General features: G+C 38.0%; 15 protein-coding genes and 3 long non-coding RNA genes across 19 annotated transcripts in view; 12 read left to right on the top strand and 6 right to left on the bottom strand.

The window, feature by feature from the left end:
• The first annotated feature begins 7,521 nt into the window (after nt 1–7,521).
• Nucleotides 7,522–9,795, top strand: LOC130230995 (adhesion G protein-coupled receptor E3-like). The gene is made up of 9 exons (XM_056460385.1): nt 7,522–7,629; nt 7,768–7,949; nt 8,059–8,223; nt 8,298–8,501; nt 8,579–8,811; nt 8,950–9,016; nt 9,095–9,186; nt 9,270–9,432; nt 9,699–9,795. The coding sequence occupies exons 1-9, from the start codon at nt 7,527–7,529 to the stop codon at nt 9,756–9,758; spliced, it is 1,269 nt and encodes a 422-aa protein (XP_056316360.1). The 5' UTR covers nt 7,522–7,526; the 3' UTR covers nt 9,759–9,795.
• A 10,928-nt stretch (nt 9,796–20,723) lies between these two features.
• LOC130223203 (adhesion G protein-coupled receptor E3-like) lies at nt 20,724–39,007 on the top strand. Its single transcript, XM_056455990.1, has 16 exons — nt 20,724–21,021; nt 21,144–21,200; nt 24,871–25,239; nt 25,828–25,859; nt 27,115–27,192; nt 27,853–28,054; nt 28,554–28,670; nt 28,789–28,967; nt 29,077–29,241; nt 29,316–29,519; nt 29,597–29,829; nt 30,029–30,095; nt 30,171–30,262; nt 30,343–30,505; nt 38,317–38,389; nt 38,868–39,007. The coding sequence occupies exons 1-16, from the start codon at nt 20,724–20,726 to the stop codon at nt 39,005–39,007; spliced, it is 2,469 nt and encodes an 822-aa protein (XP_056311965.1).
• Nucleotides 39,008–45,707: 6,700 nt separating this feature from the next.
• On the top strand, nt 45,708–51,776 carry LOC130223248 (uncharacterized). Its single transcript, XR_008836634.1, has 4 exons — nt 45,708–45,749; nt 49,370–49,480; nt 49,571–49,591; nt 51,728–51,776. It is a non-coding gene; the product is annotated as an uncharacterized LOC130223248 (long non-coding RNA).
• A 5,623-nt stretch (nt 51,777–57,399) lies between these two features.
• Nucleotides 57,400–59,753, top strand: LOC130223251 (uncharacterized). Its single transcript, XR_008836636.1, has 4 exons — nt 57,400–57,459; nt 57,553–57,578; nt 59,488–59,559; nt 59,670–59,753. It is a non-coding gene; the product is annotated as an uncharacterized LOC130223251 (long non-coding RNA).
• Nucleotides 59,754–62,387: 2,634 nt separating this feature from the next.
• On the top strand, nt 62,388–65,447 carry LOC130223129 (adhesion G protein-coupled receptor E3-like). Its single transcript, XM_056455880.1, has 10 exons — nt 62,388–62,442; nt 63,152–63,268; nt 63,396–63,577; nt 63,687–63,851; nt 63,926–64,129; nt 64,207–64,439; nt 64,595–64,661; nt 64,741–64,832; nt 64,908–65,070; nt 65,338–65,447. The coding sequence occupies exons 1-10, from the start codon at nt 62,388–62,390 to the stop codon at nt 65,395–65,397; spliced, it is 1,338 nt and encodes a 445-aa protein (XP_056311855.1). The 3' UTR covers nt 65,398–65,447.
• A 4,169-nt stretch (nt 65,448–69,616) lies between these two features.
• On the top strand, nt 69,617–74,921 carry LOC130223050 (uncharacterized). The gene is made up of 14 exons (XM_056455785.1): nt 69,617–69,705; nt 69,930–69,986; nt 70,922–71,035; nt 71,136–71,186; nt 71,293–71,343; nt 71,466–71,516; nt 71,632–71,685; nt 71,781–71,831; nt 72,550–72,594; nt 74,115–74,168; nt 74,280–74,330; nt 74,456–74,509; nt 74,729–74,808; nt 74,913–74,921. The coding sequence occupies exons 2-14, from the start codon at nt 69,941–69,943 to the stop codon at nt 74,919–74,921; spliced, it is 711 nt and encodes a 236-aa protein (XP_056311760.1). The 5' UTR covers nt 69,617–69,705; nt 69,930–69,940.
• Nucleotides 74,922–75,635: 714 nt separating this feature from the next.
• LOC130223197 (adhesion G protein-coupled receptor E3-like) lies at nt 75,636–89,998 on the top strand. Its single transcript, XM_056455939.1, has 30 exons — nt 75,636–75,732; nt 75,871–75,924; nt 77,008–77,052; nt 77,171–77,218; nt 77,399–77,449; nt 77,583–77,639; nt 77,756–77,806; nt 78,138–78,188; nt 78,307–78,357; nt 78,459–78,503; nt 78,629–78,679; nt 78,781–78,825; nt 78,948–78,998; nt 79,100–79,144; nt 79,265–79,315; nt 79,429–79,449; nt 79,574–79,624; nt 79,734–79,778; nt 80,810–80,826; nt 81,076–81,144; nt 81,229–81,421; nt 82,962–83,081; nt 83,383–83,564; nt 83,674–83,838; nt 83,913–84,116; nt 84,194–84,426; nt 84,602–84,668; nt 84,754–84,845; nt 84,931–85,093; nt 88,783–89,998. The coding sequence occupies exons 6-30, from the start codon at nt 77,624–77,626 to the stop codon at nt 88,861–88,863; spliced, it is 2,160 nt and encodes a 719-aa protein (XP_056311914.1). The 5' UTR covers nt 75,636–75,732; nt 75,871–75,924; nt 77,008–77,052; nt 77,171–77,218; nt 77,399–77,449; nt 77,583–77,623; the 3' UTR covers nt 88,864–89,998.
• Nucleotides 89,999–96,090: 6,092 nt separating this feature from the next.
• Nucleotides 96,091–99,778, top strand: LOC130222978 (adhesion G protein-coupled receptor E2). Its single transcript, XM_056455660.1, has 11 exons — nt 96,091–97,311; nt 97,388–97,419; nt 97,502–97,567; nt 97,695–97,875; nt 98,032–98,151; nt 98,358–98,539; nt 98,649–98,813; nt 98,888–99,091; nt 99,169–99,401; nt 99,565–99,631; nt 99,716–99,778. The coding sequence occupies exons 1-11, from the start codon at nt 96,132–96,134 to the stop codon at nt 99,776–99,778; spliced, it is 2,493 nt and encodes an 830-aa protein (XP_056311635.1). The 5' UTR covers nt 96,091–96,131.
• A 9,776-nt stretch (nt 99,779–109,554) lies between these two features.
• LOC130222901 (adhesion G protein-coupled receptor E3-like) lies at nt 109,555–117,753 on the top strand. The gene is made up of 12 exons (XM_056455545.1): nt 109,555–109,605; nt 109,686–109,751; nt 110,664–110,844; nt 111,001–111,120; nt 111,327–111,508; nt 113,312–113,476; nt 113,551–113,754; nt 113,832–114,064; nt 114,209–114,275; nt 114,360–114,451; nt 114,531–114,693; nt 115,406–117,753. Exons 1-12 carry the CDS (start codon nt 109,555–109,557, stop codon nt 115,472–115,474), a joined length of 1,593 nt encoding a protein of 530 aa, XP_056311520.1. The 3' UTR covers nt 115,475–117,753.
• A 1,280-nt stretch (nt 117,754–119,033) lies between these two features.
• On the top strand, nt 119,034–130,626 carry LOC130223239 (uncharacterized). Its single transcript, XR_008836629.1, has 4 exons — nt 119,034–119,064; nt 130,212–130,262; nt 130,407–130,445; nt 130,593–130,626. It is a non-coding gene; the product is annotated as an uncharacterized LOC130223239 (long non-coding RNA).
• Nucleotides 130,627–131,299: 673 nt separating this feature from the next.
• adgre10 (adhesion G protein-coupled receptor E10) lies at nt 131,300–140,459 on the top strand. The gene is made up of 13 exons (XM_056455953.1): nt 131,300–131,670; nt 133,426–133,457; nt 135,849–135,926; nt 136,052–136,241; nt 136,967–137,086; nt 137,391–137,572; nt 137,682–137,846; nt 137,921–138,124; nt 138,202–138,434; nt 138,512–138,578; nt 138,654–138,745; nt 138,824–138,986; nt 140,180–140,459. The coding sequence occupies exons 1-13, from the start codon at nt 131,376–131,378 to the stop codon at nt 140,264–140,266; spliced, it is 1,908 nt and encodes a 635-aa protein (XP_056311928.1). The 5' UTR covers nt 131,300–131,375; the 3' UTR covers nt 140,267–140,459.
• On the bottom strand, nt 140,427–145,096 carry dnajb1b (DnaJ heat shock protein family (Hsp40) member B1b). The gene is made up of 3 exons (XM_056455982.1): nt 144,534–145,096; nt 143,154–143,725; nt 140,427–141,417 (listed from the first exon to the last, which is right to left on the bottom strand). The coding sequence occupies exons 1-3, from the start codon at nt 144,751–144,753 to the stop codon at nt 141,184–141,186; spliced, it is 1,026 nt and encodes a 341-aa protein (XP_056311957.1). The 5' UTR covers nt 144,754–145,096; the 3' UTR covers nt 140,427–141,183.
• A 2,951-nt stretch (nt 145,097–148,047) lies between these two features.
• On the top strand, nt 148,048–177,681 carry tecrb (trans-2,3-enoyl-CoA reductase b). Of its 2 annotated transcripts, XM_056455969.1 has the most exons (12): nt 148,048–148,151; nt 151,472–151,522; nt 156,020–156,071; nt 159,356–159,400; nt 162,085–162,188; nt 166,303–166,418; nt 168,119–168,224; nt 170,654–170,726; nt 170,987–171,030; nt 171,658–171,715; nt 172,605–172,693; nt 174,650–177,681. In XM_056455969.1, exons 1-12 carry the CDS (start codon nt 148,137–148,139, stop codon nt 174,821–174,823), a joined length of 927 nt encoding a protein of 308 aa, XP_056311944.1. In that variant the 5' UTR covers nt 148,048–148,136; the 3' UTR covers nt 174,824–177,681. The 2 variants fall into 2 exon arrangements, with proteins under 2 accessions (XP_056311944.1, XP_056311936.1); XM_056455961.1 differs by lacking the exon at nt 148,048–148,151 and having other exon boundaries at nt 151,215–151,522.
• A 1,497-nt stretch (nt 177,682–179,178) lies between these two features.
• On the bottom strand, nt 179,179–189,877 carry ndufb7 (NADH:ubiquinone oxidoreductase subunit B7). Its single transcript, XM_056455994.1, has 3 exons — nt 189,610–189,877; nt 184,498–184,666; nt 179,179–179,345 (listed from the first exon to the last, which is right to left on the bottom strand). Exons 1-3 carry the CDS (start codon nt 189,719–189,721, stop codon nt 179,264–179,266), a joined length of 363 nt encoding a protein of 120 aa, XP_056311969.1. The 5' UTR covers nt 189,722–189,877; the 3' UTR covers nt 179,179–179,263.
• A 1,064-nt stretch (nt 189,878–190,941) lies between these two features.
• zgc:136908 (Transitional endoplasmic reticulum ATPase) lies at nt 190,942–215,541 on the bottom strand. The gene is made up of 19 exons (XM_056455925.1): nt 215,300–215,541; nt 212,707–212,818; nt 209,003–209,175; nt 204,672–204,814; nt 202,850–202,980; nt 202,216–202,347; nt 201,437–201,539; nt 199,254–199,387; nt 199,034–199,169; nt 197,025–197,137; nt 196,788–196,952; nt 196,296–196,418; nt 195,811–195,958; nt 195,584–195,648; nt 194,141–194,319; nt 193,801–193,930; nt 193,560–193,718; nt 191,379–191,530; nt 190,942–191,291 (listed from the first exon to the last, which is right to left on the bottom strand). Exons 1-19 carry the CDS (start codon nt 215,320–215,322, stop codon nt 191,195–191,197), a joined length of 2,418 nt encoding a protein of 805 aa, XP_056311900.1. The 5' UTR covers nt 215,323–215,541; the 3' UTR covers nt 190,942–191,194.
• A 6,735-nt stretch (nt 215,542–222,276) lies between these two features.
• On the bottom strand, nt 222,277–244,983 carry samd1b (sterile alpha motif domain containing 1b). The gene is made up of 7 exons (XM_056455911.1): nt 243,817–244,983; nt 237,941–238,208; nt 232,000–232,082; nt 231,180–231,240; nt 228,439–228,529; nt 226,008–226,125; nt 222,277–223,450 (listed from the first exon to the last, which is right to left on the bottom strand). The coding sequence occupies exons 1-7, from the start codon at nt 244,921–244,923 to the stop codon at nt 223,301–223,303; spliced, it is 1,878 nt and encodes a 625-aa protein (XP_056311886.1). The 5' UTR covers nt 244,924–244,983; the 3' UTR covers nt 222,277–223,300.
• A 2,722-nt stretch (nt 244,984–247,705) lies between these two features.
• On the bottom strand, nt 247,706–281,220 carry prkacab (protein kinase, cAMP-dependent, catalytic, alpha, genome duplicate b). The gene is made up of 10 exons (XM_056455897.1): nt 280,747–281,220; nt 271,833–271,894; nt 268,292–268,420; nt 266,262–266,360; nt 266,104–266,186; nt 263,076–263,202; nt 257,674–257,769; nt 255,431–255,553; nt 251,393–251,557; nt 247,706–249,033 (listed from the first exon to the last, which is right to left on the bottom strand). Exons 1-10 carry the CDS (start codon nt 280,790–280,792, stop codon nt 248,908–248,910), a joined length of 1,056 nt encoding a protein of 351 aa, XP_056311872.1. The 5' UTR covers nt 280,793–281,220; the 3' UTR covers nt 247,706–248,907.
• A 3,941-nt stretch (nt 281,221–285,161) lies between these two features.
• The window catches only part of asf1bb (anti-silencing function 1Bb histone chaperone), a 10,466-nt gene continuing 7,269 nt past the window's right edge, over nt 285,162–288,358 (bottom strand). The window contains exon 4 of the mRNA XM_056460268.1: nt 285,162–285,939. Coding sequence (XP_056316243.1) covers nt 285,748–285,939 — 192 coding nt within the window. The 3' untranslated portion in view covers nt 285,162–285,747. The remainder of the gene's footprint in view (nt 285,940–288,358) is intronic.

Here is a 288,358-nt window from a genome sequence, read left to right as displayed (position 1 = left end):
CATTTTCAGATGTTGGCAGTGTTATCATCAGCTCTACAGCCGCAACACCACTGATCATCACACCTGGTAAAGAAACACTGCTGGCTTTGGCTTTGATTATTTGGCTTTTTGATTATATAAATATATATAAGCTATGAATTTAGGTCATTTTGAAATGTATTTGGGAACTGCATATTACACATAAAGAGTAAATCAGTGACCGGTGAATCCGCCAGTGTTGTCTAACAGTGCACATACTGGATAGTTGCTGGAGTTCAGTAATAACTGTTGTTTATTAGTTTTAGTACACTGTATTTTCAATTCAATTCAATTCACCTTTATTTGTATAGCGCTTATACTATGTAGATTGTGTCAAAGCAGCTTCACATAAAAGGTCATAGTAAATAGTAAATAGGAACAGTGTAGTTCAGTTTGTAGTGTTTAAGTTCAGTTCAGTTGATCTCAGTTCAGTGTGGTTTAATAATCACTACTGAGAGTCCAAACACTGAAGAGCAAATCCATCGATGCGCAGCTCTACAGATCATGAACCATGCAAGCCAGTGGCGACAGCGGAGAGGGAAAAAAACTTCACTAATGGCGAAAGTGAAGAAAAAAAACCTTGAGAGAAACCAGGCTCAGTTGGGCACGACCATTTTAATTTCTCCGCTGGCCAAACGTCTTGTGCAGAGCTGCAGTCTCAGTGGCGGAGGCTGGAAGCTGGCCTCAGCGAAGACTCGTCTGTCTCTAGAGCGTCACAGGAATCAGTCTCGTGTTCTCCACTCCTCCATGACCACCACAGTAGCTGCTCAGGATACGGCCTGGTGCAGGATACGGAAACCTTGGGATCATCTCGTCGTTGGTCTTGGATCGAATCAGTGACTCTGCATAGTCTGAGGGCCTCTGGAAGAGTATCCCCAGGTGGAAATGGAGAATAAAGAAAATAATTAGCGTAGCTGATGTTCACAGTGTATATCAGCAAGATGCAGAACCTGTGTGGAAGCCCCCTAAGTGGTGCACTAAGTGTATGCTTTACTGAACAGATAGGTCTTTAATCTAGTTTTGAATTGGGAGAGTGTGTCTGAGCCTCGGACGTTATCAGGAAGGCTATTCCAGAGTTTAGGAGCTATAAATGAGAAGGCTCGACCTCCTTTACTCGACTTTGCTATTCTGGGTACTACCAGAAGCCCTAAGTTTTGAGATCTTAAAGAGCGAGTTGGATTGTAGCGAGACAGAAGATTGGTTAGATAAACAGGAGCTCGATTATTTAAAGCTTTATATGTAAGAAGCAATATTTTAAATTCATTACGAAACTTAACAGGCAGCCAGTGTAAGGAGGATAAAATTGGGGTGATGTGATCAAATTTTCTAGACCTGGTAAGAACTCTGGCAGCTGCATTTTGTACTAATTGAAGTTTGTTAATAGAGGATGCTGGGCAGCCAGCAAACAGAGCATTACAGTAGTCCAGCCTAGAAGTCATAAAAGCATGGACTAGCTTTTCTGCATCTGAGATGGATAGCATACTTCGTAACTTGTAATACTTGTATGAGAACAGCATGTAGAACAATGGAAATGGTTTTAATGGACGTTAAGTTACAGATATTCACTGTAACCATAAAACAACATGAAACGTGATTAAAAATACAGGTAAAACACCAGTGAAAAATCCACTTTATATTAATACAATCCGTTAATAAAGACTTTTCTGACTGGGGTATGTTAATTAGCTTAAATGTGTTTGTTCATAATGTGTAGTTTCACAAGTAGATAAAGTCAGAGATAAGCAGTTGTTAAAATGGATGTAACTTCAATGTGTATTTACAAATACTTCGCTATTAGTTCGGGAACTTTGACTTGTGTCTTACACACTTTTCAGAGTGATTAGCCGTCAAGTGAACTCCCAAAAGTGTCTAAGACACACGTCTCAGTACCCTCCTTCAAGGAACATGAGTTATGGACGTAACCAGCACGTTATACAATTTTATTTATTTATTTTTTAATTATATTTTATTGATAATTTGCTGCAGTGTATTTTATATTATCATTACTTTTATAAATGCATCTATATTACACATATATCATATTTCCACTGATGGTCAGAACAGTGCTCATTGTGTGTTTAAATTGTAAATGAGTGTAAAATGTAGAAATGCTGCTTCATTAAGAGTCTGATGATGATGGAAAAACCTTCATCCTCTCTGTAATGAAGAGACCTGATGTTTCAGTCAGAGATCAGACAGAGCTGATTGGCTAGATTTTCAACCCAAAACTGCATAAACAGACATTTAAGGTGTGCAATGGCATGTGATAAAGATGTAAAATTAATGTAAAGTAGGTTATTAATCAGGAATTCATATTTTGTGAAGAATTATGTTAAGACTGAGATTTCCTTTTGTTCAATTCAATTTTCTGAAGACCCCTGCTACAACTACACTGTGCTGGATAATCCATGGAGAGCCAACAGCAGTCAGCCATCAAACAACTTCAAGTGTGACACTTCAGTCTCCTGGAGCGGCTGGTATCGGCTCTTCATTAACGGTCTGAATGCTCAAATCCCAGACACATGTGTTGCTATCTATAGCTGTGGGACTTACTATGCTTTATGGATGCGTGGTGGACACCCAACAGTAGAGGATGGAGTCGTCACTCGCGTTGTCTGTGGTTATGAGAGTGGTTACTGCTGCTATTACAGCTCTTATCCTATTCGAGTCAAAGCCTGTCCAGGAAATTATTATGTCTATGAGCTGCTTAGACCAACTCTCTGTAACTCAGCCTACTGTGCAGGTAATTATACTCACATCAGTTCTTTCAACACTTTCATCATATTCGTGTCTCTGGTTACTTCTCTATTATTAAAAACACATAGCACACGTTAATGGTTTAATTAATAGCAGGTTATTCATTAAGAAATGTAGTGGTTTAAATGTGTCATTATACGTTACATTTTACATTAAAACTAACATGGTTCAAACGAAAAAAAAGCAACTACGGGTTTAGGAAACAGTCGTCACTATATCATTCATTTTCCAAAGGATGCATCGTACTATGATGGAGTATTATTTTAATTAATGCTTTATTCCACTAAGCATGTGTTACGGTCCCTACTTAAGACTCGTGATTCAATGAAAATGTAACATAAATAAACAACGGCCAAAGTGTTCCAACTGAATTATATATTAACATAAAGTAATCAGCAAAACCACAGGAGATGGGGAGCCCAACACCATATTAAATAAATAACCAAACAAACTTAAAGCAGGTTGGGACTCCTCAATCCAAAATAAAGTCAAAAACAAAATACAAAGGAGAACACAACGGCACAGCCGTCAGAAACTGTGGTGACGTGGAGGAATGAGCGAGAGTTAAAGATCCGCTTCCTTCTGTTTTAAAAGCCTGACGTCACCAAATCAACTAATAGAAAACTGAAAAGGGAAAAAGACAAACAAGATCAACTGAACGTTTTAATTATGGGCTGGAGTGAACGCCACTGTACAGTACATGCTGGACACAATTAAGCTAATGGATTTCTTTATTCTGAACGAACTCAAAATCTCAAATCTTTATATTATTTAGATTAATTTCTTTATTTTTATGTTGTGGTGTTCAGACATGAAGAACTAAATCTGACTTGTTCATTTTGTTTTATTCAGTAGATTTTCTACAGTCTTACTGTTTTTCCCTTTTTCTCCTTAAGAAATAGAAAATTAACACAAATCTAGATTATCAGGTTTATGCATAATGCTGGGATTGTGAGTTCATATAAATTACTGCTAATGTTTTCATGTATTCTTTGTATGTTCAGTATTATTTGTCTGATTGTTGATTCTTTACTGTTTTCCAGTGGTTTCCAGCATCAGTACAACAGTCACACCACAGACGAGCTCAGCTGGTAATATAGTCTGATGATTCCTCTGTTGAGTGTGTGTTGAACTGTAGAACTGTATATTTGTATAAATTATTTAAATAATGAGAAAAGACTCATCTCTCATCAGTCGTATCTGTAACCAGTGAAGTTTTATCATGTTATGGTTTTCAGACATAATGAACTGGAACTGGCTAGTTTTAGTTCTTCTAGCCAGAACTTTATTCTTCATCCTTAAAAAAATCCTAACTAGACAGTTTTAACTGTAAGGCTTGGTTTGTCAGTTCACATGAAGCACTAGTAAATATTTCCATGTACTGCTAAGTTCAGTATTATTTATCTGATTGTTGATTCTTTACTGTTTTCCAGTTGTTTCCAGCATCAGTACAACAGTCACACCACAGACGAGCTCAGCTGGTAATGTAGTCTGATGATTCCTCTGTTGAGTGTGTGTTGGTCTGTAGAACTGTATATCTGTATAAATGATTTCTATAATGAGAAAAGACTCATCTCTCATCAGCTGTATCTGTAAAAAGTGAAGTTTTATCATGTTATGGTTTTCAGACATGATGAACTGGAACTGGCTAGTTTTAGTTCTTCTAGCCAGAACTTTATTCTTCATCCTTAATAAAATCCTAAATCCTAACTAGAGAGTTTTAACTGTAAGGCTTGGATTGTCAGTTCACATGAAGCTCTAGTAAATATTTCCTTGTACTGCTAAATTCAATATTATTTGTCTGATTGTTGATTCTTTACTGTTTTCCAGTTGTTTCCAACATCACCAGCATCAGTACAACAGTAACACCACAGACGAGCTCGGCTGGTAATGTAGTCTGATGTATCTTCTGTTGAGTGTGTTTGACTGAGTGTGTGTTGGTCTGTAGAACTGAACAGGTGTGTGAGTGTGTTTCTGTCTGTAGATTAAGATGAAGGATTAAAGAGAATCTGAGATGTACAGTTGCAGACATTTTCATGAACATCAGTGCACAAACCTTTGTCTGAATTGTGGTTATTGAGTGAAAGTTTCCTCATGGTTTTGAGGGAAATACATGATCAGTTTGATGATGTGATTGTGTTGAACAGTCTAAGACAGACTGTTTGGCATATTGGCAGTTTTATGAGCTTTCACTCATAGTCACATTTGTCATGTATTTCTGATGAGTGCTTCTATAATATTTAATAAATTGCATCTTTTCCAGTTGAGATGTGTTATTGTTGTGTTCACTGTGATTTCTCTCATTGCAGTTATAAATATCACGCTGCAGGAAGGATGCTCAGTAAGTTGAGTTTCTGAAATATACCTTTAATAGTTCAGAGGGCTGTGTGATTATATTTGTGCTGTACACATGTAATTTAACAATGAATGTGCTTCTCTATTTATTTCTGATGGTTTTGTCCAGAATCTTATGTTGTTTGTTATTAATATTGTGAAACATGATTGAGGACACGACTCATGATTCCTGCACTGTATAAAGCTGAATTGTGATTTCAGAGTCAGAGCTCTGGAGGATGTCTTCAAAATCTTCTTGAGCAGATAGAGAACATTACAGCTCAAGAGCTTCCACTGAATGTAAGTGTTCAAGAGAAACATAATAAAGTCAGTTCTGTTAGAGTAGACTGACAGACCAGTTTTATCTTATTGCATTAGACGGTGACCGACATTTTGACTGTGACCTTCAACGCTTCAGAGATTTTGGTGTCTTCATCATCATCATCATCATCAGCCAGCCCAGCTGATCTAGCCTCATATGGAAATAAAGTGTTAAAAAGCAGCGAGAAACTCATTTCTACGTTGGTGAAGCCGACAGACACAAGTGCCAACGTCAGTTTTACTCTTGAGGCCGTAGGTAAGTGATTATATATGTGAGTGGGATGTCTGTTGCCGAGAGCCAGACATTTGGTCCAGGGTGGTGTTGTGGAGTTGAATATAACTCTGGCACTTTGCATTGTAGTGATCTTTGAAAATGAACATGAACTCTTTCCCAGACCCTCTTGCTTTGTTGGTATCAATGATTGACTTCAGTGACATCTGATGGCTCTCCTGGGCAGGGGAAAATTGATGGCTCATTGTCCAAACATGCACTAGAACAGGATTGAGCTGGTGGGCTTATGGCTGAGGAATGAGAGTTTACACATGGCTGTGTACTCTGCCTAGGTTAGGCAATGGCTCCAGGTCTGTTGATGATTTTAGCCAGTGGTATCTCCAAATCTTACACTCAGTCTGGTCATTTTGAGAGAGATAAGCGAACGATAGGCTCACTAAAGCAATTGGAAGAAATCTTGCCACAATCTGGATAAACAAGGCTAAGGTCAAAAACAAGGAATACAATACAAAGAAATGCTAAAAGACTCGCTACATCAAACAAAGACTCAAAAAAAGAACTAGTGTGTGTTTTCAGTGATGAGTGCCGACTGGTGTGTGAAATGGCATGATGGGATTTACATTTCATTAAGGTGACATATGTAGTCCACCAGCAATCTGCCAGGACTGGATCGTTGGTGACCATGACAGTACACCACCCCCCTTTCCCACTCTAAGAGCGGATTCCAGATACTTCCAGAACAGTCCAGGAGGGAGGTGGAGCGGAGGCAGAACAGGGGGAGGGATGGAGGGCCTAGAGTGTGGAGCTGCAGAGGAACTGGAGCGTGAAGCTGCAGAGGATTTGGAGACTGGTGCTTCAGAGGATCTGGAGCATGGAGCTGCGGAGAATCGGAAGCCTGGAGCTGATGGAGACCTGGGACATGGAGTAGCGATAGATTTGGAGGCTTTGGTTCAGCAGGCACCGACATGTCAGCGACCCCCGTAAATCAGGAGGCATTGACCGTTCTTGCGGCTCTGGAGGCATTGGGGTTTCATCCAGCCATGCAGCCCTGGGAAGTTATATGACTGGTGTGTGTGAAACGGCATGATGGGATATGTAGTGCATTAAGGGTGACACGTAGTTCACCAGCGATCTGGCAGGACTGTATCGCTGGTGATTTTGACACCTCAGTTGGACACAAGATTTTCAGAAATCCTAAAATTGTGCAAGACTTTATAGAAGAGAACCTGCTATTTCCAGAGCCGTGTGTAATCTAATGACTGGAATGAGTTTGCAACCTTATTAGCACCCATTCACAATTACCAGAACACAGCTTTTGTTATTGGATATGTGTTGTTCAGGGATGGGACCACGGTTGATTGGAAATAGGGAACAGTTATCAATGAACCAAAATCAGACAGGAATGATAGTTGGACAACAATTATGTTGAAGTGCATAAACCTAACCGTAAACCTAAACTTAACATAAACAGTAAACCTATCTCTAAATTCTGGGGCTGATTGGAATGTTGAACATAGATGTTAATGCAGGAACAGGTCCTACTTGGTAAAATCAGGTTGGCAGGCTAGAGATAGGATGGTTCAGAAGGTGCTACTTTAAGAACAGGCAAGTAAACTCTTGGCAGGGCATCTGCTTGATGATTCTTGGTATCTGGTCAGTGTGTAACGGTGGAGTTGAATCCTGAAGTTAAACTGAGAATGAGTCTTTGCTTGACAAATGGACAGTTGGAGCTCATAGTGTGACTTTATCAGTGTTATCTTATTTAATCATTTGTTTTAGAAATGTAGAAAATCTCAGAATCAGAAAAGTAAGTTTTAATATTACAGAACAGCATGTTTGTTTTTAATCAGAGGGACAAGTCTTCATGGTTGGACCACAGGTGACCTTAGATAAAATCCCTCAACTTACCACAACAAATTCTTCTGTAGACATCGATCTTATTGGCATCGCCAAGAACAACAATGACAGTGAGTTAAATGTTTGGTGTAATTTAGTGTTTTATGTATAATGAAACCTCATTTCACCACCACTAAACCACATTTACTCTTTTGACTCTTGTTATATTCATATAATATTGCATGTAAGCATCTGTTTCTGTCCTACAGGATCTGCTGCTGTGGCTTTCATGAGCTACACCACAATGGAGAATCTACTGAAGGCCGACTTCTTCAACACAACTAATGACACCATTAAAACCATGATGTCCACTGTGATCTCAGCTACTCTTCCCAAAACCAGCAACACTACACTCACCAAAGCAGTCAACTTCACCTTCAGACACATCAGAGTGAGAGACTGAAATGTGTTTTTGTCCAACATCAGCACTGATCAACATCTGAACACATCTAATATTCACTCTTCTCATATTTTCTGCTTGTTTCTTCTTCTTCTTGCAGGAGTTTGACCCCAACGGTTCTCTGTCCTGTGTGTACTGGAATATCAGCGAGTGGATTGTAGATGGTTGTTCTGTGTTAAACAGCAACAGCAGCCACACTGTGTGTTCCTGTGTTCATCTGTCCACATTCGCTCTCATCATGCAGTCCAGCAGCAGTCCAGCACCGGTACCAGAACATTTCTAGAGAGCATTGAAGAGCAGCACAGATTTGGCACTCATGTTCTCTGCATGTTTTCTCAGAGCGATCTGCTGGATCTGCTGAATCTGGTGTGTGTGATCGTGGGTCTGGTGTTCCTCAGTTTGGCTCTGTTGTCCTTTGCTCTTTGTCAGTGGAGTCCTGGAGTCAATAATGTGGCTCGAATCAACATCTGCATCAGTCTGCTGTCGGCTCACCTTCTGTTTCTGCTCACACAACAGTTCCTGAGCCTCATTCGCCCTCAGCAGGTGAGAATGATGAAGGAGCTCTACAGCTCAGCACAGCCGCACTGAGAATCCTCATAACCCTCTCTCATGGTCTCCAGGTGTTGTGTGTGGTGATAGCAGGCCTTCTGCACTTCCTCTTCCTCTCCGCCTTTGTGTGGATGTTCATTGAAGCTGTGCTGCTCTTCATCTGTGTCAAGAACCTATCACGGATCAACTCTAGAAAGAGGGAGGTGCTTAGCAGTGGATTCCTGTGTGTGATTGGATATGTGGTTGCTCTGGTTGTGGTGTGCGTGTCTATAGGGCTGGTTCCAGAAGGATACGGCAGTGAACAGTGAGTTGTTGGTGTTTATTTCTTCATTTGATTAAAAGCTTCAACTCGTAACAACGTCACACACAAGATTAAAATTAGTAACTGTTCTTGTTGATAAATGTATTTAATTATCATTATATTGTATTTTCCTCTAATCAGATGCTGGATTAAAACAGATAAAGGGTTTATCTGGAGTTTTCTGGGTCCTGTTTGTGTCATACTAGCAGTAAGTTTTAGTTAAAGACATGTTTACATCAGCTGTTTAAATCGACAAAACAAAACTGATCATTACTGTTTTCCACAGTTGAACACGATTCTCTTCATCAGGATCAGCATCAGTCTGAAATCAGCTCTCGCAAAACTAAACGCTGAAGTTTCACAGATGAAGCAAACCAAGTAACAAACCTGATTCATTCTTTATAAAACCCATATTCATTAAACTACACACAATATCTTGTTCTTTCTCTTGTTTACCACAGGGTTATGGTGTTTAAAACACTGGGTCAGTTTGTGGTTCTTGGTTGTCCTTGGATTCTGGGTTTCTTCACTAATAGCAGTGAGGTGCTGCAGATCGTCTTCCTGATCTTGAACTCTCAGCAGGGAACCTTCATCTTCCTGATCTACTGTGTGCTCAATAATGAGGTCACACATTTACTCAGTCTTCGGTCATATTCAATATCAAATGCCAATTTAAGGCAAAAGACAGAGAAAATTAGCAATGAAGTCAGCTGTGTGCTTATATGTATGAGTTGTTAGTAGATCACTTGCAAAACCTTCCTCTCCTGTCAGCACTTTTATTTAATTGTGCTCTTTTAGTCTCTTAAATCATATTTTCCTGTTCTATGATCACTCGTGATGTAATTAAGGTTAAACTGATCTCCTGAACTCTTTCTCTCATTCTTGTCCAGATCAGGCAGCAGTACTGGAGGTGCTTCAAATATCTGTGCTCTGGATGCAAAGAAAACTGAGGACTGCAGCATCGTGTACAGGGAATATGAAGTACTGTAATGTACACACATGATTTTTAAACAGAATTATTGTACTAAATGTCATTAATTCAGTTTGAAAAAATGTGATGTGTAAGACACTTAATATTACAGCTGACAGTACTGTTGATGGAAAGCATTGACTCTTCTTTAATCACTAAACATTGAATTTAACATTACTCGGTGAAGGGTAAAGATATTTTGACCCGATCCAAAAGCATTTGTTCACTTCAAAGGGTTCCAGAAAGATAAGGCAACAAAGTGAGTTGTTGTTGTTGTTGTTGTTGTTGTTGTTTATGTTCATTTTGTTTTGAAGGAAATAACCTTGGGGATTTTGTGATATCTCTGCTGTCTCATAAATATTAAATTTTACCCATGCTATATTAATGTCACAGAAAATATGTAAAATTCACACCTGACATACTATTTTGAGAATTTAATTAAATTATATTTTAGTTAGCTTAAAACATTTGTTGAAATAAAATATGCAAATGTTTTATCAGGAGTTTCCTGGATCTTGTTTGTAACGAAAGTTCACTGAAGGCGAGCGTAAAGAACCCAATTGTAGTTTATTAACAAAAAGTGCAAAACAAGAACTTAACACTAAACTTGGCATCAATACAAAACAAAACATTAATATAACCCAAAATAAACTCATGTTAGGGATGGCTGACGTGAAACTAACATTTCAACACAGTGTCGAGATCCTGAAGCGCAAGTGTTTCAAAACACTGCACCGAAGCATGATTCGAAACACCCAGGTCACGTGACTAAAGTGATTCGAAACACCCAGGTCACATGACTAAAGTTATTCGAATCACCCATGTCACATGACTTAAGCAATTCCAAGCATCGGACAGTTCATAAGCGTTTCCAGACCTGGCGAATCTGCATTTGACTGACAGGGTCAGAAAAATCCTCAATCTCATGTAGCCTAGTGGACTGTGCATGTGCTCAGAGTAGCTGTGCTGCAAATGTCATGAGTTTAAATCCCTACTTGTACAAATACTCAGACATTGTGACTTGATGTATTTTGATAATCTCATTCTTTATAACCAAAACAAAACATAAGTGTTTATTCAGATGTCAGACCAATGTTAAAGCAGATTATAAAAACAGAGTATTTAAAAACGAATGTCTACTGCTGCATTACCCTGGATTCGAATCCATGATCTTGGCATGCTAATCTGGAACTCTTTCCACTTCACTTGTAACCTTAATTACACAACAACATGGGGTATAATTCCTTATTTCATAACTGTTTCTATTCTGAAGCTGTTCCAGAGCAATATATAAAATGACCATAAGGAGTCACTGTAGAGACGTGTTTCAAAACGTTACGAAGCTTCGACACATTTGCTTCAAATGATTCAGTGTTTTAATGAAGCCTTGCTCTGCCCATCACTGACTCATGGCTTGACATGGCAAAGCAAAAACCCAACAATCTCACCAACAGAGATTACACAAACAAAACTAGACCAAGAACAAGGGTATTTATACCAAACACGAAGGATCACATGACATGAAACAACCAAAGAGAAACAAGACACGTGACTAGGAAAACCAATGGAGAACAAGACACTTGACTAAATCAACCAATGAAAACATGACACACACTGTATAAACACTTGGTTATGAGTGACACAATTTTGTAAATGCTAATTTTATCACTGTTTATGAGTCTTCTTATGGATCAACTAACATATTTATACTAAAAATTAGTGGTGGGCAAAGCGAGGCTTCATGAAACACTGAAACAGTCGAAGCATATGTGTCGAAGCTTCGAAACGTTTTGAAACCCCACTCTAGTGACGCCTAGTGGTCATTTTTATGTATTGTACTGGAACAGCTTCAGCAAAGAACAGTTGAGCAAATTGAGGTATTAAACCCCACTTTGTAGAATTGACCCCTCAAGTGATATAGTGGAGTGGTTAGGGTTCCTGACATCCATGCGGGGATTGTTGGTTCGAATCCAGGCTGAAACAGCTACTTTAAAATGCTTTAATATCAGTTTGAGATGCTTTGTTTGTGTATTGTTTTGTTTCAACATTGGTCTGACATCCGAATAAACACTTTGAATAAATATGGCTTGTTTTGGTCATAAAACAGGGTTGTTGCTAGATCAGATACAGTTGTGGACAGAAGTTAACAAGAATTATTTATATTATTCATTAAATTTCCCATTTATTGTATTTTATTAACGTCTACCACAACCCTAAACCCAACCATCACAGTACTGTAAAAATATTAATTATTGTTTTACAGTTACAAAAATGATGCTAAATTGATGGTGTGTCTGCAGCTGTATCCTATCTAGACTACACCATAACAGTAACATGATTAAAATATATAAAATCACGATTTTGGAGTATTTGTACAAGTCGGGATTCAAACCCAAAAGTCATTTAAAGCCTGTAACAACACGCACATGCACGGTCCATAGGCCATATGCGACAGAAACTTGATTCTGACCCTGTTAGTCAAATGCTCCAGGTCTCGAAATGCTTCTGAACTGATCAATGCTTTGAATTGCTTTAGTCACGTGACCAGGTGTTTCAAAACACTTTAGTCACGTGACCTGGGTGTTTCGGATCATGCTTCGGTACAGTGTTTCGAAACACTTGCGCTTCGGGATCTCGACACGGTGTCGAAACGTCAGTTTGAATGTCAACAGTGAATGTTGATTTCAGGATGACTTTACGACAAGACTTTGTCAAGCCAATGAGTTTGTCATCTAACTTACCTTAATAAGATCTAGATAACTAAATCCATCTTCCAAAGCATTTCTATAAATAAATGCCAAAATTCTGAGAGCTTTATATTTTGATCTGTTTTCTAGGTAAATGCCACCAATCAAATTCTGTGGAATCATTCAGGAGATAAAGCTCTTGATAGATCACCTAGAGCCATTTGAAAATCCCAAAACATTCAAAACAGAAACCGGACAGGGAATTGCCAGTATGGTTATATTTAGATATAAATATCTTTTGTGGCTTTGTTTTGTGTCGTCTAAGTATATATTTAAATTTGAGGTGGAGAAATTGCTGCATCAGATGTCACCATATTCCAGCCGTGTCTGTTGAGGATCACTGTGCTGTAAATCAGCTTATAGAGGTAAGTTTTTTTGCTCATAATAATCCTCATCGGTTTCTGTAATTCAAACACATCATACTGACCATCATCTGCTGATACAGTACGTGTGATGTGTGCTCAGAAAATTTAAACTAATGTAATTTCGTGTTTTTTTTTGGGAAACAATTTAATTCTAAGCTGATTCATATACAGCCGTGTTTGACTTCTGTAGGCTTCTGGGTGCTTTCTGTGTGTTTGACAAACTCGTCCTCTAAAGTGGTTTGTGGATAGAGGAAAACACTACGTTGGATCATCAAAATGTAATGGCTTCTTCTTTTCATAAAAGTAGGTATTTTTAAAGGTTGGTTCACTTGGTCCTAAAAATGCACGGCGTGAACTGTCAAAGTATGAATGCAGTTAGAAATCCAGTCCAGTGTCATTTAGCACATGTTGATTTCTTTATATCTTATGCAGGTTTTTTAAAAGCACAGGCTGTCACCTCTTTTGTCTTGAGTAAGTCTGAACTGTATTTTTCTATATTATTAAATGTATCCTCCTATATGTGTTGTTGCAAATAAATAATGCTTTTGTTTGTTCTAATTGTATTTTGTTATGATTTTAGCTAATAATATGTGTTTCAGTCCTTTCAGTTTCAGTATGATGTGTTTTTCCTTGCCCATTGCTTGTTTTATTGTTCTGACACTCAAACACTTTTTATTTAGTGGCTATTCATATAAATTTGTATGATCTCATTCGTATACACTTAGAGCAGGGGTCTCAAACTCAAATTTGCGAGGGGCCATGGAAAGCTACAGTGCATCCGGAAAGTATTAATAGCGCTTCACTTTTTCCACATGTTTTTTTGTTACAGCCTTATTCCAAAATGGATTAAATTCATTTATTTCCTCAACATTCTACACACAATACCCCATAATGACAATGTGAACAAAGATTTTTTGAAATTGTTGCAAATTTATTAAAAATAAAAAACCTGATAAATCACATGTACATCAGTATTTACAGCCTTTGCCGTGAAGCTCTAAATTGAGCTCAGGTACATTCTGTTTCTACTGATCATTCTTGAGATGTTTCAGCAGCTTCATTGGAGTTCACCTGTGATCATTTCAGTTGATTGGACATGATTTGAAAAGGCATACACCTGTCTATATAAGGTCCCGGGGTTGACAGTGCATGTCAAAGCACAAACCAAGCATGAAGACAAAGGAATTGTCTGTAGACCTCCCAGACAGGATTGTCTCGAGGCACAAGGCTGGGGAAGGTTACAGAAACTTTTCTGCTGCTCTTAAAGTTCCAATGAGCACAGCGGCCTCCATCATATGCAAGTGGAAGATGCTTGGAACCATCAGGACTCTTCCTAGAGCTGGCCGGCCATCTAAGCTGAGTGATGGCGGAGAAGGGCCTTAGTCAGGGAGGTGATCAATAACCCGATGGTCAATCTGTCTGAGATCCAGCATTCTTCTGTGGAGAGAGGAGAACCTTACAGAAGGACAACCATCTGTGCAGCAATTCACCAATCAGGTCTGTAAGCTATAGTGGCCAGACAGAAGCCCCTCCCCACCTGGAATTTGCCAAAAGGCATCTGAAGGACTCTCAGACCATAAGAAACAAAATTCTCTGGACTAAAATGTAACTCTTTGGAGTTCATCACCAGGCTAATACCATCCCTACAGTGAAGGATAGTGGTGGCAGCATCATGCTGTGGGGATGTTTTTCAGCAGTAGGAACTGGAAGACTAGTTAGGATAGAGGGAAAGATGAATGCAGCAAGGTACAGAGACATCCTGAATGAAAACCTGCTTCAGAGTGCTCTTGAGCTCAGATTGGGGCGACGGTTCATCTTCCAGCAGGACAATGACCCAAAGCACACCACCAAAATATCAATGGAGTGGCTTCACAACAACTCGGGTGAATGTCCTCGAGTGGCCCAGCCAGAGCCCAGACCTAAATCCTATTGAACATCTCTGGAGAGATCTGAAAATGACTGTACACTGTTGCTTCCCATCCAACCTGATAGAGCTTGAGAGGTACTGCAAAGAGGAATGGGCAACAATTCCCAAAGACAGGTGTGCCAAGCTGTGGCATCATATTCAAAAAGACTTGAGGCTGTAATTGCTGCCAAAGGTGCATCAACAAAGTATTGAGCAAAGGCTGTAAATACTGATGTACATGTGATTTTTCAGCTTTTTATTTTTAATAAATTTGCAACAATTTCAAAAACTTATTTTCACATTCATTATGGGGGATTGTGTGTAGAATGTTGAGTAAATAAATGAATTTAATACATTTTGGAATAGGGCTGTAACATAAAAAATATGGAAAAAGTGAAGTGCTATCAATACTTTCCAGATGCACTGTCTAGCTGCCAACTAATAGGAGGGCTATTTTAACAAACAAGTAAAAGAGGAAAGAGCAAATCTGATGTAATTAATTCATGTAAGGACAACACAGATGACGTTTATAGTTCTAGCATTACCTGTCACAGCAGTGGTAATGCAAATCAGCACATTCAAATGTGTCACACGGCTGCAGAAATCTTTTTTTGACTGTTGTGTGTATGGCTGTGCACTAGACACAATTGTACATATTGAAGGGGTATACTTTAAATCGATGCCAGTATAATTGTATAATTGATGCCAAATAAGAATGTTCTACTTTAGGGTTAAGCATTTTACCATGTGTAAATCCTCAGCAAAATGATCACAAGAGCTACTTTCAGAAGTCATTTGTTCGATCAGTTTGTGACTTATGCTCTCACAAACAAACACATACTGTATGATGACTTTACATAGATCTTCTTAATGAGATTATAATGGAATTTTGGAAATATTGCGATTTAAAATTTACCTCATGTGAACACAATAATTTGATCTAAATCAGGGTCATACCTGTCAACATTGGAATGTGAAAAAACACTTTAAGAATGCACAGATCTATAATGAAAGCATTTGATTGCTTTGCTAACTGTTTATGCTCATTTAAGGCAAAGTTTGTTGTGTTTAAAGAAAACCCACCAAGATCAACATGTTTAGATGTAAACTGACCGTTCTGAGGATTGTTTAGGAGGGGTGACGGCACCTGTAATGGAAGGGAATCTCACCAATTTTTTATTTATTTCTAAGCGTTTTCATTTTCATGCCTAAATAACATGAAAGCACAGAACAGATTCAAATTTAAGTGCAACCCCTGATGGTTCCAATAGGGAGATAGACAGATTGAAAATACGGGAGAAATCCGGGAAAATACCTTTACAGGATGAGAGCGGGATAGAATTGTAAAATACGGGAGAATCCGGGGGAAAACGGGAGGGTTGACGGGTATGATCAGGGATGCCTTCATATAAGGGCCAAAAACCAGAGTTGATTGAGAATGATGGGCAGAAGGAAAATAAGCCAAACTTTATTAAAGTTGCCATTGGTGATATCCTAATTTATTTAATATATGTAAAACATAACTAAAAATCATTGTTTTATATTATCTAATTCAGAATATATTTGTAATTTTTATAATGAACTTACAGTTAAAAAAACAATCCAATTTATAACAAAACTGAGTAACACTAGTCAAGCTGCACCTGCTTTTTGCCTTGATTTGCACTCCCAATATCTTCTGCATTGTCCTCTATCCAGTGATAGTATTTATATTATAAAAAATAGATTAATTTACAGCATTTAAATCAAACGTTTATATTCAGTCTGCTTTTTTGTAGCTCAAAAATAAAACAAAAAAGTTAAATTAGAAATTACGATCTCTGTTAAAGGCATTTGCCCCAATCTTCTCATGTGGGATGGAGGGCACAATCAAAGGTAAGGGGCCATCTTTGACCCTCGGGCCCTAGTTTGTACTTCCCTGATCTAAATAATGCGATTAAGCTCATTATCGTAGTAAGCATAATCAAATTAACATTGGTGATGTGCACTGATTTTAATTAAAATATTCTGACACCTCAACCTTAACTTTATTACAACTTTCTTGTGTGTATCTGCTAATGTGTTTTAAATTTGGTTTGCTGCAGTCATTGATTTGGTGCAGGAACTGAAAACTCTTGAGAACACATTTGGTGACCAACAAGCTCACACTGATTTATGAATAATATCCATGATATTATGAAATTTTCCCTCCATTCTAAATTGCTGAACTCTCTTGAACCAAACTCACTAGCATCAGTCTCTGCTCCCTCATCTGCAAAAGGCGTGTGGAACGTCAAGCGTATGGAATAAAATCACTGTCATTAATATTTCGTGCGTAAATAAAATTCACGCATCCGTAATTATAAAATCGTAAAGGAAAAAGGAGCGTACTCGTAATTTTACGAGGCTACAATTAAAAAATCTGCGATTAGAACAGACACAGATACGACATTTTGTTTTTCTGTTTGTTTATGACTGATAATTTTACGATGGGTGTACTTTACAAACACGAATTACAGTTTCTCTACGGACACGAAGTCCTGATTACGAGTACGAATCAAACAGCGAGACTTCACTGTCAAAATTACGTCACCGCTTCCACAGGCATTAATAAACAAGCGAGAGTCATCGATCATAACGGCGCGCCTGCTGGACGTTCGAGCTTACACACACCGTCTCAGATAAGATTTCTGTTATTCCCTCTTTGAGAAATGCCCTTATGAGCTGTAATAAAGGTTGAGACTCAATGAGGTCCTATTTCGCTGTGTTTCTTGGACATTTTACTGAATCAAAATTAAGAACGGGCCGAGGATAGAGAGCTAGCATTATGTCAGTTAACGTTACAGGCAGCGAGCGCAGAGTCTCTCAGTGAATCACTTAACTATAACATGACATCTGTTGATTAAGTCACCTATTTTAACTGTTTAAATAACTCTCAAATACTCTAAGATCACCAGAGAACACAAATTAAATTAGACAGATTTATCCAGTATAGGTAGATAAAACAAAGAAAAGTTTTACTCTTATCAATTAATTAACTTTAAATAAACCAGAATAAGCAAAATATAATGTGGTAATTAAACAATCACGAATATAGAACAAACACACACGGAAAGAGTGAAACACACAGAATAGTATAAGGCTAAATGGTAATATAAATGTTTATGGTAATAGTTTATTAATTATAGTAATACAATATAATGTAACTAATAGTTTAATCAAGTAATATAACAAACAGATAATAACAATTAACATAACAAACATTTATATCAATAGTTACTAATACCTTACTTTGTACAAATTTAAAGATAATATAAAAATATATATCTGATCATGTCATCTCCTCTCCATACATCAATGAGGGGCTTAATTATTCAGCTTTCAGATGACATACAGGTCTGTTTCAGATGATTGCCCCTCATGTCTGGTTTTGTGGTCCGGGGTCACATATTTAACATTTATTTATTTTGATTCATAGTCTCATAAATATGTTTAACGTTACAAACTTCTGGTGAGCACAAACCCTCAAATATTTAAACTGCCTTTTGCTGATATCTTCATTACATAATAGATCAATATTCGATCTGGCTTTAAAAAAGGTGACTTAATCAACAGATGTCCTGTTATAGTTGAACACCGTTCAGTGATTCACTGAGAGACTCTGCGCTCGCTGCCTGTAACGTTAACTGACATTATGCTAGCTCTCTATCCTCTGCTCGTTCTTAATTTTGATTCAGTAAAATGTCCAAGAAACACAGCGAAATAGGACCTCATTGAGTCTCAACCTTTATTACAGCTCATGACGGACATCTCTCAAAGAGGGAATAACAGAAATCTTATCTGAGACGGTGTGTGTAAGCTCGAACGTCCAGCAGGCGCGCCGTTATGATCGATGACTCTCGCTTGTTTATTAATGCCTGTGGAAGCGGTGACGTAATTTTGACAGTGAAGTCTCGCTGTTTGATTCGTACTCGTAATCAGGACTTCGTGTCCGTAGAGAAACTGTAATTCGTGTTTGTAAAGTACACCCATCGTAAAATTATCAGTCATAAACAAACAGAAAAACAAAATGTCGTATCTGTGTCTGTTCTAATCGCAGATTTTTTAATTGTAGCCTCGTAAAATTACGAGTACGCTCCTTTTTCCTTTACGATTTTATAATTACGGATGCGTGAATTTTATTTACGCACGAAATATTAATGACAGTGATTTTATTCCATACAAGCGTCTATGATGTTGAAAAAGCACGGAATACAACCAGTGGCGCCACTAGGAGGGGAAGTTAGGACGATTCTAAAGTCCCACGCATTTTGAGGGCTCCCAGGGATATTATTATGCCCCCCCCCCCATAAGGTTCCCGTTCACACACCCCAACCCTCCGCTCTTCTCTTTCATCCGCGACACCGAGCCATCCCCAATCCTCCCACCCTTTCGTGAAAGGTCGTCAGAGGGCCCGAGGCGGCCAGTGGTGCCCCTGTCCGACCATATAAATGGGTTTTGCATTAGATGGAATTAAAATTACACAGTGGCCAGTAGGACCTACTCTAAGACCATCACGATTCTCATGACGAGAAAAAACACAATTGTTGAGGAATAATGTAAATTGTATGCAAACAAGATTAAAAAATTTGCAATGGGGTCAGCAAAATAGTCTTGTTTTTCCTTTTGACAAGATTATTTTGCTGACCCCATTGTCAGATTATTTTGCTTGTTTTATGAAAAAACTCACTTAATTGTAGCATATTATTTCATAAAACAAGACAATATGCTTTGCTTGTCTAGAAAATGCTTATTGATTTAAGAATTGTTAGATATTTGGACTAGAAACAAGATAAGAAATGCATTTTTTTTTGCAGTGTACCACCTGTATTTTGTTGCACAAACACCTCTTCATGGCTTACATTATGCTGGTTGAGTAGATATGATCATTTTGCTAATATTCAATTCAAATGGTCTCATTTAATAGATTTTCCTCATATGCTATCAAGATTTGCATAAAAACTCATTGGTGAATTTGTACTGCTAGTTGAATTGAACTTGTTAAGGTAAATGTGATTATGTACATACTTTCCCCCTCTTTGTTGTAGTTTTACAAAACAAAAAAAAAAGATATTAAGAAGAACAATTGCCAGTAAAGTCACTTAAGTTACTCAAACATTTGCATTATCACTGGTGACAAGTAATGCTTGAAATATAAACATCATGTCTGTTGTCCTAAGATGCATTAATTACATCAGGTTTCCACTCTTTTCTTGTGCTTGAATGTTAAAACGGCCCCTTTATGAAATGTCAGTCACTAAAATGACCCCCCGCCAATTTTAATTTGAGACCCCTGCTCTCTAGAGTCTGCCATACCCCTCCCCCTTTAAGTCATTTGATGCGCATGAGCTCAACCAATCTCACTCTCAGAGTGGTGATAAAGCAAAATGCTATTGCCTGTTTTATAAAAAAGGGAGGAGCTACATTATGTCCCACCCTTTTCTCAAGTTTCGGTTGAGATTACGTCAAACATAGAATAAAAATGCACATTTCACTTCATGGGACCTTTAAGAATGCCTTAATTTGTTTATTTTTATTTGTTGTGTTTTGTTGATTGTCTGCCGTTTCAAATGTGGATTTATTTGTATTTTGTTACTTGATTTATATTCTTTATCATTTGTACAGGTATCTTGGCCTTTGTAACCTTCACACAAGGTAGATAATGTATTGTACTGTTGTGTTTTGGCTTTAAATGGGGAATCTGTAGATTAGAACACAAATCATAACCTGATCATGGCTGTCATCATTTCTAAAGGATGCTGTGTGTGAACATAATTAAATGCAAATTCCTTTCAGAAATTATGAATATTTGTAATATTTTTGTTACAGTTAACCAGGCTGATCCCTGCAACAACTACACTGTGCTGAATGATTCATGGAGATCTGTCAATAATACAAATAACACCAACATGTGTGACCAGTATGTCTCCTGGAGCGGCTGGTATCGGCTCTTCATTAATGGTCTGAACGCTCATATCCCAGACACATGTGTTTCAATCTATAGTTGTGGCACTGAAATCCCACTGTACATTCGTGGTGGACACCCAACAGTAGAGGATGGAGTCGTCAGTCGAGATGTCTGCGGTCACTGGGAAAATTACTGCTGCTATGTTGGTTCTGTTCCAATTCGAGTCAAAGCCTGTCCAGGAAATTATTATGTCTATGAGCTGCTTGGTCCATCTCACTGTAATTTAGCCTACTGTGCAGGTAATTATACTCACATGGTTCTTTTTACACATTTATAATTTATAAACTCAAATGTCAAACATTATCTACACGTTCATAGAATTTGTCTGTGTTCATTAATGTTTATTGGTGTAAATTTTCAGATGTTGGCAGTGTTATCATCAGCTCTACAGCCGCCACACCAGTGATCATCACACCTGGTAAAGAAACACTGCTGGCTTTCACTCAATAACTAATAATAGTGAAATATATCTGTAAAGTTGCCTAATTTCTTGAAAATAATGAATTCCACCCATCAGCTAGCAGAGAAATGATATTGAAAAAAATTTCAACAGAAGAACAATAAAACGATTGACAGATCATTTGCAGTTGTGTTGCTAAATATGGTGTTTTTTATTTTTAAAAATGAGCAAGCTATTAATTTCGCTTTGTAAAACGTATTTGAGCACATATTGGAAAACATAGAATAACTTCTAGAAGCTGATTACAACAGCGAGTAATGAGGTAACTAAAGGCACATTCACCTTGCTTTTACTGAACTCAATTTTCTACTTCACTCCATCCTAAAGATCTGAGTGACTCTTTGTATTCAGTGAGCATATCTGTAATGTATTGAGCTCCTAGGCCATTTAGTGATTTATAGACCAGTAATAATACTTTAAAATCTATTCTGAATGTAACTGGGAGCCAGTGTAAAGACCTGAGGACAGGTGTGATGTGCTCTGATTTCCTGGTTCTGGTCAGAATCCTGGCCGCAGCGTTCTGGATGAGCTGTAACTGTCTGACTGTCTTTTTGTGAGGAGGTCGTTACAGTAATCCACCCTGCTGCTGATAAAACCATGAACAAGCTTCTCTGAGGCTACGTTCACACTGCCAGGCTTAGTGCACAAATCAGATTTTTCTCAGATCAGATTTTTTTTTGCATGGCTGTTCACACTGCTCTTGTAAATGTGGCCAATATTAGATTTGAAGTGTGAATGGATCATGGTCCTAAACTGACCCGCATGCGCAGAAGTACAAAATGTCTAATTATGCACACAGTATGTATGCTGTATGAAGCATTATACTGTAAAAAGCATAATTTGATTATTGCCCTTTTCACAGACAACCGTGTTGTATTTCATGAACTGTAAATGATTGTTCTGCTACTACTAATGTGTATTTGAGACCTAAAATAAGTCACTTGTGATTGAAAACACTGATCAATTGTGATTTATGACAACCGCAGTGCGCATCTTTCAGACCACCGATGATGTAGTGAACTCATCAAGGGTTAATGAGCAGCCGCAGACTGAACTGTGAAGGCGGAGTTGGTTCATCTCTGTTTGCAGAGTTATTTCATTTTACTTCGTTATAAACAGCAGACACGTACAGAAGGGGGGTATGGGATCTACGGCTCTACGGCTTCGCGATCAACCCGTGCCTCAATCGTTAACCAGATTTGTTAACAAGCACCAGTTTTGCCTTCAAATTTTTTTTCAGCATGAACATCCAACTTTCTGTGGTAAAGTATTTGCTCTGTGTGCCATTCTATTGTGCAGCTGAGGAGTAGAGGATGTTTGCAGCACAGAATGATGATGCATGTCGCTCGAAGATTATGTAAAAGTCACATGAAATCCAACATAACCGTTCACACTGCGGTCGCATTACAGAACATCAGATCTGTGTCTGATTTAAGACTACATATGAAAGTGGCACAGATCTGACCTGAAAAGATCAGATTCCATGCAGTTTGGGCTGTTCACACTGTCGTTACCTGAGTCACATGAGGGGGAAAAAGTCAGATTCGGGCTACATTTGGATGCAGTGTGAACGATAGCCTAAGTTAAACAAAGCATCTGATTCTTGCAATGTTTTTGAGATGATAGTATGTTGATTTACTTACTGATTTGACATGTCAATTGAAACTCAGGTCTGATTCCAGAGTCACACCAAGATTCTTGACCTTATTTTTTGTTGTTTGACCTTTAGAGCCTTGAGAACCTCATCTCTATTTCTAAACGCAATCACTTCAGTTTTGAAATTGAAGAGAGTTTTGGCACATCCAACTGTTAATTTCATCAGAATTAGCAGAGTGTGTCAATGGGGCTGTAGTCATTAGGCAGTAAAGCTAAGTAGATCTGAGTGTCATCAGCATAGCTGCGGTAGAAGATTTAGATTTATTTTTGTGTTTCATTATTTGGCTCAGTGGGAGCATATAAAGGTTGAAGGAGAGGTGCCAGAATTGTACCTTGTGAGACTCCACATGTCATGAGTCTCCATCTCAACATATGATCACTTAAGGCTGATTTATACTCAAGCGCACGCATATGCTACGGCGCAGCCTACACACGGACGCATAGCCCTCACCGTGGCCATCGGTGAAGCTGACGTGCATCTTTCAAAAAATGTAACAACGACGCGTAGCGCAAGCTCTGTTTTTGGTCGGCTTGGTAGCGCTGACGAGTGTGGGTGGAGGTGAGAGCCGCGTGAGCCCGATGCAGCGAGTGTTTACAAGTGTGGAGTTTAATGTTTATTTATTTATTTTTTTTTTTCATATTTATTTTGTGTTGTCACTTTATGTACACTGGAAGCTTCTGTAGCCAAAACAAATTCCTTGTGTATGTGAAGCAGACTTGGCAATAAAACTGATTCTGGTCTGGTTTTCTGGTCCCGTAAAGGAGCTCTGGATGGAGACTGTTGTTTTGTGTTTACCTCATGATTAAAGTTGTTGCACGTCTGCCGATTCCCACCTCAAAATGAGCAAGATTGAGCCCCTTTTTCAAATTAAGGAAGCGTTCAGAATAAAACAAAACACTAGTGAAGAAACTCGACACAGAGGAACACAAACACATACTGTCAGCTAGCGTTTCAGAAGTGTTATTACAGAGCAACAAAAACAGCCCGCACAAGTATAAATGCACGGCTACACGCATTCCATGCGCCGTGGGTCACGTCGATCACTTGACGCAGAAGTATAAATCAGGCTTTAAACTGATATAGTAACCTCTTCTTTCAATGTACTGTGAGATCTGAACCATTAGAGCACCATCCTAGAAATCCCAACCCAGTATTCCAGCCTATCAATAAGTATGCTAAATAGGCTGGATTTGGTGAACTTTAATGTTTGGTGAGAATTTGAGCAATATACATAGGATTTGTTCTTTGTTTTTGTTTTTTTTCATGGAAAAAATCTGTAATTTTGGGTGGCTTGCATAAAGGAATAATTTGAACCCTTATTTCTTGAGGTTATACAGGGTTTTTTTTTTTTAAAGAAAGAAGTTCTGTTGTATTAACTTGAACAGGACCAAGAGAGTTGGATTGGTGACACTTAACTGATGATCAAACGAACCACAAGGCTAATGACCTCAGAGCATCCGCTTCCATCTTTTCTGCACATCACTGCAAGGAGATGTCCTTTTCTGCTGATTTGGATTTAAGGTTCTTGATCAAAGTGATTCTGATCACAGGTGTCGACACCTTCAATGCTGACTGCACAAGTCCTAACAAATACATGCTCAAAATACACCTAAACACAAAGAAATGCAAGGTGATTTACTAATATGTCACTGTATGAAAATGCAGAAGATAACAAATGTTAAATGAATGTAAATTAAATTATGCATCAGTAATTTATATTTTGTGAACATTTATTTTAAAGGGATATTTCACTCAAAGATCTAAATTTACTCACCGTCAAACTTGTTTATGAGTTTCTTTATTCTAATGAAAACAGAAGATGTTTTGAAGAAAGCAGAAAACCTCTAACCAATGACCTAAGAAATTTTTTTTTATCATAAATGATTTATGATGGCAGAATTCACATTATTGGGTGAATTATTCCTTCAAGGCTGTGATTTCATTCTGGTTTTGCGGTTCTTTTTACTGCAGATCCCTGCCACACCTACACTGTCCTGGACGATCCATGGAGAGCCAACAGCAGTCAGCCATCCAACATCTACAAGTGTGACCAGTCAGTCTCCTGGAGTGGCTGGTATCGGCTCTTCATTAATGGCCTGAATGCTCATATCCCAGACACATTTGTTGAGAAGTATAGTTGTGGCACAAATGTCCCACTGTGGATTCGTGGTGGACACCCAACAGCAGAAGATGGAGTCGTCACTCGAGATGTCTGTGGTTACGCTTACAGTTACTGCTGCTATTACGGATCATTTCCTATTCGAGTCAAAGCCTGTCCAGGAAATTATTACGTCTATGAACTGCTTAGACCATCTCTCTGTGCTTCAGCCTACTGTGCAGGTAAATCTATTCACATCAGTTTTTTTTACACATTTATCAGTGTTTCCCGTACCATTGTCATAGGGGGCTTCCCTGCCCTCCCAACGGCTTTCCCCGCCCCCCTTGAAGTCAAGTTAATTGTAATATATATAGCACCAGATCACAACTTCTTTTAATAAACAAGCTAAATAGCCATATGTAATATCTTATTTACACAACAACATGTGATTTCTGTCTCTACATGGTCACGCGATTACAAATTTCTGCTTTCTGAATCTACAAAGCCACTCTCTGTATTATATTATTTATATTATATATTATTTCACCATTTTCTTTCGTTTTCAGATGATGAATCTGGTCAGTTAGACATTATCATCACATCACTGATCAGCAGTAAACACAGACATTATATTATTTTTGTGAATTCATTATAAATGTTTTATATAATGTGAAAAGACTCTCAGCTCTCACCAGCATCTGTAACCAGTCAAGTTTTGTGAATTTTAAATAGTAATAAATATATTTTTTTAAATAAGTAATTTGTGCCACTAAGCATGGTTACAGTACATTTAGGCTAAATATTTTCCTCAATGATTTCTCTCATTGCAGTTATAAAGATCACACTGCAGGAAGGATGCTCTGTAAGTTGAGTTTCTGATAAAGGCATTTAATACTCAGAGAGCAGTGTGAGAAGATTTGTTTTGTATGTATGCATGTACAACCCCAAAACAGAAGAAGTTGGGACAGTATGGAAAACACAAATAAAAAAATAAGTCATTTCTAAATGTACTTTGAGTTGTATTTCATTGCAATCAATGCAACAAACATTGTTTAATGTTCCTCATGATTTTTGTTTTGTTTTTTCCAAAATAAACACGTATTTCAGTTTTAGTTCTTGCATCACATTTCAAAAAAGTTGTATCAGTAAACCATTTATCACTTTGTAATGTTGACGTTCCTTTTCACAACACTTAAAAGACGCTTGGGGACTGAAGACACCAAGTGATGAAGTGTTTCAGGTGTAATTTTGTCCCATTCCTGCAAACAAGTCTTAAGGTGGGCAATAGTACTGGATCTTTATTGTCGCATTTTCCGCTTCAAAATGCGCCACGCATTCTCTATTGGAGACAGGTCAGTCAAGTACTTGTATCCTCTTCCTCCACAGGCAGGACTTTGTACTGTGTTCAGAAGGTGGTTTTGGTTTGTCTTGTTGAAATATGCTGGGACGTCCCTGGAAAAGAAGGCAGCATATTGTGCTCCAAAATCTACTTTTCAGCACTAATGGTGCCATCACACAAGTGCTGGTTACCTTTGCCAAGGGCACTGACACAACCCCATCCCATGCGAGACCCTGGCTTTTGGACTTGTTGCTGGTAGCGGTCTGGAGGATCCTTTTCATATTTGTTCTAAAGCACACAACGTCTATTTCTCCCAAAAAATACTGATTCATCTGACCACAGTACATGTTTCCACTGTGGGATATTCTATCCCAGATGCCTCCAAGCCCAGAGAAGTTGACGGCGCTTCTGGACACTGTTAACATAGGGCTTCCTTTTGGCACAGTATAGTTTTAACTGGCATTTGCCGATGTGTGGTGGTACTTGGCAAAGTTTTGCCAATGTAGTCCTGAGCGCATGTGGTGATAGCGCTTATAGATGAATGAGGATTCTTGAAGCAGTGCCACCTGAGGGACGGCATTTTTATTCTAGCATTTCCCATACTGTCCCAACCTTTCTGATATGGGGTTGTAATTTAGCAGTGACTATGCCTTTCCATTTATTTCTGATGGTTTGGTGCACAAACTGACTTTTGTTTGCTATTATTACTAATTATTAAATTATTAATAATAAAACATGATTGAGGTCATGACTGTACAAAGCTGAATTGTGATTTCAGAGTCAGAGCTCTGGAGGATGTCTACAGAATCTTTTTGAGCAGATAGAGAACATTACAATTCAAGAGCTTCCACTGAATGTAAGTCTTCAAGAGAAACATAATAAAATTGTATTCATCTTTATGTCCATAATACTTTTTACAACATAGATTGTGTCACAGCAGCTTAACATAGATTAGGTTCACTGTCACTGAAGAGCAAATCCACAGATGCTCAGCTCCACAACTCCCAAACCAAGCAAGCCAGTGGCGAGGAACAAACTTTACCAATTGACAAAAGTATAGGAAAAAAAAAAAACTATAGAAAAACCAGGCTCAGTTGGGCACAACTAGTTCTCCTCTGGCCAAACGTTTTGTGCCGAGCAGCAGTCTAGGCACCGAAGGATGGAGAATGCTGGATGTCCATTGTGGAGAAGCTACAGTTCTGAGTAGGTCACCAGCGGGTGTTTAGGCCAGCTCACAATATCATTGCGAAGACTCGTCTGTCACTGGGTCTTTAAGAAATCAGTCTCATGCTCTGAACTCATCAATGACCACCCCAGCATCTGTTCAGCATACTGGTTGGACCCAACATTATGTAGACCTTGGGATAAGGAAAAACAGACTTACAAGCTTAGATGCCGTTCAAATGATGTTTTTTGAAAGTTATGTCAAATCTTTGTTATAGTTATAGTTGACTGACAAAAATTTTATCTTATTGTCTGTCTTCACATTTGCATGTTTCTTTGATCAATGAATCAGACTGTGACCGACATTTTGAACGTGATCTTCAACACTTCAGAGAAGATTTTGGTGTCTTTATCATCCACATCATCATCAGCCAGCCCAGCTCAACTAGCCTCATATGGAAATAAAGTGTTAAAAAACAGCGAGAAACTCATTTCTACACTGGTGAAGCCGACAGACACAAGTGCCAACGTCAATTTTACTCTTGAGGCTGTAGGTAAGTGGAGACACTGTTATTATTGATGATGAACCCGAGATTATTAATATCAGAGACTCAATCACACCAGCTCAGACCTGCTCATCTTTGACTTGTTTAAACTGAGTATTCACCTAAACACTTAAAAAATAACGAGCAGTAGCTAAAACTGGTGACCTGAACCTGTGCACATTGCACACACACAATAAGTATTTAGGCAACAAGAAGATTCAAAATGAGTTTTTATTTGGTGAATAATACTGTATAAGGGAATAAATGATTCAGACATTATAAATATAGTGTAGATGCAAGGAGAGTATGGCTGATTGTAAAGAATACAGCACCATCTGCTGCTAAAAACTAAGCTCAGAATCTATTCAAGAGAGAATAGTGATGCACTTTGAAAATCTAAGATTCGATGCAGAATCGATTTCTCAAATGTTTATTTGGCACACCAATAGATAGAAAAGTATATGTAGTAAATTATTATTGTGCATAACAGCATATTTGTTGTAATCAGAGGGACAAGTCTTCATGGTTGGACAACAGGTGACCTTAGATAAAATCCCTCAGCTTGACACGACATATTCTTCTATGGACATCGATCTTATTGGCATCGCCAAGAACAACAATGACAGTGAGTTAAATGTTTGGTGTAATTTAGTGTTTTATGTATAATGAAACCTCATTTCACCACCACTAAACCACATTTACTCTTTTGACTTTGCATGTAAGCATCTGTTTCTGTCTCACAGGATCTGCTGTGGCTTTCATGAGCTACACCACAATGGAGAATCTACTGAAGGCCGACTTCTTCAACACAACTAATGACACCATTAAAACCATGATGTCCACTGTGATCTCAGCTACTCTTCCCAAAACCAGCAACACTACACTCACCAAAGCAGTCAACTTCACCTTCAGACACATCAGAGTGAGAGACTGAAATGTGTTTTTGTCCAACATCAGCACTGATCAACATCTGAACACATCTAATATTCACTCTTCTCATATTTTCTGCTCGTTTCTGCTTCTTCTTGCAGGAGTTTGACCCCAACGGTTCTCTGTCCTGTGTGTACTGGAATATCAGCGAGTGGATTGTAGATGGTTGTTCTGTGTTAAACAACAACAGCAGCCACACTGTGTGTTCCTGTGTTCATCTGTCCACATTCGCTCTCATCATGCAGACCAGCAGCAGTCCACCACCGGTACCAGAACATTTCTAGAGAGCATTGAAGAGCAGCACAGATTTGGCACTCATGTTCTCTGCATGTTTTCTCAGAGCGATCTGCTGGATCTGCTGAATCTGGTGTGTGTGATCGTGGGTCTGGTGTTCTTCAGTTTGGCTCTGTTGTCCTTTGCTCTTTGTCAGTGGAGTCCTGGAGTCAATAATGTGGCTCGAATCAACATCTGCATCAGTCTGCTGTCGGCTCACCTTCTGTTTCTGCTCACACAACAGTTCCTGAGCCTCATTCGCCCTCAGCAGGTGAGAATGATGAAGGAGCTCTACAGCTCAGCACAGCCGCACTGAGAATCATCATAACCCTCTCTCATGGTCTCCAGGTGTTGTGTGTGGTGATAGCAGGCCTTCTGCACTTCCTCTTCCTCTCCGCCTTTGTGTGGATGTTCATTGAAGCTGTGCTGCTCTTCATCTGTGTCAAGAACCTATCACGGATCAACTCTAGAAAGAGGGAGGTGCTTAGCAGTGGATTCCTGTGTGTGATTGGATATGTGGTTGCTCTGGTTGTGGTGTGTGTGTCTATAGGGCTGGTTCCAGAAGGATACGGCAGTGAACAGTGAGTGGTGTTGTTTATTTGTTCAATTGATTATAAGCTCAGGGCTGTTTTCTGCTTTCTGATAAAAATCAATTCGTAAACAAGCTGTAATAGCATCACAGACAAGATTAGAATCTGTAACACTTGAACAGTCAACACCTAAATGTATATTTGGCATATTTATTTATTTCTATATTGTATTTTATTTTCCTCTCATCAGCTGTTGGATTAAAACAGATAAAGGGTTTATCTGGAGTTTTCTGGGTCCTGTTTGTGTCATACTAGCAGTAAGTTCTATTTACAAACAGTTGCATGGGGGCTGTTGAAATAAAGTTAAAATCATATTTTTATTTTTTCCACAGTTGAACACGATTCTCTTCATCAGGATCAGCATCGGTCTCAACTCAGCTCTCACAAAACTGAACGCTGAAGTTTCACAGTTGAAGCAAACAAAGTAATAAATGTGATTAATTCTTTTAAAAAACATTCATTAATCTATTCACAATATCTCATTTTTTGTCTTTTCTAATATAGGGTTATGGTGTTTAAAACACTGGGTCAGTTTGTGGTTCTTGGTTGTCCTTGGATTCTGGGTTTCTTCACTAATAGCAGTGAGGTGCTGCAGATCGTCTTCCTGGTCTTGAACTCTCAGCAGGGAACCTTCATCTTCCTGATCTACTGTGTGCTCAATAATGAGGTCAGACATTTTATACCGTACTAATAAATATAATAAATTAAAATTTCATGTTGTCCAGACACAAGATATGGGAAGAAAAGCATCCGTGCTTAATTTGGAAACAGAAGATCTGTTATTTTCTTGCATGCTTATTATAAACTAGCTAATAAGCTGTGTTAATTTTTAGTGTTTTAACTAATCTCCTGAGCCTACTCAGCTCCTCTCATCTCCTTGTTGTCCAGATCAGGCAGCAGTACTGGAAGTGCTTCATGTCTCTCTGCTCTGGATTCAAACAACATTGAGGACTGCACCATGATTTGGTAATAAAAGTACTGCTAAAATACCATTATTTTACAAGTGATGTCATACCAACAGCATAGATCTGCTATGCTGCTGAGCCGATCTGCAGAGCAAGTACTGAACATACTGTCAATATATTCACAAACATATTGCCTGTGAATATAACACATTGCTGCTGCAAACACAATACTCATGTAAGCCCCCACCAAAGCTGGAGAACAAACATGCAGATGTCCACATGTATGCATATGTCCGAACTTAAGATCACTGGAATAGGACTAATGAAATCACCCCCAAAACAAGCAGTCTGCTGCAAATACCTTTTTGCACCATTGAGCCATGGGACCACATGTTTTACTATCTGTGTGTACATGGGACTACCTTGCCAACCAACCTAACACTAATGTACAAGACTATTTGTGCCTTAGCTACTGTACTGACTAGCTTAACATTAATGTTCTTGAATTTGTGTGCCTTGGATACATTGCTGACTAGCTTAATACTAATGTAATTGTCTTTGTGTGCTCTGCTACCTTGCCAACTGCGTAAACACTAATGCACTAGACTATGTGTGCCTTGGCTACCTTGCCAACTGCATTAACAGTAATGCACTAGACTATGTGTGCCTTGGCTACCTTACCAACTGAATTAACACTAATGCACTAGACTATGTGTGTCTTGGCTACCTTACCAACTGTATTAACACTAATGTATCAGACTATGTGTGCCTTGGCTACCTTAACAACTGCATTAACAGTAATGCACTAGACTATGTGTGCCTTGGCTACCTTAACAACTGCATTAACACTAATGTATCAGACTATGTGTGCCTTGGCTACCTTACCAACTGCATTAACAGTAATGCACTAGACTATGTGTGCCTTGGCTACCTTACCAACTGATTTAACACTAATGCACTAGATTATGTGTGTCTTGGCTACCTTGCCAAATTAATTAACAGTAATGCGCTAGACTATGTGTGTCTTGGCTACCTTGCCAAATTAATTAACACTAATGCGCTAGACTATGTGTGTCTTGGCTACCTTGCCAACTGATTTAACACTAATGCACTAGATTATGTGTGTCTTGGCTACCTTGCCAAATTAATTAACAGTAATGCGCTAGACTATGTGTGTCTTGGCTACCTTGCCAACTGAATTAACACTAATGCACTAGACTATGTGTGTCTTGGCTACCTTAACAACTGCATTAACACTAATGTATTAGACTATGTGTCTTGGCTACCTTACCAACTGATTTAACAGTAATGCACTAGACTATGTGTGCCTTGGCTACCTTACCAACTGATTTAACACTAATGTATTAGACTATGTGTGCCTTGGCTACCTTGCCAACTGATTTAACACTAATGCACTAGACTATGTGTGCCTTGGCTACCTTACCAACTGAATTAGTACTAATGCACTAGACTATGTGTGTCTTGGCTACCTTACCAACTGCATTAACACTAATGTATTAGACTATGTGTCTTGGCTACCTTACCAACTGATTAAACAGTAATACACTAGACTATGTGTGCCTTGGCTACCTTACCAACTTAATTAACACTAATGCACTAGACTATGTGTGCCTTGGCTACCTTACCAACTGATTTAACAGTAATGCACTAGACTATGTGTGCCTTGGCTACCTTACCAACTGATTTAACAGTAATGCACTAGACTATGTGTGCCTTGGCTACCTTACCAACTGACTAAACAGTAATACACTAGACTATGTGTGCCTTGGCTACCTTTCCAACTTCATAAACACTAATTCACTGTCTGCGCTGAGCACGCAGTATTCTTAAGGACTCCTCTAACCCTGCTCACAGACTGTTTTCTCTCCTGCCTTCCAGCAGGCGCTTCAGGCTACCCCAGACAAAAACCATCAGACCGAGGAACAGCTTTTTCCCCAGACCTGTCTCCCTTTTGAACTCTGCCCCTCACTGACTCTTTTGCCCCCCTAATACACCCCCCCACTCTCCTCTAACTTATACTCCTCACAACCACTGCACTGTACATTGCACATATTCATTGCACTACATTGCACTGATTCATTTATTTGAACTGCATTGATTCATTTTATTTGAACTGTACATACCCACTGCACATGGACATTTCTAATTATGTAAACACTCACTGTACATATACATTTGTAATTATGTTTATCTGCACACTTCTAATAATTAATACCAACCTGTAAATATATTCATTTATTGTAAATCCTTGTTCATAGCTAATACAACCTGTATATAATGTTCATAGTACATCCATCTGTAAATATCACTATAGTTTTTCTATAACTGCACTTTATAACTTATATCTGTATCCTGCACTTGCAGCTATTGCACTGCTGGTTAGACCGAAACTGCATTTCCTTGCCTTGTACATGTGTAATGACAATAAATTTGAATATAATCTCAAAATCAAATCTAATCACTAGACTATGGCCCCATTTACAATAATATGTATTAGTTTAGTGTAAAACTAAAGGTGTAATTTTTGCTATAGTTATGTCTTCCATCCACACTACCCCGGAGTTTTGAAAGAAGTGTTTTGAAAAGGCAGAAGAGGCCATTTTGGTTTTAAAATGCTGCTGCTCCGTGTCAGTGTGGATGGGGAAAATGGAGACATCGGAAAACGGAGACATCGGAAAACTGAGACATCTGAAACGGAGGCGGGCTACAGACATTTGCTACGCGATTGGAGCTTTTTCTCAATATCAAGAAGACAAAGTTCAGTCTTGCATTCTTTCCTTGTAAGATCAGACTTCGCAAGTTTGACACGAAAAAAAGGTAAATCTTCAAAAAGAACAGGTATGGGTTCATTCAGTATGGGTTTTCAGACCTTATTTCAGCTACATTTTTTTCTCCAAAGCCTACTAACCACGCATAATATTTAAAAAAGAATGTAGATCAATAGTTCTCACATATTATTGTAGCAGAGTCTGTGCTGAATACAAAAAAAAATACATGTTGGCCAGTACTATGTAATAAGTAGCTGAAATAAGCACAAATGTCAGGGCATGTCAAAACATCTCAGGGACCCCAAATTCACCTCAGACCCCAGAGAGTTAAATATTTTTGCCCACGTTTGGTTGTTCGTTTTCACACACAAAACAACTTGCTTTAACATATAGATAATGCTATTTAGATTTAGGCTATCATGAATTTCTTGAAACTAATACTGCCTGTGTTAGGGTTAACCCAGGTTAAGTCCGGTCTGGACTCTGGAGGTCATTTCATGGCTGTCTTTGTTTCACCAGCAGTTTTTTTGCCTAATATACATTTGTTTATTTGGTGTCATGACCAAGCCCAAAACAATCCAGAAGGAATGACAAAATGGATTAAAACCTTTCTGTATTTTTCCACATACACAAACCCATTAGTTTAATAATACAGACAATTTTGCAGACAGCACTGGCAGAAATGCAGCTTAAACCAGGACAATTAGACTAAAAGTATTCCAAATTTAACCTACATTTTCTAGTTAAAGATAATGAAGAAATAATTATTTGTGCTTATATCACCACTGAAAAAACAAATGTAATGCTGACCTAAAGGCTTTGCTCAGTACTGTTAATATTTATAACTAAACTATAAAGAAATAACTACAGTAAATGAACAGCTGATGTATCAAATTTAAAGTGAGTCAGTACTGTCAGTAGGCTTGGCTTATTTTACTTTTTTCTCTTTGGTTCCAGTTATCTTACATTTTTGGTGTTTATTTATAATAATGGTATTACAGCTGCATTTTGATATAATCCACAAGACAAAAGGCATTCTGTGGAAAGTGACGATGTACTACCAAGGAACTGTTTGTTTCTATATATAGTTAAATTTGAGATGCAAGCAACAGATATAGAAAACAATTTGTTTATTATGGTGATGGGCAGATAAGTTACCTGTAAACAATTCAACACACACATATTTTTCAGTTTAGACAGTCTGCAGTTTTAGGTGAAGATCACTGTAACTGAAATCAAGGTAAGATCTTCTTTCTGCCATGAAGATGATGAACTATTCGTCTAATTAAATCAAACTCAAATGTTCATGTGTGATTATGTTTGTAATTGTGTATATTTTATCTTTCTAGATTTTTTAATATTTGGAGTATTTACCAGGTCAAGACTGCTGATGTAAGTCCTTTAACATATTTACGGTGTAGACATTTTAATAACCATAAGTAACTTGTAGATCTACACTGATTTACGTAAGTTCATTTGTGTTTGAAAAGCTTCCCACATACCTTATTTGTTTATTTTCATCTTTTAAGTTTACCATTATCATTTTAAACCTTAAAACATGTAAATTCATAAATGCAATTAAATATTTGTTTTGAGTTTAAAAGAACTCACAGTTTTTGTTTTTCCAGTCTGAACTAGTTTATAAAGAAAAGAGAAACACATCTTCAATACTACCCAATGGTTTCCATCCATCAGAAAAGTAAGACTAGCTCTCATTGTCGATATCTTATGCTCAATTCTCTATTTCTCAGTGCAATTCAATATCAACAACATGTAATACATTTTCAGTTATTTTCATATTTCAGGTTTAATAAAAGCATTGAGTACCATCTCCGTTATGCTGTGTAAGTATGATAAATGTGCAAATATAATGACCATTTCATATATGTTGATTAATCTCGTTTGCATCAGTTTGAGAACATGCAAAATCAGTGGTCTTTGAGTTGGCTACAGTAACAGGAACTATAGTTTTCAACAACTGTCACTTGCAAATTCATTAAATATTTTGCATTATAGTGTTGAGGAAATATGAATGACTTAAATTTCAGTCCTCAATTTACATCTTGTACACATGTATTTCTTCTACAGGCCTTAATTGTTCAGTATTTACAAAGATGACTGGAAAGTCTCCCCAAGATATATTCCTAAGTAGCAGGGGTGCCCAATATGTCGCTTGTTTAACAGGGCAGCCAGATTGACATCTGACCTTTTCTGACACATGGGTAACCATGCACGCGTAAAACTGTGCCAACTTTGCCAAGTGCTGCAAAACTATTGCAAGGTATACAGAATTACATACTTAGCCTTAAGTTTGTTCTTTTTAAATTCTTAAAATGGTATAAAAATGAGGAGGGAGCTGAACCAAGTATGAAAGCCAAAAACCTACAATTTCCATCTCGGTTGGGAGAAAGACTTTTTTTTTTTATAATGTCATATTTAAAGTGTGTATGCCTTATCTGCCAGTCTACCATCGATATCCTAAAGAAGAGAAATGTGGAGCAGCATTTTTGGAGTGTTCATAAAAAAATAAGACACTGACTTCCCTCTGAAAAGTGAGCTGCAAAAGAGGAAGGAATCACAGCTGACCATGAAAGAGAAGGCAGCCTCTGAAGCATCATTCCAGGTGAGTCATTGCATCATTAAGCACAAGAAGTCTTTCCAAGATGGAGATATGGTACACGAGGTCTTCAATGAAGCAGGTTTAAAAGACAAAAAAGAAATGTTATCTTCAATCAAAGCTCTCCAGTTATCAAGAAATACAGTTACACAGTGCTGTGAAACCATGGCTGAGGCTTTGACCCAGCAACTTTGGAAGGATATCACGGACTGCAAATATTTCTCACTGCAATTGGACGAGTCTACAGCCGAGATTGACATGGCTCAGTTGTGTGTTTTCATTTGAATGGTGTTAACTGATATGACTGCAAAAGAGGAGCTGTTAACAGTACTGACACACGAGGAGAAGACATTTTTCAAAAACTTTTTTGGAAAAACCCAGTTTCCAGTATACAAATTAGTGTCTATCGTCACAGACGGCGTGCCCACGATGGTTAGCTGCTCAAATGGATTCATTGCCAAGTACAGGTACAGATGCTTTCCTGGATTTTCTCAATTACCACTGCATAAAACATCAAAAAGCGTTATGCACAAAAATGATAATTGAAAAAGATAATTTTGGTTGCCTGTTCTTTGTTGCATACAAACAAAATGCAAAGCACAGCGATCACACAGCACAGACTCACGATCAGACAGCACAGACAAAAACAACATCAATGAACTGACAAAGACATGAGGGGAGAGAGGACGATACAAAGGGAGAAAAGAACATGAGGACCAGGTGGAAACACTAACACTAATGAAGCCTAGAAAAGGGCTACTAAGAGGGGGTGGTAAAGGGAATCGAGGAAGGAATAGAAGAGCACTTCCTGGTGTAAAATCCAATCAAACCAACCCAGGGAGATACCAACGGGGCAGACAATGGACGGGCTGGTGTAGCAGAAAAGCCAGGGGAAACAAACTGATGGGGGAGGGTGGGAACTAACCAGGACTCAGAGGGACCAGTGCTGTTGGAACTGACTCCAGGTGTGAATCTGAAGCGCACTCAGGGGCTACAGGAATTGACTCAGGGCTTGAATCTGGTGTGCCCTCTGGGGCTGCAGGAACTGACTCAGAAGCTGACTCTGGTTTTCCCTCTGGGGTTGCAGGAACTGATTCCAGGTGTGAATCTAAAGTGCACTCGGGGTCTACCGGAACTGGCGTGCCCTCCTGGGCTGCTGGAACTGACTCAGAGTCTGAATCTGGAGTCCCCTCCAGGGCAGCAGAAACAGGTTCAGGCACTGAATTTGGAGTGCCCTTCAGGGTTACAGAAACTGACACTGGACCTTGTTCAGAGATAACAAGAACTCCTACAGGGACAGGGGTGGAGACTGGACCGTGTTCAAGGGAATAAGGAACTGGGACAGGGACAGGAGTTGAGAATGTACTGTGCTCAGAGGTGACAGAAACGAATTTAGGAGAAGGAGTAAGAACACGACTGTGTTCAGAGGCAGCAGACATTGATTTGGGGACAGGAACAAGCACAGGACAGAGTTCAGGGGAACCACAACTGGATCAGAGACAGGAACAGTTATAAGACGAAGTTCAGTGGTCAGAGTTGATTAGTTAAAGTCTTGCTTGGGAACTGGAGATCTTCTCTGTATGTGTTCAGGGACTGAAGCCATCTCTGGAAAACACTCAGGGGCTAGAGTTGGCATTACACTGTGGCTGAAGTCTTCATTAAACAGTGCTTGGGGACTGGAACCATCTCTGGAAAACACTCAGGGGCTAAAGTCTGCACTGCACTGTGGTCTGGGGTTAAAGTCTTCATTTCATAGCACTTGGAGATTGAAGCCATGTTCTGAATACACTCAGGAGCTAAAGCCATCACTGTGTTGTGCTCAGGGGCTGCTTTCTCTGGAGCAGGAACATGCCCTGGAGCTGCTCTCTCAGGAGCAGGTTCAGCAATAGCTCTCTCTGGAGCATGAGGGGGCTCTAGGGGGAGTGGATACAGGACATTCACTATTAATGGCAAGTACAGGATCTCATCAGTAGACTTGGCAATGCTGGAATATCACTCCGATATGGCGTTTGCTTGAGGCTGGCTATCAACAGCTTCTGTCCGGACCATGCTTTCCTGGCTGATTCTATTAAATACAAGTCAGGAATGTAACGTAATGAGTGAGAGTTTCAGTGTTTAAACTGATCTCCTGAACCTACTCAGCTCTTCTCATCTCCTTGTTGTCCAGATCAGGCAGCAGTACTGGACGTGCTTCATGTCTCTCTGCTCTGGATTCAAACAAACACTGAGGACTGCATCATGTTCAAGAAATGCAATTACTGCTGAAATGCCATTATTAAACTTGTGGATTCATGGATTCAGCATAGAGCTGCTGTGCCACTGATGATTCTGTTGCTGGTGCACACAAAGTGGCGAGACTTGGCCAGTATATTCACAAACATGCTGTATGAATATATATAACACATTGCTGCTGCAAGAATAACATAGATGTGACCACCCCCCCCCCCCCCCCAAACAAAGCTAGAAAACATGAAGACAAAACAACAAAACTTGATTCAGTTGCCTTGGCAAACATGCATATAATCATACATGAGATGATTGAGGCAGGACTAATGAAATAGACACTGACCAAAACAAGCAAATCTATCACAAAGATATGTTTTTTGCACTGTTGCATTGTCTGTGTACCTACGCTCCCTTGCTTATCGGCTTAATACTAATAGACTAGACTATGTGTGCCTTGTCTACCTTGTTGACCGCCTTATCACTGTGTATTAGACTGTGTGTGCTTTGACTCTATTGGCAACCAACTTAATACTAATATGCCTGACTATGTGTGCCCTGCCTACCTTCTAGACCAGCCTAACACTAATGTAGAAGACTTCCTTGACTCCTGTGTCCCTTGGCTACCTTGCTGACTGCTATAACACTAATGTCTACTAGACCAGTGGTTCCCAAAGTGGGGGTTGGGACCCCTCGAGGGGTCGCGGGACAATGAAGGGGGATCGCTTGGTAATTTACAAAAATCTATTTTTTTTATTAAACCATTAAAATTGCCATATTTTATCCATAACTTACTAAAGATAAAAATAGTAATTTATAGTTACAGCCTTTCCATTTTTTTGCGACCCTTGGAGCGATTACATTACCCCTGTACTAGACTATGTGTCTTGGCTACCTAAACAACTGGCTTAATACTAATATACTAGACTATGTGTACCTTCGGTACCTTGACAACCAGCTTAACACTAATGTACTTGTTTAAATATGCCAGACTGTGTCCATTGGCTACCTTGCTGACCAGCTTAACACTAAAGTGCTAGACCAGGTGTGCTTAAATTCAGTCCTAGAAGGCCGGAGACCCACAGAGTTTAGCTCAAACCCCAATTAGACACACATGAGCCAGCTAATCAAGATCTACCTAGTCATACTAGAAGCTTTCAGGTAGGAGTGTTGAGGCAAATTGGCGCTAAACTCTGCAGGACACCAGCCCATCACAACCTAGTTTGGATATCCCTGTACTTGACTATGTGCACCTTGGCTACCTTGCCGACCAGCTTAATACTAATGAACTAGACTATGTGTGATTTGATTACTTTGCTGACCAGCTTAACACTAATGTACTAGACCAGGGACCACCAAACTTGTTCCTGGAGGTCCGGTGTCCTGCAGATTTTAGCTCCAACCCTAATTAAACACACCTGAACAAGCTAATCAAGGTCTTACTAGCTATACTTGAAACACCCAGGCAGGTGTGTTGAGGCAAGTTGGAGCTAAACCCTGCAGGGCACCGGACATCCAGGAATGAGATTGGTGACCCCTGTACTAGTCTATGTATGTCTTGGTTACCTTGCCAACTGACTTAACAAAAATGTATTAGACAAGTGGTCCTCAACCACCATGCCGTGGACCGGTATCGGTTCGTGGATCAATTGGTACTGGGCCGCACAAGAAATCATCAATTCTTTACGATTTATTTATTATCTAAACGATCTTTTCAAAAATGACCGTATTCACGCGCTTACATCTCGGTCACTTGAACACCCAATTTTGACCCACAAGCAGCAAAATGAGTAAGACACAGACGTCTTTAGAAAGTTTCTGTGTGGCGAGGGACATGGCGCATCCCAAGCAACAACCAATCAGGCTTTTAAAAGGCGGTGCTACGTGCCGATTGGATGATGCCAATGTCAATCAGCTCACACCACACCGTCACACTTGCTAAGGGGAAAAGACCCAGTGAAGGACCCACGAACTGCCAAGGAATGGATCCGCAACCCATTTGTCAACAAATCGGGTGAATCCAGCATCAATGGCTAAAGATCACAAATGACGGCAGCCTTTCAGTGGCTGTTCGCATATCAGAACTTTTCTAGAGTTTGCGCAAATTTATTTTTTCCAATGGAGGTGGGCGGCTTGTGCGCGCAAGTGGCTTGCTTGTATGGAATATACACATTTTGGTAGACTTAATTACCTCAATTACAGAAAACCCAAACACTGCATCACCACATCCCCCCTGGTCCACTGTAAAATTGTCACGCATTGACTGGTTCGCAGTGGTAAAAAGGTTGGGGACCACTGTACTAGACTATGTGTGCCTTGGCTACCTTGCCAACTGCATTAACACTAATGTACTAGACTATATGTGGCTTGGTTACCTTACCAGAATGGCTAAACACTGATGTACTAAACTGTGTGTGTCATTAATTCAGACAATATTGCAAACAGCACTGTCAGAAATGCAGCTCAATCCAGGACAGAAACTTTAGCAAGTTTCACTCAAGGGTACAAACACTTGTTCTTCATCTCTTTCCAACTCTTTCACATCTCTTAAAGCAGGGATCACCAATCTCGGTTCAGGAGGGCCGGTGTTTCTGCAGGGTTTAGCTCCAAGTTGCTTCAACACACATGCCTGGATGTTTCAAGTATACCTAGTAAGACCTTGATTAGCTTGTTCAGGTGTGTTTAATTAGGGTTGGAGCAAAGAAGTTTGGTGACCCCTGTCTTAAGCTACGGTCACACTGGGCTTTGTGTGTGCGAAATTCTGTCGTACTGCGCTGCAAAAAGGGGCGGGGTTAAACAAGATGATTAGACATTAATAAAGTGAGCGATTGCTCAATGTTTTTAATTTCTGTCCAGAGAGGTCCTGTTTTGATCCTCGATTGATCTCACGCAGTCAAGTGATGCGATTTCGCAGGTTAGAGTTCACCAAGCATGTCACTGCAGCAACATGCGAAACTTGACGCATGACCCCGCGTTTCCGGTTTGACGCATTCGCGTGCGTATGAAAGGGAGTCTATGGGAAGAAAAGTCAAGTGTGACCGCAGCTTTAAAGCATTAGACCAAAACTATTAACTATTAAAATTAGCCTGCATTTTCTAGTTGAAGACAATGAATAAATATTTATATGAGCTCATAATACCATCACAAGAAAAAACAAATGGTATGGTTATCTTCATTGAAAATAAAGTTTTGGATTTTTCATTATAAATATGGGATTATAGCTGCATTTGTAAAGATATTTTTAGGTTGTCCACCAGACAAAATGCAGTGTGTGGAAAGTGCCAATATACTACCAAGGAACTGAATATGCTAGTGTTTTCTATATATATAAATTTGAATTTGAAAAGCAAACAGTAAATGTAAGGTAGAATTTGCTTAATATGATCATGGCCAGATAACTTGCCTGTAAACAATCAACAAAAAATGTTTTAGTTTAGCCAGTCATAACCCCCCACCCCCCACGCGAACAGGTTATCAAAAATCACCGTTTACATGGTAGTCTAGACGCTAAATCAGAGTATTGTCTAAATCATATTAAAATCGGAGCATTGGTGTCCATGTACGTATATTGAAAGTGCCAGATGATGTCAGAGACAGTGCATTCATCTGCCTTTGAGCCCTCAAATGTGTCATCAAGTTTGACGTGCAAAACTTACATGTAAGTTTTGTAAAGCATCTGCTTCATGTCGCTGTATCAGAATCCTTGCTTGTAAAATATGCTTTAGAACGATTAGTTTAAGCAAATTTGATGAACGGGATTTTTGCGTGCTGATCTAAAGAGAGAGTCTCTCTCGCTCACCGAATGCGCTGTACTGCTTGCATTGCGTGCGTCTGTCCGTTCCCTAAGCAACGAGAACAAATGCCTGACATCGCCGGTCCGTATTCCTCAAAGTTGTTTAAGATTAAATGTTTGGAGATTGTGTGACAACGTGTACTTATGTGTGCCTTTGATGCACCCCTTAATGCTTCTTCTTGTCTTTGTCGCAGCACCAGTGGCACCGAAATTAGGCACCAAAATTCATATGCTGATTTGATCCTGTACATGCCGGTTACTAAGGTACCGGTGCTATAATGGCACCGGGTTTTGGTATCCAACCCTATTAATTGCTTTCTGTAAGGATGGACTTTTTAACTTTGGGTAGTTTCAGGCAGTATCTCAGTGACACACTCTCATGACCACTGTGGTGGAGGTTTGATAACCAGTTGCTTAATAAATACATTCTAAAATGGGCAAAACATCCACTTCTTGATTGGTTTTGGGTCTTTTTACATGTGGAATTTTTTTTCTTATAAAGCAGCTTCATGATGAGGATTTTCTGGTAGTCTTTAAACAAGCTCTGGCGTCTGACGATTGTAGATTATTAGAATTTTGGTTCAAGTAAACAAGTGGGTGGAGTTACAGGATCTGGTGCAGACAGTGAGACACCAACATAATGATATCTTATTTAATCATTGGTAAGAGAGAGAGTGTGTGAGATTTGTTTTTCTTGTTTGAGAAATTAATTCTCCATTGATTTTAAGTTGGAGTGGTATTTGCAAGGAATTGGATGCAAGCAGAGTATGGCTGATTGTACAGCATACAGCTCCATCTGCTGGTGAAAACAAACTTCTGAACCCATTTAAGAAAGAATAGTGATGCCTTTTGAAAAGCTCAGAATCATTGCAGAAAAAATTATTTGCCAGAGCTCTAGTAGATAGATACATATATATTTATAGTATATTATAGCACATAATAATGTGTTTGTTTTAAATCAGAGGGACAAGTCTTCATGGTTGGACCACAGGTGACCTTAGATAAAATCCCTCAACTTGACACAACCAATTCTTTTATGGACATCGATCTTATTGGCATCGCCAAGAACAACTATAAAAGTAAGTAAAATTTTTTGTGTAATTTAGTGTTTTAAGTATAATGAAACCTCATTTCACCACCACTAAACCACATTTACTCTTTTGACTCTTGTCCAGATCAAGCAGCAGTACTGGAAGTGCTTCACATTTCTGTGCTCTGGACGCAAACAGCACTGAGCATCATGTTCAGTAAGAAGTACAATACAAGCGATTTAAAAACTAGAGACAGGGTTAAATGCATGTTAAATGTCATAAGATAATAACTGATAGAAAACAGTCATTACTATTAATGTATAACCTGTCAGCTATTTCATGTAATCTAAAAGAACTTAAGATTTCTTTGTGGAGGGGAAAAATGTTTCCTGACTTTTCAAGAACTGTAACTCTGTAGAATATTCTGTTTGCTTAAAGGGGTAATGAAATAGATGTTTTACTATTATTTTATTGTGGTCAGTGCAGGGAAACATTTTAGTTTAAGTTCCAAAAATCCAGTTCCTGCCGTGCTTGGCTGTACACAAAGCAGCCCTGTGCTTATGAACATGCGATTATGCTGAGGCAGGATTAAAATGTCCTGCCTTTGAAGCATTACTGTAACTGTAGGTCTCCCCCAGGTATATAGTCAAATCTAAAACACTCCGCCAGCACAAATCCAAATATTTGCACAAATCAATTCCATCTATCTCCCATTACAGTAAAAGCTTATGACCACACGGCATCAAATCTGTTATTGTGCATTTTATCTACACTTTGTTGATATAATGTTACGGTTTTATTTTAGGGTGTCTGTTGTTATTTGCATTAAAGTTATTTGAGATGTTTGTATTTCTTGTTCAATTGCATCGCTCTAAAATTGCAAATTGGATGTGTATATGAGGCTTCTCAGTGTGCATGCTTATCATAAAGCTCAGCAGTGATGTTGGTGTTGTCACTCTCTCTCTTGAACAGCAGCTTTGTTCAAGGCTTCATGAAATGGCAAGCTGTTTATACATTTATAGCAGTTATCTCAAGGACAGATGCCCACAGAAGTAAATGGGAATCACACTTGCACCAAAAGGAATAGATATGATTCTTCAACAGGTTCTTCATCTTCTCATTGGATGGCAGAGCTTGAATATAAACAAATGCTGTTGGCTATTTTTAAAAGGGGGAGGGGCTAATTTATATTATTGTCACAGCCTCCCCTCCCCATTTTAGAGTGGATGTCTTGACAGCAACAAAAGGACTAAGGGTGCTTTCACACTAGCACTTTTTTATCCGCACCCGGGTTCGTTTGATGTCATAGTACGGTACGTTTAGCTAATGTGAACATGTCTTCTGAACTCTGGTGTGCACCTGTGAACCGTACCCGAGTCCGCCTGGAAGAGGATGTCTGGGGTATGGTTCATGTGAACTCTGGTACGGTTCACTTCTGATGTGAATGCAATCATACCAAATACGGAAGTGAACCGCCAACTGTACAACAAACTTTTGTTTTCATAACGTACGTTCCTTCGTGTGTGTGTTTCACGTACCTTGATGACACGCGGGACTGACCCAGGGCAAACACAGTGATACACAGTAATGTCTGCTTGTCTCCTCCAAAAACAGCCTCTGCAGACACTGTGTGATGTTCTGAACGTTTATAATATTTTTGCGGCAGGTGGACGCGAGTCGCTTTCTGTATGTCCAAAACTAAAAGCTTCAGTAAAAGCATAATGCCCGTGATGTGCTGACGTCTTTCCATTTCGGCGCTTTGCTTTTGTGACCGTCACCTAGCAACAGCCGTAAACAAAACAGCAGCTCGATGACGCAAGCGTACCGGGGTTCAGAAGGAAAAAAGATGAACACAAACCAACCGAGGAGGTGGCAAGGGGGCACAATCGAACTTGGGTAGGGTCCAGGCAATTGAACCAAGTGTGAAACCACCCTAAAACTATTATTGTAAAATATTCAGGCAAAAATGCTAAACAAAACTCAATCTGACAAAACGGTTCATTTTTAACTCATCTGTCTAAAATGAAAACCGTCTTTCCTGTCTTTCTGGCAGACCAAAGAACAGGAGAAAATCATTTTACAAAGATAAATTTGCAACCTCCTCTCTATGGCTTTCAAATTATGATAACTTTTCAACATTAGCTAATTAAATACTCAAATTTTCTAAATAATTGTGAATGAGAAAGACAAGCTAACACAAAACTTTTCCGTAAAACACTTTACTTTATAGACTTCACTTAAATCACTCAGAGCTTAAGCCCTTTAACACATGCCTGTAGTGTCGTCTCCGGTAAATACACAAATGATTTACGTGATTTAAATACGTAATTGTATATTTTCTAAAATTAGACTACGAAGGAACTGGACATTTGATTTTTGTTGTTGATGTTAACATTTGAATTTGAGAAGGAAACAATGCAGATCATAGTAGGAACTTGGGAACATATTTCCATGAACAAACAACATATCTATATACAGCTCAACACAAACAGGGATTGTATTAGTTAAGCGGTCTGTCTGGTCAGTTGAGGATCACTCATCAGCTCATATCAGGTAAGATGTACTTTTTGTTTATAATGATCTTTATCAGTCTGTAAATCCAATACGCTTCAGCAGGTGTTTTTCTGTGTTGTAGTGTTGATGTCTGATCATGTTTACTGTAAAGGCAGTGCAAAGAGGAAACATCCATGTGGAGATTTAAGCTTTTTTTTTAATAATACAAAAACAGGAACTCAAAAAGACAAAGCAGGAGTTATTTGCTTGTAGATTATTTTGCTTGTTTTAAGGAAAAACCTTTAATTTCCACTTATTATTTCTATATTTTTTGCTTGTTTAGATAATGCTTCTTGATATATGAAGTTTTAGTTCGGAGACCCAGAAGGGATGTGATGGTGGGAGGGGAAAATGGGTGGAAATGGATTTCGCATGTATTTTTAATATTGAAAGCATGCTGAAATTATATAAAAATGTCTGCATTCACTTTCTTTCCATTGAAGCTGTGCATCGATCATCGCCCTTGATGAATGCATGTATACGGATGCGCTTCATATGATAAACTGATCCCAGATCAGCTTCTGTACACGCCATTTAAAGTGACACCTCTGTTATCAAATGAAGAGCAGCAAATGAATCTCTTATTTTGTTTTGTTTGTTTGACAGAGGTGTCACTGTAAGAATGCACAGATCTATAATGAAAGCATTCCATTACTTCAGTAACTGTGCCCATTTAAGAGAAAATTAGGGCTCTATCATACACCCAGCGCAATAAGGTGCAAGACGTGTTTCCACGATGTGTTGCTAGTTTCAGACCAACGCAACAGTAATTTTCCCGTTTTCCGCCACGGTGTTTAAATAGCAAATCCATTTGCGCCACTTTGTGCACTTATGTGTGTTTTGGTCTAGAAAAGAGGAAGATGCATGTCTTCAGTGAGTACATACAACACTGTTTCCTTATCCACACAAGAGAGAAAGTGAAAGTAAAGGCCGAATGGAGGAGGCTCATTATCGTCTTGCTGCAGATGCTGTTTAACTGTTTCCCTACTGTTTTAAAGCGTTCAGATTTTCCACTCACAAAGTCCGCCATATAAGTAGCAAATGCGCTATGGCGCGACGCAACTGACTCTTAAAGGGAATGGGAGATGAGACTCTGAATGGTTTATTCTCAAAACACATTGATAACTCATTAAGAGAATAAGCTCAACCCTGTTAGACCATGCGCCGTGGCGCAAAGCGTATTTTCCTGCAAAAGTGCTTTCCGACACACTGCGCCTAGACCGTTAAAATAGAGCCCTAGTTGTGTTTATAGTCAAACACGCAGGACAGACATGTTTACATATTAAGTGTATTTGTCTGTTTAAACACGCTACCTAATTCCAAAGTGTCCTGCACTTTCGCTCTTCTTTAAATGGTGTGTACAGAAGCTGACCTGGGATCAGTTTATCATACGGAGAGCGTCTGTCAGTCAGCGATTATACCAATCATTGGCTTATCCATGCATTTGCTGATTCAGAGGTTGCATATGAAGGGTGATGATCGACGCACAGCTTCAATGGAAAGAAAGTGAATGCAGACATTTTTATATTAATTTCGGCATGCTTTCAAGATTAAAAATACATGAAAAACATGGGAAAATACTTAGGGTGATAGTGGGACAGAATAGTAAAATGGCCTACAGGAGAATTCCAGCAAAAACAGGAGGGTTGAACAGAAAGGGTTTGTGAAAAACAGTTTTGTGAGGGAATGCAAAAACTTAAAAATATATATTTTCCTGTCTGTTTTTTTCTCTCCCACCCATTTTTTTCTTCCTCCCATTTTTTCCCCACCATCACGTCCCATCCGGGTCTCTGTATTTTAGTTATTTGGTCTGGAAACAAATTTTTTTGCAGTGTAGTGTTCATATAGGGAAGAGACTTTGGGTTGATGGCTATCTTAGGAAAAGAATGTAAGTCTATCAGCCTGCTACATGAGATTGTGCTACAAGAGCACATATTGCATGGTTTATGCTAAGCTGGAGAGCAAAGTAGCCCAGGCTCACATTATCTAGTTCACTAGTCTTAAGAAGTAGCCACGGCTTACACACATTGTAGTTCACTAGCATTAAAGTCCCCAGGAACCGGAAGCTCTGACCGTTATTTTTTACGTAATGTGACAGTTCCTGAAGAAACAAAATATTAAATGACGCAACAGCAGGTGTGGCTTGTTTTTTTACTGAGAGCTGATTGGATGTAGTAAAGTAGACATTTCATTCAGAAAGATTGAGAAAAGGGTTTGTGGAGAGTCCGCTGGAGGGGCGTGGTTAAATATGTTAGCCACGCCCAATTCCTAAGATATAGTAATCTGACAAATTAACTGAAAACAAACAGGAAGTGCTTTTACAGATTTCAATTAAAGATTACAAGGGCAAACACTTATTTATTTTCTTAATGACATGCACAGATGAATTGTTCAGCACAAAACTAGCAATGTGAGCTAACTAAATCATATTGTTAGTTTTGATTTCTTGGGGACTTTAAACCAGTTAGCAAAGTAGCCAAGGCTCACACATAGTCTAGTTCAGTAGTGTTAAGCCATTTGGCAAGGTCGTACAGGATACAGATAAATAGAAAACGTGGACCCATATCCCATGGCAGCAAAGAAAAATAAATAATAAACATGTCTTGGTGATAGATCTGCTTGTTTTGGGGGCTGTTATCTTATTGTCTAATCCTTTCTACTCATGTTGATGATGCAAATTGTTTATGCCATGTTTGTTTATGCATAATGGGTTATGCTTGGTTTGTTAGTCTTCATGTTCTCCTGCTTGTTTTGGGGGGTTACATACAGTTAAAGTCAGAATTATTAGCCCCTATTTTTTTTTTTTTTGTCAAATATTTCCTAAATGATGTTTAACAGAGCAAGGAAATGTTCACAGTATGTCTGATAATATTTTTTCTTCTAGAGAAAGTCAAATTTGTTTTATTTCGACTAGAATAAAAGCAGTTTAAAAATTTTTTAAGCCATTTTAAGGTCAATATTATTAGCTCCTTTAAGCTATATATTTTTTTACTAGTCTACAAAACAAACCATCATAATGCAATAACTTGTTAACCTTATTAAGCCTTTAAATGTCACTTTAAGCTGTATAGAAGTGTCTTGAATAATATCTAGTCAAATATTATTTACTGTCATCAAAGATAAAATAAATCAGTAATTAGAAATGAGTTGTGTTGAGGAAAAATCTCTCCGTTAAACAGAAACTGGGGAAAAAAATAAACAGGGGGCTAATAAATCTGACTTCAACTGTATATATTATGCTTGCAGCAGCATGTTATATTCTCAGATGACATGTCTGTGAATATACTGGCAGTAGCAGGTCTCGGTACTTGCTCTGCCATAATAATCAAAGCAGCAGCAGCATAGCAGATCTATGCTGCCAAGACCAAACACATCAGCATTCCCATATACATTCATTACGATACTAAATCCTGAGAGTGGTCATGACAGAACTTGTCGTTGTGTTCCTGTTGTTTTCACGTGTTAACACTTACTGTGATTTTATATCATTGTATGTATAAAGTGTGTTATTGACCACCTTGAAAACTAAAGATAATTTAAAAGCAGCTTTTCATTATTTTTAATCTGTAAATCTTGTAATATATGAATATAGAAATTAACTGGATTTGTGTTTTAAAAAGGACAAGATCTTAATCATGGATCAGTGGAAGGTTGCCGTTTGATCAGGGTTTTGGATAAAGAGAAATGAATCAGATTGTCAAAAATGGCAATGGCTTCCTCTCTTCATAAAGGTGATTTTTTTTTTAAAACTGCAGTCATATTGCAACACAATCCAATATATTTTTCAGAATTGTATTTCTGATCCTGATATTCTATGACAGGTTTCATCTTTGTTGTGCTGTGTAAGTATATAGTTGTTATATGTCTGTTTGTCTGTTTGTTTTTTGCCTTCACAGTGATTCAATTCCCCTTTATTTGTATAGCGCTTATACAATGTAGATTGTGTCAAAGCAGCTTCACATAGAAGATCATAGTAAACTGAAACAGTGTAGATCAGTTTTCAGTGTTTAAGTTCAGATCAGTTTAGCTCAGTTCAGTGTGGTTTAATAATCACTACTGAGAGTCCAAACACTGAAGAGCAAATCCAACGATGCACAGCTCTACAGATCCTGAACCATGCAAGCCAGTGGCGACAGCGGAGAGAGAAAAAACTTTACCAATTGGCGAAAGTGAAGAATTAAAAAACCTAGAGAGAAACCAGGCTCAGTTGGGCACGACCATTTCTCCAATGGGCAAATGTCTTGTGCAGAGCTGCAGTCTAGCTGCCCGAGGCTGGAGAATGCTGGACCCTGGCAGGTCTAGAAAATTTGATCACATCACCCCAATTTCATCCTCCTTACACTGGTTGCCTGTTAAGTTTCGTAATGAATTTAAAATATTGCTTCTTACATATAAAGCTTTAAATAATCTAGCTCCTGTTTATCAAACCAATCTTCTGTCTCGCTACAATCCAACTCGCTCTTTAAGATCTCAAAACTCAGGGCTTCTGGTAGTACCTAGAATAGCAAAGTCGAGTAAAGGAGGTCGAGCCTTCTCATTTATAGCTCCTAAACTCTGGAATAGCCTTCCTGATAACGTCCGAGGCTCAGACACACTCTCCCAATTCAAAACCAGATTAAAAACCTATCTGTTTAGCAAAGCATACAGTCAGTGCATCACTTAGCGGGTTTCCACACAGGTTTCTGTATCTTGTTTATATACGCTATGAACAACAGCTACGCTAATTATTCTCCTTATTCTCCATTTCCACCTGGGGATACTCTTCCAGAGGCCCTCAGACTATGCAGAGTCACTGATTCGATCCAAGACCAGCGATGAGATGATCCCAAGGTTTCCATATCCTGGACCTGGCCGTATCCTGAGCAGCTACTGTGATGGTCATGGAAGAGTGTAGAACACGAGACTGCTTCCTGTGACGCTCCAGGGACAGACGAGTCTTCGCTGAGGCCAGCTTCCAGCCTCCGCCGCTGAGACTGCAGCTCTGCACAAGACGTTTGGCCAGCGGAGAAATTAAAATGGTCGTGCCCAACTGAGCCTGGTTTCTCTCAAGGTTTTTTTTCTTCACTTCCGCCATTAGTGAAGTTTTTTTTTCCCTCTCCGCTGTCGCCACTGGCTTGCATGGTTCGGGATCTGTAGAGCTGTGCATCGTTGGATTTGCTCTTCAGTATTTGGACTCTCAGTAGTGATTATTAAACCACACTGAACTGAGCTAAACTGAACTGAACTTAAACACTACAAACTGAACTACACTGTTCCTATTTACTGTGACCTTTTATGTGAAGCTGCTTTGACACAATCTACATTGTATAGGCGCTATACAAATAAAGGTGAATTGAAAAAAAATTGAATTAAAAGAGATGCAGAAACCTGTGTGGAGCACAATCATGTATCATACAGCTAGTTGATGCACTGAGTGTATGCTTTAGGAAAGAGATAGGTCTTTAATCTAGTTTTGAATTAGGAGAGTGTGTCTGAGCCCGGACATTATCAGGAAGGCTATTCCAGAGTTTAGGAGCTATAAATGAGAAGGCTCGACCTCCTTTACTCGACTTTGCTATTCTAGGTACTACCAGAAGCTCTGAAAGAGCGGGTTGGACTTTAGCGAGACAGAAGATTGGTTAGATAAACAGGAGCTAGATTATTTAAAGCTTTATATGTAAGAAGCAATATTTTAAATTCAATATGAAACTTAACAGGCAGCCAGTGTAAGGAGGATAAAATTGGGGTGATGTGGTCATATTTTCTAGACCTGGTAAGAACTCTGGCAGCTGCATTTTGTACTCGCTGAAGTTTAAGTGATGTAGTGACTGGGTAAACGTCATGTCGCTTGTTGTATTGATTGATCAATATCCACAAATGATGATTTTTGAGTTGCATACTTGTTAAAATGGCCCTCAGATTCAGTTTAATTTGTTCTTCAGCTTCTCATATTTCGTTGTGACCTTTGTAATTTGTTGATTTATATGACCATTTTTCAGATATCTTGACACATAATTTAGCTTCTATTACAACCACACAAGAGACCACTACAAATGGTAATAAATAGTTTTTAACTTCAGTCTTCGACTCTTTTTAGCTTTGAATTGACTCCTTTTAACATTAAAATCTTGAACAATTTAAAAATGCTTGATGCTGGTTAATGTTTTAATATTGTCTAAATGTTTGAAAGATGTTGAATGTGGAAGGCTTCTAGTAATATTTATGTGTATTGTGTAACTTAGTAGCATCTTCCAATGCACATCTCATTTTTATATTTCATAGTAAACAGTACAATTACATGTCCATCTCTAATATTTTTATAACAGCTAGTCTGTCTGACCCCTGTTACAACTACACAGTTCTGAATGATTCCTGGAGATCTGTCAACAATACAGATTTTTTACTTCATTCACCCTACCATTGTGACACCTCATTCTCTTGGAGAGGCTGGTATCGGCTCTTCATTAACAGTCAGAGTGCTCATATGCCAGACACATGTATTGCAAAAGGGCACTGTGGCTCTTCTACCCCACTGTGGATTCGTGGTGGACACCCAACAGTAGAGGATGGAATCGTCACTCGAGATGTCTGCGGTCACTGGGATAATTACTGCTGCTTTTTCTGGTCTTTTCCCATTAAAGCCAAAGCTTGTCCAGGAAATTATTATGTCTATGAGCTTCCTAGTCCAGCTGTGTATTGTTCAGGATACTGTACAGGTAATTATATTTGCATGAGGTCTTTCTACATTATATATACATTATATATTATTATATATGTGTGTGTGTGTGTATTTTTTTCTGTTCCGTAATCATTATTTATTCAAACTTTCAGATGTTGGCAGTGTTTACACAAGCTCTGCATCCGTCACAACAGCCACAGTCACTGGTAATATAACACAATGTTCTCTATTGTTTTTGTCTTTTCCATTTCTTTTCTTATAAATACAAAACCTGCACCAATTTTTCCTTTATTTCTTTTTTTGCCCCGTAATGCACAACAAAGCATATTTTTGGTTTTGAACTTTGGTTTTAACAATCAAGCCACAACATAACAATAAGACAGTGACAGATATAGATGCCGTTTGCTCTGAAGGCAAATAACAATTAGAGGCTGTTTATACATTCCATTTAAGCATTTAGCAGATGTTTTTATCCAAAGCAACCCTTCGTTTTGTGCATTCACTTGAAGGGGTAGAGGTGTCTCAATTCTATTTAGCTTGAAGGTGTAGGGCTAAGGGGAAGGGCTAGATAGCGCTTGAAACCACACTTAAAACCAAAGGGTAAGACAATTTCCCAGAATACACATTAGCTACAACCGCAGCATGGCTGCACACGGAAGTCAGGAAATCAAAGTACCATCATGCTTTAAAAAAAACTCTAAAATAAAAACCAAAAAATTTAGCTATCTCTAACGTTAATCCCTAATAATAAGTCCTGTATATTAGTCTGGTCCAAAACATGCTTTAACATCTGACACTCGAATCCCCTGTAAAAAAAAAAAAAGTCTAGGGCAAAGATCCCCAAAGTAGGGCCTGCGGGTCAAAGTTGGTCCATTGAGAGAGAGAATGATGGGGAGAGTTGGGGAAAATGCCTTTAGGTAGCCTTTTTTATTTGTTTGTTTTATTGCTGAGCTACTGAATTAGTTTTCTAGTTTTTTTATATTATTAAATACATAAGAACATTCCCCATGGCAATTATATTTACCTTCGGCCCACTAGCCCCAAATTAAATTAGGTTTTTGGCCCTTCTTAGGAAAAAGTTTGGCCAACCCTGGTCTAGGGGTTGGGAATGAGCTTTTTACAGTGTCTGGTATAACGCTAACGCTATTCTCTTGTGTTTACATAGATTGATTTATTAGTATTATTATAATAACCTTTATTTTATCAAGAAAAGCACATTGAGATTAAAAATCTCTTTTACAAGAGCGTCCTGGCCAAGATTAGGCAGTATGCAGTTCACATAGGTTTAACATATTAAAATAAATAACAGGTAACATCATTCATCCATCAAAACACGCATGTAATGACAGTTTAAAAAGTATTCAGAACATCTACAGGCCAATGTTTCAATCTTCAAATCATTTAAAATCTTTTTAAAAGCATGTAGTGAAACCAACTCTTTAAACTGCAACATTGTTTGGAGGTTATTTCATGCAAAAGGTGCTGCATATTTAAAAGCCTTTGATGAATATGGCCATATCTAAACGCACAGTACAGTTACAAGCTTATAGCCACATTATATCGTTATTATTACATGATATTGTTGCCTTCAGTGATTTCCTGAAGATATATACCCCAAAATAACGCAACTGGAATAACTACAGCAGTTGTCGATCTCATATGACGTATAAGCTCGCGATAGGGGTAAAATTTGAAGCCCTGTTTCAAGGGAAAGGGGTATGGGTAAAAAATAGGATTGGAATTGAGCCATAAAGTAACTTTGCAGCCCTGTAGCAACTCTTCATGACCCTATACTGTGGTTGAGGACCCCTGCTGTAGAAGCACCATGCAGCCCCCCACACTGCTTCCTATTGTCGTGTACTTAGAACTACGGTCACTCAAAGGAACGAAACTAATAAAATTAAAAATTGTATCATTTCGAGAGGGGTGGCACAGTGAGTAGCACAACTGCCTCACAGCAAGAAGGCCGCTGGTTCGAGCCCCAGCTGGGTCAGTTGCCATTTCTGTGTAAAGTTTTCATGTTCTCCCAGTGTTGGTGTGGGATTCCTCCGGGTGCTCCAGTTTCCCCCACAGTCCAAACACATGCGCTATAGGGGAATTGAATAAGCTAAATTGTTCGTAATGTATGAGTGTGTATGCATGTTTCCCAGTGTTGGGTTGCAGCATAGAAGGGCATTGCTGAGTAAAACATATGCTGGATAAGTTGGCGTTTCATTCCACTGTGGTGACCCCAGATTAATAAAGTAACTACGCCCAAAACTACAGTAAATGAATGAATGAATGATTGATTGAATCGTTTTGAGAGCCAAGGTACTGCAACACCATTCTAGTACAGGTATATCGTGAAACATAACTCTGAATCGTGTCGTGCCTCTAATATCCCTGTCTTCTGCTGTCTGACGCTGTCTCATCATTACACCTCCCATAAGATTCTTTAGGACTGTGTACCTGTCACATTTATAGTCACCATTTCCCAATCACCAAACGGTGTGAACCCTCATTCTCGTAACCATAAAAGCTCACCATTTACAGCATCTTTGTCTGGTCTCATAAATGTATCCTCTTGCTGACCCTTTGTAACCTGCTGTTCCCAATTTATTCATTAATGTGATGTCTAACAATCTGTCATTATTGGTCTAATAAAATCTTTGCATAGAAAAATTCTAACCACAGTAATAGCTCAAAATAATGTTGCTGTTTCAATTCAAGGTGTATTTCGATGTCTTGTAAGCAATGGAATTTTTGCATATTTCTGTTGCAGCTTATGCCTTTGACCCCTGCTATAACTACACAGTGCTGGATAATCTATGGAGAGCCAACAGCAGTCAGCCATCAAAATCAGTCTCCAACTGTGACCGCTCAGTCTCCTGGAGTGGCTGGTATCGGCTCTTCATTAACAGTCTGAACGCTCAGATCCCAGACACATGTGTTGAGAAGTATAGTTGTGGCACTGATGCTCCACTGTGGATTCGTGGTGGACACCCAACAGTAGCGGATGGAATCGTCACTCGAGATGTCTGCGGTCACTGGAAAAGTTACTGCTGCTATTACGGCTCTTTTCCTATACGAGTCAAAGCCTGTCCAGGAAATTATTATGTCTATGAGCTGCTTAAAACAACTACCTGTAATTTAACCTACTGTGCAGGTAATTATATTTACTTGAGCTGTTTCTACACATGATTTGTGTCTCTGTGCATTTGTCTATAATTAAGAATCAAGATTATTTCATGTTTAATTGATTAGCACCATTATCTTGAGTGTACAGATTATGAATCTGATCAGTTAGACATTATTGTCATGTTAATGATCAGTAGTATACACGTTATGTTTTAGTAAATTAATTATAAATGTTTTATATGGGGTAGCATGGTGGCTCAGTGGTTAGCACTGTCACCTCACAGCAAGAAGGTTGCTGGTATGATGGTACATGTAGAAGTAGAACTGACTTGTTCATTTTGAATTATTATTGGGGCTCAATCATTAGATTTTCAAGAGCGGGGGCGCCCAAACTCGGTCCTGGAGGGTCAGTGTCCTGCATAGTTTAGTTCCAACCCCAATTCGACACACCTGGACTAGCTAATCAAGCTCTTTCTAGATATACTAGAAACGTCCTGGGGTGCGTTTCCCAAACAACGACATAACTCGCGGCTGAACTATCATAGTAGGATCTTCGTTTGGGAAAAGAGCGATGAAGTGACGAGTGTTTCTCAAAACCCGTAGTTTCTCAATCGCACATCCATCGATTGAACCACGCCATTTATAATGTAAAACATCCATAATGACGCTCTAAACGGGGTACTTGCATCTTTAAACCCATCATTTTTGTGCAAGTTCTATTGTTTTACACACAGACACACACATTAAAAAAAACAATATTAGTTTTGGTAAAAAAAAAAAACATGCACTCGTTTTCCATATTAATTGAAATATATGTAAATGACATGTTTCCTTTACAAATGTTATTGAGAATAGCCAATTCCATATAAAATCACTTAGCTTACATGTATTCTAATCTCATATGTAAATCATATAAATCGTCAATGGTTGTAGGCCTAATTTACATTAGGCTATTTATTAAGAAATGAAAAAATCCTACTTAATGATCATCATCATTATTATTATTATTATTATTATTATTAAGATATTGGTTTATTTATTTATTTATTTTATTTATTTATAAGTCTACTTTTACAATTTGACACATGTAAACCACTGCAGAAATGTTCTAACCAGCAGGCCCAGGTCATATACAGTACAGATACATTTTTTAATAAATAAGCTACTATAAATTAAAAGCATTAACGTATGCTATATTTTTTTGTTTTCAGAAGCTTTAGAGACGTAACATAAATTCCGCTTTTAAATAATAGGTCACCTATAGCTTTCTTCATGAGGCTGTGTTCAAAATGGCATAAATGATTTCAAAGTGCACCACGAAGGGAGCGCAATTGTCAATATGAAGATATGAAGAATATGAAGAAACTCAACTGTAAAAATACTTTGAAAGCAAATTACACCTAAGAGAGATGACATTAATGCTGTCTTTTTAAGTCATTCCAAGTTTAAATGTTAGAATGTTTTGAATAAATATGGCATGGGGGGGGGGGGGGGGCATAACTGGGAATAGAACACAGCCAGGAACTATGCCTCTAACTACAGCTATACAGGTGTAGTTGCAAGTGTACAAGTTTGCGATGCAATCTGCGAACTTGCAACCTTATTTAGCTAACGATGGTTTTCGGAAACGGACCCCTGGAAGGTGTGTTGAGGCAAGTTTGAGCTAAACTCTGCAGGACACCGACCATCAAGGACCGAGTTTGGGCACCCCTGTTAGAGTCTTGCTGTATTTAATTTTTTCTTCATTTTTAGAAAAATGTAATTAGTGAAAAGCTTACTTTGCAGTTTTATGTTTAAGGCTTGGCTAATTTGACATAATGTGTTCACAAAAGAATTGTACTTTTATTTGCCTGATTGTTTATCATCATTTGTTTCCAGTTGTTTCTAACATCACCACCACCAGTACAACAGTTACACCACAGACAAGCTTACCTGGTAATGTCTGTAGTCATTAAGTTAAACCATGTTGGCAAAGTTTCCATATGCTCGTGATGGTAATTGTGTTCGCTTTGATTTCTCTCATTGCAGTAATAACACTGCTGAATGGATGCACCGTAAGTTGAGTTAAAGAAATCGAAGTTTAATAGTTTAGACAACAGGGTGATAAGTTTTGCAGTAGTTTTTTTGTGTTGTCTAATACCGCCCGTTTTCACAGCGCCGTACAACAGAATTTCTAATGAATACAACAGAATTTCTAAGAATTTCTAGAAACTCTAATGTTACCCCGCTATTGTCAAATGACATTATGAGGGAATTGCCAGTTTGACCAATCACTCTGAGAAATAAGAAAAAGGGCGAATGAATGCCTATGAAGCTGCGGTCACACTGGGCTTTTCCTCCCATAGACCTCCATTCATATGCACGCGAATGCGTCAGACCGGAAACGCTGGGTCATGCGTCAAGTTTCGCATGTTGTTGCGGTGCAAAGTTCAAGCTTGGTGAACTCTGACCTGCGAAATCGCATCACTTGACTGCATGAGACCATCGAGGATCAAAACAGGACCTCTCTGGACAGAAATTTAAAACATGGAGCAATCGCTCACTTTATTAATGTCTAATCATCTTGTTTAATCCCGCCCCTTTTCACAGCGCCGCACGACAGAATTTCACACATACAAACTCTTGTGTAACTGCAGCTTGAGTTGGCAAGTGCAGTTTCTCACAGGTGTGGTTGATTATAATCAGCTGAGTACATAACCTGCACCTGAGGGAGAGCAAGTCAGAGGCAGCTGAAGAGATACCTTCTGCCAAGCTGATTTCTCGAGAGACCCAATTGCAAGTTGCCAGTGTAGGTGACACAGACATTGGCGGTCGAGTTGGGTGATTCCCCCATCCTATGGGTATCACTGGTTAAATGTGCTGTATCAAACTAGAGCTTGGCCCAGATGATAGTAGATGCCATTGCCCTTGCATATAGTAGCCAGGGTGAGAGCACACTAAACAAGGAGTGTTGCGTTTCTCTTGATCAATAGAACACAGTGGCTCTCTTACAGACATTTGTAGAGCTACAAGCTGGGCAACACCCAACACATTTGTGATATTTTACAATCTTCAAGTGAAGCTGGTCTTCTCTCGGTTGCTGGGTAGCACCAGCCAACTATAAGGAAACTAAGCTCCATGTCAAAAAACGATTGCTGTACCTTTTTCCTTAACCCAGAGATGCGTGCACTTATTCGCTTTGCTAGTGAGTCCCACATCTAGCAAACTTGGAGAGTTCCACCAAGGCCCCCAAAACCAGACTTGGTGGAGGAACTGGGTGCTTGGCACATTACGTTGTACGTTATGCCCTCTTGGTCAACCTGCATTTTGTGGATTGGTCCCAGCTAATGTGTGATCCCTACTTGCTAATTCCATATGGTACTCCCCCTGTATATGTTCATATTGTCACTGTGTCTCCCCATTTGGGTAGCAGGTGGCATCAACAGTGTCATTCTCCTTTGAGGCTGGCATTTTTGCCCAATGTACTGTTGTATATCTAAAAGTCCCTAGCCTACAGTTAGCTAGGTAAAAGATTTGTATGACCCTCTAAATTTTAAATATCCCTATATTCTGGTAATCAAAGGCCTGGGAACATTGGAAGTTTGCACCTTTATGTGCTCACACTATGTGCTCAGCTCACCCGCGCTTTACATACACTCCCCATAATGTCATTCTAACATATTTTCTAACATATAATTGTCTGTTGAGTGTTTGATATACATTCTTTCGTGAGATGATCCTATAGTCTTATGTTCATTAGTCATTGAATCAATGAATGCAGTTAAATCTTTTTTAATTCAGCAAACCCATGTACCTGCTACGATAGAAATGTCGTAGGTTTCTTCATGGCATTTTATATTTGGATATTCCACACATGAGATATTCCATCACAAATTTTTTAAAGCTTTTGCTTAGTCTACTTTTCAATTTTCTTTCGATCTTTTGGTGCATCCCTACCGAGTAAAGCTCAGTTGTGTTTTTTAGAGCTCTGGAGGATGTCTTCAAAATGTTCTTGCTCAGATAGAGAACATTACAGCTGAAGTGCTTCCACTGAATGTAAGAGAAAATTATCAAATCTATGCTATATTTGACTGACGGTAATAGTTTTATCTTATTGTCTGTCTATACATTCACATATAATTATTTTGGTTTGATCAATGAATTAGACTGTGACTGACATTTTGGCTATGGCCTTCAATGAATCTGAGAAGATTTCAGTGTCATCATCCTCATCAACATCATCATCATCATCATCATCATCATCATCATCAGCCAGTCCAGCTCAACTAGCCTCCAGTGGAAACCGTGTGTTAAAAACTAGTGAGAAACTCATTTCTACACTGGTGAAGCAGACAGACACAAGTGCCAGTGTCAGTTTTACACTTGCAGCTGTAGGTAAGTGGAGACACTGTTATTATTGATGATAAACCTGAGATTATATATCAGAGACTCAATCACACCAGCTCAGACCTTGCTCCACTTTGACTTGCTCAACTTTAGTATACATTACACAATGGAAATTGGCAGTATTTAATTTATTCTCTCATATATTCAATTCAATTGACCTTTATTTGTATAGCGATTTTACAATGTAGATTGTGTCAAAGCAGCTTCACATAACAAGTCATAGTAAATGGGAACAGTATAGTTCAGTTTGTAGTGTTTAAGTTCAGTTCAGTTTAGCTCAGTTCAGTGTGGTTTAATAATCACTACAGAGTCCAAACACTGAAGAGCAAATCCAACGATGCGCAGCTCTACAGATCCTGAACCATGCAAGCCAGTGGCGACAAATATATACTATGTTTGATTCAGAAACTGATTCCAAAAAAGTGAAGGCACAATTACTGAGAAGTTAAGGCTGAATGGTTAGGTAGTTGGACTTCCAAAGGTTCCAGGTTCGATTCTCAGTACTGACAGGAATTGAAGGTTAGGGAGCAAATAAATACTCCATCTTAAGGCAAGGACACACCAAGCCGACAGTTGGCAACTGGGCAGATTCAAGCTGGTGGTGTCAGTTCCGCTAGTTGGTTTGGTGTGTTCTACTTGTCACATCCATTGGGTTAACATCAGATCAAGTTGGCTGTTCAAATTTGAAAAAATCTTATGTGCATTAATGCTACTGAAAGTTATAATATGGGGCCCCATTCCCAACTGCCACATATAACAATAGACAAAGACTGGGGATTCACACAACAGAGGTTTATTGAATGGCACACAGGAAAATAACAACCCAAAGTAGTAAACAGAGATGAGAAACAGTTAACTTCCTTTTGATTTTTTGCAGTATTGGTTGATCAACCAGGAAAGACAAGGCAGGTAAATCCATACAGGGAAGGGATCTGGTAGGAAGCTGTGATTTGTTTTGTGGGTGTGGATTATTAGAATTCATGATCTGGCCAACCCAGTGGCAGTACTGTTATTTCGTTGCAAGTCTATGAAGATTTTCACTCAATTTACGTGGTCAATAAAGTCATCTATGGGAGAAAAAGATAAGTGGCACCAGATCCTATGGATGGCGAACCAGTAGGCTGAGTACATATGGCTTAAGGAGATATGAAATTAAGGGAAGGTATAATATTGTAATGAAAGTTTGCCATACTAACTTTATTTATCTTCTTATTAATAGTGAAAAGACCAATATGGTGGGAACTTACTGCAGGAGTATCAGAGTTTGATGTATTTTGTCGAGAGCCAGACACTTTGTGCAGGGTAGTGTACCTTGTTGAAAATCACCATGGCTCTTGTGACATCATATTGCTTTTTAACATGAACTTGGGCAATTCCCAAGACCCTCTCATTCTCTTGGGATCAGTGATCAAGTGCAGGGGCATCTTATGGCTCCCCCTGCCAGAGGAAGAGTGGGGATTCATAGTCCAAACATGCTCCGGAGCAGTGTTGAGCTGGTGGACTCTTTGCTGAGTTCTGTGCATGTTCTGCCTAAGGTAGGTAACGGCTTTAAGTCTGTTGGTGGTTCTGAAAGTATCTTATACTTAGTCTAGCCCTGTGGAATTACTGTAACTATGCAAAAGAAAAAGCTTGCCACATTCAAGTTATTAACTGGGAACCTCGGTTGGATGCAATATTTTTGGAAATTGCAAAAGAGTTGATAGAAGAGAATCTCTGCTGTTTGCAAAGCTGTGGGTTATCCAATGACTGGGATGTGCTTGCATATCCACAATTGCCAAAACACAGATTTTGTTATTAGAAGAGAATTAGTTGGTGATGAAATTAATTCCCTGATGGGACCAAGGTCAAAATGAAGGGGTAATGAAAGCAGAGCACTATTAGATTTTCTAGGCAGTTTTCAAACAAGACTTGACCGTGAATGAGTGGCAGAGTGGAGTATATATGGAAGTGTAGATGATTAGATTTTTGATTCAAGTGAAGGAGTACATGGTGTTCCAGGATCTGGTGCAGACAATGACTGGTGACTGGCTCAGTGACTCAACATAAATGTTGAGGTGTTTTAGACATGGCACAGGCTTTAGATGTACATGGTGATACTGCCGGTCATATAAGGCCACCAGTAGTGGTGCTTGAGGAGTGAGAGGGTTGATGTGCTACCTGGGTGTCCAGAGCCTGGTACTTCATGAACTGTGCCCAGAAGGAGCTGGAGAGTAGCTTTATGGATCGATGTCTAAATGTCATTCAATGGGGCAGACAATGAGCTTGGAGTGGACAATGGTTTCAGGTCCTCTGGTATCATCAGGAAAGTATGTGAAGAAGAGGGCCCGTAGAACTTGGTGAGGGTTAAGATGTTTCACATCATTCAAGTATTTATGATCAGTGATGACTGTAAAGGGATGTCATACCCCCTCCAGCCAGTCTCAAAGTTCTCAGTTGCCAATGTAATATTTTTCCTAGAGAGAGTTTCCTGGACAAGTATGTGCAAAGGTGGAGGCATGGAAGACCACCAGACTACTTTCGAGGGAGCAGAAGGTCTGGATGATGTAGCAGTAGGGCTGTGCATTTCTTTTAGCAGCTGGAACATTTTGTGGGAAGCTGGGCTCCAAGTGAGGATCTTTTGAATTTTCTTTTAGGAGTGAGGTAACTGGAAAGGTAATGATACTGAAACTGTGGATGAAACATTTACAATTATGCATTTAGCAGATGCTTTTATCCAAAGCAACTTACACCCGTGAACACACCCATGGAGCAGTTGGGGGTTTGGTACCTTGTTCAAGGGAATCCCCTCAGCTGTGGTACTGAGGTGGATATTCCCATCAACAAACCCTGCTGGTTCCGGGACTCGAACCTGCAACCTTTGGATCACAAGTAACAACTAACAATTAGGCCATGGCTGGAGAAATTTGCAAAGCTCAGGAATCTTTGTAACTCTTTCCCTCTGTGGCTATTGAAGGAAGGATTGGAAGGCGTTTGTCTTATAGGTTGTCGGTCATGCCCATTTAACTGTGTGGAGCACACTCAAAATTGCACAGAAGTAAGTATGGTGTGGTTATAAGGTGTCTGGTGCACATGGAGTGGAAATGGTGTCTTCTACATGTAGCTTGTCAAGCCCACTAAACATTGCACAATGTTTTGCAGAAATAAGGAGTGTTGGTCAGAAAGTGTCTGGTGCATATTAAGAGAGAGAGAGATGATGAGGTATAATAAATTATAACATAAAAGCATGTTTGTTTTTAATCAGAAGGACAAGTCTTCATCATTGGACCACAGGTGACCTTAGATAAAATCCCTCAACTTACCACAACAAATTCTTCTGTAGACATTGATCTTATTGGCATCGCCAAGAACAGCAATGACAGTAAGTTAAATGTTTGGTGTATGTTTTCTTAATGTATAATCATGGCATTACCACAAAACCACATTTATTTTTGACAATTGTCGTTTTTAAATAGTATTGTATTTAAGCCTCTGTTTCTGTCCTACAGGATCTGCTGCTGTGGCTTTCATGAGCTACACCACAATGGAGAATCTACTGAAGGCCGACTTCTTCAACACAACTAATGACACCATTAAAACCATGATGTCCACTGTGATCTCAGCTACTCTTCCCAAAACCAGCAACACTACACTCACCAAAGCAGTCAACTTCACCTTCAGACACATCAGAGTGAGAGACTGAAATGTGTTTTTGTCCAACATCAGCACTGATCAACATCTGAACACATCTAATATTCACTCTTCTCATATTTTCTGCTCGTTTCTTCTTCTTCTTGCAGGAGTTTGACCCCAACGGTTCTCTGTCCTGTGTGTACTGGAATATCAGCAAGTGGATTGTAGATGGTTGTTCTGTGTTAAACAGCAACAGCAGCCACACTGTGTGTTCCTGTGTTCATCTGTCCACATTCGCTCTCATCATGCAGACCAGCAGCAGTCCAGCACCGGTACCAGAACATTTCTAGAGAGCATTGAAGAGCAGCACAGATTTGGCACTCATGTTCTCTGCATGTTTTCTCAGAGCGATCTGCTGGATCTGCTGAATCTGGTGTGTGTGATCGTGGGTCTGGTGTTCTTCAGTTTGGCTCTGTTGTCCTTTGCTCTTTGTCAGTGGAGTCCTGGAGTCAATAATGTGGCTCGAATCAACATCTGCATCAGTCTGCTGTCGGCTCACCTTCTGTTTCTGCTCACACAACAGTTCCTGAGCCTCATTCGCCCTCAGCAGGTGAGAATGATGAAGGAGCTCTACAGCTCAGCACAGCCGCACTGAGAATCATCATAACCCTCTCTCATGGTCTCCAGGTGTTGTGTGTGGTAATAGCAGGCCTTCTGCACTTCCTCTTCCTCTCCGCCTTTGTGTGGATGTTCATTGAAGCTGTGCTGGTCTTCATCTGTGTCAAGAACCTATCACAGATCAGCTCCAAAAAGAGGGAGGTGCTTAGCAGTGTATTCTTGTGTGTGATTGGATATATGGTTGCTCTGGTTGTGGTGTGTGTGTCTATAGGGCTGGTTCCAGAAGGATACGGCAGTGAACAGTGAGTGGTGTTGCTCATTAATTGTTTTCTGCTTTTTGATAAAAATAAATTTGTTAACAGGCTGTAACAACGCCACACTCAAGCTTAAAATCTGTAACTATCTGTTCTTTTATATCAATTTATTAATTTACTATATTGTACTTTCCTCTAATCAGCTGCTGGATTAAAACAGATGAAGGGTTTATCTGGAGTTTTCTGGGTCCTGTTTGTGTCATACTAGCAGTAAGGTTTACTTACAGACATTTTTCTCATGGCCTGTTAAAATCAACAAAAATCTGATCATTTCTTAATCTTTCTACAGCTGAACATGATTTTCTTCATCAGGATCGTCATCATTCTGAACTCAGCTCTCACAAAACTGAACAGTGAAGTTTCACAGATGAAGCAAACCAAGTAACAAACACTCTGAATTAATCTATGAAAATAACAATTAGTACAGACTAAATCTCCTTTTCTGTTTGTCTGTAGGGTTATGGTGTTTAAAACACTGGGTCAGTTTGTGGTTCTTGGTTGTCCTTGGATTCTGGGTTTCTTCACTAATACCAGTGAGATGCTGCAGATCCTCTTCCTGGTCTTGAACTCTCAGCAGGGAACCTTCATCTTCCTGATCTACTGTATGCTCAATAATGAGGTCAGACATGTTTCAAAATCTATATCTATGCAAACATCTCTGCAAATCTAGGGCCAAAAAATACAGAGTGAGAAAATATGTGTTGTCAGGTTTTCCTACAACTATCAGTGCTTATCTATTGAGCTAGTATGCACAGTTGAGTAAATCTGGCTGCTAGACTCTTAAAACTTTTGTTTACCTTTTTCTATAAAGAAGTAACATTATCATTGATGAGATTCAGAGGTTAAATTGTTCTCACTCAGCTCTTCTCATCTCATTCTTGTCCAGATCAGGCAGCAGTACTGGAAGTGCTTCACATATCTGTGCTCTGGACGCAAACAACACTGAGCATCATGTTCAGGAAAACCAAGTACAATACAAGCGATTTAAAAACTAGAGACAGGGTTTTGCATGTTAAATGTCATAAGATGATAGAAAATGTCAGCTCTTTTATTTAATCTAAAATGACTTAAGATTTCTTTGTGTTCTTTATGTTTACTGTCTTTTCAAGAACTGTAATTCTGTACAAGTTTCTGTTTGCTTAAAGGGGTAATGAAATAGATGTTTTACTATTATTCTTTTGTGGTCAGTGCAGAACACATATAAATGTTGGCTGTACACAAAGCAGCACTGTGCTTACAGACACTGCTTTACATGTGATTATGCTGAGGCAGGACTAAAATGTCCTGCCTTTGAAGCATTTCTGGAACTGTAGGTTTCCCTCGGGTATATAGTAAAATCTAACACACTTCAGCACCAGCACGAATCCAAATATTTGCACAAATCAGTTGCATCTATCTCCCATTACAGTAAAAGTTTATGACCACATGGCATCAATTCTGTTATTTGCATTTTATCTACACTTTGTTGATGTGTATAATGTTACAATTTTATTTTAGGGTGTCTGTTGATATTTGCATTGAAGTTATTTGAGATGTATTTCTTGTCGAATTGCAGTTTATTTGTAGTTTATACAAGGCTTCTCAGTGCACATGCTCATCATAAAGCTCAGCAGTGATATTGTTGTTGTTGTCACTCTCACTCTTGAACAGCAGCTTTGCCAGTTTTGTAAGCCATGTTTACATTTATGAGTGAAAACATTATAAACTGAAAACAAAGAGCCTTTTCTAGATTAGCTGTCCCCTGTTAAATCTTTACATTTTCTAAACAATTGTGAAGCTCAATTAGAAAGACAAGTTAACAAGAACATTCTGGACTTCACTAAAAACACTTAATACCCTTAGCTTCATACCCTTTAACCCACCCATGTAGTGCCATCTCTGGTAAAAAGAAATAAAAAAACAAATGCGCAAATGATGTTTCTAAAAATACACTACAGTGGAACTGGACATGGGATTTTTGTTGTTTTTGCACTGGCTTTTATATTTGAATTTAACAATGAAACGATGCAGATCATAGGAGGAACTTGGGAACATATTTCCATGAACAAACAACATATCTATATACAGCTCAACACAAACAGGTATTGTATTAGTTTAGCGGTCTGTCTGGTCAGTAGAGGATCACCCGTTATCAACTCATATCAGGTAAGATGTACTTTTTGTTTATAATGATCTTTGTAAAATGTTATACGCTTCAGCAGGTGTTTTTCTGTGTTCAAGTGTTGATGCGTGATTATTTTTATGTAAAGTACGGTAAAGGCAATGCAAAGAGGAAAGATTGTGTGAAGTTTTTTTTTTTTAATAATACAAAAACAAGAACTGAGAAAGACAAGGCAGGAAACTAGAATAAGCAAACACTAAAACGTTAACATTCACATTCAAAGATCAACAAACTAAGACTGAAAACAAGAAAAATAGGTAACAAAGGGGTGAATACAGGGAACACAACTGGGGCAGTGAGACAAGGCAAAGCCAGGGTGAAGCCAGCAAAATACAGCTGGCAGGGCAGGAAACCACTTCACTAGGGCTAAGGACCACCACTGTGGCACAGGCGGCACCAGATCTGAAGCAGAGTCATGGACTAAAACAGGCTCTGGAGTGGAGTAACAAACTGGAAGAGCTAGAACAGAAAGGCAGTGGCCGACAGGATAGAAAGAAACTCTGGGCCGGTGGCTAGGTAGGGGTTCTTCTAGGGAAGAGACTCTGGTCTGGTCGTCACCTCAAGAGGAGACCCTAGGCTGGTGACCATCTTAGGAAAAGACTTTGGGTTGGTGAACATCTTGAGAAGAGCCACTGGGTTGTTGGCATTCTTAGGAAGAGACTCTGCGCTGGGGTCAATCTAGGAAAAGGTCTCTCTGTTGGGAAGAGACTGGACTGGGGTTAATCTAGGGAAGAGACTCTGGTCTGGTTGTCACCTCAAGAGGAGACCCTAGGCTGGTGACCATCTTAGGAAAAGACTTTGGGGTGGTGAACATCTTGGGAAGAGACCCTGCGCTGGGGTCAATCTAGGAAAAGGTCTCTCTGTTGGGAAGAGACTGGACTGGGGTTTATTCTAGGGAAGAGTTTCTGGCAGGGGGTTAATCTAGGGAAGACACTATGTTGGGGTTAACCTAGAGAAGAGTTTCTGGGTTGGGGTAAATCTAGGAAAGAGCCTGTAGATTATGGTTAATATAGGAAAGAGACTCTGGGTTTGGGGTAATCTAGGGAAGAGACTTTGGGTTGACTGATATTTTAGAAAAAGACTCGTAGATGGTGGTCATCCTAAGAAAAGACCCTGGCCTAGTGGCCATCTTAAGAAAATACTTTGGTTTGGTGAACATCTTGAGAAGAGCCTCTGGGTTGTTGGCTATCTTGGGAAGAGACCCTGCGCTGGGGTTAATCTAGGTAAAGGTCTCTCTGTTTGGAAGAGACTGGACTGGGGTTAATCTAGGCAAGAGTTTCTGGGTGGGGGTTCATCTAGGGAAGACACTATGTTGGGGTAAATCTAGAGAAGAGTTTCTGGGTGGAGGTAAGTGTAGGGAAGAGCCTGTGGGTTATGGTTAATATAGAAAAGAGACTCTGGGTTGGGGGTAATCTAATGTAGACACTGTGGGTCAGGGGTAATCTAGGGAAGTCACTATGAGTTGGGATTAATCTAGGGAAAGCACTCTGGGTTGGGTTTAATCTAGGGAAGGCACACTGAGTTGGGTTTCATCAATGGAAAAGACTCTGGTTTGGGGTGCATCTAGGAAAGAGACTTTGGGTTGACTGCTATCTCAGAAAAAGACTCTTATCTGGTGGTCATCCTGAGAAAAGACCCTGGACTAGTGGCCATCTTAGGAAAATACTTTGGTTTGGCAAACATCTTGAGAAGGGCCTCTATGTTGGTGGCTATCTTGGGAAGAGAATCTGTCTGGGGTTCATCTAGGGAAGAGACTCTGGGTCAGGGTTAATCTAGGGAGGACACTCTGAGTTAGGGTTAATCTAGGGAAGAGACTGTGGATTGACTGCTATTTTAGGAAAAGACTCTTGGCTGGTGATCATCTTGAGAAGGAGTTGGAGGCTATCTTGGGAAAAGACTCTGGGCTAAGGTTAATCTAGAGATGAGACTCTGGATTGTAGTCAATTTAGGGAAGACACTCTGGGCTGGTGGTCATCTTTAGAAGAGCCTTTGGGTTGGAGGCTATCTTGGGAAGAGACTCTGGGTTGGGGTTATTCTAGGGAAGAAACTCTATATTGGGGTTAATCTAGGGATGAGACTCTGGGTTGGGGTTAATTTTGGGAAGACACTCTGTTGGTAGTATCTTAAGAAGACACTTTGGGCTGGAGATCATCTTAAGAAAAGACTTAAGGTTCATTTTCGGATAAGTCAGGGCAGGGAGCCATGTAAGAAAGACACTGGGTAGGCAGTCATCTTGGATAAAGCCCCTGGGCTTGTGGCCATCTAGGGAAGAGACTCTGGGGTTGGCTGCCATCTTGGGAAGAGACCGGGCTAGTGGCCTTTTTGTTAAGTGTCTCTAGGTTAATGGCCATGACACTTGTTGACACAGGACTTGCAGCAACGATGGGTATTAAATCTGTTGGAGCTCTGAAATAGCTGACATTGCAGGAAAGCCAAAGGTCTAAATCAGGGAACTAGTGAGTGTTCAGATCGCTTGGTCTGAGAATGCTGAAGCCATGGTATTAGAGAGGTAGTTTTTTTATCTGGACTATGAAGGAATAGACATCAGTGAATGATGCAATCATTTGATGCTTACAATGATAACTGTGCTAGAAGCATGCTAGACACATACCAATATAGAAGTTTGTCACCAAAATGTATTCATTGATTTTTTTTTCTATTTTATATGTTCAGATATACAGTAAATACTTAAACCTCCTATTGTGTGCAATTCTAACAAGTATGTTCATATATTCAGTGGAATATTCCATTCATGTTTGAAACAGAATAAGCAAACAAGTTCATGCGTCAGTGCCAAAGCTACTTTGTTTTCTCTCTGAACTGTAAAGGAAACTTTTCCTGTCATCTGTTTTTGGTTTTTGTTTTGGATAAAGAGAAATACTGACAATGGCTTCCTCTCTTCATAAAAGTGAGTGTTTTTCTTGTCAAGTTCACTAAAAACTACTTCACCAATTCTCCCAACAAACCCCAGCCTTCAGCTCAGCCTTGTTTGAAACGAGCTATAGTCAGATGCTTTTTAATCATTTCATTTAGTGAATTTGATATGCTTTTCAGGTTTTATAAGAACACTGGCTCTCGTCTCTGTTATTCTGTGTAAGTATACACGATGTGTGTATGTGTGTGTATTTGTTGGTAGGGGATTGCATACTGGTCTACTTATCTAATCAAATACCAAAGTCTTTGAATGTCAGAAGGACTGTAATATCAAAATGCAGCTTTTCATAATTGGAGAGTTTATATTCATATATTTTATATCATATGACCTTTATATGGCTCAGTGTTTGTGTGTGTTTTGTGATATGCATCTTTTTTTTCAGCTGGTACTAACATGAACAACACCAGTACAACAACCTTACCAGAGACAAGCTTAGCTGGTAATGTAGTCTGATGATTCCTCTGTTGATTGTGTTTGACTGAATGTCAAATGTGCAGCTGTAGATTCAGTGTGGCTTTTAACAGAAATCACTCATGATTTTCTTCATGAACAATACAGTATTTCAGCATCTGAGGGTGTACTCACACTAGGCACAGTTGTCTTGAACTGTGCCTGAGAGCGATTGTCCCCCCCTCGGCCCGCACTGGCACTGCAATTTTACCTTCTGAGCCCAAGCACGCTTGTGTCATTGATGCGACTGTCCAATAAAAAGACTCTTCAGAAGGGAAGCACTCTTGCTCAGTACAATGGAGATTGCTTTAGTTATATTGTTTGTATTATTTTGAGTCATTTGGGATGCAATGACACACAGTCAACTCTTTCGCTGAACAGATCCACCACTTTTGACGCTCGAAGATTTTCATGAAAGTAATCGTGTTGTAGGTATTAGGAGGTTTGCTGAAGGTGGCAGCTGGGGGGTTGTATCTTTAATAAACTATGACAGTTTGCATTCATTGAAAAGTAAGAATGATTTATAAATCCATATAAAACAATCCCTTAAATGTTGCATCTTCAGTTTCGCGCTCAGTCGCGCCTTGCACTTACATTACAAGTGTACCGCACCAAAGCCCAACCAAACTGCGCTCTGGCACACCTCGTCCAACTGGGCCAAGGCCGGCCAACTGAACCGTGCCTTGGCATGATTCATAGCACTCACACTTGTCAAACCAACCAGGATAGACTAGTGTTCAGTAAGTACACCCTGAGACTGACTATGTGGTTTTCTTATTTATTTAGACACAGCCACTTCCAAAACTTTTACTAATTCTGCTTATTCTGCACGTGAGAATGGTACTTAAGTGAATGTGGTCTTTCAAATATAAATCATGAAGAACACAGTAGGTTATCGATTAGTTGATTGATTTTATTTTTCAGATGTCACTGAAATGAGCAGCAAATTTACAACAGATGCTGTAAGCATGTTGCCAGAAACAATCACACCAGATGAAAATTCAACATCTACAGTTGAGGAGGACACTAAACTTGGCTGTAATATCAAAACATAACCCTTTATTTTATTGCCTTTTAAATAAGACAGTAATTCATAAGTTGATTCTGATTCATCATCTGTTTCCATTTGTTGTTTTAGTTGCTTTACCATTGGTCACTTCCACAGTGTCTGACAGTTCCACTTCTACAGGTGAGCATGATGCTGGACTTCACTGTAGAATTGTAACATTAATCCTTTCAGAAGTACTTTCTTGATTGTGATTTAACATTTGTTTTTCCATCTTTTATCATTTCAGTTTCTTCACACACCGTCACTACCATAATATGTACCAATCCCACTACTACAGGTGAATGTGTTGCCTGCATGAAATGTGCCTTTTAAAAGAAGCTCCTCCTTATACTTGTCTTCAAAAAGAGCTCAGACATCCAGATTGACCATCCAATTAACTTCAGCTTTCATCTGTTTCAGTTCCTGTACCAACAGTCACTTCCACAACATCTACTAGCTTTACTTCTGCAGGTCAGGATGATGCTAGACTGAATGCAAAACTAAAACTCAAACCTCAGTAATCAAGTTCTTCATGAACAGCATGGTAATTCAGCATCTGAATCTGTTGTTATTATTATTTTTTTAGTTTCTATAGAGTCAGTCACCTTCGCAACATCTAATAGTTCTGATAATTCGACAGGTGAGGTCTCTCATGATGTTTTTTTTTAATGAAAAACACAGTATTTCATAATCTGACTAAGATGTAACATCTTTTTCCATCTGTTATTGTGTCAGTGCCTTTACAGTCTGTCAAGTCCACGATGCCTACCAATTCTACTACTGCAGGTAAAGATGATCCTGGACTGGACTGTAATTTTGAAACACAAGCTTCCATATAGTTTCTTCATGGACAACATGGTAATTGCATCTAAAGGCCCGTGCACACCGGGACGCTTTTTGCTCACGTTTTCTGTCGACATTTGATGCCTCGTGACTAAATAAAAGGCGCCAATGTGATCGTGCACACCAATGTGCAAAATGCCAGGCGTAATCAAGCATCGCGTCCAAAACCTTCTCCGCCAATCAGATTGGCATTTTTGTTGACCTGTACAGAGCTGCTGAAGTTACAGTAAACAGCACTTGGAGGCGCTCAAGCGCAAAACTGTCAATGCAAGCGCACATTGAAGAAGATGCCCAAAGGCGATATGAACGTGGAGCTGCTTATTGCACTGGTGAACAATAAATGATTTCTTTATCGCTAGAGCTGGATCTGCGACTTGTTCGCTTGCTTGTTCGAATCTCCAGTAATTTTAACAACAAGCGTGCTAACTTTCTCTCTTCTTCTTCTGTGTTACAAGCGGGTGTCAGAAGATTTAAGTTGTGTAGCGCCCTCTAACGTCAAGGAGTTGTTTTGCATACTCTTCTGCTCGACGCTAGTAAAAATCGCTTGGGTTTGAATCTGGAAAAACGTCTCAAAACGCTGAGGATAAATGCAAACGAAAAGCGTCCCGGTGTGTACGAGCCTTTAGTCTCATTTGCCATGTTTTTGTTTTTATTCCTTCAGATCCAGTCACTTCTGCCACATCTAATAGTTCTGCTGATTCTACTGGTAAGGACGATGCTTAACTGAATGGGGTATTTTATAACTTTCATGAAGAACACAGGGGTTCATCCTCTGGGTCTGAATTGACATCTTTATCAATATGGTGTTGTATCAGTGGTTTCCCTACTGAAAAAAAAACAGCTTAAACCAGCCTAGGCTGGTTGGCTGGTTTTAGCTGGTCGACCAGCCTGGTTTTAGAGGGGTTTTGGCCATTTCCAGGCTGGTTTCCAGCCATTTCCAGCCTGGTCTTAGCTGGTCATACTGGAAAATGACCAGCTAAATCCAGCTAAAATCAGCCTGACCAGCCTGGTTTAAGCTGGACATAGCTGGTTTTGGCTGGGCTCCCAGCCTGGCTAGGCTGGTCAAGCTGGTTTTAGCTGGTCATCTCCCAGCATGACCAGCTAAGACCAGGCTGGAAATGGCTGGAAACCAGCCTGGAAATGGCCAAAACCCCTCTAAAACCAGGCTGGTCGACCAGCTAAAACCAGCCAACCAGCCTAGGCTGGTTTAAGCTGGATTGTTCAGCAGGGTTTACACCCAAATAACGTTCTCCACGTTCTCCAATTCTACTACTGTAGGAAAATATATTTCACAACTGGAATGTGGGTCTCAAAAAATGCCCTTTCATTCATGAAGAACACAGTAAATTATCCAACCCAGGCTCATTGTGGATACGTACCCCTGTATACATTTCTGGAGAGTGCGAAATACACTCTAGGGGGAACGTCACTTTGTGGTTTTTGTTTTTCGCGAATCCACCAACGGCCGCCGTGTGCGCTTTTTGAGATATCAAATTTCTCTCGCAGGTCTCAATTGTGACTACTCTTCACAGAGGCCACTGTCGATCGCCTGACCAATCGACCGACCGACCCGCCCATCCACTTCCTTAAAGCCAACCGATAGTGTTCGCCTGATTTTTACCACATTTTCAGATTTTACCACATTCTCATCCTGTTATTTACTTGTTTATTTTATTTTTGGGCTTTTGTTTTTGTCTTAACTGCTTTCTGGAACCGTTCTTCGCTTAACTTGAACCCCGTAGTTCACGTCCCAAGTCCACCAGCGTACCCGGCGAGCCACTGGACAAACTCGTAACAGCGGAAAAGCCATCCATACGGAGGTGAGCAGTCAGCCGGTTGCACAAAAAGGAATAAAAGGCGTCAGCGCCAGTATCATATTTCCCCCATAGCATTCGTTGTTTTGTACAGACGAACCGAAGCCCAACATACTTCAGAGCATGTAATTCACTCTCTCTAGTAATGTATACAGGGGTCCGTTTTTAGAATGAGCCTGTTGCAACCATCATTTGAATTTGATTTAACTCATTTCCATCTTTTATTGTTTCATATCCTTTACCATTTATCACTTCGTCAACCGATTCTACTACTACAGGTAAGGATGAGGTTGGATCGAACTGTAATATTGAAACATAAACCTCCATAATCAAAATCTTCGTGAAAGTAAGTTGTATTGTAATTCAGCATCTGAATCTGATCTAATATATTTTCTTCTGTTTTTCTTTTTAGTTTCTTTAGAGCTAATCGATTCCACAGCATCTTTTAGTTCTGCTAAGACGACAGGTGAGAATGATACTTGATTGAATGTGGTATTTGAAAAATGTTCCCTCATGATACTTTTTTACAGAAGAATCATCTCAGACTGATTTAATTTTCAATTTGTTTTTGTATCAGTGTCTTCACAGCTTGTCACTTCCACAACGTCTACTAATTCCACTTCAAAAGGTGAGGATACTGCTGGACTGGACTGTAACACTAAAACAAAACTCAATAATCAGTTTCTTCATTTAAAGCATGACAATACAGCATCTGAATCTGATCTAATATGTTTTCTTCTGTTATTACTTCAGATTCTTTAAAGCCAGTCACTTCCGCAACATCTACTAGTTCTGCTCATTTCATTGGTGAGAGTGATACATGACTGTATGTGGTCTTTGAAAAGCTTGTTCTGTGGCCCAGTAGTGCAAAACACAACGCATTAAGATCACAACGCAGCAACATTAAGATCACAACACAAAAACATTTCAAAAAGCAAACATTAACTTCACAATGCAGAAACATTAGAGTACACGGCTGATCATCTGACTATGATGTAACCTCTTTTCCATCTGTTTTTGTATCAGTGCCTTCTCAGCCGGTCAATTCAACAACACCTACTAATTTCACTTCGACAGGTGAGGATGATGCTGGACTGGACTGGACTGTAATATTGTGACAACACAAAAACTCAATAATCAGTGTCTTCATTTCAAACATGAAAAATCAGCATCTGAATCTGATTTAACATTTCCTGTTATTATTCTTTAGATTCTTTAAAGCCAGTCACTTCCGCAACATCTAGTTCTGCAAATTTTTTTGGTGAGAATGATACGTGAGCAGCACGAGTGGTCTTTGATGAACCCAAAAGAGCACATGTCACTCCGCTACTCACCCGTTTGCACTGGCTGCCAGTTGCTGCTCGCATCAAATTCAAAGCTCTGATGTTTGCTTACAAAGCGACCTCTGGCTTTGCTCCTTCGTATCTGCTCTCACTTCTGCAGATGTATGTGCCCTCCAGAAACTTGCGTTCTGTGAATGAACGTCGCCTCGTTGTTCCATCCCTAAGAGGGAAGAAATCACTTTCCCGAACTCTCGCATTCAATCTGCCCAGTTGGTGGAATGAACTCCCTAACTGCATCAGAACAGCAGAGTCACTTGCTGTCTTCAAGAAACGACTAAAAACTCAACTGTTTAGTCTCCACTTTCCTTCCTAATCTGCAACTGCCTCTCTGGCTATACCACTAACTGTACTCTCTCTCTCAAAAAAACATTACTATTGTTTTGCTTCTTAGACTTTACACACCTGAAACTTGTCTATAGCACTTGTTCACTGCTGCTCTTATAGTTGTGTAAATTGCTTCCTTGTCCTCATTTGTAAGTCGCTTTGGATAAAAGCGTATGCTAAATGACTAAATGTTAATGTAAATGTGATTGGATGTGGCTTTTTAAATATATTGCCTTATGATGTTTTTTTTAAAGAACACAGTTGATCCTCTGACTCTGATGTAACCTCTTTTTCAATCTGTTTTTGTATCAGTGCCTTCTCAGCTTGTCACTTCCACAACACCTACTTATTTCACTTCGACAGGTGAGGATGATGCTGGACTGGACTGTAATATTGAAACAAAACTCAATCATTTCTCCTTTTAAAACTACTTTCTTCTTTTAAAGCATGACAATTCAGCATCTGAATTGGATCTAATACTTTCCTCTGTTACTATTTTAGTTTCTTTAGAGCCAGTCCCTTCCACAACATCTACTAGTTCTGCTGATTTTACTGGTGAGAATGATACTTGACCGGATGTTATCTATTAAAAATATTGCCTCATTTTTATTCACAAAAAACACAGTAGTTCATCATCCTTAAAGTCAAATTTAGCATAACCTCCTATATCTATTGTAGGAATGGGTTTTAAAACCACAGCGGTTCGATCTGTAGTTCTGCCGAATGACTTAAAGTTATCAGTATTGATGGTAAAAAACTGTACATTCTAGTCAAACCATTCTTCTGCAATCTTATACCAAACACGGAAATAAGGGCAGTATTAATAGCTATAAATGTGGGAGAGCGTTGATATTATGTGATTGTATTGTATTGCAATATGGAGCAATGAAGTGTTGATGTTAAATCAAAAGTAATTCACAAATACTTGATAATGAGATGATTTAAGGACAATAATTATCTATAGTTACAACTGAATTAGTTACAAAATAACTGTATAAAATGATCAAATATGAAATGATAAAACATATGATATAAATTGTACCCAGCTTAAATGTAAAATTAAAGTTACCAGAGGTAGAAGGAGAGACACGGGGAGGGAGAGAGAGACAAAGAGAGCAGGCCCAGAAGTTAGCCTGATTGGAGTAGAGTCAGAGAAGATAGACTCCAGAGAAGAAGAGGAGCAGACCAGGAAAAGACAGGCCAGGAAAAAGGGCAGCCAGGAAAAGAGAGCCCGGGAAAAGAGCCACCTATTTTATATCTTTCTTGACCATGTGACTAAAGCCCAAATGCTGAGACATTCAAACTGACCAATCAACATGTGACCACATCGTAAAAGCCCCAAAGTCCACACACCAGGCCCTGATCTTATCAGTATCTGCCTTTGGAGTCAGTATGGACCTTCTTGAGTCAAAAAGACATGTTTTGTCATATAAACAAATGCACATGATAATTTAGCCTCTTACATCTATTATTATATCAGTATAGTTACAGCCTTATTCTAAATACATCTACTAATTTCACTTCGACTAGTTGAGGATGATTTTAGACTGTTCTGTAATGATGATAATGACCCTCGTTCTTCGTGAAGAAGTCAGAATGGGAGTCTGATTTAACATTTGTCTTATCTTATTGTTTTAGATTCTTTACTAGTCACTTCCACAACATCAACTAATTCTGATACAGGTGAGGATGATGCTGCAGCTGGACATTGTGTGATATTAAAGCGCAAGCCAACATGATCTGTTTCTTCACCAACAACATGGTGATTCAGCATCTGACTATTTTTATTCTGTTTTTTCAGAGCTACTCACTACCACAACGTCAACTAATTCATCTGCAAATTCTACAGGTGAGAATGATACTAGATTGAATGCAGCCGGTTATTTATAAACAGTAGAATACAGTAGTTCATCATAAGAGTCTGATTGAGCATCTATTTCCATCTGAAACTGTATTAATCCCTTTACAGCCTCACTATTGATTTAAAGACTGATTTAACGTGTGTTTGCTTCATCTTTTATGGTTTCAGATTATTTACACAACGCCACTTTTATAATATGTCACAGTCCCACTACTACAGGTGAATGTCTTGCCCAGTAGTATTTGTCTTTTTAAACAATTGTTTCCTTATAATCGTCTTCATTAAAAGCTTAGTAATCTAATTCAGCATCTGGTTCTGATTTAATATGTACTTTCATATGTTATTATTTCAGTTCCTGTGCCTAAAACAGATGTCCACTCCAAAACAGATACCATGTCCATTACTACAGGTGAATGTGTTTTTCAGCTTGAATGTGGCTTTCAATTTGAAGCCCGCCATGATACATTTTTATTCATGAAGAATCATCACTTGAGTCTGACTTAACAAATTTTCATCTGTTATCAGTTTCTTTAATACTCTTCACTACTAAAACATCATCTAGTTCTTTATCTAAAGGTAAGCATGATGTTGGCCAGACAATAATATTGATACATTCTCAGAATTAAAGGTACAGGAGCTGTCACTGGGGCAGTACCTTTTCAAAGGTTCATAATGGTACCTCAAAGTTACTTTTTAGGTACATTTGGGTACTAATATGCACCTTTTATGTACCACTGTAGACTCTTTGGGTACAATTATGTACCTTTTGAAAAGGTACTGCCCCAGTGGCAGCTCTTGTACTTTTATTTCTGAGAGTGTACACAACCCTCTTTATCATGAGGAAACAATTCAGCATCTGCATATGACTTTCAAAAGTAGGACTTTTTTTAATGTTTTATTGTTTCAGTTTCTTCACACATGGTCACTTCCGCAACATCTACCAGCTCTGCTACTACAGGTGAATGTCTGTCAGAGCGAAAAATCTGGCTATCAAGTATTCCTCCATAATCAGATTCTTGGTAACACAGTAATTCAGCATCTGAGTTTGTTTAACAGGTCGTGTCTACTTTTTTTAGTTCTTTTACATCCAGTCACTTCCACAACATCTACCAGCTCTACTACTACAGGTGAATGTGTCAGAGCTCAAATCTGGCTATCATCATGAAGAGCACAGTTAATCATAATTTGAGTCTGACTTAACCTTTGTTTTCATCTATTATCACTTCAGTTCATTTACCAGCCATCACTTCCACAACATCAGCTACTTCTACAGGTGAGGATGATGCAGGACTGAACTGTAATATTGGAAAGCAAGCCTCCGTAATCAGATTGTTCATAAGCAAACTATTAATTTAGCATCGTAGTTTATCTATAACAGGTCGTGTCTACTTTTTTCAGCTCCTTTACATCCAGTCACTTCCGCAACATCTACCAGCTCTGCTACTACAGGTGAATGTGTCAGAGCTCAAATCTGGCTATCATCATGAAGAGCACAGTTAATCATAATTTGAGTCTGACTTAACCTTTGTTTTCATCTATTATCACTTCAGTTCATTTGCCAGCCGTCACTTCCACAACATCAGCTACTTCTACAGGTGAGGATGATGCAGGACTGAACTGTAATACTGAAAGGCAAACCTCTATAATCAGATTCTTCATAAGAAACAATAATTCAGCATCTGAGTTTTGTTTAGGACGTTTTGTCTGCTTTTTTCAGCTCCTTTACATCTGGTCACTTCCGCAACATCTACAAGCTCTGCTACTACAGGTGAATGTGTCAGAGCTCAAATCTGGCTATCATCATGAACAGCACAGTTAATCATAATTTGAGTCTGACTTAAACTTTGTTTTCATCTATAATCATTTCAGTTCATTTACCAGCCGTCACTTCCACAACATCAGCTACTTCTACAGGTGAGGATGATCCTGGACTGAACAGTAATATTGAAAAGTATTCCTCCATAATCAGGTTCTTGGTAACACAGTAATTCAGCATCTGAGTTTTGTTTGGGACGTTTTGTCTGCTTTTTTCAGCTCCTTTACATCCAGTCACTTCCGCAACATCTACAAGCTCTACTACTACAGGTGAATGTGTCAGAGTTCAAATCTGGCTATCATCATGAAGAGCACAGTTAATCATAATTTGAGTCTGTCTTAACTCTTGTTTTCATCTATTATCATTTCCGTTCGTTTACCAGCAACATCAGCTACTTCTACAGGTGAGGATGATGCAGGACTGAACTGTAATCCTGAAAGGCAAACCTCTATAATCAGATTCTTCATAAGAAACAATAATTCAGCATCTGAGTTTTTGTTTAACAGGGTTTATCTGCTTTTTTTCAGTTCCTTTACATCCGGTCACTTCCGCAACATCTACTAGCTCTGCTACTACAGGTGAATGTGTTAACAAACTAGAATGTGGCTTTCAAAAGAAGCTGATTTTACACAGTAAATCCTCATTTCAGTCTGATTAAACTTGTGTTTCTGATTGTTATCATTTCAGTTAGTTTATCATCAGTCACTTCCACAACGTTCGCTAGTTCTGCAGGTCAGTCAGAGAGTGGACTTTCTTTCATCCTGTTTTGGTGAAATTGTCACTGCAAACTTGAAAAAAACACTAGTAAATCCCTGCAAGTTCCTTATTAACTTACATCTATGATAGTACTTCCACTTTAAATAGCATGTAGTTTGTCAGATTACTGAGACTAATATTATCCAAGGCCGGGAAATCATATGATCAGGGTGTTAAAACGAACAAAAAGCTCAATTTTAGAATTTAAGCAATGAAATTTTCTCTATTTGGTTGCATTGTGAAGATTTTCAGTACAAGTTGTTGAACATTTTACTGGTGCTTTTTTCTATTTGCATTTCATCCTATTGGATTTTGATCTCTCAAAGTTACTATAAAAGTACTTTAAGTGAAGTTTCATAAACTAATTTCGAGAGGAGCACGTGATATGATTGAGCACGTCTGGCCACTCATCTGTAATCAGTAGTAATCCAATCAGAGTGATACTAGTCTACTATAAATGGATCATTTTCTCCCAACTCCTCTATCTTCGTTTGGAAGAATCCCCCCTTCCACCCCATCTCCTCCTTTTCCTCCCTTTTCCAAAAGGGGAGCTCTCAAGACCCACCTGATCTCGGATCTCCTGATATGCTTATCGACCGGGCGGGAGCCCTGGGCTCAAATATCTCCGAGCTCAGGGTTCTCTCCCGGGACAGCATGCCAAACCAGCTTTAAACGCCAAGCATATCTAAGTGGGAACTCTTGAAATACAGCTTGTCATAATTATTTGTCCATCGTTGCAGCTCTCAAATTCAGTAATTCAGTCTGATTTTATAGTCATCGAATGTTTGACTTTACTTGAACTTAAATAAAAGACAATCTGATTTATCAGGTTATAAAATGAAGTCTGTTCTTCTGACCTAGTAATTTCAGTATCTTGAATGAACTTAAATGTGTATTTGACGTGTTTAACCAGTTTTATAATATGCTGTATAACAAATGATCTCATTTTCAACACAAATACACATCATATAGTCTTATTTTTCTCGTTCTATGTCTGAATATCACAGTGCTGGAAGAATCCAGGGTATGTATTTGCAAGACAAATTTCTAAAATTGTGATTTGAGGTTTTGGATTTATTATTAAAGCTTGAAACAGCAGCTAAACAATGCAGTGTGATGTGACTGTTTTATATTTTGCTAATGCTAGTTGAAGAAAACACTGAACTTGGTGCTTTTAGAGAACACTGCATCCTTTAAATGATTAAAAGAAAAGAAAATACTCCATAGAGATCATTTTTCAGCTTAATTTATTAAAGCTCAATTGTGATTTCAGGCTGCAGAACAATGGCAAAGTCTTCTTGGACAGATAGAAAACATTACAGCTCAAGTGCTTCCTTTGACAGTAAGATAAACAAAACCAAATAATCTTCATTTGTAACTTACATGGTGAAACAGTAGGAATGTTTTCATTCTTATCTAAATTTAGGACGTGAAAATCATTTTGGATACGGTCCTCAATACTACAGGGATGGTTGTAAGGTCATCATCATCAGCAGAAGACCCAAATAAACTGGTGTCAGATGGAAACCGTGTGTTAAATGCAGGCCAGAAACTGGTGTCCATGCTGGTGAAGCCCACGAACACAAGTGACTATATTAGCTTTACTCTGGACACTGTGGGTGAGTGTAAACCACACTGCGAATAAATTGGGAAAGTAGTTTTTTCTGTTTTGATTATTAATTGTATTGTGACCTTTATCCCCTTATAGAAATCTGAAATGTATATATATAAAGTTATACACTGACATGCAAGTTTATGTTTAGATTTATCTCATATAGACTCACTGGCCACTTTATTAGGTACACCTTACTAGTACTGGGTTGGACCCATTTTTGCCTTCGGAACTGCCTTAATCTTTTGTGCCATAGATTCAACAAGGTACTGGAAATATTCCTCAGAGATTTTGCTCCATATTGACATGATAGCATCACATAGATTTGTCGGCTGCACATCCATGATGTGAATCTTCCATTCCACCACATCCCAAAGGTGCTCTATTGGATTGATATCTGGTGACTGTGGAGGCCATTTGAGTACAGTGAACTCATTGTCATGTTCACGAAACAAGTCTGAGATGATTCATGCTTTATGACATGGAGCGTTATCCTGCTGGAATAAGCCATCAGAAGATGGGTACCCTGTGGTCATAAAGGGATGGACATGGTCAGCAACAATACTTAGGTAGGCTGTGGCGTGGACACGATACTCAATTGGTAATAATGGGCCAAAGTGTGCCATAGAAAAGATCCCCCACATCATTACACCACCACCACCAGCCTGAACTGTTGATACTAGGCAGGATGGATCAATGCTTTAATGTTGTTGACGCCAAATTCTGACCCGACCATCCGAATGTGGCAGCAGAAATGGAGACTCATCAGACCAGGCAACATTTCTCCAATCGTCTGTTCTTCAACTTTGATGAGCCTATGCGATTTGTAGCCTCAGTTTCCTGTTCTGAGCTGACAGGAGCGGCACCCGGTGTGGTCTTCTGCCACTGTAGCCCATCTGCCTCAAGGTTGGACATGTGTTGTGTGTTCAGAGATGCTCTTCTGCAGACCTCGGTTGTAACCAGTGGTTATTTAAGTTACTGTTGCCTTTCTATCAGCTGGAACCAGTCTGGCCATTCTCCTCTGACCTCTGGCATCAACAAGGCATTTGCGCCCACAGAACTGCTGCCCACTGGATATTTTCTCTTTTTCAGACCATTCTCTGTAAACCCTAGAGATGTTTGTGGGTGAAAATAACAGTAGATCAGCAGTTTCTGAAATACTCAGACCACTTTGGCAACAACAACCATGCCACATTTAAAGTCCCTTAAATCCCCTTTCTTCCCCATTCTGATGCTCGGTTTGAACTGCAGCAGATCGTCTTGACCATGCCTACATGCCTAAATGCATTGAGTTGCTGCTATGTGATAGGCTGATCAGAAAGTATTGTTAACAAACAGTTGGACAGGTGTACCTAATAAATTGGCCGGTGAGTGTATGCAATTTAAAACTTCCCGTTTGCATATATATCTTTTTCAACCATCAGAATTGTGTACAAATATGTAAATATATTTGAATATTTTGAAATATAGGTTGCATAAAATCCAAGCATAAACAATGTAATTTGCATATATTGCCATATATCATATGCTGTATTTTTTTTAATTAGAGGTAGAAGTCTTCATGGTGGGACCACAGGTGACTTTAGATAAAATCCCTCGACTGGATACAGCAAGTTCTTCGATGGATATCGATCTCATAGACATCGCCAAGAACAACAATGAAACAAGTACAGTACATTTAAAATCGTTGTGGTTTAAAGGGTCAGTTCACTCAGAAATAAAAACATCAAACTTGACTTGTTTCAAACCAGTTTGAGTTTTTCCTTTCTGTTGAACACCAGTAGTTGCAGGTTTCCAACATTCTTCAATATATCTTCATTTGTGTTCAACAGAACAAAAAAAACCCTCAAAACTGGCTTGAAACAACTCAATAGAGAGTAAATGATGACAGAGTTTTCATTTTTGGGTGAACTATTCCTTTAACAGTAACTTTAAAGAGAAGTTTATTTCTCTGTTTCTGTCCCACAGGATCTGCTGCTGTGGCTTTCATGAGCTTCACCACAATGGAGAATCTACTGAAGGCCGACTTCTTCAACACAACTAATGACACCATTAAAACCATGATGTCCACTGTGATCTCAGCTACTCTTCCCAAAACCAGCAACACTGCACTCACCAAAGCAGTCAACTTCACCTTCAGACACATCAGAGTGAGAGACTGAAATGTGTTTTTGTCCAACATCAGCACTGATCAACATCTGAACACATCTAATATTCACTCTTCTCATATTTTCTGCTTGTTTCTTCTTCTTCTTGCAGGAGTTTGACCCCAACGGTTCTCTGTCCTGTGTGTACTGGAATATCAGCGAGTGGATTGTAGATGGTTGTTCTGTGTTAAACAGCAACAGCAGCCACACTGTGTGTTCCTGTGTTCATCTGTCCACATTCGCTCTCATCATGCAGACCAGCAGCAGTCCACCACCGGTACCAGAACATTTCTAGAGAGCATTGAAGAGCAGCACAGATTTGGCACTCATGTTCTCTGCATGTTTTCTCAGAGCGATCTGCTGGATCTGCTGAATCTGGTGTGTGTGATCGTGGGTCTGGTGTTCTTCAGTTTGGCTCTGTTGTCCTTTGCTCTTTGTCAGTGGAGTCCTGGAGTCAATAATGTGGCTCGAATCAACATCTGCATCAGTCTGCTGTCGGCTCACCTTCTGTTTCTGCTCACACAACAGTTCCTGAGCCTCATTCGCCCTCAGCAGGTGAGAATGATGAAGGAGCTCTACAGCTCAGCACAGCTGCACTGAGAATCATCATAACCCTCTCTCATGGTCTCCAGGTGTTGTGTGTGGTGATAGCAGCCCTTCTGCACTTCCTCTTCCTCTCCGCCTTTGTGTGGATGTTCGTTGAAGCTGTGCTGCTCTTCATCTGTGTCAAGAACCTATCACAGATCAGCTCCAGAAAGTGGGAGGGGCTCAGCGGTGGGTTCCTGTGTGTGATTGGATATGTGGTAGCTCTGGTTGTGGTGGGCGTGTCTATCATAACCGATCCTAGAGGCTACAGCAGTGCACAGTGAGTCTGTGTTGTTTTTACTGAGCTCATTTGATTAGAAGGAAGTAAAGCAGAGGATTTTTAAGAAAGTATATTGGTACACAGGCTGTAACATCCTCACAGACCACAGTTTACTCTTCAATTTTATTCAGTTAAATATTTAATTAATTAATTATTGTGTTTTTCATTGACATAGATGTTGGATTAAATACGATAAAGGGTTTATCTGGAGTTTTCTGGGTCCTGTTTGTGTCATACTAGCAGTAAGTTCTAGTTAGAAATATTCTTTCACACAATCTGTCAAAGTCCAAAACAGCTAAACTAAGTATTTCCTCTTTTTTTCCACAGTTAAACATGATTCTCTTCATTAAAATCGTCATCACTCTGAACTCAGCCCTTAAAAATCTAAATGCTGAAGTTTCACAGATGAAGCAAACCAAGTAATGTGAACTACTTGTTCTTTACTCCAAGAGAACAAGATGTAGTCACTGAATCCTCACATTAACTCTATTTCATTCTCTGTAGGGTTATGGTGTTTAAAACACTGGGTCAGTTTGTGGTTCTTGGTTGTCCTTGGATTCTGGGTTTCTTCACTAATGTCAATATGGTGATATACATCCTCTTCATCATCTTGAACTCTCAGCAGGGAACCTTCATCTTCCTGATCTACTGTGTGCTCAATAATGAGGTCAGATATTTACTCAATCTACAGTACCACCTTCAACATCAACAGTAAAAAGACAGAACATTACAACAGCTTTCATCCTATTCTTAGTTTGTATCTTTTAGGCCACATAAACACTGCAGCTAAATTTGGTAGTCAGGTCAGTTTTAGGTGTAATTCTGTAACAGTTCTGTAATTTCAGGAGTGACAACTAAAATAACTCCCAAAGAAATGCAGGGAGATACTGTTATGAGTTGGGGTGGCAACAGAGGTGAGGATCACAATGCAGTTTATTTAGAGAATGGTCATACAGGCAAGGACTGAGAGGAGCATGCAGGTAATCCAAAGCATAAAAAAGTAAGAGGCAAATGGTCGAGACAGGCGGCAAAACAACATGAACAAAGAAAAACAAAAAGTAATTGTCAAAGTAATGACAAGCTTCAGCTGTGTGTGTGATTAAGGGGTAATCAGGAACTGGTGTGTGAGTGCAGGGTGTCTTGGGGTATGTAGTTCAGTTGAATGACGAAGTGTTTTCCAGAAGCCTGCAAGGGCAACACTGCTGGTGATCATAACAGATACACCTGCATTTGCAGAAACACTAAACAGTGTAGCAAAATTTAGCCTACATAATTGTGAATATCAATCATTTATAATAACAAGTTATTATTAAGGGTGTCAGTATTTTGGGTAGCATGATCGCCTCACAGCAGCAAGGTCACTGGTTCAAGCACTGGCAGGGTCATTTGGCATTTCTGTGTGGAGTTTGGAGTTTGCATGTTCTCCCCATGTTGGCGTGGGTTTCCTCCGGGTGCTCCGGTTTCCCCCACAGTCCAAACACATGCACTATAAGTGAATTGAATGGACTGAGTTGGCCGTAGTGTATGAGTGTGAGTGGGTGTGTATGGGTGTTTCCCAGTCTTGGGTTGTGGCTGGAAGGGCATCCGCTGCGTAAAACATATGCTGGATAAATTGGCGATTCATTCTGTGTGATGACCCCTGATTAATAAAGGGACTAAGCCGAAAAGAAAATAAATGAATGAATGAAGTTATTATTTATTTATAAATATTTGGGTTGACTTTATGGTTAATGGTAGCTAAACTCAAATTACAATACACTGATCTGTTAGTCTGTTTGAGCTTACAATTTAACTCACAATATATTAATTCAAAGATCAAGTCATTGTTCTGGCCTGGAAAAGTAATAATCTTTCTATGCTAACGATAGTAGTAACTCGTTACTGATATTGGTCTCATTAGTTTCAATTCAAGGAAGAAATAACAATACAGAGGTACAAACCTTGACTCATTTGTGTTGCCAGATCTTAGTACTAAAACTAGCAAACAAGAACACATCCAAACGTCTTTACTAATATGTACTTACACTGAAATTGATCATTTGTTACTATGTATTGTGTAGATACATGTTTTTACATTGCACTTATTGCTGATACATCTGGAATTAATTTCTGTAATTACACTCTTGCTCATCCCTTACACCTTAACCCACCCTTAGGTACCCCAAAACCTGTCACTAACCCGACCGCATCCCACCAGTAACCCATTGGCCCATTATTTTGCTTGTTTTAACCAAATGGCTCGTTTCCACTGACTGGTACGGTACGGTACGGTTCGGTTTGGTACAGGTCACCTTTATCAGGCTTGCGTTTCCACTAACAAGGGTACCCTTTAGGTGGGCGTGGTGTACGACAGAAAGTTTCAGTTGACGTCATTCTCGCTGGAGGAAATGTCTACAATTAAGCTGTACGGGTCACTTACATATCATTTGAAAAGCACTTCTAATAAAACAGATGCTTCATACACATAAATACTTGTGTAGAAATGTTTATTACTAACTTTACTATGAACATGAGTTGATTATAACTGCAGATCAACGATAGTGTGAAACAGCCTACTGTAACGTCTGTAATTATATCAAATAACTAAATAAATGAACATAAATAAACACAAACAGCCCCTAACAGTCTCCGATATGTTATCAATTACAGAAGAACTACACACAACAGACATTTCGTCCGTATTTTGGTTCAAAAACAACACAAATTATAGCCTACAGTCAGTGAAAACCTCTCATCTGTGTCTGTAATCTTCAGCAGCACATGTAGCCTCTGTTAGAGAACAATTCTGAGTTCATATTAGTCCAAAACGTGATAATAATAATTAAATAGGGCAGTGTGTTCACGTCTGCTCAAAAAGAATGTGCTCCTTTTTTTCCGGCTCCTCTCTTGTTTTTTCCGCGCTTCACTCTCGCGTTTGTCAGTGTCTGACAGGATCGGGTTTCAAAAGCACATCAATAATCAAGTGCAGGTTATTATCATCAGCTCAAGAAGTTTGTTATTTCAGATATAATGTTAGACGCGCGCGAGCGCTAGCAAGAAAGCGAAACCGCTCGCGCCTCAGACTGGCTCGTAAAAAAAACTTTGCGGCACTGGGTAAATCTGCTCTACTCCATGGCTTTGTGGCTGTTTATCAAGACGACAAGGTTTGTTTGAGCCCGGGTCGACCATGGCTCGTTATTATATGTATAAATAATTCCGCTGTAATCTCTCGCTGTGCGTGTATTTCAAACATGGCGGGTTTTTTGTTTTCATTCTGGCTTGTTGCGTAAGCGAATGACGTATCTCTGTAAACCAATAGCGTTCAGCTGCGCGTGTGGCTACCGAACCGAACCGTACCGTACCACTCAGTGGAAACGGGCCAAAAAACTCACTTCATTTAGACTTCATTTCTTTAAACAAGACAACATTTCTTGCTTGTCTAGAAAATGCTTCTTGATTTAAGAGTTTTAGGATATTTGGGTTAAAACTCTTAGTTTGGAAAGCATTTTTGCAGTTAAACTGCTTTACGGTCAAGTTTTCTCAATCCGTTTTGAGTTTGTCTTTTACTCTTTTTACATAAAGAAAATCAGTGTTTGCTTCAGAAATGACTAATGTTGTCTTCTGCAACACAGGTTCATTGTGAAAACGTACCCCTGTATACATTTCTGGAGAGCTTGAATTACGTACCCTGAGCTATGTATGGCTGCATTTCCCCTTTAAAATGAATGCTACGTGGCGGTATAAAGCACCAACAGCTTCTGTTACTTTTCACACTACCATCTGACCGTTTACGTCCATGTAGACGGCTTTTCCGCTGTTACCAGCTTGCCCAGTAGCTTGCCGTGTACGACAGCCGACTTGATATGCAGAGACAAGTTGACTGCGACAATGGTGTTCAAGTCCGACCAAGAACCATTCCAGAAAGCAGGTAAGACAAAAACAAAAGCCAAAAAATAAAATAAACAGGTAAATAACAGGGTGAGAATGTGGTAAGATCTGAAAACGTGGTCAAAAACAGGCTGACGCAAGGGCTTTTGAAAACACTGTCAGCTGGGTTTAGGGAAGGAGTGGGTCAGTCACTCAGTCAGTAAATTAGTCAACATTGGCCTCTGGTGAATTTCCATGAGAATAGCACTAGCGAGAGAAATTTGAGATCTGAAAAAGCATACACAGCAGATTCGCAAAAACATAAACTGCAAAACTGTACCACCTGGGATGCATTCTCTGCTGTCCAGAAATGTATATAGCGGTACGTATCAATAATGAGCCTGGGGTTGGTCTTTTAAAGCACTTTTCTTATATGTATTTTTTTTAATCCCATTGTGAACTTTCTGAAGTTAAACTGATCTCCAAATCTGTCATGTGATTTTTATCCAGATCAGGCAGCAGTACAGAAAGTGCTTCACATCTCTGTGCTCTGGACGCAAACAACAGGACTACAGCATCTATGAGAAATGAACAGCTAATACAGTACAATTCATTCATTTTCCTTCGGCATAGTCCCTTATTTATCAAAGGTCGCCACAGCGGAATGAACCGCCAACTATTCCAGCATATGTTTCATGCAGCGGATGCCCTTCCAGCTACAACCCAGTAATGGAAAACACCCATACACACTCAAGCAGCTTTACAAAATGTGCACATTATTACATGACAATCAAAATAATCTGAAAGGGTTAGGGTGTGAGTGCTTTGAATGCTTCAGACTGACAGTCTCAGATTTCACATATTAATATTGCACTAAAAATGCTGGGTTTGTCATAACCCAACGATGGGTCAAATCAAAAAAAGACATTGGCACATTCATTCACTTATTTTCTTTTCGGCTTGGTACCTTTATTAATAGGGTCGCCACAGCTAAAGCAATCACCAACATATTCAGCACATTTTAAGCAGCGGATGCCCTTCCAGCCACAACCCAACATCAATACACTATTGCACACACTCGAACACTACGGCCAATTAAGCTTATTCAATTCCCCTACACCACGTTTTTGGACTGTGGCGGAAACTGGAGCACACGGAGGAAACCCACACCAACATGGAGAGAACATGCAAACTCCACACAGAAATGCCAACTGACCCAACCGGGGCTCAAACCAGCGACCTGTGAGGTGATTGTGCTTAACACTGTACCCAATGTTATGGCAAACCCAGTATGTTTTAAAGTCTAGCAGTTAGCATAATGTTAATAACTTTATTCAGGTGATAAATTTTGATAGATTATCTTTCTTTTATGGTTTATACTTAATTGTGATCTTGTGTTATTGTTTTGCGCCTATCCTTGCTTGTATTTTGGAAAGAAAAAGTAAATTGAGCTTTTAGTTAATTGTTTCTGTTCTCAAACAAGAATATTTAGTGCGATGATGACGGTTGAAGATGAATTATTATGTTAATATTCAAATGAATCATCTTTTAATATTTCCTTTGATGTCATTAAACAGTACAGGATGTTGTATGATACACAGTTGCATGAGAAATATGATAACAAATGTATGACGATAATAATAATAATAATATAATAATAATAATAATAATAATAATAATAATATATTATTTATACCAATAAACCAATAAAATCTCTGTTTTTGAACTATTCAGTTTAAGATAATTATGTTGCATCCAAGCTTTAATTTCAGTTAAGCAAGCGTTAAGCGATGCCATTGATGCCGATGAATTGGGAGAAGTGTTAATATAGACTTGTGTGTCAGAATCAGAATCAGAAAGAGCTTTATTGCCAGGTATGTTCACACATATGAGGAATTTGTTTTGGTGACAGAGCTTCTACAGTGCAACAGGATTACAGAGACAGGACAAAAAAACAGATAATAAATATATTTAAAAAGATAGAAGTAAGCAGTGAGTGCAAATATACAGATTGACAAGTGTATTTACGTGTTTATTACTATATACAACATTATATGTGCAGCTGTTATGTGCAAATTGGCATGTAAAGTGTGTTGTTAAATAAGTGTATATGTGTATAAAAGTGTACAGCAAGTAGTGATGTTGGTTCCACAATTATTATCATCAAGTGTTCATGAGATGGATTGCCTGAGGGAAGAAACTGTTTCTGTGTCGGGCTGTTCTGGTGCGCAGTGCTCTGTAGCGTCGACCAGAAGGTAAAAGTTCAAAGAGGCAGTGTGCTGGGTGTGAGGGGTCCAGAGTGATTTTGACAGCCCTTCTGCTCGCTCTGGATAAGTACAGTTCTTGGGGAGTAGGAAGGGTTGTACCAGTGATTCGCTCAACAGTAACAATGATAACTAATCCCAAATTTTTGCAGGATTTGACCAAGAGGCAACATATAAATACTAAAGAGAAGTGGACCAAGTACTGACCCTTGGGGGACACCGTGACATAAAGGAACAGGAGGCGATCTGTGACTCCCCATATAGATAAACTGTGATCGTCCAGAAAGATAGGAATTAAACCAATTTAGCACAATCCCATCCACACCAACCCAGTTATGAAGTCTGTCCAACAGTATGCTATGAGAAATTGTATCAAAAGCTGCGGTTAAGTCTGAAAGCACTAAAATACCGCAAGCCCCCGAATCAGCAATCAGGAGAAGGTCATTTATAACCCTAACCAAAGCAGTTTCTGTGCTATATCCTGATCTAAAACCCGACTCAAATGCATCAAACAAAGCGTTTGCTTGCAGGTGATCTTGCAGTTGCCCCATGACCACCCGCTCAAGAACCTTCGCCAGAAAATGTAGATTGGAAATCGGCCGATAATTAGTCAGATCAGAGGAGTCACTGCTAGGCTTTTTTAAAATTGGTGTAACAGCAGCAGTTTTCAGAGCAGTTTCAATAAAACCAGTGCTAAGTGAAGCATTTACAATAGTGGTAATGTGGGGCATGAACACTGAGAGACAGTTCTTCAGAACAGAAGTTGAGAAAGGATCAAGACCACAGGATGAAGAGTTCAGTGACATAACAGTTTTCGCAATAAAATCATAATCCGAAATGTTAAAAGTCGAGAAGCAGGAAGAACAGAGGGTGAAGGCTCAACATATGAGGAATTAGGATCACCGGCAATGGAAGAGAAAATATTGTCAATCTTGGTTGTAAAGAAATTAAAAAATTCATCACAGTGCTCAGCAGTTGCAGGGGGAAAATTATTAGGAGGTCCAACCAGATTAGTGACTGAGTTGGAATTTTGACTACAAATGATTTGAGAGTAGTATTCCCTTTTCGCGACCGTCAGCGCATTATGATATTCTGTCAGATGTTGCTCAAACATAAGTCTGTGTATCACAAGCCCAGATTTAATATATTTTCTCTCCAATTGCCTGTTAACAGCCTTCATTTTTCTTAACTCCTGCGTAAACCAGGGTGACGATCTCGTAAAAGAAACAGAGCGAGTTTTCAGTGGAGCAATATCATCAAGAAGTGACTTAAAAAAAGTTGTATCGGGCCACTGTAGGCATAATAGACAAACCCTCAGTCTGTTGATTAAGTTGGTCAAGGTCAATGTCACCAAGTTTCCTAAGAGTAATAGTGCGTTTGACAGTAGTCTGAGAAGAAGGTGTACTCAGATCGAACGTGATGAGTTTATGGTCACTAAAAGGCACCATAATTGCTTTGAGTGACCGAATATTCACTCCTGTGGCACAAACCAAATCCAGCTTGTGACCACATTTGTGCGTAGGAAAGTCAACATGCTGGATCAAGTTAAAACAGTCAAATATGTCCAGTAAACAAGCAATAAAATCACAGGCATTAACATGATGATGGCTGTAAAGCTGCTGTTGTTTTTAAACACCTCACTTTCTGACCCTAAATTCAAATATATGAATCATGTAAAATGTGAAGGTCTTTCTAAAATGTATTGTTGTAAATTTATAATGTACTGTGTTTGAATATACATTTGAATTTCAAATGGGAAATATGTTCGCTTCCTCATCAGATAACTTTATAAAGAAATTCGCAGACAAATATTTACATGTATTTAGTATTGTTCAGGGAGAAGCACAGCAGGAGTCTTCAGTCTAGTAGGAGAAGATCACAGAATGTAAACACAGATCATCAGGTAAGATCCTCTTTACATTCTTAGTTTAGTTATTATCGCTCTATCCATTTTTACAGTTTTGTCTTCAGTAGCTGTTTGTGATCGGACAGGTTTTGGAGGAGAGATGGTCAAACACTTAGACACACTGTAAAAAGTATCTGTAAATTCTGATTTATGTTTTTATTTTTCTGCTTTTAAGTTTCATTATGGGACCTTTGATGTTTCTTACATTTTTTAACTTTGAAGAGTTAGAAAGAGTGACTTATGAACATTTTACGCTACAAAAACCTTGGAATAAACTGCTAGTACATTTTCTGTTGTTTTACAGACTTAATTCTCTCTAAAGTATTTCTTATTTAATATATTACTTAAAAACTACTAAAATGTTAATAAAAACACTTTGTTAAACTGTTGAATTTTCAACATCTAAAGATCAACGTTCCATAAAACAACTCAAAATCGTAATTAAATGGAAAACACTTACAGAATACAGAAACTGTTCATTAACAGATTTTTTACTGTGCATGAAAAAAACCTTGCTATTTAATAAAACAGACATTAGCGATCATTTATTTGCAGGAAGTTACTCTCAAGTTGCAATACTCTAAAAAATGCTGGACTGTCATAACCCAATGTGTACTCAATATGAACACACCAGTTGCTTAAAAGTGTCCCAGCTTTGTGTGACAGCTTTGACATATTAATACTATAGTTTTTTGAACCATACTATTGTAGAGTACTTGAAATAACCTGTTGTGGTAAATCTAAAGTTGCTTCAGTAACACAACACTGGAATAGTTCGGCGGTTAAAGACTTTTTGATCAACCTGGAACAAACAAACAGACTTCACAGCATTTGTACCATCAGGCTGGAGCTGGTCATAAAATAGGCAATAGGCAAATTTATGTACAACCCCAAATCAGAAAAAGTTGGGAAAGTATGACTGTATTTCACTTGTATTTCTTAGCAGACAATATGAACACAAAATATTTCAGGTTTTATCTGGTCAACTTCATTTCATTTGTAAATATACATCCTTTCCTGTCATTCAGACCTGCAACACAGTCCAAAAAAGTTGGGATATGAGCAGTTTAGGGCTAGTAATCAGGTAAATGGATGAAATAATGATGTGATGTGAATTAAAAAAATTTGTAAAAAAAATGTACAAATTCCCTCAATTTTGTGGCGTTTGCTTGTTTTTTTGCATTTTTTTGCAAATTCTGGAGGGAGCGCTCAACAAAGCAGTTTAGTTTTCAATTCATTATGGAAATTCATCTTTTTAGTTATGAAATTAGGGGAAATTGAGATTTGGCTTAGATTGGAAACCCTCTATCTATCTATATATTTATCTATCTATCTTTTCCTTTTTTTAATATAAATTACACAGAAGTGCAAGTTGCAATGCCACCATTTTCAGTTTATGATGTAAATGCATCACAGCCTAATTTAGCAGCTTTTAAGAACAAATTTGCCTTCTGCAACTTACCAAGAAATGTTTTTGCCAGTTGTTGGTGGGTCTGTATCTCCATAAACAAGACTAAAGTTTTTTAAAACCCTAAAAACAAACAGAACAGTGTTATTAATAAAAGAACAGATAGATTAACCATTGCAAATAATTTTTGTTTATATTTTTCTCCTCAGAAAGAGTTTTGGTCGGTTGAATAAAATACTACACACAGCTCACTATATGCTCTGGAATGGAGTTCATTGCTTTTAAAAGTAAGTCTTTACATTTTTCTGTTTTGTTTCAAGAAAAAAAAATGTTTTGTTATTTTATTTATTTCTTAATTAGTAAGTCAAGCATACGCATAATTCATAACAATATGCAGGAACAGCACAATGTTACCTTTCATCCTCTGCAAGCCAAAATAAACGACATTTATTAAAACGTTAAATACAAAAGCAAAATTCCCTCCCTGTCTTTCACTCTCACATTATTAAATGTAACATTTAAAATGTGAAGGGTTGCAGTTTGCATCTGTGAGCAGTGATTGAGTACAGTATATCTTAAAAAACCAACATGATAATATGTATTCTGTTTTCTCTCATCTAAGCTGTTTGGATGCTGTTGACTGTCATCACTTTAACCTGTTGTAAGTGTAAGCCAGTACATTTTTTTAATAGTTCTTGTACTGTGAAATATTTCATAAATGCAATTATTTACATTCATTTTCCTCTTGCAATAGTCACTGTCTAAATGCAATGCAGTTGACTATGAAAGGATGCAATAGATTAGTAAATCTCACTTACAAAATAGACTACAAGTCTGAATAAAATATATAAACAATACAAGATGTAAAATAAGTTTATAGAGCATGTATGAGAAGTTTCAGTTCAAAATACCACACGAGTAATATCTCTGAAACTGACCCTTTTAGTCTTTTGGTCCTAATTGTCGCATTTTTTATGTTTTCATGTTTAAACCTCTTATAAAAGTGATGTTTGCATAATAGGTGCCCTTTAAGGCAATTTTATTCAGTTTTACTACCTGTTGACAGAAAAGATTCAGTACTGTAAAAATAGAAAGTATTATTTTTTTTAAATACATGTTTTTTTTCAGCCTGATCTCACGAGAAAACGTAAGTATTTTACGTTTTGTCAGTTTAGTGCGATTCAGTACGAGTTCAGTACGATTTTAAAAAGGAGGCGTGGCACCTAACCCCACCCCTAAACCCAACCGTCATTGGGGGATGAGCAAATCGTATGAAAATATACGAATTAGATCGTACGAATTAGCCACTAAATCAAAAAGTTACGAATTGCCGTGAGATTGTGTTGGGTTTTTTATACATATTAATTCAATGTTCTGATTATGTAAGAAAGAAATTGAGCTGGTTTGATATTTGCTCTTTCTGATCACATCTTCCTCATCCTCAGGTTTAATATCCCCCACAGCAGCAGAAGCAGTGAGTCCAGTCTCTGGCTGTGTGCTTTATAATGACCTGTACATCTGCACTGGCGCTCAGTACCGCATGCACTGCAACACTACTGTGTTTATTTTCAGCTACCAAAGATATTCAAACCAATCACAGTACGGATGTAGCAATAATAACTGTAACTGTGTTGGTAAAAATGACACCTGTACATGTTCTGGTAACACTGTGTCCTCCTGCTTCTGTGAGAATTACAACAATAGCATCACCATCCAAGCAGCAGTGAGTGCAGTCTCAACCCCTGACTGTGTGCTTTATAATGATAAACTCATTTGCACCGGTGCACAGTACTGCATGCACTGCAACACAACAACACACAATTTCTACTATCAGAGATATCAGAATCAAGACCAATACCAGTGTGTGAACAATAACAATAAATTTACTGGTAATAAAGACACCTGTACATGCTACAACAGCACTCTGTCCTCCTGCTTCTGTGAGTCTTACGGCAATATCACTGCTCTCACTACAGCTCTCAGTCCAGTTTATGAGTGTGTACATTATAGTGGCCTGTACATTTGCACTGGTGCTCACTATCAGATGTACTGCAACACAAGTGTCCACGATTTCCATTATGATAGAAACCATCATCACTGTTTCAATAACAACTGTTACTGTTATTGCAAAAAGGACACCTGTGCATGCTCCGCTAGTGCTCCATCTTCCTGCTTCTCTACAAATTACACCAATAACATCACCATCCCTGCTGGAGTCAGTCCAGTCCATGAGTGTGAGCTTTATGATGACACATACATCTGCACTGGTGCTCAGTACCGCATGTTCTGCAACACAAGCATGCACAATTTCTATTACCAAAGATATACAAACCAAAGCCAGTTCCAGAGCTGGTGCTCGAGTAATTACTGTAATTGCTATGGTAATAAAGACACCTGTACCTGCTCCAGTAGCACTTGGTCCACCTGTTTCTGTGAGACGTATGGAAAAAGCATCGCTCTCACTACCGCAGTCAGTCCAGTCTCTGACTGTGTGCGTTATAAGGACCTCTACATCTGCACTGGTGCTCACTATCACATGTACTGTAATACTAGTGTACATGATTTCTATTATAATATTTCCCATCACCACTGTTCGAATATGTACTGTAACTGTGCTGGTAATAAAGACACCTGTGCATGCTCCTCAATTGCCCCATCCTCCTGCTTCTGTACAAATTACACCAATAATATCACCATCCCTGCTGGAGTCAGTCCAGTGTATGACTGTGTGCTTTATAAGGACACATACGTCTGCACTGGTGCTCAGTACCGCATGTACTGCAACACAAGCATGAACAGTTTCAACTACCGGAGAAATACAAACCAATGCCAGATGCAGTGCCAAAATAATAACTGTAACTGTACTGGTAATAAAGACACCTGTACATGCTACAACAGCACTCTGTCCTCCTGCTTCTGTGAGTCTTACGGCAATATCACTGCTCTCACTACAGCTCTCAGTCCAGTTTATGAGTGTGTACATTATAGTGGCCTGTACATTTGCACTGGTGCTCACTATCAGATGTACTGCAACACAAGTGTCCACGATTTCCATTATGATAGAAACCATCACCACTGTTTCAATAACAACTGTTACTGTTATTGCAAAAAGGACACCTGTGCATGCTCCACTAGTGCTCCATCTTCCTGCTTCTCTACAAATTACACCAATAACATCACCATCCCTGCTGGAGTCAGTCCAGTCCATGAGTGTGTGCTTTATGATGACACATACATCTGCACTGGTGCTCAGTACCGCATGTTCTGCAACACAAGCATGCACAATTTCTATTACCAGAGATATACAAACCAAAGCCAGTTCCAGAGCTGGTGCTCGAGTTATTACTGTGACTGCAACTGTAATAAAGACACCTGTAGATGCTCCAGAAGCACTTGGTCCACCTGTTTCTGTGAGTCTTACATCTCCACCACCACAACCACACCCAGTCCAACTACTCCAGGTGAGATATTCCTAGAATGAAACATGATACTCAGTTTATTATATTTGTGTTGTAATGATGTACTGTCTCATTTCAGCTCCGACTATCACTCTGCCTGATCAATGCAAGGTACACGATGAACACTAAACATTTATTCAGTGCACTTTCAGAGTCTTTCTGGTGTATTCATAAAGCTCACTTGTGATTTCAGAGTCAGGGAGGATGTCTTCAGGATCTACTTCAGCAGCTAGAGAACATTACACAGCTTCCATTATCTGTACGTTTATAGGAGCAAAATAAAAATCTAATGTCCTGATGTTTAGAGATGTGTATGTGTGTATAGCATTGCTGTTCTCACTGAATTATTTGCACCCATTTATAAGTGTTTTTGTATCATAAATTAGGTTGTGACTAAGGTTTTGGACGTGGCTCTGAACACATCAGCTGTAGTTTCGCAGTCAACTGATTCAAAAGAATTAATGGTGAATGGAAATCGTGTATTACAAGCAAGCGAGAAGCTCCTATCTGCACTGGTGAAACCAACAGAGACAAGCGACAATGTCAGTTTTACTCTCGACACAGTAGGTAAGAGAAGGTGCAGATTGAGTATCAAGCAATACATCGTTTATTTATACAGTTCATAGAGTCTCTTCTGGATGAAGTGAAGAATCCTCATGCATTACTCTCTGAGCTAATGGTGAAGATACAAGAGAAAAGATTACCTCATATTATTTCCTTTAGAGGTAAAAGCCTTCTCGATTGGGCCAAAATTCCCTTCAGAACATTTCCCTCAGCTGGACACAAAAAATGCTTCTATGGACATTGATCTGATCGGGATTGCCAAGAGTAACGAGGAAAAAGGTATGTAAACAGTATTTCCAAACCTGAATTAAATAACCTCTGATTTTCACCACACATCTAAGCAGTGAGCAGTCATACTCTTAACTTTAATTTCCCTTATTGTGCACAAAAGCCCCACACAGAAGTCTGTAAAGGTGAATTGGGATGCAGCAGCTGTGGAGACTTTCTGGATGTGCTGTGCATTTGACCCTGTTTCTGTCCTACAGGATCTGCTGCTGTGGCTTTCATGAGCTTCACCACAATGGAGAATCTACTGAAGGCCGACTTCTTCAACACAACTAATGACACCATTAAAACCATGATGTCCACTGTGATCTCAGCTACTCTTCCCAAAACCAGCAACACTACACTCACCAAAGCAGTCAACTTCACCTTCAGACACATCAGAGTGAGAGACTGAAATGTGTTTTTGTCCAACATCAGCACTGATCAACATCTGAACACATCTAATATTCACTCTTCTCATATTTTCTGCTTGTTTCTTCTTCTTCTTGCAGGAGTTTGACCCCAACGGTTCTCTGTCCTGTGTGTACTGGAATATCAGCGAGTGGATTGTAGATGGTTGTTCTGTGTTAAACAGCAACAGCAGTCACACTGTGTGTTCCTGTGTTCATCTGTCCACATTCGCTCTCATCATGCAGACCAGCAGCAGTCCACCACCGGTACCAGAACATTTCTAGAGAGCATTGAAGAGCAGCACAGATTTGGCACTCATGTTCTCTGCATGTTTTCTCAGAGCGGTCTGCTGGATCTGCTGAATCTGGTGTGTGTGATCGTGGGTCTGGTGTTCCTCAGTTTGGCTCTGTTGTCCTTTGCTCTTTGTCAGTGGAGTCCTGGAGTCAATAATGTGGCTCGAATCAACATCTGCATCAGTCTGCTGTCGGCTCACCTTCTGTTGCTGCTCACACAACAGTTCCTGAGCCTCATTCGCCCTCAGCAGGTGAGAATGATGAAGGAGCTCTACAGCTCAGCACAGCCGCACTGAGAATCCTCATAACCCTCTCTCATGGTCTCCAGGTGTTGTGTGTGGTGATAGCAGGCCTTCTGCACTTCCTCTTCCTCTCCGCCTTTTTGTGGATGTTCATTGAAGCTGTGCTGCTCTTCATCTGTGTCAAGAACCTATCACAGATCAGCTCCAAAAAGAGGGAGGTGCTTAGCAGTGGATTCCTGTGTGTGATTGGATATGTGGTTGCTCTAGTTGTGGTGTGTGTGTCTATTGGGCTGGTTCCAGAAGGATACGGCAGTGAACAGTGAGTTGGTGTTGTTCATTTCATTGTTTTTTTTATTAATGTATTAACAGGTTGTAACAATGTCACATACAATTTTAATATCAAATTTAACAATATCAGATTTAACAATCAGTTCTTGTTGATAAATGTATTAATTTACTGTATTGTGCTTTCCTCTAATCAGCTGTTGGATTAAAACAGATGAAGGGTTTATCTGGAGTTTTCTGGGTCCTGTTTGTGTCATACTAGCAGTAAGTTTTACTTACAGACATTTTTCTCATGGCCTGTTCAAATCAACAAAAATCTAATCTGATCATTTCTTAATCTTTATGCAGCTGAACATGATTTTCTTCATCAGGATCGTCATCATTCTGAACTCTCACAAAACTGAACAGTGAAGTTTCACAGATGAAGCAAGCCAAGTAACAAACACTCTGAGTTCTATGAAAATAACAATTAGTACAGACTAAATCTCCTTTTCTGTTTGTCTGTAGGGTTATGGTGTTTAAAACACTGGGTCAGTTTGTGATTCTTGGTTGTCCTTGGATTCTGGGTTTCTTCACTGATAGCAGTGAGGTGCTGCAGATCGTCTTCCTGATCTTGAATTCTCAGCAGGGAACCTTCATCTTCCTGATCTACTGTATGCTCAATAATGAGGTCAGACATTTACTCAGTCTACCATCATAACTACAAGTGTAACAATATTCAAACTGAACTAAGCAAACATGATACGCCCCCTACAGTACAAACCACAGTACTCTTATAGCAAACCGAGGTGATATGCAAATGTATCTGTGTCCTATCCCTCCAAAATAGTGTTAAAATGGTTAAGCTTACAGTCTTTACAGACTTTCTTGGTCACAATTCTTGAAGAAATGAAATTATAACACAATGTCATTAAGGGCTAATAGTCTGGTTGTTCATCATCTGCATTCAAACACCTTATAAAAGTGTATTTTGCATAATATGCCCCCTTTAAATATAAGCAATTTTGTAATGAGCTCAGCCACTTTATCCTTCAACAGGTAGTGTTTGGAAATGCAACTCTATTTTCTTAAAAAAACTAAACTTGTATTATAAACAATCTAATATGTTTTAGAGGTTAAATGAAACTGAACTCATCTCCTCTGTTTCCAGATCAGACAGCAATACTGGAAATGCTTCACATTTCTCTGCTCTGGAAACAAACCCAGCAAAATCAACTGAGACCTGATGAAATCTTGAGGACTAAAGCACTCATTTTTAGAAAATCCTGTTAAAGGTGACATTGTATGCCCATTTCACTTCAGTTTATATGAGTCTTAAGGGTCTTAATAAAAAGTCAATAACCGTTACACTCACTCCCATCCCGGACGAGCCCGCACGTGTAACCCACTGGTCATACTGCACCCAACCCAGTCTGAGCTGAGATCGAACCAGCGATTCTTTGTATAGGAGTTGGTTACTCTAACAAAGAGGCTAAAGATTATGGCCTCTAGCGTCTGTCTCTAGGGCACCTTTTGAGGTCAGAGGAGAGAGGTTTACCTTCATAGCACTTGGCTAGCTACATAAATATGACATTTTTAGACAATTTGCAGGTTCATTTGTTAATCTACATTGATGTAAGTCCAGCTTCATTTTGAGTTTTTGTTCACTCTTTCTGGGACATTCCCTTCATATATTAAACTAATCCATCTCTGAATCTGGGATTCATTCAGATTCATTCAACTTGTCTGAGCTGGCAGACACAGAAGAAACATTACTAAATTTACAAAAAGTGAACATTTTGTCCAATGTCACTATTATAATACCTTTGTAATGGAATCTGTAAATCACTCTCTGTAAATTAGCTGTTATGCTAAAGCTTCATGTTTCATTTTCAATGTCATTAATTTTGATAGATTTTGTAGTGTTTTGTTATGATGTTTTTTTCATGTTTGTATTTAGTTATTTCAGTAATCATACACACATATTTAGTCAAATGTAGACAGTAGATGATTGTCATTCTTTGCCTTATTGATAATATTCTGTAAATATCATGATTTATTTTGTTTTTCAGCTTCGATATACATTTTATATATAAATATAAAGCACATTTAAATAGTTTCTAAGGTAAATACACTTATTCTTCATCATGCATCACTGAACACTTCAAAGTGGCATTATCATTAAATAATACAAGTTTTAAACATAAGTACAGCAAAATTAGTGCTTCAAATGTATCACACTATTAGTCTCAGATTGTATGTATTAACATTAGCAACTAGCGTAATGTTTATAAAGTCTAATTTTAGACTAATTCTCTTTCTTTTTTAAATTTTCTCCTTTGAGATCTTGCTTTATTATTTTAGATGTGTGTATTTTATTGCACCTCAACTGAATTGTGCTTTCATTTTAATTGCGCTATTATAATACAAGAATAGGCGACGCGGTGGCGCAGTAGTTAGTGCTGTCGCCTTACAGCAAGAAGGTTGCTGGTTCGAGCTTTGGCTGGGTCAGTTGGCATTTCTGTGTGGAGTTTGCATGTTCTCCCCGTGTTTGCATGGGCTTTTTCACCGGGTGTTCCGGTTTACCCCGAAGACATGTGGTAGAGGTGAATTGGGTAGGCTAAATTGTCCAAAGTGTGTGAATGAGTGTGTGTGGATGTTTCCCAGAGATGGGTTGCAGCTGGAAGGGCATCTGCTGCATAAAAACATGCTGGATAAGTTTGCGGTTCATTCCGCTGTGATGACCCTGGATTAATAAAGGGACTAAACCGAAAATAATGAATGAATGAACAATACAAGAATATTTAGTGTGATGAAGACGGTTGAATATTTATCGTTATTTTTAGATTGAAATGAATAAATAATCTACGAATGTTTGCTTTGATGTCTGTGAAGCATGATAACAATTGTACAACAATAATAAAATCTTACCTCTCTGACAGGTCATTCAGGGTGTCTTGGAGGGGAGAGGTGTCCAACCTACAGCATCTAAACACTGGGGTACCTCAGGGCTCTGTTCTTGGGCCACTTCTCTTCTCCATCTACACGACATCTTTAGGACCAGTCATCCAGAAACATGGATTTTCCTACCACTGCTATGCTGATGATACCCAGCTATACCTCTCTTTTCACCCTGATGATCCCTCGGTTCCAGCTCGCATCTCAGCCTGCCTGTCAGACATTTCACACTGGATGAAAGATCATCATCTCCAGCTTAACCTCACGAAAACGGAAATGCTTGAAGTTTCTGCCAACCCGACTCTACAATCCTTTTCAAATCCTCTACAAACTTTTTAATCCAGATGGATGGGGCAACCATTACTGCATCCAAAATGGTAAAAAGCCTTGGAGTAACGATTGATGACCAACTAAACTTCTCTGACCACATTTCTAGAACTGCTCGATCTTGCAGATTCGCACTCTAGAACATCAGAAAAGTCCGACCCTTCCTATCTGAACATGCAGCTCAACTTATTATTCAAGCTCTTGTTCTCTCCAAACTGGATTATTGCAACTCTCTACTAGCCAGGCTTCCAGCTAACTCTATCAAACCTCTTCAGCTGCTTCAGAACGCAGCAGCACGAGTGGTCTTTGATGAACCCAAAAGAGCACATGTCACTCCGCTACTCACCCGTTTGCACTGGCTGCCAGTTGCTGCTCGCATCAAATTTAAAGCTCTGATGTTTGCTTACAAAGCGACCTCTGGCTTTGCTTCTTCTTATCTGCTCTGAATGAACGTCGCCTCGTGGTTCCATCCCAAAGAGGGAAGAAATCACTTTCCCGAACTCTCGCATTCAATCTGCCCAGTTGGTGGAATGAACTCCCTAACTACATCAGAACAGCAGTCACTTGCTGTCTTCAAGAAACGACTAAAAACTCAACTGTTTAGTCTCCACTTTCCTTCCTAATCTGCAACTGCCTCTCTGGCTATACCACTAACTGTACTCTCTCTCAAAAAAAAAAAAAAAAAACATTTCTAATGCTTTGCTTCTTAGACTTTACACACCTGAAACTTGTCTATAGCACTTGTTCACTGCTGCTCTTATAGTTGTGTAAATTGCTTCCTTGTCCTCATTTGTAAGTCGCTTTGGATAAAAGCGTCTGCTAAATGACTAAATGTAAATGAAAAATCAAAACTAATATGATGATGGAGGTGAAGCTGTTGTTGTCTTTACACACTCCACTTCCTGAGCACGTTTTCCATTATTTGAATAATCTGACGGTCTTTTTAAAAATGTACTCTTGTAAAATGTACTCCGTGTATTTATTTAGCATGTTTATATCTCAGATGTCTCAGAACATCAATTTGAATATAAATTTGAATTCCAAAAAAATATGTAAGTTTCCTCATCAGATAACCTTTATAAAAACAAATATTTACATGAGCTAATTAGGATGTAACGAAGCACAGTAGGAGTATTCAGCCTAGTAGGAGAAGACCACTGAATGTAAACACAGATCAGGTAAGGTCCTCTTTATATTCTTTAATGAGAAACTGTTTAGTTATTATCACTCCATCCATATTTACAGTTGCATCTGTAGCTGTTTGTGATCGGACAGGTTTTCGAGGAGTCGCTTATAGACAGCGTTGACGTTTAATAAAACAGACATTCGACGTCATTTAAAACTAAATATACAGTTTTCTCTCTTTATCTTACCTTCAGATATTTTATTTACAGGAAGTTTTTACAAGATAGATTTTAAAAAAATGCTGGGTTGATATATGAGCCAATGTTGGGTCAAATATGAACACACAAGTGTGTTTTTGTAAAGGTATCGTGCAGCTGACAGCTTTGACATACAAATACTATAGTGTTTTTGAACACTGTAGTGTTACTTTCTTTCATATTATAGTAAAGTACATGAAATAACCTGCTGTGGTAAATCTATAGTTGGTGATAAAAAGTTTTTATATATTAAATATGTGTATTTCATTGTTGTATTTTTGTGTTTATATATTAAAGTTGTGGGAAAAGGCGGCACGGTAGCTAAGTGGTTAACACTGTAGCCTCACAGCAAGAAGGTCGCTGGTTTAAGTCTTGGCTGGGTCAGTTGGTGTTCCAATGTGGAGTTTGCATGCTCTCCCTGTGTTGGTGTGGGATTCCTCCGGTACAGTCCAAACACATGCGCTATGGGTGAATTAGATTACCTTAATTGGCCGCAGTGTGTGAATGTGAGTGTTTGGGTGTTTCCCAGTACTGGGTTGCAGCTGGAAGGGTATTCGCTGCGTAAAACATATGCTGGAATAGTTGGTGGTTCATTCCACTGTGGCGACCCCCAATAAATAAGGGCCTAAACCAAAGGAAAATAAATGAAGTCGTAAAATTTTTTTTTTTAATTGTCATTTTTCATTTTACTTTTAATTTATTACAATGATTTTATCCTGTGTCTGTGTTCAAGCAGTTCCTCCTGGAATTTGCATGCAAAAGTTCTGATATTTCCAGACTATAATGACTTTATAATGATTTTTCAGCATTTGTGTGGTTCTGCGATGGAAATATAAACAAATTGCTGCATTACTTTTCTGACCTCAGGAGCCGTTTGTCTGTGTAATTTACTTAGAAAGTGTTGACCTCTTAACCATAAAGCCTACTATCATATCTGACTCAAAATGATGCAAATAAGTAAAACTTCAAATCAAGTATTAGAAAATCATGTTAGAATTGAAAACTTTAGCAATCAATACAAAAAATGTTGCCAGGTTTAAACAGGCTTTGGCTGAATGTGTGTCTGAAATGGCTCACAGAATCAATGTGCTGTGTTTGACAACTCGAGGTATCACACATCGGAGGAGCATTTTCTATACGTGAATATAATGCTAATCACCATCAATGTTGTGTCGTTTGCTTGATTTTGCATGTTTGTAGAATCAGTATGTCTGGAGGGACTGCTAAACAACAGCTCCCTGTTTTCAGTTCATTGTTGGTCAAGGAAATTTATCTATGTAAATGACATGGAAAAGCCAGGGAGTTTGATATCTATCTGTCTATATATATATATATACGCTCACCAGCCACTTTATTAGGCACACCTTATTAATGCTGGGTTGGACCCCCTTTGCCTTCAGAACTGCCTTAATCCTTCGTGCCATAGATTCAACAAGGCACTGGAAATATTCCTCAGAGATTTTGCTCCATATTGACATGATAGCATCACGCAGTTGCTGCAGATTTGTCGGCTGCACATCCATGATGTGAATCTCCCGTTCCACCACATCTCAAAGGTGCTCTATTGGATTGAGATCTGGTGACTGTGAAGGGCATTTGAGTACAGTGAACTCATCGTCATGTTCAAGAAACCAATCTGAGATGATTCTCGCTTTATGACATGGCGCGTTATCCTGCTGGAATTAGCCATCAGAAGGGTACACTGTGGTCATAAAGGGATGGACAGCAACAATACTCAGGTAGGCTGTGGCATTGACACGATGCTCAATTGGACCATTCTCTGTAAACCCTAGAGATGGTTGTGCGTGAAAATACCAGTAGATCAGCAGTTTCTGAAACACTCAGACCAGCCCATTTGGCACCAACAATCATGCCACGTTCAAAGTCACTTAAATCACCTTTTTTTTCCCCATTCCCCATCATCTTGACCATGTCTACATCCCTAAATGCATTGAGTTGCTGCCATGTGATTTGCTGATTAGAAATTTGAGTTTACGTGCATTTGTAAAGCTGTACCTAATAAAGTGGCCGGTGTGTGTATGTGTGTGTGTGTATATATATATATAGTTTTAATTTGTGTTTTTAAATCATCAATGCGTTATTTAGCAGCTGTTAGCACCAAATTTGCCATCATAAAGAATATTTGCCAATTTTTGGTGGGTAGTATCATATCTCTGTAGTATCATAAACTACAGAGGTTTTTGTTATTTAGTTATTTATACGTATTACTAAGTTATTAGAAAATAATGGCTGGATTACAAAAAATCTGAATTTGTCTAATTTCCTCCTAATAATTTGTTTAATTTTCAGTCAGTGCTTAGGTTGGTTGATAAAAACTACCCATTGCTGGATATCGGATCCCATAATGGAGCTCGTTGCTTTTAAAAGTAAGTGTTTTGAGTTTTCTGTTTTAGAAAATTGTATATTTAATCATTTATTAGTTAGACAAGGCAAGCCAAGTTTATTTATATAGCACATTTCAATTCAAAGTGCTTTACATAAACAGGAATAAAAGAGACAAGTAAAAGAAAAATTAAAACAAATAATAAAAATCATTAAAAAAAAAATAAGTTATAAAATAAAGAAAAGAAAAGAAACTTATAGTAGTGCGATCTGTCAGATTTAGCACAGTGCTCATTCAGTAAAGGCACAGCTAAACAGATGTGTTTTCAGTCTGGATGTGAATGTGCCTAATGTTGGAGCACATCTGATTAGCGAGGGGCGTAGTAACTGAAAGCCGATTCACCCTGCTGTGACTGAACTCGATAGTGAACCAAACAATACTTATAATTCATAAAACTATGCAGGAACAGTGTTGCAACATTGTGGAAACATTACGTTTCCTTCATCTGCAAGCCAAATTCTTTAACTCATCAGAAAAATGACATTTATTAAAAGGGTTAAAAACTAAATGGTTTTTGTGTCACATGATTAAATTAGTCAAATGGCGCCACCTTGTGTCTCTGGATGGTTGCAGTTGTCGTTTGTGAGCAGTGAGTTAATACAGTATAATTGATTCTTTTTTGTTTCATCTCAGGTGTTGTACGGTTGCTGTTGACTGTCGTCACTTTAACCTGTTGTAAGTGTAAGCCAGCAGTGTTTTACACACGTCTCTGTTCACTCTGAAGTGTTTTTTTAAAAGAAATCGTTTAAATCAATTTCACCTTACAATAGCTACTGTTAAAACAGGATGCATTCAGTAATTTAGCTGACGCTTTCGCAGTTGTCTATGACAGGATGCTACTAAACATCAGTTAATCTCACTTACAAAACAGATCCCAGATCTAACAAGTCTGAATAAAACATCTACAGATAAATACAGTTTAAAGCTGTTTTACTACCTGAAAGAAAAGAGACAGTACTGATAAACTGTTAATTCAATGTGCAGACTATGTAAGAAGGAAATTGACCAGGTTTGGCATTTGCTCTTTCTGATCATATCTTCCTCATCCTCAGGTTTAATATCCCCCACAGCAGCAGCAGCAGTGAGTCCAGTCTCTGGCTGTGTGCTTTATAATGACCTGTACATCTGCACTGGCGCTCAGTACCGCATGCACTGCAACACTACAAAACATCATTTCTCCTACCAGAGAAACCAGGACCAGCACCAGTACCAGTGCTTGAGTAATGACTGTGTCTGTGTTGGTAATAATGACACCTGTGCGTGTTATTATAATACTTCATCCTGCTTCTGTGACAACTTTAGCAATAATATCACCGTCCCTGCAGCAGTCAGTTCAATTTCGGACTGTACGTTTAATAATGGCGCATACACCTGCATTGGTGCTCAGTACAACATGTACTGTGACACAACACTGCATTATTTTAACTACTACATATATCCGTTTCAAAACCAAAACCAGTACTATTGTTCAAATAACTGTGACTGCAGTTTTAATAAGAACTCCTGTACATGCAACAGTGTGACATCCTCCTGCTTCTGTACAAATTATGGCTACAGCACCTCTCTTTCCTCAGGACAGAGTTCAGCCACAATACCCGACTGTGTGCTTTATAACGACACATACGTCTGCACTGGTGCTCTGTACCGCATGTACTGCAACACAAGAATTCACAATTTCTATTTCTGGAGAAATCCAAACCAATACCAATATCAATGCACGAATAACTGTAACTGTTTTGTTAATAGTCTGGGCTCCTGTTCATGCACTCCTAGCACTCCATCCTCCTGCTTCTGTGAAACCCTCAGCAATAGCACTCCTCTCAATACAAATCTGCCTCCAGTCTCAGCCCCTGACTGTGTGCTTTATAATGACACCTACATCTGCACCGGTGCTCAGTACCGCATGTACTGCAACACACAAATGCAATATTTCTCCTACCAAAGATATCAGAATCAAGACCAATACCAGTGTGTGAGCAATAACTGTAACTGTATTGGAAATAAGGACACCTGTACATGCTCTACTAGCACTCTGTCCTCCTGTTACTGTGAGACTTACGGCAATATCATTGCTGTCACTGCAGCAGTCAGTCCAGTGTATGAGTGTGTGCTTTATAAAGACACATACGTCTGCACTGGTGCTCAGTACCGCATGTACTGTAACACCAGTCTACATAATTTCTATTATAGTACAAATTCGCATCAGTGTACAAGCAGTGGCTGTAGCTGTACTGGGAATAAAAATACCAGTTCATGCTCCTCTAGTGCTCCATCCTCCTGCTACTTTACAGATTACAGAAATAACATCACCATCCCTGCTGGAGTCAGTCCAGTGTATGAGTGTGTGCTTTATAAGGACACATACGTCTGCACTGGTGCTCAGTACCGCATGTACTGCAACACAAGCATGCACAATTTTGAATACTGGGGAAATACAAACCAAAACCTGTACCAGATCCGGTGCTCGGGTAATAACTGTGACTGCTATGGTTATAAAGACATCTGTACATGCTACAGCAGCACTCTGTCCTCCTGCTTCTGGGAGGCTTATGGAAAAAGCATCGCTCTCACAACTGCAGTCAGTCCAGTCTATGAGTGTGTGCTTTATAAGGACACCTACATCTGCACTGGTGCTCATTACCGCATGTTCTGCAACACCAGTCTACATGATTTCTTTTATAATATAAATGTGCATCAGTGTACAAGCAGTAGCTGTAGCTGTACTGGGAATAAAAATACCTGTTCATGCTCCTCTAGTGCTCCATCCTCCTGCTACTGTTCAGATTATAGCAATAACACCATCCCTGCAGGAGTCAGTCCAGTCTATGAGTGTGGGCTTTATAAGGACACATACGTCTGCACTGGAGCTCAGTACCGCATGTTCTGCAACACAAGCATGAACAGTTTTGAATACCGGAGAAATACAAACCAAAACCAGTACCAGAGCCAGTGCTGGAATAATAACTATGTTTGCTATAGTAATAAAGACACCTGTACCTGCTCCAGCAGCACTTGGTCCTCCTGCTTCTGTGAGTCTTACATCTCCACCACCACAACCACACCCAGTCTAACTACTCCAGGTGAGATATTCCTAGAATGAAACATGATACTCAGTTTATTATATTTGTGTTGTAATGATGTACTGTCTCATTTCAGCTCCGATTATCACTCTGCCTGATCAATGCAAGGTACAATGAACACTAAACATTTATTCAGTGCACTTTCAGAGTCTTTCAGGTGTATTCATAAAGCTCACTTGTGATTTCAGAGTCAGGGAGGATGTCTTCAGGATCTACTTCAGCAGCTAGAGAACATTACACAGCTTCCATTATCTGTACGTATCTAAAAGGAAAAATAACTCAAATGTCCTGGGCCCTCATGTACGAAGATTTGCGCTGAATTGATACTAAAACGTTGCGTTCGGACAAAGCTGTAAATGTGTGTACGCAGTAAAATTCAGATGTATGAAACACTGCGTATGCAGAATCCCACGCATATTCTCTTTGTACATCCAAATTAACGTGAAACTGAGGGCACGTGCACGAGCGCAAAACCCCTTCCTGCCTTCTGACCCATAGAAATATGGTAATGACTCCACTTTGGCAAAACCAAACAAAAAAAGCAATGGCAAAAGCAGGCAAAAAATAAATAAATAAATAAAATTAGCTTGAATAATATCTTCAAATACATCACTCACCAAGAAACCACCCATCGCGCACACTGGAGCCTTCAGATTCGACCATTGACAATGTCCTCTAATAAGGCCAACACTGCCATTGACATAGACTAAGGGTTGTCTACACTTGCAAATGCTTTTATATGTTCTAAATTACATAATTGGTAAATATATATATATATATATTGTGTCAATGAACCCATTTTACCAATTATAAATAAATAGCAATGTTTTTCACATGTGTTGGTGTGATACTTTGTAGTGTGCAATTTAACATAATTGCCTCTAGGAGTCGCCAATGGAAAAAAACAAACACACACAAGAAATACACAAACACCAGACATGAAGTTGGCACGGATCAACGCACATCCTCACGTTAATTTCATCATTAGTAAATCCAAACATGAGCGTGAAATCTGGCGTACACAAAGTTTTTGTGCATACGCAGCGTTGATACATGAGGCCCCTAATGTTTGGAGGTGTGTGTGTGTGTGTGTGTGTGTGTATAGCATTGCTTTTCTCACTGAATTATTTGCACCCATTTATAAGTGTTTTTGTATCATAAATTAGGTTGTGACTACGGTTTTGGACATGGCTCTGAACACATCAGCTGTAGTTTCGCAGTCAACTGATTCAAAAGAATTAGCGGCAAATGGAAATCGTGTATTACAAGCAAGCGAGAAGCTCCTATCTGCACTGGTGAAATCAACAGAGACAAGCGACAATGTCAGTTTTACTCTCGACACAGTAGGTAAGTGAAGGTGCAGATTGAGTATCAAGCAATACATCGTTTATTTATACAGTTCATAGAGTCTCTTCTGGATAAAGTGAAGAATCCTCATGCATTACTCTCTGAGCTAATGGTGAAGATACAAGAGAAAAGATTACCTCATATTATTTCCTTTAGAGGTAAAAGCCTTCTCGATTGGACCAAAATTCCCTTCAGAACATTTCCCTCAGCTGGACACAAAAAATGCTTCTATGGACATTGATCTGATCGGGATTGCCAAGAGTAACAAGGAAAAAGGTATGTAAACAGTATTTCCATACCTGAATTAAATAACCTCTGATTTTCACCACACATCTAAGCAGTGAGCAGTCATACTCTTAACTTTAATTTCCCTTATTGTGCACAAAAGCCCCACACAGAAGTCTGTAAAGGTGAATTGGGATGCAGCAGCTGTGGAGACTTTCTGGATGTGCTGTGCATTTGACCCTGTTTCTGTCCCACAGGATCTGCTGCTGTGGCTTTCATGAGCTTCACCACAATGGAGAATCTACTGAAGGCCGACTTCTTCAACACAACTAATGACACCATTAAAACCATGATGTCCACTGTGATCTCAGCTACTCTTCCCAAAACCAGCAACACTACACTCACCAAAGCAGTCAACTTCACCTTCAGACACATCAGAGTGAGTTCATTTAGAGCAGTTCTGTTCAATGGCATGGCTGATGGTCATGTGCTGATCCTGAGTGTGAACTAGTTTTTTTAGGACTATCTGAGGACCAGCACATGCATGCATGCTTTAAAACATACCTAACCAGCAGATGCTGGTTTTATTTACAGGCTCATTGGGAATACATGGCCAATTTGTTGGAAACCACATAGGTTTGCCTGCAGTTTGTGGGTATGGTGCTGTATTACACCACTGACAACTTCTGTCCCTTTTAGCACTAGTACTGACATTAACAGGAACATACTGTCGATGGATAAAGGATTGTTTTCGCATGGTTTTTCCCACAGCGCATAATAAACAGCACAAAAATTAGACCTAGAAGCATCTGTGATCTGTAATCGTCAGTGTTCGCCTCACCCACTGATATCCATAAGGACAGCTTTTCTAGCATGGTCAGTTTGTTTGGTAGCTCACCTTGTACAGTGTTGTACTTGGGTTGCAGAGCGGTCTGGGTTTGTGAAATCTTGGTAAAATGGCATGGCAACTATCATTGTTAAACCAATTAGCTGAATTACCAATTAGCCCATTTTGTCATTTTCCCCTTTTCCACCTTTACCAGGGTAAGCTTTCGAGACCTACTTGATCTCGAACCTCCTTACTTGCTATTTGACCAGGTGGAAGCCCTGGGCTCAATTATCTCAGTGCTCAGGGTTCTCTCCAGGGACAGAATGTCAAATCTGCTAATAGTATCAAGCAACAGCTAAGTGTGAATTCTTGAAGTATTGGTTACAACCCAGGCTCATTCTGAAAACGTAGTCCCGTGGACGTTTCTGGAGACCGCGAAATACGTAGCCGGGGGTACGTCTGGCTGCATTTCATTTTTTTAAGCGAACGCTGCGGGGCGGTGTGACGCCTTTCCTTTCAGCGCTTGCCGGCCGGCCGCTCGCCTCCGTGTGGAGGGCTTTCCCACAGCAACCAGTTTGTCTGGTTAGCTCTTCGTGTACTTAGGCAGACTCGAGGCGCAAAAAGGGGCTGACCGGGTTCGAGTCCGGGGAAGAGCGGTTCCAGAAATCAGGTAAGAAAACAAAAACAAAATCCAAAAAATAAAGCGAACAAGTTCGTCACAGGGTGAGAATGTGGTCAAAATCCGAAAACGTGATAAAAATCAGACGAGGGCTTTTCTTTTTCTGGACGGCTTTTGTGAATAGTCGTTGGTTGGGTTTAGGGACGGAGGAGGGTAGGTCAGCCGATTGGCCGGTCGCACGGTCAATCATTCTGTCATCCAGGCAGACAGGCGGAAGGTCGTTCGACAGCGGCCTCTAGCGGGTTTACGCGAGGACGACGCGGGAGAAAGCGCGCACAGCGGCCTCTCGCAGACTCGCAAAAACAAAAACTGCAAAAATAGGTACCTCCCGGGACGTATTTCGCGATCTCCAGAAACGTCCCCGGGACTACGTTTTCAGAATGAGCCTGGGTTGATTGGTTAGGTTAAGGGAAGGGTGTGGTTCATTGATAGATGCACTACAAGCTGATTCTTACGAACAAATACGAGAAGGACATGTACATGGAATGTATGAGAAAATGTGGCCCAGTACCGTATTTGAGATTTGAGCGGCCTCTACTGGATTTGCGAACACGAGCTGCAAGCAAATGTTGCCGGAGCAAAGTATTTTACTGTTTGCAAAAAAACATAGCCCTGGGCATGTTTCCAATGAGCCTGGGTTGGAAAAAAACATGATGGAAATAAACAAGAATAGGGGTATTTTGTGAAGAGAAGTTATCTTGAGATGCTTTTTTTGAATGTTCTTCTTCTTGCAGGTGTTTGACCCCAACGGTTCTCTGTCCTGTGTGTACTGGAATATCAGCGAGTGGATTGTAGATGGTTGTTCTGTGTTAAACAGCAACAGCAGCCACACTGTGTGTTCCTGTGTTCATCTGTCCACATTCGCTCTCATCATGCAGACCAGCCGCAGTCCACCACCGGTACCAGAACATTTCTAGAGAGCATTGAAGAGCAGCACAGATTTGGCACTCATGTTCTCTGCATGTTTTCTCAGAGCGATCGGCTGGATCTGCTGAATCTGGTGTGTGTGATCGTGGGTCTGGTGTTCTTCAGTTTGGCTCTGTTGTCCTTTGCTCTTTGTCAGTGGAGTCCTGGAGTCAATAATGTGGCTCGAATCAACATCTGCATCAGTCTGCTGTCGGCTCACCTTCTGTTGCTGCTCACACAACAGTTCCTGAGCCTCATTCGCCCTCAGCAGGTGAGAATGATGAAGGAGCTCTACAGCTCAGCACAGCCGCACTGAGAATCATCATCACCCTCTCTCATGGTCTCCAGGTGTTGTGTGTGGTGATAGCAGGCCTTCTGCACTTCCTCTTCCTCTCCGCCTTTGTGTGGATGTTCATTGAAGCTGTGCTGCTCTTCATCTGTGTCAAGAACCTATCACAGATCAGCCCAAAAAAGAGGGAGGTGCTTAGCAGTGGATTTCTGTGTGTGATTGGATATGTGGTTGCTCTAGTTGTGGTGTGTGTGTCTATTGGGTTGATCCCAGAAGGATACGGCAGTGAACAGTGAGTTGTGTTGTTCATTTCATTGTTTTTTTTATTAATGTGTTAACAGGTTGTAACAATGTCACATACAATCTTAATATCTTTAACTATCAGTTCTTGTTGATAAATGTATTAATTTACTGTATTGTGCTTTCCTCTAATCAGATGCTGGATTAAAACAGATGAAGGGTTTATCTGGAGTTTTCTGGGTCCTGTTTGTGTCATACTAGCAGTAAGTTTTACTTACAGACATTTTTCTCATGGCCTGTTAAAATCAACAAAAATCTAAACTGATCATTTCTTAATGTTTCTACAGCTGAACATGATTTTCTTCATCAGGATCGTCATCATTCTGAACTCAGCTCTCACAAAACTGAACAGTGAAGTTTCACAGATGAAGCAAACCAAGTAACAAACATTCTGAATTAATCGCTCTATGAAAATAACAATTAGTACAGACTAAATCTCCTTTTCTGTTTGTCTGTAGGGTTATGGCGTTTAAAACACTGGGTCAGTTTGTGGTTCTTGGTTGTCCTTGGATTCTGGGTTTCTTCACTGATAGCAGTGAGGTGCTGCAGATCGTCTTCCTGATCTTGAACTCTCAGCAGGGAACCTTCATCTTCTTGATCTACTGTGTGCTCAATAATGAGGTCAGACATTTACTCAGTCTACCATCATAACTACAAGTGTAACAATATTCAAACTGAACTAAACAAATGGTCGCACTTTATTTTGATGGTCCGTTTGTTGAATTAAAGTTACATTGCATCTACATGCCAACGAATTCTCATTAGATTATAAGTAGACTGATGGGGTTAGTGTTAGTTGACATGTAGAAGTTTCTTATAGTCAGTTAAATTTCTGTTGACGGATCAGTATCAACAGATATTAAGCAGACAGTCTACTAATGCTCAAATGGACCATCAAAACAAAGTGTTACCAAACAAACATGATACGCCCCCTATAGTGCAAACCACAGTACTCTTATAGCAAACTGAGGTGATATGCAAATTAATCTGTGTCCTATCCCTCCAAAATAGTGTTAAAATGGGTAAGCTTACAGTCTTTACAGACTTTCTTGGTCACAATTCTTGAAGAAATTAAATTATTATCACAATGTCATTAAGGGCTAATAGTCTGGTTATTCATCATCTGCATTCAAACATCTTATAAAAGTGTATTTTGCATAATATGCCTTCTTTATATATAAGCAATTTTGTAATGAGCTCAGCCACTTTATCCTTCAACAGATAGTGTGTGGAAATGCAACTCTATTTTTTTTTAAAAACTAAGCTTGTATTATAAACAATCTAATATGTTTTAGAGGTTAAATGAAACTGAACTCATCTCCTCTGTTTCCAGATCAGACAGCAATACTGGAAATGCTTCACATTTCTCTGCTCTGGAAACAAACCCAGCAAAATCAACTGAGACCTGATGAAATCTTGAGGACTAAAGCACTAATTTTTAGAAAATCCTGTTAAAGGTGACATTGTATGCCCATTTCACTTCAGTTTATGAGTCTTAAGGGAAAAGTCTATAGTCTTCTTTGATTCAGTTTCTTAATAGTGGTATAAATAAACACCCTTTTACCCAGTCAAAAACACCTCAGAGCACAATGGGCTGTTTTATGTTATATCTCTTTAAATGCTAATGAGCTGCTGATGCCCCGCCCATCTCTCAGTTTTGATCAGGAATGACAATACATTTTTGAGGAGCAGCTAAGTTAAAGCTGTTAATGACAGCCTTGTCCCATGCTTATAATCGTCACATATAATTTATCATTGCTTGACATTGCAGCTTAACATTATCAATGTAAAACGCATTCAAACAAACCTCTACATATATGAAAAGACACTGGTGTGCTTAACAAATGCTTGGCTGCACAGTCTATGAGTGAAAATCAGCAGCACCACGCTTCTAAACAAGAGTGAATTTAAGTTGGAGCTTACTAACTGTAACCAGAAGAAAACAAAAACATATATAAATGTAACCCACCGGTCCTACTGCACCCAACCCGGTCTGAGCTGGGTTGGGATCGAACGGACGACTGGATGGGAGTCGATTGCTCTAACAAGGAGGCTAAAGACCATGGCCTCTAGAGCCTATCTATAGAGCATGCTTAGAGGTCAGAGGAGTGAGCTTTACCGTCCATAGCACTTTGCTAGCTGGCCTTCCTTACGCTTACCCCCTAAACCTCACTCACATCCCGGACAAGCCCCCACGTTTAACCCACTGGTCAGACTGCACCCAGCTCTATCTGAGCTGGGATCGAACTGTTGATTCTTTGTATGGGAGTCGATTGCTCTAACAAGGAAGCTAAAGACCATGGCCTCTAGCGCCTGTTGCTAGAGCATGTTTAGAGGTCAGTGGAGTGAGGTTTACCTCCATAGGACTTTGGTAGCTGGCCTCCGTTACACTCACCCCTAAACCTCACTCCTATCCCGGATGAGCCCCCACGTGTAACCCACTGGTCATAATGCACCTGACCCAGTTTGAGCTGGGATCGAATCGGCGATTCTTTGTATGGGAGTCAGTTGCTCTAACAAGGAGGCTAAAGACCATGGCCCCTAGCACCTGTCAATAGTGCACGCTTAGACATCAGAGGAGTGAGCTTTACCTGTATAGCACTTCGCTAGCTGGACTCTGTTACATAAATACGACATTTGTAGGTTCATTTGTAGATCTACATTGATGTAAGTCCAGCTTCATATTGAGTTTGTAAAGCAGTCCAGTAAAATCATGTTTTCCACACATAAGCACATTTTTGTTCACTCTTTCTGGGACATTCCCTTCATTTATTAAGCTAATCCGTCTCTGAATCTGGGATTCTCTGTAAGCACACCGGTGAACCTCTTCATCTGAACACACTTTAGACCGCATGCCAGGATAGCTTCATTGTTCAAATGCTGAGAAACTAAAGACACCATTAGCTGCCTTGCTATCTGTTTACAAAAAGAGGTGGCAAAGAGGGCGGAGTCCATAACTTGCTTGTACATGTGAAGAAGTAACACTAAATTCAAACAGGTCAATTATGGCACGTACAAACACTCAGACAGTTCATTAAACAAGCTGCATGTTTACTTTTCACTTGTCTGAGCTGGCAGTCACAGCAGAAACATAACTAAATTGACAAAAAGTGAACATTTCATCCGATTACACCATTAAAATATAATTGTAATGGAATCTGTTTTTTAAAGATAACATCAGTAAATCACTCTCTGTAAATTAGCTGTTATGCTAAAGCTTCATATGTTTCATTTTCTCTGTCATTAATTTTGAAAGAATTTTGTGGTTTTTGTTATGATGTTGTTTTTCATATTTGTATTTAGTTATTTCAGCAATCATACACACATATTTAGTCAAATGTAGACAGTAGATGATTGTCATTCTTTGCCTTATTGATAATATTCTGTAAATATCATGATTTCTTTTGTTTTTCAGCTTTGGTTGAGTTTTCTGATGCATATTAACCACATTTATTATAAATAGTTTCAAAAACATATACACCACCTGACAAAAGTCTTGTCGCCTATCCTAAGTTTTAGGAACAACAAATAATAACTTGGCTTCTAGTTGATCATTTAGTGTCAGAAATGGCTTATATGAAAGGCAAAGGCCTCTAGATTACGCTTATTTTGCCAAAATAAAATCTGATCATGGCTTGATTTGTAATAATTTATTTAGGACAATAAGGTCTGACTTTGCAAGTACAGTATAGAATATACTGCTGCAATGGAGAAAGAATGAACATCGTGTCTGACTTCATCATGAGCTTGGAGGACTGCATCCATACATCTCTGCAATGGCTCAAATCACTTATTAATAAAGTCATCTGGAACGACAAAGAAAGCGTTCTTGCAGGACTCCCAGAGTTCATCAAGAGTCTTTGGATTCATCTTCAACGCCTCCTCCTTCATTTTACCTGTGACATGCTCAATAATGTCCATGTCTGATAATGGGCTGGCCAATTCTGGAGCACCTTGACCTTCTTTGCTTTCAGGAACTTTGATGTGGAGGCTGAAGTATGAGAAAGAGCGCTAATCCTGCTGAAGTATCCTGTTGATGTTATCATCCACGCCCCCATACTGAATGTAACCCCAAACCATGATTTTTCCTTCACCAAAATTGACTGATTTCTCTGAGAATCTTGGCTCCATGTGGGTTCCAGTAGGTCTTCTGCAGTATTTGTGATGACTGGGATGCAGAATAACAGATGATTCATCTGAAAAATTCACCTTCTGCCACTTTTCCAAATGATCAACTAGAAGTCAAGTTATTATTTGTTGCTTTTACAACAACGACAAGACTTTTGTCAGGTAGTGCACACTTACAAATGTTTCTTCGTCATGCACTACTGAGCACTGCAAATATTATATTATTTTCCCTAATGGCATTATCTGTGCATAATTAAAGTTTAAACAAAAATACAACAGAATTATTTCTTCAAATGTATTAGTCTCAGATTGTATGTATTAATATTAGCAACTAGCATAATATTTATAAAGTCTAATTTCAGACTAATTACCTTGCTTTTTTAAATTTTCTCTGTTAAGATCTTGCTTTACTATTTTGGTCTTGTGTATTTTATTGCACCTCAAGCGAATTGTGCTTTCATTTTTATCTCTATTATAATACACAAATATTTAGTGTGATGAAGACGGTTGAAGAGTTATCGTTATTTTTAGATTGAAATGAATAGATAATCTAGGAGTGTTTCCCTTGATGTCTGTGAAGTATAATAACAAATGTACAACAATAATAAAATCAAAACTAATACGATGATGGAGGTGAAGCTGTTGCTGTTTTTGTTATTGCATTTTGTTTTCGTTTTTAGCTCAGAGCATTAATTTGAATATCGATTTGAATTTCAGCAGGAAAATATGTTAGCTTCCTCAATAGGTAACTTTTTTATAGAAATTCCAACACAAATATTTGCATGGATTAATTATGAAGCAACAAAGCACAGCAGGAGTATTCAGTCTAGTAGGAGAAGACCACTGAATGTAAACACAGATCAGGTAAGATCCTCTTTATATTCTTGAATGAGAAGAAGCTGTTGTTATCGCTCTATACATATTTACAGTTTTTCAGTCAGTAGCTGTTTGTGATCGGACAGGTTTTCAGGGAGACGCTTGTAGACAGAATAGAAAACATTGACATTTAATAAAACAGACATTAGCCATCGTTTTATAACTACATCTCCACTTTTCTTTATCTTACCTTCAGATTGTTTTTTTATTATTTTAAAATACTATCAAAGAATTGATTGAACTTGTTTGAAAAATGCTGGGTTGTCATATGCACCATTGTTGGGTCAAATAGAAAAATATATTGGTTATACTTCCACAGTTTACTGTAGTAAAACTAAAGTATACTATAGTATTTAATACAGTTTATCAGTTCACCATAGTTAATACTACAGTATGCTGAAGCATTCATTAACAAAGTGTTGTAAATACTATAAGACTGTATAATCTTTACTATGGTATTTTTTTCATGTGGGTTATTTCCTCATTTCTGTCAGTGAAACGAGTGTAAGGATTTAGTCTTTAGTCTGTTGTCTTAACTTTAAGAAATATTAATACAAAATCTTTAGTATAGGACACACTATGGTTTATGCCTACAATTATAATGTGCTATGTGATTGAGTCAAACCCAAACACTGGAATAGTTGATTAAAGATGATTTGATTAACCTGAAACAAACAAAAATACTAGAAAAACCTTCTGTAACGTCAGGCTATATCTGCATGAAGGTTTCCGGGTTCACGTATGAAAATGTGCTGTATAATGCCAGCTTGAGCGGTTTTCCGTCACTACAATGATGGCTAACATTGCTATTTGTTGAAAACTGTCTTAGCTGGTAAATTGGCATACCTTTTGTTTTGTTTTGTTTTGTTTTTTGTGAAAGGTGAAGGTGGTGGGTTAGGATTAGAGTTTATCTCTGTCTTTTATTTGATTGGTCTTCTGGATGTTTTGAATTTGATATTTGCGCAAAACTGACAAACTATAATAATAACTAATAATAATGATAATAATGGGCGGCGCAGTGGTGCAGTAGGTAGTGCTATCGCCTCACAGCAAGAAGGTCGCTGGTTCGAGCCTCGGCTGGGTGAGTTGGCGTTTCTGTGTGGAGTTTGCATGTTCTCCCTGCGTTTGTGTGGTTTTCCTCCGGGTGCTCCGGTTTCCCCCACAGTCCAAAGTGTGAATTGGGTAGGCTGAATTGTCCGTAGTGTATGTGTATGTGTGTGAATAAGTGTGTATGTGTTTCCCAGTGATGGGTTGTGGCTGGAAGGGCATCCGCTGCATAAAACAAATGCTGGATAAGTTAGCGGTTCATTCCGCTGTGGCAACCCCGAATAAATAAAGGGAATAAGCCAAAAAGAAAACGAATTAATTAATTAATTAATAATAATATTATATAGTGCATGTGTTTGGCTGTGGGGGAAATCGGAGCACCCAGAGAAACCCCAACTAAGATCGCCGCGGCTTTTCACATGGCAGGTTTTTACATCTTTCACACGTTAAGAGATCGAGTTGATCGCCTTGAAGAGGGAATATGTCCTGACATAATCCACAAAGACTTAGTAAAGTGTGAAGTCATGTATGATTTTAATCATTGCATTAATCTGAATGTAAATCCCCTCGTCATGCAGCACTGGAGCAGCGTGAGAGAGTGGATCAAAAAAAAAAAAAATTTTCTAATGCTTTGCTTCTTAGACTTTACACACCTGAAACTTGTCTATAGCACTTGTTCACTGCTGCTCTTATAGTTGTGTAATTTGCTTCCTTGTCCTCATTTGTAAGTCGCTTTGGATAAAAGCGTCTGCTCAATGACTAAATGTAAATGTTAATGCAAACGAAAGGTATTAAAATAAGAAAAATGCGCAACTGAATCTGAATTTGAATGCTTGTATTTGTGGTATTTTCACCAGCTCTGTGATGCTCGTCCACAATTTTATGCATTGGGTTAAAAATCAAACTGTCTAGTCTCTGTGTTTAGTCTGTTATAATCACAGACAGGCCGTCAGGCAGCGTAATACAGAGAGTGGACCAAAGCGCATCAAATGATCGGTAATTAAAAGGGGGAAAAAGAAAAATAGAATAAATATGTATACTTTTATATTAGACACACATCTAATGCTTGTATTTGCACCAGCTCCATGTCCACAACTTTATGCATTGGGTTAAAGTAAGCTTTGCAGTATCCTTTACTTCCACTGTATCTGTTCAGCGGTATCTGTTTAACCAACCCCGTAACGTCAGACAAAGCGACATTCCAAGATGGCTGTAATCCCTATAATCTATAATAAAACATGCCGTTTGCTTCTAAATAGTTACATTAATCAAGTTTGTTTATTATACTTTCAATAAAGTGGAATCTAATGTACAAAATAAGGTAAACTTGACTGAGTGCTTCATTTCCCCTTTAATCCAAGCATCAGAGAAAAAGAAAAAGAAACATCGGTCCCGCGCACATGCGCTTCTCATGTTACACGCGTCTACAGACAGTTCACACACACATACACACACACACAAACAATGGCGATCTCTCTTAAAGGAGCCACACCCCATTTTCACTCGTTACAGACACTTGTCAGATTTTATTTTAGAGAGCGGGCATGAAGTTGACTGACTGTTTACACAGCACAAAAGCGCGTGCTTGTATGGGCGTGACATGGAGCCGATCTGCTTATCACAGCACATTATGACAGATGACCAATCAGAGCCTCTTGAGGGTGGGCCTTTCATGTTTTCATGTTAGCTGAGTAGCTGTATATAATCAAAGTGAGATTTGTGAAAAAAATAACGCGATTTCCTTCAAGGGAAACATGAGCACACATTGCTTTGCATCTTGTAAACACAACCAAGCCTTAAAATTATACTGTGGACCACCCCGTTTAAGTATTAACTACATTTATAGATGTTAGTAAGCAGTTTATAACTGCAAATACAAATGCTCTATTCTTGACTTATAAGCACATTTATAATGTGCTTAATGATTGTACTTTCATACTTTGTTACTGATACCTTTTTTATGACTAAATTAGGTATGTATATTTGCCGTTATAAACTGCTGACTAACATCTATTAATGTAGAGTTAAAGGGCATCTATGGTGAAAAATCTACTTTTCAAGCTGTTTGGACAGACATATGTGCATGTATGGTGTATAGACCATCATATTGGGGTGATATAAACAAACCCAGTGCTTTTTTTTTTCAATTTAACAACATAAAAACGGTGGACCAATTGGAGCGGTTTTCAAACCGACCGCAACTTTACATAGGAGAGCGGTCCCCCCGCCCACCAATATTGATTGACAGGCGCATCATCATATCCTCAGTTTGTTGATTCACGTCCGCCATTTTCAGCGTGAGTCGAAGCGATATCACTAAAGGAACACGCTAGCTCTATTTTTAGATGCAAGGCTCATTGGGCTCAACACAAGATCAATATTCTCCACATTATCGCTCTAATCAGAATTATTGGTTGTATCTTTAGGTAGGTTTGCAAACATGTGTACTTCTCATTGAGTCTACCTTATACTTCAGCCGTTTGCATTTCTCGCGATCCCAGAAGCTCCCTGTGATCTTAACTAGCATGCGTTTTAGAATTCTAAACATCGGTTTCTATCAGGGTACACTCAAGTCGACGGCTGGGCGTCGCGGACCGCTGCAGAAACCTATGTTTAGAATTCAAAAATGCGTGGCGCGATGATTCGGGACACTTCATGTTTCTGCCGCGCCACAGAGAGTGTCTGGTGTGCCGTGTCGCAGCTTCGAGCGGCGCATCCGGTGCCTCAGTCAAAGTTATTTCAGTGTCCGTGGTTATTAGTTTCTGTGTACAAGCTCGGCACTTGAAACTAGCACACAGTTGGCTGTAAAACTGTACAAAGACACAAATGATTTTGTACTCTCTGCTTGGTCTGTGTCCGAGTCGTACATGTACGACTGAATGCAGATCCTCTCCTGCTCCTCTCAAGTCTGCCTGTCTGTGTTGCAAACGCAGAGCGGGTGAGCTCATGGCCCCGCCCCCTTGTTACGTTGGGCGGGAAGCTGAAACTAATTTACATGTGAAGCAACACACCCCTAAATCAGCGAGCTGTGGACACGCCCCCAACATGACACTTTTTAACACATTATAATAAAAAAATCTGAATTGTGTTTTAAACTGAACCTAAACTGGCACACTCAGAAGAGCCATAATATTAATATTACATCATAAAAAAAGAGGTAAACTATGTGCCCTTTAATGCTTAACAAATAATGAATTCACTATTTGCTCATGCTTAATAGATTATTCGTAGTGTGTAGTTATTATAGTGTTCCCATTATTTCTTATTCATCATATTATTTACTAAAATGTAAATAAACATAACTTTGTTAAACTGTAGAGTTGAATTTTCAACATCAAAAGTCGACAGAGCAGAGATCAACATCCCATAATGCAATTCACAACCGTAAATAAACATGTGCGAATCACAAAATACAGAAACGGTTCATAAACAGATATTTTTACAGTGTATGTTAACATTTTTGTAACTGTGGGATGATTTCAGGAATTCTCATGGGCCACAAATAAACCTTTATATTTAAATGTTTAACATAATGATGTCAGGAAATTTCTGTTTGCATCATTGGTGTGAGATGTAAAGCAGCGGAAGATTTATCTCAGTCTCATTTCAGCAGGATGAAGCAAAGAGATAAGGTGATTTGGCAATAAAAGGTGAAACTAGATCCGCAAGTTTTACTTGCCACAAAAGCTGTAATAATCTATGCAACATATTAACATACAATGTTTAATTTAGATCATAAACATGGTGAAATTCACAATTAAATCATTGACTATTTAAATAATTTGTCCCAATAAGACTTGTTTGCTCCCACCCAGATTTTACAACACAACATGCAAATAATAAATTCTCATGAAACTATTCTCACCAGGCATAAATGTTTGTCTTGTTTTTATGAATAGCTATCGTTGCCCATTGTTAGAAATGTGACCTTTGTGGTTATATTAGTTTCTTATGAATAATCATCTCTGCGTATGCATTTGAATATGAATTTGAATTTGAGTTGGAGGGGATAATAAAATGTGTCGTCTCACTGTTATTTAATCTTCAGCACATTTGCCTGTAGATGAGTAAAGATCGTTTAAGGATAAACTCAGATCAGGTAAGACATTCTTAAATAATATGCAAACAAACTCCAAAGTCTTTGTACACTGATAAACATTATGTCTGCAAAATTGTTGCAAACAATGTATATGTGTTGAATTTAAACATAGAATTTCAATTTAGTAATGTTCAGCTTAATTTGTTTGTTTTAAAATTCATCCCAAATAAATTGTTTACAACCACTTAACTTAAAAAAAGTCTAGTAAATCCAAGGAATCATCTTTGAATCATTTTTTTCAGTGTACATTAGGAGTGATAATGTCTGACATTTATTTTTTAAAGACAGTTTTAAACATAAACACAAATATATAATAGTAATTTACTCATTAATACGCTGACAGTAAACACCGTTAAGCAACATTATTATTTTTTAAACATCAGGAAATAAATGATATATGATAATCTCAACATTTGACGCAACACTCAAATGATTTAAATTATTTATTATATTTTTTTGCTGCTTATTCAAGCAACTTATTGTAAATAAGTTGAATCAACTCAATTCTGGAGTTTTTTTTGGGACAACTTAATCGTTTTATGTTCGATCCATATAAATTTGTAAAAACAATCAAGTTATCTTAATCGAATTGTGTGGAGAACATGGAGGAATGGTGCGGAACTCAACATTTTTTTTTCCAGTGAAGGACAACAGTACTTCACAATTATAATTATCTGTGTGGATATTAAATATCAACATCAGAGGATGATTTGTATGTAGGCTATATACTGAGACATTCTTTATGTGTAGGACTATGTTCATTTATTTTATTTTATTTTTCTTTCAGTGACACTGCACAACAAGGGTGTAGATTTGCTCGTGACATTGGTGGGGACATACATCCATTCTCTTTCATGCTTTTAAAAACATGAATAAAGGATTTAAACACTTATTAATACGAATAAAAATTAATGAAACACGTCCCATGCTGCAAAAGTAAATTTGCACGATTTTACAGCAATCTGGCACTGAGAATGTATGAATGTAGAGAAATATAAAGAGGAATGTGATGCAATTTAATAGTTTTATACCAATTATTATTTTTCATAATCATGAAAAATTGTCCAAATCGAAACTGAATTTCGAATAATTGCACATTGGTTAATATTATTATGAAGGACTTCATTGACTTTAAAAACTTCACTCACTTAAAAGTTGCTACTTATGTCCACATCTTGTACAGTGAAGGAGGACTGGGAAAATTCTTTGTTTTGGCCCTTCCCACATTCAAGTGTAATTACAGCTGTCATTAACAGCATAAATAGACCCAGACAATCACACTGTCCTTACGTGTTTTGTGTTTTGATTGAACCCTTTTTGCATGTCTAGGTTAAGAGTTGACAGAGCATTATTTTATTTTGAAGGTGATTAAATTATTGGTGGGGACATTTCAGAATTTGCTGGATATTGGTGGGGACACATCCCCGCCGTCCATGCCAAATCTACGCTCTTGCAGCACAAGTGCTATTTGCATGTAGTATTATAGCTAGATGTTTGGGTTTTTTCGATATAAAACATCAGTGACATTATGTAAACCAGGGGTGCCCAAACTCGATGCTGGAGGACTGGTGTCCTGCAGATTTTAGCTTCAGCTTGCCTCAACACATCTGCACGGATCTTTCTAGTGCTGCGTCCCAACTTGCATACTTATACTACACCCTAAAAGTATGTACTTTTTTGTGAAGGAAAAATATATACTTTTGAGTGTGTAAGCTTTGGGACATGCTACTTCCTTGTTAACAGATCGTTGTGTTGCTTAGTTATGAGTAGGCCCACACGGAATCTGTGTGCGCAGAATTCAGCAGATTTTCCACAGATTTTTAGCTCATCATTAATTCTGTTTATTTACTTGAGTAAATGTGTGTTAATCTATATTTATTCAGTTTTTAAATTAATTACAGTCATATTTCAGACTAATATGAAAATGTTCATCTGATTTATGTACAATGCAGTTTGTACAGTAATATTTTCTGTCTTTTAGTAGAGATATTATATGAAAGACTTACTTTGTTTACCAAATAAAGTCCATCTAACTGGATTTGCAATTTAAACATTAAATAAAAGTTAAAAAGGTATTACTTTTTATTTCACTTATTTCACTTATTTTTAGTTATGATAGTCCCGAAATAATTCAGCAGAAATCTGCTGATTTTTACCAACATTCTCCACAGAAATAGAAAAAAACATCCGCAGATTCCATCTGGCCCTGGTTATGAGCCCTGTCAATTATCCACACATCATCCACATTACTGTCGAATTTAAAGAGCCCATATAATGGGTTTTTGAAAATGCCCTTCCTTGTAGTGTGTAACACAGCTCTAAGTGAAGTGAAATATCCAGCTAAGGCTTAAATCTGTAAGTGTACAGTGTTTAAAACTATTGATTCATCTATAAAAGAGTCGACTCATAGAGCTTCAAACGAGTCGTCTTGATAACGAGTCATTAGGTGTTTCGTGATGACGCGGTTACGAAACACAAGTAGTTGCGAGTGCAAACCCGGGACATTTGAAACCTGCGGCCCCCCCCCCCCACACACACAAAGACACACACAGACACCGGTCGAATGAAGTCACGCTGTGCAGAGGGATATTATTGAAAGTCTAATTAATGATGAAACCTTAGCAATATAGCCCAGCCTTATAAGGAGGAAGGAGGAGGTGTGTGTGTGTGTGTGTGTGTGTGTGTCTGTGTGAAAAGAGCAGGTGAAGGGCTCCTCGCCAGTTCTTGGAGTTTTTGCTCAATAAAATAGTTTGTTGTCTGTTTTTTTAAGTCCATCGTCTGTATTTACCTTCACCCACTGGCAGCCAAAATCCACGCCTTACACTAAGAAGCGTGTGTGCACTGTGACTACTTTTATATTGTTGATTAGCTGCTGGGCATTTCACTGTCTCGCGCTGAAGGCTGTCAGTTTCGACCAATCACAACAGGCTGTCATCGGTCCAATCAGCGCAGATTAGCTTCGCGCTGAGGACGGGTTTGGGTACAAATGAATCGCTGAACGATTCATATGGGAGTCGCTGGGATAATTAGGTAAAAATAAATGCAGATTATAAGACCATGAAAGTGTTGTTTGACCTTGCATGCATATTAGACTGTTGTTGGAGACCCTTACAACCTAAATATGACCCTATTTCATGTATAATATGGGCTCTTTAATGTCCTACCTTATTGGAGAAGCAGCAGCAGGTTAATCTCCCATTCACGAGTATCTCATGCAGAGAAATCTCCTCAGGTCTGTGGATAATTATGCATTCAGATGTCAATATAACCAGTATTGTTGTTGCAGATGAAATATAACACAGACAATGTGATTTAAATATTTCCAGTTGGCTAGATATTAATTAACATACAATAGTCATACAAACATCTTTACCGATGACTCTCTACTTGGCGGTTGGTCTTGCGTGTTCATTATGTTTGTAGTTTATTTACACTTTTCACCCGCGTTTGTAGTTCTAATCGAATTCACGTCCAATGCGCTATGTACTGTGGGCAATATCAGCGGTTAGAGTATGGACGCTTCTACACTTAAAATTTTGACCGGAAATAGTAAACCATCCTGGAACCTTTGGCATACTCTTTTTCAACATACTACGATTTGGGACGTACTAATTATTTTCAAATACTATTTAGAATGGATAGTTTGCGAATTGGGCCGCAGCATCGAATACCTAAAGCCGCAATCACATTGAATTTTTGCCCCATAGGCTTCCATTCATACGCACGCAAATGCGTCATACCGGAAACGCAAGCTCATGCAACAAGTTTCGCAGTTCACTGTGCTGAAAACTTCAACCTAGGTGAACGCTAACCTGCGAAATCAGATCACGTGACTGCATGAGACCAATAGAAGATCAAAACATGGCCTCTCTGGACAGAAATGTAAAATATGGACCAATTGCTCACTTATATATATACAATAATAATCTTGTTTAATCCCTTGTTTAATCTTGTTTAATTGAATAACAATCTTGTTTAATCCTACCTCTTTTCGCAGCACCGTACAACAGAATTTTGCATGCTTAAACTCTTGAGTGACTGTGGCATATGAGATTGATCAGCAAGCCCAGGTGTCTAATTAAGGTTGAAATTTCCCTCCAGGACCAATTTTGGGCACCCCTGATGTAAACAGAGAGTTTAAAGAGTTAAAATCATTTTGGGTTATCATCAGTACTGATGTTGGCAAAGAAAAATAATTGAAAGCATGCAAGAATATTAGTACATGATACACTGATTAAAATAAGCTCAAGAAATAGAAACAAGCTCAATGTAAAAAATAAAACATTGACTGAATTTAAAACTGTAAGGCTACTTGCTAAATAGAACTTAAATTGTTGAGTCAACTCAAAAAAATCTGTTCAGCAAATCGCCTGATGTTTTAATATTGAGTCCGAGTTTTATTTTTATTTTTGCAGTGCTGGCACTAGCTATACGTTTCCATCAACCTACACTCGCTTGTTCAAACTATTTATTTAAAATGAGCTGAAACAACACAATTCTTGAGATTTTGTTGGGACCACTTAATTGTTTTATGTTCAATCCACTTAAATTTGTAAAAACTAATAAGTAGCTAATAACCTAATTCTTTCATGTTGACCCAACACATATCGACTGTGTGGAACCCAGCATTTTTTGTAGTGTATTTTTAAGCGCATTTTGAATGTTGCACAAAGAAATGCTAAATGGAAAGATGGGCATACATTTAAAAAATGGCAATAAATTCCACCATGTGCATTAAATTTTAATTAGAATATAAGTGTGAGGGGACAGAAAGAATGGACAAACCAGCAGAGCAGACCAACCATGCATAATGTCATGCATTCGGTGCATTTAATCTCTCATTGTTGTAAGAAGAAAGGCCTCCAGTTTATTCTCCTAGCGACTCCGTTTTTCTTTTTGATATTTGTCACCAGTTTATCAGGAAGTGAAAATTATGTTCTCTTTGATTGAATGGAAACTATTTATTTGCAAAACTTTAATTTAAATCTAATTTGCATCTTTTGATAGAAACATAGCTACTGGGGCAGAACCTACACAATTGAACCTATAAATGGTTCATATTGATACCTTATATTGATGACCAACTAAACTTTTCAGAGCACATTTCTAGAACTGCTCGATCTTGCAGATTTGCACTCTATAACATCAGAAAGGTCCGACCCTTCATATCTAAACATGCAGCTCAACTTATTGTTCAAGCTCTTGTTCTCTCCAAACTGGATTATTGCAACTCTCTACTAGCCGGGCTTCCAGCTAACTCTATCAAACCTCTTCAGCTGCTTCAGAACGCAGCAGCACGAGTGGTCTTTGATGAACCCAAAAGAGCACATGTCACTCCGCTACTCACCCGTTTGCACTGGCTGCCAGTTGCTGCTTGCATCAAATTCAAAGCTCTGATGTTTGCTTACAAAGTGACCTCTGGCTTTGCTCCTTCTTATCTGCTCTCACTTCTGCAGATTTATGTGCCCTCCAGAAACTTGCGTTCTGTGAATGAACGTCGCCTCGTTGTTCCATCCCTAAGAGGGAAGAAATCACTTTCCCGAACTCTCACATTCAATCTGCCCAGTTGGTGGAATGAACTCCCTAACTACATCAGAACAGCAGAGTCACTTGCTGTCTTCAAGAAACGACTAAAAACTCAATTATTTAGTCTCCACTTTCCTTCCTAATCTGTAACTGCCTCTCTGGCTATACCACTAACTGTACTCTCTCTCAAAAAAAACATTACTATCGCTCTGCTTCTTCTTCTACACACCTGAAACTTGTCTATAGCACTTGTTCACTGCTGCTCTTATAGTTGTGTAAATTGCTTCCTTGTCCTCATTTGTAAGTCGCTTTGGATAAAAGCGTCTGCTAAATGACTAAATGTAAATGTTATATTTCTTAATGAAACCTTATATATAGCTGTAAATTCATAAATGCAATGGACGTTTGCATGTGTTAGCCACAGCTTATTTGTTTTTCTGTAATGTCCTCTGATTTGCTTCAGATTAGGTGAAATTCACTGGAATGCCAAAACGGACCATGGGTTTCTGTGTAGGTGAGTATATAAAGGTTTGTTCACATTGCCCCAAACACATTTATACATGCAGTCAGATTATGAATTTTAAAATGTCAAAAATGCTATTCAATCCAATGAAATTTCAGCCAACTTTTGTTCCTCTCTTTTTATATTTCATAACAGGTTTTATAAAAGTTCAGACCGTCATGTCTGTTGTGCTGTGTGAGTCAATAAGATCAATAATCTTTTCATTTCTTTTATTCAGATGGCTGAGCGGTGGCATTAATGTGTTGAACAGCTTTATTTTCTATATTCAGATATTGTACGTTTTTGTGTTTTGATGGTAAATGTGTGTTAACTGTTTTTCAGTTGTCTTGGCATCTACAACTGTGACGACTGTAGAAGGTAAGTCTTGTGCTAAATAAACATTTAAGAAATAATTTTCTAAATTTTAAAGGATGTGCTATGAGAATGGCTTTAAGTAAAGTTCATTCATTTGTATTGTGTGCTCAAAATGAATTACAGTTAAACTATGAAGTGAGTAAGTTTTCGTGAATAAATAATAACTTGGGTGATGCGGTGGCGCAGTAGGTAGTGCTGTCACCTCACAGCAAGAAGGTCGCTGGTTCGAGCCTTGGCTGGGTCATTTGGCACTTCTGTGTGGAGTTTGCATGTTCTCCCTGCATTTGCGTGGGTTTCCTCCAGGTGCTCCGGTTTCCAAAGACCTGGGGTCGCCACAGCGGAATGAACCACCAACTTTTCCAGCATATGTTTTATGCAGCGGATGCCCTTCCAGTTGCAACCCAACACTGGAAAACACACTCATTCACACTAATACACTACGGCCAATTTAGCTTACCCAATTCACCTGTACCACATGTCTTTGGACTGTGGGGGAAACCGGAGCACCTGGAGGAAGCCCACGCGAACATGGGGAGAACATGCAAACATGCAACTGACCCAGCCGGGGCTCGAACCAGCGAACTTCTTGCTGTGAGGCGATCGTGCTACCCACTGCGCCACTCTGACGCCTTGTTAAAGTAATGATTTTTTACATTTTTTTTCCTAACAGCTAATCTGACTGACCCCTGCAACAACTACACTGTGTTGAACGACTCATGGAGATACATTGGTAGTTCACAACCCCTTGTCATGTGTGACACTTCAGTCTCCTGGAGCGGCTGGTATCGGCTCTTTATTAACGGTCTGAGCGCTCAGATCCCAGACACATGTGTTGACATGTATAGCTGTGGCACTGCTGTCCCACTGTGGATTAGTGGTGGACACCCAACAGTAGAGGATGGAATCGTCAACCGAAGTGTCTGCAGTCAATGGTGCAGGGACTGCTGCTATAACAGCTATTTTTCCATTAGGGTCAAAGCCTGTCCAGGAAATTATTCTGTCTATGAGCTGATTAGTCCATTGATTTGCTCAGCCTACTGTGCAGGTAAGTCTATTTCATTCAGCTTTTGTTTTGAAGTCTTGCATCTAGCACCATTGTATTTAAAGTAAAAGCCTAATCACGTAATGATATTATATTACATGATCAATTTACTCGATATTTATACTTACAATCCAATAACATTTACAGACCATCAAATTTAAAATCCAATCCAGTAGATTAGAATGGTTTCTAATGTGTTTTGGGACATACTTCACATCAACATGCCACCGATAAAAGCCAACAACTAGAGATCCAAAATTGCAATATCGTAGAAATCATAATAAAGCACCGTTTAGGCAAATTGAGCATCTCGTTATCATCCAATGAGTCAAAGGGTGCTTTCACACTTGGTTCAATTGCCTGGTCTAAACCCAAGTTCGATTGTCCTCCTTTCTCACCTTCTCGGCTGGTTTGTGTTCACATCGTTTTTCTTTATGAACCCTGTTACGCTTGCGTCACCGAGTTGCTGTTGTGTGTACGGTTGTTGCTAGGTGACAGACATGAAAGCCAAGACACCAAAATGAAAGAACATAATGAAAACTAAAGTTTGTTGTACAGTTGGCAGTTCACTTCCCTTATTTAGTACGATTGCATTCATATCATAAGAGAACTGGACCAGAGTTTGCGCGAACTGTACCCCAGACCTCCTCTTTTAGACAGACTCAGGTACAGTTCGTGGGTGCACACCCGAGTTCAGATGACATTGTGCACACTAGCTAAACGTACTTTTTGTTTGTGGTCATTTAATATTTAAACTTCTCACTGTCCCAGAACTTATTTTAACAAAAGACTGTATATATCATATGCATATGTAACTCTACCGGTCCTACACCAACCAGCCCATTCCGAGCTGGGATCAAACTGGCGACTTTTTTGTATGGGAGTCTGTTGCAACAAGGAGGCTGACGACCATGGCCTCTAGTGTCTGTTGCTAGAGCCCCTTATGAGGGCAAAGGAGTGAGGTTTACCTGCATAGCACTTTGCTAGCTGGCCTCCGTTACACATAAACAATATCATACATCATCTTCAAGTTCGAGTTCAAAAAAATGTGGTGACAACTGCACCAATAGCCTAGTAGTTTGTGTCGACACATAGGAGTACAGTGTTCACGGTGACCCGAGTTCAATTCCCAACTAGAAGTCCTGTCTGTAATCTCCACAGTCCTATCACATTAAAGGTAAAACCCCCTAATCAATTATTTTCTTTTTGGCTTAGTCCCTTCATCAGGGGTCGCCACAGTGGAATGAACTGCCAACTTATCCAGCATATGTTTTATGCAGCGGATGCCCTTACAGCTGCAACCCATCAATGGGAAACATCCATACACACACATACACTATGGACAGTTTAGCTTACCCAATTCACCTATACCACATGTCTTTGGACTTGTGGGGGAAACCGGAGCACCCGGAGAAAACCCACGCCAACATGGGGAGAACATGCAAACTCCACACAATATGCCAACTGACCCAGCTGGGGCTGAACCTTGCTGTGAGGTGATTGTGCCACTGTGGCGCCACTGTGGAACCAAAAACCCCTAATATATAAGAATAAAAAAAGTGTGGTGACAGTTGTGGTGACAGCTTGAAAACTGTTTAAAGCCAATTTGTCCAGTTTTTAATAATTGTTTGAAAACAAATTCATTAACAGCGTGATTAACATGGTGAATTCTCACTGAAATGTGTGTTTTTAATGTGAACTTTAAAATTGTTATGGTTTATTTTATTATTGTTTTCATGTTGATTTCTCTGATTGCAGATGTACATACAACACTGGAGGAAATATGCACTGTAAGTTGAGTTTCCGACATTAGTTTCCGACATTAGTTCCTATCGAAAAGGGCCCAGGAGGAGTGCAAAAGATTTGCATTGTATACCTGTTTGATAATGTACAATATAGTTGTGCTTTTCTATTCAATCTATACAACTTGTTGTTCACAACTAACTTCCGTTTGCTATTAAACAGCAAGTCACGTGATATTTTAAAGCATGGTAATGTTGTGTTGTAGTCCTCTGCAAAGATTTAAATGCCTCCCTGGTTACGAAAAACTGTAATTTTCCTCAGAAATCATGACCACACCATAAGAGATAAAAGAACTAGGGGATGAAGGGGAACTAGGTATGAGAACAGTGGGATGAAGGGGAAGGGAAGTAAGAGGATAAACAGTGAACAGGTAGATAGGTTGATTGGGCGTCCTACAATGATGCCCAGAGACTCAGAGTGGGGGTACCTTCTCTGTAATATTTTGGTAGAGTGGTTGGACCCCCGATTCAACCTAGGAGTAAAGAGAGGGTTATAGGATTGTGAATGGGAAGTGAGGAAATAGAGCGAGGGAGTGTTAGAAAGAACAAGAAGAACAGTGCTAGAGGGCTGGTCTGCCTTAAATAAGTTTTATGAAGTAGGCGATTGGTTAAGGAGACAAAGTGTTGCGTGGTTATGCCGTCGAACCTTTGTTAACAAGTTAACTGAATTTAAAATTAAAATTATTTTGCAGCTATTTTGATGCAGTTTGTTTGAATCAATTTTGGGCTTAAGGTATGTAAACGACTCCTATCCATGAGCCAATTCTGTTCTAACTGATCAGCTGTTTTAGTCTTTCCACGTCTACAATGAAACACCCATTTGTTTTTAGAGTGTTCGTATGTCGCAGGGATTAGGAGGCGGGATTATGCATGATATTCGGGATATAATTAGTCATTTTTGGCGAACAGGTGAGATATCCGAGAAAGCCAAACAAAAAGGACTGCGGTATGCATTACAGGAGTATATTCACGACATAACAGGCGATTAGAGGATAATTGAATCAGAATTGAAGCTAGCTTAGCCTAGCCACCTCAAACGCTGACCATTCAACAGCTTAGTTCATGTACAGAAGGAGAGGTGAAATTTAAAAATAATCTAATAACAACTAATTAAACTGTGATTTCTCTATTTTTAGCCAAAAAGCCTGATATTTTTGTGCAATGAAATATGGACAGTGCTTCTACATAATTCATTCATAGAAAGAGCAGCCAGAAAGGGGAAACTAATGGACTTGGGCCGAATATTAGCATCATTGACCCATTACAATGTACATTAACTATATCTGTCAGTATGTTTGTGTGCTCTTTATAAATTAATGAAAAACAGCTGCTGGTAAAGTATATTGATCGCAAGTGCTCAATTTGTGGTCATATCTCTGTTTTGTTCTGTTGATTTGCAAAGTTCAGTAAAGTTAGTAACAGATTCGCAGCTTCGTATTTTCCAGATCAATAACTCATGACCTATTCGCTATTTGTATGACTAATGTTACTATGGCGAAGGATTAAACGGAGCAGTGCTCATAATATCGAGCGGGGGAAAAAGACAGCTGTGAAACATAACCTGCTTTGTATTTTTCTAGGAAACACGGTTTAGATCTTTTTAGTTATTGCCGTCTATCACTGAATGTGTCAGGAATATCAAAAACAAAACCAACTTAGCTCTACTCCTTTAGCCCCCCTCACAGACAGAGCTTGATCCACGCTGGAATTTCTCCCCTTGGGTTTTTGGTTTTGAAAAGGGTAAAAATACCACCACCCTGTCCAAACTTTACAATAGTATCTGGATGCAGCCTTTATGATGCAAGCTGAGATTGCATCACTCAGCGATGCAATGTCAGACACAATGCACTCAAATGGAGCTAGTGACGTCACTGTGAGGGGTAGGGTTAGGGGTGGGGTTAGGTAAGCCCATTAAAAAGCATTGGATGCAGTTCAGATTGCACTGCACCAGGTCTGCATCCAGACCCCTCTCAAACGTTAGGAATACCGGGTGTCAGATTTGCACAATCTATATGCACAACTCTATGGCCTGTTTCCCTCGCTCGAAAGCTTGACCGTGCCCCTGCGCGTAGCTACGATTGCTAAGCCACGATTGGTGGGTGGCGGTTTTTGGGTGTGGCTTAGCGAAATGTCAATTCAGTTTACCCAATTCACCTTTAGCACATGTCTTTGGACTTTTGGGGGAAACTGGAGCTACAACGATTGTTAATGCAATTCAGAGCTGATTCCTTCGTTTGAGAGGCTACATCTTTATTCTTTTTTTTTTATTATTAACAACTTTACAAACTGCAAATAGGAAATGTTTCAAAAACCCATTTGACCTGCTCTAATAGCCTATATAAACATGATCATGATCTGAATTAACTGTTGTGATTTCAGGATTGGACTGCTAAAGATTGTCTCGTAAATATTCTTGAGCTGGTAGAGAACATCACAGTTCAAGTGCTTCCTTTAAATGTAAGTCTTCATAACAAAAATGATAAAACACTCAAATCTTCAGTTATATAAAAGATTATCAAGTTGTCTTATATTGGCTCTCTTAATGTTTATACGTAACTGTATTTATTTAATCAATAATTTAGACTGTGACCAACCATTTAGACATGGTCCTTGAAGCCACAGAGAGGTTTTTAGTGTCTTCATCGTCAGACAGCTCAGCTGAACTGACCTCATATGGAAACCGTGTGTTACAATCCACTGAGAAACTCATTTCTACATTGGTGAAGCCGACAGACACAAGTGCCAATGTCAGTTTTACTCTTGAGGCTGTAGGTAAGTGGTGACACTGGTGTTAAATATAATGACAATTAGTTTATTTACGATATCAGAGACTTCATAGTGTAGTAAGCAGTGATGGGTAGGCACAATCAATGAAAATATCTTCAGCAACTACATAATTGTCTATCATTACAGAAAATAAAACCAAAATAGCACAAGTTTTATCAAATTAGACAAATGTCAAGACCGCTAGTGATGTTTTCATCTTCAAAACTATGAGGAAAAACGCGACTCAAGACTACATTCGTGTTATTATTGCTATAATTGGATTTAGCATTTTGTTGCCACAGTAATGGTTACCACTTCATATATGAAGTAAAATCTGGGTTTTTTGAGGTTATGTAAGTGTTTCCAGATAGAGGTTCAACTATTGACCATTTCAATGTGGTTGTAACTGGCCCATGAACATTTCCTGCTGGTTATCAAACTATTTCATAACTGTAACAAGAGGCAATTCAATCATAACTTGATGTTAAAACAGCTATCATAATGTTATTTATCAATATGTGTCTCTTTATGGATTCTCGGAAGCTGTAGAAATTAAAAATGTAAAACAGTAAACTGTTATTGTGTTATTGTTCACATCCCTCAAAATGGTACAGGAATAAAATCTTAACAGTAACGAATATGTATTTAGTTTATTTACTGATAAGAGAAATATCTAAATGATATAGGAATTAGTGAAGTGTTCAATAACTCCTGTTTTGTTTTTTAATCAGAGGGACAAGTCTTCATGGTTGGACCAAATGTCACTTTAGATGAAATCCCTCGACTAAACACAACTAATGCCTTTGTGGACATTGATCTTATTGGCATCGCCAAGAACAACAAGGACACGCGTATGTACTTTGTACACTGAAAAAAGTGTTGCATGCAAAACTGTTGCAAACAATTTATTTGTGTTGAATTTAAACAAACAAATTAAATTGAGTAATGTTAAACTTAATTTGTTTGTTCTAATTCAGCCCAAATAAATTGTTTACAACCACTTAACTTAAAAAAATTGAGTCAATCCAAGGAATCATCTTTGAATAATCTTTTTCAGTGTAGGGGGGAAAAGTCAAGATAAACACATCAAATACACTTTTTTATTGTCGTTTTTTCAGCAAGTATTGCATACAAGTATCTGTTTCTGTCCCACAGGATCTGCTGCTGTGGCTTTCATGAGCTACACCACAATGGAGAATCTACTGAAGGCCGACTTCTTCAACACACAAAATAACACAAATAAAACCATGATGTCCACTGTGATCTCAGCTACTCTTCCCAAAACCAGCAACACTACACTCACCAAAGCAGTCAACTTCACCTTCAGACACATCAGAGTGAGAGACTGAAATGTGTTTTTGTCCAACATCAGCACTGATCAACATCTGAACACATCTAATATTCACTCTTCTCATATTTTCTGCTTGTTTCTTCTTCTTCTTGCAGGAGTTTGACCCCAGCGGTTCTCTGTCCTGTGTGTACTGGAATATCAGCGAGTGGATTGTAGATGGTTGTTCTGTGTTAAACAGCAACAGCAGCCACACTGTGTGTTCCTGTGTTCATCTGTCCACATTCGCTCTCATTATGAAGACCAGCAGCAGTCCACCACCGGTACCAGAACATTTCTAGAGAGCATTGAAGAGCAGCACAGATTTGGCACTCATGTTCTCTGCATGTTTTCTCAGAGCGATCTGCTGGATCTGCTGGATCTGGTGTGTGTGATCGTGGGTCTGGTGTTCTTCAGTTTGGCTCTGTTGTCCTTTGCTCTTTGTCAGTGGAGTCCTGGAATCAATAATGTGGCTCGAATCAACATCTGCATCAGTCTGCTGTCGGCTCACCTTCTGTTTCTGCTCACACAACAGTTCCTGAGCCTCATTCGCCCTCAGCAGGTGAGAATGATGAAGGAGCTCTACAGCTCAGCACAGCCGCACTGAGAATCATCATCACCCTCTCTCATGGTCTCCAGGTGTTGTGTGTGGTGATAGCAGGCCTTCTGCACTTCCTCTTCCTCTCCGCCTTTGTGTGGATGTTCATTGAAGCTGTGCTGCTCTTCTTCTGTGTCAAGAACCTATCACAGGTCAGCTCTAAAAAGAAGGAGGTGCTTAGCAGTGGATTCCTGTGTGTGATTGGATATGTGGTTGCTCTGATTGGGGTGAGTGTGTCTATTGGGCTGGTTCCAGAAGGATACGGCAGTGAACAGTGAGTTTACTTTTCAGCTCTCAACATCTTCACCAATCTTTGTTCACCGTAATTTGACTGTATCTTCCTCCAAACAGATGCTGGATTAAAATAGATAAAGGCTTCTTCTGGAGTTTTTTGGGACCTGTTTGCGTCATACTAGCAGTAAATCCTTTTTTTCTATGACTTAAGTTTATAAGAAAAACAATCTGATTAATACTGTTTTTTTCCCCTGCACAGTTGAACGTGATTCTCTTCATCAGCATCGGCATCTATCTGAACTCAGCCCTCAAAAAACTGAACGCTGAAGTTTCACAGTTGAAACAAACCAAGTAACAAACATTGGTTTTATTACTCTTTAGAAAAACAAAACGTAGAAGTTAAAATTTAAATTTCAATTTTATCTTTAGGGTTATGGTGTTTAAAACACTGGGTCAGTTTGTGGTTCTTGGTTGTCCTTGGATTCTGGGTTTCTTCACTGATGTCAATATGGTGGTGGAGATCGTTTTCCTCATCTTGAACTCCCAGCAGGGAACCTTCATCTTCCTGATCTACTGTGTGCTCAGTACTGAGGTAAGGCATCACTCTAAGGCTCTGTTTACACTTATACATCTTCGTTTTAAAATGCAGTTTTGCTATGGTTACTCCTTCCGTCCACACTACGACTGAGCGCTGAAAACAGAGCATTTTGGAAACGTTGAAGAGGCCGTTTTCATTTTAAAATGCTGCTGCTCCATCTCAGTGTGAAAACGGAGACTCTGTTTTCAGATGTCTTATTAGGGCTTTTTCTTCAATATTAAGTAGCCTAAACAAAGTTCCGTCTTGCAACCTCTCCTTCAGTAAGTTCAGACGTCGCAAGTTTGATATGGAAAACAAACTCCCGAGACACTTCGGGTAAATCTTCAAAGGGAACAGTGTACTTTGTACCTCATTCACATCACCCAGGCTACATTGTTTCACTATCTGAACAATAAAATTAAAACATGATATAAGGAACTGCCTATTTTCATTTTGATAGGATGTTAAGGCATCAGGTATCTGCATATTTATATGACTGTCATCTTTGTGCATATTTATAATAAAACGGAGCCTATAATATTCCTGCCTCCTTTAATTTTCATTGAAAATTCTGCTGAATATCAGTTTTAATAATCAATAACGGCCATTATAAAAGTATAGCGTACAATAAATTTATACATAATAGGAAATAGGCAAGCAATCAGTCAAATGTGCAGAATCAGTGTACAAGGTTACATTAATGAATATATTAACTTTGCACTGAGCCAAAACATGTTACCTGAGAACAAGTAATAGATTCAAAAGAACAAAGTCGGGGAATATGTCGTTAGATATAGACAAGATGAATTAAATATCACGTTTAACAAATTTAGTGAGATTAGATCCAGCGGTAGATTCTTGATGAACTGTCCGATGTGCACAGCTCTCACCTGGGGTTCTGTGCTCAAAGGAGCCGCTGACTGACTGGAGCTCAGATGCGCGCATACCCTGCAGGGCATGCCAGTATGTGTGTGGTCAAGTGATGTGTGTTTTCAGAGGTGTAGTGTGGACGAAGAGCTGTTCAGAAACGCTAGATGAAACGCCAGTGTGGACGTGGATCGCTTTAAAATACCGTCATAATAAAACGTAGTTTTAAAACTAATATGTATTAGTGTAAACGGGGCGTAAAAAAAAAAGATTTCTGGTTTTAACATTAAGCCTCTTTTGCATTCTTCATACAATTGAAATGATCCCTCATTCTTGTTCAGATCAGGCAGCAGTACAGGAAGATCTTCACATGTCTTTGTTGTGGACGCGAAACCAACAACATAAACACAGCCCTCAAATCACGCTGAGTAGTACAGTTCAGGTTGAGGCAATGCAATTCTATCATTGTTTACACGTTAAACATGACAGCTATGACTTTCACTATCTAACATCTTACACTGTGCTTATTTTACTAATACATTTGTGTTTTATTTTATAATGTTTTAATAAATGTAACTTCAAATCATGTTTTGTTTTAAACATTTTATTTAAAACTCTTTACAAAAATACCCCATACCTCAAAGAGTATCACACAATCCAAGAAGGAAAATAACGGCGTCTGTGTGTAGTGAATCAACATGTTTCACAGTCACATTTCATATCATCAGTTACATGCATGTAAACTAACATTGTCCATCTTCTTTGGTATTGTTTTATTGAAAAATAAAATCTACTCAAAGTTGTTGTTTAGCTGACTTTTTTGAGATGCCAGCCACGTAATCTCTACATCAAGTGTGGTTTTATGTACTTGGATGTATGATTATTCAAGTAGGAATCCCTTAGGGCCACCATTACACTGGAAACGACTTAACAGTGGCATCTTTAACAGTCCCATCACACCATATTATAGGAAAAAGTACAGGTTGCTTTCACAGAAAGACTTCCCTGAGGTGTCCAAAAGGTCTAAAGTGCTGAAGAGAAACCACATTACTGTTCTCTTGCACATCACAGCCTCTCCATCTCTGAAATGGAGCACAAAAAACTGGAACAGCTGGAAACCTTCAGCTGGACTAGACCCAAAGGAAACATTGCACTAAAATATACATGACTTAGAAACATAAACAAGTCTAGTCCAGCAACGTTTCAGTCCATATAGTCTCTCATTGGCAAAACATTACAGAAAAACAGCTCTTTAAATTCAGCAGCTCAAGAGAGCTCAGATATTTAAACACTATGAAACAAAAAATGGCAATGGTAGTGACTCCAGCTTTATAATACATGCAGCTCAAGAAGCTGGCAAAACATTTGCAATAGTGTCCTTGGCACTCTGGGATAGCTTTTCTGGAAACCTGACCTCATATTCAACAACCAAGTCTCCACGGCGGTCTGGAGATTTGGGAAGAGGAAGACCTTCCCCGGTGAGGCGCCGCTTCATCCCAGGTCGTACAATGTCCTGAGATGTTACTTTAACCGTGCGACCATCCAGTGTTGGGACGTTAACCACACAACCACAAAGAGCCTGTGAAGAGTGGAGAAGAAAGACTTAAATGTATTATTTGTACACTATTTTTAGAATTTATAAACATTAGGGCTGAGCAACATGAAAATTTGCAAATGTAAACTTAAAAACATACATATTGCAATGGTTTGAGATAAATGAGTGATTTAAAACCTTTATATCTTTGAGTGTCTGCCGCTAGCACACTGTCTGAAATAATTCTTAGCGCTTCAGGAAATGTATTTACTAGAGTTGCACAGGCATGGGACGATAACCGTTTTCAAGGTATACTGCGGTTTGCAAAAGTCAAGGTTTTAAAACCGTAAAAAAATTTCTGCAATTCCATTCCTAAGGTATATGTACAATTTTTTACTTAAGTTTTTTTGTTTTTTAGGGCGACAATATCTCCAGCAGAAAATATGCCGTTTTAAATGGTAAAAAAAATCTCCGCAAAATTCAATAATTCATTTAGCCTGACATTTTCACTGCTCCAAAATATTTAAAATGTTTCTCAAAATAAAATATACTGTGTTCAAAAGGGAAAAAAAGTTTTAGTTTTTTTACCTAGACATTTAAAAAGAATATATTTTAGAGCAGTAATCACAATACCGTGATACCATGAAACCGTGATATTTTTTATCCAATGTTCTCATATGATGATCTTATACCAGCCCATGCCTAGAGATGCACGATATTTCAGCAGCCATATCGTTATCGGCCGAAAAATGCTATTTTTCATGTTATCGTTATCAGTCCAATATCAAAAATAGGCTGATATCTTTAAGCCGATAAATTATGTAATTGTACAGAACTGCCTGCCTTGTAAGCATAAGGGGATTTTGCAGGAGTGCGGTAATAAAAGTATCAAATGACTTACATTGTACAATAATGTAACACTTTTTATTCAACAACATTTGCGCTGGTTTCAATACTTAGTGCTTCTTCGTTTTCATTTTATTTAAAATGTTTAACTTGTTTGTTAATTAAATACAGTTTTGTTATTTAACCAATTATTTTTATGCAATAGTCAAGTTGCATGTTAATTTGTGAAGTAAAAAAGGGAAATAATTTATTTCTGGCATGCAGATTTATGTGAAATTGTGAATAGGTCAATATAAATCACCTTCCAATTTTGAAATTATTCCTTTTTTTGCTTTGAGTTCTTAAATCAGTTCAAACCTTTATGAAGTTTTTTAAAGAAAATCAGTTGTTCAACTGTACAAAAATATAACATTTTTAAATATTTATATTCATCTGCTAATATATCAGTTCTCAGCCTCCAAATCTGAAGATTTATCGGTTTTCAATATCGGCCCAAAAATCCATATTGGTGCATCCCTAGCATTTACATGCTAATGTGAATTTCTAAAAGAAAGCAAAGTGAATGTCTTTGTTTTCTTGTACAAAAATGTGTATGAATCCTGCAAATGAAACAAGCAAATCAAGCCATGTTCAGACACAAGACAGGCAAGAACGTTCTCCAATCTGTTTCAAGTGTTTTTGATTTTGCTGATTTATCTTTGATGTTTCTTATTGATAGAACTATACTAGCGGAGCAATTTTGTTTGTTTACATTGTTAAAACGTCTTATTAGTTTTATGCAACTGTAAAACATGGCTGTTCGCTTTCAGAAGTTATAGTGATGCTTTTTTTCTGAAATGGTATAAAACATGTTGGTTATTTTAAATATTGTGTCGTATATAACATTATTTAGCATGCTATTGGATATTTCTTCAATATCATAGAAAACATCTTACCTCTTTGAGAGTAATTTTTGCAGGATAAACGATGTCCGATCCATCTCGTTTGTACACCGGATGCGGTTTATCCTTCAACACAAACACCACATCTGCAGGGATATTCGCTGGCGTCTCGTCGCCTTCCTTGGGGAAGGTAATCTTGGTTCCTTCCTTCCAGCCTTTTTTGACCTCCACTGTCAGAATCTTGTCCTCAGAGCGTGTTGTTCGTCCATCAGGGTTCAGGCGCTTGCGTGAGATCTTCATCTTCTTGGTGCAGCCAGTGAACACTTCATCTAGACTGACCCGGAGGTCGTGGATCACTGGAGGGTCTTGTTTTCTCTCCATTCTTCCACCGTGACTACGTGTGTTAAAGGAGCGAGGGAAGCCACCCATGCCACCCATACCAAAAGCAGCAAATGGGTCGTCAGTTTCCATGTTCTCATCCATGCTACCATTATGTCCAAAAATATGTTCGAAAGGATTTCTCCCTCCGAAAAACTCTGTGAACATCGCATGAGGATCTCCTTGGAAAGTGTAGGTGTAATTTCCACCACCACCACCTCCTCCTCCAGGCGCACCTCCCTTCAGTCCTGTTCATAAGAGAAAACGCATTATACAACTGCATTGCAATCTCTACACAAAAATACAAACCCAGATTCCAAAATGTACTTTCCACCAATAACAGAACAAATAGTTCATATAAATGTTGATTATTTTGCATTGTACTAGAGATCATTTTGATTACCCAACTACACATACACGGTAAAATGACTGGAGGTTTGTATTCATCTTGTATCTCCAAAAATATCTAATGGTTACTATTTAATATATTTTCTGTTAATAAATATTAATAATTTTTAGTGGTAGTCGTTTCAAAAGGTTCTGGAATGTGGACACCCTTGTGCAAACTTGCACAGAAAGATTGTTTAGAGCTGAACATGTACAGAACTGCTGACGGAACTCAAACGCTCCGCCTCTTTGCACCACGTGACTATCAGAATATTCCAGCAAGCCCGCGATGCTCCAGAATGCCCCGGTCAAGCAGCCAATCAGAATCTCTCATTTACTTAATTTTTACGAAACCAAACTTTACTAACATCATAACAGATTCACCAGATTGACTTCTCTCCAGTTTAAACATTAAAGTTTTGTAGGCTGCGTCGAAAACAGCCTAGGACCACGTAACAATATAGATTAAGCCGATTCAACCAGTCAGTAATCTAGTAATCTCTCTAGTCAAACACGACATGAGGAAACAAACAAACACGAACACAATAGTTTGAACCCTAAACAGCATCTCTTAATACTAAACGCTCATAATCCGTCTTAAATGTCTTCTCATTCATATCTGCGTCACAGAAGAGCCCCATTTACAAATGTTTGCATATTTTTACTCACCTTCCTCGCCAAATCTGTCGTAGATGTCTTTCTTTTTCGGGTCACTCAGCACGTCGTATGCTTCCGCGATCTCCTTGAACTTTTCCTCGGCTCCGGGCGACTTGTTTTTGTCCGGGTGGTATTTTAGTGCTTGTTTACGATACGCTTTTTTAATCTCATCGTCAGAAGCGCCTTTCTGAATCCCCAGAACGCTGTAATAATCCTTCCCCATCTTCACCATTAGGAGTGTTTTTCTTTAAACGTATATTCTCCGAAATAAAACTGCGGTTCAGACTAGTGTTGCTAGCCTGTTTGTTTTCAGACCAACCTGAAACTAATCTTTGCAGATGTGTCGTCTCGTCCCCTTGCGGTGTTTTATGCTCCTGCCGCCCTGTGGTTCCCCCTATTTGAAAGCGTAAAGAAAGTTCTAGAAAATTCTCAAAGTCTCTGGTTGTTTCCACACCCCTTGACCTAAACCACGTGGCAGATCTGCTCCACCCGTACAGCTGCTGCAGCAAACTGGTCAAACCGAACCCAGAAGAAACCTGTCTTTCACTATCAAACTATATTGCTATGATATACTCGAACATAAACAGGCTTGTGTGACGCCATTACAGGCGCTTCTCGGCTGGATTTAGTATGTCGTCATATATATTTGCATAATCCAGTTACATTGCTGACCGAGTGACCTACAAACTGTCCAGGGAAGATGCTATTTTAGACCAATGATGATTCTCCTGTTTTAACTCCACTATTGTTGTTATTATTATATATTTATAATATTAAATCATTTATGTTTTTAAAATCATATGTTTCACTAAATGTTAAGTGAAAATTATTAGGAACTATTTTATATTAACTACATATTAACGACACAAACACCCTCTCTATAATGTATTCATTTGATTATTTCATATGTACATTCTGTATATTCATATTTTATTTGTACATACCCCTGGTATGTATATTTTTCGTACAGTTAAAATATATATGCTGTTAATACTTACTAAGGGCTATTGTGGATTAGAATTCAGTCAGAATTGTTACTTTTACAGATCTTTACAAAGACTAAACATTACATATGCGTAAAATGCATTATATATATATATATATATATATATATATATATATATATATATATATATATATATATATATATATATATATATAATTATTACAGGGCTCAGCATATATAAGTACACCCCTAACAAATCTGTCTTTTAAGTTCATATTTTTAATAGGAGGCTTTACAATTTTATATTTGTGCATTTACATTAGATTAGTCAGTACTGAAGCCAAATCTGAAGCTAATCTAACAAAATACCTTTTGATAACGGTCCAAAAACTAGTACAGCCAACTTTATATGTTATAAAAAAATATTAAATACAAATTTAAAAAAAGGGAAAATCAAGAGAAGCAAAAAAATTAGTTGACATTTTGTAGGTTATAATCTTTTTTTTTATTATTATTATTTTGCTTTAATTTAATTGCATTATCTTTCAACTTCTAAATATGTTTGGTGACTAAAATATTATTTTAATAAACATATCTGTTTAATAAATCTGTTTTGTTTAAATGCACCAAAATACATTGCCTATATTCACTGGGAAATGCATCAAAATCTTCATTTTCATGTCATGTGTGTGTGTGTGTATGTGTGTATATATATATATATATATATATATATATATATATATATATATATATATATATATATATATATATATATATCTGTACATCTCAAAGTGACATTTAAAGGCTTAACTAAGTTAATTAGGTTAACTAGGCAGGTTAGGATAATTGGGCAAGTTATTGTATAATGACGGTTTGTTCTGTAGATCAAAAAAATATATAGCTTAAAGGGACTAATAATTTTGACCTTAAAATAGTTTTTTTTTTTAATTACAACTGCTTTTATTCTAGCCTAAATAAAACAAATAATATAAATATGATTTTTTTATATATAATAATATAAAAAATTTATCAGAAATACTGTGAAAATTTCTTTGCTCTGTTAAACATAATTTGTGAAATATTTAAATAAGAAAAAAAGTCAAAGGGGGTTTAATAATTCTGATTTCAACTGTATATAACTTTTCATATAATTCTATCCCACATGACAAAAAAGACTATAGTGTTTCAAACCATACAACTATAATAAAATATTATGGTGTATTATAGTATTTAGAACTCTTTGTTATATTTTTTTTTATTTAATTAATTTGCTTATGTTGTTAACAACATTTTACATTCATAAATGTAAATTTACTACATTCACTAAATTTACTACTACTACAGTGGTGGAAAGAGTACATTACATTACATTACATTACTGAAAAATCAAACTCAAATAAAAGTACCATTACTTGGCCAAATATGTAGTGCAAGTAGAGTAAAAGTCTCTGTTGTAAATATTACTCAAACTATGAGTAAAAAGTAGACCTTTCAAGAGTAGTGAGTATTATGCTGCTAACAGCTGATGCATTTACATGCAATTTTTGCGTGAGTGAAAATTTACCATTCTGTAGTGCATTTAGTGATTGTTTAAGGCCCTTTGGGTATAGTTTAAATGGTCTCTGGGTCATTGCTTATAAAGATTTTTTACATCTTCTCGGACACTTTTAATGCTTCAATTTTTAATGTTTCGGTTTGCTGCCTTTATAAGAAGCCCGTGTCATGAGGTTGTTTAAGAGAATGTGATTTAGTTTCTATGTGTGATTTGATTGGACAGGAATCGCAGAACTGATTTTTCTTCTCACCCAATCCCCATAGACAAGAAAAAATAAAGCAGTGATGCAACTTGAAGGAAAATAGTAGGAATACAAGTACCAATACTGCACTAAAATGTACTCAAGGGAAAGTAAAAGTACACATTTTTAAAATGACTAGTAAATTACAATTTCTGAGAAAAACTACTAATAATTTGAGTATTTGTAAGTTGTTACTTTAAACCACTGCTAATAAGAAACCAATTTTTAAGGTGTTGATGACTGAAATATGCTTGAATAATAGTAGTATCAGAGACTCTAAACAAAAAAATCCCAGTGCACTTTAAAAATCGGCGAACTCTATAATGTATTCATTTGATTATTTCATATGTACATTCTGTATATTCATATTTTAGTTGTTCATACCCCTGGTATGTATATTTTTTGTACAGTTAAAATGTTATATATGCTGTTAATACTTACTAAGGGCTATTGTGGATCAGAATTCAGTCCGAATTTTTACTTTTACAGATATTAAAATTAGCTTGGCATTTGTGCATACTCAGTATCTGTCTTACAACAAAGGGATGACTGTCCTGAAACTACTGCTGTCATTCCACCACACAAGCATTTTTCAGAACAATCGAGTGTTTTCAGGCGCATGTTTTTGCTTCTCATCACCACCAGGCGGCGCTCGTCATGTTTGTTTAACGCTCATTGTGTCTAGTCGGATTGGGATTGGTCAGCAGGTCAAAAAGGCGTATCTGTCGGGCTTCGCCAATGACAAGATGGAGCGCAGGGCTCCGCATTTCTCACCACCTTCAGCCCATTGGATGTTTGGCATCTTCCGTTCTTCGTGATTGGACTTCGCGCTTGTCTTTCACCTTGATAGGATAAGCTATTCAAACTGCAAAAATGAAGCATTACGAGGTAAGATGTTATACTGATATCTTTTAAAGTTCCCTAAATTGTATAGGCGATTTACAACAGTATTCTGATGCTCTTGAGATGTGGAGATGCTGCAATAGAAATGAATGACATGTGCACGCGTTTTAGACACACTGAAGCTGCAGATTAACATGCTAATGTGACAAGCAGCTCGGCCTAATCGCAAAGGATTGCTCGGTGTTTATAACAATGATTCAGACAAAACACACAAGACTTAAAGTCAGATCACAGATTTCACATATTGGACCTGCAGGATTAAATTCAAATCAGCTTTGGTTTAAATTCAGCTTGTCATTGCGCATATCAGCACTCAGAAACAACCTCTGTCCTATATTACAACACAGTGAGTGTAATAGGAGTGTTACTTACAACGTAAGAGATGTTTAATGCAACCATAATGTCCTATAATAAAGATAACACATCAATGAACAAGTGCTGTAGGATGAGATTTGATTGTGAACCTCGTGTGCACTTGACTAACCGGTTTGATTCAACGCCCCCTTCCATTCACAGGCTAAATAACGTAATATAAAGTTATGTTAATTCTTACAAAACAGGCATTTACTGTATTATGATTGTGAGTGTTTACAATCAATGCATAGCACAGAATTGTGTTAGCTCTGATCTCCATAAACCCGGAAGTAGTTTAATGTTTCACTGTTGATTTACTATTATTCCTAATGAAATATGTCTACTGGCGATACAAATCTTGAAGATATTTCCATGCTGAAATAACACGTCAGGACACAGTGAACACGCTGGACACATTCGGTCAAAGTCTTGTTGATAAAAGTGACATAAGCGATTTTTGTGACGTGCACTAGAGGGCGCCAAACGGTTTAAAAGTACCTCAGGTAACAATATTACATATATTAGCGTAAATAAATCAATTTATAATAAAATAGAAACGTTAAAAATGACGTATTATTGATAAATGATCTATTTATGTTAGTTATGTTGTTAGTACTCACTTGCTGTTCTTTAAATGTAAGTAAACATAGTTAGCTTAGGGTTTCTTCAGCTCTTCAGAAACATTAGCAGGTGAATGGCGCTCTTGTGGTCTCCATCTTGTAGTTTTGTGCTCTCATCAAAGTTAGCGTTAAGGTAATGTTGGTTTTATTCTGTGCAGTTGTCTTTCCGCCGGGGTTTCCCTCGATGGCAGTGGGTATTTTCCTCCTGTCATCTGTTCATGCCTTTCCAAGTTATTAATAATCTTTCCCCTCCCTTAAATCAGGGCGTTCCCGCGCGCGCTAAACACAAACCAACGGAAAAGTTGTTTGTTATAACGGCAAAATGAAGTGTGTGTGTACATGGTGATATTTATTTATGCTGATTTTATATAATATGAGGAATGTATGGTGAAATTAAGACATTTACAATTTTTAATAGTTGTTTGAAATGGTAATATTTATTTATTTATTATATTGAGTGTGATAAAATCTCTTTCTAATTTAAAATAAAAAAATGAGAGCTTTATTTCTGTTTCAGAAAGTTACACATCATAATATCAAAATGTTTTAATTTGTGTTATTTTCACATCATTATTGCCACACCAAATATTGATTTCATAGCTCTTCTAAAGTTTAACTTTCTGAATTTTATTTGCTTGCATAATATAGGGGACATTCTACCAGAAACGTACAATATCTGTCCCTGGAACAAAAACGTAAATACAACGAATAAAAAGTATTTCTTACCAAAAATGTCCAAAATGGACAATTTGTTCTGTATAGTAATATGTCATTCATTTGGTTCTCAGATTTGTTTTCTTTATTAAAACACTTTACAAATGTACAAACCCTGTCATTGTCTGTGTCCTCAGCTCAATTGAACCTGCAGCTTTATTAGTTTTGTTATGCTAAAAACTGTTATTTAGAAAAAAATACATCAGAAATAGAAGTTTATGTTGTTTTTCACATCAATTGATTAAAAGCATGACATTTATAAGTACATTATTCAAATAAATACTACAAATGTATAATACAGATAAATTTACAATTTTCCCCATGTTTCTGTCTGTCCTGTCACATTTGCATAAAATTTAACATAAAATGTGTGCAATACACGTTTAAGGCTCTGACTCTGAAGTGACGTCATTTGACAGAAGAAGCTGACAGTGATCAAGGATGCCTTCTATGATTGAGTTGTATGATTTTATGCTTGTTATTGTATGAATAATTTTGTATTGTATATTTTGTTTTTGAGGATGACAAGCTTAAGTCAGGCCCTGTCACATTTTTAAAAGTAAAAATGTACGTTTCTGATAGAATGTCCCATAGACATTTCTGAAAACGTGACATATTTTTGTTATTTTATGGAAAACATTTGTTTTTACGCATAAAAAAACAAAAAGTACATTTTTATGCAAATATTTTGCCTAAAAAGGAGTTAAGAAATCAGAATTAGGTGAAACAGTACAGATTTTTCCATCACAACAAATGGAAACAACTTTAATTGTGACTAATTGTAAGTGAAAAACTGCTCTAAATGACGATATTTGATTTTAATTTAAAAGAAATGCAATTATTAACATTTTACTGGAATGTATACCTTCATAAATCCAGAGAAAATGAGAGTTTTCAGTGCGTCTTCATTTTTTCCATAGCGCTAGAATGCTTTGATTTTATATTTATTCATTTTTTGACAGAAAATAACCTGATTAATATATTTATTTATTTATATTGTCACATATGCCCCCAAATAAGAGTGCAAATCTAATTAAAGAAGTCTGTAAAACTGCTCTTTATGTAATTGTTCTGGTGCTCGTGTGAATATCAGTATGGTCTGTAAATGAGTGATGACTAGGCTCTGTTACGGTGGTATGTGTGCATCCATAAGGCCAGTTATAATTAGCACATACTGGGATGACTGGGGAGAGTCACGTTTCCACAGTAGCTTCAGATCAAAAAGTGGAAAAAAAAATAGAGAAAAAGTGCATGCGAGCGAAATAGATACTAATTTTGTTTACTTGTTAGTATTGCTTGTGTTTATATGGAGTCGGGGGCCAAATGTTTAGATGAACAACAGCGACAACACAGAAAGGGGAGGGTGGAGTTCAATAGGAGAGAGAGAGAGATTTATTTCCACAGCTGACAGTACAGCTCTGGTGTTTGGAGGGGAAAGAGAGACTCAGAACTCAGAGAAAGTGGACAAATAAAACTGACATTATGGACACGTTGGCTTTAGAGGCCACGCAGCCCAAAAAGGCTCAGAATGGAGCCGGGCCAGGGGCCCCCGGGCCCCCGACTCCTGCAAAACGCAAACCTGCTAAAAAGACTAAGAAAGCTGTGGTGTTTTTTGAGGTGGAGATTCTGGACGCCAAGACGAAGGACAAGCTCTGCTTTCTGGACAAGGTAGGGCACTTTTACATTCATATTTTGGGTAATACTTGATTTTAAGTCACAGTTAATAGTATTAATTAACACTACTAGCTTAATTAACTACTAAATAGGTAGTTATTAATAGTTATTAAGGTAGAAGTTGGGTTTAGGTTTTGGGTAGACTGTAAATATATCTGCAAATTATGTTTTTTGTTGTATTTATAGTGTGTTCTGTTTATTTACGGTTGTGAATTGCATTATGGGATGTTCGATGATAGAGTGGAATGAAAATTCAACTCTACAGTTCAACAAAGTGACTTATTGACAGTTTTGTCATTTGTTTTATTAATGTAATGTGTAAGAAATAATATATGGAGAAATAAGTCTGTGAAATGACAGACTTATAGAGTAATATACAACACCAACCCAGACAATATAGCACTGCAAACTATTACAGATGATCATAAAAGTCACTTTTTTAAACTTTTCAATTGTAAAAGTTGTTGAAAGAAAGATCAAGGTCCCATAAAGCATTTTAAAAGCAGAAATAAACGGAAAAATTAAATAAAATGAGTCACAAAATACAGAAAACACAAAATACAGCTAATTTATGGATATTTTTTACAGTGTATGATTAGGGATGCCGAATAGGATCATACTTTGTAACTGCTAATGAACAGTCAATATCTTAATAATAGGCAGCTAATAATCCAGTAGTTGATTGCATGACTTGTGACCTAAACTAAAGTGTTTGCATGTTTTGATATTTAACAGTTATGTTTTATTAATCTAAATGTATGTCAACGTTACGTATGATTTTCTGCATGGAAATATTAATGTACATACAGATTACATGATTTATTTAACATTTTATTTGTGATTTATTTCCATTTGCAGCAATGTTTAGTTGTAGTATAATATTATTATTATTATTATTATTATTATTATTATTATTATTAATAAACTGTTATGGTTTTTTATATATATGTATGTATGTATGTGTGTGTGTATATATATGTATGTATGTATGTATGTATGTATGTATGATTACAACAATTTTCTGCCTAAATTCAAACAAACAATCTACAAGCATTTATAAATTCATTAAAACATTTTTTTTAAATATACATGCATACATGCATACATGCATACATGCATATATACATGTATATAAAAAACCATAACAGTTTAATAATAATAATAAGTATGCATGTATAATTAAAAAAAATGTTTTATTGCATTTATAAATGCTTGTAGATTGTTTGTTTGAATTTAGGCAGAAAATTGTCGTAATCATTATTAATTCTTTCCAAATAGAGATATTTAAGTAATCTGGTAAAATTGTATTTATATTGTGATATACAGTTAGGTCCATAAATATTTGGACATTGACATAATTCTAACATTTTTGGCTCTATACACCAACACAATGGATTTGAAATAAAACGAATAAGATATGCTTTAATTGCAGACTGTCAGCTTTAATTTGAGGATATGTGCATCCAAATCACATGAACGCTGTAGGAATTAAAACAGTTTGCATATGTGTCTCCCACTTGTTAAGGGACCAAAAGTAATTTATTAACAACTGTCTATTAAGTTAAACTATTTACAAAGTTGATACTTAGCGAAACTTGAAAATGAATCACAAATTACAGAAATCTGCTAATTTATGGATATTTTTTACAGTGTATGATTAGGGATGCAGAATAGGATCATACTTTGTAACTACTAATGAACAGTCAATATCTTAATAATAGACAGGTAATAAGCCAGTATTGATTGCATGAATTGTGACCTAAACTAAAGTGTTTGCATTTTTTGATATTTAAGATTAATGTATTATTAATCTAAATGTATGTCGACATTCTGTATGATTTTCTGCATGGAAATATTCATGTACATACAGATTGCAGGATTTTTGAACATTTTATTTGTGCTCATCTTCAAGTTCAAGTGAGAGTTCAAGTTCAATTTATTTATATATACACGTCTCCAACTGCCACAAGGCTGCACAAAGTGCTTAACAGAGAAAAAACAAATAAACGATATGAGCATAAACACAGTAACAGCGATAGGCACATAATAGGAAAGAAACATAGAGAGTGTAACCATAAAAAGAATACAAAATAAAATGGAGATTTTGCCTAATTAAAAGATGCAACCACAGTTGACCACACGAAACAAGATTAAGAACAGGACCGTTTTGCATCAAAAGACCTAGAAAATAAATTAGTCTTTAGTTTAGACTTAAAAATAGGCAGCAACGAAGCCTTTTTTTTTAGTTGTAATGGCAGCGCGTTACAGAGGCGAGGACCTGCTATGGCAAAAGAACGTTCGCCCCTACTTTTGAGAGTTCACCGAATAATCAAAAAGCTTACAATTTACTCACTTTCAAGTTGTTTTCAAACCAAAAATTATATATTGAGAACAATGTTGGAAACACAAAAGAAGAAATCCAAAATAAGATATTTTGAGGAATCTTTAACAATTGCCTTCCAAAATATTTTCAATCATACTATGAAAGTCAGTGACAACCATTTTACAACATTCCTCAAATTATCTTTTTTGTGTGTTTTACAGAGGGAAAGAATTGGTTTGATTTAAAAAAAATGGAGGGTGAGAAGAATGATGTCCGATTTTTCATTTTTGTATGAACTACCCCTTTAATACAGTATCATCAATGCATTCATTATAATCAATGCAAAGATTTAATGTTTTATATTTTCAGTTTTTATTATAATTGTAGGTTTTTATGTTGTTATTTTTTGTCAGTTTTATCAGCTCAATCTCTTTGTTTATTAAATTTGATTTTACATTGTTATTTTAGTACTGCAACTTTAATAAAATTAAAAATAGATAAGTTGTCTTGAGAGCTAAATGAAATAAAACCCTTTTTAAACATTCTTTTCACAGTTGATTAAGGATTATTATTAAATAACTATAAACCTGAGTTTTGCCTTAGTTATACCAAAGTAAGTAATGTGGATTATATATAGTGCAATTATCGTATATGGCCATATACCCAAAGCGCTTCACAATCATAAGGGGGTCTCTCCACACCACCACCAATGTGCAGCATCCGCATGGATGATGCGACGGCAGCCACAGGACAACGGCGCCAGTGCGCTCACCACAACCAATTCGGTGGATGGGGATGATTGGGAGGCCATGATTGTAAGGGCCAATGGAATTTGGCTAGGACACCAGGGTTACACCCCTACTCTTTACAAGAAGTGCCATGAGATTTTTAATGACCACAGAGACTCAGGACCTCGGTTTAACATCTCATCCGAAAGACGGCGCTCACTGACAGTGTAGTGTCCCCTTCACTTTACTGGGGCATTAGGACCCAGACAGACCACAGGTTGAGCGCCCTCTGCTGGCCTCTCTAACACCACTTCCAACAGCAACCTAGTTTTCCCATGTGGTCTCCCATCCAGGTACTGACCAGGCTTAGCTTCAGTGAGAAACAGATCTTGGGCTGCAGGGTGATATGGCTGTGACGATTATATAGCCACAGAATCTGTAATGCCATTAAAAAGAAGATAAAAAATAATCAATTATGTGTTTTCCCTTCAAATATGAACCTAATATCAATAGTATATTAATAATATGCATGAATGACCTGTTTATAGACAATATGTTTTAACCATTAGCATTAGTCAGTTCACAGTTTGATATATCTTTTTCACTCTTGAGGATTTTCATAGGAGTACACAAGGTTTTCCCTTGGCAAAATGTACAGTTCTCATTTCGTGGAGTGGTTCTATCTATAGTAAGTGACGTGTGTGTGTGTGTGTGTGGTGGTAGTCTCGCTTTACTCCTCGCCTGTAATGAAGAGACCTCTGGAATGTCAGGAGCAACAGCACAGGATTATCGAGGATTGCACTCGTATGTCCGCGGATTAACCGCTGCTTCCTGGTGATGTCACTGATGTGGTGGTGATGTCATAGGGCAACACTTGTCATGCCATGATGATGTCATCTGAAGAGGGAGAGATTCAGACAAGGCAGATTTGTAGAAATGAAGAATTAATCCAAAGTTTTAATGTGGAATGTCGGTACTGAAGGAGGTTTTAAAGGTGCCGGTACTGAAATCTGTTATTCTAAGATGCGTTCTTAGTGCTTTTTGTGAGAAATCAATCTTGCATGAGTGCTGTTTTTGGTCATTAACACTGTGAATGGGGCGACAAGTGGTTAGCACTGTTGCCTCACAGCAAGAAGGTGGCTGGTTTAAGTCCTGGCTGGGCCAAACCTAAATAAAAATATGAATGATGCACAGTGTCAAAAAGATTATACTATATTGATGTGCATAACTGCAGCTGTATCCCTTCTAGATTTTACCGAAGAGCTGTTTGTTTGTTGAACTCAAAGTGTGATCTTTGATTCTGTTTGTGTTTGTTTGGTGTTTTGTATCTCAGAGAACAGCTGCTGTACTAAAGCCGCTCCGCCAGGGGATTGTGGCTAAATTTAACGCTTCTTTCAGACACTGAGAGTCTAAACTGCTGTTTGTTTGTTTGATCGACAGGTCGAGCCCAATGCAACAATCGGGGAAATCAAATCCATGTTCCACAAGAGCCGTGAGTGGAAACAGTCATTCAATGCATTCTGTTCAAATGAGCTTGTCAAATATTGGCAAAGCATTGCACGTTACATAACAATATAGTGATTATATAATGCAAATATACATGCATTAGAGATCTGAAATTACACAAATAAGAAAACAAATGAATAAAATACTCAACTGTACATAAAGTTAAAGTCAGAATTATTACCCCCACCCCTTTTGATTTTTAGATTATTTTTTTCTCTTTTTTTAAATATTTCCCAAATTATGTTTAAAAGAGCAAGGAAATTTTCACAGTATGTCTGATAATATATTTTCTTCTGGAGTAAGTCTTATTTGTTTTATTTTGGCTAGAATAAAAGCAGTTTTTAATTTTTTAAACACCATTGTAAGGTCAATATTATTAGCCCCTTTAAGCTATTTTTCCCCCGATAGTCTACAGAGGAAACCATCATTATACAATAACTTGCCTAATTACCCTAACCAACTTAATTAACCTAGTTAAGCCTTTAAATGTCACTTTAACCTATAAAGTGTCTTAAAATATCTAGTTAAATATTATTTACTGTCATCCTGACAAAGATAAAATAAATCAGTTATTAGAAATGAGTTATTAAAACTATTATGTGCAGAAATGTGTTGGGAAAAAAAAACTTCTCTCCTTTAAACAGTAATTGGGGAAAAAAATAAACAGGGAGCTAATAATTCAGAGGGGCTAATAACTCTGACTTCCACTGTACATTTGGATGACATGTAATAATGTTTCTGACTACACTGTAAAAATTTTATAACTTATCTTAATAATTTAATAAATTTGCATTAAGTTTGGTGCAAAACTTAAATTATAAAGGTTTACCTTAATATATTAGTCAGTTTGATTGATGTAAATTGAGATGACTGGATCAAAAGTTGGTTTGATTTAAGTAATAAGTGTAGACTTTATAATGTAGTTTATAGTGTAGTTTTGTCCAGTTATAATAATAATGAAAATAAACAAGTTTCTGCTTTTTTCTTTGCTGTTATTCAAGTCAAATTATTATTAAAGTCAAATTTAGTGTGTCTGTGGAGTCTTAAAATGTCTTAAATCTAAAAAAATATTGTGTTGTAGGTCTTAAATCTTTTTTTAAACAGGTCTTAATTTTCCTTTGTTCATATAAAGCTACTCAATCTGGCCATCACTAACATTCCACCTCAACAAAACTTATAACTTTTCATTTAAAAAGGTGATTTTTAACTCTATTTGCCAGTGTTTGAATTATTTATTTTTTTGCAATAATATTTGTTTAAAGTGCACCTATTTTACCCCTTTTACAAGATGTAAGATAAGCCTTTGGTGTCTCCAGAATGTGTCTGTAAAGTTTCAGCTCAAAATACCGTCAGATAATGTATTACAGCCTCCAGAATATGCCCATTTTGCTGTCTGAGTACAGTGTAGCTGTTTTTGTAGCCTGTGGCTTTAAATGCAAATGAGCTGCTTCACCCCACCCACTGCTCCCATGTGCATGTCTGCTTCTCATCATGTGTTATGTCAGATAAACAGCAGTCAGTGACGGAGACAGACTCACATTAAGCTGAAATACGACTCAGTAGTCAAAAATATCAAGTAACTTTATTGATGTATTTGTGGTGGCGTTTATTCAAGCCTTTCTGAAATGATGAGTCTCACACAAATGCTGTTTTCAGTACACAAACACACACACACATATTAGCGTTTACAGTCACCATGTGGCCGTGCTGATTATTGTGGTTAAGAATTACGTGGTGATCTTTATGACAAACACGCTCTGTTTTATAAACATTTTAAACTTCTAAAAAGCACAGAGAGTTGTAACAAATATTTTAATCTCAGTTCATTTGCAAAAATAAATGTTCTGTGGACGTGTGTATGCATGTTGTTGTTATTATAGAGGCATGGCGCCTGTCAATCAATTCGAGGCAGGGAAAACCTATTCCTACATCACATTGTGATGGGCCTCAAAATGGGAGGTATTTGGATCCTATTTTAGCATTAGTAAATTTTTAAAAATTGGCTTGTTGGGTTTATATCACTCAAATATGACACTATATCTACACACAGTTCTGTCCAAACAGCTTACAAAAGATGATTTCCAGCATAGGTGCCTTTTTAATAGTTCTCCATGTATTTACGGCTGAGGACACTGAGTTGGATATTTGTGCACATATTTAGTTTATTATAGTTTTAAATTTTTTTTACTTTTTTTTATTTTATTTTAAAGGAAGGTTATGTATGCAACTAGAGTTTGCTTGTTTTGAGACATTATTTCAGAATCAGTTTTATTGCCAAGTGTGCTTCACACACAAGGAGATTTGTTTTGCCTACAGAAGCTTCCAGTGTACATAGTGACAAGTGACAACACAAAATAAATATGAAAATAATAAAATACAAATGAAACATTAAACAGATGCGGTTTAGTCAAGAAACCTGGATGTTGAGCTGTATGTACAGATTGTTATATATAAGTATACAGGTTATAAGGTGCTGTGTACAAGTGCGAATGTAGAAAGTAGAAATTTAAAATGTGTTGCTAAGAAATAGCTAAATTATGTAACATTTTTATTATTAAATAATAAGTATTATTTAACTCTTAAATGTATTAAATTATCATTTTTTTTAAAGGTCAAATACAAAAAATTCCATTAGAAAATGTCATTAGAAAAACTCCGTTTAGCCCTGTGTGAGGCTAAAATTTCATTTATATTGGTCTTAAAAATGTCTAAGTCTTAAATTTAACTTGGTGAAACCTGCAGAAACCCTGCAAATTAAATTATCAAATTATTAAAACTTTGGGAGTAGGAAAATGTTATTATTTAAGAGAAATCAATACTATTTAAATCAGAGAAACCATTAAAACATTTATAATGTGACAAAATTTTTCATATAAATTCTCATGTTTTTTTTTATTCTTTTTAATAATCTTTTATTTTGAAATAAAATATGAAGCAACATATTGGTTTTCTGCATTCATAACAAAAAATAATAAGAAGTAATGTTGCTTAAGCTTTATATTAGCATTATTTCTGAAGGATCAAGTGATGGTGATACCTGGAGTAATGATGCTGAAAATTCTGCTTTGCATCATACAAGTAAATAAATCACTTTAAATGGTGATTTTTAACTAGTAATAATTGCTTTTTTACTGTATTTTGAATATGTAAATACAACCATGGTTAGTTAGCAGAAGAGACTTTGAATAAAAATGTCATTGAACATGTGAAGAAAGTGTGTGTTTTTGCTGTAATGTGTGTGTTGTTGTTGTTGTTGTTGTTTTGTTTCAGACCCTCAGTGGTATCCGGCTCGACAGTCCATCCGCTTGGATCCCAGTATGTGTTAATTCTTCCTCTAGTCACACTATTTTTGGACATTTTGATGGTCCGTTTGTTGAATTTAAGTTACATTGCAACTAATTCTCATTAGATTATAAGTAGACTGTTAGGTTGGGTTTAGGGTTGGGGTTTGTGTAAGTTGACATGTACTTGCAAAGTTTCTTATACTCAGTTTAATATCTGTTGAAGGAGCAGTATCAACTGATATTAAGCAGACACTCTACTAATACTCAAATAGACCATCAAAATAAAGTGTTACCCTTCCTCTTTATCACATTATTATCTCCTCTCTGTGACTGAACCATAGCTTTGAGTCAAGTTCAGGTCATTTACAGTTCTCATTTAAGCTCGTGCAGTTTTTATGATGATGTATTTTGTAAAAAGGCGTACTGTGATGCACGTTTCTGCTACGTAATGCAAATATAAGATAATCTATATTGATTTTGATGTTAATTTACTAGCACAGTCCTGTTATACTAATCGTTTATGCACTCTTGAGTGGTTTTAAACCTGGGGTCCGTGCTTCGTACCTTGCTTAAATGATCTCAGATGATTTGGCAGATCCTGGATCTGTTAATCTTGATAACTGATCTCTGGCTAATTTGATTCTTCAAACAAGTTCGCAAATCAGATTTAATCTATCGATCCACGAAATCATGATGAGCAATGCAACGATTGGCTGACAGCACAGCAGCGTAATGACATCATCTGATTAATATTCAATTATCCACGTGGGCAAAATTACATCAAATTAGCAGTAAACGGTTTGTTAAATATGATACGTGATAACTTTCTATATTTGTTGTCAACTGCAGGCTTTACACTTTCATGTGTCAAGAGTATTCATCATGTATTTCATTGTCAATGTATTTAGTTTTACATTTAGAGAAGATTTTCTTTAATATAGTAGCCTAGGCAATCTCAAGTTTTTTTAATCGGCTTAAGGAATAACTGTATGAATTAATTTTGGTCATTTGGTTCATTTTATAAACTCATTTATCAAAAAAAAAGCATTTTGATATCGGTAACGCCGAGTTCAGACCGCATGATTTTCAAAGTAGTCGTGTCACAGATGTTTTCACACTGCATGACTACTGCGTTTTGTCGCTGCTTTGTTTACACTGCAAGGTGGATTGGCGACAGGGGCTTTCACATTGCATGACTTTTAAAATAGGAAGAATTGCCGACAACTTCGTCCAAACTACGTCTCACAACCAAAAACACGTAGTATTTAATGGGGTAGAAAATGTACATATTTGCTCACCTGGGTTTGAAGGGAATAATTATTTATTTATTTATTTATTTATTTATTACTTTCTTTTTTAACTTTCTGTATGAAACATCAAACAGACACGGGTGCTCCTGTCAAACCTCCACTAGTTTTTTCTCCATTTCTTTAGTCCAAAGTGAATGCTGCTCTCTGATTGGCTGTATGCGATCGCCGATGTTATTTTCAGTCAAAACTCATTTCACAAGGCATGATTTGCATCGCTGACAGCTCCAGATATTTAGCACGCCAAATATCTAGGCATCAGCGACTCATTGGCGATTCTCTGAGATCGCGTCTTTGATAGTTCATACTGTGTGATTGTTGCTCAGGTGCATTAGCACTGATTTGCCTGTGATTTCAGGCATTTTCTCAACCTGTCGGCGAGTCAAAATCGAGGCTAAAATCATGCTGTCTGAACTCTGCATAAAGGTGTCTGCAACTTTTGTGAAGCATCAAATCACCAGCATATTCAAAACACGTGCATGACTTAAATAAATTATTATCCTATTTTAAATATTGTGAATGTAGGCGTTGGTATCTAAAAAGTTCATATCAATACATTTTCTCTTTGAACCACTAGGTGGCAGTCTTTGTACTTTTATTTCGGAGTGCAGATTGCATAAGTTTTATTAATATATATATATATATATATATATATATATATATATATATATATATATATATATATATATATATTTATATATATATATATATATATATATATATATATATATTTACTATTTTCCCAAGTGTTTATAACTACAACTGTAAGAAAATATCAGCATTTGGTATATACTTGCAGTATTATCTTTGCTTGAACTGACCCGATCTAATCCTGTTTATATGAAATGAAGCCGCTCCTAAGCAGGTTTGAGCTACCAGAGCTGTTGCTATGACAACAAGTCTCAGATGAGTTTCGAAGAACAAAATTATCCTGGATCATGTCAAATCGTCAATATCCAAATCCAGCTAATTGAGTAATTCACCTACGAAGAACGGACCCCTGATTGACACAAAAGGAAATATTTTGAGGAATGTTTGATAGCAGCAGACATTGATTTCCAAAAAACATACTATGGAAGTGAATGGTTACAGGTTTCCAGCTTTATCAAAATATTTTCTTTTGTGTTCAACTGAGGTAAACACACACACACACGCACACGCACACACACACACACACACACACACACACACACGCACACACACACACACACACACACACACACACAGAAAGGTTTGGAACCACTTGAGTGTGAGTAAATGATGACAGAATTTCGGTTTTGGTTGAACTTTCACTTTAAACCTGTAAGAAGGGGTAAATATGAAGGATTAATAACTGTTCTGTTATAGTCTGGATCCTCATAGGCCTCTGTTGGGTGAAGGTTTGCTGATGTGTGTGTGTGTGTTGCAGAGGGCAAATCTCTGAAGGATGAGGACGTGCTGCAGCATCTGCCTGTAGGAACCACTGCAACCTTCTACTTCAGAGACCTGGGGGCGCAGATCAGCTGGGTCACGGTAAGACGGAACGCACGCGCACATACACACACACAGATATATTACACACAGAAACGAAACAGGGAGAGAACACGTGTGCACACACACACACTGATATACACTTATAATGACACACACAAACAGATACTGATACTCCATACCCACATACAGACACAGACAGAGTGAGATGACACATTTACAAAGATCACACATGCAGAGAGAGAACGCACACACATGTATACATACAGACATGAGTTCATAAACACACACACACACACACACACAGAAAGAGACATTCAGATACACATTCTCACTAACATGCGTGCACGCACACACGCACTGACACACACATTCACAGAGAAGGTCCATACATGCAAACCGACACACACATTCTCAGGAAAGACCACACACACACATGCTGACACACACACATTAGCACTGACATGCACACACATATACAGACACACACAGGCAAATACAAATAGAAAGAGAACGCACACACACACACACACACACACAGACACACACACACACACACACACACACTGTGCAGATTTCCTCATAAGGAGTAGTTTTTTTATTTGATGTTACACAGAGGGAGAGAGAGCACGCACACACTCATACATATACACACATTCACACTGACACACACACACACATAGAGGGAGATCATACACACACCACACACAGTAAGAGAAAGGGACAACATGCATACATTCAGACACACATTCTCACTAACATGTGTGCACACTCGCAGTGAGACCACACACACACACACACACACACACACACACACATTCTCTCTGACATGCTCACACATACACAGACAAATGCAAATAGAAAGAGAACACACACATAGTAAGAAATAAATCTTAGTGGATCTAGATCTTAAATATCAATAACTAAAAATGTATAATATAAATGTATATTTGACCCCATCCCTCCCCCTATAACGGGTCATACCATTGTGAATGCATAATCACGTCAATCAATGCTATGAAAAACATCTTTCAACAGTCTGAAACTAGCAGTTCTAGAGCACCGATAGACATCTTAAGTATTCACAAGACTCATTTCTTGTTAAATACTTAGTTTATATCTGCGTGTAGCCTATGAAGCTTAAATATGCCAAAACAATCTGAATTTGAATTGTTTTAATTTGAATTGTTTTAATTTGAATTATTGAATTGTAATTTATTAAATCAGAATTTTTATATGCCGTTAAATTATTTTTAAATTTAAATTTCTTAGTTTAAATTTGAATGTCTTAATTTGAATTTGAATTTCATAACTTGAATATTGAACATCTGAAGTTTCTGAAAACTGAATTTTTCAAGGCTAGACGCATATTTCAAACTTCATATTATATTGATTTGATGTTCTGAATTTCTTCATCTTGAAAATTTGAAGCTGTATTTTTACAAACTGGATATCTGCAGTCTGTGAATTCAAAACACACAAAAAACTGAAGTTTGAAAATGCGTCTATAAACAATTCAGCCTTGAAAAAATCAGTTTTCTTAAATTTCAGATGTTCAATACTCAAGTTATGAAATTCAAATTCAAAAATTTTTTTACAGCATATAAAAATTGAGATTTATTAAATTACAATTGTCAGTAATTCAAATTAACGCTATTCAAATTCAGATTGTTTTGGCATATTTTTAGCTCCACAGTAGCCTAAAAAAGAAATTAGACACATAATATGTATATGTATGTTAATATGTATAATATGTAATATAATATGTGTGTTTGACCTACTGTAACTTCTAAAATAGTCACTAAATATCCCTCAAAACACTGAAATAAATTAGATGTCATTTAAATGCATTCCTAAATTTGAAAGAGTGAAGCATTTATTACTAAACTACTACTGAAAAGTTGACCCCTTCTGATCGTCAATGTATAATTCGTACACTGATTCACAGACTTTAATATATTGTGCTCATAATGAAAACATCACCCGTCACACAGTGACTGATTAAACCTCTGCACTGAAGCTTCTCCAGAAATGACTCAATGAGTGCTTTAAACCCTTTTCCAAATCAGTTGTGCATCATGAAACCTCAGCATCTGCCTTCAGTAGTGTGCGTTTAGTGAGTGTTTATCAGGCTGTGTTAATCTGTCTCTCTTAACGGCTCCGTTTAGTGTCTGTCACATTATCTCTGTGAGAGCAGGAGATATTAATAACTAGGAAACGTGGAGGTGTTTCTGACAGCGCAGGAGCTCAGCACATTACAGATCAGGAGGGGGGATGATCAGGCCTCAGAGTCCATTAGAAGAAAGAATCGATTCCTTGATGCAGAGTCATTAAAGATCTGGGAGTCGATTACAAAAAAGAATCATCTTGATTCATAGTCATTAAAGCCCTGGAAGTCGAATACTAAACAAATTGATTCCTTGATTCGGAGCCATTTAAAGGCGTGGAAGTCAAATACGAAAATAATCAATTCCTTGATTAAGAGTTATCAAAGGCCAGGGAGTCCAATACAAAAAGATTTGATTCCTTGATTAAGAGCCATTAAAGGCCTGGAAGTCGAATACGAAAAGAATTGATTCCTTGATTAAGAGTCATCAAAGGCCAGGGATTCCAATACAAAAAGATTTGATTCCTTGATTAAGAGCCATTAAAGGCCTGGGAGTTGATTACAAAAAGAATTAGTTCCTTGATTCAGAGTCATTAAAGGCCTGGAAGTCAAATATGAAAAGAATCAATTCCTTGATTCAGAGTCATGAAAGGCCTGGGAGTCCAATACAAAAAGATTTGATTCCTTGATTAAGAGCCATTAAAGGCCTGGGAGTTGATTACAAAAAGAATTAGTTCCTTGATTCAGAGTCATTAAAGGCCTGGAAGTCAAATATGAAAAGAATCAATTCCTTGATTCAGAGTCATGAAAGGCCTGGGAGTCCAATACAAAAAGATTTGATTCCTTGATTAAGAGCCATTAAAGGCCTGGGAGTTGATTACAAAATAGAATCGATTCCTTGATTCAGAGTCATTTAAGGCCTGGAAGTCCAATACGAAAAGAATCGATACCTTGATTCAGAGTCATTAAAAAATAATTGATTCCTCAATTCAGAGTCATTTAAGGCCTGGAATCGATTACAAAAATAATTGATTCCTTGATTCAGAGTCATTAAAGGCCTTGGAGTCAATGACAAAATACAATCGATTCCTAGATTCAGAGACATTAAAGGTTTGGGAGTCGATTGCAAAATACAATCGATTCCTTGATTCAGAGCCATTTAAAGGCCTGTGAGTCGATTACAAAATACAATCAACTCCTAGATTCAGAGTCATTTATAGGCCTGGGAGTCGATTGAATCAAGGAATCAATTCTTTTTTTGTAATCAACTCTCAGGCCTTTAATAACTCTGAATTAAGGAATCAATTCTTTTTGCAATTAACTGCAAGGCCTTTAATGACTCTGAATCAAGAAATCGATTGTATTCTGTATTCGACTCCCAGGCCTTTAAATGACTCTGAATCAAGGAATCAATTCTTTTTTGTAGAGTCATTAAAAGCATGGGAGTTGATTTAAAAAAGAATCGTCTTTATTCAGAGTCATTAAAGGCCTGGGAGTTGATTACAAAAAAAAAGATTCCTTGATTCCGAGTCATTTAAGGCATAGGAATGAATTACAAAAAAGAATCAATTCCTTGATTCCTAGTCATTAAAAGTATGGGAGTCGATTAAAAAAAGAATAGTCTTTATTTAGAGTCATTAAAAGCCTGGAAGTTGAATACATAAGGAATTGATTCCTTGATTCAGAGTCAATAAAGGCCTGGGAGTCGATAACAAAAAAGAATCGATTCCTTAATTCAGAGTCATTTAAAATCAGGAGTCGATTCCAAAGCTCAGAATCCATTCATTCAAACAGAATCTACTTCTACAGTTAGAATCTACTTAACAGCCTTACATTTCTGCAAACAGATTTATATGGTTCGCTTTGATGCTAGTTGCAGGAGATGTTAGTTAATATAATTTACGTCTAAAGGGTTTTAAATAGAAAGAATTGAAAAACAATCGCAACGACAGGGGGGAATCGAATCTTTGTACCAAATCAATTGATTCTAGCACTAGGGAATCAGGACTCGTTGTGAAGCTTGTTTTCTGCTGTTTTTCTGTCTCTCAGGTGTTTCTGACGGAGTACGCCGGTCCTCTGCTCATATATCTGATGTTTTACTTCCGAGTGCCCTTCATTTATGCACCCAAATATGACTTCACCACCAGCAAACACTGGGTCGTACAGTAAGTCATTAAAGCAGTCATGAGATGTGTTTTTGTACTGTACTGTTCTCTAAGGTTTACTTATAATTTAATCAGTATTTAAAGACCTGCGATTTCTTTATTCACTAAAGGCCTCAGAGTCGATTACAAAAAAGAATTGATTCCTCGATTCAGAGTCATTGAAGGTCTGGGAGTTGAATACAAAAAGAATCTATTCCTTGATTCAGAGTCATTAAAGGCCTGAGAGTCAAGTGCATAAAGAATTGTTTCCTTGATTCAGAGTCATTAAAAAAGCATTGATTCCTCGATTCAGGGTCATTAATGACCTGGGAGTCGATTACAAAAAAAAAAAAAAAAAGAATTGATTCCTTGATTCAGAGTCATTAAAAAAGTATTTGTTCCTCGATTCAGAGTCATTAAAGGCTTGGGAGTTGAACACAAAAGAATCGATTCCTTGATTCAGCGTCTTTAAAAAAGTATTTGTTCCTCGATTCAGAGTCATTAAAGGCTTGGGAGAACACAAAAAGAATCGATTCCTTGATCCAGATTAATTAAAGGCCTTGGAGTCTAATACAAAAAGATTTGATTCCTTGATTATGAGTCATTAAAGGCCTGGGAGTCGAATACAAAAAATTTGATTCCTTGATTCAGAGTCATTAAAGACATGGGAGTTGATTGCAAAAAGAATTGATTCGTTTATTCAGAGTCATTAAAGGCCTTAACTTTTAAAAATGGTCATAATTTAGAAGTAATTGACTATTTTTTGTGCTCCTTCTGATTATCATTAAAATGATTGAGTGGGCGTGACTAATTGTAGACTCAGAAGTAAACGCCCACTGCTCTGATTGGCTGACAGTTTTGCATATTTAAGGTCCCATGAATTTAAAATAGTCTTTTAGATGTTAGTATTAGTATAGTTTTTAGGAACTCAATAAACTAGTGTGCACCAAAACAGTGACAATTTACATTTAGAAGATATGAAACTGATATAATCATGTAAAGCTTTTAGTTTGTCACTTCCACCTGAATAGATTAGTAAATTTTCATGTCACCTCATAGTATGACCTCATACTAAATGCTCTCTAGTATCTGACATGCCCCGCCCCCTTCAAGACGCTTTTCATTTTGATGCGCTTGAGCTCAAGCACTCTCACTGGCAGAGCTGTGATAAAGCAAAACACTATTGACTGTATTTTTTTTAAAGGGGAGGAGCTACACTGTGTCCCACCCTCTCTTCATGTTTTGGTTGAGATTACGTCAAAAATCGAATAAAAAAAAGACATTTCAAAGCGCTTCACGAGACCTTTAACAAGTCTAAACAAGCAGTGAAATAGAAGTGGGATATTCTGTGGAGGCGGAGCTTATCCAAACTATTACATCATAAAGTAGAACATTCCAGAAGCTGTGGTTTATTCAGACTGTCTTCAATATAAGTTGATTTCAGAGGAACCGCAAGGTGTTGAGTTCTGAAACTTGCAGGATGATTTTATAGCATTACCAGCTCTTATATGACAAAATATCAGTGCAACTTTGGTTTCATAGTTAATGACCCCTATATTAGTTATAGCCCTGTCATTATCATAAACATTTGCATATGCACTTCATAAGAAGAAAAAAAAAAGTGTGATATTTTGATGTTTGTTTACTATTACAAATAAAACTGATCAACTGTGATTGGTTTCAGAGGGCTGATGGGTAACTGAGTGTTCTTGTTGTTGTAGTTTGGCATGTATGTGTCACTCTTTCCACTACGTGAAGAGGCTTCTGGAAACACTGTTCGTCCATCGCTTCTCACACGGGACTATGCCTCTCCGCAACATCTTTAAGGTCAGATAATTGTATGAAATTCAGGCATATTGGTGTATAAGTGAGATGTTAAAAAGATTGTTTACCTATAAATGAAAAGTTCTTTATCATTTACTCACTCAAAGGTTTCTAAACTGTACATATCTTTCTTTTATTAAACACAAAACAGGATATACTGAAAATGCTGGAATAACTATTGACACCTATAGAAAACCAAAAATACCATGGAAGTCAATGGCTGTTTTTTTTCCAGCATTCTTCAGTATATCTTCACTAGTGTTCAACAGAAAATATTAACATAAACCAGTTTGTAATGCGTGTAGGATGAGGAAATGACAGAATTTATATTTTTGGGTGAACTGTGATTTTAATTGGTCTTTCTGTTTAGCCTGTGTCAGAGGATTATTAGAGAAATGTATTGTTGTACATATGCAGTAATATATTATACAGTGGTGTAAAGCAGGGATTCTCAACCGGTGGGGCTCAGCGATCCTGTAGGTGTGCTGCAAGATAGCTTAAAATGAACTTAAATATTATACTATAATTCTTTGATTTCAATATTAAATATGTCATATTAAAATGATCGAAGTAATGGCATTTCCCGTTTTCTGTGATTGAATAGGCTAATTCAGACTCACTGTTAAACACAGCCTCACTGTTAAATACAGACATGTGGCTCAAACTTCCAACCGCTGCACGTCAACTAGGACTACGTTCTCAGTTGTATAAAGCAAACCGTCACGCAAATGTAAAGGTGACTATAATAGTTTTAATAACCGGCTTACGCGTGCCTTACATTCACAACCCGTACTGTATCGCACAGTTGATTCACAAACTATGCGTGCTCCCTTTGTGTGAACACTTTAAAATATTCGCATGGTTGTCCAAAGTAATGTCCCGCGAGTGTTTGTGAATGCTAGATCAATAGATGATTAGTAGTCAGTCTAATTCAAAGCAGAAACGTTTTTTTGGCATGTCCTGTTGTTCTGTCAGGTTTATTTATTGAAGAAAAGGCCCAAATACTCTGCAGTTCTAAAGAATAACTGAAGTGAAGAGTTGAGAGAACCAGTCTGTGCATTGTTGTTGTTTTTTTTATATTAAAATATACATTATTTTATTTTATGTTATATTTAAATATATATTTATAATGTTTGGGTTTTTTAATAAAATGATCTAAAAAGAGAGAGAATAATAGAAGGCAAAAGAAATGTTTTGCTAATAAATAAAGCTTAAAAATGAGCATTTTCTCTAGACATTCAGTTTGGACCTTTGGAAGGAGGTGGGCCTCGAAGTGATAAAGGTTGAGAACCCCTGGTGTAAAGTAACTAATTACAAATACTCAAATTACTGTAATGGAGTAACTTTCCCCAGAAACTGTAATTTACTAAGTAGTTTTAAAACTGTGCACTTTTACTTTCCTTTGTGTACATTTGTAGTGCAGTATTGGTACTTTTACTACTTTCCTTCAACCTGCAGTCACTACTTTACTTTGTCTTTTCTATGGGAATTATAAAAATCAGTGATTTCTGTCCAATCAAATCACACATAGAAAGTAAATCACATCATAATGAACTACCTCAAGACATGGAGATTTATAATTGCAGCAAACTGTCTGGAAGCATTAAAAGTGTCCAAGAAGAAGTCCAAAATCTTTACAAGCAATGACCCAGAGACTGTTTAGATGCTTATTACTGATGAGAAGATGACAAATGTTTACTGTATGATAACCGAAATGGCCTTAAACACCCAGCAGGCACAAGACATCAACATGACTTCCGATTGATGTACCACAACGTCATGGGGACGTTGAGTTTTGTTTGGAAATGAAAATCGTGTTGACATGAGGCTGATGTCAATGTCCAGCGCCAACCTAAAATCAACCAAATATCAACGTCTAATGATGTTACAGCTTGACGTTGTGCAGATGTTATACATAACTATAACATCTATCAGATGTTGGATTTCGGTTGCCATATCTGATGAACAAATGTCAGTATTTGACCTCATTATGATGTTGGTTTAAGATCTTGGCTCTACGTTGACTCGATTTTGGTCACTTTCTAACACAATCAACCAAATACGAACGTCATTTGACGTCATTAATAAACATCAAAATAACGTTGTACTTAGACGCTGGCTAGACAAGCCAATTTTAGCGTCTTCTGATGTTATGTGCCTGCTGGGCAATCACTAGATGCACTACAGAATGTTACGTTTACACACATCCACAAATGACATGTAAACGCATCAGCTTTTTAACAGTGTAATACTCACTACTCATTAGTACTTTTTGAAAGGTCTACTTTTTACTCCTATCTTGAGTAATATTGACAACACATACTTTTTCTCGCACTATTTTTAGGCAAGTAATAGTACTTTTACTAAAGTATGATTTTTCAGTACAGTTCCACCACTGATATTATATACACGTTTGATTGTGTGTTTTGCAGAACTGTACATACTACTGGGGCTTCGCAGCTTGGATGGCTTATTATATCAACCACCCGCTCTACACACCGCCCAGTAAGACAAACTCATATTCATTCAGCACTGCATCATTAGAAATTAATTGCGTTTTAGACTACATGTGAATGGAAAAAAGTTTGTTTTAATGTTAGGGTTATTAATTTATATATATATATATATATATATATATATATATATATATATATATATATATATATATATATATATATATATATATATATATATATATATATATATATATATAAATAGGTTGTGTGTTATTGAAGTGTGTTCAGCCTCTGGTGTTTGTGTTTCAGTCTATGGAGAGCAGCAGATCAGACTGGCCCTCACTGTGTTTCTGGTAAGATCAGCATATAAACCCATTTCACACACTCCATATGCAGTGTGTATTTATTCCATGTTAACAGATTAAAGCTGTATTTGCTTAGGAGAAAAAGTCCAATTTAAGTGTGTGAACAATTATGTGTAGAATATGTGCAAAGAAGCAAAATAATCTGTCAGTGCAACCGTGCCTTGCTTTAAATGCACCCTGTGTAACTCTTTGAATTGTATGAGCCCTAACCTAACAGATGATGATGATGATGATGATGCATGAACATTTCTGAGTGCCTCCTCCCAAAAAGTCTGATAGTTTTACACCCAGTTCACCTTCCCATCTAGATTTAATTTAACCACGTTATATTCTTTCAGGGACATGAGTTTAGAGCGTAATATGGAGATCAATCCTTTATTAATAAAATCAAGAGTAAGATTATCTAAAGGGGAGACAGGAGGAAGAGCAGGGAAGTGAGGGAATTTCCCCCTAGCAAAACTACAGACCTGAAGATATAAAAATAATGATTGTGCGGGAGGTTATACTTTCTACAGAGATTTTCCAAGCTGTTAAATGAGTTATCGGCATACAGGTCTTTAAAGCGTTCCAATTCAGATGATGACCACAAGACTAATGCTTTGTTTTTGTCTACAGTTCTGTCAGATTGGAAACTTCTCCATCCACATCGCCTTGAGGAATCTCCGACCACCTGGTAAATCACACTGGCGTCTTATTATAAATCAATAAACAATCATATCAGTCATGAATTGATGAATGTCATTGAAAAACGACAATGTTTATTTTGCTAGCGCACATTGATATTCTTTAGACCAGTGTTTCCCAACCCTGTTCCTGGAGGCACACCAACAGTTCATGTTTTGGATGTCTCCCTCATCTGACCCATTAACTTCAGGTTTTGGAGTCTCTTCTAATGTTCTGATAAGTTGATTCAGGTGTGTTTGATTAGGGAGAGAATGAAAATGTGTACTGTTGGTGTGCCTTCAGGAACAGGGTTGGGAAACTGCTTTAGATGAACAATTAATCCGTGTGAGTTAGTCCACTGAATGTTTTGTTTTTGTTTTGGTAATCTTTAATCAATATCTGACCATTTTCTTCGACGTCATTTAGATGCTTCAGCCACAATATTCTTAGCCACTCCTATCTGGGACGATAACCGGTTTCAAGGTTTACCACAGTTTGGAAAAGTCACGTTTTAAAACCCCTAAAACGTTCTGTTGTACCGCTTCTAAAAATTCTGTGATTTTTAAACCTATTGAAGACAGCAGAAGTCAGCGATTTTATTTCAATTATTCAGCCTGACATGTTTACTGTTTTAAATGTTTCTTGAAATCATATATATTGTGTTCAATAGGGAAAAAGTAGCATGTTTTAGAGTAGAAATCATTATTTTTATTCAAGTTTATCACACTGTTAGAATCCTATCTTACCGTTAGTTTGCTATGAGTGAATGATGTGCAAATTAAAGCCCCGCCCCCTACTAAATATCCCGTTTGAGTTGGACGTACATCAACATACTCCCAGTTTTCTTAATTCATGTGATTTTATAATTTCTTCTACTATGGTTATTCTCTCTTCCGCAGGCTCTAAGACTAGAAAGATCCCGTACCCGACTAAAAACCCCTTCACCTGGATCTTCCTGCTGGTTTCCTGCCCCAATTACACATATGAGGTCAGAAAGACACGTTAACAAAAGAAAATTCTGCCATCTTTTACCACACTCATTTCAAACAAATCAGAGCTTTTTCTTCTGTTGAACACCAAAGAAGATGTTTTGAAGAATGTTGGAAACCTGTAACCGATGACAGGTTTCCAACATTATTCTATGAAAATAAAAAGAAAAGATAAAGGTTTGGAAACACTTAAGATGTGAATTTAATCATTGCTAGATAAAATATATTATATGTAAAATAATATATGTATTACGTGTGTGTGTGTGTGTGTGTGTATGTATATGTGTGTATATGTATGTGTATATATATATATATATATATATATATATATATATATATATATATATATATATATATATAATAACAAAAACTATACAAAACATTTTTTTGCATAGATATTTAAAATATATATATAATCTGGATCACATAATCAAAAAGAAAGCATTAGTGTTAAAGTATATTATGGGAAAAAAAACACTTCTACTTGAAGGTTTTGTTTCTAGTCCAAATATCTAAAAAAAATTTAAATCAGGAAGCATATTTAAAAACTATGTTAACTATATAAAAAAAACAAGTCAAAAATGACATGAGATTCTCCTTAAAGGGATAGTTCACCCAAACATTAAACCTGACTATTTAAATCTCCCTAGAGGAAGATATTTTGGAGAAAGCTAAAAACCTGTAACCATTTACTTTTATACTAGGAAGAACAAACACTATAGAAGTCAATGGTTTCCAACATCCTCAGATTTTCCTCTTTAGTGTTCAACAGAACAAAGAAACAAAATCTACAGTTTTGGGTAAACCGTCCCTTTAAAACAAGTCAAATAATCTAAAACAAGTGTGTTTAGCTTGCGTCACTGACAGATTATTTTGCTTCTTTGCACATATTCTACACATAATTGTTCACACACTTAAATTGGACTGTTTCTCCTAAGCAAATACAGCTTTAATCTGTTAACATGGAATAAATACACACTGCAAGTGGAGTGTGTGAAACGGGTTTATACGCTGATCTTACCAGAAACACAGTGAGGGCCAGTCTGATCTGCTGCTCTCCATAGACTGAAACACAAACACCATAGACTGAAACACATACACAGTTGGAGTCCCCGTTAATTATTAGCCCCCCTGTTTATTTTTTTAATAGAGAGAAGAATTTTGCAACACATTTCTAAACATAATAGTTTTAATAACTCATTTCTAATAACTGATTTATTTTATCTTTGTCATGATGACAGTAAATAATATTTGACTAGATATTGTTCAAGACACTTCTATACAGCTTAAAGTGACATTTAAAGGCTTAACCAGGTTAATTAGGTTAACTAGGCAGGTTAGGGGAATTAGGCAAGTTATTGTATAACCGTGGTTTGTTCTGTGGACTATTGAAAAATATATATCTTAAAGGGGCTAATAATATCAAATTATTTTATTTAAAAAAATTAAAAACTGCTTTTATTCTAGCCGAAATAAAGCAAAGGAGACTTTCTCTAGAAGAAAAAAATATTATCAGACATACTGTGAAAATTTTCTTGCTCTGTTAAACATCATTTGGGAAATATTTAAAAAGAAAACAAAAATTCAAAGGGGGGCTAATAATTCTGACTTCAACTGTATATACACGCACATACTTGTATATCATGTATATAAATACAGAATATAAGCACTGGAATAGTTTGAAACTGCACCAGGAACAGATATACGAACTCTTGACTGTAGTATTTACCATTTTTACTCCTGTTATGATGTTTGATGTGTGTATTTTTGTTCATTTTACATGATATTGACAAGATATTAGATAGTAAACAAGATATAAGATAGTAAAATTTACTTCAATTTTGCTTGTGTAAATTGCTATGAAGATTGTACAAGTTTAATCGATTATTTTAATTAAAGTAAATCTAAAAGAACAGTCAGTCTAGTATTTACAGTCTTTATATTCTATTTTTCAGCTGGGCTCGTGGCTGGGCTTCACCCTGATGACGCAGTGTTTGCCGGTGGCTTTCTTCACTCTGGTGGGCTTCATTCAGATGACAGTGTGGGCCAAAGGAAAGCACCGCAGCTACCTGAAGGAGTTTCGAGATTACCCCACGCTCCGCTCACCCATCCTGCCCTTCATCCTGTAGTAGAGAGAGCGTCCCGCAGTGTTTTAACCCCCCATCAGCTCTCTTTTATAGCTCTGACACACTGATTCCCAATAACACAGTCAGATCCACAGGCTCCACGTCGCCACCTGTGGGTCGCATCTACAATATCCACATTATTGTTGTACAAATGAAACGCATAAGGGTTTGTCTTTTTTTTGTTTTGCATTGTACGATTTTCATTAGCGATGTCAAATTAAGGAGATGTGTGCAGACATGTGCATGCAGATTATTCCTGCTGGTTGTAATAAAACACTTTTTAGCTGGATAGTGAGGTTTGCAGCAATGCATGCTGGGTGGAAAGTAACTAAGCATTAAAAATAGGTGATAAAGTGCGTATTCGTGCTGCTGCTTCTTGTGGCTGATACAGGAAAATGAAGGAAGCCGACGGTGTTGAAAGTGCTTTATAAATAAATCGAGTTGTTAAAGGAAGTTTGATTGACTTTGGTCTATTTCTAGGCTGTTTTCATCATGACGTCAGTGATTATACAAGTTCTATAGGCGTTAAATAGTCTCTTTTCACCCATCCTGTACCTTTTTTTGCTTTATAATAATGAAATGTGTCGAGAAGGTGATTGTCATAAAAATAAGTCATAATGCAACACCTGTTTTTCTTTTGTTTTAATCATGTAGTCATTTTCCCTGGAGCGCTCCTCATGTTGTCATTTATCAGTAAAAGAAGCTTTAAAACTGCTCAGACAGACATTTAGCAGTTTTCTGCGTTGTAGTTTGTCTGTTCTGTGCATCAGTCTTGTGTGTTTTGAGTGCATCTTTATTTTCGAGATCTTTCATGCACTGATTAATGATGGCTGTGAGTTCAGTATTGATGCTTGATGATTTTGTTCTCATCATCATGGGGAATCTTGTGGAAACTGCCAAGGACATCTCAGAACATATCTTTTTTTTACATATTAAACACACACTGCAAACACACAACACAATGCTTTCTTAGAGTTTTTGTCTTCTTTCTAGTTCAACTATCTAAAACTTATACCAAGAAGCATTTTCTAGACAAGCTAATTTATATATATGTATATATTTCTGTTCTAGAAAGGCTTCTTGATATAATATTTTCTGCAGTTTTGAGGGGAAAAAACAAGCTAAATCTGCCAATAGGGCTAAAAAAAATATATAATATTTTTTAACAAGTAAAAAAAAAAAGTTTTCAGTTTGAAATACGATTATTTTGCTTGTTTTATGGGAAAATCTAATTTAAGCACAATTTTTTTTTTAATTGATCTAGAAAATGCTTCTTGATTTATGATTTTTTTTTTTAGATATTTAAACGTGAATCTAATAGAAAAAAAGTCTTCAATTTTACATTTCTTTTCTATTCTAAAATCTCTTTTCAGACCATAAAGATTTTCTCATTATAGTGCATTTCATAAAATTTTTAATTTTAATTCAGTTGAAGTCAGAATTATTAGCCCCCCCTTTGGTTTTCTTTTTAAATTTTTCCCAAATGATGCAAGGACCGAGCAAGGAAATTTTCACAGTATGTCTGATAATATTTTTTCTTCTGGAGAAAGTCTTATTTGTTTAATTTTGGCTAGAATAAAAGCAGATTTAAATTTTTTTTTAAACCATTTTAGCTCCTTTAAGCTTTATTTTTTCAATAGTCTACAGAACAAACCATCATTATACAATAACGTGCCTAATTACCCTAACCTGCCTAGTTAACTTAATTAACCTAGTTAAGCCTTTAAATGTCACTTTAAGCTGTATAGAAGTGTCTTGAAGAATATCTAGTCAAATATTATTTACTGTCATCATGACAAAGAGAAAATAAATCAGTTATTAGAGATGAGTTATTAAAACTATTATGATTAGAAATGTGTTGAAGAAAAACTTTGTTAAACAGAAATTGGAGAAAAAAAATAAATAAACGGGGGCTAATAATTCAGACTTCAACTGTATATCAGTAAAATTATAGCATGGAAAAAATACATTATGAAACTATCCCTGCTGATTGTATTGAAAATTTGTTTCTACACAGTGTAATTGCATTAACAAAACAAATGTTTTACATTGCATCAAAAATTTGGATTTAAAAAAAGAAGTAATAACGTGTCATGACAGATGCCACAATTAAGAAAAACACCTTTAACAGTTTGTTTATTCTATGCTAAATAAATTCTTCAGTTAGATTCCCCTCAATGAAAGCAGCTTTAAATCTGATCAAACATAGATTTACAACTTTCCCTTGCGTCACAGCTTGTTTGTATGGATTATGATTGTTTTCATCTCTGAGACCTGTTTTATGCACTGATGATTAACGCTGCGAAGATGCTCAGCTGTTTTTCCTCATGATGATGATGATCAGTCTTCAAAACACTAAACGAAAGGACCTGAAATAAAGCGTTTAGAGACCACTGCAAAAAAAAAAAAATGCTTTTCTTAAAGAGTTTTAGTCTTGTTTCTAGTCTTAATATCTAAATATTCTTAAATCAAGAAGCAACAATTGTCTTTTAAATAATCTGCCAAAATGAAGTAAGTTTTTCCTTCAAACAAGCTAAATAATCTCCCAATGGGGTCAGCAAAATAATCTAGTTTTGTCTTTTGATAAGATTATGTTGCTCACCCCATTTGCAGATGATTTTGCTTGTTTTAAGGAAAAACTCACTTCATTTTGGCAGATTTCTTAAATCAAGACAACTGTTGCTTCTTGATTTAAGAATTTTCAGATATTTGGACTACAAACAAGACTAAAAATCTAATAAAGAAAAGCATTTGTGATTATTAAGTGAAGATAAAAGTGAAACAGCACAAACTGCAGATGTCAGAAGTGTTTGCTTGACCTAACAATTTATATAAATGAAAAATAAACCCTCCAGAAACACTGATTGTCTTGTTATTTGTCTAAACATGCTAAACGTATAGAGCAGGGCTGGGCCGTTTGACGCTATACATAGTTACCGTGGATTGAAACGTGTACCGTAAACTATATATAATTAACCCCAGGAAATGTAAATAAGCTACCGTGGCAAACTGATGTCCAGCATGAGTGAGGCTCAGAAAGATGCTTGATTGAAGACTAGCGGTGTTGCCAAATGCTTTATATTTTCAACACAAAGTGCTCACCCTTTATTCAATATTTATACAAGAAAACTGCTTGATATTTGCTTAAAGTTGACATTTATTTTTCATATTTAAGTTTATTTTCCTGTTACTTGCGATATACTTTACATCACTGAGACGTTACTTGAAGAATGTTCCTGAAAAGTGAGCTCTGCCCATATAAAACTGAGAAATGTGAATTTGCTGTTCATCTAAAGTCAGATTTTGTTTTCTATATTTATAATGTTAAAAATAAAACAAAAAATTATCAAATAATATCATCAAGTCGGTAAATATTCAAGCATATTTATAATGTAAAACCATTTTGGATATTTTCTGGAACAACTAGGCTACCTTTATTAAAATTAACTATATGGTGAAGGATATCATTACCGTGAAATAAACTCTCGCATACGTTTTGGGTCATACCGTCCAGCCCTAATGCAGAGATGCTAATGTTTATGTTAGTAATACGTGCTCTGCCATTCAGCAACGTGTGTAATGTTTTAATCTCTTCTGCTAGGCTTGGATAATGCCCAGGCTCAATCTGAGAACGTAGTCCCGGGGACGTTTCTGGAGACCGCGAAATACGTCCCGGGAGGTACGTATTTTTGCAGTTTTTGTTTTCGCGAATCCGCGAGAGGTCGCTGTGCGCGCTTTTCCCCCGCGCCGTCCTCGCGTAAACCCGCTAGAGGCCGCTGTCGAACGACCTTCCGCCTGTCTGCCTGGCTGACAGAATGATTGACCGTGCGACCGGCCAATCGGCTGACCCACCCTCCTCCGTCCCTAAACCCAACCAACGACGATTCACAAAAGCCGTCCAGAAAAAGAAAAGCCCTCGTCTGATTTTTACCACGTTTTCAGATTTTGACCACATTCTCACCCAGTGATGAACTTGTTCGCTTCATTTTTTGGATTTTGTTTTCATACCTGATTTCTGGAACCGCTCTTCCCCGGACTCGAACCCGGTCGTCGTCGTGGTAAGCCCCTCTCTGCACCTCGAGTCAGCCAGAGTACACGAAGAGCTAACTGGACAAACTGGTTGCAGTGGGAAAGCCCTCCACATGGACGCAAGCGGCCGGCCGGCAAGCGCCGAAAGGAACGGCGTCACACCGCCCCGCAGCGTTCGCTTAAAAAAATGAAATGCAGCCGGACGTACCCCCGGCTACGTATTTCGCGGTCTCCAGAAACGTCCACGGGACTACGTTCTCAGAATGAGCCTGGGTTGGTTGGAGTTATGGATCAGCATTTCTGTGCTTTAAAACAAAGATGCACAGATGTTCTGAAGGCTCAAGATAATCTTTATTGCAGCGAGAGCTATTTATATACACAGAAATGAGCTGAATGGAGACCAGGGAGGGATGTTTATGCTGCGTTCGCCTCGATCCTCTTCTTCCTCAAGTTCAGTCTTCTCTCTCGCTCGTACTCCTTCATCCGCATCACATAACTGCACAAACAAAAGAGAAACGATGAGGAAAACGGTTATTATGCATTACATTGTGTGGTTCAAGTGATTCAATTACAATTGCAGACATACAGTGGAAGTCAGAATTATTAGCCCCCCTGAATTATTAGCTCCCCCGTTTATTTTTTTTCCCTAATTTCTGTTTAACGGAGAGAAGATTTCTTCAACACATTTCTAAACATAATAGTTTTAATAACTCATTTCTAAAAAGCAATATAGAATACAATATTATCCTATATATCTCTCTGAAACACCCTTTGAGGCTTTGATCCTAATTGGGGAGTTTTGGTGACTGTCGCTTTAAATTCAAATGAGATTGTGGTCTTATCAAAAGAGGGCGGAGCTACAAATGCGTGTGTTCCATAGTGGCAGATTCAAAATCAAGGCTTTCATCCTATGCTAATGAGGGAGAGATGGTCACTAGTGGGCGGGGCTTTCCCCCTCTGATGACATGTACAAAGAGAGAATGTCAATAGAAGTGTTTCTGCAGACTGTTTTAATCAAATCCGATTATAAACAAATAGAATTAATTAATTTTTACCATTAGAAGCTGCTTATATTCACAGACTATAGCCAAACAACTGTTTAAACCTCTTATGAAACTGATATTTGCATAATAGCTCCCCTATAACACCACAGACAACATAAATCACACAACAGAACGAGAGCAGAGATTCAACAACTACAATTAAAAGCCAATGAGAAAAGGTGTGTATTGCAGCAACAGCAAAGGCTTGGTCACCTCGAGATTTAAATTTAGCCCGAGGAACGTTTAATAGTCTCTGGTTGGATGACCTGAGAGACCTTACAGGATTATGAACAGACAATAAATCAGATAAATATACAGGCGCTTTAAAAACCAGCCCCAAGAGTTTTAAATCAATTCTATAACGGAGTGGGAGCGAGTGCAAAGATTTTAAAACTGGTGTAATGTGCTCACGTATACGCACACCAGTCAGAAGCCTAGCGTTGGCATTTGGTATCACTTGAAGGGGATTAAGAGAAGCTTGATTTATACCTATATAAAGGGAATTACAATTAATCCAGTCTTATTGAAAATGAAAGCATGAATAACCCTTTCAGTGTTCAAAGAAAGACATGTTAGTTTTTGCTCTGGTTTAGACTCTGAGACTCTGAGATGGAAAAAATACTTTGACTACTTTACTGATCAGTCAAATTGGAGAGAGTTATCAAAAACCCTCATTTGTAAGTCACTTTGATAAAAGCGTCTGCTAAATCAGTGGTTCTCAAACTGGGGGTCGCAGAGTAATTTCAAGGGGTCGCGAGAGTGATTTAAAAATTGTGTAATTTTCAGTGATTATAATAAATATTTTTCAGTATTACAAGTGAAAGCTAATATTTTCAGATTTCTTAAAAGATATTACTGATAAATTCATAAAGTATTTAGGACACATTCAGGCAGAATGCATCTTTGTACCTGAAACGTAGCGCTCAGGAACAGTTAAAAACTTGTCATGTCAACTTGCCGCAGTAAACAAAGCCAAGTGGTGCTCAAGCCCGCAACGCTTGCCCCGCCTTCGCGCTCTTCTTATTGGCCCACTGCTCTAAGAACTGAACACAAATGGATTGGCTAAAATGAGCTGTCAATCACTCAGTCAACGCCTCCTGTCTTCAGATGACAGGAGCTACAACCGCGAATATGTAAAGCGGTGAGCGGTCCGTCCGTGTATGTTTTGGTCACTCAATTATGTTATAAAAATGTATTTTCTTGTGATAACGGGATTTCTTTGAGACATATTTTTCCTCACGCATGCATATATATTTTGTTGTTAGTTTTGATTATTGTTGGTTTCAAATGCAATAAATCTGTTTATAAAACTTGTAGTAACGGTGCGATAATTGGTGGGAGCCACTAAATTTTGGCTGGTGCTCCTAGATTTTTAAAGTTAGGACCTCCAGTACTACCAAGCAAAAATGTTGATTTCAAGCCCTTTAATGTGTAGTAAATATAGTTAAAATATTGTGAACAGCTTAAAAAAAGCTATTTTTATTGTTTGTATTAGGGGTGGGCGATATGACCTAAAATTAATATCACGGTATTTTTCATCTTTTGAACGGTGACGGTATAATATCATGGTATTACTTTAAATTGCAAAATAATATACATCTCAAGGAAGAACAGACAAAAGAAAGTCTCACTTCTATCACTCTTTAAAAGTTTTGGTTTGGGTCATTGTAAATGCTCAGTCTCGTTATGAGCTGATCTTCATTTCTCTGTGTTGGTGGAATAAAGCAGGCGAGTCAGCCGCACCAATTTATGAGCAGACAGAGCAGGATTCTCGCGATGACCACCAGCGCAATTCAGCTCTTTGTTATGAGCTGTAGTTTCAGTGTAAACTTAGTCAAGGTGAGTTTCTTTGGCGATGATGTGTACAGTGTTAGATTTTATATTTAGCGGACATTTGCGCTGAACACGCGGTGAATGCAACGCATCGAGATTCGGGCACCTTCTCCGAAAACACTCGATTGATCTTAGCTGGCGGATCAACATTTACCTCATGTCATGATCGCTGTCATCTGCGCCATTATTATTATTATAACTTTAGGTGAGGTTTGCAAACCTGTGCACTTTTCACTCTTCAGCCGTTTGCATTTCCTGCAGTAACAAAAGCTCCCTGTTATCTGACAGCGGGAAGCGTTGAGTGACTGACAGCTAATATGAACCAATACAGCAGCAGGGTAGAGCGATTCAGCAAGTTTTTAGAGAAAATCAAATCAGATTGCACTACAACCATTATATTCAGACACACAAATGCTCCCAAATATATTATGAGGGCGCATAGATTACATTTCGGGCGCTCATGCGACCAAAATGGTTGCAATTTCGAGCCCTGTAGTATAAGGACATGTATTCAGACCACAAAATTGAATGCCTTATTATTTAGAATGAGCTAATATTGATGTAAATGCAGCTGTTCAAGGCGCATAATTGATTTATCACGGTATTGACGGTATTAGAAAATCCATGTCGTAGCGCAATGTCACACCGGTGATGACTATGACACCGGTGTACCGCCCACCCCTAGTTTGTATAAACTTTGGCAGTGGGGGGCGGTCGCGAGTTCTTGACGATCTTACATTGGGGGTCGCTGGTTTAAAAGTTTGAGAACCACTGTGCTAAATGACTAAATGTAAATGTAAAAACGCTCTCTCAAATTCTCCCCATTTTTTTTACCAGAGGTTTCACATGAAACAAGCAATATCTGAAGAATTAAACACTATAATCTCATTTTGTCTTTGTTTAGGAGAAAATAAAATTAGGGGACAACCAAGCTTTAACATCAGAACATTAAAAAAAGCTTTTGTTACTAGACTCCAGGGGCAGGTAAATTTACATGTCATCAGCATAAAAATGAAATGAGAAACTGTGTTTACTTAAAAATCAGCCCCCCAAAGGAAACACGAACAAAGAAAAGAAAATCGGACCAAGAACAGAGCCCTGAGGGACTGCGCACATCAGAGGAGGAGCTTCAGAGATAGAATCACCAACATTTACAGAGAAACTGCTACTGGTAAAATAGCACTGAGAGCATTTAAACAGCACTTGGGGAATATTTGAAAACTAATTCAGTTTACGGGAAGCGAATATTTGTGTGTACATGTTAATCTACAAAATGATGTCCCAAAAGAGTGAGATATGGTGAAAAGGCTTAATATATTGTGCAAACATTTTTGACACCTAAAAGTTTTCCTTAAATATGCCAAACATTACTTTGGTCATATATTTATATTTTTAAATAGTAACTTGCTCTTTCAAAACCACGATTAAAAACCAAAAATAAAAATGTTATTTAGCTTAATTTATAAAATTATAATATCAAATAAATATATACATTTTTTATTTTTATATATATTTGTATAGGTTTTGACAGTAGTTTTTAAAGAGCTGTTACTATTACACTCACTGGCCACTTTATTAGGTACACCTTACTAGTACCGGGTTGGACCCCCTTTTGCCTTTAGAACTGCCTTAATTCTTCTTGACAGATTCAACAAGGTACTGGAAAATTCCTCTGATATTTTGCTCCATGTTGACATGATAGCATCACACAGTTGCTGCAGATTTCTTGGCTGCACATCCATGATGCGAATCTCCCATTGCACCACATCCCTAAGGATCTATTGGATTGAGATGTGGTGACTGTGGAGGCCATTTGAGTACAGTGAACTTAATTTCAGCCTGAACCGTTGATACAAGGCAGGATGGATCCATGCTTTCATGTTGTTGACGCCCAATTCTGACATTAACATCCAAATGTGGCAGCAGAAATAGAGACTCATCAGACCAGGCAACGTTTCTCCAATCTTCTGTTGTCCAGTTTTGGTGAGCCTGTGTGAATTGTAGCCTGAGTTTCCTGTTCTTAGTTGAGAGGAGTGGCATCCAGTGTGATCTTCTGCTGCTGTAAATTAGACGTGTTGTGTGTTCAGAGTGGTCATTCGAGTCACTGTTGTCTTTCTATCAGCCTGAACCAGTCTGGCCATTCTCCTCTGACATCAACAAGGTATTTGCGCCCACAGAACTGCCGCTCACTGGATGTTTCCTCTTTTTGGACCATTCTCTGTAAACCCTAGATGGTTGTGTGTGAAAATCCCAGTAGATCAGCAGTTTCTGAAATACTTAGACCAGCCCGTCTGGCACCAACAACCATGCCACTTTCAAAGTCACTTAAATCACCTTCCTTCGCCATTCTGATGCTCGCTTTGAACTGCAGCATATTGTCTTGATCATGTCTACCTGCCTAAATGCATTGAGTTGCTGCCATGTGATTGGCTGATTTGTGTGAAATTTGTGTTAACGAGTAGTTGGACAGGTGTACCTAACAAAGTGGCCGGTGAGTGTATATGTTATGTTATTATATATAAAAATATGTTCTTGAGGATCTTAAAACATTTTTAAAGTTGCTTGTGTGTCTCATAGTGCATTGAAAAGCTTGACGAGAGCTAATGATTCAAGTCATGTTTATTTGTATGGCACTGGTTTCATAGCAGCTTAACAAAATGTGCACATTATTGAATTACAATCAACATCAGAAATGTTAAGGTTATTAGTTATTATTACTTTATTATTAATAACTTTGAGTAGATGTGTGTGTGGATGAAGAGCGTCTCTTACTCCTGATGTTGACAGTAGTCCCAGTCGTGTCTCTCGTGGTCGCAGGCCATCAGGTTTGGAAACATGTCTCTCCTGCACTTCATCAGTTTGATCAGGTGGTGTGCGCAGTAATCCCGCTGCTCCACCGGCAACATCGCCAGGTTCATCTGCTCCTGCGTGGCCACCATCACTGACAACACACCAATCAGTTACACAGCTACTCCAACTAGGGTTGCACAATATAACGTTTCAGCATTGTTATTGCATTGATATGTTAGATTTTTCCAATATCATGCAGCCATATAACCAGCATCATATCACATGTTCATTCATTCATTCATTCATTTTCCTTCGGCTTAGTCACTTTATTCATCAGGGGTCGCCACAGTGGAATGAACCACCAACTTATCCAGCATATGTTTTACACAACGGATGCCCTTCCAGTTGCAACCCAGTATTGGGAAACACCTATACACGCTCATTTCACACTCATACACTACGGCCAATTTAGTTTATTCAATTCACCTATAACGCATGTGTTTGGACTGTACCGGAGCACCCGAAGGAAAGCCACACCAACACACACCACATGTTCATCACAACAGTTTTTAGGAAAAGTTTTTAAACTTAATTTCAGATTTTTGCATTTAATATATGTAAATCCCGTCAGATTTTTTAAAGTGATAGTTAACACATGTATTTTTGTCATAACTTATTTTATTTTTCACTTTTTAATAAATTAAAATCTTAACATTGAAATATTTTTAAATCACTTATTTTAAACTTAAATTATTTTTGAAAGGTTCTTTTTAAATAAAAAGTTAACATTTCTGGGTGATTAATGCCTTTATAATGCAATGCATATTATTATTATTTTTTGCTTAAACATAAATGAAAGATAATTGTGTCATACTATTAAACAGAATTAGTTCTTAATGCACAAGAATTAGTTAAAAAAAACTTTTAATATTATATATGAACCGAATGTTGCTCTTTCCACATCCGGTCATGCTTTAAACACTAATTTAATAATTGTCAGGTAACTTTTGATAACTATATATTCAGTGTTTTTTCATTAAGCTCTGAATAAATGCACTTTGAAAATGTGAATATTCAAAAAATAAAAAAGTAATAAATGCAAACACTTTTTTTAGTTCAGAAATCATAAACCACAAAAACCAGCAGACTGAGGAACAGCTTTTTCCCCAGAGGTGTCTCCCTTTTGAACTCTGCCCCTCACTGACTCTTTTGCCCCCCAATACACCCCCCACACTCCTCCAACTTATACTCCTCACAATCACTGCACTATTTAACATTTGCACATTTAAAGTTTGCACATATTCATTGCACTGATTCACTTATTTGAACTGTACATACCCACTGCACATGGACATTTGTAATTGTTTATCTATCTGCCACTCCTGATTATTAATAGCATCCTGTACATATATTCATTTATTGTAAATCTGTTCATAGCTAATACAACCTGTATATAATGTTCATAGTACATCCATCTGTAAATATCACCATAGTTTTTCTATAACTGCACTTTATAACTTATACCTGTATCCTGCACTTGCTGCTATTGCACTGCTGGTTAGACTTAAACTGCATTTCGTTGCCTTGTACTTGTACATGTGTAATGACAATAAAGTTGAATCTAATCTAATCTAATCTAATACTAACTTAATGTACATGACTGATAAACAGACTGAGGTAAAGTTGGTTTTATATTCACACATTCAGACTTCCTCCTTAATATAATTTCGGAAAAGAATTCATTGCAAATTCTAAATAGTAAAATCATATTATCAATGACTATCAGAGTACAACATTGTTCACAGTCAAATAAATAGAGCTAATGTTGTTTTGAAGTCATGTGTTTTCAAGACGAATATTCAAATTAGCATAGTAAACAATACACGGAGAGAGCCACTAAACGAATGTGTGAATATAAAACCAACTTTACCTCAATGACAAATAAGCATGGGCCGGTATAAGTTTCCGATGGTTTGATAAACTTGGATAAAAATATCACAGTATTACGGTTTTGAGATTACTGCTTTAAAATATATTCTTTTTAAATTTCTGGGTAAAATAACTACACTTTTCCTCCCAATTAAATACAATATATTTTATTTTAGGAAACTTTTAAAATATTTTGGAACAGTAAACATGTCCGGGTAAATAATTAAAATAAAAAAATAATTTCTGCTTTCTTCATTAGTTTCAAAAACACAGATAAAAAAACACATTTAAAAAAACCTTACATATAAAGCTTAACTTTTAAAAATCTGCTGTAAAACTTGAAACAGGTTATCATCCCACGCCTAATGACAAACAGGCATAACATTAGGCTGCTTATTAAAACTGCACTGTAATGAAAAAATTACTGCCTTTTTCAGTTGAATCAAATGAACTTTTCTAGTCGCCCCAACCCAATCAGTCAAAACCAAACTAAAACTATTGTTAAACTTTGTAAAACTGAAAAGAATGAGTTGAAACTTGATTAACAGCTTAAAATGAGTTGAAGTAACATAAACATGTTAGTTGTCATTACTTTTCTCTCACATCATTTTATTTACAGCGTGTGTAACACAAAAAGAATTAAGTTCCTCATGACTGACAAACAGATTGAGGTAAAGCTGGTTTTATCTTCACACATTCAGACTTTCTCTTTAATATACTTTCAGAAAAGTATTCATTGCCAAATAGGAAAACCACATTAGCAGCTAATGACTATCAGAGAACAACATTGTGCACAGGCAAATAAATAGTGCTAATTTTGAAGTCATAATTACATGTGATTTCAGACCGAATATACAAAGTAGCATGCTAAACAATACAGGGACTAAACGAATGTGTGAATATAAAACCAACTTTACCTTAATAACATGCAGGCATTACATTAAGCTGCTTATCAAAACTGCACTGCATTGAAAAAACTGCTGCCTTTTTCAGTTGAATCAACTTAACTTTTCTAGTCGTCCCAACTATTGAGGTAAAGTTGGTTTAATATTGGCACATTCGTTCAGTGACAAGTTGACATGCTCCCTATATTGCTTACCTTGGTACTTTGAATACTCGGTGTATTATCAAATGCAAGTATAACTTAAAAACATTAAGGTAAAGTTGGTTTTATATTCGCACATTAATTTATTTAACCCTCCCCATAATGTTTACCACTTTACTTTGAATATTGGGTCTGAAATCACATGCAAGTATGCCTTTAAAACAACATTAGCACTATTTAAATGACTGTGATCAGTGTTGTACTTTACTATTCAATGGCTACTAATATGATTTCACTATATAAAATTAGCAAAGAATAATTTAATGAAATTATATCATTAAGGAAAAAGTCTGAATGTGTGAATATAAAACAAACTTTACCTTAATATATTAAAAACAGCATTAGCACTATTTATTTGATGGTCAAAAATGTTGTACATTGATAGTCATTGGCTGCTGATATGATTGATTTCACTATTTATAATTTGCAAAGAATACTTTTCTGAACTTATATTATTGAGGATAGAGTAAATGTGCGAATATAAAACTAACTTTACCTCAATGTTTTTAAGTCATACTTGCATTTGATAATACTCTGAGTATTCAAAGTACCAAGGTAAGCAATATAGGGAGCATGTCAACTTGTCACTGAATGAATGTGCCAATATTAAACCAACTTAACCTTAATAGTTGGGACGACTGGAAAAGTTAAGTTGATTCAACTGAAAAAGGCAGCAGTTTTTTCAATGCAGTGCAGTTTTGATAAGCCGCTTAATGTAATGCCTGCATGTTATTAAGGTAAAGTTGGTTTTATATTCACACATTCGTTTAGTCCCTGTATTGTTTAGCATGCTACTTTGTATATTCGGTCTGAAATCACATGTAATTATGACTTCAAAATTAGCACTATTTATTTGCCTGTGCACAATGTTGTACTCTGATAGTCATTGGCTGCTAATGTGATTTTCCTATCTAGAATTTGCAATGAATGCTTTTCTGAAAGTATATTAAGGAGAAAGTCTGAATGTGTGAATATAAAACCAGCTTTACCTCAATAAAACATTGAGGTAAAGTTGGTTTTATATTCGCACATTCGTTCATTTAACGCTCCCCATAATGTTTACCACTTTACTTTGAATATTGGGTCTGAAATCACATGCAAGTATGACTTTAAAACAACATTAGCACTGTTTAAAAGACTGTGATCAGTGTTGTACTTTAATATTCAATGGCTACTAATATGATTTCACTATATAAAATTAGCAAAGAATACTTTAATGCAGTGTTTCCCAACCCTGTTTCTGGAGGCACACCAACAGTACATATTTTGGATGTCTCCCTTTTCTGACCCATCCATTTCAGGTTTTGGAGTCTCTTCTGATGTTCTGATGAGTTGATTCAGGTGTGTTTGATTAGGGAGAGGTTGAAAATGTGTACTGTTGGTGTGCCTTCAGGAACAGGGTTGGGAAACACTGCTTTAATGAAATGGTATCATTAAGGAGAAAGCCTGAATGTTTGAATATAAAACCAACTTTACCTTAATCTTAAAAACAACATTAGCACTATTTATTTGACTGTCAAAAATGTTGTACTCTGATAGTCATTGGCTGCTGATATGATTGATTTCACTATTTATAATTTGCAAAGAATACTTTTCTGAAATTATATTATTGAGGATAGAGTAAATGTGCGAATATAAAACCAACTTTACCTAAATTGCCCCAACTTACATCAGTCAAGCCTATTGTTTTCTACAGTATATGATTAACTGCTTAAAATGAGTTCAATTAACACAAAAACGTTTGTTGTCATTACTTCTTCCTCATATACTTTAATTTACAGTGTGTGTAATATAAAAGGAATGAAGTTAGTCGTTTTAAATGTAAATGTTTTCGCAAATAACGTATTATATTCAATTAAAGTATATTATTAAAATAAAACAAGCCTAAATTTTGCTCACAGCTCGAAACACAACACACTTATGCCAGCCTCATGAAAAAAACTGAAGCTCAAATTCAATGACAGGCCTTTGGTATAAAGTGGAATCATAATAATGTTTGAAATGCGCTAATTATCATGTATTTAAGCTAATAATTAAGTAATAAAGAATAAAAATGTCACCTCTCTCTTTACGCTCCTCGAAGCCTAAATGCGGGTCATATTGAGACGGTGTGTTGGGTTCTGGTGTCGCGTCAATTTCCGTGACATAACTCCGCACAAGATGAGAGCCCATCCCGAAAGCTGTATTTCACCACAGGCTGCAAAAACTGCTCAAATATATACAACTAAACTCCACTTATAATGCAGAAATCACTCTAATTCTGCACTCTGCCATTCGGTCACCTCCAGCGCTCCTCTGACGTTTCCGATCTGCGCAGGAAGTAAACATGTGCAACGAGGAACACACTCCCTCCACACTGATGATTCCGTTCCGCCTCGAGGTTGTCAGAAAGACAACTGTAAGATCGGTTGCTGATGTTAATGCATTCATTAATAAAATACAGAATAAAGTCCATGATTACATTTAGATTTCAGTTTTGGCGGTGTCAAATATGAGATTTGTGTCAACCCGTTAATAAAATGAAACCAAAGGTCAGTCCGTTTAAATGGATTATTATTTGATTAGTCACTTTTAGATATCTATTTATTTTATTAATACAACTGGGATCTTGGCCAGAGTTGACAAATCCACTTTATGTATCTTTTCGGTTCTTCGCTAAATGTTATAATTGGCCAATATTTATTTATTTATTTATTTATTTTTACTTAAAGTTTCTTGTCAAGAAATGCAAGGGACTTTACATTTGCTTTAACGATTTTCTCGAACAAAAGGATTAATTTTCTGTTTTTGTAACGCTTCAGTCGGATAATAAAGACTAGAACTAACAGCCAATCCATAAAATATTTTATTGTAATCATGTGGACTTGTTTTCAGTTTAAGTCCGGATTTTACTTAATTTTTTTCTTTTTTTTTCTCATTCTTTACTTTCTTTACTTAATGTTTATTTATTGATTGATAATGCATAACCAATATTAGAAAGGCTATTGATAATATGGTTTGTTTTGATGTGTGACGTAAAAGCCCGCCACAGAAATTCAAACGTAACTGTCAGTCCGCTCGCTCTGATTTACCATACCAAAGAGCTTAGAATGAATGGTGATTCTCTGCTCTTTGACCATACTTGTTTAATGTACGAATCTTTTACGAAACATAATAATCCTGTCATTAATCATAATAGTTATTGTGTAGAAATGACGGAAATGTTTATTTTTTTTACTAAAACGAATGAATGAATGTGTACCTTCAAATTTGTCCCGTTTTGTGGTAAGTAAAATGGCTGTTATTTACTTAACATTAGCTTATTTAACATCACGTGATAAGCTAAGTTTACAACCTTGCTTTCAAAATGTTATGACCTTCATGATGGTATTTGGGAAGAAATGGACAGCAGCAAAATTACCTAGAGACTTTATTAATGTCACACACATTCCCACAAACAACTGTATTTCACAACATCATCTCATAATTTAATTGACGTAATTGGCATTCAGTTCAACATGTGTGCCATTGGTTTCCTGCAGTACTGTAAGACATTAAAATCCCTGTCAAAATTGAAAATAGCATACATAATACTGATAATGTGCAGATTCATTAGCAAACTGATTTCATTCTTCTTTCACTGTTGCAGAGATCAGGAGCTGTGGATTACTGATAGAGATCATCGTCTCCTTCATCTCTAAAATGACCCCCAGAGCCTTGGCTTGAGCCTTGACCTCCACCTGACTGGGGCGCTGTAGGAAACCTGATGACGAGAAAAAAAAAGACGATTTACTTTACAGGATGAGGTATGAAGTGAAATAAAGTACCTTTGATTTGGTGTTTTTAGTACCTGAAGTTCCCAAATCCACGGCTCTGCTGAAGAGTTTGAGCAAACATCTCATACTTCCTAATGTCATTATCACTGACAGACCGACGAGCAAATCTCATGGCTTCCTCGAAATGATCCTTCCTGATCTCAGGAACTGGATCATAATCATCATCCTGGAAACAGCAGTGAAGATATAACACACAGGTATGAAGACACCTAATTACATGTTGTGTTTCTTCTTCCTTTTTTAAAAACATACAATAAAAGTCGCAACATAAAGGAGAGCTATACATTAGATAAAATGTTTAATAACCCAAATATTAAAAGATATTTCTATATGTGAATTAATGAACAAACCTACTGGGCACTGGACCAGCAAATTTAAAGTGTGTACTATTTATTAGAAATTATTATTTGCAGTAGAAGTATCAAAAATGTTTATTTCAGATATTTATTTCATTTTCCACTTGTTCCAAACCTATTTGAGTTTCTTCTGTTTTATACACAAAGCAAAGACATTCTGAAAATGCTGAGAATAAAACAGCCATTGAGTTCCATGGTATTTTTTGTTCCTAGTTTTGTGTTCAGAAGAAGAAAGAAACTTTAAAGTTTAGAACCACTTGAGTATGAGTAGATGATGAGGAAATTTTCATTTTTGGGTGAACAACTGAAAAAAAAAATAAATAAATATTGAGTGTCATTTTAAATAATTCAAATCAATAAAATCTGATGACACTGTTATCATATTTATTTTTTCAGCTTATATCACACTCAAAAACTGAATTTTCAGACAGGTTTGTTTAATGTACACGTTATCCTAACTCATGTTCCAGTTCTCCAATTGTTATAATGTTCCAATTATTCTAATGTTCCAATTGTTCTAACATTGCAGTTGTTCTGGCGTTCCAATTGTTCTAACGTAACAGTTATTTTAACATTTCAATTGTTATAATGTTCCAATTGTTCTAACATTCCAGTTGTTCTGACGTTGCAATTGTTCTAATAATACAATTGTTCTAACGTTCCAATTGTTCTAACGTAACAGTTGTTTTAACATTCCAATTGTTCTTATGTTCCAATTGTTCTAACATTCCAGTTGTTCTGACGCTCCAATTGTTCTGACGTTACAATTGTTCTGACGTTACAGTTGTTCTAACAGTCCATTTATTGTAATGTTCCAATTGTTCAAATGTTCCAATTGTTATAACATTCCAATTGTTCTAACGCTCTAATTGTTTTGACATTACAGTTGTTCTAACAGTCCAATTGTTGTAACGATCCAATTGTTCTAACACTCCAATTATTCTAATGTTCCAATTGTTCTAACATTCAAATTGTTCTAACGCTCCAACTGTTCTGACGTTACAATTGTTCTGACGTTACAGTTGTTCTAACAGTCCATTTATTGTAATGTTCCAATTGTTCAAATGTTCCAATTGTTATAACATTCCAATTGTTCTAACGCTCTAATTGTTTTGACATTACAGTTGTTCTAACAGTCCAATTGTTGTAACGATCCAATTGTTCTAACATTCCAGTTGTTCTAATGTTCCAATTGTTCTAACATTCAAATTGTTCTAACGCTCCAATTGTTCTGACGTTACAATTGTTCTGACGTTACAGTTGTTCTAACAGTCCATTTATTGTAATGTTCCAATTGTTCAAATGTTCCAATTGTTCTAACATTCCAATTGTTCTAACGCTCTAATTGTTTTGACATTACAGTTGTTCTAACAGTCCAATTGTTGTAACGATCCAATTGTTCTAACATTCCAGTTGTTCTAACGCTCCAATTTTTGTAATTTTCCAATTATTCTAATGTTCCAATTGTTCTAACATTCCAATTGTTCTGATGTTCCAATTGTTCTAACGTAACAGTTGTTTTAACATTCCAATTTTTTAACGCTCCAATTGTTCTGACGTTACAATTGTTCTAACATTCAAATTGTTCTAACGCTCCAATTTTTGTAGCGTTCCAATTATTCTAATGTTCCAATTGTTGCAATGCTTAAATTGTTCCAAATTCTACAACCACCATACACTAGTTATATAGCATGCATTCTTCTTTATGCATGTGTGTTCATGCAGTCTTTCTTAGTTTTTTTGCTAGTCAGCTGTAAAAAGAAAAAGTCATCCAGGACTTTACTGATCTTTCTAAATTTGTGTTCAGTACACACAGCTTGACACCGCACACACACAGACCATAGCAGTCTCTTTCCTGGCCTGCCGCTGTCTCTCAGCACGGATCTCTGCCTCTATGGCTTCTCTGATGGCGAGTTTACAGGCCCTCTGACAGATCTCCGTCAGGTCTGCTCCCGAGAAACCTTCTGTAATCTTGGACAGATACATCAGATCTACATCCTGAGAAACACACATAAGGACACAGTTATTTATCGCATTAAGATTCATCTATGTAAGCGTTATGTGTTTGTGTTTGAAGGACCTTAGCGATTGGAGACTTGCGAAGGTTGGCGCGCAGGATGGCAGTGCGGGAGGGCATGTCAGGCAGAGGGATATAAATAAGCTGATCCAAACGACCAGGCCTCAGAATGGCAGGATCAATGATATCAGGTCTGTTGAGACAAACAGGATGAGTTACAATTGATTAAACGCATCACCTCCTTAATTTGAGTCCTTTTATCCACTGTTAACACACTAATAAATCATGCCCCGCCCTACTTTTCAGAATCGCTTTAAGTTGATGTACGTCACAATAGAGGAAAAACGACAATCTTAACTTTCGTTTCATGCTGACTTTAATACAAGGGCTTCTTTTTTTGTACCTGTTGGTGGCACCAATGATAAAGACGTTCTTCTTGTTGGTCATCCCATCCATTTCTGTCAAGATCTGGTTGATGACCCTGTCAGCCGCGCCTCCTGCATCTCCAGCTCCGCCTCCTCGTGCTTTAGCAATAGAGTCCAGCTCGTCGAAAAACAGAATACACGGAGCCGCCTGCCGTGCCTGTCAGACCAATCAAATGTGTGAGAATCAGGGTCTGGTTTAATCAGATTCACAAGTAAGAGTTTGGAATATAGATTGCTTAATGAATGGAACATCAACACTGGAACACCCAGAATTCCATAACTACTAGAATTACTATAGTGGTCATTTCGACCATTCTTATATAATACGTCAAATTGTCACGTCATATTTACATTCAAAGCTTCTATCAAGATTTTAAAACTAAGCTTTTAATGTTTGTCTTCAAATTTATTGATGCCATTACCCTAAAAATACAATTCCTTTAGTAATACAGCTTATAAATGTGCATTTAGGCACCTGCCGTGACTTTGCATGTCTCACTTTTATTTTCAATGTCTCAAGCAAGGGAAAAGGCTTTTATGCAGCACTGAATATGCTGTTTTGAAAGACATATCTTAGGTAAAGTTATGCTTTTGTTATCAGACAGTTTTGTTTATTTTAGTAGGAATTTACTAGACAACAGAGGCATATATATTCAAAGTCACAGGGAAAAGTAGCCAGCCCTGAAATGCACAGGGTCCTTTTGATTGCTGTGGTAATTATAGTTAGAATTAATCAACTCTTGTGTTCTGTAATTTTTAAAAAAAATAACAATGTTAGAAAGAAATATACACATATTTAGGAAAAGACAGGGTGTATAGATATGTCGGTTTTATTTCAACAACCTTATTAAATTACAAAAATTAAAAACAGTCAAAATGACTGCCTTGGTAGTTATTGTAGTGTTAAAACCCATTTGAAACTCATTCCACTCAATTAATCACATTTGATTATATATATATATATACACATACATTATATATATATATACACACATATACAGGGGCGTAGCGGACATTTTAAAATGTAAAATATAATTATTAATCACCTGTTTGTAAATGGTCTGTCTGAAGTGAAGGGGACGTATCCCCCCATCCCCCTGGTTGCTACGCCCCTGTATATATATATATATATATATATATATATATATATATATATATATATATATATATATATATATATACACACAGTTGCAATCAGAATTATTGAACCCCCTTTGAATTTTTTTTTCTTTTTTAATTATTTCCCAAATTATGTTTAATAGAGCAAGGAAATTTTCACAGTGTGTCTGATAATATTTTTTTCTTCTGGAGAAAGTCTTATTTGTTTATTTCGGCTAGAATGAAAGCAGTTTTTAATTTTTTAAAAACCAGTGGATGTTATTTATTATTTAACCAATTCTTTCACACAGCTTTTACTTCACCTTATCAAACACATCTCTGACGTTTGCCTCTGATTCACCAAACCACATGGTGAGCAGCTCCGGGCCTGCAATCAATAAAATATATAACAGATCACACACACAAATACACTCGTGTTCAGGCAATGCATTTTAACTTCACATTCACACACACACGCACGCACGCACACACACACACACACACACACACACACACACACACACACACACACACACACACGCACACACACCTTTGATAGACACAAAGTTGGCCTGACATTCATTGGCAATGGCTTTAGCTAGCAGGGTTTTTCCGCAGCCTGGTGGACCATAAAACAAAACCCCTCGAGATGGAGTCATTCCAAACTTCAGAAATTTATCAGGATACTCCACGGGATACTTAACACAAAGATAAGGTCAAAGAGAGAGAGAGAGCTAATGATAATTTTATATAGAAATGAAAACTCTGGATGCACATTTGACCAAAAACCAAAACCAAAAATTATTCATTATTTTATGAAATAATTTTTTAAGACTTCTTAAATTTAAAGGGGATCAGTCCCCTACAGAACCATCCCAATCAATCTAAAACGATCAATTCTTTCCAAATAGAGATATTCAAGTCATCTGGTGAAATTGTACTCACATTTTTGGAATTGACATTGACATTTTTGGCTTTGGCATTGGCATTAACATCCACTCTTTGAGTATTGTGCTGTCCTAGTTTTTGGTTTACCTGCACAAGCTCCTGTAACTCCCGTTTGACCTCATCAAGTCCCCCAATGTCCTCCCAATTCACCTGAGGAACCTCCACGACCGTTTCCCTCAGGGCAGACGGGTTACTCTGACTTAGAGCCCACTGGGAGACAGAAAACCACAGATACAATCTCCACAGGAGATCAAAATCACAAATAAGATCATGCTAACATTTTAATAGCTTCTCGTAGAGAGAGATCAGATTAAATAAAAAGCAAATTAATACTTCTGCTTTTAGTTATTGGCTGGAAATTTCTAGAAAAGCTGTTTCAAAACAGAGCTCAGCTATAAGCAAGTTTACATCATCTCTATTTTTTAATATTTGGAGTATAAACATGACCCAGAAATTTATTTTTTAAAAGGAAAAAAAATCTAAGTAATTACACCAGTAAAACCCACTGTTCATCTCTAGGGACAATACTGAAACATATGTGATGGAAGGAAAAATATTTCTGATCAAGGTAAAGCGGACCTTGAAGTCGTCCATTGTGACGGCCAGTGAGTTGAGGAGATCTGCATCGATGCTGTCGTCCTCCAGATCAATTAAGGTCATCTTTTTGCGGATGGCCTGCAGTGCTGCTTCTGAACACAGAGCGGCCAGATCTGCTCCTACATGCCCATGTGTTTCTGTAGAGATCTTCCATGAACAGAAACACACAGATAAAATAGCCAACACAAATTAGGTCTGTCATCTGTCTCTCATTCTTACCTGTTCCAGATCCACATCTTCTGACAGCTTCATGTTCTTGGTGTGAATCTGTAAAATTTCCAGCCTGCCAGTGGAGTCAGGGATGCCGATGTCAATCTCTCGGTCAAAACGTCCTGCACAAAGAAGCCAACAAATCATTTACTACTAAATATTTAGTGGACTGTTAATTTGTGAATGTAAAGTATTAGAGCTGTGGTGAAAATTGATTGAGAAATAGAATTTGCAATTTCCTAAATGCATCAAAATTCTCTCTTGAATTGATTCTGAGCTTCGTTTTTAACAGCAGATGGCGCTGTATGCTTTACAAAGATCAGTACTCTACTTGCATCCAATTCCTTACAGATACCACAGGACAGGTTAAAGCAAAGAGTGTCCTTAGCTGTGTTTACATTAATCTGACATAAAAGCACTTTTTCTTGTAAGCATTTTAATGTATGCTTAAAACTAGCCTGAAGTGCTATCTGCTGTTAAACATTAGCCTAAAGCGCCATCTTCTGTTCAAAACTAACCTAGAGCGCCATCTGTTTTTAAAAACTAGCCCAGAGCACCAACTTCTGTTAAACATTAGCCTAGAGCACCATATACTAGTCAAAACTAACCTAGAGTGCCATCTGTGGTTTAAAAAAACTAGCCTAGAGTGCCCTCTGCTCTTCAAAACTAGCCTAGAGCACCATCTGTTTCTAAAAAATAGCTTAGAGGGCCAACTGACGTTACACATTAGCTAGAACACCATCTACTAATCAAAACTAACCTGCTGTTTAAAAGTTGTGTAGAGCGCCGTCTGCTGTTTAAAAGAAATGTCGAGCACCATCTGCTATTATAAACTAGCCTAGAGCACCAACTGCTGTTAAACATAAGCCTAGAGCACCATATACTAGTCAAAACTAGTGCCATCTGTTGTTAAAAAACTAGTCTAGAGTGCCCTCTGCTGTTCAAAAGTAACCTAGGGCACCATCACTGTTAAAAACAAACTAGCCTAGAGTGCAATATGCTGTTAAAAACTAGCCTAGAGCGCCGTCTGCGCTTCAAAACTAGCCTAGAGCACCATCTGTTTCTAAAAAACTTGCTCAGAGGGCCAACTGACGTTACACATTAGCCTAGAGCACCATCTACTTATCAAAAGTAACCATATGTTGTTAAAAAACTAGCCTAGAGTACCTTCTGCTGTTCAAAAGTAACCTAGAGTACCATCGCTGTTTAAACAACTAGCCTAGACTGCCCTCTGCTGTTCAAAAGTAACCTAGAGTACCATCACTGTTTAAAAAACTAGGCTAGTCGGTGCCTATGGCATAATGGAAAGTGTACCGACACATGCACTCCAGTGTTCGTGGCGACCTGGGTTCGATTCCCGCCTCAAGGTCCAATGCCGATCCTTCCCCTCTCTCTGCTCCCAACACTTTCCTGTCAATTCTCTACGGTCCTGTCAAAATTAAGATGAAAACCCCTAAAAAATAATTATAAAAAATAAAAAAATAGCCTAGAGTGCCCTCTGCTGTTCAAAAGTAGCCTAGAGCGCCGTCTGCTGTTCAAAAGAAATGTAGAGCACTTCTATTATAAACTAGCATAGAGCACCAACTGCTGTTAAACATTAGCCTAGAGCACCATATGCTAGTCACAACTAACTTAGAGCTCTGTCTGCTGTTCAAAAGTAGGCTAGAGCGCCATCGCTGTTAAAACTAGCCTAGAGCACCATTTGCTTTTAAAAACTTGCCTAGAGCACTGTCTGCTCTTTAAAGTAGCCTAGAGCGCCATCTGTTGTTAAAAAATTAGCATAGACCACTATCTGCTGTTTAAAAGAAACCTAGAGCACCATCTACTGTTCAAAACTAGCCTAGAACGACATTTGCTGTAATAAATTAAGCTCAGAATCAACTGCAGTGAGAATCACGGTATATTCTGGACATCTCAGAATCAATGCAGAATCAATTTCTCAAACAATTTTTTGCTTAAACAAAAATCTCTACAAAATAGCATAAGCAATAAAGTCTGTTAAACGTGCATATTCACACCAAAACGCCGAAGAGCAGCATCCACACTGTTGGGCCTGTTTGTAGCTGCCATTACGACAACATGAGCGCGCTGTTTCAGGCCGTCCATCAGCGTGAGCAACTGAGAGACGATCCTCCGCTCAACCTCACCGTGAGTCTAAAGGGGCGACATGAGCATTAATCCAATGACAAACACCAGACCGGACGCTCTTACGGCACATAAAGTATCTCTTCTCCTCACCTTCTCACGTTTCGGAGCAATAGCATCCAGCTCATCGATGAAGATGATAGCAGGGGCGTTTTTTTCGGCCTCCTCGAAAGCTTTTCTCAGGTTGCTCTCAGACTCGCCTGCCAGTTTACTCATGATTTCAGGACCTGAGATACAAAACAATATGAAGGCATAGAAATGCACTGCAGAAGTGTTACTGATATCATTCATTCATTCGGCTAAGTCCCTTTATTAATCAGGGGTCACCACAGCAGAATGAAGAACCAACTTATCCAGCAAATGTTTTACACAGCGGATGTCCTTCCAGCTGTAAACCATCACTGGGAAACACCCATACACACTCATTCACACACATACACTTCAGACTATTTAGCTTTACCCAATTCACCTATACCGCATGTCTTTGGTGAATAAAGCCCGCCTTCTAGTGCAGGAGCCAATCAGCAATTGCTATATGGTGAATAAAGCCCGCCTTCTAGTACAGGAGCCAATCTGCGATAGCTATTTGCTGAATAAAGCCCGCCTTCTAGTACAGGAGCCAATCTGCGATCGCTATTTGCTGAATAAAGCCTGCCTTCTAGTACAGGAGCCAATCAGCGATAGCTATATGGTAAATAAAGCCCGGCTTCTTGTACAGGAGCCAATTAGCTATTGCTATAGAATGACTATTCTCTGGGGGAGGGGCTTGGACTAGACGTGAGTTTCTACAGATTTTGTGTGAAGGAACATTTATAAATGAAACTAAATAGACAGATGTTGTTTAATTTTGATGGTTATTCATAATATATAATGTAATTGTAATCTTGGCAAGTAGTTTTAGAGAATTTGATGTTTCCCCATTCAAACAGAATGCTCAAGCATACTCCCTGAGAGGCGTTTCAAAGATGGCCGCAGAGTGAAATGACTTGCCTTAAAGGGACTTTGATACTATGCAGTGTTGATTATTCACTATCTGTACCTGAATACTTTTCGATTCTCCAGAAAACTAGAATTCACTTTATCTTTGCTATTTTGTATTATCTATGCTTGTAAGATATTTGTTATACTATTTGAGATTCACTCTTCTACAAAATCATCCCAAATCAATCTAAAATGAATTTCTGTTAAAATGCATTCATGTTGCAATGTATATTGCGGAAATACCAAATATCGCAATGTCAGATTTTTCCAATATCGTGCAGCCCTTTCAAATATGGCCACCGAGTGACTGGACTTTCCTTGAAATGGACTTTGACTTGGCACAATGATGCAATATGATCTATCATGCCTGTAATGTACAAAAGCATTTCTAACAGCTATCATCTTATGGGATTTTAAGAAAAAAAACGTGACATGACTGGAAATCAAATAGAGTTGTTTTAGTGTTTCCTTTATTGCTGTGCAGTGAATGCTCACAGACTACAAGTGTCGACAACAAAGTCAAGTAAAGGATGTCGAGCCTTCTCATTTATGGCTTCTAAACTTTGGAATAGCCTTCCTGATAACGTCCGAGGCTCAGACACACTCTCGCAGTTTAAAACTAGATTAAAGACCTATCTTTTTAGTAAAGCATACACACATAGCGGTATGATACATAATTGTGCTCCACACATTTCGTTTATATAAACTATGAACAGCAGCTACGTCAATTATTCTCTTTATTCTCTAGTTCCATCTCGAGGCCCTCAGAGACTATGCAGCGCCACTGATTCGATCCAAGACTAGCGACGAGACGATCCCAAGGTTTCCATAATCCTGGACCAGGCCATATCCTGAGCAGCTGCTGTGGTGGTCATGGAGGAGTGGATAGATGAGAGACAAGTCTCGGTGATGTCCAGCTTATCCAGTGCCTAGACTGCAACTCTGCACAAGACGTTTGGCCAGAGGAGAAATGGTCGTGCCTAACTGAGCCTGGTTTCTCTCAAGGTTTTTTAATTCTTCACTTTCGCCAATTGGTGAAGTTTTTTCCTTGCTGCTGTCGTCACTGGCTTGCATGATTCGGGATCTGTAGAGCTGCGCATTGATGGATTACTCTTCAGTGTTTGGACTCTCAGTAGTGATTATTAAATCCCACTGAACTGAGCTAATCTGAACCTAAACACTGAAAACTGATCTACACTGTTTCAATTTACTATAATCTTCTATGTGAAGCTGCTTTGACACAATTTACATTGTAAAAGCGCTATAGAAATAAAGGTGAATTGGATTGTATGTACCATTGATGAGAAAGAAAAAAGCTCCCGTCTCATTGGCCACAGCACGAGCCACCAGCGTCTTCCCTGTTCCAGGCGGACCATACAGGAGAATCCCTCTCGGAGGCTGAAGAACGACAGTGAATGTGAGTGATTTCATTTATTTACAAATACAGTGAGGATATTTCTGCCCAGTGCTCTGAATGTCGAAGTGAAGAAATTCAACCAAGCGTGGGTAAATGGTGGGAGAACAATGACAATTACCACAGCTCAGCCACTGTTCAGATGATGTATTTCAAGACATTTGTCAGGTTTTTGTCCTCAAACTGCTCCTGTCCCATATGGAAATCTGACATATGGCCATAAATGCTATCGAATATAAGCTAATATATACAAACAATTATGTGCATATGTGTAATTCCAATAGTTGAAAAAACAAAACATGTAAATGGCCATTCTGTAATGTTTTGCATTGCATATATGACATATTTGTGGAATCCAAACATGAACTTGTATGTCATATATGTAATTTGCATATAAGATCAAATATTAGATTTCAATACGAGGTGTCTAGGACTATAGTTTCTTCCACATCTCCTCCAAATCATTCAGCGAAGTGATATGAAGCTTTAATTCACTCAAAACCTGCTGGAACTACTTTAGCGTTTATCTGAAAATAATGGCACACCTTAGAATGCTCATTAGCCAATCAGAATCAAGCATTTTATAATGTAAATATAGAAAATACAAATGTCTTGGTGAGTGTGGAAAAAGAGCAGGTGAATGTGTTTATTGACTCTTGCCTTCACTCCGATGGCTTTGAACAGGGCCGGGTGTCTGAGTGGCAGCTCCACCATCTCTTTAATCTGAGCCAACTGTTTCCGACAGCCTCCGATGTCGTCATAGCCGATGTCATTCAGACTCTCCTCCTCATCCTGACAACATCAACATACTGTATGACATCATGCCGGAATGGAGAAGCTCAGCAGGTATGATGAAGTCACACACACACTAGGCATGGGTCGGTACAATATTCTGATGGTATGATAACCTTGGATAAAAATATCACGGTTTGACGGTATTGTGATTACTGCTCTAAAATATATTCTTTTTTAAATGTCTGAGTAAAAAACAAAAACTTTTCCCCCTCTGAACACAGTATATTTTATTTGGAGAAACATTTAAAATATTTTGAGTGATAAACATGTCAGGCTAAATAATTAAAATAAATCATTGACTTTTGCTGTCTTCGTTAGTTTCTAAAACACAGATTTCTTTACAATTTAAAATACCATTTTTGGATATCTTTTCTGCTGGAGATACTGTTGTCCTAAAAAAAAAAACCTTACACAATTTTGGCGGTTTTAAAACCTTTACTTTTCTAAACCGCGGTATACCTTAAAAACGGTTATTGTTCCATGCCTAACACACACTTGCCTCTCGTTTGATTGGTTCTCCCTCACAGTGGATTATGGTATCCGGGGCCACGATGCAGTGTGGGGTGGGGTCTGTTTCTACCACTTTAAACTCCACCGCTCTCATGCCTCCTCTGACCAGGAAAATATCACCTTCAGAAAGCACGAAAAACACAAACGTCATCACTTTTGGTGCATTAGGAAACTAGTACCAGTTATATAACATTTTTCAAAATATATAGTTTTTTATATCTTCTTTTATGGAAGTAAATGATTTAATTGATTTTTTATTTAATTTCTTTTAGCCAAACGATCAAAGCTAAAAATGAACGCTTGTTGTAGCTGAAATGATATAAAATATACATTTTAGATCAAAAATCTAATCTTATAAATGAAAAAGGTTGAATTGGCAACTAAGTAAAATAAACTGAAGTTCTGAAGTACTACAAATTCAAGATACAAAACTTGCTCAAACTGAAATTATGTTTATTTTATATAAATAATTTATATAAATATTTTTTTAGAAATAATAATAATAATCAAAAATAAGATTAAAACTGAAAATCTCAAAATAAAAACTAGATACTAAATACTAGAATACACTACCTGACAAAAAGTCTTTTCAGCAATTACAGTTGTGAGAGAAGCAAATTATATATACAGTATGTATCATTTGGAAAAGTGGTAGAAGGTGGATTTTTCTGATGAATCATCTGTTGAGCTGCATCCCAATCTTCACAAATACTGCAGAAGACCTACTGGAACCCTCATGGACCCAAGATTCTCACAGAGATTAGTCAAGTTTGGTGAAGGAAAAATCATGGTTTGGGATTACATTCAGTATGGGGGCGTGCGAGAGATCTGCAGAGTGGATGATCAACATTAACAGCCTGAGGTATCAAGACATTTGTGCTGCCCTATACATTACAAACCACAGGAGAGGGCAAATTCTTCAACATGATAGTGCTCCTTCTCATACTTCAGCCTCCACATCAAAGCTCCTGAAAGCAAAGAAGGTATAGGTGCTTGCCAGACCAGTCACCAGACATAAACATTATTGAGCATGTCTATGGGTATGATGAAGGAGGAGGCATTGAAGATGAATCAAAGAGTCTTGATGAACTCTGGGAGTCCTGCAAGAACGCTTTCTTTGCCATTCCAGATGACTTTATTAATCAGTGATTTGAGTCATTGCAGAGATGTATGGATGCAGTCCTCCAAGCTCATGATGGAGTCAGACACATTATTCATTTTTTTCCCACTGCACCATGACTGTATATTCTATACTGGACATTATTTCTGTTCAGTGACAAGACATTTGTCCAAGCAAAGTTCTAATTAAATCATTAAAAATCAAGGCATGATCATATTTTATTTTGGTAAAATCTACATAATCTAATCTAGAGGTCTTTGCCTTTCATATAAACCACTTCTGATACCAAATGATTGACTAAAAGTCAAGTTATTATTTGTTGTTTCTAAAACTTGGATAGGCGACAAGAATTTTGTCAGGTATTGTGGTATATAAATAAAGGTCAAATTTATAAAAGAACTACTGTTTCAACACTGTATTTTATTCGTTTGGTAGCTTAATATGATTATTAATATTACCATTTTGTCGATTATTGGCGGCAACCGAAAACTACACCATTAATAAGCTTGTAAAAACACTGACTTATTACTAATTCATACCTTAACCTATTTGTTATTCCAACCCCGGCAGTCAAAATGTCAATCTGAACTTCAAAGTAGACCCAAATCACAAAACCACACTCAATATCAAAGCTGTCCCTGAAGGAAGACCTGACTCTAATCTCTGACACACAGCGAATGATCATATGCACCTTTGTGAACCGGTCGGTAGGCCTCCAGGAAATACGGCTTTAGAAAAACCTCAAACAGGTTTCCCGTCAGTCCTTCGATAGTGTCATCAATGGGCAGAACGTGGATGCGCTTCCCGTATTTCACATCTGGACAAGGATGGATACTGTATATACACAGACAGATGCGTTAGTAACAGAGTAGAAGATGCAGATGTAATATTTGTGTTTCATCTAAAACTCCACATTTATAATCCTGCTTCTCACTCAGGGCTGTTTATGCTAATGAGGGAGAAATGGACACAAATGGGCGGGGCTTTCCTACTTTGATGACACGTACAAAGGGAGAATGTCAATCAGAGTGTTTTTATCAAGTGTAATTAGAAAAAAATTGAATTAATTCATTTTCACCATCAGAAGCTGGTTGTATTCACACACTACTGCCACACAAGTGTGTTTAAACCCCTTATAAAAGTGATTTTTGCATAATAAATCGCCTTTTTTTATACACTTTACAGGTTAAATCCAACATACAACAAAGTATAGTGGATCTATCATCACTAGGAATGCTCATTTCGGTTAATTTTACCAACCGACAACCGCTGCTCGTTAACCTAATAATAACCGTTAACAGATTAATATTAAATTATTATTTAATAAAAAAATTATAATTGACGAGTCTATTTTGTGTGACACATTAAATATTGAATTTCATTTATTCATTCATTTTGTTTTCGGCTTAGTCCCTTTACTAATCCGGGTCGCTAGAGCAGAATGAACCACCAACTTATCCAGCACGTTTTTACACAGCGAATGCCCTTCCAGCCACAACCCATCTCTGGGAAACAACCATACACACTCATACACTACGGACAATTTAGCCTACCCAATTCACCTGTACCGCATGTCTTTAGACTGTAGGGGAAACCAGAGCACCCGGAGGAAACCCACGCGAACGCAGGGAGAACATCCAAACTCCACACAGAAACGCCAACTGACCCAGCCGAGGCTCAAACCCGCGACCTTCTTGCCATGAGGCGACAGAACTACCTACTGTGCCACTGCGTCACCTAATATTGCATTTCAAAATGCTGATTAATTTTAACATGCGAACAGCAGCATAACAGAGCATCTTCATACACCTGCAGTGTTTCCAACAGCACAGAAAAAAATAATAAACTAAATAAAAGAATAAAATAAATAGGCCTGCCATAGATATTTTTCATTTAAATGACAAATTTAGATTACAAAACGAAAACACTGACTGAATCATTTTTAAGAACCGGCATCGGCTGTTTATGCCAAGCATGTTTTGTCTTCTGTCAAATACAACTATCAGGCTACCTTAAATCAATCGCTCCATGGAGAATATAATTAATTAATGCTCCGCTGTTATTATTATATCACAAACCCCTTTCAACATTTTTAATAGAAGTAGTTTAAAGATTATGCAATAATGACTTATTTCCTCCATCTCACTCGCGGTTCATGTGTGCGCGCGATGTGTTTGATGAAAGAGAATGATAGTGAACCTTAAGGCTCATGTGACTTTTAGTAAAGTACAGGCTACTATAGTATAAAACAATTATATTGTTTACATATGATATTGCATTAATCTGCATACATGTTTATAAGCTGTAAAATGAAAGCCTCAGTTTGGTGCAGAGTTATCATCATGCAGAAATCAAGTAAATCTTTGGATTTGTTTGATTCGTAGATTATGTAGGCTATTTTAAAAATTGATATTATATAAGGACTATTAATAACTGTAATTTTACAAATGGAAAAAGGTTGGTTTGTTGGTTGAATGTCTAAATCATCAATAGTCAGTTTGTTGAGTTTATGACGCGGCTCTAGGCAGCACAGAGGCAATCAGCATCAGCGCTGGTTTGTGTCAACTCATCTGTCAAACTGTGACCAGAAATATTCTTCTTTCAGTCTGCTTCTTTGACAAAATACGTCTGTAGACACGTGTGGTTGCACGTGTTACTGTCCTGCGAGTAATATTTGTTGCACATTTAGGGGCCGATCACACCGATCGTGCTTTTCCTTTCCAAAAACACAAGGCGCACCTCACTGCCTTTTATGTTGACAAGAAAAAAAGAAGCGCCTTTAATGTCACTAGGAAATGACTGAATCAGCTGGTCTGTTGTGCGTGAGTGTTGCTGTCCATGTTGTTATAATTATATTATTTAATAACATTGTGATATTCAAGATTTGTAAAGTCAAACAGCCCTGAACAACTTGAAACAGCGACCACAAGTCTCTTCTCCATCATTTAAAGTTCTCCGTCATCTTAACAACACAAACACTGCAGGCACCTCAACAGAACCTCCGCCTCTGCTTTCATTTGATTGAAGAATGAAAAACATGACATGTTACGACATGACTGACGTAACACGCTTTTTCCGCTTAGAGTGTGCGCAACGCGAGGCGCACAGGGCGCATAAGCAGCGCGCAAAACACTCGTAGCCATTAGTAAACCCTTCAAAAAAATGCCCCTCTCAACACAGAAAGCGCGTTCACTGTGATCAGCCCCTTATGCAGCCAAACATTAAAAATATATAAAATAATATTTATTAATTGTTTAACTGACACCATTAATCAGTTACAAATGCACCCTTTCGGTTAACGGTTAATCGGTTATTTTGAGCATTCCTAATCATCACCAAATATACTCCCCTATACATGCCCCAAACCTCCAACCCATAGTCCCACAAGTAAACCATGAATAAAATGAAACAAACATATCCAAGCAATATGTACTGTCATTCCCAAATAAGAAATAAAGCTGCCCCAGTATTTGACAAATAAAACTTAAAATGCTTCAAACGTAATGCAGTTTTTCCCAAGGGCATGTAGGTGACACTTCTTTAATCCGCACAGAGCAGGGGTGTCAAATGTACGGCCCGCGGGCCGGATCAGGCCCACAACTGGGTTTAATCCGGCCCGTGAGATGATTCTGTAAAATGATAAAAATGAGCTGCAAGTTTTCAATAAAAGAAACTTCTGTTGCAATTGTGTCCACTGGATGGCGCACTAGCAAACTGTGCTATTACACGCATGCTGCTGATGACGTGACAATAGAAGTGATTTGATTTAATTTAATCCAATACAGAAGCCTGAATCGGTGTTAGTCTGAAAGCCTGCTCAGACAGAAAGACCACATCTATGACCTGCAATACCACACTGATGTGTTCTCACAAGGAAAAGTAACTATTTTACATTTTCTCAGTTTAGTGGCTAATTCATATGTAAGTTCAGTCGTATGAAAATGTACGATATAAAAAAGGAGATGTGGCACCCAACCACACCCCTAAACCCAACCGTCATTGGTGGATAAGCAAATCGTTCTAAATCGTACGAATGAGGTCGTAGGAATTCATATTAGCCACTAAATCAAAAAGTTACAAATTGTGGTGAGATCATGTTGTCCTCAGGCTCCAGCTTTATGTTGATCATATTAAAACAAAGTAAACAATCTGAGCTTGTTGTTTTTATGTTATATATACCATGATTTTACCGGTCCGGCCCAGTTGGAAATAGATTTTCCTCCATGTGTCCCCTGAGCTAAAATGAGTTTGAAACCCCTGACATAGAGGTAGAAGGTGGAATTCTTCCATATCACAGTTATACATTTTGTGAAGTTTAATTTTAAACTAATTTCGAGAGGAGCATGTGCTCATGATTGACCCAGCTGGTCCACATTAGCTAATCATGATCCTCCAATCAAAGGATCCCAAGTCTCTATATATATCCTCATTTCCTCTCTACAACTATCTTCGTCTGGAAGAAACCCCCCTCCTCCCCTTCTTCCACCTTTATCCAGAATGGGCGGCACGGTGGCCCAGTGACTAGCACTGTTGCCTCACAGCAAGAATACCACTGGTGTTGGGTGTTCACTGGGCCATCTGGTATTTCTGTGCAGAGTTTGCATGTTCTCCCAGTGTCCGCGTGGGTTTCCCCCGGGTTCCCCGGTTTCCTCTCACCATCCAAATGTGCTCTATATTATAGATAAAATAAGCCTAAATCTTTTTCTAATGTCTTACTCTCAGGACATTCACCTTGGCCTCAGCAGCGGGGGAGTTTCAGATCGACCTGAGCTCAATCTCCCCTCGCCCTGTGAAAGTAGGGAGCCCTGGGCTCGAGGATCCCTTGAGCTCAGGGCTCTCTTCCAGGACTGCACGCCAAACAAGCTATCTATAAATCGTGAGCTAAGTGTGAACTCTTGAAATGGCTGCTAGTAGGGCTAGCCTTACAAATCTCAGATTAACCCTTAGTTGGTTAAGTAGTGCAATAGTTAAGCAAGCATACATCTATATTTAATGATCTTTCTGGTAAACAAAACGGCACACCTGATGACATCACCGAGCCGCACACGCAGGTTGTTGCGCGTGACCCTGTTCATGCGCACACGCTCATTGCCGCACGTGTCATCCGTGAGAACAATGCAGACCGTCTGTCTCCGTTTCCGACCGCGCAAAACCACAGTGTCTCCGCGAAACAGCTGCAGCTCCTCCATTTTAACCTGGAACACACATACACGCTCTTAAAATAGGAACTTGGGTAACAAAATTTGCAATCAGAACCGCTTACTAGCGACACCGGTGGCCAGTAAGTGAACTGCAGTAGTATTGACCTTATTCGTTTACTTTCTTTTGGCTTAGTCCCTTATTTATCAGGAGCTGCCACAGTGGAATGAACCACCAACCATTCCAGCATATATTTTATGCAGCTGATCCCCTCCCAACCGCAACTCAGTACTGGGAAACACCCCTACACTCTTTCATTCACACAAACACACACAATACACTACGGCCAATTTAGTTTACCCAATTCCCCTATAGCGCATGTGTTTGGACTGTTGGGGAGCACCCGGAGGAAACCCACACCAACATGGGGAGAACATGCAAACTCCACACAGAAATGCCAACTGGTCCAGCCGGGACTCGAACCAGGACTCGCTCTTGCTGTGAGGCGACAGTGCTAACCACTGAGCCACCATGCCACCCCTTGATCTTATTCTTCAATGAGAACTGCGCTCGTTTTTGCGATTGTTTTCGAGCTTCTGATTTAGGGGACGCTTCGATTTCTCCCAACACTTTCTATAGGAGAAATGACTAGGAGTAATAAACAGCAGAAAACGCTCACACTACTCGCTCTACAAACAAGTGTCTTCATGACTACACATAAAAGTAGAATAAGGTCAATACTCAATAATGATAAATATCTTCGCTCTTTTTCTGATCAGAAGTAAAAATGAGTAAACATGAAAATATGCTGTGCTGTTTATTCCTTTAAATAACAAAATAAACACAAGAAAAATGACAACGGTGACTAAATAGCAGCTCAGATAGCGTCTGATTATTGCAATATAGAAATGTTTGCTCGAACAATTCCCAAACATCATTTGACAGATGAGATCGTAAAAGATATATTTTGATAGATTGATTATAAAGTATTATATATGAGACTCTACTCTACACAGATCTGGATATGTGAGACTTTAATTTGAATGCTCTTTTTCTTTGTGTAACACATTGGCATTACTGTGCAGAATAGCCCTGTCAGCTTTATCCTGATTATTTTAAACGTTCGTTTATGTTATAGAATGAAAGAGAGGCTCTTGGGAGCACACGTAAAAGCCACATCCTTTTTATTTTGAGGCAAAGATGGCCCAAATACTAAGTCAGTCAGATGTTTAAATACTAAGTCAGTAGCCTTGCTTCTTTCTGTTTCATTGCAGTATTAAAAGAGTGAATAATACATGAAAAAAACTTACATTTAACCTGTTTAAGGTTTCTCATTGACAGTGATGGATCCATAAATTACTTTTAACATCCATAAAGATTAGCAATTCTGAAAATATAAATGCTTATTAAGTGCTTCCCACAGGTTTGAAATATACTTGCGGGTGGTAGCCGGATTGAAACACAGCTTTTTGCTACACTTTTTGTCACTACATGTGACAAACAAAAAAATAATGTGATTTTTAACTATATTTTTATTTATTATGACACTGTTATACACCTTTTCTTTTTAATGGGTTAAAGTTATTTTAAAAAGGCTGTTGAAATGAAAGAAATCCACTATTTCTTTTACGTTTAGGCTATTTAGGAGCCATGTGCACCCACTGACAGGTAAAGGGAGCTCTCTCTCTCTCTCTCTCTCTCTCTCTCTCTCTCTCTATCTCTCTCTCTCTCTAAAGTTGCTTTATTGGAATGACATTTACAGTATTTCCAAAGCATTTTAGATATGTACAAAGTATCTAATACATTAACAGCATTACATTAATAAAATAAACAGCAAATGAGAAATAAATATCAGATAAAATGAACAAAAATAGATATTACTGCTAAAAATTATAATAATTACTAGATTGTGTGAATTAGAAAGTGTAGATTATTTAAATGAGGTAAATTAGTTGACTAGCAATTTCTAATGGTGTACAAATATTTTGCAGCCATTATACAGTAGATGTCATTTTGGTCTCTCTGAGTGTATAGTAAAGTTTATCTGAGTCGTTTATTAAATAATTCATCGTTTAATGTTTCTCTCGCGGCTGTGCGCACGCAGTCAGCTCCGAAAAAGTAATGCAAAAACGCATACAAATAACAGCAACTTTTGAAAGCGAAAGTAAAATCTGAATCCTGGACATTTTAGGAGATTCAGAAACTACGGTCGGACACATTTTGGCGGAAAAGGCGCGTCTCTGTGGGTCTGCAGAGCAAGTAAGAGTTTCTGTGTGAGTGACAGATTGCGCACACACAGAATCAGCAGTGGGAAACGTGCAGAGCGAGAGAAGATTTTCCACTGGTTAATCGATCGTGAATGTTTGGTTTTCTTGGACGGATACAAAAAAAGTGTAGAAGGATGATAACAATAGTATTATTCATGTGTCACCACCAAATATACTTGGGGCGGCCGACGTCGTTAATATAGGGCGGCCCACCCAAGTAAAGTCTATAAGTGGGAAGCACTGCTTATTTGTCACATTGGAGCACAAAACCAGACCTACGTTTCATGGGAAAATTCAGCCTGATCTCACGAGAAAACGTAACTATTTTACGTTTTGTCAGTTTAGTGGCTAATTCGTACGAATTCGTACGAGTTCAGTCGTACGAAATTGTACGATTTTAAAAAGGAGGCGTGGCACCTAACCCCACCCCTAAACCCAACCGTCATTGGGGGATGAGCAAATCGTACTAAATTGTGCGAATTAGATCGTACGAATTCATACGAATTATACACTAAATCAAAAAGTTACCAATTGCCGTGAGATTGTGTTGGAATATTAGGAGGAATAGCTGACAATACACTTATGAGTCTAAGGTATTGATTTTTATTAAATGGCAATAAACAATTAGGATATTAAGTATCATAAATATATCAAAATTTAAATATTGATAAGTAATATGTCGTTTGACTGCCTTGAAATTATTATTAAAGAAAGTGACCCTTAAACACAAGATGTAACCATCTTTCAAAGTAAAAGACCCTGACAAATACTTATTTAAAACTAAAATAAAATGAAGGAGTAAAGATGCATAATCTGGTGTAACAACATACCCTGCTACATATGAACTTGCTAAGAACTTAATTTGAACATTTTTAAAGGTGATTTCTCAATATTTAGTTTACAGAATTACAGATTACATTTTTTTAGATAGTTGCCTATTACAGTGTTTCTCAACCACGTTCCTGGGGGACCACCAACACTGCATGTTTTGGATGTCTCCTTTGTCTGTCACACCCATTACAGGTCTTTCAGGCTTTGCTTATGAGCTGATGATCTGAATTAGGTGTGTTTGTTTAAGGAAACATGGAAAATGTGCAGAGCTGGTGGTCCTCCAGGAACATGGTTGAGAAACACTGGCCTATAACAATATGGTTCCTCTATAGTTGCCTATAAAACCATAAATGGTTCCTATATGGCATTACTATCATATAAGACCTTGATTTTCAAGAGGTCAAAGATATGAATGCGCATGTTTGCTTATAACAATGAGTATTTTTGCAATATTTAATGACTCAACCTCTTCAAAAACAGACAGATTACCTGTGACAAACACACAATACTGTTGTCCTCATTGGTGGCTTCATCCACAATGAGCCGATTTGGTCGAATCTTCTGTTTTAAAATAGCAGTGGAGAAATCCTCCGTCTTTGGGCTGTTGAAAACACACACAATAACTACAACAGTGCAGAATCCAATTTTCCACAACATTAATAATACACAATGAAATCCACGCATGGCTCTTTATGAAAGCCGAGTCAGCACATGCAAAAGCCTAACACTGCTGTTTTCCTGCTTCCTTCTACAGAAAATCCTATATTTATTATGTATACACCAGACATATTGTTCATCACTGCACATAATATCATAATAGGCTTCATAATGATGACAACAGACCACACAATATCAGAGTAACACTTTACAATGAGGTCCCATAAATAATGTGTTAATCACCACTGACATTTCCTATAGACCAGTTTGTAAACATTCAGGATGCGCACGCAACGGGAAGCTCGCATTTACAGCGCGGGACATCCGATGCGGTACAGAGTTTGTTGTTGTCTTAGAAATAAGTTAAATTGATTACATATTATATATATATATATTATTTACATAATGCTTTCAGCCTATTATAACAGCTTGTCACCCAGTGATAAGCACAGTTATTCAAGATAATTAACATTAAAGTGAGCGGCGTCCGTCTGACAGGTCCATTTCCACCCTCCCAATGGATATTGGATAATAAGAAATGGCCAAGCGTACAGCCAGAAATATACAACTATCTCATTTAAACTCCAAGCAAAACAACTGCATTCTGACAGCGAACTGCAGCTGTACGACAGGATTAGGGTGTGAATGTATTACATGTAAGTTTACATTTAATTCTAAGCATTCAGTGTCCGCAGTTTAATTAAACATATGTAACTGTTTTTGCTGAAATCAACGAGTAATGTGTAAGATTCAGCATAGCGTGAACTTACCTGATATAACATAAGATGGAGTCAGAGTTGAGCATTTTTAATTAGGTCCTCACTCCATTCAGCTCCCTTTTGGCCAAAGACGTCTGCGGTTGGTATTAAAAGCAGTGTGGTGTACGGTAAAATTTTTCGAATTTAGCATCCTACCGCACAACACGACGTGTTTGCTATTGCAACCAGTCTTTTTTTGCAACCGGGGACCCGTGTGACGTAGGTTGGTAATTCAGCTATAGCATTTATTAATGTTAAGTTCATAAAATATTACTTTGTGTTCGCTCAGGTCAGTTAAAACAATAACTTTTGATTTATTGATTTGATTAACTGATTACTCGTTACTTTTCTGTCATGCTCATGTTATCTAATGGAAAATTATGCTAAGTGCTTTCAATGCCAATTATATGAACAATTTATTTAGCTGACAATCACATAATAATTAACTGTTCTAATTAACATAAAAGTAATTCAAAGCTTTAGTGTATATTTAACAGATCAAATACAAATATATAACAATTGAGAAATCATTTAATGAATCATTTAATGCATAAAAATCTGATTTACAGACATTTTGTGCAGTTTTATTGAGGAGAATTGATCATAAAAACATTTCTTGATCGCACTAATGTGAATATAAACACACACACACGTACACATACACTGCAGTCTCCTGTTTCTTCATGTGACACTGGTCTGTTTTTAGAGCAAAGTTATGTCTACTGCTAAGATCAAACTACCCAGACAAACACAAACACACATACACAACTTTGCAAATGATTTTAAATCCTATGAATGCGCTGAAAAAGACAACGTAATATTTTATAAACAATATAAACATATAAACAACGTAATATTTTACAGTGAACTCCCCCTAAACTGTTTAACAACTAAAGCTTAGGATTTTTGAAAGATTTAGTCTCTATTCGATCACAGTTGATCAAAATGCACATAAACCATCTATATATATATATATATATATATATATATATATATATATATATATATATATATATATATATATATATATATATATATATATATATATGTGTGTGTACATATATATGTATGTATATATATATATATATATATATATATATATATATATATATATATATATATATATATATATATATATATGTGTGTGTGTGTGTATATATATATGTATGTATGTATATATGTATGTATATATGTATATATATATATATATATATATATATATATATATATATATATATATATATATATATGTATAACTTTATAATTGTTATTGTTTACTTTATTTTCCATTTATTTAAATGTATTTCCGTCTTCCTGTACTGTAAAAAAAAATGCTGGGTTCCACACAATCGATTTGTGTTGGGACAACATGAAGGAATTAAGTTAGCTTATTAGTTTTAAACAAATCTAAGTGGCTTGAATGTAAAACATTTAAGCTGTCTATCCAAAAAAAACTCAAGAATTATGTTGTTTCAGCTCAATTTAAATAAGTAGTTTGAACACACAGCAAACATCATATTTTTTGAGTGTGTGTTGATATGTATATATATGTACCCTGAGATCCTAAAAACCACAAACAATTGTGTTTGTGTGCATGCTTGCTGAATAAATCTGATTCTAAACAAATACACACACACAATAACTGAAAATGAAGCATTTATACTCACTCTGAGGCTCCAGAGGCGGGCATGGCTTTTAGTCGGTGAGGCGAAGAGCCTGTTCTTCTATCGAGATGATCAGAAATCAGCCTATCTGTATGGTAAAGGTCAGAAGTTTGCAATCCAGATCTAGTGTGTAGTCCTCAGTGCAGTGCTGTACAGTGTGACGCTGTCTCTGACCGCAGGCTCCATGCCTAAAAAAATGTGTTTGTGTGTCAGTCTGTGCTGCTCTCTGGACGTCTGAAACCCATCCCCTCGCAACATCCAGACACAATAACGCTGGTTACGTGCACTTGCACACTAAGAATGAGCGATTACGAAAGCACATTGAGTTTTTCTTTGTTTTTGAAGGCGTTTGACCTCTTTTTTCCAGCTGGGCATCATGTTTCCCACTCGGATCATTCCAGACATTCCTCTCTTCCTGCTAACATGCATACACAAACAATATTAAGATTCATGAACGCTTGTCGTCAATGCAGTCAAGCACACTGTGCTTTTCTGATGCATGTAATCTAAAGGCTTTCATTCATTAATTTCCGCTTAGTCCTTTTATTAATCTGGGGACGTCACAGCGGAATGAACCGCCAGCATATGTTTTACGCGGCGGATGCCCTTCCAGCCTCAACCCATCATTGGGAAACATCCATTCACACTCACACATATTCACACACACACTCAGGCCAATTTTAGCATACCCAATTCACCAGTACCACATGTCTTTGGACTTGTGGGGGAAACCGGAGCACCCGGAGGAAACCCACACCAACACGGGGAGAACATGCAAACTCCACACAGAAATGCCAATTGACCCAGCCGAGGCTCGAACCAGCGGCCCTTCTTGCTGTGAGGCTAACGTGCTACCCACTGCATCACCCCTAAAGGCTTTCCATTTCTGAAAATTGAATGATCCAGAAACAGCTGGGGATGGGTGCTCTAGCAGTGCATAAACTAAAATGTAGACTAGGTGTGACAAAAAGGGACACTTAGGTTACAATTTGCTTGCTTCTTAAATAGTTTAAAATAATCTAAATATCAATGAAAATTAAAATTACTTAAATATTCTTCTTCGTGTTTCTTTTCTATGTGTTATTCAACTATTTTTTTTAAGTCGGCGCCAATGGCCTAGTGGTTAAATGCGCCAACATATAGTACCATGGTGCTCACGGCGACCCAAGTTTGATTCCCGGCTCAAGGTCCTTTGCCAACGCTCTCTCTGCTCCCAATAATTTCCCGTCTGTAATCTCCACTTTCCTATCCAAATTAAAGGTGAAAAACCCCTAAAAAATAATTACATATAAAAAATATTTCACACAAATTTGATACATTTGTACCAGACAAATTCTTACAATCACTCCATATCTCTATGAAAAACATTGTGCATTTCTGAAGTGTGCCTCACAAAGGTGAGTGGGTTTGACAAACCACCTGTAGACACATTTTTTTCTACGTATGCACCGCACACTTGACCATGCAGTGAAACACAGCATTAAGTAAATGAAAACATCCAGCTGAGGTTTAAATCTGAAAGCGCGCCGTGTTTAAAACTATTGATTCTTTAGCGAAATATTTGACTCAGAGTCGAATAATCGAATCGAGTTGGGTTTGGATCTTTTCCTTGATCGATTTGACGCCGATGCGGTACATCACCAAATATGTATAGTTCCAGTTCTGATAAAATGTGCACACGCTTTCACATCAGACACTAGTGGAGGTGAGGGGATCACGGGACTGATCATGACGAGAACATGACGATCACTGACATATGGAGATTCGGCTGTGGGGAATAAAGGGTTAAAGTTCATTTTCACAACAACACCACAGTATAGCCAACCTAGAGCTGTGTTTGTTCCTGTCATTTTTCTGATGATTGATATAATAACCTAATCTGCAGTCGACCAATCAGAACAGACTGTCATCGGTCAAATCAGCGCAGATCAGCTTCACACTAAGGAGTGGTTTGGGAACAAATGAATCACTGAATGAATCATATGGGAGTCATTGGGATAATTAGGTAAAAATAAATGCATGTTATAAGTGTTTTTTGACCTTGCACCTATATCAGCATGTTGTTGGAGACCCCTAAAACCAAAATATGACATTTTAAATGCAAAATAGGGGCTCTTTAAACTCCATCTTACAAGGACTCAAAACTATGTTTACCTGTGAATGTCCCACACAATCACTTGTTTTCTTCAACCTTAAAATACCTCTTTTGTACAATATTACGTAACAGTACTTGTGTAGTCTGTCGTAGGTTATGTGTATAGTTCAGTATTTATTGTATATATATATAGTTTGTAGTTAGTATAGTTAGATTACTGCTCTGGTATGTTAGATATGTATAGGTTTAAAATAGCTCTTAAGTCCAGTGTTGTGTTCATATTTATGATTGTTTATTTATGTTGCATCGTGATCTTGCGAAGCATGATATTTAGTCCACTGCATGTCCACACAGGTAGTAAAAAGTCTCGATTTGACTTCTAATTGGCTTTTACATAATTCAGTGCAACTACATATTACCTTAAGAAGAGCTTAGGGTCTACTTACTACATTCTGTCTTAACAATATGTGGTGCAACACTTATTGTGGACATATTGTGGACTGGTTTTCAAGCAAGAACCAGCTGCTGTAATCCTACTATACTGTTCAATTCAGTCAGAATACAGCTGAACATCTGCAAAATCAACTAAACATTAAAGTATTGCAATATAGAAAGACAACAATTACAAACTCTTGGATATTCAGCAACTTTAAAAATTGCATAATGGATTATTTATTCTGAATCTCTTTACATCATTTTAAAAATCTTCATTCATCAATGTTGGATGCTATAATAATGTTGTAACTTATTGCTATACTGTAAGTAGATCTGTGGTACTACGTTTGATACTTCAACCTTGTTAATCTACGCAACAATAAAATTAATGCAATTCTGTTAGCAAAAAAAAGACTCAAACCAGTACTAGCAAGATATATCTAATAAAGTGAGTGTATATAAACCTTACGGTGTTTACATTTGAATCCATCTCTTTGTATATATACCACCCTCTGCTGGAGAAAGCTTGAACATTTAATCTCTAACACTGGTGGCAGCTTCGTGTCTAAAATAACTTCTCTCTTTTATCCCAGCGAGCACTTTTATGTTTAAAAGATGTCTAATAGATGTCCAAACATAGACGTCTTGGCTTAAACCAGGCTAAATTTGGAGTGTCGATGAAAATCTACCAGACGTCTAATGATAATATCAAAATACAAGAGTCATCAAATGTACAGATTGAAATTTCGCTTTCACTCTAAGAAATACTGAGTTGTTGTAACCCAATGTTGGGTCAAATTTGGGCGAATGTTGGGTTAATTTTTTCAAATTAAATTTAAATGACACCTATTATAACTGTCTGGTTTAGCTCAGCTACTAAATACCATCTCCAAAGACTCTGGTACACTGGTACAACCCTGGTACAACTGGTCACTGGTACAACCCTTCCTACTCCCCAAGAACTGTACTTATCCAGAGAAGAAGGCAGAAGGGCTGCCAAAATTACTCTGGACCCCTCACACCCAGCGCACTGCCTCTTTGAACTTTTACATTCTAGTCGACGCTACAGAGCACTGCGCACCAGAACAGCCCAACACAGAAACAGTTTCTTCCCTCAGGCAATCCATCTCATGAACACTTGATGATAATAATTGTGGAACCAACATCACTACTGCTATACACTTTTATACACATATACACTTATTTAACAACACACTTTACATGCCAATTTGCACATAACAGCTGCACATATAACGTTGTATATAGTAATAAACACGTACATACACTTGTCAATCTGTATATTTGCATTCACTACTTCTATTTTTTTAAATATATTTATTCTCTGTTTTTTGTCCTGTCTCTGTTATCCTGTTGCACTGTAGAAGCTCTGTCTCCAAAACAAATTCATTTTTTTTCTCCTTTATTTGGATAGGACAGTAGAGGTTACAGACAGGACAATATTAGGAGCAGAGAGGTCGGCAAAGGACTATGAGTCAGGAATTGAACTCAGGTCGCTGTGAGCACCATGGTGCTATATGTCGGCGCACTTAACCACTAGGCTATTTGCGCCGATGACAACCCAGCATTTTTTTAGAAAGACTTGTTTTAGCCAAGATTTCTTTGTTTAGACGTTTATTACATATCTTTTAAACCCAAATAAATTCTTGCTGGGTAAGTTTTGGGGCATTTGTTGATACTGAGAATCCTTGAGAACACAACAACTAATTGTTAATGGTTTGTTGACATTCTGTTTCCATCTAGAGACAGGATAGTAATAGGGCCTCAACAAAAAAACACATGTATTTTTGCGTTGCATTGAGCTGCAGCTTTTCATATTGCAAGTGGTCTTAAACGGGGTCTATTATGCCCCTTTTTACAAGATGTGAAATAAGTATCTGATTAAGTCTCTTGAGTGTGTATGTGAAGCTTCAGCTCATAATACCCCACAAACAATGTATTATAATTATTTGAAACTACCCCTTTTAGGCTTTGATATCCATTGTGCCATTTTGCTGACTGTCGCTTTAAATTCAACTGAGATTGTGCTCTTTTTAATAGAGGCCGAATCTACAAATGCCTGTGTGTCAGCATAGTGGCAGATTCAAAAACAAGACTATCGTCCTATGCTAATAAGGTAGAGATGTTCACTAATGTCTTAGTGACTGTTTGATGATGGTCCACTTTTCTGAACAAAGAAAAACATTGAGTGCGTTAAAAATCGTTGATCCACTTCTTCAAACTCAGTTAATGGATGAATGAAACTTCATCATGGCCTCCAAGAATAATCGTCCAAGATTAATCAGACATCATACCATTAAAACAATATGGAAGTCCTTAAGTTGAGCTTAAAACTCCAGGTTTCTCAACTAATACTTCACAAAATTACTAACAGTTTGAAGTAGGCTCAAAGAACCATGTGTTACCTCTAACAAAACTGACTCTCTTCCTTTTCTTCTTCTCACCTGTTATACACTTTATGTGTCTCACCAGCGCCCTCTAGTGCCCTGTAGTTTCCATTAGATAAGTATTTTCCTCTCATTATTCCATAGATTAAAAAAACATGTAGCAGACATTTCATTCTGTTACAGGGTTTTCAAACTGTTAGGACACACAACCCCCCCCCCCCCCCCCCCCCCCCCCCCCCAAAAAAAAAAAAAAAAAAAATTTGTCCAATTTCACTCGTGCCCCCCACCCAGGCACCCCTCCCTCAAGCCAAAATTATAATGCATGTGCAAACATCATTCACATATTACTTGCTGCGTTTAAAGTGTGTCGAATTAATTACATTGAAACATAAATATACAGCTTACCTGATTCAGTGGGATGGCTGAGCCTGTTTCAGTGAAGACGACATGCTAATCTGTGTTTGGATTCCTGTCACGACTAACCGTAAATCATCTTCCACTGCCAATAAGCGTGAGCCATAACCTACTTGCTTTTGATGTATGTATATACAGAAAATGCTGCTTCGCAAAGCCAAGTCCACAGAGCCCTGACAGTGTGGTGACAGTGTTGAACATTGAGTATGTTTACATGGGCAACAATACTTCAATATGATTAAGACAATACTCTGATTAAGAGTCTACTATGTAAACAGTGATTTTTGATCACCTTAATCTGACTAAAGTCATAACTGAACTAAACAGAAATGGAATTAAGACATGTGGAGTATGCAGATATTAGTGGCACTATTGAAGTAAACACCGCAATCAAACTATTACCGTCATGTAGGACTTTTAGCCGCATTTTGTGACACGATCCACACATGCGGCTGTTAAGGACCGCACAAACACACACACACACACCACAAAATGTGGAGGGATTTTTTCTTTCCATTCTGCTTTCCATTAAAACAACACTCTTCCACCAGTCCTTACTTCGCATCTAATAACTCAGTTTGTCACGGGGACGTGAATGAAATGTTCATGAGTGAAAGTGAAACTTGAAACTGCAGTAAAGTCGAAAAATTAAGGATGAAACACCCAAAATAACATGAGCCTCTGCAGGAAACATGAATAGCCTGGCACTTCACGTAACACCTTAATTATATTATTGTCTTATTAATAACTGATGTCCATGTAAACATAGTCAGTAGTGTCTTCAAAGTAAGTGAAAGATCCAGAAGGACATCCTGCTGATTTGATTCAGACGGGCACTTTTTTTGTCAGACGGCTTACCTGTTAATCTTTCATTCGCCGTCATTCATTTTAAAAAGCAGCCGGTCCATTTTATCTGAGTATATTTTACTGGAACGTATTAACTCTTCAGGTGCCTGATTGTTAGTTGTGGAGCTAACGTTAATCAGATTCCTGCTAGTGAACGCATAAAAATCATCATCATTATTTACTCGAGTGCTCGCCTCAATGTCTCGCGCCCACCACAGTTTAAAACCCCCTGGGCTAATGGGGCTTTCCTCCTCTGACGACACATACAAAGGGAGAGTGTTACTGCAGGCTGTTTTTTATAAAGTGAGATTATAAAAATTCTAATTAATAAAGTTTTTCAATTAGAAGCTGGTTATATTCACACACTGCTGACACACAGCTGTGTTTAAACCCCTTTAAAATTATTTTTGCATAATATGTCCCCTTTAAGACAATGTCAGACCATAAAAGAACCAGTCAAAGAACCTCTGTGTATCGTAGACAGGGAGTCATTAATATAATAAAAAGATGAAGATGCTATTTTACAAACAAACATACAAAGAAATAAATTAATTGGAGGTGCTACAATTGTCAGCCAAAACATTCAAATCTGAAATCAAACTGACCTATTGCACAGAATCAGTAACAGTTTCATTTACAGGCTTGATGGATCCATTTACATGTGCAATTAGTTTAACGATGCAAAACACATTGAGGCCAAAGGGCAGGTTAACAAACATTAGCACTTCAAAATGCCCCATCTTCCTCTCCAGTCAGTATTTTTTTTAATGAACCTTTCTATTTGATTGTTTTACACAAATTGTTCCCGACGATATGCAACTACAGCAATTTCTAATGGGTTGACATACAGATATATATATAGATTACAAACTTTGTGCATTTAAGGACATTCAGACACATTCTGCAAATGCTGGTGAAGGAATATCTCCATTGCCTCGCAACTTGGACTTCACCTTGACCCAAATGATCTATATTTACAAAACGTCTGCCCAGTAATCAATGGTGATATTCCACATGTGGGCCACAATATGGCTGGCGAATCCGAGATTAACAGAGTCAAATTCACTTGCAGCTTTTAAAGGGAGATCCTCTAGCCCAGTCGACTGTGTGCAGGAGATCTGCATAAACATACACAGTCTTTTCTGACGTAACGATGCAAGACGCAAGAAACACTGGGGAGAACAGTAGACGCTCCAGTTTGGTTTTAAAATGTCAGAGTTGTAGTCCATCACTGAAGGAAGACCATTACAAAAAAGTTCATCATCCAAAAACAAATTTCCAAATCAGAATGTACATCTCCAGACCTGTAGCCAGACAGTTTCTGAACAAATAACTATTATTATTCGCTGTGGAAAAACATCCAGTCTTTGTTTGAGGTTACATAAAAAAATGAAATTCTGCCCTCTAGTGGACTGAAGAGGTTCTGCAGAAGAAATCCACCTCATGAAATGAATTCAGGGTCAAAGGTCACGACCCAAACAGTGGCATTCATTGGAGCAGCATTACCTGCTCAAAACAGTCTTACCACACACAAAAAACATTATATTTCTCTTTTAGTCTTCTTTCTCTCCACACACTCCTCTTCTGGCTTATTTCTGTTCATTCCAGTCAGTTTTTGCAGATAAAATATTTGTATTCCAATAGCCATGGGATTACGGATTGAAAGTATATATACATTGTAAGCATGACTATGTGTATGACGTAAATATTGTTAAATTTATGTGCGGGTTACTTTTTCATGTATAAGACCTAATACATGTATATTTACACACACACACACACACATACATACACGAGTGTGTGACTCTATCAGCAGAAAGCTTCGTCATCTTGGAAATGTGTTTTCTGTAAAACCTTCACGTGTCTTTCGTAGATCTTGAGGGCGGGGCCAAGTCTGATCGACAGGCCTGTCAGCACATCATTCCTCTGCATTAGAAGAAGGGACTTCCCATCAATCTCCTGTCAGAAATACAGATTCAGACAAGTTTAGAGACACATGTCTACTTAAAGTGCTCCTATTGTGATTTTATTAGCAATATAATATTAAAGTATCAGCCACTCTAGAATGTGTTTTGAATTTTCACCTTGAATTAAAGCACGGATCATTTATTACGCCATGCTACAGTGTTGGGCATGTTACTTCAAATAATTAGTTATTAGTTATTTACTAAGTTACTAACTCAATTACATCATTAATGAATTATCATAATCATTAATGAACTACATCACGCCTTTTTAGCTGATCATACTCAGGTATGTGGTTGTCCCGCCCCTAAACACACATGCCAATCATCATCAGTTATGTGGTTGTCCTTTCCCTACATACACACGCCAATCATCATCAGTTATGTGGTTGTCCCGCCCCTAAACACACACGCCAATCATCATCAGTTATGTGGTTGTCCCGCCCCTAAACACACATGCCAATCATCATCAGTTATGTGGTTGTCCCGCCCCTAAACACACATGCCAATCATCATCAGTTATGTGGTTGTCCCGCCCCTAAACACACATGCCAATCATCATCAGTTATGTGGTTGTCCCGCCCCTAAACTCACACGCCAATCATCATCAGTAATGTGGTTGTCCCGCCTCTAAACACACATGCCAATCATCATCAGTTATGTGGTTGTCCCTCCCCTAAACACACATGCCAATCATCATCAGTTATGTGTTTGTCCCTCCCCTAAACACACATGCCAATCATCATCAGTTATGTGGTTGTCCCGCCCCTAAACACACATGCCAATCATCATCAGTTATGTGGTTGTCCCTCCCCTACACACACAAGCCAATCATCATCAGTTATGTGGTTGTCCTGCCCATACACACACGCCAATCATCATCAGTTATGTGGTTGTCCCGCCCCTAAACACACACGCCAATCATCATCAGTTATGTGGTTGTCCCGCCCCTACACACACGTCAATCATCATCAGTTATGTGGTTGTCCTGCCCCTACACACACATGCCAATCATCATCAGTTAGAGACAGATAAACAGTGCTTAATTGAAATCATTTGCACATTATATATTAATTATATAATGTTGCATTTTCTTGTCAGTAGCGATAACGGCATTATAATGGAGGAAACAGTCATTTATTTAATTACTCATTACTGAAAAAAAGTAATTCAGTTCGTAACACTGTTTATTTATTAAGCCATTATTTCAATCACTGGCTAAATCACCGTTTTAAGTATAAGCAACAACAACAAAACGTTTTTATACATATCTCACTGAATTCAATAGTGTCTAAAATGCAACACACGTAATGTTAGCTTCATTTGTTTTTGTTCAACTGTCAATCAATTTCACATTCGTGATTATGATTATGATCATGTGTTGATATTTAAGCTGCATTTTATAAAAAACAGAAGGGTTTTATTTCCTTTCATATCTTGAATTATAGGATACTTAATAACAATTAAAATATAATCCAGGATTATAAATATTGCACGCCACTAATTTATTACACAACTAAATCATGTCCTTAAGATTCCTTGAGCGAAATGGAATCTATAACATCAGAAAGGTCCGACCCTTCCTATCTGAACATGCAGCTCAACTCATTGTTCAAGCTCTTGTTCTCTCCAAACTGGATTATTGCAACTCTCTGCTAGCTGAACTTCCAGCTAACTCTATCAAACCTCTTCAGCTGCTTCAGAACGCAGCAGCACGAGTGGTCTTTGATGAACCCAAAAGAGCACATGTCACTCCGCTACTCACCCGTTTGCACTGGCTGCCAGTTGCTGCTCGCATCAAATTCAAAGCTCTGATGTTTGCTTACAAAGCGACCTCTGGCTTTGCTCCTTCTTATCTGCTCTCACTTCTGCAGATTTATGTGCTCTCCAGTTCTGGAATGAACGTCGTTCTGTGAATGAACGTCGCCTCGTGGTTCCATCCCTAAGAGGGAAGAAATCTCTTTCCCGAACTCTCGCATTCAATCAGCCCAGTTGGTGGAATGAACTCCCTAACTACATCAGAACAGCAGAGTCACTTGCTGTCTTCAAGAAACGACTAAAAACTCAATTATTTAGTCTCCACTTTCCTTCCTAATCTGTAACTGCCTCTCTGGCTATACCACTAACTGTTCTCTCTCTCAAAAAAAAAAAAAACATTTCTAATGCTTTGCTTCTTAGACTTTACACACCTGAAACTTGTCTATAACACTTGTTCACTGCTGCTCTTATAGTTGTGTAAATTGCTTCCCTTTCCTCATTTGTAAGTCGCTTTAGATAAAAGCGTCTGCTAAATGACTAAATGTAAACGAAATGATTTAAATTCAGCATCTTGTGACATGTGCATTCTCCGAATAAAACTCAGGACTTCATCTGAGGCGTATGAGAGCGTTTGGAAACCTAATATTGATAATAACTTCTGCTGGAGCTTTAAAATGGTTTTGAATCCAGCAAGCAATCCTTAACCAGCAATACCATGCAGTAAAATAAGCTTAAAGTGTAAAAAGCATAATATGAGCTCAACAATTTATAAAAGTTAGCACAGTTCAGTATACCTGCGTCCTAAAGGCGAGCGCCTGCTCTGGAAACCCAGCCGCAGTGAAGTAGCTGGCCACATCTGCCACTGTCCAGTCCACCGGACTCACCTCACTGGCCTCTGACTTCACAAAGCCTCTGAAAACCACACAAAACATCAATCAGTCTGTATTCATATAGAGAAAACCCATCAGAATGAACCAGATTTAATGTCAGGCAAAGAAAACCTTCATTCAATTTGTTCAGTATAGTTCTGAATGGACGCTTTTCATAAGACTGTTATGCCACTTTTAACGGTCATTAGCATCTAAATCCATTTCATAAATCCATGAAAGTTTTTAATATCTAGATTTTTTTTTTAAGTATGTACATTTACATGTACAGTTGCAATCAGAATTATTAGCCCCCTTTGAATTTTTTTTCTTTTTTAAATATTTCCCAAATGATGTTTAACAGAGCAAGGAAATTTTCACAGTATGTCTGATAATATTTTTCTTCTGGAGAAAGTCTTATTTGTTTTATTTTGGCTAGAATAAAAGCAGTTTTTTTAATTTTTTTAAAACCATTTTAAGGTCAATATTATTAGCCCCTTTAAGCTATGTATTTTTTCTGATAGTCTGCAGAAAAAAACCATCATTATACAATAACTTGCCTAATTACCCTAACCTGCCTAGTTAACCTAATTAACCTAGTTAAGCCTTTAAATGTCACTTTAAGCTGTATAGAAGTGTCTTGAACAATATCTAGTCAAATATTATTTGCTACTGTGTAGCTGGCTGTTTGTCTTATCAGCGAAGAGAAATCGACACAAAATTATACTTTCACCGCCTTCTGAGTGACTCAAAGGTCCGTTCTGAATGAATAGTGAAAATAAAAAGGGATATTGGACCTATTTTCAGCTAAGTTAAGGGAAATGGCACTAGTAGCTAACGTTTTCTTTTCCAAACACACATTTTAGATGCCATTTCTCAAACTCAAGTAAATGAACTGATTCTTTCGTTATATTAGACATGTCACGATACTGAATTTCGGTACTGAAAAAAAAACATCGCACTGTTGATGCGTTCTTAAACAGCACTGATTTGTCATTGTGTTCACGTGCTCAACAGAAATGACTGTGATTGGCCGTGAAGGTCATCAGTTCACCGATGTTTACCGAGTGCAAACACAGACGAGCGATCCGCTGATGAATCAACTGATCTCACGGCTTTAAAACCCTCCAATGTCTGTGTATCTGTGTTTGCACTCAGTGAGGAGCAGTGAACTGATAATCAGAATTATTAGCCCCCCCTTGAATTTTTTTTTTCTTTTTTAAACATTTCCAAATTGATGTTTAACAGAGCAAGGAAATTTTCACAGTATGTCTGATAATATTTTTTCTTCTGGAGAAAGTCTTATTTGTTTTATTTCGGGTAGAATAAAAGCAGTTTTTAATTGTTTAAACACCATTTTAAGGTCAATATTATTAGCCCCTTTAAGCTAATTTTTATTTCGACTGTCTACAAAACAAACCATCTTTATACAATAACTTGCCTAATTACCCTAATTAACCTAGTTAAGCCTTTAAATGTCACTTTAAGCTGTATAGAAGTGTCTTGAGAAACATCTAGTCTAATATTATTTACTGTCATCATGACAAAGATAAAATAAATCAGTTATTAGAGATGAGTTATTAAACTATTATGTTTAGAAATGTGTTGAAGAAATCTTCACTCCGTTAAACAGAAATTGGGGAAAAAATAAACAGGGGGGCTAATAATTCAGGGGGTTTAATAATTCTGATTGCAACTGTATTTCTGTATGTATTATATCATCTTTGCATCAAATTACAAAAAGTCAATTACCGCTTGTGTGAGGTGTTTGTAATGCAGAGTCTATGGGTGCAGGACAGTAAATTTGACGTTGTTTTCTCTTCTGTCGTTATCAGTCTCACACTATTTTTTGGGGGGTTTCTGAAAGTCTTGATAACACCATCACTTAGTTTTCCTTTTATTATTTCAGCGAATAGGATTGTAAAAAATGATTTGTTGTATTCTCTCATTCACTGCACTCTGAGTTTACCAACTATGATCACTTCTGCTACTGAGAAAGGCTCCATCAGCATTGAACTTCATTGAGTTATGAATAGTTTTATTGTAAGAAGTACATTATAAAACGTTAAAAATATATATAAATATTAATACAACTACAATATGTTTATCCTATTTACTTTTAAATATTAATAAATTAGAAAATCACTATGGCAACTTTAATGTATGACAGTCTGATATATTTATATGCGGCCCCCACTCTTAATCAGGTTTGGTTTTTGGCCTTTCATAAGAAAAAGTTTGGGCACCCTGCTCTAAACAAAGCCTTTTCTCTGTGCGCTTTCTCTCTCTCTCTCTCTCTCTCTCTCTCTCTCTCTCTCTCTCTCTCTCTCTCTCTCTCTGCTGTTTGTATGGTACTCACATTCCTTCGTTCATCCCTCGTTCTTCAGCTGCTCCTGGAGAAGCAGAGGGAGTCAGCAGACATGAGGAAACTCCCACCTCCAGCTTACAGCCTGACAGACACACAACACACACAGATAGATCACACACAAATAACACAACACACACAGAAATTACAAATAACACAAACAATCTGTATGCATGACTGGTTAAGACACAGTAGACGCTTGCACTTTGCTTTCCACAACAGTCTTGGAACTGTGGACAAATGCAATGGACTGATTTCACGCGGGCGCCATTTTAAACAGCGAAATCGAGGCTGCGGTGGGAAGAAACCCGGAAGTATCACCTGAGTCACACAGGAATGTTGTGTACCTGGCTGTATATCTTATCAGCGAAGAGAAATCGACACAAATTTATACTTTCACCGCCTTCTGAGTGACTCAAAGGTCCGTTCTGAATGAATAGTGAAAATAAAAAGGGATATTGGACCTCATTTTCAGCTAAGTTAAGGGAAATGGCACTAGTTAGCTAACGTTTTCATTTCCCAAACCCCCATTTTTGATGCCATTTATCAAACTCAAGTTAATGAACTGATTCTTTCGTTATATTAGACATGTCACGATACTGAATTTTGGGACTGAAAAAAAAAAACGTCGCACTGTTGATGGCGTTCTTAAACAGTGCTGATTTGCCATTGTGTTCACGTGCTCAACAGAAATGACTGTGATTGGCCGTGAAGATCATCAGTTCACTGATGTTTACCGAGTGCAAACACAGACGAGCGATTCGCTGATGAATCGACTGATCTTCACGGCTTTAAAACCCTCCAATGTCTGTGTATCTGCGTTTGCACTCAGTAAAAAGCGGTGAACTGATGACCTTCACGGCCAATCACAGTCATTTCTGTTGAGCACTAGTGAATACTATGGTTGACACTACTGATTTACTATCAGCAGTGTTTATGAGCATGCTCAGCGGCGCTTAGATGTTAGCGGGAATTGGACGTTTTAAAAACTTCAGTACCAGGACAACACTGATACAGACATCACGAGGGTGTGCTACAGAGGACTGCAGTGTTTTATTGCTCAGCAGGTTACATAGCCTGAAGCAGGGAAGCTTCCCCACCTGCTGCCATGAACTGAAGCCTAGGAGGACACTTGTGCGTATTACTCTGAAAGAGATTGTGATGTTGTTCGATGCTAAATTGCTTTTAATTGTTTAAATTAAACTGAACTGAATGATATTAAAGTGATGTTTACACCATATCTGCATTTTGAAATCTCGGCAAAAGCTGGAGGTTTGTAGTCCACAGCATGTCACTGCAATGTTTACAGTGCTGATACTATACTTCTGGGTTTTTTCCAACCGCAGCCTCGCTTTCGTGTTTTAAAATGGCGGCCGCGTGAAATAAGCGTAATATCATTCAACTGTATGTGTGCAGGTCAATGTTTCTGTCTGTGTACAAAAGCCAGACGCGAGGTGAATGTTGAGACAGAAAGACTCTACTAGGTAATACTGTGCATATTAATTTAGTGAAGTTTGTGTTTTTTTAAGATATTTTTAAGCTATTATTTAAAAAGAAGAACTATAATGAACCCATTTAGAATAATAACACAAGTTATATTGCGTTATCTCTAAAAATAATGTTTGTATGAGTATTTAGGGACATTTTGTTTGAAAAATAATCACTTAAAAGCTCCTACTATACCTATTTTTGGACTGTCTCTGCCTCCTGAATCTTACAATTATCATTAATAATCAAGTGTAATTTTCATCTATTTTGTGTTTACTAAGTTAAACCGAGTAAGAAAATGTTATAACAACACTAAACAACAGAAATTATATTTGCTGTGTTTTCCACCAAGGCAACGTGGGTTGCTGAAATATTTTCAAAGGAGAATATCTGACTTCAGCATTGTTTTTCAGATAAACAAGCATGTTCAATTAGCATATTTCTTAAATTTCTGCAAACAATTTATTCTTTAGAGAGTCAAAAACGTACATACAACACTTTTAAAGGGAACCTATTGTGCAAAATCACTTTTATAAGGGGTTTAAACACAGTTGTGTGGCAGCAGTCTGTGAATATATCCAGACTCAAATGGTAAAAATTAATTATTTCTATTGTTTATAATTACTCTTCATAAAAACAGTCTGCAGAAACACTTTGATTGACATTCTCCCGTTGTACGTGTCATCAGAGGAGGAAAGCCCCGCCCACTAGTGACCATCTCTCCCTCATTAGCATAAGATGTCTTGTTTTTGAATCTGCCCCTATGCTGACACACAGGCGTTTATAGCTCCGCCCTCTTGAAAAGAGCACAATCTCATTTGAATTTAAAGCGACAGTCACCAAAACACCATGATTAGCATCAAAGCCTAAAAGGGGCAGCTTTAAAGAGTTATAAAACATTCATTTTGGGGTATTTTGAGCTGAAACTTCACAAACACACTTTAGGGACATCATAGACTTATTCAAAATCTTGTAAAAAGAGACATGATGTCAGCGCCAATAGCCTAGTGGTTAAGTGCGCCGACATATAGCACCATTGTGCTCACGGCGACCCGAGTTTGATTCCCGGCTCGAGGTCCTTTGCCAACCCTTCCCCTCTTTCTGCTCCCAATACTTTCCTGTCTATAATCTCCACTATCCTATCCAAATTAAAGGTGAAAACCCCCCTAAAAAATTATTATAAAAAAAGAGACATCATATGATCACTTTAGATAACATAACAAAATGGAGTTATTTTAATAACTTACAGTTTCTTATAGGAATCGATGGTGGAGCCTTTACAGTCTCTGACATAACAAGCATCTGATCCTACAAGAGAATGAGGGGAAACATTGAAAGATGCACAATATTAAACAACAGCGAAAGGCAGAATGACAAACTCCAGAATGAAAAGTGTGAAGCGTCTGTGTCACAAAGTCCACCAAACAGAATCAGAAAAATGCCACATTTTCTAAAACATTTCATCCGCCCTTCTTGTTTCACTGCCAAAAATGCTTTTCTTACGCAGATTTTTTGTCTAGTTTTAGCCCAAACCTCTAAAAATTCTTAAATCAAAAAGCATTTTCTAGATAAGCACAAAATATCGTCTTATTTTAAGAAATAATATGTCAAAATTAAGTGAGTTTTTCCTTAAAACAAGCAAAAATAATCTGCAAATGAGGTAAACAAAATAATCTTATGTCAGAAGGAAAAACATGATTATTTTACTTACTCCATTTGCAGATTATTTAGCTTGTTTTTAGGAAAAACTCACTTAATTTTGGCATATTATTTCTTAAAACAAGACCTTTTTTGCTTGCTTCTTGATTAAGGAATTTTTAGAAATTTGGACTAGAAATAAGACGAAAAAAAGTCAGACAAGCATATTTTGCAGCGTTATCTCTCTGACTGACACGTCAGACCAAACAGAGCGGTGCTGTGACAGAGCCAGACTGTTCACACTCCCCTGAATAAAGAGCGAACAGCTCGCACGTCTCTGCGCTTTAAACCAGAACAGGGAAAGGTAAAGTAACTCAGATGTTGAAACCTTTAAGGCTTTCAGTAAACTCTGTACCGCCTGTCATTTACCTCCACGCTGGGATGTCGCTGATCAGACGGATCTGCGGGTTTCTCTGTCCCAGAATCCTCAGCTTCAGTACGCACTGTCTGCTCTGAAAGTGCGAGAGAGAGAGAGAGAGGTTTTAATACTATCGTTTCTGGTTATGACACAAGATCTCAAACGGAGATAAAGAGGTTTGTTGCACATCTGCAGGGAGCCGCTGTCTGTGTTCACACTGATTCAGCGCCGCGCTAAAGACCTGCAAATCCCACACAAGCACTGAAATCCAGCTCTTTTGGCAGAGCATGGTTTAGGAAATTGTTTTTACAAGCTGTTGGACAATTAATTTTCTACTTGACTAACATATAAAGCAGCAAACGAAAACACTCCATAAAACGCCTAAAAATTGGGTTTAAAGGGAACCTATTGTGCAAAAATCACTTTTAGAAAGGGTTTAAACACAGTTGTGTGACAGCAGTGTGTGAATATAACCAGCTTCTAATGGTGAAAATGTATTAATTTAATTGTTTATAATCACACTTCATAAAAATAGTCTGCAGAAACGCTTTGATTGACATTCTCTCTTTGTACGTGTCATCAGAGGGGGAACGCCCCGCCCACTAGTGACCATCTTTTTGGTGACTGTCGCTTTAAATTCAAATGAGATTGTGCTCTTTTCAAAAGAGGGCGGAGCTACAAATGCAACCCAGGCTCATTCTGAAAACGTACCTCTGTATACATTTCTGGAGAGCGCCAAATACATCCCAGGAGCTACGTTTTTTGCAGTTTTTGTTTTTCGTGAATCAACCAGAGGCTGCTGTGTATGCTTTTTGAGATCTCTCACACACTGATGCCAACATTTTAATAATGTTAGTCCTGTTTTGAATCTGCCACTATGCTGGACACACACAGGCATTTGTACAACATGGGCTCATTCTGAAAACGTAGCCCTATATACGCTTCTGGAGATTGCAAATTATGTAGCCAGAGCTACGTATGGCTGCATTTAATTTTTAAAATGAACACTACGGGGGGAAGTTGACCACGATGGTGGGTTTCGAGTTCGGCGAGGAAAAGTTCCAGAAAGCGGGTAAGACAAAAACATAATCCAAAAATTAAAGTAAACACGTAAATAACAAGGTGAAAATGTGGTAAAATCTGAAAACGTGGTAAAAATCAGGCGAGGGCTTTTCTTTTTCTGGATTGCTGTTTAAAATTGTTGGTTAGGTTAAGGGAAGTGGGTAGACGGGTCAATCTGTGCTTTTGAAAACACTATTGGTTGGGTTTAGGGAAGGAGGAGGGTGGGTCAGTCAGTCAGTCGACAGCAACATCTGGTGGATTTACGTGAGATCAGCAGGCGCGAATGGCAGTCATGAGAGAAATTTGACATCTCAAAAAGCATACACAGCGGCCTCTGGTGGATTCACGAAAACAAAAACTGCAAAAAACGTAGCTCCTGGGATGTATTTGGCGCTCTCCAGAAATGTATACAGAGGTACGTTTTCAGAATGAGCCTGGGTTGCATTTGTAGCTCCGCCCTCTTTTGAAAAGAGAACAATCTCATTTGTATTTAAAGCGACAGTCACAAAAACGACACAATTAAGATCCTCTTTAGTCAGTGATGAAACATACTTGTGGAAATCTCCATTTTTAGCGCTGTGGGTGAGACGGGGTTTTCAGTATTACACAATAAAATCCCTTACTAATTTTGGGGTTTAAAAAAGCAACCTAAAAATAACATTTTACATTATTATAATACAGTAAACAAAACGTAATTTTTTTAAATTAGAATTAAAATAAAAAAATGAAAATTAAACAATGAAAATTAAATATTAATTTAAGTATTGATTAATCCGTTAAATTTGTTAGAAATTGTTTTAAAGGACACCTATTAAGCAAAAATCACTTTTATAAGGGGTTAAGCACAGTCAATATAATCAGCTTCTAATAGGAAACATTTATTAATTATTTAATCTCCCTTTGTATGTCATCAGAGGGGGAAAGCTCCGCCCACTAGTGACCATCTCTCCCTCATTAGCATAGGACATTAGTCTTGATTTTGAATCTGCCACTATGCTGACACACATGCATTTGTAGCTCCGCCCTCTTTGCAAAGAGCATGATCTCATTTGAATTTAAAGCGACAGTCACCAAATCGGCACAATTAGGATCAAAAGGGGGAGTTTCAGAGAGTTATAATATGTTATTTCTGTGCTATTTTGAGCTGAAACTTCACACACACACTCTAGGGACATCACTTATTTTACATCTTGTAAAAAGGGGCATAATAGGTCCACTTTAAAACTTCTTCTGCATTCAGAAATACCCTTTACTTGCACATTGAACACTTTTGCATCAGCTAGAAACGGTTATTCAGCATCTTCAGCTATAATTCCTTCTGGGTCAAGTAATGTCCAAAGCATTAAAGGGGAAGTTTACCCAGAAATTGAATCTCTGTCATCATTTACTCACTGTTTCTTTGTTCTGTTGAACACAAAAGAAGATATTTTAAAGAATGCTGTTTGATGGTACCCATTGATTTTCAGAGTACTTTAGAAGTCAATGGGTACCGTAAACTCTTTATTGCAAAAACTCTTCTCGTCATCAACAGAAGAAATTCATAAAGGTTTACAAATAGATGAGAATGAAAATATGAAAATAAATTAAATAATGTGTATTTTTAATTCACCCCAATCATCATTTATGCATAATTTAATCCCCTCACGGGATTCCAAACCTGTTTATTGAACACAAAAATTCATTCATTTTCTTTTCGGCTAAGTCCCTTTATTAATCAGGGGTGAATGAACCGCCAACTTAAGCTATGGTCACACTGGGCTTTGTGTGTGCGAAATTCTGTCATGCGTTGCTGCGAAAAGGGGTGGGATTAAACAAGATGATTAGACATTAGCGGGAAAGCCCTCCACACAAAGGTAAGCCGGCAAGCGCTAAAAGGAAGAGCGTCATACTGCCCCACAGTGTTCGCTTAAAAAACGAAATGCAGCCATACGTACCTCCGGCTACATAATTCGCAGTCTCCAGAAACGTCCACGGGACTACGTTTTCAGAATAAGCCTGGGTTGATTTTTGCACTGCATTCATTACTCTTGAATACTGAATGCATAAAACAAATCCTATATTTTTCAGCCTGAACAAACTCTTACATGTACACACAGCCCCTTCAGAAAGTCCACATAATCATCCTCCATCGCTTTAAAATATTTAATGAGTTGCTCACAGGTATGTCTGGCAATTTTAAAGCTCCACTCCATAATCCAGAAGGGCTTCCCCAGTGGATAAACTATTGCCTGAGCTTATTAAAAAGACGGCGCAAAAATATTTGTAGAATTTATCATCTCTGGGAAAGTCTGAATTAGATCAACACTTTATTTAGTGTGCAGGGCTCCGTTCCACTTCCTGTCATTTCAATTCAACTTCCTGTAAAGTGTGGCTCGCTTCATTCTAATTTAAATGGAGTATATTTTCTAGCCTGTAAGTGTATAGAAGCATATATAAAGCATATTAAAGAGATCATTCAAAGGATAAGAGATGATTTAAACATAGAAGAAGATATTCTGAAGAATGCTGGGGGAAAAAAACAGCTGGTTACTTCCATAGTATTTGTCATTCATTCATTTTCCTTTGGCTTAGTCTCTATTTCAGAGGTCACCACAGTGGAATGAACCGCCAACTATTCCAGCATATGTTTTATGCAGCAGATTCCCTTCCAGCTGCAACCCAATACTAGGAAACAGCCATACACACTCATTTACAAACACACACACACACACACACACACACACACACACACACACAACGGGCAATTTAGCTTATTCAATTCCCCTATAGCGCGTGTGTTAAATAAATATAGGGATTAAACCAAAGGAAAATGAGAATGTTGTCAAAAATGCTTATCTACTTGATGTCAAAACCTTGACATCCCTTTGACATCCATACATTGATGTCATTTAGACCACCAAATTCACACCAAATTTTGTGTCCCTACAATGCATGTAAACCACCTTAATGCCAGAAATAAATCAAATTAACATCAAGCGTGACGTCAAAAATGTCAAAGGATTTGATGTCAAAACCTTGACGTCTATTTGACATCCACACACTGATGCCCTTTTGACCACCAAAATAATGACACAAAGCATATTCATTCATTCATTCATTCCTTTTCGTCTTAGTCCCTTTATTAATCAGTGGCCTCCACAGCGGAATGAACCGCCAACTTTTCCAGCATATGTTTTATACAGTGGATGCCCTTCCAGCCGCAACCCAGTACTGGGAAACACCCATACACACTCACATTCACACACATACACTACGGCCAATTTGGTTTATCCAATTCACCTATAGCACATGCGTTTGGACTGCGGGGGAAACCGGAGCACCCGGAGGAAACCCACGCCAACACGGGGAGAACATGCAGACTCTACACTGAAATGCCAACTGACCCAGCCGGGACTTGAACCAGTGACCTTCTTGCTGTGAGGCGATCGTGCTAACCACTGAGCCACCAAAGCTTCAAATTTACACCGGATGTCCCTACACAGCATGTAAACCAACCTAATGACAAAATAAAATCCAACTGACATCAAAAAACACGTCAAACATGTCAATCGATTTGATGCCAAAACCTTGACGTCTATTTGACATCCACACATTGATGCCCCTTTGACCACTAAAAAACCCCAAAACAAAACATATTATAATAACAGAAAAATTGTGTTCATCTAAAAGCTTTACATTTACACTGGATTTTGTGTCCCTACAATGCATGTAAACCACCTTAATGCCAAAACGAAATCAAATTAACATCAAGCATGACGTCAAAAAACACGTCAATAATGTCAGTCGATTTGACGTCAAAACCTTGACGTCTATTTGACATCCTCACACTGATGCCCTTTTGACCACCAAAATACCGTCACAAAAAAAGTATTGTAATATTAGAAAACTTGTATTCATCTTAAAGCTTCAATTATAATTTCCAAATGTAATATATCCAACCCAGGCTCATTCTGCACATTTCTGGAGACCGCGAAATACGTCCCGGGAGGTACATATTTTGTCTCACGAGTGCCGTTCGCGCCCGCTGTTCTCGCGTAAACCCACCAGCGGCCGCTGTCGACCGAACGTCTGTCTGACTGACTGGCCGGCCGACCAATCGACTGACCCACCCTCCTCCTTCCCTAAACCCCAACCAATTTTATCAATTGATCCGCCCACCCACTAACGTGCCTAAACCCAACCAACAATTTACAAAAGCTGTCCAGAAAAAGAAAAGCCCTCGTCTGATTTTTACCGTGTTTTCGGATTTTACCACATTCTCACCTTGTTATTCACTTATTCTTTGGATTCTGTTTTTGTTTTACCTGATTTCTGGACCCGCTCTTCCACGGACTCGTTGTCGTCGTGGTCATCTCCTCTCTGCGTCTCAAGTCCGCCGACGAACATGACGAGCTAACTGGACAAACTGGTTGCAGCGGGAAAGCCCTCCACACTGAGGTAAGCGGTCAGCCGGTAAGCGCGAAAAGAAACGGCGTCATACCGCACCGTATCGTTCGTTTAAAAAAATGAAATGCAGCCATACGTATATCCAGCTACATAATTAGCGGTCTCCGGAAACATCCACAGGACTACGTTTTCAGAATGAGCCTGTGTTCCAACGTATATCCCTACAATGCAGGTAAACTACCTTGATGTCAAAAAGACGTCAAATTGACATCTAATATCGGCGTCCAAAAACACATTAAAATTGATAACAGGACTGTCCTGTCATTCATTTTTGATGTGTTTTGGACACCATCTTTAAAGTGTTTTGGATGTCATTTTGATATCTAGTCAGTTGACATCAAATCGATTAGCATTTTCCGTGTCATTTTTCAACTTGGCTTAAACTGTGTTATACAAACAATAAACCAAACAAACAATGTTTTCCACTACGAGAAGCAGCAATACCTTGACTTCCACCCACGTCTGCCTGCTGCAGTATGGAGCAGTGGTTTGACAGCTGCAGAGATGATGAACTCTGGGTTTCCCCTTCACATGTCATCATGGGCGATCTGGTGGCACGATCAGACTCGGCCTCCATCTCGGGTGACGGCGGCTCATTGCTAGTTTTCCCATCTTCATCAGGGACAGTTTCGGGGAGATCCTCCGCTGTCTGCTCCTCTGTGCCGTTTCCCTCACTCTCCACCTCCATCCCGTCTTCATCCTTCACCTCTTCCTGACAACACAAGCAGAGAAACACCATTTCAGAAGACACTTGTGGACTTTCGACCAACAGGAGGCCTTAGAAAGCAATAAAGGGTTAGTTCACTAAAACTGAAAATGTTGCCTTTACATGTTTCTCAGCAGCAGAACTCGTAGGTGCCCAGATAGCATACGAATGTGGGTCAAATTAGGCAGTTATGCAGCACTGGTGGTATTCCTTCAACCCAGACAAAATGAATGTGAGCCTGAAGTGGCCCAACAGTACAATGACAAAGGGGGGCCAAAGATTTAAATTCATATATGAGCCATTTGAGGCAAAGATTTGGCACATATGGCAAAATGTAACCTGAATGTGAGCCTAATGTGGCCCATGTGGAAAATGGTCAATTTGGCCCAAATGATGGAGGACAAATGTGGGCCACAGTTGGCAAAAATGTGGCATAGTCATTTAAGGGTAATCTGGGTCTAAACCTAAAGTGGCTCTCATGTGTAAGTGCAAATGTGGCCCAGTTATCTTAAGACATATGTGTGTCACTTTTGGCAAATGTTAGGCACAGTAAGCTCTGGCTATTGCGGCTGTGAGCCTAATGTGGCCCAGAGAAAATATGTCAAATGTGGCCCAGTTATTTTAGAACATATGTGGACCACATTTGGCAAATATTCGGCACGATAAACTCTGACTAATGCAGCCATTAGCCTATAGTGGCCAGAGAAGATATGGAAAATGTGGCCCAGTTATCTTAAAACATATGTGGACCACTTTTTACAAATATTCGGCACAGTAAGCTATGGCTAATGTGGATTTGAGCCATAGTGGCCCAGAGAAAATATGGCAAATGTGGGCCACTTTTGCCAAATATTTGGCACAGTTGTTTGTATAAAATGCTTATTTAAACCTTTATTTATTCACACACACACACATATATATGGTATATATGGTAGCGGTTGTGAAAATCACGCTATTTGAATCACGCTAAGTGGGGGGTGTGTTGGACGGTCGCAAGAATCCCGCTAAGTGGGATGGGGAGGAGGGGGTTGACAGTCGCGAGATTCACGCAGAGTGGGGGGTGGAGGAGGGTTTGACGGTTGCGAAAATATCGCTGAGGGGGAGGGGGGGAGTGTACAGGCTGAGAGGGGCACTTCAGCCAATAAGGGCAGAGGGGCAATGACCTGTCAGTTATGTACAATACACTGATGCCCAATTTCTAGGCTTTAGGAATGGAATGTTGGACTATTATTGCCTTTTTTGCTTATACTGTACATAGAACCTAGCCAGACAGTAATGTGTGAGTGGGCAAAATAAAAAAATCTGTATTTTTAGTAAGTGTACTTTTTTTTTTTTGCTTTATTCTTGCCATAATAAAAAATATAGTTGTAGAGCGACCCATGTTCTGTTCCCATTAATATTTGACTTTAATAGGTAGAACTGTCTGAGATATGAACAAAAGCAAGTGATAAATCAAGGTTTGATTTAAAAAATCTTGAATGGTTATAAAATTAATTATAAAAAAAACAATTAGTATAAAAATCTTCAATGATATTAATGATATGACGTAGTTCCAGAAACTTTCTACTTCTCTGTTTATCCGTCTGATTTTACTATCTGTTTCTTTTGATCACTGCCTGTCATTTAAAAGAATATCTCAACGGCGAACACGTCAAGTATTAAAGCCTCGTCCGTTTCGTGAGGTGCGCGATGCAGCGCCAGGCTGAAGTATAAATCAGCCTTAAGATGTTTGTTTGTTTTTTCTGTTGTTTATGGTGCATCTAACCTGTCTTCAGTACTGGTCAATTTGAATACATTTATTTGACCACTAATTTGGGGATTTAGCATTTTCTCTTTATGTGAGTGCGTGTTTTTTTATAATGTGATATAGGTCTTAAATGTAATACTTAATGGTCTTAAAAAGGTCTTAAAAAGTCTTAAATTTGACTATGATATCTGCAGAAACCCTGGTTAAGCATTAGCAAATAGTGAAATCTGTTAAGCATTAACTCTACATTAATAGACGTTATAAGTGTTATCAAATACTCTAACATGTTGGTCAATTGCTTTACACCATTTTATTTTGTTTACTAAAATGGCACTCACCCAAACGTTATGCTGCATTAAAGTCCTGCTTATGGGATGACAAGTCAAAATAACAGCGTCGGGTGTGTTAATGTCACTTTAATGTGCACAAGATGGCCTTGAAATTACCTATTATAAATTATAAAAAAATATATACAGCAGGGTTTTTAACTCTGCTTATGGAAAATAAAAAGCAAAGATTTCACATCAGAGTTTTGTCACTGACAGCCCACAAGAGTTGACTTTGTAAATTCCATCCACTTATCTATATATAATAAGATATATAATGGTGTATACATTCATTTTCCTTCGGCTTAGTTCCTTTATTCATCAGGGGTCACCACAGCGGAATGAACCACCAACTTATCAGCATATGTTTTACACAGCTGGAACCCAGTACATTCACATTCACACTCATTCACTACAGCCAATTTAGTTTATTCAATTCACCTATAGCACATGTGTTTGGACTGTGGGGGAAACCGGAGCACCCATTCATTTTCATGTGCACAGTAAGGAAACAAGTTTCCCTGCACAATGAAATTCTTACTTTGGCATCCACAGCGATGTCATACACATAATATTCACATCATACACATAGAAGTATAACTATGAAATGTATATATTTATATATATATAAATATCTATGAATGTAAACAATATATAATACTGATAGTGGAGTAATATAAACTGATGTAAACAATGTATAGTAGTTAATTGTGTACAATTATTATGGATGGACGTGCATTATTGGTAGGCCCACATGGAATTTGCGCACGCAGATTTCCGCAGATTTTTAACCCATCATTAATTGTTTATTTGCTTGAGTAAATGTGTGAAAATTAATATTTATTCAGTTTTTTAATGAATTACAGTACTATTATTGACTAATATGAAAATGTTGATCGAATTTGTGTACAATACAGCTTATACAGTAATATTTTCTGTCTTTCAGTAGAGATATTATATGAGAGACTTGCTTTGTTTACCAAATAAAGTGAATCTAATTGGATTTGCAATTTAAACATTAAATAAAAGTTAAAAGATATTATTTTTTATTTCACATATTAAGGTTTTAGTTATTATACTCCCAAATTAATTCCGCAGAAATCTGCAGATTTCTACCAAAATTCTCCGCAGAAATTGCAATAAACGTCTGCAGATTCCGTCTGGCCCTAATTATTGGGCTTCTTTTGGACTCTGCCATTGTTGAGCAAAAAAGAACCAAGATCATTTTCAGAGTAACTCAGATTGGATTCACCTGAAAGAAGAAAGTCACGTATCTACAGGATATATTTGTGAACTAACCATTAATGAACCTCCTGGTATCTCACAGTGTCTTGTGGATACTTTTTGAAGGTAGAAAAGATTAAGATGTTCTCGATATGCCAGTTATGGTGCTTTTTGTGATAATTGGCAATGCTTTATAACTTATTTCACTTGCTTCAAGTTTGCCCATTGACTGAATGCATTTAAATCTTTGACCCATCACCAACTCCAATCCTCTTATTCATTTTTTCTACTTTTAACATGATTTTTTTTGTTATTTACTAATTCTTTTGGTGTTTTTGCTGTTGTTATTATTACGTTATTACCGGTATTCTGTTATTTATTCATTTTTACTATTTTGTCCTCTCTTGTTAGTTTAAATCATGGCTGAAGTTCCTGTTAGGATGAAAGTTTCTCTTGTTACTTTTGTCCCGCTGCTATTAGCCGTATACCTTAGCTTTTACACGTCCATTAATAACTTTACAGTGTTTCCATGCAAACAACAATATAAACAAATCAAGTTTGTGCTGTCAGGTTGCTTATGAAACACTTGATGAAGCTGAAATTTGAAGTGAAAATGTCATTTTTTGGCGAAGATAAAGAACAAAACATGTTTGTAGTTATATAATAGCGAGATCAGTCAGGTTTATTTATATAAATCTAGAGCTAATGCTGGGTTACTCCTGACCCACCTGTGTGTTGTGTTTCTTCCTTTACTTTTTATTTAAAGTAAATTATACTGACGTCGTTCACTGATAAAAGTGTTGCATGCAAAACTGTTGCAAACAATTTATTTATGTTGAATTTAAACAAACAAATTAAATTTAATAATGTTCAACTTCATTTGTTTGTTTAAATTCAGCCCAAATAAATTGTTTACAACCACTTAACATAAAAAAAATTGAGTAAATCCAAGGAATCATCTTTGAATAATTTTTTTCAGTGTTCTACATTTGTACAAAACATCACCTGGCATTGATAGAGCACACTTGTGAGTTAGCAGCAGCCAAAATCAACCCCTAGACTAAATCATTTTCTTTTAAATGAGTTTTCCTCGTCCCTGCTCTCCCGCATTTTAGTCATTTTCAAGTGTTGGAATGGATTGCATCGTGACTGTGCCTTACATCACATTAGGCGTAGCAAAATAAGGGAAAGAAAATAGAAACTCTTGATTCTGTACGCCTCCAGCACGAAGAGGGCCACCGCGCGACCCTCACGGCCGATAACTGCGTCCTCGCGCGCGACCTCCATCATCTGCGGGACCGCGCGCGGCGAATCGCGCCGTTTCACACAACAAAACCTGAAACTGAGCAAACATCAGTCACAGATCACCTCATCAGCGATGCTGATAAGATAACTGCGATCATTGAGTAACTCAGTGCGGTTCACAATTAATTTGGCAGCAGTCTGTAAGTGAGCGGGACAGTGCTGGAGAAATCTGATCAACGCACGATAAACGCAGATCGCGCAAACTGACTGGATGAGCCGCACAGAACGGAACTAAGAAGCCGCAAGCACAGACTGCGCTCCGCGGTGGCTCGTCATGCAGCGAATTTCCGCCATCGCAACTGCTTTTACCTCGCATGACCGAAGTATTGCACAGAGCCACGGCTCGCCCGAGAAAACAGACGCGAGCCTCGGGTCCCCCTCCCTTTCACATTTTCCGAGCGCGTCTAACTTAACAGACACCGCCTAGTGAAAAATATCCAGCACAACTTTACCACTGAATTATCATCGGCCCTGCCTGTCAAACGCACTGACAGCGATGTCGTGTTGACATCAAGGTTTCAGCGCCCTGCTTCTCGACGAGCGCGCTTTTGTGTGCGAAGTGACTGTCTGTCTATTAGACCCGCGGAACAAGAGAAGCGACGGTGTCTCGCACTCACGCACGCACGCACGCACGCACGCACGCGAGCGGGCGGGCGGGCGCTGCCGAGCGCGAGTCCGCACCTTTTGTGCTGAGATCTGAAGTGAAACAGGGCACGCAGACAGTTGCGTGTCGAGCCGTGCACAGCACTGAGGTGTCGGTTCTCCCACCGTTTGCACACAGCACGACCTCTGAGCAAGCTGTTTGGCGTGTTTGCCGCAGACACGCACAGTTTGGATGTTCTGGCGCACACTTGTACACGAGAAAAGAGCGGAAATCAGATGGTGCGGGGCTGTTTTTTTTTTGTCCTGCGCTCTTTTCTTTCGCTTTTTCTCAAAGCACGATCATTTATTTATATGAACACGGGGTGTAACGCTGCGCTCTGCGCAGGACGTGTTGGAAATATTAAGTTACCTTTTTCGCGAGATGTCTGTCCTGCAGTGCGCTCTTCAGGAGTCGCGCGGACGGCTTGGCCGCCCCCATCCCCCTCGCGGGAAGAGTGATATGGCCGAGGCGGGTCCTGCGCAGCCGACCCCTCTCGATCTCGCGCTCCAGCACCACTTTAACGCGGTTGCGGGTCAGCTTCTCGCCAGGCATCCCTTTCTGTGTGCAGAGGTAGTCGAGTATCTCTTTCAGCCCTGGCGGTGTGTGGCCCCGTGTTGCGGCGGAGCCCCGGTGTCTCTCGGACATACTTCGGACAGCATCCACTAATCTGTCGCCCAGATCGGTACTGTTCTCCTCCGGGGACTCGGAACAGCGCACAACGGAGCCCTTCACCCCCAGCTTGAGTTTGGAGGACGCAGAGAGCCTGTTTTTCTGAGGCGAACTGACGCTCGAGCAAGTTTTCTGCTCCTTCTTCTCCTCCTCATCAGTGCCCTCGTGGCCCGCGCTCAACATCTCTTCTCCTTCGGCACTTGAAGCATCGAGGGGGCCAGAGCCGCCTCCCCCCGCCGCGGACACTGATCTCCGCTCTTTCGATGCACTTGCTTTGTCGCTCCCGGCAGAGCAGCCCGTTGCGCCACAACTAACCAAACTGTTTCCGCTATGTGGTGGTAAAATCTTGTCTTCCTTTTCGAGAGTGGAGGGCGAGGATTGAAGCAGGGGGTCAGGACTGGGGCTCACCCGCGGCTCCTCGGGCTCCTTGTCCCCGCACTCCTCCTCCTCCTGGTCCGTGAGGCTGAGCGCGCTGCTGTCGCCGGTGTTTCTGAAAGCGGCGTGTTTGGTTTGTTCTGCCACTGACTCGCCGCTGCCGCTGCTGCTGTCGGTGGTTTGCTCAGGTCTCTTTCTGCATTTTCTCTGCACTTTAGCTGCGTTCCTGTACGAGATGGATCCCTTGTAGCTAACTTTCAGCACAGTTTGCTCCTGGATCAGTTTTTCTAGTTCAGCCCTGGTTTGGTCCGGGTCTGACCCGTGTCTCCTTCGAACCATCCGGCAAATCCTCTCCAGGTCCGGTCTGGCTTTTCTTGAGCGCAGAGAGTCGATGGTCTCCAGGATCCACTCTTGGTATTTTGGTTCCGACATGTTTGCGTACTGGTTCGGCCGAGCGCTTCTCTCTCTTGCCTCCGAAGTGATCCGCTCTGAGCCCGGCTGGGAATGAAGCGGAAGCCTCGCTCTACGCCTGCGTTTACCCACTATGTGCGCTTAAGGTGGACTACTTGCGAAGAGAACCATCCGCTACGCTCTGCGCCGATGAGCGGCGCTTATTTAAGGTGGTATGGCGGAGTTAGACGTTTTGCGCACCTCGTCGACGGGCTTTTGTTTGCGCTCGCACTGCAGCTCGTTACACCTACAGCAACAGATTGTTCATTTGCAATCTCTAGATCTTAATTTAAATCACATTCAATAACGCATCTGTATTTAAAGGTTAGACGACAGATGGCTTCACACTAAACTAGGTGAATCTATTTTATAACTCCTCTCGTCAGTGCCAGCTGCTAACATCAACTGAAACAAAAATACACCTCTGCGTTTTATATTGCACATATAATCTATAGGTTTTAGCTTAATAGATGAATAAAAAGTTAAAAAGGAGCCCAAATCACAAACTGTAGAATGTATATAGACGACATTATAAACTGATGTAAAATAGTACTGCAGTAATTAGTGCAAACAGCACAACAGACCCAGATGTAAAGCTTACCTTCAGAAACCGCTATATCCACCTGCAAATGGATAAAAACTCATCTAAGTGTACACATTTAAATGTCTGAAACATTTGAAACAAAGAAATACAGATATTACTATGTGAAAAAACCTGAACTCTTAAAAATTCTGGGTTATTTCAACCTAAATTTGGGTGTAAATGGACAAAACAAACCACTCCATTCACTTGTAATTCAATTTAAATTCTAAATTTAACCCAAGTTTGGAGTTTGTCCACATTTTCCCTAATTTAGCTTCAATTAATCCAGCATTTTGTTTTTCGAGTGTAGTATTGCCTTCCTCATCTACATTAGTTATCAAGCGTCAAACATATTGGTGCATGTGTAGCGGTATGAGAATACGAGAGTTCTTTCATCTCATGATTTCTCTGTACATCTGTGTAATGATTAAGAAAATCCAAGAATAGGTACACTTATAATGCAAGCATATAAACTGCTCAGCAAATTCACAAGTGTTTCAATATGAATATGATCACCGATCACATCTAAATATACTGTTTTTAGAGGAATAAAGGGATCATTCAACCAGAAATTATATAAAAAAAATAAATCAAGTCATCAACTCTCCCTACTTTACTGTTAAACACAAAAGAAGATAGTTTGAGGAATGCTTGTTGCTGACTTCCATAGATGGAAAAAAAGCTGTTTAGGGGAGCACGGAGCACAAAGTAACGCAGGGTTAAATGTAACACAGAGTTTTAAGGTATTTGCTCAGGGTTATCCGTGGCATGAGGTTTTCACTACAGTGTCGGCAGACGTCTTTTTGCCATTTATTGAAAAAATTCGGCAAAATTTAAAGTAGAAACACAAGGGAAACCATTTTTGCAGCATAAAAGTATTTTTTATTATACTCTATATTCATATATATATATTTTTTTAAATCTGTGAAAGTATGAACGTAAAATCTTATATTGGTGATCACAGTCTTCTAGGCCAGTGTTTCCCAACCCTGTTCCTGGAGGCACACCAACAGTACATATTTTGGATGTCTCCCTTTTCTGACCCATTAACTTCAGGTGTTGGAGTCTCTTCTGATGTTATGATGAGTTGATTCAGGAGTGTTTGATTAGAGAGAGGTTGAAAATGTGTACTGTTGGTGTGCCTTCAGGAACAGGGTTGGGAAACACTGCTCTAGGCTAAAAGATGGAACCATTTTGAAAGATGTAAAAAACACACAGTGACTGCTAGCCAGTTTTGAGGAAAACGCGACACAGCGGGGTTAGCTGTAACAGGGTGGAAAAAAAACTAAATAAATGTAGAATTTGGAGTGTAACGTTAAAAACTTTTAGAATGAAATGTTTTTTAACAGAATTGTTCTTTAACAGACAAAAAATATATGTAATACTACTAATATATGCATTGAATAATATTGGATACTAATCCAAATATGTTTATCTAATAAATAGATAAATAAAATAAACATACTGTGCTAGAATAAAAATATACTGAGGAAATATAGCTACTATTTAAGTAAACTGAATTTAAATAACTGTGTGAAATCTGCCTCTATAATGTGTTCCAACTAACCCCCTGTCTGTTACACCTTGCCCCGCAGGTGGGGTAAATAGTAACATTTTTACTCCTGGCACTTTTGCCAATACTGCCCAGAAACCATAGGTCTGGCGGTCCTACTTTTAGTAGCTCATTTGTAGGAGAGACTTGTGTGTTGCTGGTAAAAAAATATGGCTCTTACTTTGTTCATTATTTGGCCAAAATAAAAAAAAAGTGTTACTTTGTGCACCGCTCTCCCCTATTTAACATCTTTTTTGTGTGTTTAACAGAGAAAAACACTCAAAAACACTCAAGAAATATTTTTTTTGCTCGTTCAAACTACTTAATTAAATGTTAAAACACTTCTTGAGATTTAATTGGGACAACTTAATTTTATTATGTTCAATCCACATAAATTTGTTAACTTAATCGATTTGAGTTGGGTTAAAATTATGTGCAACCCTGCATTTTTTACAGTGTAGGTTTTAACAAGTAAAGAGTGAGTAAATGATGGCAGGATTTTCATTTTTTGTGTGAACCGTCCCTTTAAGTGTGAAATAGTTACCCACTTTATCCTTCAGTACTAATGAAAATAGCAGGAAAATCACCTAAAAATTGAGCGTAATGCACATAAATAGACGTCAAACCTGTTTGGTATTTATAGTAATACTTTATTGGAATGATTCTTGTGGTGCAAAATATCACAATTAACTTGAACCATGTCCTCAGGAGTAAGCACTGGTATCCACTGAGTTCGCCTCCAGCTCGGGAGGTATTTGTAGCCTAGAGAGTTGCGTGTAAGAAATTCTCACCCAAAAAGGAGCCAGATGCACTGCACCCATTCAGAGAGAAGACTTTGCCTATTTAAAAATGCAGAAATGGAAGAATAAAGGGGGAAGAAATGGCGAAAGCGGAGAGAGCCATGCGGAGAGTGTCGCCCCCGCAAGGCCTCGCCCTGTCAATCGCGCACAAAGTGTGTGCAATTTCGTCATGTGTTGTTATAAATGTGGAACCCAATGAGAACCGTAACAATTATAGTATTAACAATACTAAACGAACCAAACGGAAACATTCATCCCCTCCTCTGCACGAAGGCTTGACGCAGGAAAAGGCTGTCAGTCAGACTCGTCGCAGCCTATAATCAACGACACAACTGATGAGTCAAAATATTGACACTTGTAGGATTTCATGGCACATTTCATAAGTTGAAAGTTCGTCAGTGAATATTTTACAGAGCGCGGTGGAGCTACTGCTGAAATTAAAAACAAAGAGGTGCTCTTATTATGAAATCATGGCTTCGTTTCTATGCCATTTTTCACTTTGTCGTCCCTTCAGTGCATTTTTTTAAAATAAAGAAACACATGACAGTATACAGGACCCAAAATATTTCGGTTATTACACAGGAATACATTTTTTTTGTCATCATTTTTTTCTTATATTTTTCAGCATGGTTGTTTATGGTGACCTAGTGGAGAACTTGCACCTTAACTGCGGTGACTGCTCAAGATTAGCGCTATCTCTGAACAGACGAGAGCTAATCCGTCTTTGTGCGGCAACAACAATCCCAGTCCACAGGCCAACAATTACACCCTATCAAATCCATCATGATTAATATCACATGAACAGAGATTTAAAAACCCCAAAAAATAATGATATAAAATAATGAGAGAAAATTACAAACATGATTAAAATAGAGGAGATGATAAAGGCCTCACTGTTTATCCCTGGAGGTCTTCTCTGCACTCTTCCGCTGGTTTCTCTGCTGTTTAACAGGAGGAAGGATCGGTTTTAAGATTCATGCACTTTTTCTCGCTCTCTCTCTCTTTCTCTCTGATTTCTATCGTTTCTTCGTCTAGAACTCGGCAAATTCTTTCGCGCACTTCTCCGTGAACGACACGCGGATCTCTTCTTCCTCATAGTCATCAAAGTTGCTGGTGTCCCCGGGACCTCTGCATTTAGGCACGAACGGGGCCTCCACCTGCGAACAGAGACATTTCGTTTGACAATAAAATGATTCGTATGATATAGCTAATAATATCCTACAAGTGGAGTTAGCATGTTCTCCCCGTGTTGGCGTGGGCTTCCTCCGGGCGCTCCGGTTTCCCTCACAAGTTCAAAGACATGCGGTACTGGTGAATTGAATAAGCTAAATTGTCTCTAGTGTATGTGTGTGAATGAACGTGTATGGGTGTTTCCCAGTGATGGGTTGCAGCTGGAAGGCATCCGCTGAGTAAAACATATGCTGGATAAGTTGGCGGTTCATTCCGCTGTGGCGACCGCTGATTAATAAAGGGACTAAGTCCAAAAGGTTATTTAAAGGGCACCTATTATGCAAAAATCCCTTTTATAACGGGTTTAAACACAGTCGTGCGCAGTAGTGTGTGAATATAAACAGCTTCTAATGGGTAAAATGTATTAATTTTATTTTTTTTATAATCAGACTTGATTAAAACAGTCTGCAGAAACACTTTGATTGACATTCTCTCTTTGTATGATGTCATCAGAGGGGGAAAACCCCGCCCATTAGTGACCATTTCGCCCTCATTAGCATAGGATGTTAGCCTTGTTTTGTAATCTGCCGCTATGTTGACACGCAGGCATTTGTAGCTCCGCCCTCTTTTGAAAAGAGCACAATCTCATTTGAATTTAAAGCGACAGTCACCAAAACGCCACAATTAGAATCAAAGCATCAAATAATTTGTTTCAGAGGTATTTTGAGCTGAAACTTCTCACACACACACACACTCTAGGCACATCAGATACTTATTTTACATCTTGTAAAAAGGGGCATAATAGGTTATGAGTTCATAATTGTGCAGTTGCAAAATAAACATTGCAAATTTAGATTTCATTCGAACTTTAATATAATAATAGTAAGCTGATAATGTATCATATTAATGCTTTGAAACTTGTTTACCAAACAAGTCACTCTAATTTAAAGCCTTAAATAAAAGTTAATATATTTATTTTACTTTATGTAAGTTTTTAGATCCTATACTCTCCAAATCATTCCACATACACCAATTTTATACCAAATTCTGTGCAGAAATAGTGCAAAAAAAGTCTTCTGTCTTGCCCTAGATATTAGTAATTCAGGATGAAATCTGAGCTAAACTGTTACACTCACTGAATGCATTCGTTTAGAGTCAGTAGCTATGTTTCCATCCAAAAATGCTAATTAAATATATGCGCAAAACAGGAATATTGAATGAAAGACGTGCAGATAAAGCAGCGTTTCCATCCAATGAGTCAAAGGGAACAAAATCGTCACTTCCTGCAAGGGCGTAGAATTGGCATTAACAGAGGGGACGTGTCCCCACCAAGATCCATCAATTACTGAAATGTCCCTACCAATAATTGAATCGACTTCTAATAAAGTAAATCAACTTACACATGCAAGTCAAGTTCGCTACTAGTTCACCCTAATACTATTTACCCAGGCTGTACAATTAATCAAAATTCAGTTTTGATTTTGGCCTCCATGGTTATGAATAACAATAATCAGTATAAAACAGTTCAATTGCATCACAGACCTCTCTAAATTTCTCTACAGTCATACCACCTCAAAGCTCGACTGCAGTATAATCATGTAAATTGACTTTTGCAGCATGAGACGGGCTTGTTATTTGTTTATTAAGTGTTTATTTTATAGTATTAAGTACTTTAATCATGTTTTTAAAAGCGCAAAACAGAAATTGAGCTGTTCAATTCTTGCGCTCTAGGTATGTATGTCCCCACTAATGTCAAAAGCGAATCTACACCCTTGACTTCCTGATTAGCTGGCGCCAAATATTAAAAGTAAAAATGGAATTTGCTGTGGTAGGAGAAGCTGCGTCAATCTTTTCTTTATTTAATAAATTACTTTGCCGACACGCAATGTACGAGTGGTGGCGTTTGAAGGTGTGAGACGCAGAGCACAGGCGTTCTTGATTCTGGAAGTAATTAATAATATAATAACACTGGTACTGAAATGGTTACGGCGTTTTAGAATGATCAAAACAACAGTTCAGATGTTTTACAGTGTGCTCAGACTGCTGGTTTATCCATTCACACACATTTATCATCACATGATCTCTTATAACAAAATCACATGACCTTTTTTAATGCACATACTGGAATTTGTTCGGTAAAAGTGTTTCCATCGTAGTTTATGTGCATCTATTCTTATCGAATAATAAATTTATCCTGCTCAGTTATGCGCATGTGTTTTTTATGCGCATTTTCAAAACTGATGTGCATCTTGGCGTTTTTATCAACCATTTTTTATGTGCAGATCCAAAATGCACATAAAAACAGGTGGATGGAAACACAGCTAGTGATGAAGGACTGGTTCTCACCCTCCGCTGGTAAATGGCGATCCAGTCAGTGGTGGAGAACCACTTGTGTCCTTTAATATCGTTGACTCCGTTCTTGAGGTTTCCGTAGCGTTTGGTGAGATCCACCTGCAGCAGGTTCCTCAACAGGTCCTTCAGGTCCGAGCTGAAGTGCGACGGGAATCGTACCTGAAAAAAAAGATTTGCTTTCAATTTTGCTTAAAGTTATTTATATGTATATTTATATTATTTTATATGTATATATAGCAGTGTTTGTTTTAAATAATGGATCTGTGCACTTCATTATTTTGTAAAGCTTAAGTCGCCCTCATAGACTTTAAATCAAAAACTGCCTGCCCCCTCGAAATGACTTTCTTCACTTCCAGGTCACATGGAATTCCTTTAGGGCGGGGCTATCAGTCATTTAGGTTGGAGCTATCAGTCATATAGGGCGGGGCTATCAGTCATTTAGGTTGGAGCTATCAGTCATTTAGGGCGGGGCTATCAGTAATTTAGGGCAGAAATATCAGTCAGTTAGGGGGCGGAGCTATCAGTCATATAGGGCGGGGCTATCAGTAATTTAGGTTGGAGCTATCAGTCATTTAGGGCGGGGCTATCAGTAATTTAGGGCAGAAATATCAGTCAGTTAGGGGGCGGAGCTATCAGTCATATACGGCAGGGCTATCAGTCATTTAGGGCGGAGCTATCAGTCATATAGGGCGGGGCTATCAGTTATTTAGGTTGGAGCCATCAGTCAAGGGCGGAGATATCAGTCATATACGGCAGGGCTATCAGTCATTTAGGGCGGAGCTATCAGTCATATAGGGCGGGGCTATCAGTTATTTAGGTTGGAGCTATCAGTCAAGGGCGGAGCTATCAGTCATATACGGCAGGGCTATCAGTCATTTAGGGCGGGGCTATCAGTCATTTAGGATGGGAAATATCAGTAATTTAGGGCAGATATTTATGTTATTTAGGGCGGTGCTATCAGAAATTTAGGGTGGAGCTATCAGTCATTTAGGGTGGGGTTATCAGTCATTTAGGGTGGGATTATCAGTAATTTAGGGCAGATATAGATGTTATTTAGGGCGGGGCTATCAGTCATTTAGGGCGGGGCTATCAGTCATTTAGGGTGAGGATATCAGTAATTTAGGGCAGATACAGATGTTATTTAGGGCAGGGCAATCAGTCATTTAGGGTGAGGATATCAGTAATTTAGGGCAGATATACAGTAGAGGTTATTTAGGGCGGGGCCATCAGTTATTTAGGGCGGGGCTATCAGTCATTTAGGGTGAGGATATCAGTAATTTAGGGCAGAAACAGATGTTATTTAGGGCAGGGCTATCAGTCATTTAGGGTGAGGATAGCAGTAATTTAGGGCAGATATAGATGTTATTTAGGGCAGGGCTATCAGAAATTTAGGGCGGAGCTATCAGTCATTTAGGGTGGGGTTATCAGTCATTTAGGGTGGGATTATCAGTATTTAGGACAGATATAGATGTTATTTAGGGCAGGGCCATCAGTCATTTAGGGTGGGGATATCAGTAATTTAGGGCAGATATACAGTAGATGTTATTTAGGGCGGGGCCATCAGTTATTAAGGGCGGGGCTATCAGTCATTTAGGGCAGAGATAGCAGTCATTTAGGGTGGAGATTTTCAGTCATTTAGGGTGGTGATATCAGTAATTTAGGGCGGAGATATCAGTCTTTTAGGGCAGGGCTATCAATCATTAAGGGCGGAGCTTTCAGTCTGAGCTATACAAATATGTGCTGTTTAAATAAGCAAGGACCTTTTCGCATTGTTTCTTCTTTATTTGTCTGAGAAAAGTCTTTTTTTTTACTTTAGCTGGAATGAAAGCAGTTTTAAATTTTTTACATAACGTTTTGTAAGGTTAATATTATATAAATTAGTTATTAAAACAGTTATGTTTATTTCTGTTGGTAAATATTTGAAAAATAATGCAAATTTAACAGGGGGGCGAATATTTTTGTCTCCAACTGTATATTATGCAGGAACACATTTAACCAATAGGTAAGGTAAACAGCTGCTTGGGGCCGCCAGAAAATTTGGAGGCCCCCATTAATTACCAAGAAGTATAAATTATACCCATAAATGACATATAGTTTTCTATTGTGTTTTGTATGGTGAGGGTTTAACAAATAAAATGTCGATGTAATCATTACACCCATGCAAATTTATCCCCCAACCACCAATCATGGAGCAGTCCAGCAATTAAATCAGGTGAAGATTCATACTGCGTTCCAATTCACATATTATCCATCCTAAAAAGTATTCAAAAACAAAATTAGTATGTCCCAAATCGTAACATGTTGACAAAAATATGCCAAATACTACTTCCGGAAGAAATGTAAAATGTAGAACTGTTGGTACTCTAACCGCTGATGTTGCCCTCGTTACATTGTGCATTGGACATGAATACGATTAGAACTGGAGGAATGTGTAAACAAACTACAAACATGGCGAATACGTGAGAATCTCCATCAAGTAGAGGGTTGTTGCTAGATCGGATATAGATGCAGCCGGAAGTTAACGAGAATTATTTATATTATTTATTAAATTTCCCATTTATTGTATTTTATTAACGTCTACCCCCACCCCAACCCTAAACCCAACCGTCACAGTACTGTAAAAACAGTTGTTGTACCGAGTATTATTTATGTTCTCTATTAAATTACCCAATAAATAGTATATTTAACGCCTACCCCCACCCCAACCCTAAACCCAACCGTCACAGTACTGTAAACATATTAATTATTGTTTACAGTGTCATAAAAAATGCTATTATAATTGATGTGCATATCGCACTTCCACCCGGCCGCGTATCCGATCTTGACTTTACCCAAGTATAGAGGCTTCAGTAGAGCTGTTTGAATTAATTGTAATGTATGTAATGTAATGTAGGCGCATTTATTGTGTATGGCCATACATCCAAAGCGCTTCACAGTCATGAAGGGGGTCTCTCCACACCACCACCAGTGTGCAGCATCCACTTGGATGATACAACGGCAGCCACAGGACAACGGCGCCATTGCTTCACCCCACACCAGCTATTGGGAAGTTGAGAGACCGTGAATAGAGCCAATTCAGAGGATGGGGAAGATTGGGGGGCCATGATCGTAAGGGCCGATTGAGGGACTTTGGCCAGGACACCAGGGTTACACCCCTACTCTTTACGAAAAGTGCCATGGGATTTTTAATGACCACAGACAGTTAGGACCTCTGTTTAACATCTCATCCGAAAGCCGGTGCTCACTGACAGTGTAGTGTCCCCTTCACATTTACTAGGGCATTAGAACCCACACAGACCACAGGTTGAGCGCCCCCTACTGGCCTCTCTAACACCACTTCCAACAGCAACCAAGCTTTCCCATGTGGTGTCCTATCCAGGTACTGACCAGGCTCAGCCCTGCTTAGCTTCAGTGAGTAGCAGGTCTTGGGCTGCAGGGTGATATGGCGGTGTGTAATTGATATCTAGCCAACTAAAAAATATTGAAATACATTTTCTGTGTTATAATTCATCTGCAATGACAATGTGATCGTATATAAAGATTTCTGAATTACCCAAAGACCTGAGGAGATTTCTCTGCAAGAAAGACTCGTGAATGGCAGATGCTTAAACCTCCAATATGGTAGGTAATTAAATATGAAAGAAATGTGGATGATGTGTCGAGATGATAGACAGGGGACGTAACTAAACAACATAACGGTCCATTAATGAGGAAGTAGTATGTCCCAAAGCTTGCACACTCAAAATAGGTACTTTTTCTTCATAATATATACTAAGGGAATATACTAAGGGTATTCATAAAATACTGAGGGATATAAGTAAAAAGACAGCAAAATAAACAAATTAATAAGTAAATAAAATACAAAGAGTGCATGTTAGGACTGTTGGACCGCATAGCTGGAGTTGCTGATATCACGTAAATAAAACGTTTGCTTTGGATGCGATCAATCTTGATGAATCATTTGACAGCACTAGCTCTGAGTCTCAGGATCATTGGGTTTATTTTAAACCGCGCAGGGCTAGACAAACTTACCTTTCCTGAGACAATCTTTTCGTAGATCTGAATGGGTTGATCTGCGAAAAACGGAGGATAACCAGCCGCCATCTCGTACATCAGTACCCCCAGAGCCCACCAGTCCACAGCCTTATTATAACCCTATAGAGAAAACACGTCACCATGAGGGAGATTAGAGACAATATTAAACTCGTGATTATACTCTGGAGATACAGCTGCGTATATTTATAATGTTATGGTTTTAAATAGTAGCAGACTGATGAGTAATCTCACAGAAATACACAACAGGTGCTAAATAAAATCATATTCAGTATTGCACGTTTTATGTTGTTTTTCTGCTAAATTTGTTAAAACAGCAACACTGCAAAATGTTCTACTGGTGTATTCTGTTTAATTAAATGTAATTTATAATTGAAATCATTATGATCTAAATCATTGCTCCAGTATTCAACTCTAAATATAATTCAGTATCTAATTTGAGAGTAAAAAAATTATACATGCATAAAATCCAACAGTTCATATTGTCGGATGGATGTATGGACGAATAGGTAGATAGGTAGATAGGTAGATAGATAGATAGATAGATAGATAGATAGATAGATAGATAGATAGATAGATAGATAGATAGATAGATAGATAGATAGATAGATAGATAGATAGATAGATAGATAGATAGATAGATAGATAGATAGATAGATGGACAGATATATGTTGGATGGAGCGATAGATGGAAAGACGAACTGAAGGATTGACGGATGGACATATAGATGTAGGATGGAGCGATGGATAAAAGACGAACTGACGTATAGATAGACAGATGGATGGATGGATGGATAGATAGACAGACAGACAGACAGACAGACAGACGAATGGATAGACAGACAGATAGACTTGATACACGATGTTCAGCATAAATGAGTTCACCCTTCACAGATCTCTCTTTAAATTGAATGTTTTCTATGGGATGCTATATAATGAGACATTTGTGTGTGTGTGTCTGTATATATATATATATATATATATATATATATATATATATATATATATATATATATATATATATATATATATATATATATATATATATATATATATATATATATATATATATATATATATATATATATACACACACACATACAATATATATATACACACACACACACACGTTTCATCTTTGATAGTGAGTATGAAAGCCAAAACTGGAACTAATCTAACAAAGTATCTTAATATCATTTTGCAGAAATTAGTACACCCATTAATTATGTTAGGGGTGTAAATATTACATAAAATTAACCAAAAAGAACCAAAAACAAATAAATTATTTGTAATTTTATAATTTAAATATATTATCTTTCTACGCCTGAAGATGTTCGGTGACCAAAGGCAAATTTTAATGAATAAAACCGTTTTGTTTAAATGCCTGAAAATATATTGTGTATATTTAATGAGAAGTGGATAAAAAGTTATTATTTTCTAAGGGTGATGTACTCATTTAGGCACTGTGTGTGTGTATATATATATATATATATATATATATATATATATATATATATATATATATATATATATATATATATATATATATATATATATGGTATTATATGGTATTATATGCTAGTTATAAATAATAATAATAATAATAATATATAAATAACTAACTTAGACTTCAAACTTACCTATATACTGCTGCTCTCTGCTCATATGAAGTGCTCATTTGAGGATAAAAGTTTCTGATGAATTAATAAATGTAAATGTTCACTGCAAAACTGCTTTTCTTACTTAGTTTTAGTCTTGTTTCTAGTCCAAATATCTGATAATTCTTAAATCAAGAAGCATTTTCAAGACAAGCAAAGTATATTGTATTGTCTATATAATATAAATAATATGCCAAAATGAAGTGAGTTTTTCCTCAAAACAAGCAAAATAATGACCCAATGGGGTCAGCAAAATAATCTTGTTTTTCCTTTTGGTGTAATAGAAATTTTCTGACCCCATGTGCAGATTATTTTGCTCGTTTTAAGGAAAAACTCTTTTAATTTTGGCACATTATTTCTTAAAATAAGACAATTTTGCTTGTCTAGTAAATGCTTGATTTAATCATTTTCAGATATTAGGTCTAGAAACAAGACTAAACATCTCAAGTAAGAATATAATTGTTCAGGTGCCAGTATTAGTTCACTGTAGTCTCAGTTGTGTCTCCTTGTGAAGTGACTGACGCGAGCGCATGTTAAACTCAGGTGTAAAACCACACTTCTCACCTTACTGAGGATGATCTCTGGAGCCAGATACTCCGGGGTCCCACACAATGTCCACGTGCGGCCCTTGACCCGCTTGGCGAAACCAAAGTCTGTGACCTGAAAGCGAGAGCCAGCAGATGAGACTTACGCCTGAAACACTGATCAGATTACTGTGATTCTCAGATCAGCCATCAGGGGGCAGAAACGGAGAGATTATGAGCCGTGTGTGATGGAAAACACATCCACATGTACAGTACAATACACACTTCTGACAGCATTTACACATGGATATGAGCCATATAAGTACTAAATACACACACATCCTTTTTTTAATTATTTATATTTTATCTAGGGGCCACACAGCAAGAAGGTCGCTGGTTTAAGTCCCGGCTGGGCCAGTTGCTCTCTGGAGTTTGCATGTTCTCCCCGTGTTTGTGTGGGTTTGCTCTGGGTGCTCCGGTTTCCCCCACAGTCCAAACACATGCGCTATAGGGGAACTGGATTAATAAATTGGCCGTAGTGTATGTATGTGAATGAGTGTGTATGGGTATTTCCCAGTGATGGGTTGCAGCTGGAAGGGCATCCACTGCGTAAAACATTTGCTGGAATAGTTGGCGGTTCATTCCGCTCTGGCGGAATAAGGGACTAAGCCAAAGGAAAATAAATGAATTAAATAATCTTATCTATTTTATCAACTGCTGTCTGTGTGTTCAGTATTTGCCATACTGCGTAAAACATTTGCTGGAATAGTTGGCGGTTCATTCCGCTGTGGCGGAATAAGGGACTAAGCCAAAGGAAAATAAATGAATTAAATAATCTTATCTATTTTATCAACTGCTGTCTGTGTGTTCAGTATTTGCCATATGTTGTATGTTTTTGCACTCTTTGTATGTGACCCGACTTGACAACATGAGTCAGTAGTTTCACCATTCTACTTTAAGATACAGGCCGATAATGTGGGGGAAAAAAACAATGAAAGAAAAATAAATACATTTTTCTTATTTAGCTAATTTTACAGATCAGACATTCAAAAACAATCTCACAAAGTTTCATAATCATTGAGTAAATGTATTTAAATGGCTATTAATGTTGACTTAAAGTTGAACTAAATTCACTCTGACTCATTATATTTCTCATAGATATTTCTCAAGATACTAGTATTCAGCTTAAAGTAACATTTATTGGGTCACGAAGCACCAAAACACATTTGTTGAGATGTAAACAGTCATATATGTGTCCCACGTTGCTAAAAAGGGCACATATATTTAGCTAACAAGCAGGGCTTGACACTTTTTGGATCACCAGCCACTGTGGCTAGCAGATTTCCAAGGTTACTAGCCACTCGCCATTTTCACTAGCCACACTTTATGTTTGGAAAATGTATTTTATATGAATAAATGTGACTTTGACATGCTAAAATGATTTGATTTAGATGTTGTGTTACATCCACATGGCTCCTCGTTCATTTCACCTTTTGCTGAGCAAATGGGTTGTGTCGCATTGCAATTAGTTTTTATTTCACATGACTTTTTAGGGCTGAAAATTAAGGATTTACCAAATTTATCTCTGACCACACAAAAAAGAAATATTTATTTTTTGGCACACATTTTAAATGTGTAAAAACAAGCTAAATATAGCTGCATACATGTACTTTTTATTCAATAAAAAATCTTTTTTTTTTAATTGTACATTTAAAAAGATCTATTGTCATGCATCTAAAATATACACAGTAATCTGTCTTGGCTAAAGGTCACAGAACAGCATTTACTTCACATAAATGGGCAGTTAATCTCATATTAAAGCAATGTTATTGTAAAGGATGATAATTAAACTATATTAACAAAAAAAACTAAGCAAAAGAAAGCAGGTAAAAACAATCCATGTGTGATAATGTATGGATGATCTTTTACACACGATTAATAACAATGTTAGGCGTGTTAATAATCTTTTAAAGAATAATTAAAACGAAAGCATTTACTGCTGCTGCTTACAAAAGGATATATATATATATATATATATATATATATATATATATATATATATATATTAGGGGTGTAATATATATATATATATATATATATATATATATATATATATATATATATATATATATATATATATATATATATATATATATATATATATATATATATATATATATTAGGGGTGTCAAAATTAATTGTTTCTTGGGTGCACCGTGATGCAGACACGGACAATTGGGTATCGGTTCAGTAATAATCATAACCTGTTATTATGTACTGACGTAATTTATCTCATATGCGCTATGTCGCGATAGCTTACTATGGCGAGGGAGGAGAGCGTGAGTATTTCCAACGCTCCACCTACTTAAAAACACAGAAACTGTGCACAGTTTCACTGTGTGTGTGTTTGCTGGACACCCGCAGACAGTCTTTCGCTGACACTTACAGCAGTATCCCTCATTTCATTGTGATTGAGAGAATGAGAGTAAACTCCATTTCTCTCTCTCACTGTAGCCCATTTGACCTGCTGGCGTCACTTTCCTCTACTCTCAGCTGTTACAGCAATACTTCTGAATACAGACACGAGCGCGTGCCTGCAGAGTTTTCTCCACTGTGTCTATCATGGATCAGCTGTGATCGCCGCTGCCGTTTATCAGTGTTTAAACCAGGCTTTACTCATCTGTGAAGAGCGCCAGTGCATAGAGCCAATCGCAGCCCTTTCAGTTGAGCGCGTGACCAATCAAAGGGGTGTGAGGAAGAACTTGCTAAACAGGATTCAGAAAGCGAGCGGGATATTTATATTTGTTTATTTGCTGTAAATGCTCGCGCTGTTTAAAGGTACAGTTTATATCTGACTGTTTGTATTGAAGGACAAAATTGTATTACAAATAGTAAATAAATATATTTAATCATTTTAATACAAGAATTGCTGCTGTGAAGAAAATATAAAACTGTGTATGGAAAGCATCGTCAATGCACTGTGATGCACCAAGATATCGAATTGAACCGAATCGATGGCATGATAATTGTAACCGAACCATGAGACCAGTGTAGGTTCACACCTCTAATATATATATATATATATATATATATATATATATATATATATATATATATATATATATATATATATATATATATATATATATATATATATATATATATACACATCAATCTTGAGCTCTTAAACGCAGCAGGACTGTGGGTACACGAGCATCACGTTTTGTCTAGTCTATTTCCTAGAGAACCGATCACACCAGTTGTGTTTCCTCTTCACACAGTTGTTTCAAGCAAGTAAACGTAAGCGCGTGCGCTTTTTAACACTCGCATGCATCACATCACCAGTGCGCTCGAGTGATCACCCTCTCACATAAGGTATTCATCCGCTTTCTTTTGAACAGTTATTTTTGTCAGTCTTGCTGCTTATTGTCGAACCCTGCTTTAAGAAAACCTCAATTTAAAAATTATTTCCAACCAGCCAAAGTGGCTAGTGGGAGCGGCTCTTACCCGCCAGAGCTGAAATCTACCCGCATTTGGCGGGAGTTAACGCCAAGCCCTGCTAACAGGTGATAATTGGTTGTTTTTGCGTTGTTTAGAGCAGTGGTGTAGTCCTTGCTACTGACTATCAACTTTTTTTTCCACAAGCTGTTTGGGTATTACGACTTCTGAGGATCACACCCTCGGTATACTTACTTGTTTTGGTGATTAGACTTCCCTAATTTATGTATATTAGCCTCTCCTTTAACTGCCTACCAAATGTTTTGTAACTCGCATCTTAATTTGTTGCAATCGGTGCATTTTTGTTTAATTTGCGCCACTCTCCGCCCCCTGACGACCGCAGCAGCTATGAGAACATTTGATGAGAGTTTTTCGGAGATCAGAACAAATCAGCTGAATGACATCTCGCTGAAACGTTCAAATCAAATGATTAAACAGCATGGGCGTCGCACATTAGGGTAACTAGGTAAGGCATTGTATAACAGTGGTTTGTTCTGGAGACAATCCAAAACTAATATTGCTGAAGGCGGCGAATAATATTGAGCTTAAAATGTAAAAAAAAATTTAAAATCTGCTTTTATTCTAGCCGAAATAAAACAAATAAGACTTTCTCTAGGAGAAAAAATATTAGAAGAAATACTGTGAGAAATTCCTGAATCTGTTCAACATAATTTGGGAAATATTTTAAAAAGAAAAGAAACGAAAATAATTTAGCCTTCAACCAAATGTGTGTGTGTGTGTGTGTGTGTGTGTGTGTGCGTGTGTGTGCGTGTGTGTGTGTACGTGTTTTTGTGCGTGTGTGTGTGTACGTGTTTTTGTGACATATCAGGACACAAATCTGTATAATGACATAGGTATGACACAGGTATTACAAAAAGGAGGTGAAATATGAGGACATTATATGAGGACATAGTGGATATTTCCACTATCGGGCCAGTGCGAGCCAGGGCTTTAATCGGGCCAGGCCGGGCCAATAGCCCGGGAGGTTGAGAAATGAGGCCGAAATCATGTCGCGTTTCCACTGTCGGGCTAGTTGCTCGCAGCGCGTCACGCAAACACCGCCCCCAGAACGTCCCCCGAATCAAACGTCACACAACCCGTCACACAACCCGCCCACTTCAGCGGGAACAAAAAACTCAAATTATAACCACAAACACAACCTGGCATCACTACGAGAGCTGGAAGATGGAAAACACCGAAGCGATTGCTTTTTTACTGTTTGTGGTCTGTTGGTGTAAGGCCAGACAGCGATCCCTGGATAAGGACATTCGAGTTCGGCGGCATTTAACACCGTCTATTTGCCTCTGAACATTTTCCTCGGCCCAGATGTTCAGAAGAGCCCTGGTGTCCTCAACTGACCAGTACTGTCTGCTATCCATTTTTTCTTCTTCTTAGTGAGTTGATCAAGCGCGATAGCAAAACAAATGTAAGGGAAGAAAGCATCTTGTCTCCTCTTTACCTGACAGGAAAACTCCGCCTTTGTACGTAACCCCGCCCCGAAGCCCCAGTTGGCTCTCCTTGGCCCAAGGTATTCGGCGGGCCGAAAAAGGCCGGACGCTGGCCTGATTACGCCCCGGAAGTGATAGTGGAAATGCGACTGGCCTTGGCTCGCCCTGGCTTGCTCGCTTTAGGCGCGATAGTGGAAACGCGGCTATTGGTGACGTCCCCATTTCTCAAAAAGCTTATAAATCCCACAGAATGAGTTCAATGAGAGAGTAAAGCTGCACACAGTCTCCTGTGATGGTTGGGTTTAGGGGTAGGGTGGGATGAGGGCAATACAATATACGGTTTGGACAGTATAAAATGAATGTACCCACTTTTCACAAAAACAAACATGTGTGTGTGTGTGTGTGCGTGTGTGTGTGTGTGTGCGTGTGTGTGTGCGTGTGATTTAAACACTTCAATCTGCTCTGTGTTTAGTGTAGTGTGTGTTGTGTGTTTCACCTGGATGTAGCCCTGCTGATCGATGAGGAGGTTTTCTGGTTTAAGGTCTCTGTAGATCAGGTCAAGGGCATGCAGATACTCGAAGGTCAGAACTATTTGTGAAGCATAGAAGCGTGCGTGAGGTTCACTGCAAGAGAGAAAGAGCAAAAGAGACCAGATACAGTTACATAAAGCAGGGAAATAACTGTAGTAGCTGTCATACAGTAGCGGAAATGCAATAATTTAACCTCTTAAGGCCCAATGTGTTTTTTCACATGCATTTTTCATTTCTCTTTGATATTTGGGCTTATTAAAACCTAATTAGAATAAAAACCTAAGTATCATCTTTTGATATGATGTATTTTGAGAGAAAAATTATGTACATATATGTGGACTTGTGGTCCGAATTTACACAAAACACTTTTTCCAGACTGTTTTAATGCATATTTAACATAGAATGTTTTGCATAGAAACCGCAAATAACTAATATTTAAATAAATATTAAACATTCGAAAAGTGGTAAAGAGGAAAAAAAATAGACATGATTTTTGGCTACTTTCTGCTGAAATAACATACATTTTTTAAGGTACCTGTATGTGTTGGTGCTCAAAAAGTGATTCATTTTAGTATAACAACAAATAATTATGGCGACGCAGTGGAGCAGTAGGTAGTGCTGTCGCCTTACAGTTAGAAGGTCGCTGGTTCGAGCCTCAGCTGGGTCAGTTGGCGTTTCTGTGTGGAGTTTGCATGTTCTCCCTGCGTTCGCGTGGGTTTCCTCCGGGTGCTCCGGTTTCCCCCATAGTCCAAATACATGTGGTACAGGTAAATTGGGTAAGCTAAATTGTCCGTAGTGTATGAGTGTGAATAAGTGTGTATGTGTTTCCCAGTGATGGGTTGCAGCTGGAAGGGCATCCGCTGCATAAAACAAATGCTGGATAAGTTGGCGGTTCATTCCGCTGTGGCGACCCCAGATTAATAAAGGGACTAAGCCAAAAAGAAAATGAATGAATGAACAAATAATTATTAGACAAATAGTGTCTTTACAGATCCACTTTTTTCAGGGTGTCCACGGGGTCTTACAATGTCTTTAATCTACTGAAATATTGTGCTGTAGGTCTTAAAGGTGCTGTATGCAAGGGTTTGACTCTTCTAAAACATAAAAATACCATAATATGCTTGCAGATATTTAAGAATCATGCTAAGTGAACATTCTTGTTTATCTGAAAAACAATGCTGAAGTCAGATATTCTGCTTTGAGAATGTGTTTTCCGTGCTGGAACGCTGTCTTTTGCCTCTTTCACACAGTGATACCGGTAAATATCCAGAACGACTTACCGGTAAATTTAGAAACAGGTGTTCACACAGACGTCGACGTCCTGGAATTTTTCTGGAATAGACCATTCACACATGCATTCCCAAATACCGGTAAATTCTGACCCCATTAACCAGAAATAACCTATAAACGGCAGCGGTTCTATTTCTAAACATAAGGGGTCGGCCTTTTCTTTATGGTTCACTTTTATTTAAAGCTTTATTCTGCGGATGGATAAATATTGTGAACAACTTATGTGAAAACATGTGGAGGAACACTTTCAGATGTCGAGATGTTCATAATATGTGCGTGCTGGTGCTCACTGGCTCCTTCATGTGCACACGCTTCAAGCAGAGCTTGAAGGTAAACAAACAGCGGCTTATTAGACGCATTTTATCGATAATTTTTTCCATAGTTGGCATTAAGGAGGAACATAGAAACGTTATCAGACTAACATTCATTCATTCATTTTCTTTTCGGCTTAGACCCTTTATTATCTACTTAAAAAGCAGATAATTGTGCACAGTTCAACTACTTGTGAGTTTGCTGGACAGTCTTTCACTGACACTGAGGAATGGTACAGCACACGAGCTGCTATTTCACTACTAGGGACAAATGCTGTAGAACTCCATCTGCCTCTCTCTCACACACACTTTGGACATTTGACCCTCTGGGGTGTTCATGAGGTAACTTTTCCTCTCCTCTCGACTGTTAAAGCGATACTTGTGGATCCTGACACAAGCGTGCCTGTGGTGCGAGTTTCTGTTTAACAGAGAGCAGATTTTTTCAACACATTTCTAAACATAACAGTTTTAATAACTCATCTCTAATAGCTGATTTATTTTCTCTTTGTCATGATGACAGTAAATAATATTTGACTAGATATTCTTCAAGAAACTTCTATACAGCTTAAAGTGACATTTAAAGGCTTAACTAGGTTAATTAGGTTAACTAGACAGGTTATTTGGGCAAGTTATTATATAATGATGGTTTGTTCTGTAGACAGTTAAAAAAAACTTAGCTTAAAGGGGCTAATAATATTGACCTTAAAATGGTTCATAAAAAATTAAAAACTGCTTTTATTCTAGCCGAAATAAAACAAATAAGACTTTCTCCAGAAGAAAAAATATTATCAGACATACTGTGAAAATTTCCTTGCTCTGTTAAACATCATTTAGGAAATATTTAAAAAGAAAAAAATTCAAAGGGGGCTAACAATTCTGACTTCAACTGTATTTCCTGTTTTACATTTTTAATTTCTACACCTCCGAGAATCCATAAAGAGCCACATATTGATAAATAACATTATGATAGCTGTTTTAACATCAAATTATGATTGAACTGCCTCTTGTTACAGTTATGAAATAGTTTGATAACAAGCAGGAAATGTTCATGGGCCAATAACATCAGCACATTGAAATGGTCCAAGTATCTATTTAACTCTCATAAATTTAAAGCATTGGTGTTGTATTGTCAAAAAAATGAATATAAACATGAAAAAAATGTCACTTTTTAGTTATTTTATGCGAAATTTGTGTTAAAAACTAATAATTTAGAGGAAATAAAACCACTAGTTTACAGTTTTAGTTTACTTTCAAATGTCAGAAGTATGGAGTGCCACAAGGATCAGTTTTAGGCCCTTTGCTATTCACAATATGTGTGCTGACCCTCCTGGGAGACATTACAATAATTAAATATCATTTAACCTCTGCACATCCAGAATGTAAATATATTCACCTGAATCTGCCGATTCTGCGCAGGTGTGAAAACATCTCTCCTCCCTGAACGTACTGCATCACCATGTAGAGATTGGTGTTGTCCTGCAACAGACACACGCACACATCATTGACACACAGCGCTTCACCTGTGTGTAGGTGTTTCTGAACTGAGCTCACCTTGAAGGAGTACTCCAGTCGCACTAAGAAGGGGAAGCTGACAGCCTGCAGTATCCGCTTCTCGTTAAGAGTGTGTTCGATCTGCTTCAGCTTCACCACCTGAACACAAAAACAGTGCCACTTATTCATATATATATATATATATATATATATATATATATATATATATATATATATATATATATATATATATATATATATATGGTTTCCACACTTCCTTTCAAATTATGGGTGACATTTTCTGTTTGGGGAACTTCCATTGAATTCAATTGAATTCAATAATTTTAAATAATAATGATGTGGTATAAATAATGAATAAGCATGTTGAAAACGGAGTAAGAAGTACATTAGGCTTTGTGCTTTATTTTGATCTGAAAAAAATAAATAAATTAGTAAAATACAGTAATAATGAATACATGTCTATAACACTGCTGTGGAAGAGTTCTTGGAAGTTATTCATGGTCTGCTAGCAATTTGAACATTCTCTGGTATTTATTGCAATAATCATATCAATGATGATAGATCCACTAATAGACAAAAAACTCCTATATCTAGACAGAAAAGTATTATTTTTCCTATTTTTTATTTACAAAACACAAGTAGTGTTGTGGGCCATACCTGTCAATTCTCCCGATTTTACCGGTATTCTCCCGTATTTTAGAGTTCGATCCTGCTATCCCGTAAAAGTATTTTCCCATATTTCTCCCATATTTTCAGTCTTTCTCTGAAGGCAAATAAACATTAAAGAGCCGAGCTTCCCTATATGCAACCCATACTGCCGAACCACCAGGGGCCGCCCTTTGCTCCTAAATCTGAGTGTGTTCTGTGTTTTCGCTTTGTTTATGGCGGGATTCCCTTTCCTTTTAATTACAGGTGCCGTCTCCCCTTCATATGTAATCCTCAAAACAGTCATATAGTGGTGCATGACTGTCAGCTGACGCGCTCCATAGTGATAAATAGACGCTGTTTCCCAAAAAGGTTCAAAAAGGTTCGCGATTTGAAGTGAAGCAAAAGTCTGGGTTTTTGGCGCGTGTTTGAACAGACATATACACATAATTAATAACAATAATAACATCTAAAGATGTCGATCTTGGTGGGGTTTTTTCAAACACAACTGATTTCGTCCTAAATAAGGATAGAAAGTTAGGAAAGCAATCGAAAGCTTTCATTATAACGTTAGATTTGTGCACTTTTAAAGTGACACCAGTTATTTAATGTAATGAAAAGAAACAAGAAATAAGAAAATAAATAAGAAATTCATTCGTTGCTCTTTAATCAGAATGTGTAAGTTATACAGTGAAGAAATGGCTGATGAGATTCGATAGCTTGATTCTTTTTCATTATAATAGCTATTAATTTTAATAAGCTGAACTGTTTGCTAATGTATTTGCTGCTAATGTATACAATTTATTTTTTATTTTGTAAATAATAATAATAAAACTTATTTTTGACCATTTAACTGTTTATTTACAATGAAACTGCTTCAAATGAACATATTTAGTAATGGGAGGATTTTTTAAGGGGGGGGAATAACCCTTATTATGGTGGCATATCCCTTATTTTCACTTCCGAATGTGGACAGGTATGTTGTGGCCACACATGTAATGTAATATCAGTTTCATTCATCCTGTACATTAGATGGCGCCCTTGCCCATATATTTCACATCTGCATCACAGAAGTTAAAACATCAACAATCACCTGAGCAAAAAACAAAGATAAAAATGCTCATACTGATCAAACATAAACATAATCAACCAACGATTCTAGAAATATATGATTTATTCCTGTTCTTCAAACATTTCTGTGTATTTTATAACGCAAAACCAACCAGTATAAAGTATATTTAAAATTCAAAGCCAAATAACCTTTATCACTGTATAAAATTCTATAAAACAGCATTATTTCTTCCTCATCCTGTGATATAAAACCACATCTAGTCACAGAGACACTTCCAGTGACCGAAATCACTCCCAAATATCACGCAAAGCATCATTGAGCGTAGTAAAATCTGATGTTTAGCTCCACCCACCTTCTGTTTGTTGAGGATCTTCATGGCGTAGTGCTGTCCAGTCTCTCGGTGTCTGACCAGCATCACGCGGCCGAATGAACCAGTGCCCAGAGTTTTCAACCGGTCGAAGTCCTCCAGGCTGGCGGTGTTCTGTGGGACGCACGAAACATTGCATTCTCACATTATTTAACTGTGTTTCTTCTTATAATATTGTGTCAGAGGTCCTACAACAGGTTTAAATGTATCCAAGATCATAAAACAATGTATTTTCTCAGAATCTGCATTTAATCGTTTTACAATAATTTCCATATGGTTGTTTTCAATTCAGAGCTTAAGGTCTGTAAGGCCCTCTCTTCCACAAGCTAGCTGTGCTCTGATTGGCCAAGTTGGTTTTATTTAGTACATTTTATATAATATCAGTTTCTTTCATCCTGGACACTAGAGGGCACCATTGTGCATAAAATCCACATCTGCATCACAGAAGTTAAAACATCAACAATCACCTGAACATAGAAAAGCTAAAGATGCTCATACAGATCAAACATGAACAGCTGGTCCAGTCTGTTTTAAATGGTCTATTCCATGAGTAAAATGAAACGCAGATTTCTGAGTGTTCATACGTCATGGTGGAGGCAGGAATTATGCAGATGTGTTACTTTGATCTTGTTAATGTAGTTTGCGAGCAGACGATGATTTGAAAATATAACGTCTTCTTAAGGTGATTCTGAGCCAGTTCAGCATTTTGAAATTTCATGATTTGCCACTAGTCATGGTCTGCTAGCAATGGGTGAACTTGAACTTTAAACTATATCACAATATTCTCTGGTATTTATTGAAATTACCCAAAGTATTATTAGTAGTGTTGTGGGCACACATGTAATGTAATATCAGTTTCATTCATCCTGGACACTAGAGGGCGCCCTTGCTCGTAAAATCCACATTCTGCATCACAGAAGTTAAAACATCAACAATCACCTCAGAAAAAAAGATTTAAAAAAGATAAAGATGCTTATATTGATCAAACCTGAACACAACAAACATCTACAGCTAGCCCTGTCTGTTTTAATTGGCCGTTTTTTGTCCAATTTCAGAGAGTGTTAATATGTTATGTTGAAGGCGGGAATTATCCAGATGTGTTACTTTAACCTTGTTGATGTCGTTTGTGCGCAGACAAAGATTTGAAAATATTACAACTTGTTAAGGTAATTCTGGAAATTCCGTGGCTCACCACTAGTCATGGTCTGCTAGCAATGGGTGAACTTGAACTTAAAATTATATCACAATATTCTCTGGTATTTATTGAAATTACCCAAAGTACTATTAGTAGTGTTGTGGGCACACATGTAATGTAATATCAGTTTCATTCATCCTGGACACTAGAGGGCGCCCTTGCTCGTAAAATCCACATTCTGCATTACAGAAGTTAAAACATCAACAATCACCTCAGAATTTTTTTTTTTAAAAAGATAAAGATGCTTATATTGATCAAACCTGAACACAACAAACATCTACAGCTAGCCCTGTTTTAATTGGTCTGATCCGTTCGATTTCTGAGTGGTCATATGTTACGGTGGAGGCGGGAATTATCCAGATGTGTTACTTTAATCTTGTTGATGTCGTTTGTGCGCAGACAAAGATTTAAAAATATAACAACTTGTTAAGGCAATTCTGGAAATTCCGTGGTTCACCACTAGTCATGGTCTGCTAGCAATGGGTGAACTTGAACTTTAAACTATATCACAATATTCTCTGGTATTTTTTTGAAATTACCAAAAGTATTATTAGTAGTGTTGTGGGCACACATGTAATGTAATATCAGTTTCATTCATCCTGGACACTAGAGGGCGCCCTTGCTCGTAAAATCCACATTCTGCATCACAGAAGTTAAAACATCAACAATCACCTCAGAAAAAAAGATTTAAAAAAGATAAAGATGCTTATATTGATCAAACCTGAACACAACAAACATCTACAGCTAGCCCTGTCTGTTTTAATTGGCCGTTTTTTGTCCAATTTCAGAGAGTGTTAATATGTTATGTTGAAGGCGGGAATTATCCAGATGTGTTACTTTAACCTTGTTGATGTCGTTTGTGCGCAGACAAAGATTTGAAAATATTACAACTTGTTAAGGTAATTCTGGAAATTCCGTGGCTCACCACTAGTCATGGTCTGCTAGCAATGGGTGAACTTGAACTTAAAATTATATCACAATATTCTCTGGTATTTATTGAAATTACCCAAAGTACTATTAGTAGTGTTGTGGGCACACATGTAATGTAATATCAGTTTCATTCATCCTGGACACTAGAGGGCGCCCTTGCTCGTAAAATCCACATTCTGCATCACAGAACTTAAAACATCAACAATCACCTAAGAAAAAAAGATTTTAAAAAGATAAAGATGCTTATATTGATCAAACATGAACACAACAAACATCTACAGCCAGCCCTGTTTTAGTTTGATTTCTGAGTGTTCGTATGTTACGGTGAAGGTGGGAATTATCCAGATGTGTTACTTTAATCTTGTTGATGTCGTTTGTGCGCAGACAAAGATTTAAAAGTATAATAACTTGTTAAGGCAATTCTGGAAATTCCGTGGTTCACCACTAGTCATGGTCTGCTAGCAATGGGTGAACTTGAACTTAAAATTATATCACAATATTTTCTAATATTTACTTAAATTACCATATCAATAAGTCATATATTCACTAAGATACAAAAAACTCCAATATCTATATAAAAAAAGAATTATTTTTCCTATTTTTTATTTTAACAATACAAAAGTATTGTTGTGGGCACACATGTAATGTAATATCAGTTTCACTCATCCTGGACACTAGAGGGCGCCCTTACTCATAAAATCCACATTTGGCATCACAGAAGTAAAAACCATCAACAATCAATTGAGAAAAAGAGATAAAAAAAGAAAGATGCTTATATTGATCAAACATGAACACGACAAACATCTACAGCTAGCCCAGTCTGTTTTAATTGGTCTATTTCGTCCAATTTCAGAGTGTTCATATGTTATGTTAAAGGCGGGAATTATGCAGATGTGTTACTTCGATCTAGTTGATGTTGTTTGTGCGCAGACAAAGATTTAAAAATATAATAACAACTTCAATATCAACATTTTAAACTTAAGGCCGATGATTACAGTGTCTATATAGTTTCTAGGTTCTACCTAATCTCAGAGCAGATTTGACATCTGAATATTTGTACACTTGGCATTTTTAAATGATAGTAATAATATCTCATTAGGCTGATTAACCAAATCATATCAGAATATATGTTAAGTAAGGGATAACGTACAATCCAGCTGGTTATTCACACAGAAAAACAGTCAAGATGATTCACAGTACCTGGATAAGCATATTAGCAGTTGTTTTCTGGTAATAACATAGCTTGAAATGTTGTGATTGACCAATCAGAACCAAATATTCCAGAGGGACATGTAATAACTGAATTTAATAGATGACACTTTCAATAAATATCTAGATCTAGAGCTTCATTTTCTCCTTCTGTGGTCAAATGGTGAATATTTTGTTTGTCTGTCCTCTTACCTGTGCAGGATTCTCCCATTTCCTGAGGAAATCTTCTTTGGCGAAGGCCAGAAACTCTTTGACTGTGGGAAGAGACAGAAATGTAACTATATTTGATTGCTAAGACCTCTGAATGATCAATGTGATTACAGAAAAACATTGTTTATTATTAACTATAAGCTTCCCGTCATCAGACTGATGCCTCATTCACACTAGCAGCGGCTTTGTAGCTGCCTGTCGCTCTGGGTGGCGATTGAAATCAATGTAGGCGTTCCCACCTTGAGGTTGCTTAGATAACGTTCATAGTGATATTCACAGAGAGCGAATAAGTTTGTGAGCTGCTGAAAGTGAACTCTCATTCACACTCATACACTACGGCCAGTTTAGTTTATTCAATTCACCTATAGCACATGTGTTTGGGTTGTGGGGGAAATCGGAGCACCTGGAGGAAACCCACACGAACACGGGGAGAACATGCAAACTTCGCACAGAAACGCCAACTAGCCCAGCCGGGACTCGAGCCAACGAACTTCTTGCTGTGAGGCAACAGTGCTAACCCTTAAGCCACTGTGCCACCGACTGAATTTATCAATGATTTTATTTGTTTATTAGATTTTATGCAGATGTACATGCCAACAGAATAATCCCAATCAATCTAAAACTATAAATACTTTCAAAATTAGAGATATTCAAATCTCTTTTTTAGGCATATCGCAATATAAAGTCTGAGGAAATATCGCAAGGTTAGATTATTCCGTATCATACAGCCCTATATCGGACTATAATTTTTAATTGTATTACATGTCATTCATTTTCCTTCGGCGTAGTCCCTTTAATCATTAGGGGTCACCACAGAATGAACCGCCAACTTATCCAGCATGTTATACGCAGCGGATGCCTTTCCAGCTGCAACCCAGTACTGGGAAACACCTATACACTCTCACATTCAATTCAGTTCATCCAATTCACCTATATTTCACCCGTGTTTGGACTGTGGGGGAAACCGCACCACAGTGTACCCCTCTTCTAATGGCTACTTCCAGCGCAAATCATCTCAGACTGGTTTCTTGAACAAGACAATGAGTTCACTGTACTCAAATGGCCTCCACAGTCACCAGATCTCAATCCAATAGAGCAGTGGTTCTCAAATGGTTTGGTCATGGGACCCACATTTTTACATGGTCATCAAACCATGTATAACATATAATATATGACTCAGCGACTCAATAATTCCTAATTTTAGGAATTATAATTAATTTGTATTTATTTGTTAACATACACAAGTAGCGATAGATGAATCATAAGAAAATCGCCAAGACTTGCAAATAAACAATATTTTATTGCTGTCATTTAACATAATGTATGCACTTTTGTGATGCCCTCAGCTCTTTGAGTCGTCTTTGAAAATAGTCCACAGGTTTGTTCTTGCATGTTTGGTTTCTATATGTGGTTTTAGTTTAGAAGGTTGTATGCTGTCTTGTGAGAGCACCTCACTACATATGACGCACTGAGGTTTTAAGCCTTTTTTGTCGTCAATATACACTGTAAAAAAATAAATCGTAAAAAACCTGTAGCTGTGGTTGCCAGTATTTTACAGTTAAAAATACGGTACAAACCGTAAAAGTAATTTTAGCAAGTGCATTAGTGCAGCCATACTTTGACTATGCTGCAGCTTTTTGGTACAGCGGTAGTTCTAAAAAAATGAAAAATAAATTGCAGACGGCCCAAAATAAGTTGTGTAGAATTGTTATTTACATTTACATTTAGTCATATAGCAGACGCTTTTATCCAAAGCGACTTACAAATGAGGACAAGGAAGCAATTTACACAACTATAAGAGCAGCAGTGAACAAGTGCTATAGACAAGTTTCAGGTGTGTAAAGTCTAAGAAGCTGAGCATTAGTAAATTTATTTTATTTATTTATTTTTTGTTATGAAAGTACCTCCACTGACACATTTAAATAATGAACATTATAGCCAAAGTAATATTTTAAAAGTTGAGAATAGGGTAAAACTTTTTAAATTAGTGATGGTTTTTAAGATTTTAAAGCAAATGGTCCCAAAATATTTCCTTAATTATTACGTTTTAGTTAGTGAGGTACGTTGTCATTCTGCAAGAGCACGTAACAGGGATATTTATCCATATAGATTTAAGAGTGAATCAGGTAGAAATTCTTTTTTGTGTGCTAGCTCTGCTGCTTGGAATGTTTTGCCCACGATTTTTAAAGAGATTCAAATTGAGAGTGATTTTAAAAGGGAAATTAAAAAGTGGTTGTTTTATAGTTGATGTTGAGGATTTTGTTGTGCTGAGTTGCTGAGCTGATGAAGTTTGCATTCCATTTATGATTTGCCTGTTAATTTAAAAAAAAATATTGAGGACCACAATGGAAATAAGCCTGTGGCTTTTTTGTGTACATTATCCTCGACAGTTTTTGAAAAAATGTATGAATTGGTCTAACTGGACTTGTTTGTATATTTTGTTAGAATTGTCAAATAAAATCAATCAATCAATCAATTTCTCATTTGTACAGTAAACTACTGTATTTCATTAATTTATGTAATATGTCAGTATTTTAAATGACCAACATCTACACATCTTTTGTTACACAGTTAAACACGCTAACACAGCCATATGCTGATGGTGATGAGGAAGTTACATAATTAACCAAAGCTCATCACAAACATTTCCCACCAGTAGAAAAGCGTATCAGTGTATAGAGGGTCTCAGTGTCTTTCACACAGCTACTAAACACCAGCATGGTGACACGGATGAAATTAAAGTCATGAAATAAACATTGTTTATCAACATTAGATGTAAAATAAATCTCTAATGTACATAACTGATGGGGAAGCAACTTAAATGATCCACAGTAATGTCAACAAAAAGCATAAACAGTGATGTGCCATGCAGGGAATTCTGGGAAAGTCAATTTACGGTTATTCGCCGTATATATTAAGGAAACATACTGTTAACCAGGTGACGGATTTTTACTGTAGCATTTTTACAGTTTTGTTCCCATTGAAATCACGGCCATTTTTACAGTGTATGTAAATCCATACTTTACATATTCGGGGTCGTACTTGTGCTTCGACATATTTGTTGCTATAATTAAATGAAATTTCAAACGGTACGGTTGTCTCAGGCGCATTTCAAAATAAAAGTTCGTATAAGCAAAATAAGTAAGTTGAGAAACAATGCAATAGAGCACCTTTGGTATGTGGTGGAAGGGGAGATTGGCATCATGGATGTGCAGCCGACAAATCTGCAGCGATGCTATGATGCTGTCAATATGAAGTAAAATCTCTGAGGAGTATTTCCAGTATCTTGTTGAATCTACGCCATGAACGATTAAGGCAGTTCTGAAGGTAAAAGTGGGTCAAACCGGGAACTAGTAATGTGTACCTAATAAAGTGTCCGGTGAGATACACATCGCAGAAAATTTGTTTTTTTTCTCAATATCGTGCAGCCCTACTGAATACTAATAATAAAATTAATAATTCTGTCAAATTAAGTTACAAATGTTGTCATTTTTTGTGCCTAAACTCTCTTGAAAGACCTTTACAACAGATGCAATTTGAGTATTGTGTTATTGCACAAAAGCATGCACAATTGTGCCATCATTCAAACCAATTCTGGGTTGTTTTTCAGAAAAAAAGGGCTGCTGGGTTAAATATTGTTTCACACTTGTGTATTTAAAAGGTTAGTGCTGATTTCAAGCTGCCGTTTTTAGGTTTACTGTCTCAAATCAGAGTTAAAAACAGCCCCGATCAAAAGAACTCTTGTCTGAGTAAATATATTTTCCTACAGTCACAGAAAATTTCAAGCTGCACTGAAGGAAATGGTTGAAGACAGCGAGTGGTTTTTGTTCCTGTTTTGAACTTTCGTACTGAAACAGGAAGACACACATCGAAAGACACTGAATCTAAATTTATTAACATAAAGATAAGCCGGCGTGGTTTACGTCACAGCCGTGGGCCATAAAGCAATCACACCATTATTAAACCAAAACATGCGAGATTGTGGTGTCAAATATTGTGTTTGTTCATCGAGAGGTGACTGAGATAGACTTAAAAACACCACAGAGTCACACCTATAGCTGCACTCATTTCTGTGCTTCAAACGCATAAAATACGTTATGATGTGTCCCAATGCTTAAATCTCAAAGCCAGACAATCTAATATTAAACCAGGGTAGCCTGTCAGGATGAACAGTGTAAAATATAGACTACTTAACCCAGGGTTAAACAATATAAAGCTTTCCACAAACCTTCCACACACTACCAAATAAAGATCCATGATATGTTAAATACAGGATACAACATACACAAAACCCCAAACACCACATAGTGAAACTTATAGAAGCAGTTATTTACGTGCATTATTAAAACTCATAAAAAATACAAGTTATGATGTGTCTCAATGCTTAAAAATCTCAAAACCTGACTAATATTAATCCAGGGTTAAGCTTTCAGTGGGAACAGTGTAAAATATGGACAACTTAACCCAGGGTTAAACTATTGTATAACCGTTCATCGCTAAACAACAGTATAAAGCTTTCCACACACTACTAAACATCCTGGATATGTTAAATACAGGATATAACACACATAAACACACACACAAAACCCCAAACACCACATAGTGAGCTGCAGTTACTTACGTGCATTATTAAAAACAGACTGCAACTCCTAAAAAAACACTAGATATGATGATACTCAAAGCTTGAAATCACAAAACCTGACTAATATTAATCCAGGGATAACCTGTCAGTGTGAACAGTGTAAAATATGGACAACTTAACCCAGGGTTAAACTATTGTACAACTGTTTATCACTAAACAACAGTATAAAGCTTTCCACGAACCTTCCACACACTACTAAACATCAACCGATATGTTAATACAGGATATAACACACACACAAAACCCCAAACACCACATAGTGAGCTGCAGTTACTTACATGCATTATTAAAAACAGACTGCAACTCATAAAAAAAAAACACTAGATATGATGATACTCAAAGCTTGAAATCTCAAAACCTGACTAATATTAATCCAGGGTTAACCTGTCAGTGTGAACAGTGTAAAATATGGACAACTTAACCCAGGGTTAAACTATTGTACAACGGTTCATCACTAAACAACAGTATAAAGCTTTCCACAAACCTTCCACACACTACTAAACATCCCCGATATGTTAAATACAGGATATAACACACATAAACACACACACACAAAACCCCAAACACCTCATAGTGATACTTTTAGCTGCAGTTACTTGCGTGCATTATTAAAAACAGACTGCAACTCCTAAAAAACACAATATATGATGATACTCAAAGCTTGAAATCTCAAAACCGGACTAATATTAAACCAGGGTTAACCTGTCAGTGTTAAAATAAAGACAACTTAACCCAGGGTTAAACAAATGGCAATAATCCAGCCAGGCCCGAATCCATTAGAGATGTTGAAAAGGACACACACTAATTGTTTTCAATGACAGGCTGACACATTAAGGTCGCCTGAATCTCAAACAATAGATCAGCTGTCCTCAAACCCTCTACACATCCAAAATGACCAAATACACACACGGAGACCCCCTACTACCTAATAAACATCAATAATACCAGGGCCAGAGTGGGACTCCTTTTCAGCCCTGGAGTTTCAAGCCGTAGACCGGCCCCGCCTCAGTTCACGACTTATTAAAGTTATTAATATTAGGTCATTTCCAATTCAGTTTCTAATGACATTATCACGTCTTTTTCAAGGACACAGCTGCTTTAAAACTTCAAATATTTTTCCTAAATATGAGAAGATTAAAGGGTAGCTAAATCTCCAACACTATTCTTTAAAAATCCTTTCCTGCAATATCTGAATATATATTCTGTGCAATACTCTTTATAGATATCCAGTCCTTCTTTGTAACGGTGGTCACACAAAAAAAATAAATATGTAATATGTACACCTACATAAGTAACCCAAACAGTAATATATGTCTTAACACTAAAAATGAAATAATATTTATTCAGGTGAGGTTCGAACTCGGGTCAGCGACATCGAAACGCAATGTGCTGACCACTGGGCCACACTGGCGCTGTTATTCTAGCGCGTTTGGAATAGGTATTGCACTATTATCTGCAAGACAACCACAGCATTATTTCTATTGATGGCTTAATCTTTTTCTCCCCTTTTAAGATTTCGGATCAAGTTATGTCAGATTTATTAATGTAGTGAATCATCTGATTTTCATTGAGCAGGTGTAATATTCATTAACATTAATTATTCAAAGTGTTTTTCACTAAGGTGCCGCTGTTTGGGGTCGAACGATCACCTGCAGGCTGCATTTTGCTCACGGGGCTGCGAGAAAACAAATAAAAAGAGCGGAGCTGCGGCAAAATAATGAATAAAAAGAGTGAGGCTATGGTCAAATAAATAAATAAATGGAAAAAGTGCGACTGCTGAGAGTGCAAGCAGCTAGGGACACCGGCCCTCGCGGCCAAAAAAACGGACCGGCCCACCGGGAATTCTCCCAGTCCTCCCGATTAGCCAATCTGGGCCAGAATGATACGTTAACTACACACACTCAAAACCCCCTAACTCCACAGTGATGTACTCAATCGCCGGAGATATGTATGTGTATTATTAAAAACAGACTGTAACTCTTTAAAAAATACAAGGTATGATGTTACACGAAGCTTGAAATCTCAAAACCGGACAAACTAGTATTAAACTAGGGTAACCTGCAAGTGTGAACAGTGTAAAACCTAGACTGCTTACCCCAGGGTTAAACCAATGTAAACATAAAACCAAACACACAAAATACAGCCAGTCCTGAAACCATCAGAGATGTTGGAAAGGACACACACTGGTTGTTTTCAATGACAGGCTGACACATTTCATATCGCATGAAACTCAATATTAGATCACAGTGTTCTTGCAGCTTTCCTCAAACCCTCCACACATCCAGAACCATCAAACACACACACACACACTCACACAGACCCCCTTATTCCTAATAAACATCAATGATACTTTCACTACACACACTCAAGTCCCCCAAAACCACAGTGATATACTTATCGCTGCAGATATTTACGTGCATTATTAAAAACAGACTACAACTCCTACAAAAAACATAAGTGACGTTTAAATCTTGAAATCTCAAACTAATATTAAACCAGGGTTAACTTGTCAGTGTGAACGGTGTACAATCTGGACTACTTAACCCAGGGTTAAACTATTATTAATATTAAACTCAATACACAAAATACAGTCAGGTCTGAAACCGTTAGAGATGTTGAAAATGACACATACTGGTTGTTTTCAATGACAGACTGACATATTTTGGTCGCCTGAATCTCAATATTAGATCACAGTGTTCTTACAGCTTTCCACAAACCCTCCACACATCCAGAACCACCAAACACACACACACACACACACACACACACTACTTCTTAACAAACACCAATGACACGTAACTAAACAAAAACACACATGCAAAGCCCCAAACACCACATAGTGATACTTATCACTACAGTTATTAATGTGCATTATTAAAATAGACTACATCTCCAAAATAAATACAAGTTGTGATGTTATTCAAAGATTGAAATCTCAAAACTGGACTAATATTAAACCAGGGTTAACCTGTCAGTGTGAACGGTGTAAAACCTAGACTACTTAACCCAGGGTTAAACAACTGGAAATAAAAAAAGACCAAACACCGTCAGAGATGTTGGAAAGGACACACACTGGTTGTTTTGAATGACAGGCTGACACATTTTGGTTGCCTGCCCTGCTGAAAAATCCAGCTTAAACCAGCCTAGGCTGGTTGGCTGGTTTTAGCTGGTTGACCAGCCTGGTTTTAGAGGGGTTTTGGCCATTTCCAGGCTGGTTTCCAGCCATTTCCAGCCTGGTCTTAGCTGGTCAGGCTGGAAAATTACCAGCTAAATCCAGCTAAAAACAGCTTGACCAGCCTGGTTTAAGCTGAACATAGCTGGTTTTGGCTGGGCTCCCAACCTGGCTAGGCTGGTCAAACTGGTTTTAGCCGGTCATTTTCCAGCCTGACCAGCTAAGACCAGGCTGGAAATGGCCAAAACCCCTCTAAAACCAGGCTGGTCAACCAGCTAAAACCAGCTAACCAGCCTAGGCTGGTTTAAGCTGTTTTTTTCAGTAGGGTGAACATCAATTTCAGATTACAGTGTTCTTACAGCTTTTCTAATAACTCTCCACACATCCAGAATTACCAAATACACACACACACAGACCTCTACTTCCTAATAAACGTCAATAATATGTCAACTACACAAAAACACCCACGCAAAACACTACATAGTGATACGTACCGCTGCAGTTATCTACGTGCGTTATTAAAAATAGACTACAACTCCTAAAAAACACTAGATATGATGTTACTCAAAGCTTGAAATCTCAAAACCGGACTAATATTAAACCAGGGTTAACCTGTCAGTGTGAACGGTGTAAAACCTAGACTACTTAACCCAGGGTTAAACAAATGGAAACAAAAAAAGACCAAACACCGTCAGAGATGTTGGAAAGGACACACACTGGTTGTTTTCAATGACAGGCTGACACATTTTGGTCGCCTGAATCTCAATATTAGATCACAGTGTTCTTGCAGCTTTCCTCAAACCCTCCACACATCCAGAACCACCAAACACACACACACAGACCCTCTACTTCCTAATAAACACCAAAGACACGTTAACTACACAAAAACACACACGCAAAACCCTCAAATGAAGCGCTTATTAAAGCATCCACGCGTTGTTGGAGGCTGTGATCGCCATGACAGCATCAGCATCATTTCAGATGAGTCCTCGCACATGCACGAGCATCCGATGATGCCGATCGCCATGATCGATGATGCCGATGGATAAACACAGCCATTGGGAAGCGTTAAAAACACCCACCACTTTCCATTTCGTTGCCCCGTTTGGCGGCCGGCGTGTTGCCCATGACTCTGGGCCTGTCAGGCGCTGGAGAGCCGCAGGTAGGGAGTGATGCTGCCGCGCCTGTCGCGCTTCGGCTCTCCCGGTCCGTTCGTGCGGGTGTCGAAAGCCGATCGGCGATGAATGTGAAATTTAGGGACGTTTACGCGTCCGATGTGATCTCGGAAAAACAGCGATCCCTTATGAATGCAGCAGCAGCAGCATCCGCGTTTAAAGGGCGGACGGGCCGCCAGCATCAAACCGGACTCGGACGTCCTTTCCAGGCCTGGCTGTTCGCCGCACCTCCGCGGCCCCGCAGTCCTGTCGCTCGCCTCCCCGCGGGGGTTTTTCGTGCGCGGCGCTCGCAGGGGGGAAATCGCGGATGAAGAAAACACGGATGCGGTTTCGGCGAGATCGTTCATGCAGCTGCGCTTTCCGTGGCCATCGACTCAAACTCCGCCCCCCATCACAAGCCCTGCCCCCGGCGGCGCGCCTGATTGGTCAGACAGAGGAAGACGGACAGATGTGCAAGAGTGATTGACGGTTGTTGCTAGAAGGGATACAGCCACGGTCGGAAGTTAGCAAGAACTATTTATATAATGTATTAATTACCCATTAATTGTGTTTTATTAACGTCTACCCCAACCCCAAACCAAATACAATAACAGTAATGTAAAATAACAGTAGTTATACTGACTATTATTCATTAAATTAGCCATTAAATTGTATTTTATTAACGTCGACACCTACCACAGTCATAAACCCAAACATCACAGTGATGTAAACTAAACTATCCGCAGCTGTATCCCATTTAGACTTTACCGTGATTGTCATGAATGATGAGTCGTGATTAGTCGATAACATAACAAAACAGATTATTTTTTTCGATGGAAGTTTAGGAATGAAGCTATTGAGTGGATTAAAGTTGTACAGTTTTATCCAATTTACCTCTAGTCTGCAGTCTGATAAGCTAAAAAAAATCTGAAATATTGTTGGCTTTTTTCTCTCTTCTATATTATTGTAATATAGTAGTAGTTTTGCAAAGTTGATTTGACACAACCTGTATTGTAAATACGTCGTTAATTGACGATTATGTACCCTCTCTTCCTGTTTTTGCATTGATTTATTTTACATTTACATTTTTTTTTCTCTTCTTAATCCTCTATTGAAAATATGTTTGTTGTATAATGAAGTATGAGAGCCTGTACTTGCTAGTTCTTGTTGAAAAGGATTTTAAAAACTATACTGAAAACAGCGCTACAGATAAATGATGACTTGACATGCAACCCGGATGTAAGCCATGTTCGTTGTTGCTATATGCAAGACGTCTAATTTATTAGCCTAATAATGAACTTGCAGTAAAAGTCGTTGCGTTACAAAGTCTGTAAATTATGATGGTAATAAATTAAAAATAACACCAACACGAAACAGCTAACAGTTTTCAGTATAACGCATGGATTTAATAATGAAACCAAACGACACCACCGGAAGCTCGTACATGAATGGTCACGTCCGCTCTTACGTTATAAAAATATAAGGTCGATTAAATAAACATATTATACATACTTACACTCAACGGCCACTTTATTAGGTACACCTTACTATTACCAGGTTGGACCCACTTTTGCCTTCAGAACAGCCTTAATCCTTCGTGCCATAGATTCAACAAGATACTGGAAATATTCCTCAGAGATTTTGCTCCATATTGACATGATAGCATCACGCAGTCGCTGCAGATTTGTCGGCTGCACATCCATGATGTGAATCTCCTGTTCCACCACATCCCAAAGGTGCTCTATTGGATGGAGCTCTGGCGACTGTGGAGGCCATTTGAGTACAGTGAACTCATTGTCATGTTCAAGAAACCAGTCTGAGATGATTCACGCTTTATGACATGGTGCGTTATCCTGCTTCAAGTAGCCATCAGAAGATGAGTACACTGGTCATAAAGGGATGGACATGGTCAGCAACAATACTCAGGTAGGCTGTGGCGTGGACACGATGCTCAATTGGTACTAATGAACCCAAAGTGTGCCAAGAAAAGATCCCCCACATCATTACACCACCATCACCAGCTTGAACTGTTACAATGCAGGATGGATCCATGCTTTCATGTTGTTAATGCCATATTCTGACCCGACCATCTAAATGTGGCAGCAGAAATGGAGACTCATCAGACCAGGTAACGTTTTTATAATCTTCTATTGTCCAATGTTTGTGAGCCTTTGTGAATTGTAGCCTCAGTTTCCTGTTCTTAGCTGACAGCAGTGGCACCCGGTGTGGTCTTCTGCTGTTGTAGCCTATCTGCCTCAAGGTTGGACGTGTTGTGCGTTCAGAGATGCTCTTCTGCAGACCTCGGTTGTAACGAGTGCTTATTTGAGTTACTGTTGCCTTTCTATCAGCTGGAACCAGTCTGGCCATTCTCCTCTGACATAAACAAGGCATTTGCGCCCACAGAACTGCTGCTCACTGGATATTTTCTAATTTTCGGACCATTCTCTGTAAACCCTAGAGATGGTTGTGCGTGAAAATCCCAGTAGATCAGCAGTTTCTGAAATACTCAGACCAGCCCGTCTGGCACCAACAACCACGCCACGTTCAAAGTCACTTAAATCACCTTTCTGATGCTCGGTTTGAACTGCAGCAGATCATCTTGACCATGTCTACATGCCTAAATGCATTGAGTTGCTGCCATATAATTGGCTGATTAGGAATTTGCGTTAACGAGCAGTTGGAAAGGTGTACCTAATAAAGTGGCCGCTGAGTGTATATTACACATTCTACTGTTCATTTAAAGGGTTCGTTCACACAAAACAAACCAATAAAAATCTGTCGTACTCACCCTTCACTTGTCACAAACCTGTGGGTAATTAGTGATTAAACTTTCATTTTTGGGTGAGCACGCTAGCACCAAAGTAATGTTATTTGTCACTGTTTAGGGTCAGTTACTGGATTGTCTTTTTATTGACATACCTTGATATGTCTGAGATTATCCAAATAAGCCCCTCAGCATTCAGAACACAGTAAACATAGTAAGTGTATTTCTGCATGTACACTATAATCTGCTGTTTTACTCCATATAAAAGCAAAACTTTTTTCTCAGGTCTATCTAAAGAGTTAATTCTGCCAACTGACGTCAAATTGCAAACTACCTCTTCCCAACAGGGAAAACCAGCAACAATCAAGAATGCATGATTACATGCTGTCATGGCTTTGAAATTAAAAAAGGTGATTATAATGGAAGTCAATGGGGCAAAAACAGCCCCCAACATCACCAAAGGGTAGGCAATTTGAACAATACACAAGGGTTAATCTGAAAGACCCAGTGACAGACGAGTCTCCGCATTGATCTCGTGGGCAAGCCCGATCACCCGCCGGTGACCTACTCACACCTGCAGCTTCTCCAAGAGGGACGTCCAGCGTTTTCCGGCGCCTAGACTGCAGCTCTGCACAAGAAGTTTGACCAAAGGAGAAATGGTCATGCACAACCCTGCTGAAAAATCCAGCTTAAACCAGCCTAGGCTGGTTGGCTGGTTTTAGCTGGTTGACCAGCCTGGTTTTAGAGGGGTTTTGGCCATTTCCAGCCTAGTCTTAGCTGGTCAGGCTGGAAAATGACCAGCTAAATCCAGCTATAACAGCTTGACCAGCCTGGTTTAAGCTGGACAGCCTGGGTAGACTGGTCAAGCTGGTTTTAGCTGGTCATTTCCAGCTTGACCAACTAAGACCAGGCTGGAAATGGCTGGAAACCAGCCTGGAAATGGCCAAAACCCCTCTATAACCAGGCTGGTCAACCAGCTAAAACCAGTCTAGGCTGGTTTTTTCAGTAGGGAACTGAGCCTGGTTTCTGTCGAGGTTTTTTCCTTCACTTTCGTCAGTTGGTCAAGTTAGTTCCTCGCCATTGTCGCTAGTGGCTTGCTTGGTTGGCATTTGTGGAGCTTCGCATCGATGGATTTGCTCTTCAGTGTTTGGACTCTCAGCAGTGAAAATAAACCCACACTGAACTGAACTCTGAAAACTTTCAGTTTCAGTCTCCTAAAACTTCTGTTCAGCTGCTTTGACACAATCTACATTGTAAAAGCGCTAGAGAAATAAAGATGAACTGAACTGACCACCTGACTCTCAGCTTCAGCACATGCGTGTCGTTCTCTGTGCATATTTCCAGACTCACATCACAGGACAGAGAATAGAGGGAAGCGAATGAAACTATGGGATGAGAGCAGAGGGAGTGATGGAGGGATGAAAGGAAAAGCAGTTGTCTGATGTGATGTGCAGATCAAAGGTGGAGCAGCCCAAAGTGCCATATCTAATAGTCGTTGCTTAGCAACATCATAAAAGGACACACACTGAGGGTGTATTTGTGCGTGTGTCCATATAAAAGAGGCAGAAGATGGACAGAGTTCTACAAAGACAAAAGTTAATATTTATTAAACCTAAACAAACGGCACATGGAAAGAAGGCAACAAAAGCACCCATATAAACCAGGCGTTCAGATTAAAATGAACAAAAATAATCTCACAAAAACAGCTAGAATTGTGATGACTTCCAAATGTTGAATCATTTCCAAGTGAAATACTCCCAGAGAAAATACTTCTGATTACTTTGTACCATATTGCAGCATAAATCTCCTCCAAAAAACCCCAAAAACATGTCAGAGTCACACTTTATTTTTAGCTTTAGCGTAATTCCCATCATTACTGCCGATTATTTTATCGATACTTCCGTACATTAAAAAATAAATAACAAATTTGAGGAAAAAAATCCTAAATTCTTCCTCAATTTGATGGAAAAATGTGACCTGAACATGTTTTTGTGAGATATTAGTCAAAATTGAAGAAAACAGTCCATGTCTGCTGGTGCGGCAGGTTTTGAACACTGTCTGCGAGTCCCACAACAGCAGTAAGTGCCAGAGTGTGTGAGTGTGAGTCTAGTATAAACACAAGATAACACATGTATGTCTGAGGTGTTGTGCTTTGCTGAACTCTACTATAAACAGTCCATTGAGTTGTCCGGCATGAGTCCGAGGGGCGGGGCTTTGCCAGGCATGCATGTGGGCGGGAGCATGGCGTTGGGGGCGGGGTCTACATTCTCAGAGTCTTCCATCTTGTCCATCGTGGCTTCCCAGTTGATGTGGAAGCGCGTCACTCGGGGGTTTGAAGCCAAGATGTTTCTTTGCAGCTGGAATGAGAATCGATAAGAAAAAGACGAGTCATTTTAATGGTTTAGGGTTTAAAATGTGACACTTAAAGATTCAAGTAATAAAATCAATCAATTTTTTTTAATTATGGAAAACCCAAAGGGATTGTTCACCCCAAAAAATGAAAATTTACTCATTATTTGCTCACTTTTTCTTCTTTATATTACGAAGAATGCTAAAAAAACAGCCATAGACATCCAAAGAAGAAACAAAAATACAATGGCGGTCAATGGCTGTTTTTTTCCCCAGCATTCTTCAGTATATCTTCATTAGTGTTCAATAGACGAAAATAGGGCTTGGTGGATTTTTTCGATTAATTCGAATTTCCGTTTTAAGACAATTTAATTTTATATTAAATCGAGGTATTGCAATTTTTAAAATAAAAATATTAAATACATTATTATTGCACCAATGCGCTTTGGTTCCCTCCTTGTATTACTCTGCCTGACTGGGTTTCAATCAGTGACGGACTGAACACAGAGACTGGACAGCCTAATTTAACCCAATGCATGAAGTCTTGGGCATGCATCGCAGAGCTGGTGCAAATACAACAAATACAAGCACTTAAGTTGTGTATTTTTCTTTTGTTAATACCTTTGGATCAAACGTGCTTTGGTCCACTCTCTAGCGCTGCCTGATGAGGGGATTCACATTTAGACTAATGCAACAAGTAAAATCCTACATGACTTCATGCTTTACTAAGTCACGTCTGTGTGGATTGTCAAGACTTATTCCCTTATCAAGTCGATAAACTCGATCTCTCAGCATGTATGAAGGACGTAAAAACCTGCCATTTGAAAAACTGCACCGATCTTCGTTCAAAACGCGCTGATCTTAGTTTGGTTTGAGCACGAGCCACGCAGCTGTAACAATGAAAAGTCAAGTTACCCGCCCCCATGACGTCATTTAGCGGACCTAGTTGAAACCCAGACAGGCAGTCAGGCAGCATAATACAGAGAGTGGTGCAAAGCGCATCAAATGATCGGCATTTGAAAAGGGGGAAGAAGAAAAATAGAATAAATATATTATTTTATATTAGACACACATCTGGTGCTTGTATTTGCTCCTACTATACGTCCACACATTCACGCATTGGGTTAAATTAGGCTTTACAGTTTCCATGTTCAGTCCTTTACTTCCACTCTCCAAGTCAAAGCCGAGCTGACAGCCAATCTTTAAAAAATGCAAACATTGCACAAAATGGTGCATACACAAAAGTAGGAACTATATAAAGGAGCTTATTGACAACATAAGAAAAGTACAACAGTCTAACAACCATATCATTTTTTATAGTTGTTTAATTTAATTTTAACCTCACGTAATGAGAATTGTGGGCAATATTTACAGCACAAGACTATTCTTGGTTTAATTTTGGAGACCACCACTTGGAGAACGTCCTCTATGTACAGTCTTGGCCTTTATTTTTAATGTACGTGAGTGCCGTAAAGATGTCCAAGTTTAACATTGTGCCGTACAATCAATCTGCTGCAACTAACACTATTGCTGTGTCATTCATCTAGTGTAATATCCCCAGGGGTCACAATTCAGTGGATAAAGAATTGAAAGGCTGATGGCTTTTTATTTGCATGTTGTTTTTATGTAACTATTAAATACTGTTTTTGTCTTCTGAAGGTTATGGATAAAATATGGTTATTCTAATAGTTTAATAACATACAGTTGAAGTCAGAATTATTAGCCTCCCTTTTTTCTTTTGTAAATATTTCTTAAATGATGTTTAACAGAGCGAGGAAATTTTCACAGTATGTCTGATAATATTTTTTCTTCAGGAGAAAGTCTTATTTGTTTTATTTTGGCTAGAATAAAAGCAGTTTTTAATTTTTTAAAATCCATTTTAAGGTAATTATTAGCCCCTTTAAGCTGTATTTTTTTCGACTGTCAAGAACAAACCACCGTAATACAATATCTTGCCTAATTGCCTAGTTAACCTAGTTAAGCCTTTAAATGTCACTTTAAGCTGTATAGAAGTGTCTTGAAGAATATCAAGTCAAATATTATTAACTGTCATCATGGCAAAGATAAAATAAATCAGTTATTACATATGAGATATTAAAACTATTATGTTTACAAATGTGTTGAAAATATCTGCTCTCCGTTAAACAGAAATTGAGGAAAAAAAGATTTTTGGAAATCACCATGCGATCTCTCCTCATTGTTTCGCGACCCCCACTTTGGGAACCACTGAAGTAGAGGATGAGGAAGTGATGAGAATTGTAATTTTTGGGTGAACTGTCCTAAGTGTTTATTATATCTTAGTTATTCACGCCCCTATTTTGTTTTAAATTTGGTGTGTTTATAGTAGGCCTGTTGCAATAAAGAATTTTTGTTATGCGATATATTGTCACAAAAATAGTTGCGATAAGCGATATTATTGTCATTTTG

Source organism: Danio aesculapii, chromosome 1, assembly GCF_903798145.1.
Source record: "Danio aesculapii chromosome 1, fDanAes4.1, whole genome shotgun sequence".
Taxonomy (NCBI): Eukaryota; Metazoa; Chordata; class Actinopteri; order Cypriniformes; family Danionidae; genus Danio; species Danio aesculapii.
The sequence above is the reverse complement of the archived record's forward strand: the minus strand, read 5'-3'. Positions and strand labels throughout refer to the sequence as shown.

Coding starts and splice junctions, on each gene's coding strand:
- LOC130230995 (XM_056460385.1), top strand. CDS start 7,527: ATGGTTGGACCACAGGTGACCTTAGATAAAATCCCTCAACTTACCACA. Junction 8,502..8,578: donor GCCTCATTCGCCCTCAGCAG/GTGAGAATGATG, acceptor CATGGTCTCCAG/GTGTTGTGTGTGGTGATAGC. Junction 9,433..9,698: donor ACTGTGTGCTCAATAATGAG/GTCACACATTTA, acceptor ATTCTTGTCCAG/ATCAGGCAGCAGTACTGGAG.
- LOC130223203 (XM_056455990.1), top strand. CDS start 20,724: ATGTGTGACCAGTATGTCTCCTGGAGCGGCTGGTATCGGCTCTTCATT. Junction 21,201..24,870: donor ACCAGTGATCATCACACCTG/GTAAAGAAACAC, acceptor TTTTTACTGCAG/ATCCCTGCCACACCTACACT. Junction 30,263..30,342: donor TCACAGTTGAAGCAAACAAA/GTAATAAATGTG, acceptor TTTCTAATATAG/GGTTATGGTGTTTAAAACAC.
- LOC130223129 (XM_056455880.1), top strand. CDS start 62,388: ATGTGCAAAGGTGGAGGCATGGAAGACCACCAGACTACTTTCGAGGGA. Junction 63,269..63,395: donor CGCCAAGAACAGCAATGACA/GTAAGTTAAATG, acceptor TCTGTCCTACAG/GATCTGCTGCTGTGGCTTTC. Junction 65,071..65,337: donor ACTGTATGCTCAATAATGAG/GTCAGACATGTT, acceptor ATTCTTGTCCAG/ATCAGGCAGCAGTACTGGAA.
- LOC130223050 (XM_056455785.1), top strand. CDS start 69,941: ATGAACAACACCAGTACAACAACCTTACCAGAGACAAGCTTAGCTG. Junction 71,344..71,465: donor TACCAATCCCACTACTACAG/GTGAATGTGTTG, acceptor CATCTGTTTCAG/TTCCTGTACCAACAGTCACT. Junction 72,595..74,114: donor TAGTTCTGCTGATTCTACTG/GTAAGGACGATG, acceptor TTTTCTTTTTAG/TTTCTTTAGAGCTAATCGAT.
- LOC130223197 (XM_056455939.1), top strand. Junction 83,839..83,912: donor CCAGCAGCAGTCCACCACCG/GTACCAGAACAT, acceptor ATGTTTTCTCAG/AGCGATCTGCTGGATCTGCT. Junction 84,427..84,601: donor AGAGGCTACAGCAGTGCACA/GTGAGTCTGTGT, acceptor TCATTGACATAG/ATGTTGGATTAAATACGATA.
- LOC130222978 (XM_056455660.1), top strand. CDS start 96,132: ATGTTCTGCAACACAAGCATGCACAATTTCTATTACCAAAGATATACA. Junction 97,312..97,387: donor ACCCAGTCCAACTACTCCAG/GTGAGATATTCC, acceptor GTCTCATTTCAG/CTCCGACTATCACTCTGCCT. Junction 97,420..97,501: donor CTCTGCCTGATCAATGCAAG/GTACACGATGAA, acceptor TTGTGATTTCAG/AGTCAGGGAGGATGTCTTCA.
- LOC130222901 (XM_056455545.1), top strand. CDS start 109,555: ATGTACTGTCTCATTTCAGCTCCGATTATCACTCTGCCTGATCAATGC. Junction 109,752..110,663: donor TTACACAGCTTCCATTATCT/GTACGTATCTAA, acceptor ATCATAAATTAG/GTTGTGACTACGGTTTTGGA. Junction 114,694..115,405: donor ACTGTGTGCTCAATAATGAG/GTCAGACATTTA, acceptor CTCTGTTTCCAG/ATCAGACAGCAATACTGGAA.
- adgre10 (XM_056455953.1), top strand. CDS start 131,376: ATGTGTGACACTTCAGTCTCCTGGAGCGGCTGGTATCGGCTCTTTATT. Junction 131,671..133,425: donor TTGCTCAGCCTACTGTGCAG/GTAAGTCTATTT, acceptor CTCTGATTGCAG/ATGTACATACAACACTGGAG. Junction 137,087..137,390: donor CAAGAACAACAAGGACACGC/GTATGTACTTTG, acceptor TCTGTCCCACAG/GATCTGCTGCTGTGGCTTTC.
- dnajb1b (XM_056455982.1), bottom strand. CDS start 144,753: ATGGTGAAGATGGGGAAGGATTATTACAGCGTTCTGGGGATTCAGAAA. Junction 143,726..144,533: donor CGACAGATTTGGCGAGGAAG/GTGAGTAAAAAT, acceptor TCTTATGAACAG/GACTGAAGGGAGGTGCGCCT. Junction 141,418..143,153: donor CAAAAATTACTCTCAAAGAG/GTAAGATGTTTT, acceptor CACTCTTCACAG/GCTCTTTGTGGTTGTGTGGT.
- tecrb (XM_056455961.1), top strand. CDS start 151,337: ATGGACACGTTGGCTTTAGAGGCCACGCAGCCCAAAAAGGCTCAGAAT. Junction 156,072..159,355: donor ATCCATGTTCCACAAGAGCC/GTGAGTGGAAAC, acceptor GTTTTGTTTCAG/ACCCTCAGTGGTATCCGGCT. Junction 159,401..162,084: donor GTCCATCCGCTTGGATCCCA/GTATGTGTTAAT, acceptor TGTGTGTTGCAG/AGGGCAAATCTCTGAAGGAT.
- ndufb7 (XM_056455994.1), bottom strand. CDS start 189,721: ATGGGCTCTCATCTTGTGCGGAGTTATGTCACGGAAATTGACGCGACA. Junction 184,667..189,609: donor CGAGGAGCGTAAAGAGAGAG/GTGACATTTTTA, acceptor GTGTGTTGTCAG/TGATGGTGGCCACGCAGGAG. Junction 179,346..184,497: donor GACTACTGTCAACATCAGGA/GTAAGAGACGCT, acceptor TTGTTTGTGCAG/TTATGTGATGCGGATGAAGG.
- zgc:136908 (XM_056455925.1), bottom strand. CDS start 215,322: ATGCCCGCCTCTGGAGCCTCAGA. Junction 204,815..209,002: donor CGGCTCGGTGATGTCATCAG/GTGTGCCGTTTT, acceptor GTGTATATACAG/TATCCATCCTTGTCCAGATG. Junction 195,959..196,295: donor AGTTACAGGAGCTTGTGCAG/GTAAACCAAAAA, acceptor CTTTGTGTTAAG/TATCCCGTGGAGTATCCTGA.
- samd1b (XM_056455911.1), bottom strand. CDS start 244,923: ATGTCGGAACCAAAATACCAAGAGTGGATCCTGGAGACCATCGACTCT. Junction 238,209..243,816: donor ACAGACATCTCGCGAAAAAG/GTAACTTAATAT, acceptor TTGTGTTGTCAG/GAAGAGGTGAAGGATGAAGA. Junction 232,083..237,940: donor AGACGTGGGTGGAAGTCAAG/GTATTGCTGCTT, acceptor TCGCACTTTCAG/AGCAGACAGTGCGTACTGAA.
- prkacab (XM_056455897.1), bottom strand. CDS start 280,792: ATGGGCAACACGCCGGCCGCCAAACGGGGCAACGAAATGGAAAGTG. Junction 255,554..257,673: donor CAGAGATCATCCTCAGTAAG/GTGAGAAGTGTG, acceptor TTTTCTCTATAG/GGTTATAATAAGGCTGTGGA. Junction 249,034..251,392: donor TCGCCATTTACCAGCGGAGG/GTGAGAACCAGT, acceptor CTCTGTTCGCAG/GTGGAGGCCCCGTTCGTGCC.